This window comes from Drosophila albomicans, chromosome 3, assembly GCF_009650485.2.
Source record: "Drosophila albomicans strain 15112-1751.03 chromosome 3, ASM965048v2, whole genome shotgun sequence".
Taxonomy (NCBI): Eukaryota; Metazoa; Arthropoda; class Insecta; order Diptera; family Drosophilidae; genus Drosophila; species Drosophila albomicans.
In genome coordinates this window covers 27,940,447-28,189,083 of record NC_047629.2, presented here as the reverse complement: position 1 = coordinate 28,189,083, position 248,637 = coordinate 27,940,447, and the positions used below count along the sequence as shown (strand labels likewise).

Genomic DNA, 248,637 nt, shown 5'->3' with positions numbered 1-248,637 from the left:
AAACTAAACGAAAAAGTTATTTTGGGGAAAAGCTAAGAATTGTTTAAGTAAGCACTTGCCTGAAAAATAAGTGTTAATTGCTTTGACAGCAGATAAATTGAAATTCCGGCAACTTCCTGGCGAGGAATTCTAGTTTTTAGCTAACTTTTAGCGTGTGTGTGTGTGCACATGAGCTGAGTGTGTATAAATGTGTGTGTGAGTGTGTGCTTGATTTCTTTTGTGTATCTTTAAGAGATGCTTGGTTATTTCCTGGCGGCGTCTGTTGCAGGCGTTTACTTTTAGTTTTAATTTGGCAGCCCGCATAATTTTGCTATGATTTGCACTTCTTAATTAATTATTTTTCGCCTTCGCAACTAAATGCGGATCGTAGCTGTGTCAGCAAATAAGCGGCACACACGCACAACCCAAGTGTCTGGCAATCCTTTCTGGAAGTCTGGCAAACGCAAGCAAAACAAAACTTTCGAAAAGCAAAATACACATATATTTGATTTTTTTTTGGTCCTGCTAGAGGAAATTTCAGCACAAAAAAAAAATATGCTTCGCAGTTGCAGCTGAAATTCCTTGGCACCTTTGACACATGCGGCGTATGCGTAATATGCGATAGCAGACGTTGAAAACGGAAGTGGAAGCGAAAGCATCGGCAAAATCAATGCAGTAATCCCCTTCTAACCAATGAAAAGGCTTACCGTGCAAATTCCCAGCTTATGCCAATTGACAACCACCGATGCAGACACTCCCAATGCTTTTTGTTTCATTTAAATAAAGCGTGTGTTTTTTTTTCTCTCTTTACTAATACTTTTATTCAACTCCCACTCCGTCCTCTCATCACTTGCTGATTGTTAAGCTTGGCGTCTGTGCCATGTCAATTGCATTTCGCTGGCAATGCAAATTGGCAGAGCGTTTGCCATTTTCCGTTCTGTTGTGCGAAGCGAAGCGATCGATGGTTACTCATTATTTAGACGCTTAACGCGCGTCGCTTTTTGCATTAGGTGATTAAGTTTTGCAGCGCCACCTGTCGGTCGCAGTTCAAATTACGCTTTGTGTGCTGCGTCGCACCGACTTGCGCTCTCCGATTGACATTTTGTGGAGCAATGCGGTTTTTGTTTTCGCATTCAATTGTTGGCAGCTTCGCCTGCCACGCATTTTCATTTCCCCTTCACCTATTTTTTTTTCCTTTTTTTTTTTTTGTCGGAATGAGATCCATAGCTGGCGGTGCCAAATGTCAAAGTGGCAGCAGCACCCACAAATACACACACACACACACACACAACCACACTCTCACTCACTCACCACATTCAGCTCAGCTCGGTACACATCTCATCTCATGCCCGGGCATGTAAATTGCTCTGGCAAACAAATCACGTACTCGATGTACCAAACTCCCCCGTGCAACGCTCCACGATGCGACATCCTCATCGTCGTCGTCGCCATCATATCAAAAGCCAGAAGGCTGCCTGAATTTTTGCGGTGTTGCTGCTGAAATGGCTAAAAGCAGCACACGCCGCCTCTCTCACTCCCTCATTCTCTGCTACTGGGCGAGGAAGCTGCTAAACAACCGCAACGAAACCAGCATCGGCAACATTGCCACCCTTCAGGTTGTCTGGCCCATTTGAATGCGATGAGACGCTTTTCTGAATTTTTAGTTTTCTTTATTGGGAAACCAGGCTGCAGCACCTGAAGTGCTCTCTGCAGCAAGAAACGATTTTAAGGTGTTTACTTGCAGATCAAGTGACTAAAGACGAACTCAAATGCTTTAAGAACATTATGTGGAGTTTCCAAGATTTTGTAGAGTAGTTCTTTAACATAATAGCAACATTCTATATATTAGACTACTTCATGTCCTAGTTTATTGACGAAGAATAACATATAGTATTTTAAATCTGATTTAAAATTGGAGCTAAAAACTGGACAAAAAACATGTTTGGGAATGTCGCTGAAAGACTTAAACTAATTGCATTATATATTAATTTTCGTTAAATATTTAAACGAAATTCCATAATCTCTCAATTTAAATTTCCACAATAGAATTTTATACACTAATTTTTAATAATATTAATATTTTGTTATTTGTTTTAAATGAAATTAGAAGTTTATACAAATCGAAATTTCAGTACGACGTATTTAATCAAATACTATATTAGCAATAATAAAGAAATAAAAGCCTGCTAACTTTGGCTAACAATGTGGTACAGTTTTTTTTTTTATTTGAAATATATTAAATCAATATACCAAATATAGCAGTCGATATAATTAAGTATGTTTACAGTACATTAATTTAGTATAAGAATATTATTCAAAAGACTATCTCACGTCGAGCACACTCGACTGTAGTTTTCTTACTTGTTTATTACTTGTTTCTATAAGACCATAAATAGACCAGAATAGAATTTTTTAAATAACCATTTTTACAAACAAAACCAATCTTCGACTTTAAATAATCTTGCTCAGTTACTGAAATTTGAAATCAGTTTCTATTCGATCACTTCTGAGATGCAAAGTTTTATATGAGCATCTCAAGTTTACGAACTTGAGTAATAAATACTTTTAATGTAGTGTTCTAAGATATCGAAAAGAAACAGAAAAGAACAAATTAATTGATGTGTAATGTATACTCACATTTGAGAATAAATGCGAAACCATTGAAAGTCTTTCAATTAGATGTTAATGTGCATTAAAACTTAGCACAAGAAGCTGATGTGAAATCAATTACCGAACGAGTCGAGTTTTTCAACAACGCAATGATGCAACAAATTAAAACGCATGTGAAGGAGGAGGGCTAATGAAAGGTTCTAAAGAAAACTGGGCCAAATATATTCGAATTCCTGATAGCTTGTCAGAGGGTTGAGGCGAAGGTTAAAGGGTTAACTCATAGACATTTGGAGTCTTTGCTGGCCCAGGGCGGAAATTGCCAAAAATGTGCCGAGCGGAACAAAAACAACAATAAAGTTGGAGCGAAAATTAAGGCAAGTGGAGTTAAAAGTTAAGCTAACAAATGAAGATGAGGCTGGGAATAGGATTGGCACATCCGTACCGCACGTCCTCCTCCATATGTGGGCCTATCACGCACACACACAGGCACTCTTACGAACATCAAACACACACACACACACACACGCTCGCACACATAGAAGGAGAAACTGAACTCGGGCGCAATTTTACGCAACAACAAAAAGTTTAATTGAGGATAAACTTTGCTGCGTTTGCGCTGCTGTTGAAAATCAACCAACGTCGACATGGAAAATTTCTCAACTACGTTTGGCAGCAAGTAAGGGGGAGGATTGAGAGGTTCTATAGTAGAAGAGATATATGTATGTATATGCCGCTTATCTTAGCTGTTTAAGTTTTCGCTTTCTACTCGTACTTTGCATCGCTGCTTGGCTCACTTTGTCGTTAGTTTTCATTCTTTTGTTGCCCCAACCTCACAAAAGGGTAAACTTTAAGATTAAATTTTTGAGCACACGTCGATGCCAAACGAAATAAATGAATAAAGGAAGAGAAAAAAGGAAATATCAAAAGAAATTGATGTGGACATTTATTGGTCGGTTGGTTGCGCGTTTCCCAAGCTTTGTTTGCCAAAGCCAAATGAATGGCAAATATGGATGAAAAGCGCATGAGAAACGATCTGAACCTCAACCTCCGAGCTTGCAGTTCATATATGGCATACTATAAGTCGCTCTAGACAGCATGCAAGTAAAAGGCGAAGGACAATGAAACACAAATGACCTGAATAAAACCGATGTACCACGATGTGCCACAAACAATTGGCTCTCAAGCCAATTTCCCCGCCCGTTATGATGGCTGGTTAAACATGGTCAAAAATGGAATGACGAGAGAGTTTAAGTGATTCAAATACTCTTTTCCAATTTTCATTTGCATTATTTCGTATTTAATTATACATCTGTGTGCATTTAATGAAATGGGCTGATGAAAAGGTTATTCAAATAAATAGAAATTATTCGAATGTAAAAACTTTATCTTTACAAAGCTCATATTCTAATCTAGAATGTAAGTTATTTACAATTTCATTTAAAGTTACCACATTATATATATTTCTTTTATGTGACAAACTGATTGAAAACAGTAAGTATTACTTGCTGATCTAGAGCATAAAAGTGACCAATACTGCGGTCTAGACAAACAATGGAATCAATTTATACTTTTTTTTGGTACGAAGTTGAACGATTTTTATTAAAGGCTATCAGTCATTGAACATACACGCTGTTAATCCTTGCCGGACTTTGGCTCTTACCACAATGCGGGCGCTGCGGCATAGCTCAAGGGAGCTGCTCCAAAAGCCAATGGGGCGGAGTATTTTGCAAACACAGGTGCTGCATAGGGATGCGCCAAGGGAGCCGCAAATGGAGCTGCCAAAGGAGCCGCAACTGGGGCCACAGCTCTGACAACTGGTGCAGCGATGGGAGCGGCGAATGGAGTGGCAATCGGGGCAGCCAAAGGAGCAGCAACTGGTGCAGCGAATGGAGTAGCAATTGGTGCAGCAATTGGGGCCACAGAACGGAATACTGGAGCAGCCACTGGGGCCACAGCTCTAACGACGGGAGCGGCGATAGGAGCAGCGAATGGAGTAGCAATTGGTGCAGCCAAAGGAGCAGCAACTGGTGCCACAGCCCTGACGACTGGAGCAGCAACTGGAGCCACTGGCACTGGAGCAATCACGGGCGCCGCAGCGATACCATTAAAGGTTCTGGCCACCACCTGGCTACTGGCAGCAGTCACCACGGGAGCAGGTGCCGCAATCACCGGAGCAGGTGCCGCAATCACGGGAGCTGCCAGCGGTGTGTGCAGAAATCCTGGCTTGGCGGCAACGCAAGCAATAAGAGCGCAGATGACAACGGCCTAAAATAGAATTCATCAGAATTATTTATTGTTGACCACCAGTGAGTGGAATCAATATGAAAATACTAACGTATTTGAACATGTTGAATTGATTTGGTTGATTTGCTGACTTGGTTGTAGCTGTTTGAAAGCGAATTGCTGACTGATATCAAGTTGATGTCATGCCACGCATATTTATACTCAAGTAGCCAAAGTATCGGCACATCGAGGCTACTTAACATGCGCCCTGCGTAGGGCTTTGTTGTCCATTATAAGTGGCGGCATTATAATTGGACAAAGTGCTTAGATACCAGCAATGTCTTTGAGGGTCTCGTGTTGCAGCTGACAAAACCCGAAGGGCAGCCAATTTCAACTGCCTTGACTAATTACCAGCAAAACTTGTATGGCAAAGGCGAACATGCAAAAGCGCACTCGAATTGCCAAGAGTTTAAAAATGCACTTTATATCGAAAAACCCAAATATGACATATCTGACATAATTGCTATTAATAATAGTAGCTTGCCAACAATAAATAGCCAAAAACCTCGACCCACATTGCTCAATTTGTGAATGCAAAAAGTTGAGTAAAATGTCAATTATAGAAAGATGAAAGTTTTTTTTAGGTGTTCTCCAGCAGGACATTTCAAGATCAATTAAAAATTGGAATGAACATGAGCTTATGAAGATCAATGAAAGTATTGGACTGGAGTGTTTTTATTTAATTTGTAAGTAAATAAGATTATTTAATTTTAATGATTTGTACGTTTTGTATTTTATTCGACATAAAGTTTCAAATTCTAAATTTCTCTGCCATTCGTGAAATTTGAAGCATTATAATTAGATTCAAGAAACTTAATAATAACTTAAGCATCATTCCAATAGCACGGGATTGATCCTGCTCTACATGGGAATTCAATCATAGTATTATAAATAAATAAGAGAACTTCTAATCTTCCAAATAAAATCGACTCACAATCATAATATTTAAGACACTGTACAAGAAATGAATTGAAATGGATGTTAAAAACAAATTATGTGATAAAAATGTGTCTATCGAAATTATTTAAAAATACTATAATTGTTGATGATGGGACTGAGTGCATTGCAAACTTGTATTAAATTTTCGATTCAAGGGCTTTAGTTTCTAGTATTCTACAATTTTCTAAAATTTATCTTGACATAAAGTATTTAAGAAACACAAAACCAACAAATATAGAAAGTAGCAGCTTTAACGTACATATTTGCATATTTTGTTGAACATTTAATTGTTAAAGCTCTGAATTGAATAAGTTGTGAGAACAATATTTCAACAAGATGACACATACACACATGCAAACGCAAAACCTTTGCCATGTGCTAGCTCCAGGCAGTGACCTGACCTGGACCAGACCTGGAACAGTTCGGAGAAGTCAACCAATTAAACATTTTGAGCACGTACAGACGGGACAGCTAAAGCGAACTGAAAATTATTGCTCACACCCGACAACTGTTCGGGTCAGCAAATACACACACAATCGCACACACACACACACATCAACGAACAACACCCGCACAATTGGACGACAGAGTCTCGCTTGTTGACACAAAACTTTTTTCCTTTTGTTTTTGATTACCATTTTTTTTTTTGGGTCAAGGTTGATGCAATCTGGGTTTTACTTTAGGTATTTTAAGGTTGACTGACACTCCGCACGTGTTCATAAACAAATACGATAAATGAATTAATATACAGACATAATTAAAGCTAATAAACTTTGCATCACGTGCAGTAGCTTTTCACCAATTTAAACAATTCTTGCAACACAATTCGGTGTTCTTTAACGACAAATGCAAGTGCGATAATCAGTGTTGTAAAACACATGTAAACAATCGATTAAAGCAGGCAAGGGACGAGTAGGCACGACTTGCGTGAAATGTGGTCGCAACGTGTCACGAGCAATAAAACAACGTGCTTATTACAGTTACAGTTAGACCTGCAAAGTCCGGTTTATTATTGTTTTTGCTTGCTTTTCTTTTTGTTTCTTTGTTTTGCTTGGCTTTGCTTTACTTTGTCTGTGCGCTCTGCATGCTAATTTCTATTTTCGCTTGTTATTGCTACTTTTTGCGTTTTGTATTTTCTATAGGGCCTCCGTCACGTTCGTTTTGATTTGCTATAAAAATAAATCGAAAACGAAGACACGCAATCAAACAGAGTTTCGCTTTTAACGCCTCAACTCCAAAAAAGCAATCAGAATACATCCCCCAACATGTTCAAATGCGTAAGTAACCAAAATTGTGATTTTTCAATGCCCACTTCACCAATCACATTCTCTCTTTATACAGACCATTGTCATCTGCGCTCTGATCGCCTGCGTGGCCGCCAAGCCAGGATTGCTGCACGCTCCACTGGTTGCTGCTGCCCCAGTCATTGCTGCTCCTGCTCCTGCTGTGGTCACTGCCACCAGTAGCCAAGTGGTGGCCAGAAACTTTAATGGCATCGCCACTGCGCCTCTGATTGCTCCCGTTGCCCCAATTGCACCAATTGCTGCTCCAATTGTCAGAGCCGTTGCACCTGTAGCTGCTCCTCTGGCCGCCGCAACGTTCGCTCATCCTGTGGCTGCTCCTGTCATTGCCAAGTATGCTGCTGCCCCTCTGGCTGCTCCATTTGCCTACAGCGCCCCACTTTCCTATGCTGCGGCTCCTGCCCCACTTTTCATTTAAGCCATTATTCCAACACTGTGATTATCTTGTAAATACTATTAACAAAATATATTAAAAATAGATTTAAATTTAAATTTGTCCATCAATTTGTTTACTTATTTAGTTAGGAAAGTAATCCAATCACATGATCTAGCACACTAATTATTTATTTGAAAACCCGATGTCGATAGGGTAGAACTTTGTGGCTGCAAACTGGGTTGCGATCAAATGCAAATTGTAGAAGTTATTAAAAAAATACATTAATGTCAGAAAAAACGCATACTTACTACGGGTCTACGAGATATATTTCAAAATAATTAACATACAACACTTTTTTGCTTTTATTCAAAATGGTTAGCGAGTATCTGACAGTCGAGCACACTTGATTGTATCTTTCTTACATGTTTTATTTGAATTTCTCTTAAACCTATGCGGAATAGAAATATGAATTTCCTATCCAATGTCTGAATTTTAATTAGACAGATTCTATACAAAATCAAAAAATACTAAATTTAAACAATAATTAACACACAAGAAACTGGAGTATTTTCTATGCTTACTTCAATTTATCAAAATCCATAAGAATTCTGTTTAGCAATCGTTCTTTTAACTTCACTCTAGAACTTAAATAGGCTCGAGTGCTTCCTACTTTACTGGGCGTTTAATTTCTGTCATTTAAACATATAAGTCATTTAAAAAACAATGTTAATAGTTAACAATATTATTGTATGTATTAGCAGTAAGTCATCATTTAAACTTATCACAACAGTTTAAATATTCATACAACGCATTTCCTTTTGTGATGGGAACAGAAATACTATAAATCACATCCAATCAATAATTTTGATATTTACATATTTGAATGTTAAATTAATGTTTATTGCGCCATACAGTTGACACTGTGCATTTCCCCGTGACCTTGACATAATTACAAATTTTGTCCAAGAGCAAATTTAAAGCAAACAATTTGGTCACTTAGATGTCACGCGGCGGCCAACTGACGATGATGGAAACAGCTGCTGTCGGTGTTGACAATAATTTTAACGCGCTCTACGTGACTTGCACTTCAATTTGGCCAACAAGCTACAAACCGAACGAGCCCTTGTTTTATGTGCGAGCTGTAAATCCAATTAGAAGACACCCAAGTGCACCCCGAGATAACTTAAGCTTTTAAGTTAGAAATGTTGATTTTTATTTTTCAGTTTGATCACAAGTTCTTACAACAGAACTGGGGCAGCAACGTGGTGGGCGGAATACGCCAGGGGCGCAGTCAAAGGAGCGCTGTACGCAAGAGGGGCAGCCAATGGAGAGCTGTATGCCAGAGGAGCAGCCAGAGGAGCAGCAGCGTACTTGGCAATGACTGGAGCAGCAACTGGAGCAGCCAACGGAGTAGCAACTGGAGCAATCACCGGAGCAGCTGCAATTCCATTGTAGTTGCGGGCAATCACTTGGCTGCTGGTGGCAGTCACATATGGAGCAGGAGCAGCAACAACTGCAGCAGGTGCAGCATAAGCCAAAGGCTGGTTCAGGAGAACTCCAGGCTTGGCAGCAACACAAGCGATGACAGCGAGGATGACAACAGCCTGTGGATAATTTTTATTTATAATATGTCCAAAGGATTTGATCGTCTTGATCGACTTACGAATTTGAACATTTTGTTTTGTTTGTTGATTTGTTTACAGTTCGAAGACTGGAAATTGTTTGATGCATTTTAGCAGCTTCACTCTGAAATTTATACAAAAGCTGGGAATTCGAATGGTAACATGACCTTAAATCAAAATATTTATAATGTGTAGGTGCCGCTACGTGTTATACATTAAATAGTGTTAAACAACTTGAAGTACAAAATAACGGAATGATAATGACTTCAAAATGCAAAAGAAACTGTTAACTGGTCTTACGCGAAGCAATGAACTAAAATTAATCACAAATGAATGAAGACTATTTTGGGTATAAATACTTGACAATTGTTCAAGTTGGACATCAATCAGTTCACAGTTTCAACTAGAAGCAACACAAATCCTCAACATGTTCAAATACGTAAGAAGGAATTGCATCCAAGTCTGAGACTTTCTTTTAACATCCTTTAATTACAGGCTGTTGTCATCCTCGCTGTCGTCGCTTGCGCTGCTGCCAAGCCTGGAGTTCTCCTGAGCCAGCCATTGGCTTATGCTGCACCTGCTGCCGTTGTTGCTGCTCCTGCTCCATATGTGACTGCCACCAGCAGCCAAGTGATTGCCCGCAACTACAATGGAATCGCAGCTGCTCCAGTGATTGCTCCAGTTGCTACTCCATTGGCTGCTCCAGTCATTGCCAAGTACGCTGCTGCTCCTTTGGCTGCTCCTCTGGCTTACAGCTCTCCATTCGCTGCTCCTCTTGCTTATAGCGCTCCTTTGAGCTATGCTGCTTCTGCACCACTTTTGATTTAAATTAATAAACTGTGATCTATAAACTATTACTGAAATATATTTGTCTATTTGTTTAATTGACTATAGTTCAATCTGACAACATATATAAAATATTTTTGATTTTTGAAATGGAGTCTTCTTATATGCCACATCATACAAATTAAAAGCTTCTTATTTCTGCGGTAATTCAGACTTAGTTGATGAACTTAGCTAAATCTTGATTAAGTAAAATTCAAATTCCATTTAGTGACTTTTGATAAATCAATTTATTTGCAGATGAAAAAAAATTGTTGTATATAATTGTTTGCTTACAATTTATGTTTAAAGTTCTGTCAGGTTATAAAATTACAAACATCGAATTTTAATTAAAATCAATTACTTGATTGTTAATATTATTTGACTTAAATAAAAATATTGTTATAAATAAAATAAATGTTCGTTTCTATGAAACTGCCACTAACACTAGTGCAAATTAAATACATTTCTATTGCTTCAGTTTATCGAACAATGTGTGGACAAATGATGAAGATGCATTTATGTACATATAGATTAGATATAAAAAACCTTGCCAATATATCGGCAATGCATAACGCATAAAAAAAGAACTTAATAAAAATTTCGAAAAAAAGTAAATTATTAGCAACTTGGACATTCCACTTAACCAAGTAAGAATTCCATACCGGAAAGTCTCTACCAAAGCTAGTATTCCTTCTTTTTTCACATCTTCGCATATGAGTTCATTAAACTCAATACACCATGGAAAAAAGCCTTTGCGACCTGGACATAAATGTTTGCATACATTTCGAACCCAACGCATCCTCAAAACAAACCAATTGTGTGTATTGCACGTGAGGTGCATTAAAATTAAAAACAGTTTTTGATTTCCCTTGCCCTGATGCCGTTAATCCAAATATTACAACGCAAATACCAATAAGAAATCTATGTTATGTTTTCAGTTGTTTATTTTAAATCAATGGTCTAAAGTTCTTACAGAAGAACTGGAGCAGCTGCAGCAGTGTAGGCCAATGGAGAGCTGTAGGCAAGAGGAGCAGTCAGAGGAGCGCTGTAAGCCAGAGGAGCAGCCAATGGAGAGCTGTAAGCCAGAGGAGCAGCCAGAGGAGCAGCAGCGTACTTGGCAATGACTGGAGCAGCAACTGGAGCAGCCAACGGAGTAGCAACTGGAGCAATCACTGGAGCAGCAGCAATTCCATTGTAGTTGCGAGCAATCACTTGGCTGCTGGTAGCAGTCACATATGGAGCAGGAGCAGCAACAACGGCAGCAGGTGCAGCATAAGCCAGTGGCTGGCTGAGAAGAACTCCAGGCTTGGCAGCAGCGCAAGCGATGACGGCGAGGATGACAACAGCCTGTAATTAAAGGATGTTAAAAGAAAGTCTCAGACTTGGATGCAATTCCTTCTTACGTATTTGAACATGTTGAGGATTTGTGTTGCTTCTAGTTGAAACTGTGAACTGATTGATGTCCAACTTGAACAATTGTCGAGTATTTATACCCAAAATAGTCTTCAATCAGTTATGAGTCATTTTAGTTCATTGCTATGCGTAAGACCATTTAACGGTTTCTTTTGCATTTTGTAGTCATTATCATTCCGTTATTTTGAACTTCAAGTTGTTTAATGCTGTTTAATGTAAACCACGTCGTGGCACCTACAAATTGTAAACATTTCGACTTAAGGTCAAGTTAAATTCCCAGTTTTTGTATAAATTGCAGAGTTAAGCTGCTAAAAGGCATCAAACAATTTCCAGTCTTCGAGCTGTAAACAAATCAACAAACAAATCAATATGTTCAAATTCGTAAGTTGATCAGCTTCCAGATTATTGTTTGGATATATAATATTATAAATCCATTTTATCCACAGGCCGTTGTTATCTTCGCTTTCATCGCTTGCGCTGCTGCCAAGCCTGGAGTTCTCCTGAACCAACCATTGGCTTATGCTGCACCTGCTGCCGTTGTTGCTGCTCCTGCTCCATATGTGACTGCCACAAGCAGCCAAGTGATTGCTCGCAACTACAATGGAATTGCTGCTGCTCCAGTGATTGCTCCAGTTGCTACTCCGTTGGCTGCTCCAGTCATTGCCAAGTACGCTGCCGCTCCTCTGGCTGCTCCTCTGGCTTACAGCTCTCCATTGGCTGCTCCCCTGGCTTACAGCGCCCCTCTGACTGCTCCCCTTGCCTACAGCTCTCCATTGGCCTACACTGCTGCAGCTGCTCCAGTTCTTTTGTAAGAACTTTGCTCCATCGATTTAAAATAAACATTTCTAAACAAAGTTAATATTTCTTTAATTGCTTTTCGGGCTTTTTGTTGATAACTTCTTCAGAGCTAATGAAGTATATGTTATATGGGTTTCATTTTCTCTATGCAAAAGTGTAGTGAAGGTATCGATTAACAATACTTGGACTCATTTGTTAATATCCAAAAGGTTACGGCCGCAATTTTTTCTTTACAATATCATTTCCAATGCGACATATTAATTTATTCATGGTCAAACTAGTCTGTTAATTTTTTGTAATCATTTTGATATTGCTTCATTTCATGTAGATCTCTAACTGTTTTATGTCTTTCTGTCTATCGTAAATTTTTGATATACAAAAAAGTAACTGAAGTTTTTATGATTCCTTAAAATTTTGGTAGCGATCAGATTAAGAAAATTCTGAATTTTTCTTAGAAATTAGATTTTACTGTAAAAACTTCTATTGGTAAAGCGAGTTAATTATTTCGATAACCAGTTTAGTACATTTTTATCTAAAGGTATATATATAAAGCAAATCATATGTTTTACTATATAGTCGGTATATTATTTTGGTATTTTGGATCGTTTACGATATTTTCGTACTGTTTTTCCTTAATTGAAAGTGGGTGGTGAATATCTCCTCTGTAGTTTTACGATTTTGTGACAAACATTTCTGCTAAATTATTTGTACCCAGTTTTTTTTAAAATTAATGGCTTTCCGAAATCATTTTAACAATTTCGTAAACATTTTACGCTGCCAAGTCTTATCGTTTGGGCTTTCAATACAACCTCTAAAGCGGAAGTTTATTAAAGTGTCGCGTTGTGAAATAAGTTATTGCTTAACTCGCACAACTATTTAATAAAATTTGCAATTTCTAGAAAAAATATACATATATTTTGTTTATGGATTACGGATCACAGTTTATTAATTTAAATCAAAAGTGGTGCAGAAGCAGCATAGCTCAAAGGAGCGCTATAAGCAAGAGGAGCAGCCAATGGAGAGCTGTAAGTCAGAGGAGCAGCCAAAGGAGCAGCAGCGTACTTGGCAATGACTGGAGCAGCCAACGGAGTAGCAACTGGAGCAATCACTGGAGCAGCTGCGATTCCATTGTAGTTGCGAGCAATCACTTGGCTGCTGGTAGCAGTCACATATGGAGCAGGAGCAGCAACAACGGCAGCAGGTGCAGCATAAGCCAATGGCTGGCTCAAAAGAACTCCAGGCTTGGCAGCAGCGCAAGCGATGACGGCGAGGATGACAACAGCCTGTAATTAAAGGATGTTAAAAGAAAGTCTCAGACTTGGATGCAATTCCTTCTTACGTATTTGAACATGTTTAGGATTGATTTTTTGTGTTGCTTCTAGTTGAAACTGTGAACTGATTGATGTCCAACTTGAACAATTGTCAAGTATTTATACCCAAAATAGTCTTCATTCATTTGTGAGTCATTTTAGTTCATTGCTATGCGTAAGACCAGTTAACGGTTTCTTTGCATTTTGAATTCGTTACCATTCCGCTATTTTGCTTTATGTTGTTTAACACTATTTAATGTATAACACGTAGTGGCAACTTCATATTTAAAACATTTAGACTTAAGGTCAAGTTAAGTTCCCAATTTTAGTATAAATTGCAGAGTAAAGCTGCTAAAAGGCATCAAACAATTTTCAGTCTTCGAGCTGTAAACAAATCAACAAACAAAACAAAATGTTCAAATTCGTAAGTTGATCAGCTTCCAGATAATCCTTTGGATATATTATAAAATCCATTTTATCCACAGGCTGTTGTTGTCTTTGCTCTCATCGCCTGCGCTGCTGCCAAGCCTGGAGTTCTTCTGAGTCAGCCATTGTCTTATGCTGCTCCAGCTGCCGTTGTTGCTGCTCCTGCTCCATATGTGACTGCCACCAGCAGCCAAGTGATTGCCCGCAACTACAATGGAATCGCAGCTGCTCCAGTGATTGCTCCAGTTGCCACTCCGTTGGCTGCTCCAGTTGCTGCTCCGATTGCTACTCCATTCGCTGCTCCTCTGATCGCAAAGTACGCTGCTGCTCCATTAGCTTCTCCGCTGGCGTACCATGCTGCTCCCTTGGCGTACTCTTCACCACTTTTGCTGTAAGATGTTTTTTCACAGCAGGCAAAGACTGATTTCAAGTTGAATAAAAAACTCGACGACTGATCCACTAAGCTGGCGAAATGTTTTTCTATTGGTAGGGCTTCACACTTACATACTCGCATACATACCATAACCCACACACACACACACACATAGATGCACATGATTATCCTTTTGACTGACTTTTCCTCATGGGTTTTTGTTAGTTTCGGGTATTTATCTAAATCGCTTTCATAGCGCATTTCATGCATTGATGCACAATTTAAAAAGTCATTTTTGCATTCGCGCATGCTGATGGACGATAAAATCCTTTTGCCAAGAAAAGTGGTAAAATCCTTGGCATATGCTATCGCCCACGACCTTAGCGCCAGACGTGTGACAGGACTTATGCTATGCTGAAGCCCAAGATTTGTTCATGCATTTGCTTTTCCCCAACGCTGCAAGGAAGCCTTTGCCTGGCGCCTATAATTTGATTAGGTGCAACAAGTGAAGTTGTTTGTAATTAGAAATAAAACAACAATGTCAGCAACTGCGTAATTGAATTTACCATCCAAAACTGTAACCATAATCAAAAGCCAAAACTACAGGAGTTGGAAAAACCCGTGTGCCTTTCGCGTGCTCGTCTATATAATTAAAAGTTTGCCCTCTCTTTTGCCAAGCGAGATGCGATTCGCCCATTTTTGGTATGTTTCGTGTTTTCATGTTTTTTGTTTGCCATTTGTAATTGCTGTTAATGGCAAAAACAAGCAGAGCAGCGCAGTGCATGGACAATGCTAACCGAGGAAAAACAGCAAACGACAAACGACGAGTAAACACTAATTCAACAGCTCACAACGCGACACGGATTTTGCATTAAAAAATACTCGCACCCAACTCGCCAAATCTCTGGAATAGCTCTAGTAGATGTTGCCTACAAACATCACAATGAATTGTCATGGCAGGCGCAGGACTCAGAGAACTACAGGAACGAAGAAGTATGAATATGAATATGAACATGAGTATGAGTTGTTTATGTGTGGCTCATGTTCATGTCTCTCGTAGACCAACGAAAATTGTTAAATAATGACGTTGACATTTGTTAACATTTTTAGCTTTATGCAGTTTTCTTTATATGTATGTGTTAAAAATACAACGCTTTCACAAATTTATACCAAAGAGTATGTATTTATTTTAACATATTCGAGGAATGGTTTGAAATTTCAAATTAACAATTTTATCGTAGGAAAACCAGTTTTGTTTACAATTTATTAAATGCACTTAATTATTTTAAATTATTTACAAAATGTATTCTCTGGACGTAAAATGTAAGGAAAAATAATGCATAAAAATCAATATACAAAAGGCTGTCATTAAGTTTGATGGGAACTGTTTTCTTTCAACTAATAGTAATACTTTGAAGAAGTGCAACATTAAGAATTTAAAAGAATATTTAAAAATTAGGAATGCAATTATTTTATTCTACCTCAATTTTGATAAGGATAAACGTTGGCATTTAGGTTTTATATACAAATTGATATAGATATAATGAGTTATTAGCAATTTATGGATGCTCGGTGAGTCTCTCCTAATGAGCAACGCAAGCGCTGCGTGTTCGGCATCTTGTGACCTGTCTTATCCGCGCCTTTCTTCATTTAGAGTCAAGGCGCCTGTCTGTTCTGCCTGTCGCTAATTAGGCTAAGCAAATTATGCAATATGATTAATAGAGAGCACGGGAAAGCAATTAACTTTTTGCGATAAACAGCCAAGAGAGAAGAATTAATGCGCTCCTGATTTGCCAGCAGATTTATTTGTTCTCTTCACTCCCACTCGGTGGAAAATGAAATGGACAGGACCAAAAACGACGGGTGGCATCGTGGCGGCAGGATGCCGAATGGCACCTTTCGTATTTTACAATTCACGTAGTGACATTTGCATTTTTGATTACTTCAATATTTGCTGCATTGCTTTTTGTTTATTGCGAGGTGTTGAGTATCATTTTATATATTTTTTTTCCCCAGCTTTATTTTGGGGTGCGGGATTTTTGAAACGTGTCGTGCAAATCAAAAAGCACGAGCAGGGGGGAAGGGAAAGGGAGCACGCGTCTATTTAAATTGGCAGACGAAAGGTCAGTTGGCTTTAAAAATTTTCCCAGTCGGTCTTTTTGGGTTATTTCTTTATGCAAATCATGTGGGCGGCGTAACAAGGGCGTGATAAGGTTTGATTATGTTGCTGCTGCTGCTGTTTATTATTGTTGTTGTTAATATTGCTATGGCTTTTGGCCAGCTTTTCGGTACGGTTCGAATTCTGCTTTGGTTTTGTGTTTTTGTTTTTCTTCTTGTTGTTACTCGCAGTGTCATTTGCTTAATTTGTTTGTTGCGCTTACAGCCAAAAAAAAAATTCAATCAAAACCGTTTTGAGACTGAAGACAATGGCCAAAAAAAAACAACAACAACAAAATAAATGAGGAAAAAGCAAAGTTCATGCAACCCGGGACAATGAGCCATGTATTATATTTCCAGGCAATTGTTTATGCGCACCGAAAGTTCCCCAACAAAAAGTCGCCGCCATTTAATTGATGATGGTTCAAGGGGGAGAGAAAAGAAAGGTTGTCCTTCAGAGGGATGCGGTTACATTGTGGCAGCTGCCTTAAAAATCGTGCTCAAGCAGCTAAACCTTAAAAGAAATATGGCAAAAAATGGGATCCACTCGCCAAGTAAAACTCTCCTTCCATGCGTTCCGATGAGTGGGCGGCGGGATTCAGGATTCAGGGACGATTCAGGATGCTCGGCGCTGACGTGTTTGCCGCATCTCAGCTTCTGCTCTTGCTGCTTCGGCTGCAGCAACCAAAGAGCCACACTTAACCTTGGCTGTATACGGCCGAGGACACGCCACTTAACTTATGAATTAAATTCCAGCTCTTGGCGAATCCTAAAGCCAGCGATGGTTTATTTTACGGCCAGCACTCGCAACTTTAACCCAAAAAGCTCCATGAGGCTATCAGGCCAACTGCTAAAGCTACGGCTCTCTCATTCGTGCTCAGTGAGTGAGCTTTTCCTTTGGTTTTCCATTCAGCACTCTCTTAGGACTCAAAGCTGTGATTGCGACGCTCTTACGTCTGATGTAAAAGAGTGAGGCTAAGAATATGTTTCATTGTAGGTGATGATGACTTTATGGATTACATTTCTTGTGTTGAGGTGTTATGAATATTGTGTTCTTTAAATATGATTTTTTTTTTTGTTTGGGTATTTTACTAATAATTGTAAAAATGTATGTGATATTCTGATTTGTTTTTTTTGTAAGAATAAGTATTATATGTAATACACAATATTTTATTTTTTCTTAAATACCTGACAGAATGTGTATGGTTAAAGTAATAATAGTATTATTACTTTTAAACCCACTACCTTTACAGTAGATGCCCTTCTGTCTGTCTGTTTATATGAACACTCAGATCTAAAGCTTATTATATCAATGTATCAAATATACATTTCGGTATTTCAATATAGTATTTAGTATAGTATTTTAATGATAATGACCAATTAAAAATGGCATATGTATTCGAGAGTAAATTTCCCAAATTATAAATTGAATTTTCTACACTAAGAATTAATTGCAAAATGTTACATTGAGCATTAACAGTTAGCATGAATGTGTTTTTGTGTAAAAGTTGTTGATAAAAAAGCTGTTTAACTCAAAAATTAGAAACTTTTTGCTAGAGTCTGTAATGCATTTAAAACTTCACATGGCTTTTGATTGGGACACTATTTCTTAGACGTTAGCTTGGGTTCTAGGTACACAGAGACATACAGAGTCAGGTAGTTAAAACTTTTAAATTGAGCCTGGGTGGCCAGAATCATTTGTGATTTTTTATTTTCTCCTTTTTTATGTTTTATTTTTTGTTTGTTTGGGTGCTGGAGAGGATCTGTCTGCCCAAAAGTTGCAGTTACGGCAAAAGTGCTCTGTCACTGCTCATTTGTTGCTAATAATTATAAAAGTTTATACAGTTCCCCAAGTCGCATATGTACACATTTCCCATATACCAACATGGTGTACACCAAAAAAGTTGCAGACAGTTTGTCTATCTGCAGCGTTGCTGTCGCTGCTGTGTTGCAATTGGAGATGGGATAGAAAAGAATGCTTGGGGAGGGGAGAGAGGTAGAAGAAGTGAGCAAAAGTTTAGCGCCGTTTGCAATTGTTTAGTTTAGCTACATTTGCTGTTGATCAAAATGTTTGTAAAGTTTTTTAGTGTGGGTCTAACAATAACTGCTGCCTCCGATTACACTAGCAAAATGGCCAAAAAGAGAAGTGGAAAATGTGTGATGCTCAAACTGGGCAACTCAAATAGTTTTCAACAGCGGCAGCCTAAAAGCAAGAGAGATATTAAATTTTTATTTGCTTACTCATAACAATTGTGAATTCGGCTTCGCTTGTTGTTCTCAGCCTTTTGGGCATGCCCCGATTACTTTGTTACCCATAAGTCATTTTGCTTTGGCCCGCAGCCAGAGACTTTCGACTCTGCCTCCGGACTTGAGACTCAGGTTCCTTAAGTTTCAATATTATTCTTTTTTTTATATTATATTTTGCAAACAAGTCCAACAATGGCAGCGCCAAATTGCCTTAAAAGCCTTTTCAAGTCAAAGTTTTGCCTGTTTGCGCATAATTATTTAGTTGTGACATCGCAAGCGAACAGTTAAAAAGAATAAACAATATTTAAATGGAAAACTATCGAAAATATGGCCGGCAATTATAAAATACTTTTACAGCACTATTGTTGTCCTAATACAATTATTAGAATAAAGTGATTGGACTTGTAATAATATTTACTTCTTTAGTTCTTGAGCTTACCTTTTAGCGGTTCTTTAACTGCCATTTTACATACATACATATGTATCTTTGTGTTTTGCAACACCAAATTATTCGATAAGTATTTCGATATTTTTAAGTGTTTAGGCTCGATTGCATGTTTTTATTGCACCAGAAAAATTTACGTTTTCTGTATGTATATAGTAATTATTTATTTGTTACCTATGTGGATATTATTTTATTATTTGAATTCAGATATATTTTAATATTCTTTCCGTATATCATTAACAATTATTTCGTATTTGTGTTGGGCTTTCGACCCTGCGGCTTCTTAATTTCATCTTCACTGGACTCATCGGTGTCCACAAACGGATTATTCTTATCCTGCTCTGTTGTTTCTTTCTTCGTGGAATTACGAGCGATGAGCATTAATTTGAGAATTTCCATTTGGGTGTTCAGCATATTAGACACAGCCAGCACATGTTCAATTCGATCTCTGTACTCAGCTTGCAAGGTTTCTTCATCCTTGGGCGGCGGCGGCTTTTGACGACTTGCAGATATCACTTCTCGTTTGCGGCGTAGTTTCGATTTCGCCGATAACTCGCGACGATCCAACTTGCGTTGTATGTTCTCAGCCACAGTTCGATTATTGCGTTTATACGGCTTTCGCCACCAGGGCAACTTTCTGAGAAAGAATTCAAAAAAGCCACTATACTCGACACGCAGGAATTCAAAGAAACTAATTCGCCTCTTTGTTTGGGCATCACGAACAGCGCGAGCTGTTTGAAAATAATCGGCAATTGTTGTAATCAAGACATTCATCAGCAAAATTGTCACAACAAATCCCATCATGGCATACAGCAAGATGCCCAAATAGAAGCCACCATACAAGACCTCCTTTGGATTAATCGTAGTGCTGAAGCCACAGGCGAAGCACAAGGTGGTCGTGATGCTTGTGATTACACGCAAAAAATGCACCGAATTGTTGCCATTAATTATGACAAAGGCAATGCCAAATGCCACCAGGGTAATCATGATCATCGCAATGGTCATCGCAAATGCCTTCCAGGCCAGAGCAAATGTCTGCGTGAATAGTAGAAACACCTTGGAGAACTGGAGAACTCGCCACAAACGCAGCGTCGTCAGACAGATGAGGAAACCAATTAATATCGTGGTCAAGCTGTGCAGTCGAGCTGGGGCATGGAAATTCAAATACTCCAATTTGTTGGCACCCTCCAGTCGCTTCAGCAATCCGTGCACGATCGTTGCTCGCACCAACATCAAACCGATCACCAACACATTCAGCACAATAATGATGAGATCCATTTTGTTCCAGAAACTCTTGATTTTCACCGGCGTATACCAGACTGTTCTCACAAATGCATAGCTAAACTGCAGCACAACAATAATATAAATCACCAGCACAATTATGCTGCCGAACGATAGTTGTTCCAACTCTTCGATGAGCCTCACGCTGTCGCAATCAACTTTAGGTATGATACTGCCAAACGGTGTATTCTCCACTCGCAGCGTGCAAACACTGAACATATTCGCATCCACGTTGTAGAGTGTAAAGTCGAGAAACACCACCGATGTATTGTAGTTGAGCCAATTGTATTCCGAGAGAAAGTCAAGGATCTTCATCGAGTTCTGTTTGTTTCTGGCCAACACTGTGACATAGCCACGCAACTCGGGATAGTTTTGAAAGTAACCCACATGATCAAAGTTCATCAAAATGGCATCCATAAGGTCGGAGTGATCATCGATGGGCAACCACGGCTCGTAGATACGCCAATACTTGTCCGCATAGTGCAGACGTCGATAGGGCAGCTCCCAGTTGGGCATATACTTCAGATTGGAGAACTCGGGATCATTCCAGCCGAATTGTTCCTTAATCAAACGCAGTTGCCGCAATCGCGCCACGCCCAGCATCTTGTTTGGCTCACTGTGCACCCAATAATTGACGCCCGTGTCCTCATCATCAGAGTCAAAGGCGGTGACCAGCGAGGACTGCACAAAGTCAAACAGTTGATTCAGATGGTAGACGTTTTTCAATCCCATGTAGTCCGTGTGATTATCCGTGAAGAGTCGTTGCATCATTTTTGTATTGTGATAGAGCAATTCATCACGATGCACGAGCACCATTAAAGTCAGCACCAGAAAATACTTGCCATAGAGAAAAAGATCTTCGACAATCAATTTATACTCATCGTTTAGAGTGTAATCGCGATAACGCTCATTGATCAGCATCTGAACTCTTAAGCCCGGCAAGCGTTGCTTTAGAAAATCCAAGCGATTGTACTTCTCATCTTCCTCGGGCTCGTAGGGACTATACTTGGGTATTTTTGAGGGCCAAGTGGCCTCGTCAATAGCGAATAGAATGAATTTGATTGGTTCTGCGATTATCATTTGAAAGAGCAGCACAATCACAATCGAAACCAGCATGTTCTTCAAGTGCTCCGTTTCATGTTCAACGCCTGCAAAGTAATATGCCACGCCCACGCAGCATAAAATTATGAACACGGTCAGGAGGAAAAACAGTCGTCGACTTGATTTCTTTTTCATTATTCAATTTGCAATTTATCGATCCTTTTATTTTCTCTTGCTAAACAATTGCTAGGAAGTTAACTCAGGAAGTGAAATAAAATAGAATTTGCTTCCGTTAAGCAAGTTTCGATTGCCCAAGCAAAGTTGTCGTGATTGAATAAACACTCTAAGCAACTATTTCGGAAATAAATAGCAAAGTCGACCCTGATTTACTCTTAAAGTTTTTGCCACCACGTCATGAATATAATAGACACACTAATAATACGCATAGCAATGGCAAAAATGTTAAGTGGCTCAGGCAAAACAGTTTTCCCGCTCTAGAGACAAAGGTTCTTCAAAAGATTCGACCTCTTATAAATGCGTAATTTAAATTGTAAAAAGTCCTAGCAATGCTTAGTTCATTGATCACAGTTTATTTGTTTAGAGCAAAAGTGGTGCAGAAGCAGCATAGCTCAAAGGAGCACTGTATGCCAAGGAAGTGCTATAAGCCAGTGGAGCAGCAGCGTACTTGGCAATGACTGGAGCAGCAATTGGAGCAGCCAACGGAGTAGCAACTGGAGCAATCACTGGAGCAGCTGCGATTCCATTGTAGTTGCGGGCAATCACTTGGCTGCTGGTGGCAGTCACATATGGAGCAGGAGCAGCAACAACTGCAGCTGGAGCAGCATAAGCCAATGGCTGGCTCAGAAGAACTCCAGGCTTGGCAGCAGCGCAAGCGATGACGGCGAAGATAACAACGGCCTGTGTATAAATTGAATTTACAATATATCCAAAAGGTTATCTGGTTGCTAATCAACTTACGAATTTTAACATTTTGTTTAGTTTGTTGATTTGTTTACAGCTCGAAGACTGAAAATTGTTTGATGCCTTTTACCAGCTTCACTCTGCAATTTATACAAAAACTGGGAGTTTAACTTGACCTTAAGTCAAAATGCTTACAATTTTTAAGTGCCACGACGTGTTATACATTAAACAGTGTGAAACAACTTAAAGTAAAATAACAGAGTGATAACGACATCAAAACGCAAAGAAACCGTTAAGTGGTCTTACGCATAGCAATGAACTAAAATGACTCACCAATGAATGAAGACTATTTTGGGTATAAATACTTGATAATTGTTCAAGTTGGACATCAATCAGTTCATAGTTTCAACTAGAAGCAACACAAAAAATCAATCCTCAACATGTTCAAATACGTAAGAAGGAATTGCATCTAAGTCTGAGACTTTATTTTAACATCCTTTGATTGTAGGCTGTTGTCATCCTCGCCGTCATCGCTTGCGCTGCTGCCAAGCCTGGAGTTCTTCTGAGCCAGCCATTGGCTTATGCTGCTCCAGCTGCAGTTGTTGCTGCTCCTGCTCCATATGTGACAGCAACCAGCAGCCAAGTGATTGCCCGCAACTACAATGGAATCGCAGCAGCTCCAGTGATTGCTCCAGTTGCTACTCCGTTGGCTGCTCCAATTGCTGCTCCAGTCATTGCCAAGTACGCTGCTGCTCCACTGGCTTATAGCACTTCCTTGGCATACAGTGCTCCTTTGAGCTATGCTGCTTCTGCACCACTTTTGATTTAAATTAATAAACTGTGATCCGTAATCTATGAACAAAATATATGTGTATTTTTTCTGGAAATTCCAAATTTTATTAAATAGTTGTGCGAGTTAAGCAATAATTTATATCACAACGCTACAACTTCAATAAACTTCTTAAGCAAATGCTAACAGTACACAATTTGTCGCTGGTGACATCATAAATAACAATTTAATTTAATATGCCATAAAATGTTTTGTCTACAGCTTAATCGATTCACAACAAGCTAGGAATCCAACCATTTTCAATAGGCTTTCGAATAACAAGAAATACAAAATTTTTTTTTTTTGAATTTCTTTTGATTACATAAAAGTTGTGGTTTGATTTCAAATTTGTAGTCAACTGAATTTTGTACATAGGACAGTTTGCATATTTTTAATAATCTTTCAGAGATTTTCTTAACAAAGGATCCGCTTTAGAGGTTGTATTGAAAGCCCAAACGATAAGACTTGACAGCGCGAAATGTTAACGAAATTGTTAACATGATTTCGGAAAGCCATTTATTTTTAAATAAAGTGGCTACAAATAATTTAGCAGAAAAGTTAGTCACAAAATCGTAAAACTACAGAGGAGATATTCACCGCCCATTTTTAATAAAGGAAAAACAATACGAAAATATCGTAAACGATCCAAAATACCAAAATAATATACAGACTATATAGAAAAACATATGAATTGCTTTATATATATACGTTTAGATAAAAAGATACTAAACTGTTTATCTAAATAATTAACTCGCTTTAGCAATAGAAGTTTTTATAGTAAAATCTAATTTCTAAGAAAAATTCAGAATTTTTCTTAATCTGATCGTCCCCAAAATTTTAAGGAATCATAAAAACTTCAGTTACTTTTTTGTATATTAAAAATCTACGATAGACAGAAAGACATAAAACAGTTAGAGATCTACATGAAATGAAGCAATATCAAAATGATTACAAAAAATTAACAGACTAGTTTGACCATGAATAAACTAATATGTCGCATTGGATATGATATTGTAAAGAAAAAATTGCGGCCGTAACCTTTTGGATATTAACAAATGAGTCCAAGTATTGTTAATCGATACCTTCACTACACTTTTGCATAGAGAAAATGAAACCCATATAACATATACTTCATTAGCTCTGAAGAAGTTATCAACAAAAGCCCGAAAAGCAATTAAAGAAATATTAACTTTGTTTAGAAATGTTTATTTTAAATCGATGGAGCAAAGTTCTTACAAAAGAACTGGAGCAGCTGCAGCAGTGTAGGCCAATGGAGAGCTGTAGGCAAGGGGAGCAGTCAGAGGAGCGCTGTAAGCCAGAGGAGCAGCCAATGGAGAGCTGTAAGCCAGAGGAGCAGCCAAAGGAGCAGCAGCGTACTTGGCGATGACTGGAGCAGCCAATGGAGTAGCAACTGGAGCAATCACTGGAGCAGCTGCGATTCCATTGTAGTTGCGGGCAATCACTTGGCTGCTGGTGGCAGTCACATATGGAGCAGGAGCAGCAACAACGGCAGCTGGAGCAGCATAAGACAATGGCTGACTCAGAAGAACTCCAGGCTTGGCAGCAGCGCAGGCGATGAGAGCAAAGACAACAACAGCCTGTGGATAAAATGGATTTATAATATATCCAAAGGATTATCTGGAAGCTGATCAACTTACGAATTTGAACATTTTGTTTTGTTTGTTGATTTGTTTACAGCTCGAAGACTGAAAATTGTTTGATGCCTTTTAGCAGCTTTACTCTGCAATTTATACTAAAATTGGGAACTTAACATAACCTTAAGTCCAAATGTTTTAAATTTGAAGTTGCCACTACGTGTTATACATTAAATAGTGCTAAACAACATAAAGCAATATAGAGGAATGGTAACGAATTCAAAATGCAAAGAAACCGTTAACTGGTCTTACGCATAGCAATGAACTAAAATGACTCACAACTGAATAAAGACTATTTTGGGTATAAATACTTGACAATTGTTCAAGTTGGACATCAATCAGTTTACAGTTTCAACTAGAAGCAACACAAAAACTCAATCCTCAACATGTTCAAATACGTAAGAAGGAATTGCATCCAAGTCTGAGACTTTCTTTTAACATCCCTTAATTACAGGCTGTTGTCATCCTCGCCGTCATCGCTTGCGCTGCTGCCAAGCCTGGAGTTCTTCTGAGCCAGCCATTGGCTTATGCTGCACCTGCTGCAGTTGTTGCTGCTCCTGCTCCTTATGTGACAGCAACCAGCAGCCAAGTGATTGCCCGCAACTACAATGGAATTGCTGCTGCTCCAGTGATTGCTCCAGTTGCTACTCCGTTGGCTGCTCCAGTTGCTGCTCCAGTCATTGCCAAGTACGCTGCTGCTCCTTTGGCCGCACCCTTGGCTACTCCCTTGGCTTACAGCGCCTCTCTAACTGCTCCTCTTGCCTACAGCGCTCCTTTTAGCTATGCTGCTTCTGCACCACTTTTGATTTAAATTAATAAACTGTGATCCGTAATCTATGAACAAAATATATGTGTATTTTTTCTGGAAATTCCAAATTTTATTAAATAGTTGCGAGTTAAGCAATAATTTATATCACAACGCTACAACTTCAATAAACTTCTTAAGCAAATGCTAACAGTACACAATTTGTCGCTGGTGACATCATAAATAACAATTTAATTTAATATGCCATATAATGTTTTGTCTACAGCTTAATCGATTCACAACAAGCTAGGAATCCTACCATTTTCAATAGGCTTTCGAATAACAAGAAATACAAAAATTTTTTTTTTTGAATTTCTTTTGATTACATAAAAGTTGTGGTTTGATTTCAAATTTGTAGTCAACTGAATTTTGTATATAGGACAGTTTGCATATTTTTAATAATCTTTCAGAGATTTTCTTAACAAAGGATCCGCTTTAGAGGTTGTATTGAAAGCCCAAACGATAAGACTTGACAGCGCGAAATGTTAACGAAATTGTTAACATGATTTCGGAAAGCCATTTATTTTTAAATAAAGTGGCTACAAATAATTTAGCAGAAAAGTTAGTCACAAAATCGTAAAAACTACAGAGGAGATATTCACCGCCCATTTTTAATAAAGGAAAAACAATACGAAAATATCGTAAACGATCCAAAATACCAAAATAATATACAGACTATATAGAAAAACATATGAATTGCTTTATATATATACGTTTAGATAAAAAGATACTAAACTGTTTATCTAAATAATTAACTCGCTTTAGCAATAGAAGTTTTTATAGTAAAATCTAATTTCTAAGAAAAATTCAGAATTTTTCTTAATCTGATCGTCCCCAAAATTTTAAGGAATCATAAAAACTTCAGTTACTTTTTTGTATATTAAAAATCTACGATAGACAGAAAGACATAAAACAGTTAGAGATCTACATGAAATGAAGCAATATCAAAATGATTACAAAAAATTAACAGACTAGTTTGACCATGAATAAACTAATATGTCGCATTGGATATCATATTGTAAAGAAAAAATTGCGGCCGTAACCTTTTGGATATTAACAAATGAGTCCAAGTATTGTTAATCGATACCTTCACTACACTTTTGCATAGAGAAAATGAAACCCATATAACATATACTTCATTAGCTCTGAAGAAGTTATCAACAAAAAGCCCGAAAAGCAATTAAAGAAATATTAACTTTGTTTAGAAATGTTTATTTTAAATCGATGGAGCAAAGTTCTTACAGAAGAACTGGAGCAGCTGCAGCAGTGTAGGCCAATGAAGAGCTGTAGGCAAGGGGAGCAGTCAAAGGAGCGCTGTAAGCTAGAGGAGCAGCCAATGGAGAGCTGTAAGCCAGAGGAGCAGCAGCGTACTTGGCAATGACTGGAGCAGCAACTGGAGCAGCCAACGGAGTGGCAACTGGAGCAATCACTGGAGCAGCTGCGATTCCATTGTAGTTGCGGGCAATCACTTGGCTGCTGGTGGCAGTCACATATGGAGCAGGAGCAGCAACAACGGCAGCAGGTGCAGCATAAGCCAATGGCTGGCTTAGGAGAACTCCAGGCTTGGCAGCAGCGCAAGCGATGAAAGCGAAGATAACAACGGCCTGTGGATAAAAAGGATTTTTAATATAATATATCCGAAGGATTATCTGAAAGCTGATCAACTTACGAGTTTGAACATATTGATTTGTTTCTTGATTTGTTTACAGCTCGAAGACTGGAAATTGTTTAATGCCTTATAGCAGCTTCACTCTGCATTTTATGCAAAAACTGGGAGCTTAACTTGACCTTAAATCAAAATAATTTTAATGTGTAGGTGCCACGACGTGTTATACATTAAACAGTTTTAAACAACTTAAAGTAAAATAACAGAGTGATAACGACTTCAAAATGCAAAAGAAACCGTTAACTGGTCTTACGCATAGCAATGAACTAAAATGACTCACAACTAAATGAAGACTATTTTGGGTATAAATACCCGACGATTGTTCAAGTGGGACATCAATCAGTTCACAGTTTCAACTAGAAGCAACACAACAAATCAATCCTCAACATGTTCAAATACGTAAGAAGGAATTGCATCCAAGTCTGAGACTTTCTTTTAACATCCTTTGATTGTAGGCTGTTGTCATCCTCGCTGTCATCGCTTGCGTTGCTGCCAAGCCTGGAGTTCTTCTCAGCCAGCCATTGGCTTATGCTGCTCCAGCTGCAGTTGTTGCTGCTCCTGCTCCATATGTGACAGCAACCAGCAGCCAAGTGATTGCCCGCAACTACAATGGAATCGCAGCTGCTCCAGTGATTGCTCCAGTTGCCACTCCGTTGGCTGCTCCAGTTGCTGCTCCAGTCATTGCCAAGTACGCTGCTGCTCCTCTGGCTGCTCCTCTGGCTTACAGCTCTCCATTGGCTGCTCCTCTAGCTTACAGCGCTCCTTTGACTGCTCCCCTTGCCTACAGCTCTTCATTGGCCTACACTGCTGCAGCTGCTCCAGTTCTTCTGTAAGAACTTTAGACCATTGATTTAAAATAAACAACTGAAAACATAACAAAGATTTCTTATTGGTATTTGCATTGTAATATTTGTATTGATGGCATCAGGGCAAGGGAAATCAAAAACTGTTTTTAATTTTAATGCACCTCACGTGCAGTACACAAAATTGGTTTGTTTTGAAGATACGTTGGGTTCGAAATGTATGCAAACATTTATGTCAAGGTCGCAAAGGCTTTTTTCTATGGTGTATTGAGTTTAATGAACTCATATGCGAAGATGTGAAATTTACAAAAAGAAGGAATACTCACTTTGGTAGAGACTTTCCGGTATGGAACTCTCACTCTGTTAAGCGGAATGAATAATTTATATTTTTCGAAATTGTTATTAAGTTCTCCTTTTTTTTATGCGTTTTGCATTGCCGATATGTTGGTAAGGTTTTTTATATCTAATCTTTATGTACATAAATGCATCTTCATCATTTGTCCACACATTGTTCGATAAACTGAAGCAATAGAAATGTATTTAATTTGCACTAGTGTTAGTGGCAGTTTCATAGAAACGAACATTTATTTTATTTATAACAATATTTTTATTTAAGTCAAATAATATTAATAATCATATAATTGATTTTAATTAAAATTCGATGTTCTTAATTTTATAACCTGACAGAACTTTAAACATAAATTGTAAGCAAACAATTTTATACTTATCATCATCTGCAAATAAATTGATTTATCAAGAGTCACTTAATGAAATTTTGTATTGAATTATTTACTTAATCAAGATTTAGCTAAGTTCATCAACTAAGTCTGAATTACCGCAGAAATAAGAAGCTTTTAATTTGTATGATGTGGCATATAAGAAGACTCCATTTCAAAAATCAAAAATATTTTATATATGTTGCCAGATTGAACTATAGTCAATTAAACAAATAGACAAATATATTTCAGTAATAGTTTATAGATCACAGTTTATTAATTTAAATCAAAAGTGGTGCAGAAGCAGCATAGCTAAGAGGAGCGCTGTATGCAAGAGGGGCAGCCAATGGAGAGCTGTATGCCAGAGGAGCAGCCAAAGGAGCAGCAGCGTACTTGGCAATGACTGGAGCAGCCAATGGAGTAGCAACTGGAGCAATCACTGGAGCAGCAGCAATACCATTGTAGTTGCGGGCAATCACTTGGCTGCTGGTGGCAGTCACATATGGAGCAGGAGCAGCAACAACTGCAGCTGGAGCAGCATAAGCCAATGGCTGGCTTAGGAGAACTCCAGGCTTGGCGGCAGCGCAAGCGATGACAGCGAGGATGACAACAGCCTACAATCAAAGGATGTTAAAAGAAAGTCTCAGACTTGGATGCAATTCCTTCTTACGTATTTGAACATGTTGAGGATTGATTTGATGTGTTGCTTCTAGTTGAAACTGTGAACTGATTAATGTCCAACTTGAACAATTGTCAAGTATTTATACCCAAAATAGTCTTCAATCAGTTGTGAGTCATTTTCGTTCATTGAAATGCGTAAGACCAGTTAACGGTTTCTTTTGCACTTTGTAGTCATTATCATTCCGTTATTTTGTACTTCGAGTTGTTTAATGCTGTTTATGTATAACACGTCGTAGCACCTACAAATTTAAAACATTTGGACTTAAGGTCAAGTTAAGTTCCCAGTTTTTTTATAAATTACAGAGTAAAGCTGCTAAAATGCATCAAACAATTTCCAGTCTTCGAGCTGTAAACAAATCAACAAACAAAACAAAATGTTCAAATTCGTAAGTTGATCAGCTTCCAGATAATCCATCGGATATATTAAAAATCCATTTCATCCACAGGCCGTTGTTATCTTCGCTCTCATCGCCTGTGCTGCTGCCAAGCCTGGCGTCCTCCTCAGCCAGCCATTGGCTTATGCTGCTCCAGCTGCATTTGTTGCTGCTCCTGCTCCATATGTGACCGCCACCAGCAGCCAGGTGATCGCCCGCAACTACAATGGAATCGCAGCTGCTCCAGTGATTGCTCCAGTTGCCACTCCGTTAGCTACTCCATTGGCTGCTCCAGTCATTGCCAAGTACGCTGCTGCTCCTTTGGCTGCTCCTCTGGCTTACAGGTCTCCATTGGCTGCTCCTCTGGCTTACAGCGCTCCTCTGACTGCTCCTCTTGCCTACAGCTCTCCATTGGCTTACACTGCTGCAGCTGCTCCAGTTCTGCTGTAAGAACAACGACTTAAAATAAACATCCTTCCTACCAAAAAAAAATTCTCTTAATGACAAATTGCGACTGCACTTAAGCATTTTTAATCAGTTTATGGTGCTTTTAGCAAAAGTAAACAAAAGAGCAATAATAAATTTGAATGCAACTCACGTCGCTTAGCAAAAATAATTGGCTGTAGTGAACGCAGCTATGGGCCACATTGAGCAGTGGATTAAATGGTTTGTTTTGAAGTTACATTTTTGTCAACCACAGCAATTATTTATTCAAGCAGCAACATACTTATGTATGTGTGTAATTGACTGTGAATGTGTGTCAAGGTCTTGTGGCTTATTGACAAGGTTACTGTAGTTTAATGAACTTTAAAGTTCATTATTTTAAAATGAGTAATTGTAGCTTTAAAATGTCTGTGTTATTTAATAATTAAACACTGTAATCTTCATCGGATTCTGAGTCCTCTTCCTTGGGCGATCTTGGTTTATCCTTTTTAGTTTTATCCACGTCCAACTCCCAGAAGTGTTCCAACAGTTGCATTTGAGTCTGCATTACGCTTGCAATATTATAGAGTCGAACAATGCGTTTCTTATAATTGTCATGCTTCGTGGCCTCATCCAAATTTTCATCGCCCCGTTGAAATCCCTATGGCCAATGCATGATGTTTGGATTTAACGCTCTTCTTATGTCTGTCATCCAAAGTATATTTGATATAGTCAGCCACCGTGCGATTACCGCTGCGATATCCACGATTGATGCAGGGCACCTTACGGAACATTTCAAAGACACCGTGGTACTCGACACGCAGAAATTCCAGAAAATTAATCGGCTGTTGAGCTTTGGCATCACGCACCGACTTGGCATAAACGAAGTATCCATTGATCGTCGAGACAAATACGTTAATCAGCAGCTGCGCAATCACAAAAGTGAGTATCAAATATAGGATTATGCCCATGCCCACTCCACCATAGAAGAGATCATTGGGACTGATGTGTTGGCTGAAGCCAAATGAGAAGCACAACGAATTGGCAATGCTTCTCATTATGTAATTGAAATTCATCGTATTGTTGCCATTGATGATTGCCACAGCGATGCCAAATGCGACCAGGAAAATGGAGATAAGTAATGCGGTGCTCGCCAGAGCTTGCCACGCGCTAAACAGAGCATGTGAGAAGAGCTGAAAGACGCTGGAAAATTGAAGAACCTTCCACAGCCGCAACGTGGTCAAGAGTACAAGGATTCCGAGGACAATGCTGCATACATGCTTCACAATCGCGGGTCTCCGAAAGTCCAGAAATTGCAACTTGTTCGCATACTCAATTTGTTCGAGCAGCGTCGAGACCATGAACTCCTGTACGATGATCAATATGACCACCAGAATATTGAGCACCAAAATGGCCAAGTCCAGTTTATTCCACATGCTGCGCAGCTTTGATGGCTCGTACCAAAGTGTGACCACCAGTGTCTTGGAGAACTGAATGAGCACCAACACATATATGATGGACACAATTAGACCGAGTGTGCCCAGCTGATCCAAGACTTGCAATTTAATGCTTTGGACATCGACACGAGGTACCAAAGTGCCAAATGGCGTTCGCTCCACCAGCAAATTGCAAATGGTAAAGATATTCGCATCCGCATTGTATAAAGTGAAATCTATGAAAACAGCAGCCGTCTGTGTATTCACCCAATTGTTTTGCTCAAGATAATGGAGCACCTTCATGCTATTGTTGCGACTACGCGCCAACATTGTAATATAACCCATTGTCTCTGGAAAATTCTCACAGTAGCCGTTTTGCTTAGGATTCAAAAAAATTTTCTCAAAAGTACTGTACCTAACCGATGACGGCAGCCATGGCAAATAGATGTTCCAATATTTATCCGTGTAAGCCATGCGTTCGTAGGGTAACTTCCAGTTGGGCATATAATCAAGACTAGAGAACTGGGACGATCCCCAACCGAGATGATAATCCTCTTTGTGGCGCAGCTGACGCAATCGAATTACGCCAAGTTTGGCAGTTTGATCGCCATACATCCAGGACCTGTAGCCTGTTTCCTTAACCTTCGAATCAAGCCCAAAGTATAAGTACGGTTGGTCGAAAATACTTTTTTCATCATATCCGTGTTGTAATAGAGCAGCTCGTCTCGTGTCACCAGCACCACAGAGGTCAACAACAGGAAATAGGTGCCGTAGAGACACAGATCGAGGGAGATCAATTGAAATTTCAGATTGAGTGGTTCATTGATATGATCCGTGTCTCAACTGGGCTCGCAAAATATTCAAGCGCATTTTCAAATATTGAGTGCGTGTATGCACAATTGGACGCCTCTCGTTCAGGAACGTTGTCTGCAGATTCGGCCAAGTGGCCTTATCGATGGATATCAATAGGAATTTAATTGTATCATTTAGCAGGAATTGACCCAGCACCACAAGAAATACGTGCATCCCAACTGTCTTGATCTTAACCGATTCGTGACGGCAGCCCGAAAACAACGCAATTAGTGCCAAACAAGCAGCCATTATTATCAGTGTAAATAAGAAATAAATAAGCCTATCCCTTAAAAATCCGATTTTCATTGTGATTAATTTTTTAGTTATTCAAGCGAACGAGTTTATGTATTGTTTTGTTTCAAATGTTTCAGAGTAATAGTAAAAGTGTACAACTCAAATTTTAAGTTGTCATAGCTAAGAGCCAAAGCTAAATTGATAAACAAAAATATGAAAATACCTTAGTACAATTACTTATTAATTGCTAATTTATAGTTATTCATAGTACTTTATATTAAAATGATGAAACCAATTTTTATGTTCTGTAATGGTTTTATCCATGTAAAACATTAAATTTTGTGTGAATATATTTAGCTTGTTTTTTTTTTTTATTGAAGATCACAAGAGACTCTTCTTTTAATTATTTTCATTGACAAATTTCCAGCAAAAAATATCCTTTTCTACTCGATAAATCGTGCTGCTTTTTCACTGTCATTGTGAAGGTCTGGCGAATTTATTAGACGTATTATTTCGCACACATTATTATGCTGGAATTAGGTGATAGCTGAGGTGGGTCAAGTGTTTCACCCACAAGCCAGTAATTTTTTAGCTCCGCTCGTAGACATATGGCTGGGCTAACAAATCTACTTAGAGAAGCAGAGACAAGCTCAGTGAGTGAGAAAAGTTTTAGGTAGAGAAAAGTTTTTTAGAACTAAGTGCAAGTCTTTGGGTAAACTTTAATTTTTTAGCATCAAGACGACTGCGACTAAGACATAAAACCTTTTTGGTGGCTAACTTCGTCCACAGGTCGCTTTTCGTTTGGATTTTGTTTTTGTTGCAGTTGCAGTTGGAGTTCTTATACTTCACTTGCCCACATCTCTTTTTGGCTTTTTGTGGTCAGCTTACTAACGACTTTTCGATACGAAGCGAAAAACTTTGCGCTTGGCCTAGTAGATAAAATTGTCGATTGCAGGTGGAGCCCGAAAAGTGCCGAGGCGGCGTCTCAGTGTGAGAGACACCTGCTGCTGCCGCTGCTGCAACGTAATCCCCTAGTGCTGCTGCAACTGAGATGGGATGCATATTAATAAGCTGCACAAATGTTTGCCCGCTGCCAGGCTCTGCTCTGTGCAGTTCAGTCTTTTAAAACGGCACAATAGACTCGCCTCCGCCTTCCGCCTTCAATCTCTGCCTGCACTGTCATGCAAAACATGTTTGCCAGCCAAAGGCATCCGCTGTCATGGCTGACTTCCGTCGGACAGGCCAGACCTGGTCAGTACAAAGTACAGAGGCTCGCTTGTTCCTTGCTTTCTTCACTCAAACTGTTTGCCGTTTAGTTTCGCATAAACTGCGTAGACCCTGTAAAACGCATAAATCTTTGTTGGCACTGGCTCAATGCTGTTTCAGCTTCTATGCGCCTGCTGCTGCAGTTGCTTTGGCGTCTTGTTTGTTGCACGTTTCATTTGTCAAAAAGGTAGTCGAATTTTATTGCCGACACTGAGTGCAGCTTTATTGCAGCTCGCACAAATTCAATGGGAAGGAGACGCCGTGAAAAATTAAGAGTTTGTGGTTGAATTTTTATTAAGTGCAATTAAAGTAGTATGTAGAGTGTCATAATACGTGAATTAGTCATAACAAATTTAATAAGCAGGTCTGTGTTGCATAATACCGCTTTCCAATCAGATTTCCATTAAAAATTTAGGCAAGTCAATTGTAATAGAAAATTGTAAATAAAACTTAGTCTAGCAGCGACTCAAACCCAGAGCTATTTCAAAGAATTACAGTTTGAGGACAACTGCTTTATTCATTTAGCTTGTTTATATTTTCGTTGCATGCTTTTAGGCTGAAAAACGTGAAAAAAGTTAATCAAATTTATGTGCGCTACAGGAAATAAGTTAAACCAGAAAAATTTGACTTTTACGTTACAGTCAAGATAACATATATTTTCTGTAATATTAATATGGAGTCCAAATACAGCTAAAGTTAAACAGACATGTCGTTAGTCACAAGAGACAGCTACATACATATACATATATGAATATGCAGATTTGTCTGGCATTGCGTCTACTTCCTTTATGTACTCTGCCTTATAGTGCCACCAAAATCAAATTAAGCGAAATTAAACGCAACAACAAACAGACAACAGACAACACAACAATAACGACTACGAACGAGCTACAGAATATGAATCCTTTATTTTATTTTTATTTTATTCCATTTGTTTTTTTGTCTTTTTTTTTTGGCAAGCAACCACAGCATATGCGTCCCGTTGACAAATAAAGTTTACAGATATGTGCAAAAAACAAACCGAAAAACGGAGAAGAGCGAACTCGTTGCTCCACGAGAGAGACAGATGGGCAACGCACACGAGTAAACAATGGGAAGTTGGATGGGAAGTGGAGAGTGGGGAGTGCGAAGGTTATGGCAACTTCAGGCTTGGAGCATAGAGCTGGGAGCTCTGCTAATGTACACAGACAACAACTCCCCAATGAAATAGTTTATGGTAAACCGCAATGCGAAAAATGTCACCTCTTGGCAAAAATGAGCAAAGCCAAAGGGCGGGCGAGATTCAGACAGAGACACACAAGCTCACAGAGGGAAAGGGGAGAAGCGAAGTAGAGAGCAGGCTATAGAAGTGCGGAAGTTGTTTGCGGAGCTGGAAAAAGGCAGAACGGAAGCGGCCTATTGGGCAATGGCGGCGCCACAAGCGGAAATGAGCCAACTTGGCTGCCACATGAGCCTGCCCGCCTCTATGGTTGCCTGGCGCGAACTCAAACACTGGATGAAGGACAATTGCGACTTGATCTTTAATAAGTTTTTGCATTGTATTGCTAGACTAAAAACTAGTTGTTGACTTAACTAAACTTTAAGCTCCCTGAGTTTTGTGTTTGTAGCACCTGTAAGATTCCAGAAGAAAGTGACATATGGTTCCTATCATCTAATACATTTTATATCTAAGGTCCGCGTAGTGGTGGCTCTGTGAACTGTTGATTTTGGGCATCACAACGATTGGCATCTGCCTCGGTGGGCACCACATCCTTGGCCAACTCCAGCAGCTTATCCAACGGACACTGGAAATCACAGCCGGGCACAGTCAACTTTTGAGCCGGCGCCTTAGGATTATTGCGGAAATAGATCTCCACCCAGTAATCGCCGGTGTCTTTGTTCTTGTGCAGCTCGAACAGTGCCATCACCGAGTAACGTGGCAATTGACGTTCCCAGATCTTGAGGCCAGACAGCACATTGACCACTGTCGAATCGTGACCAGTATAAATGAACAGCTTCCGTTTATCGGGCTTCAATGTGGCATTACGCTTCTGTTGCATTTCATCGAACATCTTCTTGAGGAACGGACCCGCCTTTATCTTTTGCATTTCGGGCGTGTACACATTATACACATAACTCTGCTCGGTTAGGAACTGCATCTTCTCGGGAAAGTATTCCTTAGTCCAATCGGGTAAGTCTAGTCCCCATTCCTGCTCGGCCAGCAAAGTGAGATATAGGGACTGCACATCCTCGGGTTCTTTGAAACTGAGTCCAGTGTGGGAGGCCAGCTCCTTGTACATATCCAAATATGGTGCAATTTCAGCCTTAACTTCAGGCAGTTCGTATACCTCATGCAGTGCCTCATAGTATCGAGGGCAGGGTGTGCGAACGAGCAACAACTGTGAAAGGAACAGAAGCGTAATTAGTTGTAAATATTCTTGTTTTCATTGGCATTTCACATTTTGTATACTAACTGCCATCTCTTCTAAATTTAATTTATTGGCATTTTAATTAAAATCCAATTAATGGATATGAAGGGATTTAAAGGAATTCTGCTTCGAATTAAATTTGTGGTTCTAAAACTTTTTATAATGAATTTGGAAAAAATAAATGAGTAATTCGTTTTATAAAAAAATATACATGAGTAGTTAATTGTGTGGTTTCATAATGATGCAATATTAAAATTTAATTCTGCACATTATTAATTAAATTAAGGTTATTTGGAAAAAAGTATAAAACGTAAGTTGTTTTAAATCATAAAAGAAATGCCAATTTACACTTAAGGCACATTAAATTGTACATACAATAAATACAATAAATACATTTAATTTGAAATTAATCATTTGGATTTACGGCTTGAATTAGTTTCTTAGTTTGTTTGTAGACAAATGTGAAATGGAATTAGATCTTAAGTCGGTCAGTGCGAGGGGACAAGACGAAATAAGGTATAAATCAATTTGAAGTGATGATGATGGCATCATTATTGATGGCATTGACGTACCGTATCCTCGTTCAGCTCCTGTGAGAACACTGGAATGGGCTGCCAATTGTATTTGCTGTTCCATTCCATGGCCGTGCCTTTCGGTGGAAAGAAGCTGGCCAAAACCGTTTGCATGGTCATGTGTGTGCGTGGCACGCCCGTTGCCTGTGCGTGCAACAACTGTGAAGAGAAAGAGAGAGAGAGAGAGAAAGATAGCGAAAAAGACGTAGAATTGAGTGATGAGGCAAGCGCGCTTGAGCTTTGCAATTTGTAAACGTCCGCACTATCAGACACCCGTCCGTTCGTCCGTGCGTCCGTTCGTCCGTGCGACTGGAAACGAGAACGGGTATCTGGTGGTTCGTTAGCGTTGGGTTACTCACATCGGGACTGTAGTAGGGTGCCAGAAATTTGCCATAACGCTTACGCAGCCAGCTCCCAATGTTGAACAGCTCGCGTTTGCCATTCTGAGCGTTGATTTATTACATGGCGTGGGCGGATGGCACGTGAGACAACAGCCGGAGAATTCACAGCAACAGAGAACGAAATACAGAGAGAACGGGACTTATATAGCAACGTTATAAAATAATAAATGCCTTGCATTTTTGCAATTGCATAAACATATGCATGTGTATATGTTAATGCAACACACACACACACATGTACACAGCAGAAGCAAAAGAAGACTCTGAAACAGCGGAAGAGGCAAAGGCAGAAACATCAAGCCATCTTCCTCCTCCGCTTATGCACGACAAACATTTGCATTTCAATTTATTTAAATGCTTTGCTGCTGCGGTTTTTGGGTTGAACGAGAAAACTCGTAGGTTCTCTTTTTTGTTTTTATTTGCGATTTTTTGGGCAAAAGTTGTGCTGCAACTTGTTTTCCACTCACATTTGTTACTTGTCCCCAGCCAAATGGATAGTAGGTTTCATTTACATAGGGATCCCTTGGATATGTGTCCGCCGGTGTGCGTGGCCCATGTCGGAAAACCTGCAAAATGTTTGAGAAAATTTATGCAGTGTTAGTGACCAGATTTGCTTGCTTTAATTAGTTCAATGCAATGGCTCTAGCTTCAAGTAGCGCAATGTTTAACATAAAATAATGATACAAAAATATATGTTGCATGTGTTATATGATTATGATATTTATAACTCGATTCATTTCGGCAAATATTTTATATAGTATATTTTATATTATAGTATATTAGTTAGTTGTTTTATTTGTCAATCTGGTATGTTTCCAATTTAACAGTATATCGTTATACCAAATACTGTATATTTTAGTATTTTTGTATTTCACAGTATCAAATAACATATGATAATACATACGTATACTTTATATTTAGCTAGACAAGGAGCGAGTAATTTTTCATCATCAAAACTTTACTGGATAAGTTACCAAATGCCAAATAAGATAAATTCGTAAAAAGTATATAAAAATAAACATTCAAAGGCATTTTTGCTGTAATATTAGAAAAAAGTTTTAAAAAGTAAAATGTACAGCTTTCTTAAATAAATCTAAATTCAACATAATCTCATCTTATTTCGGTTTTTGAAGTCATAGATGCTTTAATGTGGGTGTCTGGTCATTGTCTAATGACTCAACGAAAATGAAAAGCAAAACGACAACGGCAAAAACAATTACAAGAACAACGAGAACAATGAGAATGACAAATTTAAAACTCGCACGCGACTCTGATAAGCAAAAACGAGAACACGTTTGCGTGAAAGAAGGAAAGGCAGAGAGAAGGCGAGGCAGTCACTCAAGCATGTGCTTCCAACACCCGCAGCGATCTCCAAACACTAGAAAGAGGCAGAACTACAACAATAGCTAGAAGCGCAGCTGCAACAACAACAGCCAGAGACGCAGCTACGACAACAGCAACATCAACCACAGGGAAACTTTGCTGTGGTCATGCACGTTTTGGCTACATTACAATTAAAAAGATTTGCGGAAGTATTTCCAGCAGCAATTGCGATTCGATTTGAATCGCGCGTGGACAATTTGCTGATAAGAAAACCTCACAGCTCTCAGCTTTCAGTTTCCAGCCTCACCTCGTCTGAAGGTCGCCAGCCCTGAACTAGACTAAACTATCAGCTAACTAAGTCGCCAGTGCATCAATATTTAGATTTTAGTTTGTACAAAAAAAATTCAAATCTACATTTATGTAATAAAAGTGCGTCGCAATTTGTGGACTGACCATTTGAAATACATCGCTAGACTGGTTTTATTTCTTTTTTCTTGTGATCTGGTGAAACGAGTATCTTAAATTGTAATTAAGCGCGTTTGTAGCCGGTTTTAAATCTGTTTGCCTTTGTTTCGCATCGCTGTTTGACGTGGATGACGCGTATTACAGATTTATCGTTAAGTTGTTGTAATAAGGAAATGACATTGACAATATATGCAAAATTGTTGAATAAAGAAGTGTTTTACAATAAGACCCTATCTTTATTTCTATGTTTTTCAACTGATATAAATCTTTATCTATTTGCGTTTAAGCTCTTATCTGACAAAGTCAAGTTCAATTACTTTATGATTACCTTTTTAGACTTGTCCTTGAAAAAGTGTGTCAGCTTATTTATAACCTGAAAATCACTATCAGGCATAGTTAGGGAAAGTTTCTACTTCATGAATGATTAAAGAGATACTGGGAAATTTATCTCCAACTTGACAGATAGATTTGCACTGGGGAATACCTTTGGGATAATCACACATTACATGCATATAAATATTTGAGTTGAATGTACATTGAGTCGTGTTCAAGTCGTCATTATATTACTCAACAGTCTATACTTAATATGTTCTATAATTAGAATGCTGGCTTTTGCATTGTGTTTAATCTCAATTAAAGCAGCTGCTAATATTTCAAAGCACACTTCACATGTCACTCTGTCAGTTTTTGTTTGCCGTTAGCTTCGATATGTTATGCTTATCGAATGTGTGCAAATTTACCCACCTTCTAACTGGGTCGAATGTAGTTCATGGATCACCCTCACTTTCTGTCCCGAAGATACATATTTAATGGGAATTCTCATTCGTACATATGTAGCTCTCTTATCGTTCGACATACGACTATTGCCACTGCCCGCAACGTACTAAATTAATATAATGTCATGCAATAATTAAATGCTACGCTACACTCCGCTACACAATCAGCAAAACAAAAGTGCTGACATGAACAGCGTATAAATTACTTGGTGTACTATCAAAAGTATGTATTTTTATTTTATCATTCATACTATGTAAATGGCATTGACTTGCCAATGTCAAGTTTACAAAGTTAACAGTCCAATCAGCTGATTTTTTAATTAAATTAAATACGAAATGTGATGACTACTCGAAGAAGTTACAAGCATTCTCAGTGTACAATCAAAGTCTATCAGAATTGCATTATACACTGAACACTCTTTGAATATTCTACATTAAACTTTCAAAATTTTTGTAACACATTATAAATGTATGTGGAATAGAATAAATTAGATCAATCTCTGATCGTTTTTCAATACTTTCTCGCACGTTAAGCATCACTATTTTATTCACTTGTTTAGCCGCTTTAGCCAACACGCTTAGCTTGCATTCTAAACGCAATTCATGCTGCACAGTGTGATAAACACAGCTGATTTGATTTGCAGTCGTTCGCAGTTCGTAATTCACCGTTCGTTGTTCGTCGGCTCATAGACTTACCACATGCAACAGCTCAAGGGTAGACTCATCGGTGCCGGGATCGGTAATTTTACCCGTGATCACCGTGGTGTGTGTGAGGCACAAGATCAGCAGCGCCAATGCAATTAATCCGCCCGTCATCGCTAGACAATGCCTTCTAGTGAAATGCGAACGCGGCATTTTGTAGACCCGCTTTATATGATTTAGCCGGTGCTTGAGATTGGGATTGGGCTTCGGATTTTGGGGCCGAGGGGGGTCTCGCGGTTATTGTTTTTGTTTTTTTTTTTTATTATTGTTTTTGTATATAAATTTGCTGAGTTCGGAGCGCTAATAGCGGAGCGGGAACGTTGACACGGTCCGAACAACCACAAAACACAGTTCAGAAGACGCACAGACAACTTTTATATTGTTTGTTATTTTTATTTTGTTTCTTTCGTATTTGATTTTTTGGCTTTTTTGCGTTTTTTGTGTTATTCGGCGTCTTTAATTATGCTGCTCATAAAACAAGAATCAGCAAAAGCAACAACAAACCCAACACCAACAACAGCAACAACAAAAATTAGCAAATTAACAAATTGAAAATTAAAAACAAAAGGTATTGTTGTTAATTTACCAAGACGATGGGAACGGGTTTTGAGGGCGCCTTTCTTTCATCAGCATTTGAATACGAGTTTTCGAGCTCTATTTGTCTTATATTTCTGTTATCATCCAATGCAAAGACAATAAGAAATATGGTTTTACAATATGTTTGGCTTTGACAAACTGAACTGACATTGTTGCTTGATGAGACGCGTAATATTTTCAATTTTCGACAAACCGTGAGCGGAGATAAGCGAACAACTCGATAACGGATAACCGGATAATGACGGATAACGATTGCGGGCGACGAACAACGGATAGTTGTCAGCTGTTCGGCAGAGCTCTTACGCCGTACTGTCTCAATTCGCACAGCAGACAAAGTCAAAGCCCACGCAACGTTGTCCAAACCTCATAGAGAGAAACATATGTGTCTTTTATCGTTTCATTATCGCCAAATGCTTTCGTCACCGTTTCGCCGACGATTCTGACAATTATATTATTTTTATTCCGATTGTGATTGTTACTTTTAGTAGTTATTGTTGTTGTCGTTGTTGCTAGTGTTGTCGAGTCGGTCTATTGTGTGTTGTGCTGTCCACAACTGATCGTACATTGAGCAGCAGCCACAACAATGCCCCAACATTTGAAGCATTTTAAATCTCGCTCACGCTTTACATATCAACATTTACATTTATAACAAACACACTAACAAATAAACATATACACACACACAAGCACAATAAAAGCCACACAATCACATTGGAAATCACATCTGCGGTCTTCTTCGGAGCTGCCCGAATTTATGACCAAAGAAATTCGTCACCGAATTCTCGGCCAATAAATCTTGCCAGGTGGATTGTTTGTTTATCGAACTTATGCTAATTACTTATTATGCAAGTTTGTTTTTGCTTGTTGCCTTTAATTGCTGTCAACGTTGTTAAATTGCCGAATTTAAATTTACATGTCACTTTATAATGCACGGAAGTTGTTGCTGTCCTTAAACGGCTTGCGTATACTTAATATACATACATATATTACTAATTACTTCATTTCAATTTAACACGTGGAAAGCTACCAACTCCAACTGCCTGGCTTGCAATAAGTGCACAGTAAGTTTTATTAGATCTGTGAAGCTTTCATTTTACAATAGTTTCAAAAGGGGAGTATCAGAAATAAATGAGTTTTAAAAAATAGAATTTGAATATATATTATCAGTAAATTAATAGTAAAATATAGAATTTCAAAATTTAAGTACCCAAAACATATAAAGACGAACTTTTTAAATTTGTATAATTTTCTACTCATTCCAATGTAAATTAGGCAACCGAAAAATGTATTTACAAATAAGTTTACTGAGGTCGCATCGCATTTATTTATTAGCTTCAGTAATTCCACATCAACTAATTCCCTTTAATTTTAATCAAAAAAGCATTGTAATCTGAACTTTCTTATTTTAGTACGCAAATCTAAATTGTATATATTAAATAAATGTATAATTCAATACCTTTTACATTTTATTTATTTTTTTGATAATTTTTATCATTTTATTCTATTTTCGCAAAAAAAAACATATTAGTTATGTGGTGCTCAAACATTCTAGTTATCTAATCTTCATGGCTTATCAAACAGTCTGCAAAAAAGCATTTGTTATGATTGTTGAATGGATATAAATATTGACATGACGCATGTACAGTGCTGTTAAGAACTATTCAAACCACCTTCAAATACGGCAGATAGCAGTAAATACTACACGCACACTAGTTTTCAGATTGGCATAGGTTAATTTAGTAGCGTGCAAATCAATCACACAACACTCATAACGAGGTAGAGCATTTATATAATACTCGCTTGATGTTAATCTATAGTTAATTTAAGTATATTAGATATATATGTATATAACATATATTTAAGCGATATGGAAGAGTTACGATTGCAATGAATTAAGAGCTCCAGCCAATAATATTGTGTCAATTTATAGTCGAAATCTAACAGCTCTAAATAAGTTTATTCATACAATTTTTGTAGTATATAGAAGAGTTACAATTAAATTGAATTAAATTTGTATCAACCAATTGTCTACATTAATTCATTACTAAGCTTTTACTGTTTCTAATTTAAATTATATTTAAAAAATTACAAATTAGTTATATTTTTGGGCAATATTAAATTATTAAACTTAGTTAGCTTAGTCTAACATGTATAACTCTATTCGACACTTATGAAATATGATTAAATAAATATTTATTCTATTTGTTTTTAACTTTACAACAAAAAGCAATGCTCACCCTTTGAAATTATAAATTTTAATCCGTTTTTTCCGATTCAATAGCCAAACATGAACACCTTGAAATATTCCCAGGACATATCCCCCGGTAAGCAAGCTGCTTTCCAAGTGCTCTCTGGCGCATCCGCCGGATTCCTTGAGGTGTGTCTCATGCAGCCATTGGACGTGGTCAAGACACGCATGCAACTCCAAGCCAAACCATCTGCAGGTTCATCTGAAGTAATTTACAATGGGGTGCTGGACTGTTTCGCAAAGATGTACCGTCAGGAGGGAATTCTATCGTTCTGGAAGGGTCTGCTTCCACCCATTTTGGCTGAGACCCCAAAGCGAGCCATTAAGTTTTTGGTGTTCGAGCAGACGCGACATTTCTTTCAGTTTGGCTCAGCGAAACCAACTCCGCTCTCGTTTTCGCTGGCTGGCATGACGGCTGGCGTACTGGAGGCCTTCGTAGTGAATCCCTTTGAGGTGGTGAAGGTGACGCAGCAAGCGGATCGTAAAAAAAAACTGCGAACCTCGTACTCGGTGGCTCGGGAAATCATCAAAAGCGAGGGCTTCGGAAAGCGGGGACTGCTGAAGGGTGTAACTGCCACAGTTGGACGCAATGGCGTATTCAATACGGTCTACTTCGGTTTCTATCACACGGTGAAGAACATGGTGCCAAAGTCGGAGAATGCGTCGTGGGAGTTTGTGCGGAAGATTATCATTGGCTTCACGGCGGGCACTTTGGGCTGCCTTTTCAATACACCCTTCGATGTAGCCAAGTCTCGCATCCAGGGACCACAGCCAGTGCCCAATGAGATCAAATACGAGGGCACCTTCCGAACCATAGGCATCGTTTATCGCGAGGAAGGCATCCGTGGTCTCTACAAGGGTCTGTTGCCTAAGGTGATGCGCCTGGGTCCCGGTGGTGCAATTATGCTGCTTACTTTCGATTATGTCTACGAATATCTATTGGCGAACTATTCATAGTAAATTCGTATTTTTACAATCATTCACCTATGTCCGAGTATGATCAGAGAATGAGTCCAGATGAACACAGTCAATAAAATTCAGAGTACAAATCAAGCGTATAGTTCCTTAGGAAGTTGACACGAAAATACCCAACTGTCAAACCTCTGGCCAAATTTTGTGATTAGCTTAGACATCAACCTTTGTGGTTTAAGGTCTAATGGGGCACTCAGAAGTGAAATTCTAGTGGAAAAGTTTTCTGTAGTCTACATATGGTACAGATCGATTTCTTGGGTGTTTCATAGCCATACAAGTCAACCGACTTAAAACAAGTAAAAAAGTAGTTTTAATACAAGTAAATAATTTAGTGTGGACAGAAATATATTTAAACTATACAGATTTGTGTAGACAGTAATCTTTAGACTATAAAGAGTTTAGAGTAGATAGACATATAGTTAGACTAAACACAGTTAATACTATTGGATTGGACTGAAAGCGTTTCACACTAGTGATAGGTAATAATGGTGCCATCGCTGGTGCCCTTGGCCACACACATCTGCTCGTAGGGAGCATCGGGCAGAACGTTTTTGGAAAGCTCCACCAGCTTGGCAACGGGACACTGCTTATCGCAGCCAGGAACTTGGAGTAGCTTTGGCTCCTTGCTGGGATCGTTTTGGAAGTAGATTTCCACAAAATACTCGCCGGTATCTTTGCGCTTGTGCAACTCAAAAGCAATGAGCGCCGAGAAGCGAGGCATCTGTGTGCCCCACACATCCAGAGCACTCAACACATTTGCCACGGTCCAATCGTGGGCGCAGTAAATAAAGAATTTTCTATCGGCTGGCTTCAGTTCTCCAGCGATCTTTGCCTGCAGCTGCTTGTAAAGATCGGCCAGAAAATAGCCGCCCTTAAGTTTTTTCATCTCATCCGTATAAGCATCATAGGTGTAGGATTTAGTTGCCAGCGGTCGCATCTTCTCCGGGAAATAGTCCTTGGCCCATTCTGGAACCTCCAGACCATAAGCCAGCTGAGTTTGCAGCGAGATGTAGATATCGGTAACATGATGCGAATATGTGACATTGAAGCCCGTCAACTCATGCAGTTCCTTCATCAGTTGTGCGTTCGCCTCGTGCAAAGCAACAACTTCTGGTGTGTGCATTACCTCCCAAACTGCCTCGTAGTAGCGGGGACAGGGAACCTTCTGTCGCAAACGCTGTGAATAAATGAAATTTATTGAAGTGAATTGCCATAAATTAATAAGAGGGTGGCATGCTGCATCCTTACAAGGTCAGTTTTCTCTGGCTCGGTCACAATTGGAATGGGCTGCCAGTTCAGCTTCTTGTTCCACTCCATGGGCGTATTCTCCGGCGGGAACATGCCGGCCAACACCATCTGCAGTGATGCCATGGTGCGTGATGATTCTGTGGATTGTGCGTGCACCGTCTGTCAATTGTTTGAATATCGATTAGTCACAAATTTAACTTTAATTTATATGTTAATTAAACCTACATCCGGGCGATAGTAGGCAGGCAGGAATTGTCTATAACGTTTGCGCAGCTGCTTTCCAATCTTGTAGAGCTCCAATTTGCCACCCTGTTGATTGCACAAATATATATTATATAAATACAATAATTTAACTAAGTATTCCACTGACTCACATTGGTTAATTGACCCCAGCCATAGGGTTCGTATGTTTCGTTCAAGTATGGATCCTTTGGATATGTGTTCACAGGTGTGCGTGGTCCATGTCGAAAGAGCTGTTGAAATAACATTCACGTTGAATAATTATAGTGCATACATTAATCAAAAAACTGTGGTTTTTAATTATACACAAACTCTAATTAACTTAATATTATAGCTCTTTGTTAGTGCAATAAAATAGAATTGCAATTATCAAATGATGAACACAGTTGAATTTATGCCGTCTATCTACCTACTACAATCATTATTATGTTTATAAATAATTAAATTAAAATGTGAATTATATGTTATTGATTGCAAAAGATATAGAAATCCCAGCTAATGAAACACGTATTATATCTATGCAAATTTAACTTTAAATGTTTAATTCTTTAGAACTTGCTGCAGGGTCTCAGCTAGTCAAGCAAATCGCGTATAGCAAATTTTTAATTGTTTTAGTATCCCATTAATATTATTAGTTTATTGCATTGCACACATCGTTATTTGCAGCAAATGTTAAACTGGCATTTGTTGAGTTTGTACCGGTTTCGTCGGCATAATTAATGTTCAACTTGGTTGGCGCTTTGTTAAGTATACGCAGTGTGGTTTAAACTGGTCTAGTTAAAGTTCAAATTTGTTAAACATTTTGAAATGTGTTCTTGAATTCGCCTATTAAATACCCTTTACTTATGGCAAGTGAATGGCGTTTACTATTGACTTGCTGCTTACGAAATATATGAGACTACAGAGGAAGTAATCTTTAGCAATAGGTTGTTGGCTTGAGGTGGAGATAAACTTTTTATTATCATCGGTCCACGCGAAGCAGTCATGTATCTATATTAAGAACATGTGGCAAATTTTTGTTTCACAATTTATTATATCTGAATTTTGGGAGTCACTAGTCACTTACACTCTCCGTTGCATATAAATAAATTATATTTAATGACATGTTATTACGTAGCACATTAATCAGAATACACGCAGAAAGTTCAGTTTCTCATGCTCTATAGTAACATTCGAAATTAAAATAATAAATTGCGCTGTAGCTTCACTTGCATTAATCAGATGCCCTTAATTGCGAAATTGAACAGATTACTTAAGCAAACTCAAAAGCCGAAAACACACAATTTGCATCATTTTCTGGTCTAGTGATTGTGTGAAATTATTGTTGAATCACATTAAATTTGGCACATTTTTTTTAATTTTTAATTTTTATTTACCAAAGTCACAAGTTCCAGCGTAGAATCTGAATTAGGCTGCTCGTCCTGCGAGTCCTTGACAATGCCACCGCTGACGAGCAGGTAACAGCCAAGGCAAAGCAATAGCCCGACGATTTGCTTGGCAAACATTTTGTTTGGAGCGTTCAATTGCGCGTACTTCCAACTGCGTTGAGACTCAGGCGTCTAGTGACTGTGCGGATAGAGATCGAGCTGCTTTTAAGTCGCGAATATGTAGAACAAATTCGAGAGAATTGAGAATATATACTTTCTGTGTTTGCGTTATCTTTGCGATGCGAATGCGAGTGTGAGATTGCGTTCATCTCTTTCGCAATGATGATGATGACGATGATGATGCGCATAAAGAAATAAAAAAAGATGACAACAAAATAAAACGGTGCTTTAATAACACACAAAATTAAATATAATTCGTTTGAGCCCATAGAATTTACTGACAATAAGCGAATTACCTGCCAAAAAAAAAAGAAGCAATAAACACAAAGATTTTAATGTTTATTTTATTTTGATTCTTTTCCCACGAAATCGCGGTTAGCAGCTACTTTCTAATACTGACTTTTGTCTGAGTATAAGCCACAAATTGTTTAACATGTCTAACATACATACATATATATCAATAATATCATTGTAGTAATAATAATAATTTACTGCTGATCAATTGGTCGTGGCGGGGGTTCCACGAAATCAGGGCTTCGAGCGCGACAACGTTGCTCCAGAGGTTCATTTGGAAGCACCGCTTCACTCAGCTCGATGAGACGATGCAGTGGACACTGCAGTTCGCAGTCAGCCAGCTTCAGCTGCTCCAAGCAACCAAATTCGTCGTTACGGAGAAAGATCTATAAACAAAGAAAGCTCAATTACAATAAAATTTGACAATGCAACATTGCAACTAAAATTCTCTTAACTTTGAACGATAAGAAGGAAAAAGACTTTAGGATCACTTTTGTAAAATAAGTTGTGATTTTGGAATGGAAGTTATGATATATAAAATTTAAGAAATATATAATAATAATTGTAATTTCCCCTACCTCTACATAGTATTCGCCCGTCTGTCGATTCTGATGCGTCTCGAAGATGGCCATCACAGCGAAGCGTGGCATTTGACGCTTCCAAATGCCCAGAGCAGAAAGTATATTGCCCACGGTCCAGTCGTGGCCCGTGTAGATGAACATGCCGCGATCTTTGGGCCTCAAAGTACCCGCCTCTTTGGCCAGCATTTCATCGTACATTTTGCGCAGAAACGGGCCACCCTTGATCTTTTGCATCTCGGGCGTATACGCATTGTAGACGTAGCTCTGCTCGGCCAGAAACTGCATGCGTTTGGGGAAATAATCCTTGGCCCAGACGGGCAGCTTATAGCCAAACTCCTGCTCGGCCAGCAGTGTGATGTACAGCGAATTGACGTCCTCGGCATTCCGCATGGGCATGCCGGTCAAGTTCGACAGCTCGCTGAGCATATCGGCGAAGGGCGCCTGCTCGGCAATCACTTCAGGCAACTTGAATACCTCATCACGCGCCTCAAAGTAACGTGGACATGGTGTTCGCACCAACAACAGCTGCATAAAATAATAGGCCCTTTGTTTTACTCTGTTTTGCAAGTAATTGAGGCTTACGCTTACCGAATCCTGTTCGAGGGGCTCAGATACAATGGGTATGGGCTGCCAGTTAAGCTGTCGATTCCATTCCATCGCCGTGCCACGCGGCTCAAACATGCTCGCCAATGTGGTTTGCAGTGACATCAGAGCTCGAGGCGATGCTGTGGCTTGAGCATGCAATCTCTGGCAGAACAATGTCGGAATTAATATCGAACAGGCTCTGCACACAATGTCTTACTTACGTCTGGTCTATAGAAAGGTCCCATGAAGTCGCCATAGCGACGATGCAGCCAGCGTCCCATATCGAAAAGCTCCTTTTTGCCGCGCTGCACGAGGGTTGATTTAAAAAAACATTTATTTTGAGTAATTAATTGTTATTACTATTACTTGATAATTGCGATAATTTGATTGATATTTCAAAATCTATAATTTTGTACTATGTGAATGTGTATTTTATAAGAAGTTTTCTTGAATGCAGCTACCATTATGGCAAGATTTTTTTTAAAGAAACTTGTTTACTTAACACATCTATTCAAATGTTCTTTAAACATGAAAAATTGTTCTACAAAAATGTAAATGGTAGCAAAATTCTTTTTCAGTGCAGCGAGAACTTCAATTGAATACAAAATTTAGTAAGCAAAATAAAAAAAATAATTGAAAATGCCATTTGAAAAATGAAATTAAAAATAATGAAATACGGTTACTTAAATAACAATTACTGATACAAATTTAGTTAAGCAAATAAAATGAGAACTGATATAATTCATTTTGAAAGGGTTTTGGAATTTTTGCTCACCGATATAAATTTGTTTAATTTTGGTTTCTCTTTACGATCTGATCTCTAATTTAAATTTGTCGATATTTTGTGTTAATTTTATTTTACAGTTTTTGTCTGTGGTTTAGATTTGTCAATTTGTCTTATCTTTACTATCAGATTCCTAATTTAAATTTGTCGATTTTAATTTGTCGATTCTTTGACTGTCTTCACTCTGCTACTCACATTTGTGACATGCCCCCAGCCGGTGGGCTTAAAGTTATCCTTGACGTAGGGATCCCTGGGGAAGGTGTCAACAGGAGTGCGTATGCCATGCCTGAACACAATGTGCACCAATTCGAGTGTGGAGTTTGTTGTGTTTGGCCGCGTCTTGAAGCACTTGGTAGCCGCCCGATGCGCTGCCCATGGCGGCTCTTTGGACTCCACTTGACTGAAGACGCTGATGGCAACGATTGCGAGGACAGCACCAGCGGCCAGAGCACTCATTGTGAGCAATTGTTTACGCGTGCAGCGACCGAATATCATGTTGAAGCTGTTGTCCCTTATATATCCCGAGATTCACGCCAAAATCGAACACACAAACAATACTTTTTGCGGAAGCCAAAAATAAACGCAAAGTCGTAAGTATTGTAAAACGAGATTTTGGATTTTGCGATTTGTTATTCGCGTGTAATGTGAAATTGTCAACGATTTCGATTCGCGGGGAGCGTTTGTGATTGGCATGTGTTTTTGCCAGCGCTGCTGAGACTCAAATAAAACCTAGACAAGTGGATGCGGAGAACTTAAAACGAGATAAATCAACGGCCGATTACATTGTTGTTACGCTTGTTGCTACGCTTATTGCTGTTATTGTTGCTGTTGCTGTTGTTGATCATTCGTCTGTTTGTCGTTGTGTTGCGTCAGTTGACGGGGCGCTAACTGTAAATACGAGCGCAAATACGAGCACGAACACGATCATTAACATGGGTGTGAGTGCGAGAGCCCAGCTGACTTTCCAGTGAAGCCGACACAATTAATTGGTAATCTACAATTATTTTAGTTACTGGTCTCAGTCGCGAATCAAATCAAAATCAAATTCAAAAATGTTACTCTGCTCTATTTTTAGCCTTAACCAGTTTCGCATATCTTTTTTGGATTTCCAACAAACGCATTGTTGTTAATTCAATTACTGCAATTTAAAATCTTTGTTCATTATATAGTACATCTATTCGAAAATAACTTTTTAGCTGTACCAGATTAAATCGATTTTACTGCGTCGATTATATTATATTTTTATGGTGAGATTTTAGTTAGCAAATGAATGCAAATTATTATAATGATGTTTCGGAACAATCACACATATTCATCTTGAGGGTGGGAAATTGATTTGCTTGCAAATTATTGTTGTTTATTAATGTGAATCATGAAGCATTCCGTGTACTTCTGAAGCACATTGTTCCACTTATCACATTTCCGCAAGAATAAATCAAGTATCGATCTTAAAGTAAAATACTACATGCATTTCATATAATGGAGTAAAACTGAAAAATACTGCAAAACCCTCGAAATTGAAATTTTTATTAATGTACTTACTTTTTATTAAGAGATTCATCAAGACACACAGACTTTATCTTCAGCTATAAAATTTATCTCTGAGTCTTATGAAGATTTTTCATAATATTAGTATTAAGCTTAGCGAAAGTGAAAATACAAGTCAAGTTACTTAATTAGCGCTTAAAATAGACACAAGACAAAATAGGTACGAATTTTTTCCCAAGTCACAAAAATATTAACTGCTTAATAGATTTATAATTTTGTGCGTTAACACACATTGCTCTCTTCACGCCGAAATTCAAGTACAACAATCAGAATAATGCTGACAGCTAAAAAAAAAAAAAAACATGAAATAAACTTGTGATATTTTGCACTAATTATTTGGCTGTACACATTTTTTGTTGTGCTCTCGTAGTCTATTGACACTGGGCTAGAGTCATAATTATTTGTGTTGTATTTCGGTTTGTACATTGTTTAAACAAGTTGTTTGGCTTTTTTGTGGCTGCCATAACAATTAGACGCTCTGGCAAACAAATGAATAATATATGAGACCTCTAGTTGCTCTTTACAAAAGTCATATATAGAAGTTTAGATACTACAAGAGCTCACATAAAACTATTAGATAAACTCGTTACAATTTCAGCGCGATTAGTTCAGTGGTAACAACTTTGTAGAATGTATTTTATAGTCGTTAATAGGTTTAAGTGTGGCATTCTTTTTTATATCTTCTACTTGTAGTGTATAAGAAGACATATCCGACCGCAGCTTAATTGCGTTGATTGACAATCTGGTATATTTAACGCTCAATTACATATTTTTAACATAATATAATAATGCCAAATATAGCCTTCGGTAATTTTTTGTATTTTTTCTGAGTAATAATTTGGTATATTTGGTATAGTAATTAATTAGTAATTTATCGGTTTTTTGGTATACAATAGAAACTGCACCTTTTTGTTTTTAATAAAAATTAGTATTGAAACAAGTATCTCACAGTCGAGCACACTCGATGTATCTTTCTTACTTGCTTGATTCTTTAACAATTTGGTTGTGTTTTTTTGGCAGTGGTTAATCAACAGCAACAGGGTTAGCCGGTTGGCTTTTTAACACTCCAATTTCGAGAAGCTCTTGAATTGTATTTTTTGGAATTACCTACACTTCTTGCTAATAGACTCCCTCCCTCGCCTCATTGCTTCTTGCCGTTCACCTAATGGCTAATTAATGCATAGAACCGTTACAATCTGTCAGCCTCAATGTCTTTATATGAACGTAGTAGAACTTCCGAAATATGCAATTAGCTGTTGAAGGAAAAAAAAATACAAAATTGCTCTGAATAACTCGAATTGGTGACATAGACACTGGCGACAGCTCACGTCAAGTGTCTGTAGACTTGAACTTAGAATTGAGTCTGGTTTAATCGTATAGTTTATATAGCTTGATAATTGCCAGAATACCTGAATATAAGTACTCATTTGAAGCATACATATAAATCGAAAAAACAGCGGGGATCACCTAACAGATCAGTAGATCAACAAACTATGAAATTGCCATTTGAATTGCGTCAGCTAAAAAGGCGATAAGAATTTGACAGCAACGTAGGAATTTCCTATCAACAGCCCCAATGGAGAAACAAACTATTCAAATAATAGAAGGAAACTGAAAGTTGAATTAATCATTAAGTAAACTAAATTCATCAAGTTAAATGAAAATGTGAAATACCGGAAATAAGGGAAATGTGCAATGAAATATTTATAGTTTTTGTGTGAAACCAAAAAAAATACTTTTATTTTTAAATTTTTTTAAGAAATGTATACAAAAATTTAAATAAACATGTTTGTGCAGATTGAAGTGATTAGAAATCAATTGAATATATAAAAACGTAATTTCAAACATAAATCACAGAAACAAACTTGGTTTTCATTTATTGTCTAGTGAGTGATTTAAACAAAATTACAACCACAATAATTTAATTCTGATTTGGAATCGATGGAAGTGTGCACGAAAATTGAAAATAAATATGTATGGATATTTTGATATATTAAGTAAATTACCATTAAAATAGTATGCATTTTTTTGTACATTTTAGATTTCTTAAGTAATCGAACTGTTCCAGTACAAGCAAGTACAATAACTTTATAAGAAAACTCATTCAGACCAAACTTGAGATTTATATCATGTGGACATAATAGTGATTATTTAGCATTCAAGTTGTATTCAATACTTTGATATTTTAAGGCAATTTTAATGAAGAATATTATTATTGTATATAAGCATGTATCCGTATAAAACATTTTTTTTTTTAATTTGTATATTTTATTATTTAACTTGTGTTCTGCTAACTTTTTGGCAGCTTGACAAGTTATACGCATATAAAAATTGAAAACCATTAAAAAAAAATGGTAAGCAAATTAAATAAAAAAGTTTTGAATACAACTTAATTGTTTTGCATTAAAGTTACATTTTATTTTATTAGCTAGAAATAAACTTTTCTCTTTCCTTTTGTTTCCTCTTTTTTTTTGGTCAACAATCGCCAGCCACGCCAATTGAACTTTAATCGCTACTCGATGTGACTTTTGTCATTGCTTTATCGTTTAGGCGACAACACACAGCAGCTCAACCTGCCACTCCTCCCCGTTGACGCCCCCTCTTAAACACAATTACCAAAAAAAAAACTGAAAATAAAAAGAGAAAAGAGAAAAGGAGACGCGACCCTAATCCCCACATCCGAATCGAGGCGCGCTTTGTCTCATTGAATAGCCGCTGCCACGCCCACTTTATAGCCCAGCCAAATGTCAGTGTGTGTGTTGTATGGGTATTTAGCAACGCGTGTTCGAAATTTTATGCGCGTCTGTTAGAATTTTCAGCTATTTCAGCGAAAAGACATGAGCAAAAAACAAAAAAAAAGCAAAAGAAAAAAATTGAAACTGGCGTTCAATTTGTCGTACAAATCTTTGAAATGGCTCCGTTGAGAACTATTTCAATGCGTCGAATCAATAAATTTTGTCTGGGGCAATCGCAACGTTTTGTCTGACAATTTGGCTAGCATGTTTTTTGGCGCTCTCATCTCGCCATCAACCGTTGTCGGGTAAACACGATGGTTGCTCTACTCGACTCGACTCGACTCTAATCGTAATTGCATGCCTGATAAATATTAATGTCATGTTCGAAGATCCTTGCTTTTTGGCCATTTGATTGTTTGCTTAATGCCCAACATTTTCCCCACATTTCCTTGTTTCTACACATTTTATGTGCATTCAATGGCAGCTTAGCACGTGGTCAGCCCACTTATGAGTCGTTCCTATTTTTATTCGCATTTCCCAAAAGCAAACAGCAAATACTCACGAACATGTTTGTGAAAATAATTTTATTTGTTTGTTTGTTTTTTTGAGCGCTAACTGCAAATGGCGCAGTGCCGTCAATTAAAGTGAAAGTCATGTTGTAAATCGTTCCACGAACACCCTACAATACTGATAGCTTTGCACAAGCAGCCATATCAGCCACGCGCTTTAAATTCGCACTAGGTGAGGTCAGATAGTGGCCAATAACAAAACTTTGTTTGCGTAAATAGTAAATTTTGATTCTAATTATATGACAATATTCTATTCAAGGTTTATTACGGGAATTTCCATAGATAATCTTATTATTTAATTACCTTTTTAAATAAAGAAAAATAAATTGTCAATATACATATGTTCTATTTAACTTAGTATTCCCAAATAAGAAGAAACGTATTTCATTTTTAATATTTATATTTTTAATATTTTAATATATTATTTTCAACTGCAGCAGATTAAGATCAAAAGGAAAGAAGGATGGAAAGGAAAGAGGAAGTTTCAGTGTGACCAGCTCATTTGTATAACACTTACATATATTAAAATAATCGATATATTGAATTTTTGATTAACAACATATAACCTATTAATAAAGCAATGCATAATTTGAAAAATGGTTGTAACAAAGTTGTCTTTCTGCATTTGATAATAATTCTTTAGCATTTTCTATAATTTTGTTTATTAAAATATGAAATATACCCTATATAATAATGGAAAATTTCATTGAGATTACTATGCATGGCGAAGAATATTTATGTATTCGTCTGTCACTCTTAATGTGATAGACTGAGAAGCCTGCCAGAGGCTGGTAAAATATAATCTCAAATTAATGAGTTGATTTAACTTTTTGGCACAGGTTAATCGCGCTTGTATCATGTGCTTCACAGCAAATTACAACAAATTATACACATAATTGCGCTTTAATGATTGCCCTAGCCACGCCTTTTCCAGCAGCCACATCAACAACAACAACGACAACGCATCAATGCAAAGTAAAATTGTGTGTAAAAAATGTGATAATTAACTTAAGTCCTCTGGGAATTTGCTCTCCCTATCTCTCTCACTCTCTCTCTCTCTCTCTCTCAGACTCTATCACTCTTTGCTGACTCTTGGCAAACCTTTAACCGTCCAACACGGCTCTGTTTAACGAGTATGTGTTCATATATGAGAATATGAGTGCGAGTGAATACTGAGTGCACACTACATACATACATATGTACGTACATAAATACGAATACTCATATGTACATAAACTCATTGTCAGTTAATTATGTAAAATGTCGGGGCGTATATTTTCATTTTATACCAGCAACAGCAACAGTTCTACATAAAAAGGACTTTCCTTTCATTTCAGATACACACACGCGCAGAGATTTTCAACATACTCCTTTGCATTCGACTACAAACAAACATTTATGTGTGTAGGTGCATTATTTTTGTGTGAATTAGAGATGAGCACATCATTAATGTTATAAGCCAAGTCTGTATAGGAATAAATTCCATACTTTCAAAGCTTCAAAGAAATACTTACAAATTGTAAACGAAAGCAACATACTTAAAATTTCAATTCAATTTAATTTATTTATTATTTTATTTATTTATTATATTGTAACATTAATATAGTGTAACATTAGTATATAATAATATAATTTAAAAGAAAAAAATTGGGATTAAATTAATATTCAATAAACTATTTAAGGCGCATTAAATATATCTAGAATAATGTTAAGCATTACTATTTTGTTACATTTCACTATTATTAAATATAAAAAAGTTTGTTTGCAATAATATATAAATTCCGATAAAAAGGTAAACAATTTTAAGAGATCCCTGGGATATTATGTGAGAATATGTTAGTTATGAAGTTAAATATATTCGTTAATAAGTCTGCTTATTGCTTATTATTATCAGTAATTGAATTTTTTTAATGGATAATCGATTGGTTGCATAATCTCACGAGATCATCTCCAGACTGGCTGGCTAATTGTCACCGTGTTCTGTGGTGCAGCTCTCTTATTATTATGATTATTATTATTATTGTTGTTGGTGTTGATGTTGCTGTGTTGGTTGTTGTGGTTTTATAAATTTAAATGATGTTTACACAAGACAGTTGTACAGGTGTCTGAAAGGTTTGAGGTTCGTTGGCCGTGTGAGAGCTTGTCTCTCTCTCTCTCTCTCCCTCTCTCTCGCTCTTTCTCTTTTTGGATGTCTGTCACATTTGGATGGCTTGCACATTTGACTTTCTTCATTTGCTTTGTTAATGAGCGTCTCATAATGCATATAATTAAAAACAACAACAATGGAGACATACACACAGACACACAGTTTAGGGGGAGGAATGGGGGCAATTAGTAATTCTCGTTAGGCAAAGGTTTTTCCTTCCTGTTTTTGCCATCTTCCGTTTGGGATGCATGACAGTTGCTCTCTGTGCTAATCCTTTATAAATAATGCATTAAATGTAGCTTTTGTTGAGAGACATACACTGAGAGATAGATAGAAAAAGGAAGAGTGAGAGTTACTTTTCACAACCGCTTTCGCTTCTCCTGTCGGAAGTGAAGCAAACGAGCCAGATCCTGAGCTGAGCCAAGCTGAGCTCCATTTAATTCAATTTGCATAAAGTGCTTGGCATTTTATTAACCCACTAAACGTAATTTAGGGCCCAGCCAGCCTGCAAAAAAAAAAAAAAAAAACCTAAACCTGAGTCCAGCCTCAGCCACACGCTTCAATTGCCCCGCTGATGAAGTGCTGGCGAAACCAAAGCAACTAACATAACCAACCAACCAAACCTGGCCATCTTCTTACAAAATCCCTCCCTCGACTTGCGCCTATCCCTGGGGCTTTTGCGGCCCCAATTATCGAGGTCCGCAGCGCATCTCAGCATCGCAGCATCGCAGCTTTTGTTGATTTTGCCGACCTTGTGCCTAGTCGAGCGTTAAGTGGACCATTTGCGGTGAGCCTAACGATGAATCCCGCCCTTAGAGTCTCTTAGCTGCTGCTGCTGCTGTTGCTGTTACTGCATTTCAGCTACGAATTTTACGTGGCATTTATGCAAAATCGAGTCAAGTGTATCTCGGCCACTTGAGCTGACTTTGCTAAGAGGCTTGGCTCTCCATTCAAACGGCCCAATATGTCCATTATCCAATACGTTGATGTAGCCAAAGGCTCTTGTCTGCCTTTTGGCTTGAATGGTTTTTGGCTCGCTAAAGTTGATTCAACGGTTTGCTGCTTACAACCGAAGAAAACAGCATCTTCAATTGTTACACAGATTAAGGTAAGCAGTTTTGCAGATAATAATAATCTAATAATCATAATTTGAGAAATTGGTTTGCTTGTTGTAATCTTATTAAAACATTTTACTTTCTTAATTAACCAATGATCTGTAAATGCTTTGTTTATTTGTAAATATGTTATTACATTCATATAATATGTATGTTTGGTATCGAAATAAAACACATGCCACCACATTTTTCTATTAGTATTCTCTATTATTTATGTTTTTTTTTTTAATTATGTGAAATTGAATTTATTTAAATCAAATATGCGTCATAATTATCGTTAATGCGATACTATCTGAAGTAAAAAAGTATATATTGAGTAAAGAATAATGTTATAGCTCTCTATTAGCAATTTAATTAGAGCTACTAATAATTTTGGAATTATTATTCTGTTTTAACATAATTGCAAAAAGGAACAAATTCGTACTCAAAACAAAAAAAATAAAAAATTTTTGTAATTTATCATAAGAAAGAAAAAGTTCCTCAAAATAATCTTTTCTCGAAATATAGTGCTAATCCAAAGCTATAAGAATAATGTTTAAAATTGATTCAATTTTTTTTTCAGAGAATTAGCCACATACATTATTTTGTTACTGACTACTAACTTTACTATAATATTTGTATCCTCTCACTTCTTTGGCAATTCTCAGCAAATAACAATTCGATGATTAATGCTGCCATAAACACTAATTGGTAACCGCTCATGACTCTTATACGTAAAGCACTCGTATGTCTTGACTTGGCTCCCAAGATTTCAACTACGACTACAACACAACTCTCTTTTATTTGGCTGCCCTTTCATGGCCTTTTAGCCAGCTGACTAATGCCACAAATTATGTGCCTAGGCCGAAGTTTTCCCTCTCACTAGACTGACAATGTTTGCAAAAAATTGAGAATAAGAAAAGAAATGGTAAATTGTGCTTTTCGGCTACTTACCCATCAAATTCGTGAAGCGCAAAATATAAAACATAAAATATGATTAAGACATACAAATCCGAATGCCCAAAAAAAAATAAGTGGGAGAAAGTAAGAGAAAAAGGCGAATCACAGAAATGTAGCCAACGATAGCATTTCAGACAGCTGAAATTGAAAGGGAGGCCGAGAAGTAGACTACACAAAGTTGATATGATTGGTTTTCGGGTTGGTTTATGAATTTTGGGTGTCCAAAGGCCTAACGAAGCGTACACGGGGGCAAATGCTGGGCCAAAAACTGACCGCTCATAAATTACAACAACAGCAACAACATCAACATGGCAATGAAATCAACGCATTTTCAGGGAGCGGAGCCCTAAACAAATGAGCAAATATCAGAAGCTATAAAACCATTTAGCCAGATGAGCGTGAAATTTTTCATGGCAATTTTTGGCCAGCATCAACTGTGGCTTTAAACAAAAGATAACCGTTGAGACCACAAATTTGGCAACAACTGTGCGACACTTTATGAGACCGAGACACGCCTACAGAGCAGTCGAATTTTTGGGAACAGCGGTAAATAACATTTAAATAGTAGCACAACACGTACAAGGCCGAAGCGAAGAGCAGGCGGGAAGGTTGAAGGGGGGTTGAACGCATATACAACTTGTGGCAAGAAAGCCTTCTGCCAACGACAACGGGTAGAGTTTGTTTTTCGGCGGTTTCACTTTGGCTCCAGCCTCCTCGCCTGCTTGTTAAGCCTGTCCAGCTGCTGTCGTTGCCATGGCCAGACCAGGCGAAGGACTGACTCTGCTTATGATGCCAGCAGGAATTAAATTTCATTTAATGTGTCGACAGCGGCGAAAACTTTGCGCACACACACATGTGTGTGCTGGCTGGCCAACACATTTGATGATAACAAAAGCAGGTCAAAATTGTGAAACCAAAATGCCGCCCATCAAAGGAATTAGGTTGCTGCTGCTGTTGTTGAATGTTGTTAGTGTTTGCCTGCGGCCTTTGCGGCCAGGCTGTGAGAAAAAATTATGATTATTTTGCGCAATTAACCCAAATTATATATATTTATGTAGTGTAGTCTGAGATTCGCTCGAAGGTCGTCCACGTCGTCATCATCGTCAACTGTGACGCTTTGTGGTCATTTAAGTGCTTTAATTGTGGGTAAACATCTGTTGTTATTACTGCCAAAGGAAGGCAACATAAACATTGCTAATGGGAATTGAGGAACTGCCGTAAAACGAGCCACGACTGGTGCCACACACAACTGGGAATCTACAATTGTTACAAGCATTTGTGAGGCCGGTGGACAGCTGAGGGTCACAAATACTCGACCTAACTCAAGTCAGCCTGCTTTAAGCTAAAAAATAAATAATATGATATTTAATCACCAAGTTCATTTTATTATTTAAAGAGCAAACATGTGTTGGAGTCATCAAATCCTAGACCAACTCAAATTAAACGCTGCATATGAACGACATGTGATCAAATATTGTGTATAAAAGTTTAATAACCTTATTAGGGACTCATGTGGAAACATGTATATGCATATGTTATGTCTAAGTTTATTATTGCATAATTCGCTCAACTCGATTGCTGCAATTTATTTTTATGTCTAAGCCTTCGTTTTTATGGCACTCGTCGAGTCATATCCTCTTCACACACACACACACACCCCTCTTCTATGTCCTTCGTCTCTAGTTGACTTCTCTTCAGTTGATGCGACATTTAGCCCACTTTTACAGCTCGACCTCATTGCCAGCGATTTTCCGCTGTCCCAGGCGGCGTATGCGCAATATTTCAGTTGTGCTTGTTGCTTAAGCCGCCGTCGTCATCGTCATCGTCATCACAATCATAATAATCATCATCAGCCATCTACATCATCATATTCACAACTTAACGTCCACTTCTCCGTCAAACAGGCCGTAAAGTGGCATTTCCGTTGTCGTTCCACATTACTCGTTCTTCGCTGGTTCGTTTCGTTTCGTTTGGTTCGTCTGTTCATTCGCTTGGAGCCAGTGGAGCCTTTTTGTATGCAGCATAAAATTAAATTATTTGTTGCATAAGCCGGCCAACCATCAACGCCCCCGCCCCCCTTCTTCTTACAGTCCACACCGCCGTCCACTACAAAAGGCAACGAGCTATGCTGCAAAGTGCTAAGCCATGAGAAAGTGTGCACTTGAAGCGGCACAAGCCGCATGCTACATAACCCATGACCACGCCCACTTTTTCGGTAGGCAACTGGCGTTGTCGCTGCCGTTGCAGTTGTCGTTGTCGTTGTCGGCGGCAGCACATTATTATACTTTGAGCGGCGCCGAAATCAGGCAAAACTTTCCGTTTGGCCGCTGATGCTGCTACTGCTGCTGCGTACTTTTCCCTTTTTTCCATTTCTTTTTTATATTTGCCATAACAGAAGGCAAAAGGCAGCTCCAAAGAGGGCAACAGTTTTTCCACGCGTTGCACTTTTCAACGTGCACATCGCCTTCGTTTTCATTACATTTCGTTTCGTTTCGTTTCATTCATTTATTCCGTCGCTTGCTGCTTTCATTCATTTCGGAGTCGGCGATTTAATTCGACTTCTGTATCTCTTTTGATCTGAACTCGCCTTTGGCAAGAAAGTCAGCATAACAGTGAATTGCGGCGATGAACTATGCTCTCGCTGTTATTTTGGATATAAAATATATGAACATAAAACATTGAACATTATTTATAATATATTTTTCTAAACAAATCAATAATGATAAGAAAATATGCCTACAGAATACATATCTTTAACTTTTTAAATATATTTCAAAATTTTATAATATTGTCTTTAAGTTAACTATTTAAGAATAATTCGTTCGATTCTTATTGTTAAACGAAAGTCTACTCGTCTGTAATACCCCAATCAAAGGGTATCCAAGTAAACTCACCAAAAGCAATGGCGAACTCTTTGTATAAATTTCACGGATGACGAGATGGGTCCAACATTTCTGCTCGTCTGGCTGCTCTGCGTTTGTTTTTCGAACTCACCTGAGCTCTTTCACCTTGCTCAATACTTTTTTTTCATTCCAGCGGCCGCAATTTCCACTGCTCATTTGCATTTTTAATGAAACCATATAAATCGGCAAAGAGGATACAGTGTGCGTAAGTACGACGGCAAATTATGATCCCGAAGCAAAGTTTTTATTTTCTCCTTTCCACACATGAGCATATCAGAGAAACAAAATATATATTCAAGTATTTTATGTACACGCTTTTCCCAGGTCTCGTCTTTCAGATTTTAAACGCAATTGTCCCAAGAGCTCGTCGCTTATCACGACAGGGAATTTGTGTAAGCAATAAATGCATCGCATAATTTACATAGCCCGATTTATTCGGGACTTAAGAGCTTATTCCAATTCGGCGCTTCAATCATTCTGACCAGCTGCCAGCTTCAAGACAATCCCCGTCTTGTGGTCTGGCAACCCTGGTAGATTTATGTGACCGCAAAAGTTTGCAACAGAGCATAAATTAATGTTTAATTGATGAATCTATATGAGCCTGTGGTCTAAGCGCATTTTTGCTTCATTTGAATAGTTTTTATCAAGTAAAAGAATAATTTGTAGATGTGCAGAATTTCTGAGATAGATAGATATTTTAATTTGGCTACACTTAAAAGTTAAATATTTTAATATATTTAAAACATAAGTGAATTAACGCTGTAAGCAAATAATAAACTGAATGAAAAGTAGCGCTTTAAATTCAAATTAACTAAGCAAGCAGTTCAATTAAAAAGATGTGCGCTGTTTCCAAGCAGTTGAAATGTTGTGCAAGCAGTTTCTCTTCAACTGCTTCGTTGCAGAGCAAGTGTTTTACCAGTAGCTCTCTAACTTTAACAGAGCTCCCGAAAGTATGCAATTGAATAGGCATTGACTAATTAAATTGTAAGTGATGATGAAAAGGAAACTATCCTATAAATAAAAATAATAGCCGCTAAGGATGCGAAAGTCAAGCTTCAAAACAAACGTTTTCATAAGCGTTACTTATAAGTAAGGAGCGCTGACAAAGGCGGAAGAAGTAAGGACCAAGGATAAAATATATAATCAACATCGGTAGCAGCTTCCAACAAATATTATATTATCACATAGCACTTAAACGATAAGTTGGTATTAAATTATAAAAGTCTCCCACAAAGTTCAATACAGTTCAACTTATTGTTATAGTTTACTTTTACCAGCCCAATTAACCTTCAGAAAACTTATTAGCTCATGCTTCGATTTTAACTAGAAGGGTCAGCTATAAAAAAGCAACGAACCGTAAGTTTAGCATCGCAGTTCCATTTGCGTTTTTATCACAGCAACATCTACAATCGAAATCCTTTAATCAATAATGGCCTACAAGTTTACCCTAGTTTGCTGCGCCCTGCTCGGAGCTTCGGCTGCCAGCTATATTCCTCATTCTGACTATCAACATGGTCATGGTCATGGCCATGGTCACGAGGTTGGCTACAGCACTCACACCCATCACGAGGCACCCAAGAAGTGGCACAGCCAGGAGCACGATCATTGGGCACCAGCCCCACAACAGCATTACCATGTGCCTGCTGCTCCAGTGCATCACTGGGCCCCAGCACCACAGCACCACCATGTGGCCGAGGAGCCCCATCACCACCCCAAATACCAGTTCGACTATGGCGTCAAGGATACCAAGACTGGCGACATCAAGAACCAGTGGGAGACTCGTGATGGCGACAAGGTCAAGGGTGGCTATACCATGAAGGAGGCTGATGGACGCACTCGTGTCGTTGAATACACTGCCGATGACCACAATGGCTTCAACGCAGTCGTCAAGCACATCGGACATGCCCACCACGAAGAGCACAAGTCTTACGATCATGGCTACCACGGACATGGACATGGATACGGTCATGCCACCAGCTATGTGGATGTCAAGCAGGATACGGGCAGCAAATGGTGGTAAAATGCTGACAATTGTACTATAAATAATGTTTGTCGACAACTACTCTTAATATATTTAAATAAAAAATAGCAAATTGCATAAAATGCGATCAAAATCAAATTTTCACAACTCTTTTATTAAATACTTAAGATATTTAAATGATAGTTGATAATAAGAATAATAACTGCAATATATTATATTTGGTGTATTCAAAATAGATTATTTAAAAAAGTTAGCATGAACTAATAAGAAAGCAAAGTTACATTTATAAGTATATATTATACTATATATAATTTTTTCTTAGACTTTATATTTATTACTATTTTAGTATGTCAAATGCTAAAATGCTATAAATTATTTTATGTAAAAAAAGACAAGAATTTTCGAAAAAGATGAGGATAACGCATGCAAATACTTGTGATTAAAATAGTTCAATAAAAATTGGAATTAATTATGATGAATTTAAATTATTTCGTTGAATATTAAGTATTTTTACTTATAATATCAGTAATAAAAATAATTTCTCTCGAAATAAAAAATTTATTACCTGTTCAAAGTTTTGATTTGTTTTTTTTTTTTTTTAATTATGAACCTAATTTGCAAATTATTAAAAAAAATATATAATATTAAATAATAGATAGATAATAATTTGCTTCAAGTTATTTCCCTCCAATAACTTTTAAATTAACTCCTCCATTGTTTAAGTGTAAAATTATTGTATAAGAATAAGTAAACGCATTTTCAAAATTAGTTTTTATGGCATTTTAAATGCATTTTGCTAGTTTTTATTTAAATATCTAGTGAGTATTTGTCTGCACAGGGTATTTACAACATTTATCATTTTAGTATCTCAGAATCCTTCGCTCTACCACCATTTGCTGCCTGTATCCTGCTTGACATCCACATAGCTGGTGGCATGACCGTGCTCTTCGTGGTGGGCATGTCCGATGTGCTTGACGACAGCATTGAAGCCATTGTGGTCATCGGCAGTGTATTCAACGACACGAGTGCATCCATCAGCCTCCTTCATGGTGTAGCCACCCTTGACCTTGTCGCCATCACGAGTCTCCCACTGGTTCTTGATGTCGCCAGTCTTAGTATCCTTGACGCCATAGTCGAACTGGTATTTGGGGTGGTGATGGGGCTCCTCGGCCACATGGTGGTGCTGTGGTGCTGGGGCCCAGTGATGCACTGGAGCAGCAGGCACATGGTAATGCTGTTGTGGGGCTGGTGCCCAATGATCGTGCTCCTGGCTGTGCCACTTCTTGGGTGCCTCGTGATGGGTGTGAGTGCTGTAGCCAACCTCGTGACCATGACCATGTTGATAGTCAAAATGAGGAATATAGCTGGCAGCCGAAGCTCCGAGCAGGGCACAGCAAAAGAGGGTGAACTTGTATGCCATTATTGATTAAAGGATGTAGATTGTAGTTAGATGTTGCTGTGATAAAAACGCAAATGGAACTGCGATGCTAAACTTACGGTCCGTTGCTTTTTTATAGCTGACCCTTCTAGTTAAAATCGAAGCATGAGCTAATAAGTTTTCTGAAGGTTAATTGGGCTGGTAAAAGTGAACAAAAACAATATGTTGAACTGTATTTATGTATAAAATAAAGAAGAATAAAAAAATGAAGATAACGCACTGAAATACTTGGATTAAAAATATTTTTTATTTTAACATATTAGTATTTATTTATTATTCGTCTATTTAGACGAAAAGAAACTACTGACTTCTGGGACCTTCAACTCGATCGTCTTAAAAATAATTTAATAAATATATCAATTAATGCTCATAAATTAAAATTGTTTCATAGAATTTAAGGTAAAAAACATATCAGTAAAAAAACAAGTAAGAAAGCTACAGTCGAGTGTACTCGACTGTGATATACCCGCTACCCAATTTGATTAAAAGCAATATATTTTGCGGTATTATTCTCAAAATATACCGAATATACTGCAAATATACAAAAATATACCAAATGGTATATGTGGTATATCGGTATAGTACCGCATTCAAAATATACCATGGACGGCTCAATATAGCAGATTGTCAGCCAAAGCAACTAAGAGCCCTACTAAGTAGGCGTTTTTGCCCATACAAAAGTATTTCTTTAATAACTTCGACAATTTTTATCTGATCGCAACCAAATTTTCAGGAATCATAACTACTATAGCAATTATTATCTATACCAAAAAACTCTAGCTTTAAAATTACGCTTGTTATTCGATTTTTTGATTTGCGGGGGCGGAAGTGGGCGTGACAAAAATTTGAAACAAACTTGATCTGCGTGCAAACATAACAAATACTGTCGAAAAAAAATTATTGCTTTATCTCTTATAGTCTCTGAGATCTAGGTGTTCATACGGACAGACGGACAGACGGACATGGCTAGATCGTCTCGGCTGTTGACGCTGATCAAGAAAATATATATACTTTATAGGGTCGGAGATGCCTCCTTCTACCTGTTACATACATTTCCTGCCGACACAAAGTTATAATACCTTCTACCCTATGGGTAGCGGGTATAGATAGATCAATAATATTATAGATAGTCAATCATTTACTTCAAGTTATTTCCCTCCAATAACTTCTAAATTAACTCCTCCATTGTTTAAGTGTAATATTATTGTATAAGAACAAGTAAACGCATTTTCAAAATTAGTTTTTATCGCATTTTAAATGCATTTTGCTAGTTTTTATTTAAATATCTAGTGAGTATTTGTCTACACAGGGTATTTACAACATTTATCATTTTAGTATCTCAGAATCCTTCGCTCTACCACCATTTGCTGCCTGTATCCTGCTTGACATCCACATAGCTGGTGGCATGACCGTATCCATGTCCATGTCCGTGGTACCCATGATCGTAAGACTTGTGCTCTTCGTGGTGGGCATGTCCGATGTGCTTGACGACTGCGTTGAAGCCATTGTGGTCATCGGCAGTGTATTCAACGACACGAGTGCGTCCATCAGCCTCCTTCATGGTGTAGCCACCCTTGACCTTGTCGCCATCACGAGTCTCCCACTGGTTCTTGATGTCGCCAGTCTTGGTATCCTTGACGCCATAGTCGAACTGGTATTTGGGGTGGTGATGGGGCTCCTCGGCCACATGGTGGTGCTGTGGTGCTGGGGCCCAGTGATGCACTGGAGCAGCAGGCACATGGTAATGCTGTTGTGGAGCTGGTGCCCAATGATCGTGCTCCTGGCTGTGCCACTTCTTGGGAGCCTCATGATGGGTATGAATGCTGTAGCCAACCTCATGACCATGGCCATGACTATGACCATGTTGGTAGTCAGAATGAGGAATATAGCTAGCAGCCGAAGCTCCGAGCAGGGCACAGCAAACTAGAGTAAACTTATAGGCCATGATGGATTAGAGAATGAGAATTGTACTTTGATGTTGCTTGGCTCAAAACGCAAATGAGACTGCGATGCCAAACGTTGGTTCCCTTGGCTTTTTATAGTTGAACATTCTAGCCCAAAAATGAAATATGAATTAATTAGTTTTCTGGAGGTTAAATAGGCTAGAAAAAGTAAAGCACAAAAATGTTTGAAATATTTGTGCAAATTTTCCATTTCCACATTCGTATGCAGTTGTCTTATTGCCTGATGATCATTGCCCAATTAAAAGTGGCTGTAAAGCAACAAAAAGTAACATAAACAAAGGCAACCAATAAATGGGGCGTTAACAGACCACGGCAACGCTTGAACAATCGTTATTGTTGTAATTTGACTAGTCGCACTTGTTATTATTGCTGTTGCTGTTGTTATTTGTTGTTGTGGCTGCTAGAAATCAATCAACAAGTGTGGCCCGCTTTCAAATTGACCAAAAAAGCCAAACACCGCGCCTGGCTGCATTTTCAAGCCAAGCGAAGCAAAGCAAAGCAGCAAGCCAAACCTCAAGCGTTTTTGCGCCCAGTTAGCCAAAGCCAAAGCCCACAGCTAAATGACCTTGAGACGCATTTGCCGAAGAAGGGGGCCCAATCGATTTGGCCATTTAATCACTGTGGGGAGTCTCTGAGCCGACTGCTTCCGAATTGGTGCTACACTAAATGTCTTGTTAATGTTTTCTATTAGCGGTGCAAATTAATCGGCATTTTTTTGCTCTGACTCTCGAATATGATTAATGATTAATTGGTTATTATCATCTCTTTACTTGATCTCGTTACGGGGAGTGTTCAAGAATAGGCTCGTTACCGGGAATGAAGGCCGTCTGAGACAATACGGTTCTAACTAATTTAAGACCATTCTTCTTTTTTAACAGTCTTTAGACTTATAATTAGAGTTTTGTGAAAATGCTGATGATTAATGAATTGCTAGTAATGATATTTTACACAATTTAGTCACATAATGAACAAATATTTACAATGAAGAACAGGATATTTTTATCTTTCTTTCATACAAAAAAAAAGTAAGAATAGAATTATAATTCAATTAATCACAAAGTAAACTTAGTCGATATTATTGATAATAAGAAGAAAATATAGTAAAAGTTTCCATACATATGATACCTTAATATTCGCTAAGTGTAAATGGTTTATGTTCTTCTAGAGTTTTTATACTCGCTACTCATAGGGTAGAGGGGTAGTATAACTTTGTGCCCACAGGAAAAGTAAGTAACAGGCAGAGAAAGGCATCTTCGACCCTATAAAGTATATATATTTTTGAACAGCGTCAACAGTCGAGATGATTTAGACATGTCCTTCTGTTTGTCTGTCCGTATGAAAGCCTAGATATAGAGCCATGCCCACTTCTGCCCCTGCAAATCGACAAAAAACTAATAACATAATTGTGTGAAGCTAGAGCGAACTTTGGTTCAGACAATAATAATTATAGTTTTGTTATTTTCGAGAATTTGGTTGCGATCAGATAAAAATTTTAGAAGTTATTGAAGAAATAGTTTTGTATGGAAAACAACACCTACTACAATCGGGTTTTAGCTTACAATCTGGTATGTTTTGCACTCTGTTATATTTTGAATATATACTATATCAATATACCAAATATAGCCTTTGGTATAGTTTTAGAATTTTTACGTTATAATAATTTAATATATTTTAAAATTAACACCGCACTATTTTGCTTTTATTCAAAATTACTATCGGATATCACAATCGAGCGCACTTGACTGTATCCTCCCTATTTGATTAAATTGCTTAATTTCTCTTTATTTCCATGAGCGCGTTTAAGTGTCCCTTAAAGAGTCAAACGCTTGCCATATCAATGACAAACATTTGCTCTGGAATTTGTGGAGAATTTCAATCTTGCAATCTGCCAACGTCACTTTGCAGGGTATGTCCAAATCATTTTAATTATTGCCATTTATGGAAGCAGCTTGTTGCCTTTACTGTGTTGGAATTTGTTGCCAGCAGTCGCTGAAAGCGATAGCTACAAAGGAATTCTGTGAAATTGGGCTAAAGAGAATACTGAATTCAGCTGAGATTTAAATAATGTAGATAATATAAATTACATTAAAATTAAAGAAATACATCTTATAAATATTATTATTTTTAATATTTTTATATAATTTGCTTAGTTAATAGTGTAGTTTAAGTAGAGTTAACGTAAGAACTTTAGGTTCAAAAAGAGACGCGGAAATCCGTAAGAGAAACTCTTTATAAGATTCGCTTTCAATCAGAGTAACCGAGCACAACAAACATTCTTTTCTTAAAATATCATAATCATAACACTAACGCAATCCGCAGTCAAACGCCCTCCAATTTGATTTTCAACAGTTGAATTGTTAATTGGTGTTGGTGTTGGTGTTAACAATAATTTATTAGATTTTCTATGCAGCTCAAGAGTGTAAAAGTAAAGCACAATTATAAATAACTAATTAGCAAATCGAAGGCAGGTGAATGGCTCTGCTAGTGGTGGTGGTGGTGATGTTGGCTCTGGGCCAGAGACCGCCCGATGTGCCGAGGTAACTACAGCTATAAAAACGGCCAGCGGATCGAGCAAGAACCAACAGACATCATCACAACGTTAACCAATCAATTTGCCAAACCGAAAATGCAGCCGTTCTGTGGAGTTTTGGTGCTTGGCCTGGTCAGTTTGGGTCTGGCGGCGCCGCATGCCCCAGCGACCAGCTACAGTTCGCTGGTCAAGCACGAGGAGCCAGCACACAAGAGCTACGGAGGACATGGACATGGACATGGCAGCATCGATCTGGGCTATGGAGGCTACGGAGGCTATGGATACGATGGACTGGGCTATGCCAGCTATGGCCATGGCTATGACAAATACGAGGCAAGCCATTATCCCAAATATCACTTCGATTATGGAGTCAAGGATGCGCACACCGGCGATCAGAAGAGCCAGTGGGAGTCACGGGATGGCGACAAAGTCCATGGCAGCTACTCTCTAAAGGAGGCCGATGGCACGACTCGTGTCGTGGAGTACACAGCCGATGATCACAATGGCTTCAATGCGGTGGTTAAGAAACTGGGACATGCCCATCATCCTCAGGTATACAAGAGCTACGGACATGGTGATCTCTATGGCGCTGGCTACAACTACGGACACGATGGTGGCTATAGTGGTGATTATGGACATGGTCATGGACATGCCAGCAGCTATGTGAGTGTCAAGCAACTGCATTAAACACGCCGACAAATAAAGAAATGTGCATAGAACCTGATCTGACCTTACTTATATAGCATCTGCATACGTAACCCAAAACACCAAAAGAGCTTCAACCAGTATTTTTAATAGTAATTTTAAATGAAATACATATGAGACAAACCGAATCTGAAAACAATGGTTATTTCTTATTTAAGGCAAATGGGTTGCAATTTATTATTATTTTAATTGCGGAGTAAGTCGTAAACAAACCATAAATTCTCAAGTATGAAGAGTGCAGTAGATTTAGTGATGTCTACTTATTTTAAAAGATGTTCTTAGTGTGCCTGGAGTTATTATTTGGTTTGTTATGAATAAATCATTCACTTAACAGTTCACTGACTTTCTTATTCAGCTTTTGTTAGAAGTAAAGTATACTAGCATATTGGTAAGCAAATTCAGTGATTATTCTTATGAGATCTTAGTCGTTTACTACTTATCCTTTTTTTTAAACTTCCTGGAAAATTATTCCTTAAATTCTTATGAAAATTATGTTCAATATTAAGCTAACTCAACATACGGTCAATGAACTATTCGCTGGATACATTTTCTGTTGCTGTTAAAGATTGTAATTCGTATGATTAAATTGGAAATCTCTAAGTTTATTTTAGGCTACGCAATTTGACTTAAATACTCTTAAGCTTTAAATTGTTAATGAATAACAAGCATAATAAAATATAGTGGATATCGCATAGTTAAATAGATTAAGAGGAAAGTCGTATCACGGATTTTCTGCAGCTGTCGAAGATTATTATTTTTTGTTGATAGTGTATGAAGTCTCTTAGTTTATTTTATTAAACAAAATTTGACTTAAAGCTTCTTAAAGTCTACACCAGAAATACGAATCAGTCTTGATAAGCTTATTAGTTTGGATAGATATTTTAATTTAATAAAGTATTTTAAACTTTAAACTTCTAAGTTTCGCATTCGATTTCAACAGATATTTTTCGGGTACCGGTCTTTTATTTCTGCATTATGAGCTAAGAATTTTAATTGGTAATCAACGCATACGAAACTAAAACACTTAAAACAGCTTTAAACTTAACTTCCATGTGTCTAATCAATTTTGCGACTTAAACGCTTCAATGCGCTCTGCAGCTGGGCTTAACATAGATTTGGTGAATGCTGTTTCCCATGGTTGGGATTTACGATAATTTGCTGGCAAATGGCAAAGTCAATCGCTTTGAATTTATGTTAAGTCCAAACGTATTCCTGCCTGATATCAATTTTATAATGTCCAGTCAGCGGTTGCAATTGAAGCGCGTCGGCGACGACGACTTTTACTTGTTGCAGCTGAAACCAAAAGTGGAGACAGCCAAATTGGAGTTGAAGAGCTGCCAGATGGGGAATTGGCTAGCTATGCAGTGGGGAAGCCAAGCAGCCGCCTGGTGGTGATAGCGAAACAAGTTTGGTTGAGCCACAGTTACAGACAGAGTTGGAGTTTCGTATAATTGTCAATTAGACTGAGCTTCGGAAGCGTTCGCTCTGAAGCTTATGCTGCTGCTGCGGCTGCTGCCCACATCGGCTCATCGTTGCAGTCGCATCTGATCGCCACCTGACAACAGCAACAGCGCCAAGAGCAACATTGACAACAAACGGCAGCAACAACAACAATTGTGGAACCAGTCGGGCCGGAAAATCTTGTCGCCGGGAAATCGCTTTGACCATGCGCAGAGCCGGTCGTCTTCGCGTCTTCGTTTTGCAGCTGGTCTCTGTTGGCTATAAATACTTTGGCAATGTCGCGCAAACGCTTTAATTACGTTTTTGTCCTTGACATTGAACCAGCAAACATCGCAGCACCAACAACGACGACAACAACGACGAGCAGTGAGCGATTTCGACGCGTTTTCCGTGCGATTTAAATCGCCAGTTTGTGATCTGTGTGACGTGAACAGCAATCCGAGTGCAACAATTTTGTTATTAATAAATATTCATAACATTGCACATAGCAATGCGTTTCTATGTAAGTGCAAAGCAAAAACATATATCTGCAAAAATCTGGCTAAACTTATTTTCGGCTTAAATGAGAGCGAAAGTGTTTGGAGTCGAAACTTTCACCCACAAAGTGAAAGTAGTGCAGAAATCAAAGAAAAACGCATGCAAATCTACAATATTCAGAAAATTAATGCGATTTTTCACTTTCAACATGAGACTTCCTTATGAATTTCGAGAAAATTTAATTTATTATTTATTTATTTGCTTCACATTTACCATGAATAATTAATGTGCAAAAATGCAATGATGTGAAAAGCTTCTTTCTCCTTGAATAATTTTGTCAATTAAATAAAAGATTAAGCTTTGATGAGGAAGAGAAAGCGAACATTGAAAATGAAGAAAATTATAACTTTAAATAAGAGTTTGTTTTTAAGTAACTTAATTTCGAACATTTAAAAAAGTATTCGCAATTAATAAATAAACAAAGACAGTCGTGAAGAAAGTAAGGATTTACTTATGCATTTTATTTTCTCAGTCTTCGATAACTTAAAAGAAAACCAAATCATATTAAAACTCAATTTTATGAGCTACCGATCTTCGATGCTTTTATATTTTTATATTTATATTTACAAAAATATTATAACACTATATAGAGAGCGAATTAAATTAAATTAATGAAATTTTAGATGTGAGAAATAAAATTTTTATTTTATATACCGTAGGCCATTTTTGCTATATAGATATAGTATTCGAAATATATTATAAAGCACAAAATACACCTTCTTAAATCATTTTTATAATTTATCCCATCGCAACTAAAGTCTCACGAATAATAAATACCTTCTACCTTATGAATAGCGGGTATAAAAATAAAAATAGATTAGCACATACCACATTTATACTGCCTTACCAAAGCTAAAATACTACAACCTACAAAAATTCATTTGAGATTTTTAATTAGCTTAGCTTAAGGAAATTCCGAAATAACAGTATCTGATATATATCTGCAAGGATTTATGGGCAAATGAATTTGACAAAACTCGACAGGCAGCAAACAATCAATTTATTACTGTCAGCTGTGCTCCAGTCTGATGTTTTTTTACAATTTGCAATTAAGATAGATGTTTACAATTCACTAGACATAGAAAAATTTGTACATTTGAGGCAATATACAATATTATTAACAAGGAAAACGGGCGATGAATGAATGGAATGAATGAAGTAAAACCAGATTATGAAAACCAGAATCAAATTTGTTCACAACACGATTCCACATTCTTGTCAAATACCAGACGTGTCTTAACAAATCAATCTCGAAAGCTGCTGATTTGCTTGCGCTATTGCCCGACTAAGTATTCCTCAAATGAATAAGCGAATGTGTGTGTAAGTTTTTTTTGTGTATTTGTTTTGGTGCTTTGGGGCAGGCACAACTGTGCTAATTAGCCAGGTTTTTCTTTTGCTGTTTCATCATGAGAAACTGTAACTGTAACCCAAACCCAAAACCGAAACCCAAATGCTGCCTGGGCGAAAATGACACATGCCAATCGAAGCTGCTGCAATGAAAGAAAATGCCCAAAAATGTTGCAATTTATTGGCTGGTCGCCCAAAAATAAAATCAACGACAAGTTGCAGGTTGCAAGTGGCCAGTTGCAAGCAGCCAGCAGCAAGCAGCGATCAGCAATTGGCAGTTAAGAGTTGGCAGTTGGCAGTTAGCAATTGAAATTGAATTGTATGTCGAGTGGCGTCGCGTCGCGTTGTGGCGCGTCACGTTGAGTTTACGACCATCCTGCCAGACCCGTTTCCATATCGAAGCTACTGGTCTTAAGCAAAACCATCAATCTCCAAGCAGCAGCCATTGCTGTCACATCGTACATACAAATGTGCGTCTGGTGGGGCTTAATTTTCCAAGCAGGGTAGCGGGGCGAAGAGACGGTAACGGGGCGTATGCGTATTACCATTACCATTTGACAACTGTCACAACGCTGTATGACATGGCCGGCATGGCTGGCTGGCAATTCGACAGCCATTTGGTCTACAATTCGTATTCGGCAATTTGGGCACTGAGAAATGTGCCAATGCATCTAAACACGCGTCGCTTGCCTGTTTAGCTTTTTGGCCAATTAATTGGCCCATGCTCGCGTAATAATTTTGTAGCCAATTTATTAACTGTTCGTTGGCTGTTGGTCAACTTGTTTTATCGTTGCATTTATTAAGCGCTCCACTGATAAAAACCGCACATTCATATTTCTGTTAAATGCCTTAGATAACGAGACCAAAACAGCCGCCTTCAACCCGCCACAGACGATCATGCCACATGTTGTTCACCGCACTCCTTGCTGCCAGCCTCTGGACACGCCCCGTCGCTAGTGGACGCGTCTCAGCCGCACCTGTCGTCGTTGCCGACGATGATGAAATGATGGAATATGCACCAGAATATGTAAGTACCCATTACACTCTCACCCCACACACACTCTACACACGCAGCACACTCTCAACACACCAGAGTCCACACACTCCACACTCCACATCTCACACCACAGAATGCTTGAGCACCTAATGGTGTCTTTATAAGGCCGTCGAAGTGCAAACTGCCGAGTCACGCACAATGGGCGGAAATTGAAATATTACCTGACAAAAATACTGTTAAGCTGCTTATGCAATTTAAGACAAGAAAGATCATTCAACTCAAAGCTTGGCTTAATTTTCTACTGAACAAGTTATTGTAAATACATTTGAAAAATTTGGCTAAATATGCTTTTACTAGCTATAAATATAATTTGAAAGATTTTCTTGCGCACATTGCAACACAATTTAATAGAAAAAAACTAAAAAAAAATGAAATATATAATATATACAATATTTTAATAAATAAGATTTCAATTAAAAAAGAAGAACAATTAAAAATTAAATATAATCTATGTATATACATATATAATATTTTTATAAAGGCAATTAAATTTAAAACAAAGTTGTATGTAATTGTCAGTGTCAAGAAAAAAGTTATAAAATATGGATATTTCGTTGACAGATTTTTTCGCGTGCGTCACATATTAAAATAAAAAAAAAAATAAAAAAAATAATAAAGAAATAAAAAAAATAAGTAAGTAAACAGCTAAGATTTATTTTTTGAATTTTTTTTTTTCAATGAATTATATAAAATAGTTCCAAAATCATCCTTAACTCTAATTAAAGTGCTAATCAAAAGCTATACGATTCATTCTTACTCAAAATAAAAAATTTAATAAACCTTTTTCACTTTAGACCACTTTTGTCAAAGATCACTAAATGTCATTCATAAGCTTACCCAAAAATCAAAAAAATATTTATTTTTGAGTGATCAAATATCACTAATGCAATTCTTAAACAAAAACATATAAATTAAATATATATATTTAGCAAACATAAAAAACATTGAAAGGTGTTTTATATAGCTTCTAAAAATATTAAAACAAAAAAAGTAAAAATATGTAGTTCACTAAATAAATGCAAAACCCCAACAGGGACTATTTAGTAAATGACTCGCAAAAATAGATTAATATAAATGTGCAATAAAAACGTAAAAATGAGAACCCAAAGCAATTTATTAAAATTGCATAAAAGCGAGTCAAGTGTAACCATAAAACGCATTGCACGAATACTCGTATGCGGGCAGCCTTCGCATATTTGTGAATCGCGTGGCAAAATCTTTCGCTAATCCGACAAATAATTAAGTGCAGCAAACGCATTTTCCGCCATTGCCAAGCTGGCGAAGCCAAAGTGAATGTTGTTCATGCGTTTTTATGATCGCCCCCACCCACAAGGCATTTTTTTGTGTGCTATGTGTTGTGTGTGTAACATTCGAGTTCGGAGTATCGTCGCCCACATAAATCAACTTGTAAGTGGCATGAACTGATCTGGCTTTGCACTGGCCTGGTTGGGTCTGTCCTGGTCTGGGCCATTGTCTTTTTTTTCTGTGTGTTGCACTACAGCTATCTATATAAGTGTGTGCATTTTGGGAGGTAGCCGAAAATGCGTTTTGCGTGCAACAAAATCGACGATCAACGCAGCGATCGAGCTGGCTGACTGGCGCCATATATGGCAAACTCACGCAGTTCGCAGTTTGTGCTGCACCTACTCGCCAAAAAAAAAAAAAAAAAAAAAATGGGAAGGCCTCGAAAGGAGACAATTGTTTTCATTGTAACTGTAAAGCTATGACAAGGCGCGTTTAACATTTTAAAATGTTTTTCATGTGCTGCTGCAACAAGTTGTCGCCCTGTCTGTCTATCTGTCTGTCTGTTTGTTTGTCTGTCACCTGTCCGACTGTCTTAACTGTCCGCCTGGGTGCGTGGCTCGAGAGACAAAGAGCCTGTCGGTCCGTCTGTCTGACAGTTATCAAAAATATGCATACATATTTTAATATATATACAATCGTATATATATGCTCTCTCTCCCACGATCTGTCCGCTGCACTGTTGTCACTTTGACGCGCACGGCCAACGCTGCGTATGCGCAATTTACATGCATTTGTCACTGGACGCATACGCCCAGTTGGCCCGTGCATCATAAATTCTATGTGCGTGCACAATTTATGAGGCAAAGTTCACACGCACCCACCAACTCTCAGCACCGACATCAGCATCGGCAATTCACCAATAAGGCAATCAGCCGACCACCAACTGTGGCCATAGCTCATAACCGACTCCTGGGTGGCCAATGGTCAACCATTGGCTCCGCTTGCCGCCTCCGCTTTGCACTCTAATAACTATACCTATACATGTTATGTGTTGTGTGCTTATGCAATTGCACAACACCAAAAATAAAAAAGTAGCTCTGATTAAAAACTATATTTCTCGGAGATTTCTGCTCTAGCCTTGGCTGCTCAGGTTACGCACTCGCACTCGGACTCGTACTCGCAATGTAATCATTTGTTTTCGGTGGACAGCGACAGCTAGCTACAGCAAATTGATAGGCAGCCAACAACTGAAACTACTGCAAGATTCGAGACGCAAGAGTCGAGACTGGGGACTAGAGACTGTTCGCCTGGACACGACTGTAACCATTTATGGACGTCTGCGCTTAATTGAAGCCAGCGCAAAAGCATGCGAAATAATTTTGCAATTTGCCCCCATGCTCCGCTTTACGAGAGGTGCCAAAAATAAAATAAAATAAAATGTTGTTAAAAAATAGCTGAAGAAATATTTTACAGACACTGCCAAATGACAACGCAGCACATTCGAATTAATTGCATTTATGTAAATCTTTTGAACACTTGTTGCAAAGATTCTAAACCTTTAAATGGCATTATTCACTTAAATTCGCTTTCTAAAGAGACCAAATCAATGTCTAGCTAATTAATAATTTAATTGCAATTGACTTGATGTCGGCTAGAGATCAAAAGATCGTTACACAGACATGGACTAGCCCAAATGAACTACACCCAGCCGAAACCCCAACCCAGACTCCAGTGGCTTTCAAACTGTGCACAGCGCGCGCTTTTGCCTTGACACAATTTGTGGCAAGCCAAAAGCAAAACCAAAACCAAAAACTCAAAACGGCGCTTATTTAACGTCATTTATTCTTTTTTATTTTTGTCACAAAAACTAAAAAACAATTCAGCCATTGCAACTGTCGTGTGCGTGTGCTTATATTCTCTCGCTATTTTGTTCTATCACTAGGTGTGGTCAACGCATTTTTAAACATTCACGCACAATAAACACTGTGGAAAACTAATACATGAAATGGATTTACTACTAAAATGTATAAGGCAATAAATCAAAGGATTATTCAATTAGCATATTTATGTCAAAAACTTTCAATTTTTATTTTTTAATAATAAATCACAATCTTAAAGCACTTAAATTCTTATTAATAACTAAATATGATATTCAATAACTAATAATTCTGAAAATAAATTCAAATTGCGGCAATATTTTCTACAAAAATTGAAAAGCATTTAAATCGTTAGCACATTTGTTTTATTATAAATGGAATTTTTTTTATTTTTTACAAAACTTCTGCACTTAATAGTTTTAAATAATACACAAATATTCAAAATAACAAAAATGTGTTTTATTTTAAAACTTATTTATATGATAAATCAAATGATTCTACAATTTTAAATTTAATTTATTTTTATTTTTCCTTAACAGGAGCATCCTGAATACGCATTCAGCTATGGCGTCAAGGATCTGCACACCGGCGATGTTAAATCGCAATGGGAATCACGTGACGGCGACGGGGTCAAGGGTCATTACAGCATACTCGAACCTGATGGATCCATACGCACCGTGCACTATACCGCAAGTGCCAAGAAGGGTTTCAATGCTATCGTCAAAACTGTTGGCGCAAATTCGCATCCGATAACAGAATCTCCAGAGGGCGAAAGTAGTCCAAACGATGATTCATCACAGTCGAAAATCAATCACTACAGCAAAGATCAAGAGCACATTGTGCTCAGCTCGGACATAAAGCCGCTGAAGAAGCCCATCGAGGATCTAACCCACTCGCATCCCAAGATACCAAGTTTAATTGAGTTCAAGCCACATGCGCGCATCAAGCAGGTGCCCATGGAGATGGATCCGGATATTAGGAATCGTCTGCAGCAGGCAAGGAATAATTACTACAAGGAGATTGCAGCGGCACAGAAACTGGAGGATGATTATTCACCCAAACTGCAGCCAAATTTCGGTGTGCAGGAAAGTGATTGGAAGGCTGTGATTGTCAACGAGCCCAAAGAGTATCGACCGCACTATAGCACAAGTCAACCCCATCAGCATCCCTACTATGAGCACTACAAGCCCAAGGATTTGCCACAGAACTATTTGCACAAGCCATCGGTGCCTCAGCAAGGATTGCACACAAGCTATTCGCCTTCACCCTCGAAGCCACGACACGGCGGCAGTTCGGAGCCCATCTCTAATCACATACACCAGAAGAAGATCGTGCACACCACGCCCGGCCTGAAGCATTACAAGTACAAGGGCATCACCAAGAGCTACAGCCGTCCCGATTACTCTAGCTACTTCCAGCGCAAGCCAAAGAAGTTACGCGGCAGGACGCTCGCCTACAAGGAGCGACCACGTCCAGCCGAGGGCTCTGGTCCTGTGCTCTTCCCCGAGCCCCTGGACGATGACTACGAGGAGTTCTCCGATTCTGACGAGCAAGGCTCTGCCTCAGCCAGTCTAGTGCAGTCGATGGTGAAGCGGGATAAACAGCACATGCTGCCCATGTATGCTAGAGGTCATCAGTTTGCAGCGGCCAGCTATCGAAATCTGGATGGCGTGTGAAGGCGGCGCAAAGGATGCCAATGAAATTGTGGGGATTTTTTGTTAACTGTTTCCTTTACGTTTGTTAATCTTATTTTATTTATTCGTAATTTATTGTTATTGTTTAGTTAACGGTTTCGAAATAAATGCGTTTCTCTAAAGCGGCAAGTTCTGTTAGAGAAACAAGTTGTAAAGTTATTTCCTTTTTATTACGAAAATATACTGAGTTTAGAAGAATTTTGAGTGTTACTGGTGAAAAGGCCAAGAAAGTACAAAGCAATTGAAAATTAATGAATGAATTAGAATGATTAGCAGGTATCACACAATCAAGCCGACTCTACTGTAGCATTTTTACTTGTTAAATTTCTGTAAAATTTTCCAAAAAGTGATATAGTTGTTCTTTCACAACAAAGTTGTATTATAACATATATCAGAACTCTTAATTGTTAGTTCAACCCTCGTTCTTATTGCCTGCACGACATTCTCACGTCAGACTCTTTGGACACAGTTGTCTGTGGCGTAGTGTCATAAACATTTGTCATAATTAACACAAATTAGGCAGCATTTGAATGCGAAAAGCTGCTGCAGTTGCGCCCTGCCTACTCGAGCACCTGCCGACCTGTCCACCTTTGCCCCCCACCACAGCAACCCCTGTTCACCAAGAGTCTTACACAGCCACCTACCCACGAATTAGCAGGTGATGGCTTCTACGCAATGTAACTAACTGCTGGCTAATCCAATTAACTTAATCTCGCATAACGAGTTTGAATAGACAGCAACTTGTGTAGAGATATGCAGCAGTAACTGAAATGAATGCATACGAATGTGCGAATGTGAGTGCCACAGTGTGAATGCAAGTTCGAGTACCCGTGCCAAGTACGAGTATTCTAATTAAAAGTACTTTTTGTCAACTCGACCAACTTGAGCCACTTTTGGCATTGACTTGGTTTTTTACGCGTACAAGTCCAAGCAAACCGCTCGAAGTGCGTTCAATGCGATGCGAGATCAAGTAAGTAATTTATATACATATATAGCTGATATAGTTTGTAGCTTTGTGTATGTCAAATGCCATCCACGTTATACTTTTCAAAATTGATTGCCAGCAATACGCAGTCATATGCAAATGGCTCCCACATCGACATCGACGTCGACGAGAGCACAACATTCTAGGCCGAGATTGAGTCAACCAACCAGTCAACGAGATCAATAAAAAAGTTGATCCACAATTGATGTGCAAATCACTTAGCGCACTTTTGGACGCGTGAGAAATGTCTAAAAGTCAATTGAATGCAACAAATTTGCAGTTGAGAGCTCGAGTTGAGCTGCAGAGGCGTTGCCAACGCTCCCAATTAAATAATTTAGAATTTACAATTTTCTAGATTAGGCGCCGCCTCCGACAAGGCGACATTGAACACACACAGTTTTGCTTCTAACATATTTTATTGAATGCATGACTCAGTCGGTTAGCATCGACTCTTGAGACTTAGATCCGGTTTAGCTGTGTGCATAAAAGCCAAAGCTGCTACGCCTGACACGCACACCTATTAAGGATCTAGAGATTATATGTACAAGAGAACGTCAATCCAAAATCCACAAGCAATTAGCTGGCTAAACAAATGTGAGACAATTTTTGCAAAAATTCCATTGCAAACAAAAATCTTGAAATTGGTTGCCACATCGCACCAATTTTCCCTCGATTTGATTTTCTTTCATTTTATTTGTATTTTTCTGACTGTCAGTCGGCGGCATAGAATAATTAATGCCTGCGTCTGCCAAATGACCGGGTGTTAATTTATGGTTGTCTACCTAAATCGTATATCGTAAAAAGTGTATATATTTTACTTACTACTTCTATGGCATAATCGCCTGCTCACTATTGCAATTGCATAAGTAGCCGACTTTTGGAGGTTGGGCAAACTGACATAGAGTCAGACAGTCAGACACACGGATCACAGAACAATCTGCTTCGATTGTTGTTCAGCTTGTTAGCTATTTCCTGCCTGCCTACGATTCATTCAGGTTTTTCTTATTGTTTACCATAAATCATCTGTTTGCAGCTTGCAACATGATCTCATAAGATGCAATTGAAGAACATTTGCATAATATCAAATTAGTTTATTGCAATGACTTGACGCAAAAAACCATGGGAACCGAGCTTTTTTAACAGCAGAATAAGGTGATCCATTTAAATAGCTTTTACTGTGTACTACATATCATTTTTAATTGAACAATTAAAAGCTTAGCTGAGCTTACTCTAGCAGAAATAAAATTGTCAGTCTTAGAATTCTAACAGCAATCGTAAAATATTTTAATCCTATTTATTTTAATTGCTTATCATTTGTAAATCATAAATTTACTAGTATGAAATTCGACCCAAACTCGGATTACTCTTCACTGCATCAAATATTTCATAGAGAGCAAACTCAACGCTAGTCAACATTAGCTTAGAAATATTTACCATAAGTGATCAACTTTTTGTGTGTGGAATTTAATCCGCTGGCGAGTAAAAAATGGGTGGTGTATAACACGCCAGGATATTCTCTATAATTGTGTGCAGCTTACCCTCACAGGTATTTTGCACAACATTCGCTAATCGTGTAGCCGAATCAGCAATCTAGAGAGCATTTAAAACGCCTCAGAAATATGACATAAGCTCAACAATTTCCGTTTGTTTCATATAATTTGCAGGCATAAATTTCACAGCGTGAACAACGCAACGCGTCTCTGAGCTAAACACAGCGCTTGAGCTCCCTAAGGCCATAATTTCAAACGTCGGTAGCTTATCCTAAAGTCGAACAACTAAACAACACGCATACGCCACGTTGCACACAAGTAAACGTTTTGTGTGTGTTTTATACTCTCACATGGATAGAGGGACGGTTAGATAGGCAACCCGTTCGGCCTTTCAGTTAGTTATAGCGATTTTGCACTTTTCGAAACGAGTTCAAATTTTCGATGCGTGTAGAATTAGATTCAAGATTTTTAAGTTGATTTTTTGTTGCCAGTATGCAGTATGCGCTCGGTTTCGATTTGAGATTTGAGATCGTCAATTGCGCAAAAAGGCAGGCGGCATAAAATCTGTAATTTTATGAATATCTATTGGCAAATTTTGAAATGTTTACGCACGCGGCATGTACAACATGCATTTCGATTTTCAATGAGCGACAAACAATCTAGATAGCCGCATATGCACATACTTATGCGACTCACTGTATCAGTGTGTGTGTGTGTGTTTACGAGTATTGTAAAATGATACAATGTTGGGGAGATCGTACGTGCAAATTTTAAATGAAATCTAGATTTTTCAATTAAAAACGGCTGATGCTGTTGCTGATGCTGATGCTGTTAATGGTGACAGGAGATAGCCGAGAGGGTGTTGGGTGTTGGGTGGAGTGTGTATGCCTGGAAGCAAGGAGGCGGGAGGCGGGAGGAGCAATCGCAGTAGTTGTTTGTGGCTCTGTGTGGTTGTCAGGCGGATTTTTTGGATTTCGTCATGATGTTAAGTAGGCAATGGTCGTGTGTGTTAGCCATGGCCAGCTGTAGTCGCCGTCGTCGTCGTCGTCGTCGTCGTTGTCGTCTGTTAGCCAAGTGCCTGCCCGTTGGCAATTACGTAACGCCCCGCGGCTAGAGAGCTCAGTGCGTGTGTGTGACAAATGCGCGACGGACGAACTAAACTCGACCAGTCCAAGCGAAGTAGGTTAAAACTGCAGCTGACTAGCTAGAGATTTTTTTTTTCTTTTTCAGCTTCAGTTTTCAGTCTGTTAGTTTTCGTATTGGTTTGCAAATGCAAAAATTAAAATTCAATCAAATTGCGAAAACCCAAAAAAAAAAAAAAAAAATCAACGAAAAACGTATAAAATAAACAGTCAGACACATAGACTAAGAGTCCAAGCAAGCTTCAGCTCAGCTGAAACATGTTTCATGTTCAATTAACAGGCCCAAAAAGTCCCAATACCAAACGACAGCCTTTCACTCTCCACAAACACACACACACACACAGCAACTGTGCACACAAACTGCGTATGCATATTATTCTCCACTTTTTGGTGCGATAAAAAATCACATCATGACACGAAATACTTAATTGGTCCATAAGGTTTATCGCATTGAAGCCAAACTGGCATCTGCATTCCTTCTGGTCTGGTTTCGGCTTTAATGCTGAGCCTCTTTTTTCGCTAAGCAAAGCGAAGCCAAGCCAAGCCTCGCCTCCTGGTCTGTGCCCCAATGTGGAATTCTAATTGAAATGTCAACGCGTGTGCTGCTCAATCAACTTCGGCTTGTGTATAAGCGTTTTCTTGTATACGCGTTTGGTCTGTTTATGGTCAGTATGTTAGCCTAGATTGCCTAGATTTCATATCGATTCATATTGAGTCGCATTTTTAATTGATTTGCTCGGCGTGTGGTGTCAAACTCAAGTCAGGGACAAAATGTGGCAACTATACGTGGACATTACTTTTTTTTTGTCTGCATTTGAAATGTGTCGTGGCAACTCCAAGACAGCTAATTAAAAACCACAATTTGATTCGACACATGTTGCCACCACAAAAAAAAAAGAAAATCAAAACTCAACTACCGAATCACAAATGACATTTTTTACATCCTGCATTTAATTCCATGTTTTAAATTAAATACTATTAAATGCATTCAATTAAGTAGTTTTTTTAAGTGGACAAGAAAAATATATATAACTTTACTTCAATACTTTTTTTTAATTTAAGATCTTCAACACTACTGTTTACATTTGTTGTAAAAAATCAATTTGAATAATAAGCTGCATTAAAAGTACTTTTAAAATTTAAGCTGCTAAGAAAAGTAATTTAATTTTTTTTTCAGAAATCCAACTTTTATATATCTTTTCTTTCGAACTACAGTATGTACTTATATTGTATGGTAAATATGGAGATGCAAATTAAGTTTTTATTCCTAAACATAAAATACTAAGTTCTTGAGACGTCATACTATAGAATGCAAAAAAAAAATATAAACTAAATGATACTATTCGATTACAGTGAAAAAACTAATTAATTACATTTAGTGCATAAAAGAAATCACAAACCTGTATCGCGAATTGGATGCAAAACTTTTCCATAAATGGTTATCCAATTTAACTATCCGCACAGCCTGCTCAACTGCATAGAGCTCTTAACGCTATTAGTTAGGTCATTTGTAGACAATATCCAAAGTGCCTGCAACACTCCCGCAAGTGCGTTTTTTGAGCGCGTTTTTAACCGCGTCGATACAAAAGTCACAAAAGTGACCTTAATTGCCAACAAGTCAACACTTGGTCATATCGCAGGCTATTCTATTACTCTTGTTGTATGCAAGTGTGTGTGTATATGGCGCCTTTTATCTAACTAATGCACAATCAAGGCCCCAGGCACGCATAGACAGAGACAAAATTTATTGATAGCGACATTAATACCACAAGTTTTGTAAATTGTTGCTGGCGAGCAAATTGCGTATGAATTTTAAAGTTGGCTGCAATTTTTATTTTTTTATTTTTTTTCTGCGACACAGCTACACGCAATGCTTGCGATTAAAATCTAAATCAAATTAAGTCGCTTTAAAAGCATATGCAAAAAATCAAAATAAAAAAAAATAACTTGGCCAACAATGCAGCAGCGGCAGCAGCAGCAACTGAGAGAATTGGCCAGAAGAAAAATACAACAAAACAGAAAAAAAAGCAACGCACCACGCGCAATTTTATGCTGTATTTTGAGCCGAGGCGTTTACTATGATCTAATAAAATGCCAGAGCCAAGAGCCCAGATCACTGCGCGAAGGTGGGGCCAATTGCAATGGCAATAGACTACAGATGCTGTTTGCAGGTTGCGAGAGAACAGCTCGAAAACAAAAGAGAATTGCCAACGAACTGACAACTGCCAACTGAACAAAATCCAAAATACGAACAGTCATCAATTTTTCTTCAGGCAATCAGTCGCTCAGTGCTCGGCACTCTGCTCTGAATTCGACTTCGACTTCGACATCGACTTTGCTTTTCCTAGCGCAGTGCGCAGCAGCAGCAGCAGCAGAAAATATATATTTTCGTTTTCTATCGATCCATTTGACTTTGCTTGACGTGCATGTATGTGTGTGTGCGTGAGTTGTATTTATATTGCGATTTTTTTTTGCTTTGATTTTTCTGTCGCCAAACTGGTGCGTGGCTGCTGCGCATGCGTGTGAGCCAAAACTGACCGAACGTATATAAGCGATTATAGGGCCGGGCTGGCCAACAGTCAGCCGCGTTGCTCTACATCGAGCGAGCGTTGCGTGTGTCGTGTGTGCCGAGAATTTGTTTGACAACACTCGAAATTCGTATCGAATACTTAACGAAATATCAAGTATACGCGCATACTTCGAAAGGACATTCAAATTGTGCCAAAAACAACAAGGATTACAATCACATCGTGTGCATACCGTGAATTCAAGTCAATTTCTTATCCATTCACAAGGATTTAGTGCCATTAACTTCATATCACAAGGTGGATTATTTAATCTGTCCAGAATAAGTGAAAACATGAAGGTGGGTCTACGAACTTCGAAGAACTCTCTGAAACACTCAAGCATGGGATTATTTGTTTTGTTGTTTGATAACTGAATGTGAAATTTGCTATACCAACCAACGCTAAATGCATAATAAATTAAGTTTCACATTTTCTCAAGTACTAAAAATCAATCAAATCAAAGTGCAACTTAAAAGTTTCTTTTATAATGTTGAACACGTAATACAAATCGGATATTTTAAGAAACGATAGGAACATAAGTTATTTTAAAGTTTATTAGGATATCAAATTAAACAATTATTCAATGAAGTATTTAAAAATAAAAATTTCATGACAGTATTATAGTTCAATATATATTCTCATTTAATTAAAATACTTGAAGATGTAGTTTGGAAAGTGAAGCGTGACAAATATTTGACAAATCAAATTAATTTAATTTATAAACTTATTAAATACATTAAAAATAATAATTATTGAACTTTAAATTAAGCAACATGTATCAAATTAAATGTGTTGAATATTTTTAATTCTCAAATTACTAAAATCACTACTACACTAAAATGTGAAACTATTTTTTAAAATGGAAAAATAAAAAAAGTCCTTAGTTTGCTTTACTAGTATATTTTTATTGTTAACTATTTTTACTGTTACTTGCAAACATTTTCTGAAGATTTGCTAAACCAAAACTGGAATTCTGCAAATTATATATTTTAATGCAAGTTTCTTTTTATTTATTTTATCATCTTATTATTAGTAAAGTTCGCAAAAATTATTATCTCAACAAATATTCAACAAGAAGACATTTTTCTTTTGTTTTTAGTTTTCAAATGATTCTAAGAAAAATCTTAAAAATACATCTGTTTCTTAAGCGACTAATTTACTTATTTAAATACTTAAATTGTTTCAATTACTATTCTATTTTTGTTTTTATTTTATAAGCAAGTATTTACAAATCGGAGTCTGTTAAACAACTAACATATTCATTTATTTCAATTTAATTTCAATCTATTATGAAATTTTTTAATAAATTCAAATTTCTTTCTTTTAATTTAATTTTAATCCATAAACTAGTAACTTAAGCTTTAATCACTTTCTAATGTATTTTAAATCTGCTTTTAATATATTTTATTCCCAAATTATTATTCTTTTGTTTAATATCTAAATATTTGAATCTCTTCAATAACTATTCCCAACAGCTTCATCTTTTTATGCTGCTGAGCCTGGTGCTCAGCTCGGCGCTGGCAGATCCCTCGCCCACAATACCGCCCTGTGTCCATGCGAATGGTGCCATTGGCTACTCGTATCCAGCGCCAGAAGTCAAGTTCTCCATAACGCCCGGCGTGACCAAGTACACTCAGACACCGGCCACATCCAGCTACTCGGAGAATGGTCACCTACTGCACGCATCCGTTGGCAGCGGCGTTGCATCTTACGAATCCACTGCTGGGTTGGCAGGATACTCACATGGCGGCATCACCCAGATCGACAAGTATGTGGCTCCGGTGCAGAAATCGCTCTTTACGCCCTCGACCGAGTATGGCGGACCGGGGATTACCTATGCGGATAGATCGCCAGCTGCCAAGTATGCCACAACGGTGCCTTCGGGCATTGAGCTCAAGAGTCTCGTGTCGCCAGCTTTAACCAAGACTGTGCTAACAGCTCCCAAGCTTGAAGCTGGCTATTTGCCAGCGGCAGCACCTGCCTTGACTAAGGTTTCCACCTACTCAACTCCTGGCTACTCTTACAGTCAATCCACGCCAGCCGTCTCCAAGGTGGCCACTTACACCGCACCCTCGGCCAGCAGTGTGCCCTACTTGTCGCCCAAGGTGACCACCAAGGTGGAAACTTACACCTCTCCGGGCTACACTTACTCCAAGGCCACGCCTGGCTTCTCCAAGGTGGAAACCTACAGCTCGCCTGGCTACAGCTACTCGCACTCTTCGCCAGGCATCTCAAAGATTGCCACCTACTCCCCATCGGTTGCCTACGGTGCTCCGGCCATCTCCAAGGTGGCCAGCTATGCTGCCCCCGCTCCCATCTTGACTTCCTCGCTGCTCTCCTCTCACGGCACTGGCTACTCCAGCTCCTATGCGCCTGCGCTCTCCAAGTCCTATCTGCCTGCAGCTCCTGCTCTGGCCACGCCTTACCTTGCTGCCCCCGCCAAGGTAGAGAGCTATGTGGCGCCAGCAGTCGCTAAGATTGCCAGCTATGCTGCTCCAGCCATTTCTACTTATTCGTCAGCTCCTGCTCTGACCAAACTCAACACTAACTATGGTGCAAGTGGCTCTGGCGCCGTTTCCCATCAATATGTCTCCAAGCCCGCCGTGGCCACCTATGCAGCTGCTCCCGCTGTGACCAAGATTGCCAGCTATGCTGCGCCAGCCATTAGCACCTATTCCACGGCACCCGCTGTCACCAAGATTGCCAGCTACGCCGCGCCCGCAATCTCCACTTACTCCGCTGCTCCTTCTGTGGCCAAGGTGGCAACTTACAGCCAGGCTGCGGATGTCTCCCATCAGTTCATCTCCAAGCCCATTGTGGCTGCTTATCCAGCCAAGGTGGCCAGCTACGCAGCGCCAGCTGTGGCCACTTACTCGACAGCTCCCGCTGTCACTAAGATAGCCACCAGCTATGGCAGCACAGGACACGGCGCAGTCTCCCATCAATACGTCTCAAAGCCAGCTGTGGCAACTGTGGCCAAGACTGTCAGCTATGCTGCTCCTGCTGTTTCTACATACGCCACAGCTCCTGCTATCACCAAGGTGGCCAGCTATGCAGCGCCAGCTATTTCCACTTATTCTGCTGCTCCAGCTATCACTAAAGTGGCCACCAGCTATGGAGCCAGCGGACATGGCGCCGTCTCTCATCAGTATGTCTCGAAGCCAGCTGTGGCCACTTATGCAGCTGCGCCTGCTATTGCCAAGGTTGCGAGCTACGCTGCACCCGCCGTGGCCACTTACTCCACTGCCCCAGCAGTCACCAAGATTGCCAGCTATGCTGCGCCCGCCATCAGCACTTACTCCTCGGCTCCCGCCATCACCAAATTGTCCACTTCGTATGGGGCTTCGGGTCACGGTGCCGTCTCGCATCAGTATGTGTCCAAGCCAGCTGTAGCCAAGATTGCCAGCTATGCTGCACCAGCAATTAGCACTTATTCTGCCGCTCCGGCAATCGCTAAGGTAGCCACCTACAGTCAGGCAGCGGATGTCTCCCATCAATACATCTCGAAGCCCATTGTGGCTGCTTATCCCGCAGCAGCTCCAGTTGTGGCCAAGGTCGCCAGCTATGCTGCTCCTGCTGTTGCCACCTATGCTGCAGCTCCAGCGATCACCAAGGTAGAGACAAGCTATGGCAGCTCTGGACATGGCGCTGTCTCCCATCAATACGTCTCGAAGCCCGCTGTTGCAACTGTGGCAAAGACTGTCAGCTATGCTGCTCCAGCTGTTTCTACTTACGCCACAGCTCCAGCTATTACCAAGGTGGCCAGCTATGCAGCCCCGGCAATCTCTACTTATTCAGCAGCACCAGCTATCACTAAAGTGGCCACCAGCTATGGCGCCAGCGGACATGGCGCTGTCTCGCATCAGTATGTCTCAAAGCCAGCTGTTTCCACCTATGCAACTGCACCCGCCATCACTAAGGTGGCCAGCTATGCAGCCCCCGCAATCTCTACTTATTCAACAGCACCAGCTATCACTAAAGTGGCCACCAGCTATGGCGCCAGCGGACACGGCGCTGTCTCGCATCAGTATGTCTCGAAGCCAGCTGTGACTACCTACGCTGCTGCTCCGGCCATTGCCAAGGTGGCTTCTTATGCCGCTCCAGCTGTTGCCACCTACTCAACAGCACCAGCTATCTCCAAGATTGCCACCTATGCTGCTCCTGCCATCTCCACCTACTCGGCTGCACCAGCTATCGCCAAGGTAGCCACCAGCTATGGCAGCACTGGACACGGCGCAGTCTCTCATCAATATGTGTCCAAACCAGCTGTTGCAACTGTGGCCAAAACTGTCAGCTATGCTGCTCCTGCTGTTTCTACTTACGCCACAGCTCCAGCTATTACCAAGGTGTCCAGCTATGCAGCTCCTGCCATCTCCACCTATTCTGCTGCTCCTGCCATCACTAAAGTTGCCACCAGCTATGGAGCAAGTGGCCACGGCGCCGTCTCGCATCAGTACGTGTCCAAGCCAGCTGTGGCTACCTACTCAACTGCTCCAGCTGTGACGAAGATCGCCAGCTATGCTGCACCAGCTGTGGCCAGCTATGGAGCCACAATCTCCAAGAGTTATTTGCCTGCTGCGCATGCAATCGTCGCTGCCCCAGCGCTCACTCCAATCGTCAGCAAAGTGGCGACTGGCTATGCTGCATCTGGTCATGGTGCCGTCTCGCATCAGTACGTGTCCAAGCCAGCGATAGCCACAGTATCCGCTGCTCCGGCTATTGCCACTTATGCTGCTCCAGCTGTCAGCCACATTGCAGCAGCACCTGCCATTAGTCACATTGCTGCGGCACCCGCTATTGGCCACATTGCCACAGCTCCTGCTATTGGAGCTAGCTATGCCAGCTCTGGACACGGCGCCGTCTCACATCAATATGTTTCAAAGCCAGCGTTGGCTGCTGTTTCCGCTGCTCCAGCATATCACACTCTTGGCCAGGGCTACTCTGTTGGCAAACTGGGTCTTGGCCTTGGACTTGGCTACGGCGCATCTGGCCATGGTGCACTCACCAAGCTTACAACGGCACCTGCTGCAGCTCATGGCTATGCCAGCAGCACAGCTTATGGCATCAATTCGGGTAAGTGACATTGTATTACATTTCAGTATGGTAGTTACCGTAGTTACAAAATTTTATTCAAAGCATCATCTACTACTTTATGATGATGGCATGTCCTGAGTTTGCAATTATTTATATGTTTAAAAGCCTAAGAGTCAAAATCATTATTAAAAAATATATACCTTGGTTCTCGTTAAGAGAAACATAGATTTAAAATGATCACAGAAATATGTAGTATCAAAAATAATTTCAATTAAATTTATTGAACTTCAAATAAATTTGAAAATAAAAATTGTAAATGTTCTAATTTTGAAAAAGTAAATACTCACAAATTAATGACAAAACTATTTTTAAAAATTGTTTAAAAACGAGGTTTTTGTTGTTGTTAAAGGTGTCAGAGCGAATTATTTAAATTAAAACATAAATTTAGATTTGTTTTTGGTATTACAAAAGCTTTACAAATAAACGTCTTAATAGTATGAAGCGTATATTCTAGATTGTAAGTTAGAGAATGAACGGCGTGAACGAACCTTATAAAACTTCTAAAAAAGAGCCAATTTTTATACCCGCTACCCATAGGGTAGAAGGGTATTATAACTTTGTGCCGGCAGGAAATGTATGTAACAGGTAGAACGAAGCATCTCCGACCCTATAAAGTAAATATATTCTTGATCAGCGTCAACAGCCGAGACGATCTAGCCAAGTCCGTTTGTCCGTCTGTCCGTCCGTCCGTATGAAACACTGGATCTCAGAGACTATAAGAGATAGAGCTATAATTTTTTTTCGACAGCATTTGTTATGTTTGCACGCAGATCAAGTTTGTTTCAAATTTTTGCCACGCCCACTTCCGCCTCCGCATATCAAAAAAATCGAATAACAAGCGTAATTTTAAAGCTAGAGTTGCGAATTTTGGTATATACTATAACTACTATAGTAGTTATGATTCCTGAAAATTTGCGATCAGATAAAAATTGTGGAAGTTATTAAAGAAATACTTTTGTATGGGCAAAAACGCCTACTCACTAGGGCTCTTAGTTGCTTTGGCCGACAATCTGGTACATTGTGCCGTCTATGGTATATTTTGAATGGTTTACTATATCGATATACCAAACATACCATTTGGTGTATTTTTAGAATTTTTTAGTATTTTCGGTATATTTTGAAAATAAAACCGCAATATTTTGCCTTTATTAAAAATGGGTAGCGGGTATCTCACAGTCGAGCACACTCGACTGTAACTTTCTTACTTGTTAATAAACAACTTACTTATTGTTGCATACGTACTTACAGGTAAATTAGGCCTGGGAGCAGCAGGTGGACACGATGGCTCTTACTACGGTGCCATATCATTGGGTCACGCTGCTGTGTCGCCAGCCCTCACCTACCATGGAGCACTGTCTCACGCCGCTGGTGGTCTGGCGCATTTGGGTGGCGCTCCATTGGCCGACTACAGTCTCGGTCATGGCATTGGACAGTTTGGAGCTGGATTCAATCGATATGCGCCCAGCGTATCAGCATTGAGTGCCCACGCCCCACTGTCATCCACAGCTTATCTGAAGTCAGCGCCGGTGGCTCAACATGGGCTGCTGAAGGTGTTGCCAGAGAAGCATCTGGAGCACTTTGTAAGTTCACAACAAATACCAAAAAGTTTAAACGATTACAACTCTGTGATTTGGCAGGATGCTCATCCGCGATATGCCTTCGAGTATGCTGTGAACGATCCTCACACGGGCGATAATAAGCATCAGCGAGAGGAGCGCGATGGTGATGTGGTCAAGGGCGAATACTCTCTGGTGGAGCCCGATGGCAATGTGCGCACCGTCAAGTACTACGCCGACTGGGAGACGGGCTTCCATGCTGAGGTGATCAACAGTCGTGATCAGGGCAAGGTTGTGGCCAAGCGTCAGACGGCGGCCAAGTCGTGAGGTAAACAAACAATACAATTTTCCAAATAGTCACAAAACCACTCACTCCACGCCCAACTCAATCTAACCTCAATCTTTTGCAACTCAACCTAACATCACTCTCCACAATTCCTTTTATCTCCCCATACAGCGTGTCTCTTGATCAGTGATTTGTTTTGTTCGCCACGCAACTGTAAATAGCCTACGATTCAATATATTTTTTCTCATTAAACATTAAACGTATTTATGAACAAACTCCACAACGACAAGAATTAGACAGAAAGAAGAGGGCCGCCATCTTGCACCACCACGTTCCCCCGTTACCGTAACCTTTATAATTACCGTTATCGTTATCGCTACTCATTATCTCTGTCTTTCTTTTGTGCTCATGTGATAAGCTTTTCCAATTGAACTGCTTGCGCTGCTCTATCCCTCTCTTCTCTCTATCTATCACTCACTCTCACTCCGCCTCACTCATTACACTACACGTTTCCGTAAAAGTGTGCGCACACACATACATACATACGTCTATATGTATATATACGTGTATATATTGTGTAAATTGTAAATTGAATAAACGAAAAACATTTTAGAACTTTACTCGGCCGTTTTTTTGGATTTTGCAAAATTTACAAAATATTTTAAAGGTTTCCAAAAGTAAGTGACAATGTAGAGTGGGGGTGCAACAATGCGTATATGTAATATTGCGTATACGTATCGTTATCATTTTTGGTTTATGTAAAATTATGAAAATTTTTATCAAAGTATTTCTATATTGCAATAACATGACATATTACTATATACAATGTGATAAAGAAATTATAAAACTGATATTACAGATCAGAATAAAATGTGCTGATGGACAATTTATTTTCAAAATGTATTATTTGTGATAATGATTTTAAACAGTTTCTGTAATATATAATTCATTCACGAAGATATTATTCTAATTAATCCACCAGGAACACAGACAAATAAAGTGACTTGAATTAATATACAATATTTAAAAAATTCTCTATTGAATAATTTAATTTTTGCCGCTATATTCGCAAATGGAGCTATTACAAGGTATGTACATATGTATGTACATATATCCATCTGACAAAAATTTTCATTTGCAAAGTCAAATATAGGGTAATCTTTAAACTGAATATCCAATTTATACACAGCAATAAATAAACACTCCTTGGCTTAATTTGGCTAAATATTTATTGTACGTACCATAATTTTTCTTAAATAGTGGATTAACACGCAAAATGAAGTGGTAATTGTATAATAGCACTAATACATAATAAGTTGTTGTACTGTTGTAAACGTAAAAAGAAGTTCAAGCAGATAATCACATATACCTTTGTTTTGTTCCTTACTCAACCAAATACGAGTACATCGTGAGTCTAATACTATTTCAAAAGTTGGCCTAAAATGCGCGCCGCAAATCCCCGCTAATGAAGAGGCCAAAGTCCGTGGGCGCAGCCCGATGTGGATGCCGAGAGCAATAGGCATGGAAGATATGTCTCAACAAGCGGCTGCCCTGCAGCTCGATGTGCGATCGCCGCTGCTGAGCACTCTCGCCCAGCTCCAATTGAGCGAGCAGCCACTGATTCTTCAGGCCATGCAGTTGGGCCTCGAGTGAAGTCAGTTGACTGCTGGACTCGGGCTGCGGCACATGCAACGGCTCGAGAGCGGCAAAGCTGCGACACAACTCCGATCCCTGCAACTTAACGCGAATTTGACGTTCCTGCCGCAATGCCTGATGCATCAGATTCAATTCCCGATTCGAGCTACGCGTTGAGCTTGTCACACAGGCGCTATCCACCTGCTGCTGCTGCTGCCAATGCTGCTGAGCCTGCTCCAAGCTGTTCAGCTTCTCGGTCAGCGTGTCGAGCGCATGCTGCAACGTTGCCTCCTTCGAGAGGAAGCATTGTTCCAGCTGCTCCACGCCCTCGGCCAGCTGGGTGAGCGTCTGGCAATGATCCTGACTCAGCCGATGCAGCTGCTTCTCGGCCATCTCTTTGCGAACTTGCATCTCGGAGTAATCCTGCTGCTTCATCTTGGCCGCTAGCTTGAGCGCTTTGATTTCCTTTTCCCGCTCTGCAACTGTCAGCTCCAAGCACTTGACATCTTCATAGTGACGCTTCACTTGAGCGGCTCGTTGTTGCAGTGTATTGAAGGCAGCATGCCGCACGTACTCGGTGTTGACATCCCGCGGCTCCAGCAGCGTCAACAGCTCCTCCAACTGCTCCTCCAGCAGCTGCATGCAACGCTGACTATACACATCCAATTCTCGCTGCTCCGCCTCCTGGTTTGGCGCGAATTTCGTGTAGTTCAAGCAGAGTATGCGCCAGAGCTTCTCGTGTGCAATGCCGCCATTCGACTCCTTGCTGGCTTCTCTCGCCGAGATGCCCAGCATGCTGATGAGTGCTCCCAGCGCCTCGTTCGCCTCCAGAATGCGCTGATAGCGAGCACATTGCATTCCCGTCCAGGCGGCTGCGGTTTTATTTCCACTCATCTTGCGCTGCAACTTCTTCAGCTTCTGCTTAAGCGCACAACTGTGTTCCATCAGCAGCTGCATGCAGTGGAACGATGCAGTCTGCTCATCGCCCAGCTGTATGATGGTGTGCAATAATCCTGCATTCGCATTCACTGCATCCATGCCCGCCTCGTAGACTTCAATCAGCGCATTATACAGCTGCTGTTCATCGAGTAACTCAACCAATGTTTGTGGCGGCATTAAGTTCTGATGCAGCCCATTGATGTAGTGCAGCACTCGTCGTATCGGCTCACAATTTGTGTGCTCATCCAGCTGACCAGTCTTTAGCAACCGCACAAATTCATCCAGCTGCTGTTCTTGGAGCTCCAGATCACTGCGATAGATTGCTGCATGTGTGCACAGTTCGTAGTCACAGTGATTGAGACCGTGACGAAACTGTTGCAGCACCAACTGCAGACTCTTCAGCAGATAGATGCACTGCGCCCGGAAGATGTAACGCTGCACCGAGTATCCCTCGAAGATGGCATCGCGACCTGGGGCAAGGAATCAAATTTAATATTACCAAGATTACCTTTAATACCTAATATATTATTAATTAAAATTTGAAACTAAATTTTTGGCAAAGTCATCAAGGAATAATAAGAATGAAATTATATACTTCATTACTCAAGATGCAAAGTATAAACTTATGTAAGTCAAAATAAATGAATAATACTATGAAGATTAAGCAATATTAATTGTATCTTATTGTTCTTTCAGTAAAGAAATATAAGACCAGATATAAATGTAAACTTTCCGAATAAACACGAATTCTTGTATTCTTATAAAAGAAATTTGCGTATTGCTTACAGAAATTGTATTACATTATATTGAAACTTTAATATGAAAATTAATATATTCAAAAAACTAACCAAATATCCGGGTAAAATCCAAAAAAATATTTTTAAAAAAATGATTAGAACTGCATGTTGACAATTCAGTTGGCAACATTACTACAAATTTTGCGTGAAACACCAATAAAATTTAACTTTAAATTGCTAATCTCAATAAATTTTAAACGATATTTAGCACAATAAAAAAGCTTCGAGCAATTCTCAGTTAAACATAATTTGTAAATAATAATGCTTACCGAATTCACAGGCATTGGGGAACTTCTCGTTGATGGCCTGACAGACAATCTCGAGCTTGTCATTCATGCGCTCCAGCAACAGCATGACGAGCACCACATCGTGCTCGCCACCACGCAGCAAAAACTGCTCGGGCACAAAGGCGAGCACATGTTCCAGATGCTGACCCTGCAGACGCAACTCCACAGCCTTGAGCTGTTGTTCCAGAGCACGTCCATATGCCTTGCTCACGCTGAAGATGTGCTGATAGTCCGCCTGGCTCTGCTGCGATGTTTCCTCCTGCTGCGATTCGTTGGCGCTGCTAAAGTCCTCAATCGAAAGCGTGCCACCATCTGTTTTAAGCTGCAGTTGCTCCTGCAGTTGACGCACCAGATCCCTAAACTTGAGTATGGTTACATCGCGATCGTAGAGACTCTCCAGCGCAGCATTCTTTTGCTGCTCCAGTGACTTCACTTGGCCACTCAGCTTGTCGATTTCGTCACGCAAATCGGACTCGAGCTCTTGATTGCTCTCGATGAGCTGCTCTTGGATTTGTTCGAGTGCCTCCAGTTCATTGACCTCATCCTCTAACAGCTTGACACGCTCCTCCAGCTCTAGCTTAAGTGTGGCCAGCTGAGTGACCATAGACTCAGCGCCAAGCGAAGCATCCACTTGCTCTTTGAGATCCATCATCTGCAGCTCCATTTGATCGACGCGTCGACTCTGCAACTCTTTAATGCTCTTCAACTCGTTAATCTCCGAGTGCTTGGTCTCCAGATCCTTGTGCGTGCGCTGTGCCAGCTGCTTCTCATGGGCCAAAGTGTCGCGCAGCCTGACCACAGTCTCTCGCAATCGCTGATTGTACTGCTCCAAGCGCAGGAACTCGCCAGTTGTCTGCAGCGTTGTCACATTAGTCGATTGCTTCTCATTCTTCGCCAAGTGCTGACCCTCGTTGTGCTCCTCCTGCTCGGCTCGCAGTATCTCCAGATCAAGGCTGAGCTCATCGTTGCGCTCTTGCGCCATTTCCATTTCCATTTGCAGCGTTTCCAGCCTCTCCTCCGCCATTTCCTTATCCAGCGTCAACAACTCTATGCTCTCGGCCACATCATCCAATTCGCGCTTGTATTTGAGAGCAGTTTCCTGTGCCTCGCGCTGCTCGTGACGACAACGTTGCAATTCGCGTTGCAACAACACCTGCTGCTGCATAATCTGTGACTTGAACTCTTGCAGCTGTTCGTTGTGGATCTTGATGCATTCCAGCTCGAGCAGCTTCAGTTTATCCTCGCTCTTCTGCACACGCAACAATTGCAACTCCTCGCGTAGTTGTCGCTGCTCCGGGTTGTCCACAGGTGGCGCCACTGTGCTAGGCGTGCGCAGTGCCGGCCCGAGCGTGAACTGCGGACGCAGTATCTCCAAAAAGCCGGGTTCCACAAACGCAGCCGGTGTCACACGCTTCACGCTGCCGCTGCTCGTTGGACTCATGCTCGTCTTGCTGCGCTTGGGCGCCAGTGCAACGGGCACTGGCATCGCCAGCGTTAGCTGTGCCGTCGAGCTCTGTGCTTGCGCCGTTGTGGGCTTCGGTTGACTGATGCGCGTCGGTCGCAGCTGTGTGTAGGATGTGGAGCGACGCTGATTGCAGGTCAGAGGAGGTGCCCGCAAAGTAGAGGGTTGAGCAGCAACCACAGTGGAGTCAACTGCTACTAGCGTCTTGGTTGCAGGCGTGGCAACCTCAGCTGTTGCTTGAGCAGCCATTTGAGTAGAGTTGGGCGCATTTGCAACTGTTGTTGTTGCTGTGGTAGGAGCTATTAAAGCTGTAGTTGCAGTTGAAGCTGTAATTGAAGCTGTTGATGCTGCTGATGTTACTGATGTTGCTGTGGCTGTTGCTGGCGCTGTTGCCGATGATACTGTTGCTGTTTCTGATACTGCTGCTGTTGTCGGCGTCGTCTGTGCATTGAGAGCAGTTACTGCTCTAGGAATTGAACTGTCAGTTGTAGTTGTAACTGCAGTTAAAGTTGCATTACCAACTGCTGTTGCTGTTGCTTTTGTTACTGATGTTGCTGCTGCTCCTTGTGTTATATTCTTCGCTTCTATGGTCGTCACTTTGGACTCCTGATGGGTCTCCAAAGTGTCGCGTAGGCGTTTAGACTGTGACTGTGCCGATGGCTGCGTGGAAGTAACCCAAGTCTTGGAAGTAGTCAGAGCAAATGTCGACTTCTCTGGCAGCTTTCTTAAGGCTCGACCACCACTCGAGCCGCTGGCCTCCCTCGAGTTATCCTGTTAAGTCATATTAATCAATATTACCAATAATCAAAGCAGACATTCCATGACTCACCTGCTCATCGCTACTTGCTTGTCGACTGTTGCTTCGGCTCCTGCTGCTGCTGCTGCTGCTCAGCCTGACTTTGCTCACATCTCGCTGCATAATGTCGTTGTTGTTATCGCAAATATTATTCTCCAGCTGCTGCTGTTTCTTGTATTTCACTTTCGTTTGCTGCTGCTGCTGCTGCTGCTGTTCAGTGTGTTGCAGCCCTAGCAGTTGCAGATGTTGGGCACGCACAAAGATACCACAGTTGGGGGCACACTTGAAGTAGGTGCTGCCATTAACGGTGCCATTGTTCTTGCCCCTTGGCTCATCGAGAACAACGCCAAACCATTGACCGCCAGCGAATTTCGTGCGTCCCACATAGGCAACCCGTCCAACACTCTGGCCAAGTTGATTCTTACCCGTCACTTGTACACGCTGGCCAAGTTTCGGTTGAGCTGTTGACATATTCATGCGAGAGCTTACGTCATCTTGTGTTGCCTTCTTTTTGGCTTTTTATCGAGCGAACGTTGGCGTGTTTAATCCCAGTTAACGGGGCGACTAACTTAATTTTCAGCAGCAGTTGCAAGTGCAAAAAAAAAAAACCGATGCGTTCGTCATCCATCCGTGACTCCACCCCAGCTGCTTCGACTATTCAACAGCGGTGGCAGCTACGGCGCAGAATCGTAGTGGCGGTGGTGGTTGCAAGCTCCGAGCACGTGCAATTTAATTTCGAATTTTGTGGCGGGGTATATGCAATTTATATGTTATTTGTTGCTGCTAACGAACTCTTGTTATCTTCGTTGTTGTACGTTTCTATTTTTCAGTTTACGTCTCGTGCTACTCGCAACATAGCGAAAATCTTCCTCCTTCAATATAGCTACCAGCACTTCGGCATGACTCTCAGTCATTTGAGACTTTGCAAATGCAATAGAAAATAAATCTGTGATCTTTTTCTTGGAACACTAAACTTACCGGCTCATCCGTCGATCGCTCAAATTCGTGCTCTAGCATATTCAGCAAATTATCGGTTAAATTTGCGGCGGGTTCTTGGCTTATTAATAAGTTGGAATGACTTGGTTCATTCTCTGGCGCCGTCAATGGAGCCGATTCGGCATTAACCAACTGTATTCTTGATTTGTTAATGGGTCGCAAATCTTCGTTGACATCTCGATGGCAATACGGACACTTGCCAATAACCCTCAATGGTTCAGACATAATTACTTTGTGATGTTCACGCTCAGAAAATATAGCTTTTAGATAGTATTGTTGTCATATGAATGTGAGTTAGCTTTGTATATTATTGAACCGATAAAGCATATATTATATGAGCCTGCTGTGACATTACATCTCAGTATTTCAAGAAAGCTACAGTCGGGTGTTCTGAGATCTAGGTGTTCGTATAGATGGACGGACAGTCGAAAACACAGACACATCGTCTCGGATGTTGACCCTGATCAAGAATATATGTATATATTTATAGGGCCAAAGATGCCTCCTACTGCCTGTTACATACATTTCCTTGTACCCTATGGATATCGGGTATAAAATCAGTATAAGTCATGTTTGACCTATTACTTTACTTTTTACTTTTACTTTACTTTTTTTCTATTACTTTAGTAAGATTACCATATGTAATAGCCAAAGATCTTGTAAACTCCTTTGATTAATGCTTTTAATATATAACATAAACAGCAGATAAATTATAAAAACAATTACAGACATATAAACCTAATGCGAATTTATTGTTATAATTTGTGTTTCGATTTACAGGAAAGGACCAAAAATAAAATTATTGACTATCGGCATGGTTTCCGTTGTGCCAAAGATTAATACGTGTCGCCAAATTGCATAAATTAAGTCATTTTGTCGCTTAGAAAACATTGCGGCAAATGGGACAGGTTGATTTGCTGCTCGTCGTGAACCATTTGTACTGCAAACGGAATATCAATTAGATACTTTTGTAATTCAATTATTTTAGACTTTGTTCTTACCAAGCATGGACCATGGAATTTCTTTTTGCATGTCTTACAGGTCAATTTGGGCAGCTGACAAGTGTCCTGGTGTATGACAGTATAGCAGACATAACACTCCTCCACTCCCTCGAATTTCTTGTCCAGATTATTCTTCCACAGCGTAAGGCCATCATAGATGGTGCCATTCTATTAGACAAGCGAATTTATCACACATATTTTTAACTAAAAGTCGAGCTTATAATGTACCTGATGTGTTAGATAAATGGTCAGCTGCATGCCCACATTGCGAGCATTTGCACGTCCGCCAATCTGGTTACCACACTCAACTTTAACTGCGCCCAGTGGATAATTAGCAGCCAAAGTGATGACCAGCTCCATCCGCGCCTCATCCAAGGCATAGACAGCCAAAACTTCTCGCGTTGAAGTATGCACTGTCACCTAAATGAGTAGAAAGTCCAAATAAATTCATTAAATTTTATACAATATTGTTGCTTCGTATTCATTAGCTGTAAGGATTACACCTCAATAATTTTCAAAGTATTAACTTCGCAAATGAAGCGTGTACATATAAGTTGGTTGCTAAATTTCCAAACTATCATTTCATCTGTTCTTAAAATGCTAAGTTCTTAAGTGTCTGGCACGGTTGGCTAATATAATCATATTAATATATAATTTAATATAAAATCCTGTAATTTCCCTACAAATTTCAATTTCTTTTCTAAACAAAGTAAGCTCTATTCCAGTGTGCCTTAATGTAGAATACTAAACAAAACTGCTGAATGTAAAGCTGAACTCTATGTACGTGTATTTTAAACGAGCATTGACACAACCAAAGCCACGATATGGTTACGCTGGAGATATTTCGTGCAGTAGTCATCATAGTACTGCTCTTAAGCATTGTCATCATATATCTGCTGCGCATGTCCCTCGACGACATAGTCTAGAAGTGAAGGAAGAAGACATTCACCTGCATATTCTCATGCTTCTCCTTACGATTGGCGATCGCCTTCAGTTCCTCGGTGCAGATGAGTGCGCTCACATAGTTCGTGGTAAGATTATCAACAAAATTCTTCTGTCTCGATTGGCTGGTGTTCCACCACTTGCGCACCACCGCCGGCAACTTGCGCAACACCTGCGAGTAGAGATGACAGGCATATCGTTCCACTGACAGTTGGGGATCTATTTAAAGGAGAAAAGCAAGTCAAGAATTTGTTTTATAATTTATGTATGTTAGCAATCCAAATAAAACAGTCTACAACAACTCGTCGAAACGTTTTCTATTGTTAGCGTAGCTGTGTTTTTTCATTTCATTACAATAATTTTCTAACTGAATTTTTAATCATGGAAAAAAAGCCCTTGAACTTCTATCAAATGGCCAGCGATATGCCGCCTTCCCGCGAAATCAAGTTGGAGAGTGAGAAAAAAAAGGAAGGAGAGGCAATCAATCTGGAGCAGATACAAAGTGATCATCCGCCAAAACCACATGCTCCTACAGATCCTGGTGTAACGGTGGCCGATGAGCTGAACGCTCGTCTGGCAATGGTCCAGCTGCGTCCAGATCGCGCCAAGCCCATCAAACGCTTGGTGAAATCAAACATACCAGAACCACAGCATATGTATCGCTATTACTGTGTCTGTCCTCGTTATCATCCCTGCTATGTGCCATGTCAGCATACAGGACAAATTATCATTGATCGCGATATGCTGAAACGGGAGGAGCACATCTGTTTCCTGGCCACACCCAAAAAGAACTTTATATCTCAACAGCGACTGAAGCAGCCGCGATATATTACCAAGAAGATCTATGTTCCAATTTGTACGGCTCGCATGGAGCGTCTAGCGATTCCACATCCGATGCGTGTCAAAGATACGTTCAAGTATTTCAAGCATGTGCTGCCGCCACGCCACATTGCCGCACTGCAACAGCAAATGAAACCCAAGCCACCAGTTGAGGCAATGTCAATGGAAAAGGCCATGGAGTACATGGAGGAAGAGATGCGACAACGTCGTGCCCAAAAACAACAGCACAAGAAACGTTGCAATGGACTGAAGAAAATGATATTGGAACGCCAGCGTAAGCAGATGATGAAAATTGTATGCGTACTTTTTGAAGAGATGAAGGATTTCCTGCTTAACGATCAGTTCGTCATTGACGAACAGTCGCCACTCTGTGCTGTGATCTTGGAGCGCATCAAGGAGTTTACTGGTGAGTAGAAGAAGCTTTCCTCTAGTTGATAATTTTGATGAAATCCTTAAATCTCACTTGCAGAACAAGAATTCTATACCACGAGTAACTTGCGGGACTATCAACGCATTTTGGCCAACAATCTGACTGTGTGGATTAACAAGTTCATATCGAACTTGAATATTTATTTGGCGCCCCAACAGGTGCCTGTGGCACGTACAATGCATGCGGACAGGGATGAAACATTTGTGCCCATGTCCGATTATATTTCGTTGTCTGAGGAAATGGGTGAGGAGATGCTCGATGACTTGGACTTTGAATTGACCGACTACGAGGATTTCGGCGAAGAAATGGCGGTGCCAGAGAATTTGCCATCGGAGGAGACGTTGATTAATTAAGACGACCAACTCACCTTTTAATTGAGACCAGCTGAGCTCCTTATAGATATCATTACTGTGCCATTTGGCGCTGTGATTCTTTAATATATCAACTGGCATGGCTCGGAAGAGGAAGTGTAGAAAATTCTGTGGAATGTTTAAGGAAATTTTAAGTGTGTTTCGAACAAAATCGAAAGTAAAATACAAATTGACCGACATTGTAATTACCTCTTCATAGTGATTCTCATGCAGCCAACTTGTGTAAACCGATCGCAATGCGACTGGCGACTTGGCGCACACATTGATAATGCAATCCCATATCAGCAAATAGCTGAAAGCATCGTGTCTGTCAATTGGTTCCAGATCCTCTAACTCGGCCAGCTTAAAGCTGAATTCCTCGAGATACTTGTGCATAAGTGTGTCGTAGCGTGTTAGATAATCCTCAAAGCGATTGAGGAAATGCCACTTCGAGATCGTTGAGCAGGCAGCTTCCAGATTATCATTCTGCTTGTCATTCACCATAATGTCATCGGCCACAAAGTGTGACGTCAACTGCCGCAGCGCGTGCACCGCATTCATTCTCAAACTGTATTGTGTGCTATGTAGTTGCTTGAGTAGCAAATTGCACAGGTGATCTAGAGACAGTTTTGAGCTCGGCGCCTTGCAGAACTATCGAAAAAAGAGGCATTCAGTTTGATTTTATCTCAGTAGTCAAATTTCTTGTACATACCCCATAGACAAAACTGTAATCCAGCATTTCAATTGAGGGCATCAGACGTTCCAGCAGAAGCTCGTAGCAAACACGATTTTCTGGTGGCACATTTGCGTCATAAGTCAGTTCGTAATATGATTTAAATAGCACCACATTGACTTCCCTCGCAAACACACTCTCCCACTCGTCCACCACACTCTTCAGCATTTCCGTTGAGCTCTTTTGCTTCTCTGCGCGTATGAAATTCACAAGCGAAGCGAACAGTTGGTACACAGCCACAATAAAGAAGGATGTCTGTGAATAAGTCAATATTATCATAAGTAATTTGTCAAAAAATTAACTCAATTATCTTGCCTTTGGATCGGTGTAATTTTTAATGGATTTGGACACACTCAGCACCCAGGAGCTGAGCCCAATGCGTATTGCATCCCAGTTTTTAATGGTAAGCTCATAGGGGAAACGCTGCAACACTTCATTGAGGAGTTTAATTATCTCTACTGTGCTCAACACAGAGTCGTAAGGTTGCTTCAGTAGCTCGCTAAAATAGTTTGGCGTTCAATAAATTATATTGCTATATGAAATCGATGATAACTTACACATTGTAATGCAGCAGATCCTTCTGTGCATTCTGCTGTTCATTGACGCGGGTCAAGAACTGCAACGCCGAGGCAATAATATTGTGATCTGTTTGCTCATTCACATCAGATTGAAAGTTATTGAGTACGAGGCATCGGAATACCGCAGCCTTGACCCACATATCATCAGGTTCCGTACGCATAATAGCGCCATTAAGGTTCAAAGCCTTTTGCGAGAGCTTTGGCAGCAAATGCTAAAGAAGCAGTAATTAGTACCTTGTAATCAATGGCTTCAGTTATCAATGCTCACCTGCAACGTCATCACATAAGCCTTGAGTGCACCCTTGGACACAAGCAGTTCAGCAAGATCCTCGTGCAGTAGAATTGTAGCGCTTTCCTCGAATGGCGCGTATTGCGAATAATGAATCAAATAACCCAACTGGCGACAACTCATCACGCTATCTTGTTGCAGTGCAGCTTGTATTAGACGTTCCTTGATTATGTTCACCAATTCGCTGCTGTTACCCATGAAGCTGCGAACTTGTTCGGAGAGACACAGCACAAGTTCCTCACTGGCATCATCCAAGTGCGAGCTGACTTCAATCCAAGTGTCTGCAGCGCTGGCAACGTTAATGCATTGCAAAATCTCGAGGATCAATGACTCACTCCATTGCTTGAGCAAATTGGCATTTGGATCACAATAGTCTTCCGTGAGTTCGTCCTCGGCTTCATTAGACTGATTAGCCAACTGAGGATTATCCACGCGACAAACCAGCTTGCAGATTGTGGTAAAATTGAGGGCAGCGCGTCGCACAAGCGGCAAAATCTTGGCCTCATCTAACTCTGCTTTATCGAATGCGACACCAGCGCTTATTGATTCCTGCAGCGCCTCCAAATATACACAATGGTGTTCAAATTGCAGTACACTTTCAGCTGTTTTTAGAGTAGAGCTTAGCAATGCCGCAATGCTCTCATCTATGCGCGCCGAACGCTGTGAATCATCCTCAATATTCTCGGTGGAACAGATTACAAATTTGGCCATAGCCTCTGCCATGCTCTCCAGACTGCTGGCGCTTAATTCAGCATTGTGTGTCAGTTCTTCTACAATTCCAGCGCAGTCCTTGAGTAAAGCATCGTCGATTTCAATGTCCTTGCTAGAGAGCGCATCCTGCCAGCAGGTGGTTATCTCCCAAAGTGTATCCTCCGATAGATAATCGCCGACACGCTGCTCCAAACTGAACTTGAACAACCTCAAAAAGACTTGTTGTCTCACAGGCAACGAAGAGTTCGCCTGACTGCAAATTACAGGCATAATCTGGGCAATAAAACTGCCACAGACCTCGACCATATCACTGGACGGTGGTTGCTCCAGAGGTGCACACATTGCCAGTACAATTTTGTCCACAGTCGCCGCGTTTATTAGAATATCACCAGTGTCGGTTTGAAAGAAGCACTTGTGTAGCAGATTGAGCTTATCCCGATTATTGTCCACCACCACCTCCTCGGCTATGCGTGAAATGATGCCACATGTCTCTGGGCTGGCCAGCATTTGTCGCACAGCTGGCTCTGTGCACAGTGGGTATGACAGCAGGCGATGCAGCAGCATGTTCTGCACAGTATGCTGCTGAAGCTGTATAAATAAAAATTCAATTAGTATTTTTAATTTGTGAACATTATTTTATGTATCTCCTCTCACCTTCAAGAGCTTTTGAGCAATGTAATCAAAGCGCTGAGACGACTCCAGCAGTGCGAGTATCTCGAAGACAATCTCCACCACAGATTCACAGGCATCAACATTTAGTTGTCCTAGCAACGCCACAAATTTATCCAGCGTGGCACTCAGTTCGCCTTGTTCCGTCAAACTCTTGTAGAACTCGATGTCTGTGAACATTTTAGTTAGCGTGCGCACCTGGTGAATGTAGCGACCCGAGTTGCTGCTGCTGTTTGCCTTATCAAGGCAAATGCGCATCAATTTAACAACCAATTGTTTGAGCTCTTTTTGAATGAAGGCGGCATAGCAGTCACCTTTCTTTGTGGGCGTTGAGTGCTGTGAGCATTGTTCTGAGACCTCAGCTTTTTCGTTGTCGGTTTCCAAAAACTTGACAGATTGCGTTTCCAAGCTGGGATTCGCCACATGGAGATCCTGCACCAACAGAAGCACATGTGACAGCCACTGTTCGTTGATATCCTCGGCAGCGAGATCTTGAGTGACCATCTCAAAGATGCGCGTCCAAAACACATTCAATAATTTGACATACAATGCGCAAGAGCTCTTCAACTCGCTATTGCACTGACGATCCCAAAAGGCAACCAGCGCTGAGGTGTGCTGAAAGAAATACTTGGCATGCGTATTCTCGCTGAGCAGTAACTGTCCAATAGGCTGCAACAGCTGCTGTTCAAGCAGACCAAAAGCAAACTGTTGCATGGCTTCAGTGCGCTCCGCATCGTTGTTGATCTGCTGGAGCATGAAGCGCAAGCACTCAAAGTATGCACTATGTATGATCGAGGTGTCTGCTTTGGACAGTGGTGGATCGTGTGGTCCCACAATGGCAGTTTTCAGATTATCAAAAAAACGTTGATAGAATTCATAAATGTCCAATCCCTGCAAGCTGTTTGATGTAACTTTGGATAGAAACGGCAGCAGATTGGGACAAATGGCCTGAGCATTGCGATTAAAAGCGTTGCTAAGCAATGTGGAGAGTTTTGGCAGCAGAGCTTTCCGGATGTTGAGCGGAGCATACCTGTCAAAGAAAAAGGTTGTTCATAGTGTCAGGGTGAGATACGTTTACAATTTTACCAATCTTCGTAGTTGCTTTGCAGCAACAACACACAACCCCAGACATGAGGAGCAACCAGTGGATCAGCATCGTCAATGAATTGAAAGCTAGTAGTAATCAGTTGCGCCTTCTGTGGAGTCACAACTGGCTCCAACTTGACACTCTGCAGTATGTGATAGATGCACTCAAACCAGGCGGCTCTACAAAGCAAAATTATTATAGCAGAGTCTTATAACAGCAATTATTTTCTATACTTGATTGCGGTCTGTTTGCTCTTCGCAAACGTCCAGAACTTTGGATGCGCCAACAGTGTAGCTAAACCTTGCTTCAATTGCTCCAAATCCTCGGCCTGTGCTGTTTGTTCAATAAAGAACGAAAGCTCCTTCAAGCTACTGATGACAACACGATGGTATTTCGCCTCCGACTCCTCGGGTTTCAAATTCTTGCCCATAGACAGTGTCGCCGGCGTATGAAATGTTAGATTCCTTGTGGTATACTCAATGATCTCGGCCTGGCAATGTAGACACACCTCACAGGTTCGTGCAAAAGTCTCGCGAAATGAATTGCTCGCAATGCTTGCAGCTGGCGCGTAATTATCGAAACGACTGGCGAGCCAAACGGGCACCAATTGCTTGAGATATGGTGCCATGGCACGCTTGCATTTTGACATTAATAATTGAAGCACCAGCTGGGTTTGCTCGCGCACTGCATGCTCAATGTCGGAGGCGAGATTGTGATAGAATTTTGGCCACAGTGGCAAAATGTTCTTGAGCGATTCGACGTCGGATTCGGTGATGAGTTCGTGAAGCTCTTGTAGAGCTTTCTTTTTGGTCATGGGATCTTTTTTGGTTAGCTTGCGTAGTATAATTTGCGTCTGTGGACTGATGTTGACATCGAATGTCTCTGGCATTTGCTCGGCGCTCGCAAAGCCCGGAGCAAAGGGCACCAAATTGCCATCGGCTTGAGCCGAGAAGCCAACAAAGACGGGCGTTGTTGTGCCCAATAGTTCGGCGGAACGGCTGCTGCTCGATGGCTAGATGGACATAGATGGGTCAACAACCGAACATTGTGTACCAAAGTGGGTTTAAATTGCTTACCTTTGCATTGTTTTTGGTGCGAGGCGTTTGTTTCGTTTTTCCACCCATTCTAACACGTTGAAGTAAGCTAGCAATGTGACCGTAGTTTGCAAACGCAATAAAACATTGCATACAGTCATGCGCATGAATCAGCTGTTGAGTATTTCGCAATTTCTGTTATTTATCAAGATTTCACAAATGATCGAAATGTAGCGCCGATAATGCCTAGTTGCCATCAATTAAAAAAAAATCCAAAAATGTACTATGTGTTCTAATTATGCATAATAATAATGTTTATTTCAAATTTCATTATAACGATTTTGTATTCACCGATAATTCCACTCACGAGATATCGATAAGAAGACAACAATACGAGCAATCGACAATCGATAGATTAATCAGTTTTAACCGCACGTGTTGTGTTGTTTTGATTCGGGTTCTTTTAATAAAATTAGACAAACTGCATTAAAATGTCTAAATTCTTATCATATTACAATCTGGTGTCCATACCGGATCCTGCCGAGTTTCTGGGCATGTCGGCAGACAAAGATGTCGGCAATATAATTGCAACTTTGGCTCGCAATGTTGTCATGATTGTGAATGTAAGTTTTACACGCTATTCTATTTGTGAATGATTATTTATAAGTTAAAAATTGCAGATCAGAATACCAAAGACGCTACGCAGTTGGTCGATGCCAGAAAAACTTACTGCACCAGTGGTATACGATCCAAATAGCCAGAAATACGTAGGAGTTTTTGGTAACCACGGTCTCCGTCTCTGGGATGAGAGCACCGTTGATGTATCCAAGTGCAAAAAGCTTAAGTTTCCCAAGAGCATCGCTCATGTAGTCTATACAGAGAAAGAGGCTCTGGTGCTGTACAGCGACGGTGGCGTCGCTCCCCTATCAAAAGCATTGGCGTCGCGAAAAGATCAGAATGAGGACAAAGCTAAGCAATTAGCGCTTGTGCTTAGCAGAACGTTCAGCAAGCCAACTGTGCACACTTTGCCCCAAGGACAGCAAGTGCTCACCTATTTTGATTATCGAACAGCAACGGGCGAATTGCACGTTGTGCGGCGCTCCTTGCATAATAATGCAAAACGTAGCCATAACATAAAAAGAGAAGGCGTTCGCCTTACTGGACATGCTGTAATTGAGGGCGATGCTGGCCCCCAGCTGATGACAATTTGTAAGTCACATACTTCATCCGATTAATTGTATATATATTTATTCATTCGTTGTCATTTTTAGGGTCCGACAAGCGTATATTTATGCTGCCCCTCGCCGAACGTGCGCATGAAAGTGCCCCAGGACAATTTGTGTCTATGCTCTCCGAACTAAATGTAGAGAGCAATTTGTCGCTGCAAGGATTGTCACGCAACTTTGCGGCTATCTATGGTGCCAATTATGGGCAAGAGGGTGCCTCGCTGCTGGTTTACAACACACAATTTAAGGTGGTCAATGCCAAGCAATACTTTAAAGTATATTTGGACTTTTCACGTTTGTTTGCCCACGACGAACACATTCTGCTGGCCATGGGTCAAAATATTGCTGCCGTACGCTATCGCACCAATGATGAACTGCTGGTGGATATGCTTGGTTCGCAGATGAACGAAACGCATTTGACGCCCATTGAGTTAGATCACATCAACGAAGAGGAATCCCTAGAGACTGCTATTAAATTTCTTGGCGATAAGCGAGTTCCAAATTCCACGTTTAGCTCGTTACCAATGGAGCTACCAGCTGTGATGCAGCTGGCTCACGCAGATGGAAAACTAGTTCCATTTGAATCGCCTGACATAATGCAGCAGGAACTAAACGATCTCATCAAACAGCATGTCGATGGCGAACTGGTACAAGTCGATAATGGACTCGATGAAGTTAATATTACCCTTATGCGCAACTACTTTGATGCTGGACCACAGAATCTGGCTGTGCAGTCAATAGTTAGACAATTGGAACGAAGTGGTGCGGGAGAACAGGAAATTACCGAGAAACTCTTAACGTTGTTCATTAAAACACAAAACTCTGAGCATGTGCTAATGTGTGTGCGCCGTTACACTAACATCTCAGAGCACATGCTAGCTTGGTGTCTACGTTATGCCCTAGACAACACACCCACCGCTTTAACTAATGGCAATACTATGGAAACGGACGAAGATGTGAGCCCAGCACCGTCAGCCAATAATGAGCTACTTAATGCGGTGCTTTCATGCAGTTTCAACTCAGTTGCCATAGAAAAGTATCTAAAAGAGCGCCTGGAAGTTTCGCATGTCCAGCGACTGTTGCAGCATTTGTATGTGCTTGCCACTGAGCCGAATGCGCTGCTCGAGGAGCGACCCAATCAAGATGCCACCTCATTGGGAAGTCTGTCTACAGAAATTCAAGCTATTCGATGGGTTAGCGCCTTAATGACTTCACACGTTACCCTCTTGACCATCTCCAAGGATCAGCAGCTATTGAATTTGCTAGAGCAGTGGTCAGATTTGCTTGATCTTTATAGGAACCTCTTAGGACCCCTATCAACTGTTATGCCACTCCTAAGTCATATAATAGCTTTGAGGAAAAGACGAAATCCATTCTCCAGAAATTGGTATAACATTGAAAGAATAAAACTGTACTAAAAGATATGCGTTCCCCAATAAATATGTTGTTAATTTTAAGCAAAACCAAATTTAACAAATAAACTACACCCAAATATTTTATGTAGATTATATTTATCGGAATAATTACCTTGTTAAATGGTAGTTAATATATATTTCCCTTTTAGCTTATTTAGTCAACAATTGAAATAGATATCTTGCCCTAAACTATTGGGCAATTTCTTTTCAAACAACAAAACACATTTTATATAGTATTTTTACGTCCAGCGAAAGAACTACGCATGCAAAAATGTATGTTTCACATTAAAATATAACCGCATATTTTTGAAATTTATTAGACAATTGAATTTAAATCATTAACGTTGAACATTAAATATTTTTAAGCAGCTTAATTTGTATAGTAAATAATACTGTTAAATACTGCGAATAGTTCAAATCATAAATTTTCAAAATGTTTCTTATGAACAAGAAAATGTTTAGACCTTCAAATGTAATTAGAAATAAAAATAAAATCATTAAAGGAAGGAGCAACAAGTAATGGTATTTTTGCGGAGGTCTCGATTTTTTCTAAGTTTCAAATATAGTTATTACTATTTACAAGAATAAATTTTAATAGAAAATAATTAAAATATAGATAAGTCTTGAAGTGAAACCTTTTCTCTGAAAATATTTATGAGAATATAACAGAATCAAAAACCAAATATAGTACTCAAACCTGTGGATATTTCGTTAACTTTTATTCTCTGGTTAAGGTTGCACATTCAAATTACAATTTTTTCTCTTTAAATTGTACAAGTTTGCAGCAACATTTATGCAGCTTTTATGCAACATAGTCCGAAGGCAATTATTCACATCATCAATAAATGTGGCTTTTTATTGCGGCTATTACTCGTAAAATGCGTTAAGACAAATGCCCCTAACCACATGTTGACCATTTAAACTGCAGCCAGCTGCTGTCACTTTGAGCTGCATGCAACATATGGGTGCTGAGGCAAAGCTCCTGATTGCCATTTGACATGTTTTCATCACGGCAATGACAAACCACTTAGTCAACTTGAGATTCAGACACAAATTATGTTATTTTTTAGCTTTAAATTTAGCTTTAGCTATGGCTTTAATTCCAAACTTTTGGCATTTCTTTGGCACTTTCTCTGCGCCTTTCCCAGATTTGAATTCAATTCCAAAAGCTGCTGTGCTGACTGACCACTTGAGAGCGATGACCAGCCAAAAAACACTAAAGAAATAAATAAAAAATCGTAAAAGTATCTACGAGTGTATACGAATATATGTGAAGAGTATTGTGCTTGCTTGTGCTGTTAAAAATAGCTCCGCGTTTGATTCATTTTGTGCTGATTAGACGTGGGTCGACGATAGCTCAGCTGAGTCAGTCTAGGGGCGTCTTAGACATTTACTTGCACACACTCCATATATGGCATTAGAGAGTTAAGTATTTAAATTACAAGCTCTATTGGTTGTTGGCTCTTGGTTCTTGCTTGGACACACAGTGCAAGTTAAAAGCATCTTTTTTATTCTTTCTTTTTGTGTAGTTTTATTCGCTTTGATTGTAAGCTGAAGATTTATCGCGTGCTTGGGCTCGGTGGGGGGAAAAACCTGCTTGTAACGTCATAAAATCGAGATAAATTATTTAATTTTCGATTTCCTAAAACCATTAAGCAAAGGCAGACGCCTAGCTACCCCAAGCTGCCAAGTCATACCGAGCCCAAGAGTTAGACAAGGAGACACTCAAGGTACAGAGAGAGAGGGAGAGGGAGAGGGTAAGGTAGCTCTCAATCTGTGGCCCTTATGTACAATTGCTTGGTCTTTGGTTCTTTATGTACCACAGATACATGACCATAATGATGCTGCGCTGCGCTCAGTTGACGCTGACCGTTGGTTGCCTTCTTCTGCTGCAGTGCTAAGGATACAGACAGCTATAGATACAGATACATGTGTACATGCATACGCCTACCTGTGCGCAGGTAGCACACAGGCCAGTCCAGGTAACTCTTTGCCCAAGCAAACAGACAAACACACTCGCACACACACACACACAAGTGGCGATGCAGATGCGCGTTACTTGTTACAAACAAACGTTAAGAGATGACGACGAGGGAAACAACGACAGCGACAGCAACAACAACAACAGCAACAACGACACGCTACCCCCAACAACAGCAACAGCAACAGCAACATTTAAGCAGCGTCATGATCATCAGGTTCGGGCCCTGGATGGAAGTCAAAAGACAGCAGCGAACAGCATCAGGAAACCAGGGATGGACGCATTGCGACCTTTAATTTCGAATGTGCAACCCAAACTAAACCACTAGACAAACTAGCGCTGAATTCTATCATACATATATAACATATCACATATATATGCATTATAATTTCTAAATAAAAAACTTGTCTATTAACCTATCTCGAAACACAAAAGATCTTTTGATAACGTTTTATAAAGCATTATCACTATTTTTAGTCAATCGGCATTCCAGTTCTATTCATATTCGAGTTTTAACTGGCTCGATTTTGAAGTAGTCTTTTTTTCCTAAAATATTAAAATACAAAATGCTTTCCATATGCCAATTAAGTAACTGGTTTTTAAAATAGATGAGCAAAAGTGATCTTATAAATATATGGTATGTAACAGACAAAAAAGTTGTAGTCACATATAAATAATAAAATTATAAGATTTCCTTCTCTTATTAATAAGAACTTGGGGGTTATATCAAATCTTCTTGAAAGATTTAAGATTTTCATGTTTTTGATGCAATTTGTAGACCAAAGTTATTAGAACTAATACTAAAATCTTGATTATTGAACCTTTTTTTTAGTGTACAATTGTGGAGTATAGTAACGTATTATAAATATATTTGCAACAATAGGCATAATTATTTATGCTGATCAATAATAGTAGGCGGCTTAGTAAGCTTCCGCCTTTCATAAGCGTTTTGACCAAATAAGCAGAAATAAAGAAGAATTAAGGTCCCATAAATAATCAATAAATAATATTTGCATAAATAAATGATTAAGTTGAAAACGTTGAGTCAAGCATAAAACTAACATACTATGATGTATGCTATAAGCAAGTCAATTAAAATTGTACGAGTATGCTCAGATTTGTGCTGCAGCCCTGGCAAAACCTGACCGATTGCAGCTGCTGCTGCTGCCGGCTCCGTGGTCTCCTCTGTGTAAGCTGAAACTAGTGACTTGGGCACCACTTGGCTCTGACTCCGGACCATGGTTGAGCTGGTGCTTGTTGCCTGTTGCTTGATGCCTGTTGCCGGTCGCCTGTACAAGGCATCTTCTCTCCTTTGTTCATTCCTTTGAAATGTTACTCATTTTGGTTATTTTTGTAGCCGCACTCACACACACACACACACACATAGAAAACAGAGTGCATATAGATAGTTGTGCATGTGAGCCCACTCTTTCTTTAGTTGTTTTTTTTCTCTGCTCTTTTTTTTAACGACAAACCGGCCGGCATTATTTTTAGAATTTTTCAGTCAAACTTGTTACCAGGCTGGGCGAAACTTGCTTCAAGCCAAGAGCAGAGCAGAACGGCATCAGCATCTCAGCATCGGCATCACCAGAGCAACAGCTAAAAAATGCAATGAAAATCGAGCTGCAGCTCTGATTCGGATTCTGACTGCAATGTTGGTCCCCAATCTCCGGTCTTTTGTCTCCCTGACTACGAGTGTAGCCAAAGGTAACATGGTACAACTGTCTGTCTGTTTGTGAGGCTGTGTGTGTGTGTATGTGTGGTGTGTGCTTGCGTGCTTGTGTGTGTGAGTGACTTGGCATTGTTACTGTTCTCTGACTTTTTAATGCCAATGCCCAAAACTCACCGACCAACAAAACACAAAAAAAAATTGTATCGATCGCTGCTGCCTTAGCCGGGTTTCAGTCTTTTCTTTCTTTTTTTTGCCTTTTGTGTTCTGTTTTTGGCCCATACGCTTTACTCAAGCGTTCTACGCAGCAGCATCAGCATCATCATCATCATCATCAGCAGCAGCAGCCAGAGCAGCAGCATCGGCAACTCAGACAGCGCCAAGGGGGTACAGTTTCGCTTCGAACTGAAAAGTTATCAGTTTTTTTTATTTTATTTTTGTTCTTTTTGTTTTCGTTTTGGGCCGCTTTCTTTTGAGATTGAGTTCGTTGGGGCGGCCGGACCGTCTTAACAACATTTACGTAATTTATTTTTATTTTTATTTCATTAATTTGATTTTTTTAATTGAACATCGTCGCCGTCACCGTCTTCGACTTCGACTCTGACTTTGTGGTTGTCGCTGTCGTTGTTCTCTCGCTGCTTGTTTCACAATCAGATTATTGACTTTTCGGGTTTTTTTCTTCGTGTCTTATTCGTTCTTTGTGCACATTATTCAAATGTATGTGGTAAGCCTTTGTTTAGGCCAAAACAAGTTTGGTTTAATGACTTTTTATTAGTTCTGGCCCCGGCTTTTGCAGTTTCCCCCTCGGTCCAACAAAAAGAATACCGAATTCTGAATAGCTGTATCCCCATGCTCCATCAGCTCTAAGACTCTGACTCTAACTCTGACATCGACTTTTCGTTTTGTGGTTAAGCAAATATGGTTCATGTTGGGTCCAAGTCAACCACATTTCGCTTAAGCATTAGTCCCCAGGGGCTTGGCTTTGACTGTGGCTGGTTAGTTAACTGGTTCGCATTATTTGATATGCTTATGCTTATTAACTGGTCCAATAGACTTGCCTGCTGGACATATGCTAAGCTACAAACAAAAGTTCGCTATTGAAATGATCTCTCAACTGATACAATTGCCAGCTGCTGGCTGCCAACTGTGAACAACCAAGTGAATGTTGCTGGAAACTATAGCACTTAATACAGTCACAGCAAATTACTGGATACGAGTATTCACACATACACACACACATAGTACATTTTAAAGTTCTGTTTTTTTTTTTTTTTTTTTTGCATATTCAAAGATGACTGCTTAGACGTCATTATCTGATATTTATAGCTAAAAGATCTGCTTAGGTATGCACACAAATCTACATAAACAAATAGACGAGAGTAGTTATCAACTAAAACTCTTTACTGTAATCTGATTTACTAACTGTACTTGTGTTTCACGAATTAGGAAAATAGATTTTATGAGAAATAAATTTTATCGTTTTTTGATTACTGAAACACTGAATTAATCAATCGGTTTAAAACTAGCTAAATTTCTGATATGAAATGTTAGTTTAAACTTATTACTAGAAGCTTCACAATAAGTCATTTCTTATTATAAGTTTTGGTACATGGCAAGTAAGTTAAATCTTGACAATTAATTGAACTGCATTTTAGAATTTGTGGAATTTTGGTATTGGTTTAAGAATAAACATTCTTGTGGCCAATTTTGACATCATATAATCTTAATTGAAGATTTTAGCACTTTTCTCTTTCTGTGGAGAAATGAAACGCAAGTGACCAACAATACAATTTATGGGCATATATTTATGTAGTTTGTCACAAATTAATAAATAAATCCTAGTCATATTAAAAAAACGTATCGTTTATTATTGTGTTCAAGCTTAGCTCAATTAAATGTTATATTTATAAAACTGTGCTTGAAACCTTTATTTTCCTTTCAACTTTTTTGTTAACTGATAATGAAATTTTTTTTTAAATATAAATTTAATGAAATTAATGAAACGACATCAAATTTAAGAAACTCTATATGACAAAAATATACGTTAAGAATACTACGTAAGTCACCTTATTCAAATAACTTATTAGTACGAGTACAAAAACTAAACACTTTATACTCTCAAATCTACCAAGCTTATACTTAACTAGGACAAATAAGTAAACAAGCATAAGCAGCTGACACAGACACACCTATATATACATACCACTACATAATGCCAATTAATAACTGTACGCAGAAAAAAAGCAAAGACTTTCCAAAAAGAATCCATAATCTTTGTCATGCAATGAGAGAAAAGAACTGGCAACCTTCCGCATTGGCAGCAAGTTCATCTGCAGTCAAGCACTAAATCAAATTCTCTCGGAGTGGGGAACGAAGCAGAGAAGAGTTTCGTGAAGCTCACACGGCCCACAGATCATAGTTGTTCCCAAGTAATGAAAGCCCACAAAAGGCAAACACATTGACATATTTATATATCCATATATACACACATTAAAGTCAAATATTTTCTCTGCAACGTTCCCAGAGGTGCAGAAAACAAAAAGAAAATGAATACAACAAAATAACAAAATACAACGAAAAAAAAGCGAAAAAAGCAAACCAAACCTCACGCTTGCTTGCCAGACAAATCGGGAGGTCGCAACGTTGGAACCTTTCTGTTTATGTTTCTGTTGCTGGCTCTTTTTTTTTCTCTCCCTCTCATTTTTGTCGACTGTGCAAACAATGCAAATTTTCGACGATAGTCTTAGACGTTAATTGAGTGAGTGGGTGCTGCAGTCAACAGCAACAGCAACAGCAGCACAGACCGATGGGGTTTAACGTTTGGCGGTCTCGTTTCGAATGTCAATAGGTTAAACACAAGTTCGTTGCCTAAGTCTAACCAAAAAACAAAAGACTTAGGCAACGAACTTTTTTGAGTTTGTAATTTTTTTCTGCTTTCAGGCGAAAAAAGGGAAACGCGATAACTGTGTAGCTTTAGTCAGTGTCTACTAAGCGCTTAATCATTTTCAAACGAATTGGCAACAGTCAGGCAACGGAATGTCGAATGCATAAATGTGTCAGTAGACTGGCGAACCTCAAGAGGCAGCTGCTCCTCCAACTGCTGAAGAGCAAAACGATCTATTGGCGCTTACTTGGCGGCAGCAGCAGCAACAACGGCAGCATCTACAACAAATTGCTAACCATATCCGCCAACAAATGACATTCAAAATGACTCACGAGCTGAGCTTTAGTTTACTATTTATTATTGGGTTGTTGTTGAACTTTCTGTGATTTTTTTTGTTTCGGTTGCATTGCGGTTTTTGTACAATGTATTTTACTTCTTCGTCAGCTTACATTTATTTTGATATATTTTTTTTGTGTATTTTTGGGTTACAATTTAAAATTCCTGCGCCGTGTTTGCGAGCGCGAGCGCAAAAAAAAAGCCCAAAAGCAATTTGATCTTTAAATTTAAGCACGTTTAAATCAAAAGAGCTCACAAATACCATCCAGCCAGGCGATCATGTGTATAAGTATTGCGTGCTGTCTCTCAGTATATAAGCCAAGTACATATGTATATACTTGGCCCAATACACGCACACACTCAGCCCACACAAACAAGCGTCTCAGCAGCGACGGCAGCAGATGACTTTGTGAAATTCGAAAGGCGGCAGCGTCGTCGTCGTCGTCGCAGTCCCCAGGTTTTTGTGCCCCCCCTTCGCTGCCTTCTTCGTTGCTTCGCTTCATCGCCACCTCTTGGCTCTACCATCGTTTTTCATCGTACGTACGTAGTGCTGGCCATTATGTACTTTAAATTTAAATTCAATTGACTTCTTTTATGATGCCAACGGGCGGCGGCCACGCCAAAACGTGCCAAGAGCTTCGCTCACGTAGCCGGGGCCGTTGTCGTCGTCGTCGTCGCTGTCGTCGACGTCTCGATCTTGGTCTTAGTCGAGTCTGGTCTCAGTCTCGGCTATGCGGTAGCCTCTGTGCTCTGTTCATTGGCTACGCCTCTGCCTTTTGCCATTTGCCTGGCAACTTTAACGGCCATTTCTTTGCGTGGTTGTTGTTGTTGCTGTTGTTGTTGTTGTCGTTGCTGCTGTCGTTGTCGTTGTTGCCACGCATGCGCAGTGAACGGCTGCGCTGCTTGCGTCGCTGCCATCGTCGCTCTACCTTGGTAACGTATTTTTTCGACGTCGTTGTTGTTGCTGTTGTTGTTGTGTTGTTTTTTTCTGCCAGTTTGATCTTTGCCATAAAAGTGATTTTTTCCCCCTGCTGACTGTTGCGTGGCCATTGCGCTACAGCAAATTGTGTGCTGTACTTTTGTGCCAAAGAAGCTGTGTAAGATTTATAGATTGTAGTTGCTAGTTGAAAGTTCAGCAAAGGTTACCATAACAATTGAGTCACTGATTTAAGCACTGATTGAGTAAAATGCTCCTCACTCCACCCCCGCCCCCGCCTTCATCTGCCAGTTAAACTCGCTTAGAAGCATGCTACTATACTATTGGGGTTAATGAATCCTGACCGAAAAGTGAGAAATCGTTGCGCAGTGGGAGATGAAGATTCAGATATAGCTGGATTATTGATGGCTCTTAGTTAGTTATGGCGTGCAGAGGCCAACGATTTGTGTAGATCGTGGTTAACGTTCTTTAACTCTGAAATTCTCTTCAAAAATTTTAAATAAATATGACAAACAAAAATTTGAATATGTCGTTTTACTCACTTATTTTAAAATTTTACAAATTGTAATATATGTAGATTGGTGTTACATTAATTAATGTTTCTAAAAGTAATTGTAATAAGAGCGATACAAAAATGAATACTTCCATACTGTCGAAATATATTTAAATCCTGATTAAAAACATAAATCAAAAAATCAAATTTTCATTAAAATCTTTTTTTTATATATTTTACAAATACAATGTGCACTCAATAAACCAGAAAATCAAGTATATTATTGTAACAAACATGCATCAAAATATTTATGTTTCAAATAATTTCTATGATTTATGATCAAAGTCATTTATTTTCACTAAATTCATTTAACGCTTGATTAAAATGAAATCATTAAAATGTGCATGGCAAGCGAAGCTCGTGGAAGCGAACAATGAACTATAATATAATTTCTTTAGACAGGTATTCCCCAAATACAAATATGCACAGTGCATCGTTAAGTGAAATTAATCTATTAGCCAACATCGGCTGTCAATTTTCACGCCCTGCGTATAGCGCACATTGAGACCCGCCTAAGTCAAACGGCCGGCTTCGGCTTCGGCTTCAATGCTGCTCTTAACTCTTGATCAAGTTTCTGTAGGTTTTTTGCGTTGACTGTTTCTTGTTTCTTTTTATCATGTCTTTTTTTCGTTTTGCTTTTTTTGTATTTTTTTGGCAAAAGTCAACTGTGCGCCATTGCCTACCAGGCAACAATTTGCTGCAGACAAACAAAAAAACGTCCACGTTTGTGTGTTTAACTGGTTTTTAGCTTGGATTATTTTCGCTGGCTATGGCTATGGCTGCCATATACAGGGTGTCGTAATTCATTCCTGTTCGATACAAGCAGTTGATGCTGGTTAAATCTGGTGAACTTTCCAGTTGCAATCAAGTTTTCGTTAACTACTTTAGCTTTCGAATAAGACACCCTGTATATCCAGCATATTGTTAACTTTTGTTAATTTTAGCCTGCGTACAATATAATTTCAAACATTTTTCACCCGCATTGTTGAAATTCAAAATCAATAGCAATAGACACAGAAATACACACACACACAACCGTGTAGTGCCTTAAGTAGAGACACCGTCATTAGGCAGCGTCTTTGTGCCAAGTCGCCAGGTTATGCCGATTCTATATGTACATATATAACATACATACATATGTACACCTTGTCTCACACTCATACACACACATACGTACGCATGTACAATTGTACTTGTCTTTACCTGTGCCTCTCATTTGGCGGGAAATCATAGCCTCAGAGCGCTCTCGAAAGCAATAACAAAAACAAAAACCCGAAAATCAGGTAACCAACTTGGCTCAGCAGCAACAGCAGCAGCGGCAGCAAAAGCAGCGACGTCGACGACGCGTCGAGAGCAGCGCAGAGCACAGGTAAGCGATCGGATCATCGTCGTCGACGTCGTCGTGTGGTTGTCTTTGTGAGCTACACCAACGCAAAGCGAATCAGAGACACACACACACACACGCACACAGAGCAACTCACACTTCAATCTTTATATACAGCAAGGCAAGCAAAGTCTCTCGACGTCTCTGCCGCAGTCGCTGCCAACGTCAAGCGTCGCGAGTCGAGCGAGCTGCGCGTCTCAAGAAGCTGATCTGGAGCCCGTTTGTCGCATTTTTACCAAAACTGAATTTAGTTTAGAAGCGTTTGGCGGCGTTGAAGGTGTGTGCAAAAGCGCAATCCGGTGCCTCTGAGCAGCCACCGCATAGAGCATATACCATATTGGAGAGCGCTACCAAAAAAAATCTACAACTATATATATTATATATATGCCTCACAAGCATCATCGCACACTCACTCACTTAGGGTCTGTTGTCTGTGTCAACAAAACTTATACGAAAATAAATTCAAATTCAAATTAAAATAAAAAAAACACCAAGAGAAATATTCAAATCGCAAGTGTTTCGCAGTTTAAGTGCAGTTACCAAAACGTGTGTCACACAACACTCTCCTCATCGCAATTAAAAAAATATATATGTTATCTCATATGTATCTGAAGATCGAGCAACTCTAAAAGTTTCCAGAGCAACAGCTGAAAATCGTTAATTGAGTGGCGCCAAAAGGGTTTCTGCAGGTATGTTAAACAGATGACACAGACTTAATTCCTCTATACTACGAATACATCCGGCTATAGAGCAACGATATATCGTATATTGTATATATAAATCTGTATATAGATATGTGCACACGTTTCCAGAATTTTCAAATATCTCGTCCGTCGTTGTCGTCATCGTCATCGACCTCATCGCTTATTCATAGGCAATTTTTCAGCTCGTGTCGTCGCTCGTTCGTTATAAACGTGTTTTGGGGCAATCGGCAAATCGGCATCAAGATCGGTTTTTTTTCTCTGTTGGTTTCGGTTAATCGAGCAATCGAGGAGATTTGAGAATCGTTTGCGTTTGTTTCTATGCCATACTTCATTCGGCCTAATCAATTGCGGCATCTCTCGTGTCCACGCATTTGCATATATGTACATATATAGTATTATACTACTCTAGTCTGCTGTTGTATCTCAACATCTTGATGAATGATTTATTCTTGGAACTACCACAGACATTTTTGTCTTTTTGCGGTCAGGCGCAGCAACTTCGTGCCGAAGATCACAAGTATACAACATAAGTACACACTATATAGTATAAAGTAAATCTGTACAGCTCGCTTTCGTCATCGTCGTCGGCTCATAATGCGCGTTTATAAGTTAGCAACGACTTGACAGAGACTTGACCAAGACCTGGACTAGACTAGGCGCGGCTTGTTTGTCTGTCCACAAAAGTGTTGAATGTTGAAGTGTACTCGAGGTAGAAAGATCTAAACTTGCTATTATAACGTCGACCACACACACAGAAGATGGAAGAAAACGTGCTTAAATCACACACAAGCAGTCAGCAATTAACATTGAAAGAAAGAGCTGGGTTGAAGGTATACAATTAGTTCGCTAACTTGGTAACAAGCTGTTATTTAATATTTCGAGAAAAGTAGCCAAGTGAAGAAATTTCTTAATAATTCATCTGTTATGTGTTTCAAAATCCATTCCTTAACCCTATGTACTTCTTCTTTGAAACATCTTCATCACAAGCAATTTTCAACTTAAGGGATGAAACCAGAGTTTGATCCTCAGCAGAAATTCGAAAGGAACCTGGCTTATTGTAAGCCTGTTTTCATTGAGATTTAGTCAAGCGTAGCTCGTTTAACTGCAAGGTTGCTGGAAGGTCTCTGAGCGTTGAGCTCTGCATTGCGAGACCTGTGCTTGGCTGAGCGATTAGCCTTAAGTAATCCACAAATGACATCTTCTACGACAGTTCCATTTAAGTGTGCAGCGTATAAGTGATTGCTACTACGACTAGTTAGTTTGTCTTATGCCGACTGTCGTCATATCCATTGCACAATTTGACCAAAGTGGTAAAGTGGTGGAAAAGAGGAGAAGAAATAAAACAGCAACAGCAAGCAGAAAAGAAGTGAAGTAAGACATTTCAGACATTTTGCAGGCTTTTCAACATTTTCCGCCGCTTTATGTTTCAACGATTATTACAATGAGTGTCGAGTGTGGAATGGTCTCAGGCAAAACACACGGAGGTGAAGTGAAGTGAAGTGTAGTTTGGAGTTGAGTTGAATCAAGTCGAGTCGAGCGAGGCGCATAATTGTGGGAACCTACGGTTACGGAACGTTCGTCTAGCAGTCAGTAGACATAGCTAAGGCCAGTCAGCCAGTCAGTCAGCCAGCTAGCTAGCTAGCTAGCTACTCAGCCAGTCAGCCAGTGAGCCATTCACTTGGCTTACACACATTTTGCCGGCGCTATAATGCCAATGTAGCCAAGCAGCCAAACAACCACCCAACCAACGTGGGTTTCGCGTCCACTCTGTCGTCGTCTTGGTTGTCGTTCCAGTTACAGTCACTTGACCAACCGAAACAATAAGAATAAGAAGACGAAAACGCTTCTGCTTTCTGTTGCTGAGACCGAGACTGAGACTGAGACTGAGACTCCGACTGAGACGTTCGGTTTTTGGTCGCGGGCATAATTGTTGATCGCCGTAGCGTGCATATTTATGGGAATATTTCTTTCTTTTTTTTACGTAGCATAGGAAAAATCATTGCAATCTTTCCCCCCCATTCTTACAAAACACAAAAGTTCTGGACGAACGCGCGCGCGACCAACTTTGACCTTTTTTTTATTCTCCTCAATTGTTGTTGTTGCTAAGAGAGTTGTGTTGTGTTCACGGGGCCCCTCCTCAGAGTTTTGTTGTTTGCCTATGCAAAATGCATAAAAATTCCACGTAGCATTTCTCAATGCAATGTCAGTCGACGGCGACGCCTGCGCAAAAAACAAAATAACAAACGGCCGCCGACGATGACGACAGACATAACGTTGTGGACGGTCGACAGTCGACAATCGACAATCGGCAGTCGGCAGTCTCCAACATTTGCTGCAGTCGTGTGGGCGCTACCAACTCGACAAGTCGAGTGTATAAAGTTGAGAAAACCGAAGAAACCAGAATCCATTAATCGAGTGAATGTTTAACAAACTGGCGCGCGAAATTGGAAGGCCAAAAAAGCCAACATCAAAATCAAAAAAAAAAAAAAAAAAAAGTGAACGATTGCAATTGCCAAGCAAAAATCGCGACAGTTGAATTTGGGAATTGCGCAAGAGCTGTGTGCAAAGCAGGGTGCTATGTTGTCTTTGGTTATCTAGCTGTATGAGTGATAAATAACGTCATAAAGCTAGCTTACCGAAGTTAATATTAGTGTCTGTTCAACGTACCACGGCGCGTATACTCAATAAAACAGTGCCCAAAACGAGCAAGCATCATTTTTTAGCACCTTCAAAAATATCGCTTTAATTTTTAGGTGACGTCCACAAAATGTGCATTTAATTGCCAATGGAAGTACTACATATATTTAACTTAATGGTTTTTACTTTCGAAAAGTTGCAAGTTTTAAAGTGCACACAAAAAATGAATAAAGAAAAAGTAATCACTATAGCAACGACCTTTAGTTTGTGACGGGCTAGGCGTTAAATGACTCAAGGTCTAACTCAAGTTGGCAATCTGCAATTAATCGCCAAAATTCAAAAATATTTCTGTATAATTTATTGCAACTAAAAAGTATTCACATATGAACTTTAACGACACCGTTTGAAGTGCAAAAGCTGTCAAAAATATTAAATCTTAATAATTGATAAGTGCTGTTGTGATCTTATAATTGGAATAAAATTACATGTTTTATTAAAATAAAATATTTTAAACCCCAGTTTGAAAGGCTAAAACTAAATAAACTCTTCTTGAATATCATTAAAACCACATAAAAATAAATAAACTATAAACTCAATATAAACTACTTTATATTAATACAGTCATATATGTATATTATAAAATTTAACTAAATGTGCCCTGAAATTATAATAAAAGCAATGATAATAAACATATTAATAATAATAGTCAAAGTAATGAATGAATCTTTTGTCTATCTGTCTGAAATGAATTTTAAAACAATTTGTTAAGCTCTTAGAATTCAGTTGCTGTTGATTAGAACTACAAATATTAATTTGTTTGTTGACGAGCAGTTGAGAGAGAGTTATGCAATCGCTTTAGTCACACACAGCTGTCTTTAATTCGGATGATTTTCAATGGCAAACTGAATATTCGGTCACACAAAAGAATAAGAATAAGTCTGAAATATTACTCGAATTCTTTAGAAGGAATTTCAAGCCAAAATTTCAAACTTATACTTAATTTATAGAATTTATTGCGTGATACTATACTATTGAAAATCTCCAGTATCTCCAGCCTTCACAGCTGACTGAAGTTGAGGCCTATGTCGAGAGAGTAAGCACTAAATTATGAACATATCTGTCTCTAAATAAATGACTAAGACCGCGCTATGCAAATGAGTCTAGCCATATTTGTAAGTCAGCCTAGCAATCAAGCACAACATCTGTGCATTATGGATAAAACAAATTACAGCTGCTGATTCAAGTAAGTATATATCTCTCCTATATATAACATACATATATAATATAGTACATCTGTGAAAGCGAACGATCTGACTATATCACATATATGTAAGTCTCTCAGTTGCTCCAAAGCAAACAGCATTCAGTTGGGGTACGATGTGCATATTCTACTAGTTATTACCTAGTATAGATCTCTAGTTTTATATAGCCGATGATGTATGGTGGGAATTTCCGTTAACTGCTGCTCTCGACTCTGTGTGTTTCGATTGATCTGTCGCTAGGCAAAACAGAGAACAGAGAACAAAAAGCAGAGCTTAAAGAGAACTGAGAGCAAACGAAGTCGCGCATTTTTGTTGTTGTGGAAGTAAACAGATTTCTTTATTTATTTTATTATTAATTTTTTTTATAGTTTTTTTCTTTGTTGTTTTTGTGTTCTGTTCAGACACAGACCCATGGCAGAGTTTATAGGTGTCAATTCGAATTACATATCACTAAAAATCAAAACAGAATAGTTCTTTTTCTTTCATTAATTTTAAATGTACTTAATAGCTTTTAGTTTTTGTTTTTGTTTTCGGTTTTTGTTTTGTAGTATTTAGTTAATTTGGTTTGCTTTTGTTTTGTTTGTTTCTTTTAGAATATCGCTACAGGAGTTAGCTCTAATGGCCAAAACTTGTTGTATTGTTAACCAAATTCATCGTATTTTATATTTTGCATTGGAATCATTTAAAGTTGTTTTGAGTTTGCATTTCATTTTTAGTTTTTCTTTCACTGCAATACTTTGTTGTTGCACAGATTGTTGCTAAATTAATGTAGAACTTAAGGTATTAGAAATTAGAGTTAAAAATACAATTGAAATAGTCAACACCATAATAATAAGTACATAATAATAATAGTAATAATATCATCATAATAATAATAATTATAATAATAGTAAATTTATTATACATACATACAAGCTCAATTTTGTTATTTTTATTATTTGTTTTTAATACGTATTGAACTAATTTTAAATGTTTGATTTGGTTTAATTTATAAATATTTAATTTACTTTGAGTTTGTTAGAATTTGCTAAGAGTTTTAGTTTTAGTTTGTATTTTTGTTTTTCTTTTTTGTTTTTGGTTTTGGTTTTTAATGCTTCAATTTCAATTTAAAGCCTCACCTACACACACATACATATACAGTTAAATAGTTAATAACTTAGTTCTTGGAAGAAAGTTTTTATTAAGACGCTTTTCGAAATATTTTGATTTGTTCATTGGAGTACGATTTATTTGACTGATACATATATAGAGATAGATAGATAGAGAGACAGAGAGGGAGAGTGTGTCGAAGAGAGATGACTGAACTGAAACCTTTTGGACTATATCAAAAATATATAATATACGAAAATTTTGAATGCGCTAAGAAAATCATAAGAATTCCTAGTAGTAATACGTACTTAAGAGGTGCCAGGCCAAATGAGCCTGGGAAGGTTTGCCTCTTGGAAGAAATAATAGTGGATAGTTGAACATTATTATAAATACATACTAAACTACGGACCATTTAAAAAATACGTGAAATTTGTTCATTTTACTTTTTTTTTTTTTAATAATAATTAAATGTTTTCTTTTGGTTTTTGCTACTACACAAATCGTTTGCTTACGATGTTTGCGGTAATGTTTCCTTATCGATTTTGTTTCATTTTTCATTTTGCAATTTTCATTCTCATTTTGTTTTTGTTTTTATGTTTTACTTTTTTGGACCCAATGCAACTTGCTTGAGTGTGTACATTACGTTCGTTAATTTACTTTCTTCAATCTATTTGCAAATTCTATCATGTTATTTGTTTTTCTTTTTTTATAATTTATTTTGTTAATGCCCGCTTAAAAACATACACAGTAAATTCCTCTAAAATGCTTCTGTTGCTTATTTCTTGTGTTGTTGTTGTTGTCTTGTCACCTATATAAAGTAAATAGTGTTGCATATTATTAATATATTTTCTTATTTTTCATATTTGTTAACGGGGTCTCGCTAATCAAATCCGACTTTGCCGTTTGGTAATTAAGTTTTCGGGTGTTTCTACTCATCATACATCTATCATCTTTCCTCTTTCTATGTTTAACCTCTTTAATGTGTAGCTTGTGTTGTGTATTGTTCATTCGTCGTGTTGTTTGTATTTTAATTACATTTTACACATTCAGATGTTTGCATTTTGATGTTTTTTGCAAAATTTAATTAAATATACTTTGCATATAACTCGAAAATCAGATTTTAGAGATTTTTAGATTACACATTGTTTACTTTTGTTTTTGTTTTCTTGTTTTTTGGTTTAGTTTTGTTTTGTGTCTACAACAAATTCAATTTAGTTTAAAAACTTTTCAAGTTAGACTAAATGTAAACGTAAATCAGCATCATCGTCAGCTTTATCATCATCATCAACTCCAGTTCAGCATCAGCTTCTCTGCCTTATCCACCGTTGGCTCAGAACGAAGCCTCCACCAGATAGGTGCCATCCATTGGCTGATTGTTTTGGCTATTTTGAGCATTGCTGGCAGCTGGCATATACTTGCCACAAGCCTGCAGAATAAATGAGAAAAAAGAAAGACATTTGCAGGTGATGCATTAAATTATGAGTCGAACAAATGATAAATGCGACTTCGAGATATTGTAAATACATAAATAAATGCCAACAAAGTTTAATTTGTGACCATACTCGTAAATATCTGCAGCTTCAGTTCTGGCATCTTCGCACTTAGATTTCAATTAAAATGTTTAAACAAAAAATTGCAAATAAAAGTCTTTCATCCGGTTCATATGAGATATGAATCATATTTGATGTGACTTCAGTGGGGTATTATGAAGCAGATTGAAATGCTATAATAGTTTCACAAAAGACACAAAAAGTACACATGCAAGAGCTACAGTTCTGTTCAGTCCGTCGAATAAAGTGCTATAGCAGACGGACACGTATAAATCATTTTAGTTAATGTTTCTAGTCATTTTTAATGTTTGTTTTGCATGCACGCGTGACAGAATTGTTGCAATAGATAACTATATTGTTTCTATTCTATTGTCCACACAAGTATCCTTCGCCTTATTTCGTATTCCCAAGGTCACTCGACCCCATTTCGACGAGTTTCTAAAACAAAAATTTCAATTTCAGCAAAAACTAAACCCCATTTATCCCGACGGCCTAAAAGCATGCAACATATTTTCACAAAGAACATTTGTTGCGGCTGGAGGTCAAAGTGCTGCATACTTTTTGGCTGCAGTGCAACTGTACTAGAAAATCTCTTGTGTTTTAGATACTTGTCTTTGTTATTGTTGTTGTAGTTGTTGTTGTTGATGTTGGTTAGAAATGTACATGATGAACACAGAAACAAGAGCAACATTTAGCTAAGTATATTATACTTAAGTACAAAAAATGTAATTTAACACCCACCTGTACTTGAAACACACACATACATACATACAACAGTAAAGTATATAAAGGATATTACGTAAGTAAGTATGTAAGTAGTATTTACAGCTTGTGTCTTACCTGATAACGCTGGGAACAGCAGCGTCCGCAGCAAGATTGCAACAGACCCGCAGCGCTGTTCGTCGAGTGGGCGGGACTGGCCATCGGCGAGGGCGAGCCCGGTCGCTTTGGCTGGCCGTTATATGGTATTTCTAACTCGACAAATTCACGATCCTTTATGATTTCGAGCATTTTGAGTGTGAGTACCAGAAGAATTTTACAAAGAGAAACGTAGAATACATAGAGTACAATGTTTGGTTTTACTTTTTTTTTTTGTTTTTTTTTCTTTTTTTTTTTTGCTTTCAAAACAATTCGACATAAATGTACAGAAAGAAACATACTTTAGGAGTGGGGGGATATTAAGCCAGGTTTTACACACACTCACACAGACACACACACGCACACACATACATACATACATACATAAAGACAAACACAGGATTGGATATTACATGTATATATAATATATGGTAATCATAATAAATAAGTACTTATAGAGGTTTAGTCAAAACAACAATCAGAACAGTAAAGCAGGGGGGAAAATTGTCAAACATTAGAACGCTTAAAGTAAGTACGATTAAGTTAAGGCAAATATAATGGTCGGTGAGGGGGCGGGGTGGGAGATTAGTATCGGCTCCTAAGCAATGACAATATTACAATAACACAATGAGAACAATGTTGTTAGTCAGCCAGTCAATGGGCGAGAGGGGAGTGGGCATGGTCGGCGAAGGGGCGGAGGACTGACAGCAGAACGAACGCCAGGCAGCAGGGAGAAGGATTTCAAAGCAAGCGCGAGCGAGCGATTGTTTAATTAGCGGTTAAGGACGCGCACGCGATTTACCGTTTAACCGATTCGTTTAACAGTTATAATAATTATTATTTAAACGTTTGGAACGCACATCAAACGGTTTTCTTAGGATTCGTGCTGTTGATTCTGTAAATGTTTTTAAGAGAGACGAATTACTCTATGGAACACAAAAGTATGCGGAATTTATTTTTATTGCAACATTTTCAAATCAGATCTATTTTTAGTAGTTGAACCCATTAAAAAACCATAAATTTAAATTCCTCCTAAGTGATTTTTAATTGAACTAATTATATTCACATAAAAGCTCAGTTAAAACATGCTCAAACTGGATATTAACCAGTTGTATGCTGCATTATAAATTTGAATCGAATCCAATTAATTTTCCAAAGTGATGCTCATATAAATTCCATAATATCATTTTACAGATTCAACAAACAAATTTCTAATAAATTAGCCCATTTGTTGTGCGCTCTTTTGCAATCGAATTGTTTAATTTTCAATATTTTTTTTAATGTTCTTTCTTTTATTTAGTTTAAGTATTTTTTGGTTTTGTTTTCAGTTTAGTGTGTTGACAGCCATCGATTGCATGTGGTGGCGGGTGGTGGGTGATGGCATTTTTTCAGATCTTTCTTATAGCATTCGCTGGGTGCTTTTTTAAGCATTCTCTTTTTTTGTATTTCTTCAATAATTGCCAATTAAAAGAACTTAAAAAATCTTAAGTTAAAACAGAACACAGCGCATAGCTTTCAACACAAATCGTTTGCTGCTTTAGAAACGAACAACAAAATCGTAAAACTTAATTGGTACGCGTAAATGAAAGAAATACAGAGGGAGAGAGAAGATAGATGAAGATAGGGGGAAAGAGTTAGAGATAGATACAGAGAAAGAAATAGCGAAAAGAATGGCATTTAAGTACTAACCGAAAGCACTTACTTTGCAACACGAATTTATTTACGTTTCGCTCTTTGATATTTATAGAAAGGAGTCATAAGTACGTAAGATTGTTTTTGCTTGATTTATAATCGTATATTGTTTGGAATTCGATCCATGTGAACAATATGATACGAATGGAAAAATCTTTCGAAACTCAACAACGAAAATAAAATACACAAAACACAAATTTTAAATTATTTCTAGATATTATTTTTGCGATTTATATTGAATACAAATGTAAAATGTACAAAATGAAAATAAACTGTAGAATTTCGCACACCATTTTCTAGTTTAAATTATTCAAATGCTTTTTTTTATTACATGTAGTTGTAAGTACTCGTATTTATGCGTGTTTAGTATGTGTATGTATCTAAATTATATGCTAATATTTAACTTTATTCAGGATCGAAGACAACAAAACAACATTTGTTGATTTGTGTTGTCCCTCACTTCTTATTGTTTTAATATTTTATATTGTGCATTAATTATAGATGTAGTATTAAATTATTGGTATAGTTGCAGTTGTTCAAGTTGCTGTGTGGCTTGTCATTGCTTGCCTAATGAGCACGAGGCAAAGGTGAGAATTGTTTTCTACTAGAAAGATGTTCAAATGTTGCTACATCTGTCGAAAAGAGAACACATAGAAAACAAAACAGAGACATCTGATAAATCAATAGTGTAAATGAAAACGAGAACGAGAACAAGAGAAAAAACAAGAAATCAAGATAACAAATCAAATATCGCACGTTGCGTTTCTTTTCTTTTCTTTTCTTTTCACGGTTCGTTGTTGTCCTGCGAAGAGAATCCTAGAAAGAATACATCGACATGTTAAGTATACGCACCGTTGTCTTTTCAAGACACCGCAACAAATGATGATGCTGCAGTTCAAAGATATCCTCATCCCTATAATTATCATCCAGCTCAATGCCCGACTCCTGTGCAGCCCAGCGCGCCTCTGCCGCCTTCTTCTTGCTAACAAAGGCAGCTCCCGATGATGCCTTGGCAATCCGTATGCGCGCCAGCCGTGCTTTCTGCATTCACAGCGAAACAATTAAAACGTGAAATGCTTGAATGCATGGGATGCAACTTACCCGCTGCGCTTTACGCTTGTCTGCGCGCTGGTTCTGGTGATAAATTCTACTGAAGTTCGATACAATAACAGGTACAGGTAAGGCGATGACCAGCACTCCGCTGAGCGAGCAAACACCACCGACTATTTTGCCAGCTATTGTCTCCGGCACCATATCACCGTAGCTGAAAAACGAGAAAACGAAATGAAAAATCGTATTTCAAAATGCAAAGATTTTCTTAATTTATAGCTGTCAGATTCCATAATGGAATAAATTGAAAATTTCCATTTTTTATTCTTTTTCGCTGTTTAAGTAGGAAAACATTCTGGCCAAAAGAAGTTATTTAAGATATGTTTTATAGGACACAAATTTGGCTGCAGTTTGGCTTGACAAGGAGGTCTATAGTATATTTTGAACGCAAAGTATATCGATATACCAAATAAGGCTCTCTATTTTGCTTTAATTGATAAGAAGCATCGGGTATCTCAAAGTCAATAACTTTTGACGGACGATCGCACACGACTTTTTTACATGTTTTTTTCTACTTCTACACAAGCAAATATTACTTTACCTTTTCCTTTTTTAATTAAAACCTGAATTTTACCTCTATTTTCCAATGCAAATATTTGTTGCATACTTTTCAGAGCAAGCTTATTTTAAATCTTTTAATCTAAGGCTGAACTGTATTATCATTGATTACAGCAGCTATACAACTACTTAGCGAAATGCAAAACATAAAAATAGTATCAGCTTTATGGTCAGTAATGAGCATGAAAAAGTCAATAAAAAGTTTTTTTATTGCCCATTTAGCTCGTAGCCTAGGCAGTAAAGATTTATACCGTATATGTAGCACTTTTCTACGGTTTTAGCCAACTGAATCAAAGACATATTAATTCTTAGCGGAATATAATTTTGAACATATAAAATACTACATTGATTTGCCGACTGAACTACTTGCAAATAGCTAGCTGAATTCTCAAGATATTGCAGTTTTCTTAAGTGCGCACTAAAAGCGGAATTTTTGAAAATTCCTCCCGGAAGGGGGTGACATTTGTTGGAATTTCCGTGGAGGAAGCTTTCTTAGGAGAAATCCCCCATGAACACTGCAAGTAAACAGTTTATTTCTTAGAAAATTTACTATGCAATCGAGAAATAGCCGCGTGGGATTGCTTGAATGTGTAATGTCGAAAAGTTTGAATTTATATTCAATTGCGCCGGAACTAATTTTCTAACTTTTTGGTTTAAGAAAATCATGGGAGTGGAATAATTTTCTAACTAGTTTCTTTAAGAAAATTATGGGAGGGGAATAAGTTATGATACAACTATTTCAAATAGTATGAGAAGAAGTTTATAAGTTGTTGATTAAGTTTTAAGGCTATTCTCATTAAAGTTTTAAGGAATGGTTTTTGTGATGTTGTTTTACCTCCTCTTTAAGCATTAATAAACTCTCTAAAAATTCCTCTTTAAACTATTTTACTTTACTTACCCCAACGTCGTCATGGTGACAATTGTGTACCAGAAGGCCGCCGGTATGGATGTGAAATTTGTGCCATTCACGTTCTTCTCGGCATAGAACATGACCGTGGCGAATATGATGATGGCCATGGCCAGTGAGAAGACCAGAAAGCCCAATTCACTGGCGCACGACTTGAGCGTATAGCCGAGGATGCGAAGACCCTGCGAGTGGCGGGAGAATTTGAAAATGCGAAAAACGCGGAACACACGCAACGTGACAAAGGCGCCGCTAACATCATCATTGTCCGTGATGCCCAGACCAATGTAATACGGCATAATGGCCACCACATCGATGATGCTCATCACGCTGCGCACAAACTTGCAGCGATCGGGCGCCGCAAAGAGACGCAGCAAATACTCGGCGGTGAAGATCATCACACAGGCGGTGTCCAGGCAGAAGAATACGATTTTGTAACGTTCGCCGCAGGGCAAGGTGCCGGCACGTCCGGGCCGATGGCCACAGGGCACTGTTTCTACCACATTGGCCATGACGGAGACGGCAATGAAGAAGCCGGTGACATAGTAGAAGACCAGCGCACTGGTCGATGTGTGTGGATTCTCAAAGGCACGCCACATCTTCTGGCGTATGTTGGTTAACTGCTGTAAATTCTGATCACCATTCTCCGACAATTTGTCGTCCATCAGGCGCTCGGCATTCTCACGCTTCCGATCACGATAGTCCTCGTAGCAGCAATCCCCAATGACATCCGGCAGGATGCCAAAGAACGCGAGCTCCTCGTCGTAGCTGGTGAGGCATTCGTGTTTCGGGTAATGCAATTTCCCAGTGCGATAATAGTTGAGTATGTGCCGAAAGATGTCCGGATCCCGATCAAAGAAATACTCTTTGCAATCCTCATCGTAAAAGAATTCCCGTTCGTTCGACCCGAGCAACGTGTCCGGGTATTTTTCCAACGTATTGCGCCAGGTCTCAAACCGACGACCAGAGACATTTATCAGCAGCTTCTCGTCGTCCGTTTTGCGACGATCCTTGGGCATGGGAGGCGGTGGCAATGGATGCGTAGCAATCGGCACCCAACCGATGGCCGCCGCCCGTGCAAAGGGCAGCCAAGCGGCGACCGAGGCCATACTGTGTGGTGGAATGTTTCAGTGTCCCAAGACGATCACGGGGCGTATTTGTTTTTGGTTTTTTTTGTTTTTGTTTCTTTGTGTGGGAGGAGGGATGGTGGGACGAGGCGATTCACGAGGTATTCGGCGGTCAATGGAGGCTTCACTGTGATCTCTCTCTCTCTCTCTCTTTCTCTATTTGAGCTTCTCTTGATTTTGCTCTTCTTGTATTTGAAGTTTTTCTCTTTTTCTTTGGCTCACTTGGACTTAGTTCTAGTTAAAGCTTTCACACATTAACGGCAGCTTCTTTGATTTAATTAGCTTAATTTATTTCAACTTGCTTGATTGAGTAAAGTAGTAATTCTTTGCTTCGTCTTCTTCTTCTTCTTCTGCTTTTTGGGTTTTCCTCTAACTCACTTTGCTTACTTTGTCGCTTCTATTCTTTCCTTGCATTTCATCTTGAGTTATTGATGTTGTCTTGTTGTAGTTGTTGTTGCTTTTGTTGGTGTTGTTGTCATTTGGCGCTGCTGGCCAAGCATTTTCTTATTGCTTAAACGTATTGCTGTCATTTTCGCTTTATTGTTGTGCGCGTCGGGGAAAAATTTTTGCTTTGCTTTGCTTTGCGTTACTGTCGCTTCTCTGCTTTTTTCTCTCTGGGCTGCAGCACTGCAATTGGCAAAAGAAGAAGAACAACAGAATAAATAATACAAAGTTTTTTGCCAAAAAAGTTTCGCAATAAGTTAAAACACAACTCGCACTCACACACACACACATACACACATACACAGACGGAAAACTTTCGCACAACCCACACACACAAATACGTATGCGCAATGCCCCAAAGTGTCACCCACGCACTGTGTGTGTGTGTGTGCGGCAGATTCGGAATGCCACTTTATGTAAACATTGTGCAATTTTTGGTTTCTTCGCATCCAGAACATGAAAAAGCAATGTAATTATAGAAATGCCCTCACGCCAGCATTTCCAGCACTCGAGTAAACAAAAAGAGTTGTCAACAATTATAACAAGTACAACTGCATGGGCAATAATAAAGAAGGAATCGACGAGAGGAATACTAAATGACGCAAGCGAAAATCCTTTAGAAATTTGAGAAGTGTTTTTATACTGACACCAAAAATAGAATCCTTTATTCTTAGCAACTTTTTATGTATTGAAGAACGCTTTACAACGAAACAGCTGACGAAAATATTAATGATTTATTTCCTAAATTATTGCATTAGAAATAATCATTAATCATTATTTATTTAATTTTGAATTATAAATTGTACTAATAATAATCCAATAAAAGAAATCATAAGTCTGTCAATTTGGACTTTTTTGTTCACTTAAACAAAAACAAAGAAGTATTTAAATACAGAAAGACGGAATAGAAAACTTTTTCGAAAATTTAAGAACGTTTCTTAAACTGGCATCAAAAATCTTTTATTCTTAGTAAATCTTAAATATATTGGAAGCAATAATTTGTGTATTGCTTAAGAAATAGTCATTAATCATTATTAATTTAATTTTGATTCCGAATTTTAATTTAATTGTCTTGAAATCATTATTTATTATGTTCACCTATTAGCTAAATATATAAATTAGAATCAAAACTAATGAATAATCATGACGATAAAATTATTTCCTTTGCGTCTTGAATAAATTAGATTCTTAAACACAAAAGTTAAAAAAAAGGTTATGAAAAATATAAGACATTTTTGAATGTATATGAAACTCTAACCCCTTTGAATATTTAAAGAGGATAATTTTAAAATTGGTCTATAAATTCACAAACAAAAATAAATTGCAAGAGTTAAGATTGTATCCGTAAATAGCAAAACTACCCACACTATTCGTCGCATAAAAAGCGAAAAGCTGATTTCCATTTTATGCAGATTTAAACATACTTAAACTCAGCAAAAAAATACTCGCAGTAAATTCTTTTTAGCGAAACGTTCCAGATTTGCGATAAACATTCAACACGTGTCGAGCAATATATGGCGCCTTTTCTTTCTTTCTTTTTTTTTGTGATTTTTTGCATATGCCTGCAATGAAATTTTATGAAATATACAACAAACACAGTTTTTTATGCTATCGGTTGGGAAAATCTTTTGGCATTTCCGGTTTAACAAATGTATTAAATCGAATCATAAAACTCAGAAAAAACATTCGAAGAGCATTCCGGGGGAAATGCTCTGGCTTTTGTTTACATTGTTGATTTTCGAACAGAACAGAAAAGAGCAGAGCAGAGTTTTCAGCTCATCCTCATAATGCAGACAAGACGCCAACATTCAAAGTTGTGTTGTCTAAACATTTAAACGAGCCACATGCACATGCTAGGAGAATGGCCACAGCTGCCCCCAAACAGCAAACATCGTTGAATACTCGCCACCAGTTTAATGAGTCTGTTGTACTTTCCCCAAAAAAGAATCGACCAAGCAAACAAATCTATCGACCAACCAACTGACTGACTGACTGACTGACTGGCTGACCAACTGAAACTGAGCAATCAACCGACTGGCTTCCATCTGTCTGAGAGCGTTGGCGTTTTTTTTTTTCTTTTTTTTTGTGTTGTGTTGTGTTGTGTTGTGGGTGGTGCTTAATGACTGGATGGTTCAGTGGTTCAGTGGTTGGGTGGTGCTGTTCTTGGCGTATTTTCGTACTAAAATTTATGTGCATTTCTACACAGTAAACACCCCGAAACGGTCCCAAAGTCATTTTCCAACTACAATTAAAACGCAAACATTATTTTGCCTCGCTTCTTCGAGTGTCTTTCAAATTTCCCCCCCCTCCTCGTCGGACAATCGACGTTGTGGCATTTGTCTTGAGTCGTTTGACAAAAAGTCATTTGTTTCCATAAATGTCACATTGCTGGCGTGCTCTTCAAGTCCATATAATGTGGCTCTCTGATTTATATAATATTTACGAGTAGTATGACTGGCACGATAGTTGTTCTTGTTATTGTTATTGTTCTTGTTGTTGGTTGACAATCGATCCGAGCGAGACTTGTGAATTGAATTCTATAAAACGGGGGAAGAAGTGTTTGCATATTTATGGGCGCTGTCAAATGGATTATAAATATTATTATTAATGCAGATCTAAAATTGACGAGGGGGGAGTGCGGGGAGTAAAGAATGTGGCTTTTATAGCTTAGGTGCGTGGAGCCAAAGACCGAAGGAACATCTCGTTCGTTGTCGCAGTCGAAGTCATGGCAAATGCCATTAGAAGTTATTAGTTATTTGATGGTCGTTTCTCGATGCCGTTAATAGGTGATGGCTTTTCGGCTAAGGTTACGCAAGTTTGACCTGTGCTATCCGAGGTCAGGTGTTAGAGTGTTTTCATTACGCCCACAGCCCAAAATGGGAAATGCGAAAACAAAAGAAGCAGATTGAAATTGATATAGCGGAAAGTAGCCACGGGAATGTCGTAACATTAAATCTAATGCCATAGTATAACAGAACATTAATTAACGCTTAGCAGAGTTCATGTACATTCAGTAAACAGACATCTAAAAATTATTATTGCAATGGAAATGTGTTTAGAAATTTAATGACGATAAACAAATAATTTAAGAATATAGAAGATAGATTATCTTAACTTATGTAAATTCGACGATTGAATATCTACGAATATTATATAGAATAGAATAAAAATATGCTTTGGAATAATTCTAGATGCAAATAACAATTTAAAGATATATTAATCAATCCTTAAAATGTATATTCAATTAAATTAATAGGCATAAATTAAAAGGCATAATAATATAAGACTGTGACTGACTGTGAAATCTAATTTTGAAATTGATATCTATGTATACATATAAGATGTTTAATTTACTGCACATTCAATTATTAACAAAGTAAAGTCTATAGCCATCCAAGTTTTTGTCATAATTCTGGACGTTATTGTTTTTAATGAATTGAATTTTTAATTTTTATTTCTGAAATAGAATTTGTGCAAATATGTAATTCTGTACAAATACTGTTATTAAAAATAACAAATTCATTAGGTAATAAAATTACTAATCATATAACAAATAAACTCATCCCAAGAAATATAAACTTTTCCAATGAAGTGAGAAATCTATTTATTGATTTTTAAACGAAATGCTTCAAAACACATTTCAAATAATATAAAATGTATAGACTACAATTTGCTACTGAATCAAAGCATGTTATTAATTATGATTTTATTTAAATATATTTATTTGAGATGTTATTTTTGATAGGAATACTATTGTTTTAATGAAAGTAAATAAATTCAGAAAACCATTTAGTAATTTTTAATAAACAAAGTTCTAGCCCAAGATATGTGTTATATTCATATTTTTTAATGAACTGAGAAATCTGTTTAATGATTTTTTAATTATTTAACTCAAAACACACATTTTAAATAATTCAAAATCAGTCGTCTACATTTTGTTCCTGAATTTCTGCATTTTATAGTAACATTTGCAGAATGTTGCTTTATTATTTTTAAAAGTATTGAAAAAAGGGAATACTATTGATTTAATAAAAGTAATTAAATTTAGAAAATTATTATGTAATCTAAAATTATTAAATTATAAAAGGGTTTCATATAAGGGATTTCAATGAAGTGAGAAATATGTTTATTGATTTTTGAATTCAAACACACACAATCTAAATAATTAAAAGTAAATAGACTACATTCTGTCACTGAATTCACAACAAATGTTTCTTAAGTCTACTTTTATTTAAATACAGTTTTTGGTTTTATAAAATCCTAGATCAATCAATCTGACTCTATAGCAGAAACGACAAACAGCTTCCCTCTGTAAAAAGGTCTTGAAGCAAATACGAGTACACAAGGACATTTAGTTGGGCAAACGAAACTCGTTTAGCTTTGTTTTAGCATTTGGAGGCGGGATCTTGATTTTGCTTTTATATTCGATATAATGTAATAAAGTAATTGCATTTTATGCTCGTAGTTTACGCTGTGAGGAGATGTCGTCAGCTCCAAGTGTCCAATCGCCACCCGCTTATCACTCAAAATCAGCGCACATAAATGTACACATCATTTGACACACACACACACACATACGCATAGACACGCTCTCCAAACAGATTCAACGGTTGATAGACTGACAGCTCGGCATAAACACACACACACACACACCCAAACACACACACACACATACAGAGGCACTCTAGCTGCTGCTGTGGCACTTTACCTCAACGCCTCAATCAAATAGAATCACCCAATGCTCCCGCTTCGCACTTCTCTGCTTCCGAACTCCCCGCAGCAGCCGACGCGCCTTAATGTTTTAATGCCACATTATCCTATCAACAATTTTGCTGGCATAGGTCGACCTTGCTGCTTTCGGTCGGTTACTGTGCCCCAAATGGAAATTAATCAATGCCGTTTGCTTTGCTCTCTTCCATTGATGTTGACGTCGCGTCGCCTTGCTGACGTCGTTGACTCGGCGCCCGATGTTAGGCTATAGTTATACAATTACAACAACAACGACAACAAGAAAACAACGAGAACAACAGCAACCACATTGAATTGACGTGTGCGTGTTGTGCGCCATCAAAATAAATTGTCAAACATCAAATGGTTGGCAAAAGCCAGCCTCAGCAGCCCAAACACAGCACCTAACACACAGTCTAGCCAACAGAGTGCGGAAAGGAGAGGAGAGGGGAAGAACTTCCGTTCACCTAAACAAAGGCGCCACATGTCCTTTTTTTTTGCAGGCTTCATTAATTATTTGCGTAGCTTATTTTTGAGACAACTCTCGCTTGGCCCCTGCCTAATTATTTGTTTTTATTTTTTCGCGCATTTTGCGTCTCAAGGTTATGCTACAAATTTGCTCTATCTTCAACCCGAGAGTGCAGCACAGTCAACACCAACAACAACAACAACATCTGCTAAAAACAATGCCCCAGCGTTTTTATAATGATGCACATCCATCCATTCGCACCGCGCGCCCATAAACCAACATTGTATACAATTTGTCTTCGCCCTTGCCAAAAACGAAAAAAAAAACAAAAAAAACACAGAAAGCGAAAAGAAAACGCAAAAAAAAGAAAGAGAGAGTTCAAATGGTCGGGGTGATTGACTTGTTCTTGAGGTTTGCGACGTCCATAAAACATAAACAATTGCCAAACCGCAATTATGAATAGAACAACAATAAACAAATCAAAGAAGATCTATTTAATTGATGGCAGTCATGCAAACATTTTGCGCTATCTTTGAATGGGGGGCTATAAAATTGATTTCAGGTAGAGCCTCACGAAAGTCAACATTAATAATTGCCTTGAGCGTAATTGAGATTGTATTTAATTGTTTATCCATTAAAAAGTAATCAATTTAGCCCAAAATATATTTAAGTTAAATTGATCAGAACAATATCAATTATAGAAACATGGAAATAAAAGAAAATTAAAAGTCTTCAAAATCGAAGAAGATAAATAATGTATTGTAGGAAAAAAACAAAGAATTATCAGTGAAAAAATAAATAAAATTTGTATAGTAAAATGTAATTATGATTCACCAAATATAAGTATACTTTTAAATGTAAAATGTAATTATCTTTATATCATCTTTTAAAACGTTAACAATGAATCAAATATTATATTTTTCGTCTAATGTTTCACACAATATCATATTTAAGGTCAATTCAACTTTCAAATAAAAAGCTGCCAAGTCTTCACTACCAATTATTATTATACTATAAATAACCTTGATATTTCAAGCCACAATTTCTCATTAAAGAGGTGTTAATTTCATTTTTATGGTGAATTATTTTAATGAGTTCTTCGCAATGAAATTTATATAGAGCAAACACGAAAGAAACTTTGTTACTTTATTTGGACTTCAACAGTTCACGATTAAACCCAATTAAAGTAGATTTACAATTCGCATAGTAATTAAAAATGGAAATTCAGTTTTTTTTTGTTTTGATGCTTTCCCAACTCTTATCTAAAATTAAAGTGTATTTACAATTCGCATATTAACTTGAGATAAAAATTCTGCCTTTATCATTTCCCCTATTATTTTGAAGCTTTATTTTTTGCGCGACGCTTTTGTTTTTGTTCTTTCCTTTTTTTTAGATTCTGTTTATTGTCGAGTACTGCGCACAGCCTATTACCATTACCAGCCTTAAACCAACCCCTTGAAGCCCCTCTTCATGTGACGACGTTCTCGCATCCGTTCGGCAGCTAGTTAGGCATTAATGTACAAAATACACGTAAAATCTACGGAAATCCTGTGCATTTCTTTTTTCGAGGGACCCAATTACCAGCATTATTATGAGTTTGGTTTTTGCTCCGCAACTAGCGTTTATTTTTATTCTCTCCCACTCAGATTGTCACTCTCTCTCTTGGTCTCTTTGTAGCTGACTCTCTCGCGCACGCACACACTCTCTCTCTTTTTAGCGGCAGCAATTTCCAACATTTTGACCACCGGAACCGCCAAAATCCCTAGCCATATTGGAAAAAAAGAAGAAAAGGGGACAGTGCAACATTTAAAAATGAAACTAAAAATTGCTTTCAGTTCATAAACGCATTTTTACGATTACAACGACGAGTGCGAGTGTTGGGGTTGGGGTTGGGGTTGGGGGATGTGCATTCGAGAATATTGTATTTTTATGGACATTAAGTTAACAATGTTTACATTCAGCTGTGTTCTATTTTTAAACAATAACAACGCAACTAAAACCAAGCCAAAATCCATCCGTCTGCTTTTGCTGCTGCTTCCAAATTTTGTTTACAACCAATTTGTGTATGTTTTAATTTGTTGGATTCTGCGTTGGCGGCATTCGTATAACCAAACTATTGAAAATTTCCAAATGCAAAAAAGAAAATGAGACTATTTTTTTTTTGTTTTGGGGAGAGCCGAGTCTGCGCCTGCTCAGAGGCCCCAAGGGGGAGGCGGCACTTTTTGATATGGGTGGTTGATTCTGGGGTTTGGGTCGCTAGGCGGTTTTCCTTTACTTTTCTTTTCTTTTCTCGTTTCGTTTCTTTGCTTTGCTTTTCGGTGGGTCGTCGTCTTTCGCCTCGTTGTCGACGCCATCGTCGTTGCGTCGTCGTCGTCGTTGTTGGTTGTGGCATCTTCTTCGTTGTCGGCTCAACATCAAAAACGTTTTGCTGTTTGTCTCTGGGACTTATGAACATTTTATAATTTTGCGTCCGGGTTACTTAAGTAGCGCTTATGTATCCATTTCTCCAGTGGCCCAACAACTCAATTGAGGTGGGGTTTTTCCTTTCGGTTCTTTCCACTGTATTTTTTTTTGTTGCCCAGGCCAAAACCATGCTCATTGCTGATATTTAGAATGTTGATTCATCATTTATAAACAGGCCTAAATGACATTTCTAAGTAAGGACATGACAATTGATGACCCAGGCGTAATAAACAACAGTTTCGATAGCTTGATTGATGAATCCCAATTCAATACGAAATTCTAGCCAGAAAAATGTGTTGATCAAAATTTCGAATTTCTTAAAGAAAACGCTCGGATGAATTATTGAAAACTATGGTGAGAATTGTGTCAATTGAGGTAATCAGCCACATTTCGTTACTATTGGGCCAACGTTGCGTATGCTTATTATTAATTTAAAACATTGCGTATACGTCATGTTGTTGCCAGGCAGCAGCACATTCGATTGCCAAAAGCTGATGTATTATTTAAATTGCGTGCGTAGTACACTCGACAATCAGATAGGCACCTCAGACGATGCTGGATGATTCCCCCCATTGGGAATCAGTGGGCAGGACATGTGCAACTTATTGGATTTTACAATCGGCCATTTGAATTAATTGCAAGAGCCATAAAACTCACATGTGTGTGTGTGAGGGTGGGTGAGGGTGGGTGAGTGTATAATTGTGCTTATCGGTGGAACGCATCGACAGCACAGAAAAACTTTACGTTCGCATTTAACGCGCCACTGAAAAAGGCGAATGCGAATGAAAATGAAAACGAAACCGAAACCAAAACGTGCTAGTGACCCAAACTAGGATAACATGCAGGATGTGTGGAGGGGGAGGGGCCAAGGCAATGGCGTAATTTATGTAGGCTCGCTAAGCCTTTCATGCGTGAAATGTGATTATATCTACGTATAAAACCCTTACATACCAGAAGTGTTTGTTTGCTTGCGTGTGTGTGTGAGTGTGGCAGATATAATTCAGGGTTGTCAAGCAGTCTCAATGAGCATTAAATCCAATCGGAGAAGCATCTCAAGTACGATTAAAACATTTCATAAACATCAACCATAATCAAATCTATTAACTTTAACCTTTTGCAAAAACAAATCTAAACAAATAATTTGATTTATATTCGCACTTTCGCAGAATTGTTCTTGAATTCTCTTTGTTCGCCAATTTTGCTTACAATATTTAGCAAATTTATTGATTAAGTGTTTTTTTTTTTTTTTAAATTACTATCGTGAAGAATTTGTGTTCGCCGCATGAAATATGAGTAATGGCAAAAACAATAATTATGTTTATGTTTTTTTTTCGTGGGCATTTTTCAAGGTTGTGCTGGAATATTGAACCACACACAATTATTTTGTAAACAACCTATGAGCACATTTTATGATTTATTTATGAAATATTGTATGAAATGTGAAAAAGTGCAAGAAGTCATGGTCTATTTATTTTTAGCCAAACTAAAAAACAATTTAAATACAGAATCACAGCGTAATGAAAATTTCTTGAGTAAACAGCACAACAAATTTTTGTAGATGTTGAATCGATGAGTAATTTAAAAGATCTAGTACAGAAGGAAGGTCGAAGAAAATATTTATGTTTACTTTATTGATAATGTTTGCTAAATAATTATTGTGATTTAGATGTTAAACCTATGAGTAAGCTAGAAAATATAATCTGTTTTACTTATTGATAATGATAATTGTAATTTTGATTATTGATTTATAAATATTTAAAACATCATTAAGCAAAATAATTAATGAGCAAATAATTACATGAAATTTTCTTTTAAAAGTGGTCTAAAAATTTAATTTTAAAATATAAATTGTTTCTTGCGTGAAGCGTTTTTCTCACATTGATAAACATAATTTGTTTATATCGCATTTAATAGCCAAATAAAAGTAAAAGAATTTACTTTAATAAAAAAAGCTTTAAAAGCTAATTAAATAGTTAAGTTTCTTAATTCATATTGAAAATATTACATTAAATTATTTTAGATCAAAACAGTTTCTTTGCGTCGCAGAAAGAACAAAGTGAAAGTACAAGAATTTAATTTTATAAAAACTTATTAGTTACGTTATTCAATTTATATTTAGAATTTCAATTTGTATAATTAGTTTGTTCGTGTCCCAGAAATAACCAAGTAAACTTTAGAGTGCGAATGATTGCTAAAATGCTAGCCAAACAGTTTATATAGATTATTAAATTTTCTCTTTCTTCAAAAACTTGATAACAAAAAAAATTGTAAAAACAACAAAATGGTCTAATAACTAAATTTTAATTAAGAATACATTTAGAATATTAAATAGAATCAAATATGTCTTTCCTATAAAAGTGTTTTTTTTTTTCTATGATTGATAAAAATAGCCGAGTGAAAGTAAAAGTGCTTATCAGCATGTTCATACTGCTAATATTAAATGGTTACTATGTGCACAGCACTTTGCAAAATCCTTGAAAACTAGCGCAAAAAAAAAGACCGTTAAGCCTAAGCACAGTTTAAAGCTTTCATGGGATTTCCATCTGTGTTGATAATACAACGGCAATGGCAACAACAACGGCAGCAGCAATAAGTAAAAACCAAATGCAGGACGACACGCAGCAGCATCAGCAGCAGCAGCTGCTGTGCATCAAGCGCGTCATCAACACACACATACACATACACAAGCAGGACACCGACACAAAGGCACGTGCACATAAACCATTATGCTATATATACATATATGTGTGTGTGTGTGTGAGCAAGTGTACACACATATGCACTGTGTATGGGATGGTGTTGGTGTCTGCGTATTAATGTGGCTTTGTTGTTGCGCCAAAAACCAAGCCAAGGATTTTTCGCACATTTGCTCCAGCAAATGGACTGTTTGGACTTCGCTGCTGCTGCTGCTGATACTGTGCGCTCTTTCTCTCCTACAGACGACCTTCACTTTCACACACTGAGAGCGCACAACACAGCCGCCGTGGCCGTCAACGTTAGTTTTTGTTGAATGACTTTTTGTTGCTACTGCTGTTTGTTGCACATTAAAATAAAAAGCGGGCGCACATTAATTAGGCCAACACCGTGCACTTGCATGCAACGAAGCGTAATTAAAATTAAAAAAAAAAAAAAAAAACTAAATTATAATGTCTACATTTATTATGAACATGAATTTTCACAAGGACAATTTTGTATTCCTTTTTGGCTTGTATTTTGTGTTGTTTGTAGGTGTCCCTACACGAGACGACCGACTGTGTCGTCTCGTCGTGCAAGAACAACAACAAGAGCAACAACAACATTCGCGCGGATACACACATTTTCACAAATCAAAAAAGCAAACGAATGTTGCCACACACACTCACTGTAACCCACCCACATACACGCACACACTCACGCAGTAGCCGTATAGAAAAAAGTCGCTCACACATACACACTCAGACACACATGTGGAGCGTTTAATTTTCATTGTTATGGATTTTCCGCCTCAATCTGTTTTATTAAACAATTAGTTTATGCATATTTCATTAAGCATTTGGTGTTATTGCTGCCTGCTGCTTGCTGTAGTACTCTAGTGTCTGTGGTCATTGTTATGCCACACACACACAAACACATACATATACCCAAATACATATACACATTTACAACCAGGCACTTACACTTACATTCACGTATGCGTTGTGCGGTTGTGTGTGTGCGTGTTGTAGTTTACATTTTTACACTTGTTCTCGTTTTAGCTTTTTTCACGCTGCCCGCACATTTTCGCTTGACGCGCTTTTGGCTTTTATTTTTGCACTATTTTTTTGCACATTTCTTCCTCAGCGCGTTTGCTTGCAATTTGGAATTCTTTTTTCTCTTTTCTTTTTTTTTTTGCTGTTCGCTCAGCTTTTTTTGGGGTTCGCCTGCACGCACGATTTCCAAAAGTCCCGTTGCGTTCAAACGTTCTCGACAAACTGAAAGAACGGAAAGTGAAAAGCGCGCAGCAGCAGCAGCAATAGGCAGCAGACCAGCAGGAGAGCGGCAGGGTTGCTGCTGCTGCACCTAGCTGCGCCTCCTACGTAGCCGCCTACTGGCCATGTGTAATACTACGTAGTCGCTCTCCTCTCGCTCTCTTTACAGCTGGCAGCAATCCGGGACGCGCATTGATTCACTCTCCTTTGCTCTCTCTGCGCAATCGCACAGACTTTTGGCGCAAGTGGTGGTCACTGTTGATGATATTTCTGCTTACGCACAGTGGCTCACAACACAAGTGGACCACTAAAAGATTATCGAAAAAATAACAGTACAAAATTTAAGTAACAGCGAATGAAATATCGATATTTTTCAAGCTTAGCTATCGCTTTTGTCTTCCCATAATAATGAATGGAATTTTACAATTTAATTTGCAATTCTAAATATTGCATCCACTCTTCTTGACGCTGTCAATAAAATTGATTGAACTTCTAAGACAATTATTAATATTTTTCCACTGCATATTGTAAAGCAATAATAATTATTTGCCCAACTGATCGCCAATTGCAAATCAAACATTAGACATGCCCAATAAATATGAATTTCTTTGCATCTGGTTTTCTACATTTTAATATCTCTTCTAATTCTCACATGTGCGTCGGAGCCAAAAATATTCTCGTAATAAAATTTTCTAAATATTTATTTCAGTGCTGTGTGTGTGCTACAATAACAGATTGCATCTGGATTCTACTCGATGCTAACAAAGAAAAGTTGCAAATATCACTTATACGCACCGAAGAACCCAACATCAAATTATACATAATACATATTTTCATAAGGTTCACAGTTGTTGCATTTGGCATTTTCGTGTCGCATATTTATTTGCCTCCAGCTGCGGCGTCCGTATTGGCAGCAGCCTGATTAAACTGATTATGCCATTCCAGATTTTGCTTTGTCACCGATTCACCTCGCTTTGCAGCCTGTTTACCACTATAAACCATAAGAGCGCAACCGACTACAGTTAAGCCAATCATGATGTTTGCCATCTTGATACGAATTTTGTTGCGGCAACGCTCCATTTCCTCCTGACTGTAAATAGTAAAAACAAAAAGAGTCACAAACAAAACTGGCAGATGGTAAGTAATAATAAATCATTGTCATACCTCACCAAAGCAGGAATCTCGCTAGCCGACTTGTACTTGCCACTCCAAACCAAGAAGCGCTTCTCCAAATCATTGGGAATATGATTTTTAATGCCCTGGCTCAATACTTGCGTGCTGCCAACGCTACGTTGCGTCAGCATATTGCAGGCACGCTTTCCCAAGGCGGCAATTAACACTGGCTTAGTTAGCATGTTGTTACTCAGTTTCGTCTGCGATGTTCTAAATAAAAACCGGCTTCTTTAAGTTGTTTTTAAATCGCAATTGCTCGGGGGATGAGGACGGTAAACTTTATGCAATGGTCGTCAATCAGCGTGACCACCAGTTGAATTCAAATTTATACTATTTTAGGTCTACAAAAAATACCAAAAAATGTAAGGCGCAATTTTATGAAAGTATATTGTTTCAATATTTTCTTTGTAAACTACAGGACTTATTGAACGTATTTAGTTTATTACTCAAATATTTTCTTTAAACTAATTATCTTTCATTAAAATATTTTTATTTTGTGATTGCACAAACAAAAGGCTAAAAATATTCAAACTGTTGGTGATAACAGAAGTGCTCCCATCACCAAATGCACTTGTTGAACGTTGCCACCTCGGGAAAACAAGCTATTCTGATTGGAGTTTTTCGTGAATGTGATAATCGATAAGATTGCATCGATAACAAAAAACTACAACTGCCGGCGAAAAACAATCCCAAAAATGTTTTTAAATATTATTCGTCGAACAGTGCAATCGAATATTAAAAATGTGAATTACAATGTGTTGCGGTACAGCAGCTCTGCTGGTCCAAAAGATGAAATTAAGGATGCATTGGACATTGAAGCCAGTTTATTTGAAAATTCATTGCTAAAGCATGAACCAGTGAGCACGAGGGACGCTTTACGCAAGCACAAAACATCAAACACTAGACAAAAGAAACAGTCGGCCACGAAGTCAGCAGCAATCCCTTCGACTAGCATAATAAAAAGTACAGTGGCTAAAAATGCAGTTCCACCAATTAAACGCGATCCAGCGCCCCTTATTAAGGACAGTGAATTGAATTTGGAGTTTACCCGCCTCTCCTTGCAGGTAAGTTAACGATTTGAATTTCCCTAGCAATCAATTAAATCGAAATCTTTTTCGCTACAGGATCCACTGATGAGCACTTTGCTAACCGAAGTGCGTTCCCGCAAGCGTCGCGATAAGAACAATCAGATCATCATCGAGGGCAGACGCCTTATTGCGGAAGCCCTTCAAAGCGGATTGCGTATGAAATCATTATTCTTTAGTCAGAAAGATCAATTGGCACTACTACGCGAACCAGTTGCACAAGCTCAGGAAGAACATAAGACGAAGATCTACAAAGTGCCACAACATGATCTGAAGACCTGGTCCTCTTTGGTGACGCCGCCAGGATTAATGGCACTCTTTGAACGCCCCTCCTTAAAAGGTGTTGAGCAACAGCAATCGCACGCTGAAACGCTGCCCATAACTGTAGTCTGCGACAATATTCGAGAGCCCAACAATCTGGGTAGTATTATACGTACCTGTGCCGCATTGCCCTGCTCCCAGGTGGTGGTCACACATGGCTGCTGTGATCCCTGGGAATCGAAAGCATTACGAGGCGGTTGCGGCGGACAATTTCGTTTACCCATTCACGACGATGTTAAATGGGAACAGCTGGCATTACATATTCCACCTGAGACAGCCGACGACTGTCATGTATTCATTGCAGAGAACAATTTGGAGAAGTTGAAGGAGCAAAATGGGGTGGCCATTGAATATGCAGATCTGCAAAACATTGGAGCGCATAATATTCTCATCATTGGAGGCGAGAGTCATGGTGTCAGCGAAGATGCTTACAAGTAAGTCGTTTTAATGTCATTTATTCCCACAATTAAATCAATTCTCATTTCAGATTCATGGAGCTAGTGGGCAACAGAGGCAAGTGCGTATACATACCTTTGGCGAAGGGCATTGACAGTCTTAATGTAGCTTCTGCACTTACATTGCTGCTCTTTGAACTACGCAGAAAGTTGATAGGTTAAACATAGTTGAGTACTCGATTGTACAATGTTAAATAAATATGAAAATGTTGTTTATAATCTGGGGAATTTCTTTTCTAATCTGACAAGATATTTCCTATCTTGGCATTACGATTGGCCTGAAGGGTAAAACTATATAACAATTTAAGTGCTTTCTCAGCTATCTTAAAATTTCAAACTTCAAAAGAGGGGATCTTATTTCAGGCTGTTTAAATTCCAATAAAAATTGAATATTACATTAAATTGTTAACTCCATACTCAGTCCTTAAATTCATTACTTAATATGTTGGTATGTATTTAATAATACGATTCAATTTCATGTTTTATGTATGATTTGACATACTACAAATTTATTGCTAAATTGTTTCACTTATTGTTGGGTGTAAAATAAATAAAATTCAACTATTAGCTTCGATTTCCTTGTAGACTTCTTTCTTGTATTCATCCAAGCCACCTTCGATAGCGCGCACTGTGCGATTCCCACAAACCCAGAGCTCTTTGCAGACGACCTTAATGAGACGCTCGTCGTGAGAGACAAGAATGACGCCACCCTAAAAGTGGAAGGAAAATTATTTTAGTTTTACAGTCAATATTGTATAAATAATTTCACTGCGCACCTTGAAAGCATTTATAGCTCGCCCCAGAGCATCGATCGTTTCAATATCTAAATGATTAGTCGGCTCATCAAGTACCAGGAAATTGGGTTCCGCTAAAAATAACCAAATTACGAATTAGCTAAAGAAATTAAAGCAATGTATTTTATTTAATACATACCCATACACATTTTCGCTAAGGCCACGCGTGATTTCTGTCCTCCAGATAAGCTGGCTATGCTCTGGAGAGCGAGTGGTCCCGAAATACCAAAACTACCTAATTGTCGACGATATTCCTCGTCTGGCTTGCCGGGATACAGCTCAGCCAAGACACCAACACACGTAACATTCATATTCAAGTGATCCACATGATGCTGGGCAAAATAACCGATGCGCAGACCGCGATGTAGGACAATATTGCCATAGATCGTACTCAGCTGACCCACAATGATCTTGAGCAGTGTCGATTTACCAGCTCCGTTCTCGCCGACAATACAAATGCGTGAATCCGATGTGGCTGATAGATTGACGCCCTTGAAGATGGGCAACGGATCTGTGGGATTGTAACGGAAGGAGACTTCTGAGATGGCCAGCACGGGCGGATTGAGTGGTTCCACTTCGGGAAACTTGAGCGTTACAATGGTTTCCTTCTCCACAGGCTTAAGCTCAGGCCTGCCAACGTAATTAAAGTCAATTAATTGAATATATAGGTTTAATGATAAGTCTTCTGCTTACAGTTTCTCCAGCATTTTGATTTTGGACTGCACAGATGACGCACGATTGGCATTGTATCTGAAGCGATCAATGAATTCCTGAACATGCGCTCGATGAGCCAATTGTGCCTCGTACTCTCGCCGCTGCGACTTTAGTTTCTCTGTCTTGGTCTTCTCAAATTGCTCGTAATTTCCCCTAATCAATTTAAATACGTGAATAAGAATTGGAGTTTAGTTTAATCGTCTACTCACTTGTATGCCTCAAGTTCCTGGGAATGTAAGTGAATAATATCCGTGGGCACAGTATCCAGAAAATTACGATCGTGAGACACCACCAATATGGTTGTAGGCCACGTTTGCAAATAAGTTTCCAGCCAAATGATGGCCTTAATGTCCAACATGTTCGTCGGCTCATCGAGCAGCAGCAGATCCGGCTTAGAGAACAACGCCCTGGCCAATGCCAAACGCATACGCCAGCCACCTGAGAATGATTTCGTGGGTCTCAGCTGCATGTCCGCATCGAAACCGAGACCCTTAAGTATCACAGACGCTCGTGCCACTGCCTTGTCCGCCTCAATGTTCTGCAAGGCGGCATATGTTTCGCTCAGCTCGCTGGAAAGCGCTGCATCCTGTACACCGCTATTCAAGGCGGCCAGAATTTCCTTTTCGCGGGTCAACAGACGCGTTCGCTCCGTATCACATTCGAGCACACTGTCCACAGCGGAAGTATCGTCGCCAACCACTTCCTGCTCCACATGCAGCACAGAGATATGCGACGGTATTTGCAGCTGACGCTCGGCAATCATGCGCAACAGCGTTGTCTTGCCCAGTCCATTGCGACCAACCAGACCATAGCGACGACCAAAGGATAGCAACAGATTGGCATTTTGCAGTAGAACTCTGTAAAATAAAAATATTAATTAGTCCAACAGCCAATAATACTAACAATGTCTGTTATCAGCGACAAGTAGATGTAACAAAAGTGATATACTTAAGTATAGACTGTAATAAACCCTTTCCTTTTTTTTCATTTCTAGTTAATATATAGAATGAGATTTAAAACATCCAACTACTATCTACAGTTCCTGACAGTCAGGTGTACATACAAACGGACAGACAGATATAGTTAGCCTCGGATATTAATGTAAATTATAGATGTCTTTTTCCATTCAATTTTGATAAATTTAATAGACCCCTTCCACTTATTAGAAATGTAAAGGGTCTGAAAAACAAATATGGAAACACTTGTGGCCAGTTATCGGAAACATACGCCTGATTGGAAGAGGGAGAGAGTACCCATTCTATTTCCGTACTCACTTTTCTCCAAAAGCTAAATCGAAATTTTCGATTTTTATATCCATGGAGCGATTGAGTCCCTTCTGGTCCAATTTGGTATTCTTTTTGTTGGTCACCTGCGAAGCAGTTGCCGTCTGCAACTTGACGGCGACTGGCACAACACCCAGTTTGGTTACCTCCTGACGCTTCTCCTGCTTCTGCATCAGCTTTGCTTCCGCCTTTTCCAGCTTTTTCGAGTCCACTTTCTGTAAGAGTAACATCAAAAATGAAACTGCACCTTAGACACACTACACTTTTTACTTACGTTACCACCATCCTTGTTTACCACCCAAATGCTCTGCATATCCTTGTCCATACGCTCCATATTCTTAGCCATTTCCTCGATATTAACGGGAGCATTGAGCACCTTACGTTCTACATTCTTCGAGTTGTTTTTCATAATGCCGAAGAATTCATCACACAGAGCTCGAATGTTTTCTTCCGAGCGTTCGCCATCAATGCCTTGGAGAATGTCGCCGACGGCATCAAAGATATCGTCGCACGTATCGAAGTCTTCGACACTGCCCGTTAGGACGCCCTCCACATAGTCCTTCAGCTCATTGTCGATTGCCGGAAACTCGCGTTGCAAAATACTGGCGTATTGACTCATCCTGGCGTAACTTATTATTATTTGTAATACCTACAATTGACCTTGATCAAGCGCAATCCAACTTGGGTTGCTGCACAATGGGACGCTCTGGCACTGGCCTAATTTTAATTGATTTATTATTATTTTTGATTAAGTGCTGCCCCAATGCGTTGGTCGCTCGTCAACGTGCCAACAAAAAAGAAACCCCAATACAGGGTTGCTTCAGCGCATGCGATACATCGATAGCAAGCCGTCACAGAGCTTTCGCTAGTGTTATCGAAAAGCTTGCTTGCAATCGACAGAGTAGTTAACGTTGATTTGAATTGTACAAGTTTTGTGTTGTTTGATTGTTAATGAAAATATATATTTTAATTTCAAATTTGTGTTAGAAGTTGATAACAATTTTTTCCAAAATATATTTAAATTAAAACTAATCGCGCATTGAGTTTACTACTTGTTTGCTTCAAGTAGGTTTGATAAGCAGCCATAACATAATACGTAATAAATTAAAATAACAATGCTCTAAACGCTATTAGAAGGAGACGGGGGCGTAGGTTTTTGTAAAACATAATAATTGGAAATGCATAGTTAAACAATTTTTTAAAAATATGCAAAATTCTTCTATTAATATGCTTAGTATTGTTTTGCAATAAAAAAAGCAAAAGCATGCATGAAATTGTATAAATATAAATAATTGTCATAAACGTAATACACAATACATAATAGAAATAGAAAGAATTACAATATCTGTATAAATAATTGCAATATATGATGTTAAGTTGCTCAAGAAGTTGTTCATAACAATCTATAAACTAGAATTACTACTATCACCGTTTTATGCGCTTTACAACTTAAGATCTAGGACTAAACTTATATAGCTAATTATGTTCGTTATATATATATAATTATGTATAAATAGTACACAATGCCTCTAAAGTCGATATTTATGTACATGGCTAAACATTTAAGCATCCACTAGGCGCAAGGCGTTGACGAATTGTTATTATTGCTGCTGTTACTGCTGGTACAATTAGTTTTACGTTGACGGGCACCTCGACCACTCAGCAGATAGGACAAATCGATGGGTTGCTCCTGTGCCGTCTGTGCATCCAGGCACTTGAGCTTCATCGTGTTGAGTACGTTCTCCAAGCGTGAACGCTTCTTTTTCAGCACCTGCAAAAAAGGCACAAGATAAAGCGTCTTTTTCAATGGATTATAAAGTAATATTTACCTGTCCATTGGGAGCCGTTGGTGTCAGTACTTGAACAGCTGTTTCGGTTACTGCCCCAGCCGTTCCAGCTTGAGCATTGCGCTGCTTTCTACTTCCTGTTGACGCTGGTCCTGCCCGTGGTTCTTGCCTACCCACTTTAATGCGCGTTGTAGCTACATCTATATCAGTCTTTTGCTTCTTCGTCTTCAACAACGATGGATCCACATCGTGTGGCTGCAAAAAGTAATATATTTAATAAAAATTGTACGCAAATTATTTATTATTATTATTCCACTTACCGCATAGCTCTTTGAGATCTTCAGTTTTTCGGGGAACTTTCTAAACGCATAGCTCTTAGTGCATGCCGGATGATTGGCTTTAGCTTTCGAGAAGAAACGCGCCGTTTTGTCCACACGCAATTCACAAATGAAGCAATGATCCTCATCGTTGCACTCCATGGGTCTACCCTTGCAGAAAGTGGTACGATCCAGCACCCAACAACGTCCAATCACGAGCTCAATAGGCACTACCTCGTACAGTGAGACTCGAACTACTTCGTTGGGATAAAATCGACGCGATGGCTCATGAAACGTCTCGTGTGGCCGCAGAAAATGGTGGCCAAAGATGAAACGCTTTCCCTCCTCGTTCTTCCACAGATGCTCCACTCGAAAGATGTCACACTCTTGATAATCAATTGCGCCAATCGTCTCGTAAGTGTGTTTCTGGCTGGGCAGCACTTTGCCTGCCTCATCCTTGATAGGTATGTCGCGCAGTACATAGACCGCATCGCCTTGACGCACCTGGAGGTCGCCACGCATCAATGACAGATAGTAGCGATGCCCCTCCTCGGTGTAGTCATCCAAGGGTATTTCACGATCCACTTCGCGGGGCTCGCAGCGTTCGCATTGATAGTTATCCGCATCGATATCCGCCTTTGTGCATTCGGTGTGCTGCCAGACCATGCACTTGGCACACTGAATCATCAAACCCTCGTCCTTGTACAGGCCACAAATGCAGCGTATGACATCCTCCTCATCACCAGCAACAATGGGTAACTGGGACGTATCAAACTGTGGCACGGCCACACCAACTGCATTATCCGATTTATGCAGCTGCTCGTTGCTCTGCTGTGATTGCTCCACAATTGGCAACTGCTCCAACTGCGACTTAAAGCTATGCAGCAGCTCCGGCTTGCCAAGAATCTCTAGCAGATGGGCATAATTGTTTGACTTCTGCTGCTCATAGCTGGCCATCAGCGTTTCCAATGCTTTGGTCTTGATCTCATCCTCACCATGTAATTGACGCACTTCCACAAATAGTTGTTGCATTTGTTCATCGAATTCCAGTGGTGTTTTGTAGTGTCCTTGCTCCACTTGAGCCTGTATGGCTTTGAAGTCGAGTCGCGACGCTTTAAGCTGTTTCTTTTTCTTATTACTGGTCACCGTGGTGAGCAGCTCAAACATCTTGACACTCTCCAGGGCCGTGCAAATATCACGCAACACCACCGCCATTTTGGCCATCTTCTCCAGCTCCGGATCCTGTACAGCTTGAGTTAGGCCACGCGTCTTCATATTGCGTGGCGTGCAAAGTGCAGAAATCTGTGCAGCGAGCAGTGAAGTAGATGATGGCGTGGATGGACGACGTCCTGGTGCGTCAGCGTCTCCAGCTGCCGTAGGACTTGCTCTCTGCGCCTTTGCCGCTGCTTTCTTAGCCTTGCAGCGGCGTATCTGTGGGAGGAAAGTTCCATTACAGTTATTTCAAAGAAAATTTAATAATTTTTAAATAACTGGTATTTACCTTTTCAAAGTTGCGCACCAGGAATATGCTACACTGCTTGACGAGCTTCTTTTCCTTCTCCGACAACTGTTGCACACGTGCAACAACTTCTGCTTCCTTGGCCGCCTGTTGCTGACGCTGCGCATGCTTCTTCGCTTTGTGTTTACGCTGCCGTCCATTTTGATTGCTTGTAGCATCCCGTGCACCCGGTGTAACCCCGTCGCCGCCAGCACCGGCCTTTGCTTCCACAGGCAACGGTTTAATACGCTGCGATTTGCCGCCAATGACGCCACGACACTGCGGCATATTGCAACGGCAGGGCTGACCCTCGGATGGGTTAAAGAGCGAGAAATTGTAGTCGTAGGTGAGCTCCTCGCCCTGCTCTATGGCACGCTTAGCAAACAGCACCATGCGCGACAATCCATTAACACTCCACTTCTGCATCTCACAATTGGGTTCACACGAATGATTGACAAAGCGACAATCGCTACCCATGCGCTGTCCATCGATGACCAAACCACCATCCAGATGCAGGCAATAATGATGTGTATCATTCAAATAGATGCTGGCCATGCGCTGCTTAAATTCCCGCTCGGTCACCACCTCGCCGACATATTCCAGTATATAGGTGCCCTTGACAATGGGAAGCTTTGTGCGCACGCCCCAGCCCTTGTCGGTGGTCATGAAACGCTCCACTCCAGGTGCAACCTCATGCCGTTGAATCTTCTGATTGCGACACTTGTCGCCAGCCGGACAGTTGCTGGGCGCGCACTCCGTGTAAACCATGCGATTGAGACAGTTATCCAGACAGGAGCCACTGGATTGAGGCTTGCAATTGCAATTGGGATGATCGAAACCCGCGAGATTGGGTCGCACTGACTCCGCATAGACATTGGTGCGTATTTTCCGATAGTTCCACGACGGCACAACATGCCGTGTGGGCAACTTGTCGTGACTGTAGGCCCACCAGATGTCGTAGGGCAACTCAAAGTCACTGATGGCACGTCGAAAGTAGCGCTCACAATAGCTTGGTGGCGGTAGCAAGGAGCTGCCCAACAACTGTTGTTCACCCGGAAGTTTCTTGCTCGTCTGCTTGACAGGAACAGGTGTTGCAGTTGTAGCTGTTCCTGTGGCCACCGGCAACTCTTTGTAGTGATTGGAAAATAATCCGGCTGGCAGATAATTCTTCTTCAGCTTGGAGCGCTTCCGCTGTGACGTCGTGCTGCACTTATCCTCGCTGGTATCGCTGCAGCTGGCGTAATCCAATGACTGATGCGCCGAGGACTCCTGAACGGGCAGCACGTGATGTTCATTGGCGGGCACAGGTTGTTCCCTACGTTTAGCGGCCGCTTCCAGTTCAATTTGTGCCTGCTCATCGTTCGACTGCGGCATTGGCGGCTCTGGTAGTTGCTGGGAAGGTTGCGGATGCACTGGCTTAACTATAGGTTCCTCTTGCTGCATATTTTTGCGCCGCTTAAGGCGTATCTTGCAGCTAAAGTTGGTGTTGGGATCGATGCCCGCAGGTAGCTTTATGCTGGTCTCCAGTTTCCTCTTCAACTTAGGAGAAGCAGCAGCATCTGACTGCTTCGATGCACGTCCACGCTTCTTGGCTGGTCGCAACTCCAAAACCAAAGAATGCTGTTGTTGCTCCTGCTGTGGCTCTTGCTGTTGTTGTGGTTGCAGCTGTTCTTGTTGTTGAGGCTGCTCCTCCTCTATCGTTGCCTGTGTCGGCTGTGCTCGCTGCATCTTAGGTCTGCCTCTGCCGCGTGGTCTGCCTCGTCCGTTACCCGTAATATTAGCTGGCGTTTGAGGTCGCTGCAGTCGCTCCAATGCCACGACAGATAAACGCGGTGTGCGCTGATTGCTACTGCGTGCCACAAAGGTTTCTCTTGCCTCACCTGCTTGCGGCACTCGCTCGCAATCCATGGCCACGGCTGGTGTTTGATTGCTACTGCTGCGAGTCTCACGAGCAGACTGGAGTGGTTCCGCCGACTGCTGATCCTGCTGTAATGCAGCCTGTTCGATGCTTACTTTCCGCTTCTTGCGTCGCACAGTTGGAAAACCGGTGCGATTAATCTTCTTGCGCTTGCGTTTGAGCAGGAGGTTGCCGCCAGTCTTATGGAGCAGTGTCTCCAGCACACGCTGACACTGTTCCTTCTTGTTGGCATCCTCCTTGATGTCCAGTGCGCCCAGCAATGGCGATTCCACCTCTGACTTGGTTATGACCGCCTCATTCAGTTTCGCTATGGGTATTTGAATCTCCAGTTCCACCGATGGCTCAAAGATGCCGGGCGGCGGACAACTGTTGCTTCCCGCCGGCGATTGCAGCTGCTGCGACAACTCTCGGGCTGCAACACCTGCAGCAGCAGCTGCGGCTGAGCTCTTTGATTTGCCTCCCTGTCGACGCTGCTGCTTGAGCGAGCACAACGAACTCGGACTAATGTCCAGCAACTTGCCGCCACTGATCGAATTGTTGTCCACAACAATGCGCAACGGTGATGCACTCGCTGCTGCTGCCGCTGTAGGAAGAGCTGCCTCTTGGCTGACGAGCAAATGGCGTTTCTTGGGCGTCAGCTTTTTGGCATTGAACTGCGCCTGGGCTTTGGTACTTGCACTATTCTTGGCAGCCGCTGCAGCTGCTGCCCATGCCTCTGCATTCAGTTTCCCATTGCTGGCAAATGCGGTGGAGACATCCGCGCCCGTTGTGACCAAATAATGCCGCTTCTTCAGCGGCAATTTGTGATCATCGGGACTGGAACTGTTGCTTCCGCCGCTGTTGCCACTCGACTTCTTGTGGCGTCGCTTGGCGCCATTGTTGTTGCTGGTATTGTTGCTCAAATTGTTGCTGTTGCCCGCACTCGCCGACAACATAGCAAAGTCAATCAGTGGCTCGTTTAGCTTGCGCTTCTTCAGAGCTCGCTTCACTGGCTTTGTGGCCCCAGCGGCATTTGGTGTGCCATTGCTGCCTATAGCGCTGTTGCTGCTGCCATTGAGGAGTGGTAATGCGGTTGCTATGGGTGCCGTCAATGTTGCCTGCAGTTTGTTGGCTTCTGCCAGCAGCTTCTCCTTGCCACTGCTGGCAGTCAGTCGATCATCCTGTATGCGACAACGCGCATGAAAGGTGCTTGCAATGATATCGATCTCGGTAAGCAGCTTCGAGTCAATGTTCAGCGATTTAGCATGACTGAAACTCTTTCGCCGATGACGACGACGCATTCGCGACGCACTCGACACATAGCTACTGCACATGCTGGCCGCCGAGGAGCGTCGACTTTTGATCTTGCAGGCACTTCTGCTGGGCACAATTGTGTCGCCGCTGATCGAATTCTTGCGCTGCAGCATCATTTTGCCTGTTAAATTAAAAAAGTATAAAAGTCAATCATTCGAATTTATTCAACAGCTGCTACTCACTCTGCATAAAGTTTTCCGCTGAGGCTGTGGCAGCTGCGCCGCCGGCAACGCCGCCAGTGATCGCCTTCGTGGTTCCACTAAAGTATTGGCCCGTGGTAACGAAGCGATTAATCTCACCATACTTTTTACTGGCACTTGTGCTTGGCAAGCACTTGAGACTGGGTTTGCTAATGTACTCATTGCTTTCCTCGCTGCTCTGACCCAGCGAAAGTCCCGCCAGCTGCAATATGTCCTGATCATGGTCATCGCTCAACGCATTCGACGCTGGCTCGTGGCTGCTCTTCAGCATAGAGGCGCGTCTCCGACGTCGCAATGATTTGCTTGACTTCCCTGACGACTCTTTGCAGTCGCTGCGATAGCCACAACTCTTGGCGCGACTCATGCGACGACTGGCGCAGCTACGACTGCTGTAACGACTCTTACAACTGGCGTCTGATTTGTAGCCCGAATTGTGATTGTGACGTTGATGCCGCACACTGCCATAATCCGAGACATAGCCACTTTTGGCCGCGAGTATTTTGCTGCAAATGGTATTGGAGGTGCCACTACCAAGACCACCACTTCCTCCGCCTCCACCGCCATCACTTTTATAGCCGCTGACGGTGCGCAAGCGAAACTTTTTATTAACATCGATTTTGCGCCACAATGGATCGAGTTGCAACTCCTCCTTGTTGGTCTTCTTGTTGCTCTGACGTCGCTTGCTCCGCGGCGGTGGATACAACACTCGCTCCGTGGCATACATGCGCTTATCCAGATAGGCTATGTCAATCTTGGGCTTCGGATTGTCGCTCAACGCTACCTGCTGCATTTTGGGCGATGGCGTCGTGCTTATCACGCCGGAGTCGGCAGATTCATTAATTGTGGGCACGGCGACGGCAACAGCGGCTGCCACAACGGCAGCTGCAACAGTTGTCTGCAACTTTTTGGGTCGACCGCGTCGCTTGCGTTGCTGCTGCTGTGGTTGTTGTTGCTGCTGCTGTTGCACATAGCTTCTCTCGCTAGTTGCCGCCTGTCCTGGCTGTGTAGTTGGATTTGTAAGAGTTGCCGCATTGCTGCCCGTGTGATTCAGCATTTGGGTCTTCTCCATGAAATCCTGCAAGAGCGTTGACTGATATTGTGGCAACTGTTGCTTCGATTTAGCAGCTGCTGCTGCTGCCACACTGTTAGTGTCTTCCGTGTCACTTTCCACACACTTTATGGCCGCCTTCACCAGGTTGGGCAAATACTCGTTGTCGCTGCTAGAGATGCCAATGTTATCGGCCTGCGACTGCATTCCTACGCCACCAATAGCGGTGAGCAACAGACGTGGGGCACGTTGCATGTGCATTTTGAGTGGCAAATCATCGTCGGAATCTGAACTGAATGCTGCAGCAGAAGGACGCTTCGATTTGTTGTTGTTATTATTGTTATTACTGATGTTGTTATTATTATTCAGGTTGCTGCTTCCGCTCTTCGTGGAAATTTTCTTTCGTTTGACTTTCATCTTTTTGGTTGTATTCACAATGTTTGTTGACAACAACGCCGTGTCGTTGTCCCTCGTCGTATGCTTATTCCTGTTACTTGCTTCTGTGGAGCAACCGCTCCCTTCATGCTGTGGTGCGTCGCTCATTTTACGCACTTTTGTCAGCTTTTTTCGAGATGAATTCGATGCTAGTTCAGCGACAACTTCTCGGCTGTTCGCTGCTGTTTTTTTGTTAAGGGTTATGAGACTTGTGGGCGGGTTTCTTATGGCGGAGATTTTCATGCGTAATCCATCAGTATCCGAACGTTGCACGCTAAATTGTGTTGCCGATTTCGTAGACTTCGATTGACTCGATTGATCCGTAATGGAATCAGTTTCCTGCATTAATATATAAACATTCCTTTAACACTTTCTATACATATATATAGATAATTGGGATGATGGGAGATACTTGCCTCATTTTCACTGCCGGATTCTTGTGTACGTTGCTGCGTTTCGAAAACCTTTTCCTTTTTTGCTGCTGCTGCTGCCTCATTTTGGCCACTGTTCATATTTCAACACAAAGACGGCTCTGTAAAGCAATCACAACAACAAAATGTCAAACTATCCACATTAATTACAGCACGTTTAGAATTTTTGACAATCAAACTAGGTCAAACCACAAAACACACAGTGACAAACACACACACACAGAGTGCAGCAAGCGATGACAAATGAAACGCTTGGGGCGGGGAGTTGACGTGAGATGGAGCAACACACACACAAACACACGCACCCACAGACGCACAAATACACTTACGTTTCAGATATTTTCGTTTTAGCGTTAATTGATTGTGCACAACGATAACGAAATTGTTTTTTGAGCATATGCAAATACGTTTTGCGCCTTTAATTGCATTGCATTCAAGTTTTGCTTTCTGCTTTTGCTTCTGGCTTTGTTTTTTCTTAAAATGGCGCCGTTTTCACTTTGCAGTCTCGCGTTGAATTTTCACTGCTGCTGCTGCTGCTTTGTTCGAAAGGCGCGACGCGACATGCTTCGTTGCACTTGCATTCAATTCCTGTTTATTTAATATGCACTTTTATTATCTTTAGATTATTTACGGCATTACGTTGGCTAAAATTTTTAAGATATATGCAATAATTTCAATAATAAAACAAAAAAGCCACAAGGTACGAAATAAATAAAGAAAACAAACTACGAATCAGGGATGATACCAGCGTGACCGCAATTTTTATTTCAAAATGTACTATTTTTCTTTGAAATATATACCACAATTTCTATCACCTCTCTGGAAATTATTAGTATTTATGTATCACAATATCGTTTTGGTCTATTAACGGTAACACTCTCGAGTTTGCAGTCTGCAAACTCATTCGTTTGATATTTCCTTAAAATTTACCAACACTTTGTATGGATACTTCATAATTTGCTCAAAAATATCACTTAGAATGTGAAAAATAATTCTTGTTAAAACAAGATCGAAAGGAAAAAATATGTTTGAAATACCAATGCATTTGTAATCAAGAATTTTGCATGTGGTTATTTAGTATATTTTTGGCTTTGAATAATATATTGTGAATAAGTATTTACGGTCACCCTAATCAGTAGTAGTTTCACCACTAGCAGTGGCAAGAAGAAGACGACTTCTGCTTTTGGGTGGAAAAAACTTTGTTTTGTTGTCAAAATGAGTAATAAATCGTCAAAAACAAATAATGCCGCTAGCAGTATGCTATACGGCTCTAGTATATCAGCGGAATCAATGAAAGTAATAGCTGAAAGCATTGGAGTTGGCTCCCTGTCTGACGATGCCGCTAAAGAACTTGCCGAAGATGTGTCTCTCAAATTGAAGCGTATTGTCCAAGATGCCGCCAAATTCATGCACCATGCGAAGCGCCAGAAGATGTCGGTTAGAGATATTGATCAGTCGCTCAAGATACGGAACATTGAACCGCAATATGGGTTTGTGTCCAAGGACTTTGTACCCTTTCGTTTCGCCTCCGGCGGCGGCCGTGAGTTGCATTTCACTGAGGATAAAGAGTTGGACTTAAGTGAAATCACTGCAAACAGTTCAATAAAGATACCACTAGACCTGACACTGCGCTCCCATTGGTTCGTTGTTGAGGGCATTCAACCCACAGTGCCGGAGAATCCGCCTCCTCTCTCTAAAGACTCGCAATTCGTGGACTCTGTAAATCCGGTCATAAAGCTAGATCAAGGACTGAACAAAGATGCTGCTGGTAAACCCACGACTGGTAAAATTCACAAGCTGAAGAACGTGGAAACGATACATGTGAAGCAACTTGCTACTCACGAGTTGTCCGTGGAGCAGCAGCTGTACTACAAAGAGATCACCGAGGCTTGTGTGGGATCTGATGAGCCGCGTCGTGCTGAAGCCCTGCAGTCTCTTGGTTCCGATCCTGGCTTGCACGAGATGCTGCCACGCATGTGTACGTTTATTGCAGAGGGCGTTAAAGTGAATGTGGTGCAGAATAATCTGGCATTATTAATCTATTTAATGCGCATGGTGCGTGCATTGCTCGACAATCCATCGCTCTTCCTCGAGAAATACGTAAGTAGCAGTAGCAACTGCGTTCCAGCTTCGAGTTAATTTTCTCATTCTTTGTGTAGCTGCACGAACTTATACCGTCTGTGATGACCTGCATTGTATCGAAGCAGCTTTGCATGCGTCCAGAGCTGGATAATCACTGGGCATTGCGTGACTTTGCCTCTCGTCTCATGGCCCAAATTTGTAAGACCTTCAACACGCTCACGAATAATCTGCAGACACGTGTGACGCGGTAAGCATTTAAATCAAATAGTTTGCATCTGTTTACTTTACGAACATGCTCTTAATTCCTTTACAGCATCTTTAGCAAGGCGCTGCAAAACGACATGACGCATTTGTCATCTCTCTACGGGTCCATTGAGGGTTTAGCGGAGCTGGGCGGCGAAGTGGTGAAAGTGTTTATCATACCACGACTCAAATTCATCTCGGAACGCATTGAACCGCATCTGCTGGGCACATCGATGAGTAACACGGACAAAACAGCTGCTGGACACATACGCGCGATGCTACAGAAGTGTTGTCCGCCCATATTGAAGCAAATGCGCAGTGCTCCAGACATTGGCGAGGAGTACAAGAATGACTATGGCTTTCTAGGTCCATCGCTATGCCAAGCTGTCGTCAAAGCGCGCAATGCACCAGCCAACAGCACTGTGGCACTGGCATCCACTACAATCAATACGGCGCCCATAACAAGTGCCGCACAAACGGCCACCACAATTGGACGTGTCTCAATGCCAAACACCACACAGAGGCAAAGGTGAGACTTGCGAGTATTTCATTGAGAGAGAACAGTAAATGATTTGTTGTCATTGTCATCTTTAGCAGCCCAGTGGTGGCGACGATGCCGCAGATACGTGCCATCCAAGCCAATCAGCCGCCGCAAAAGTTTGTGATCGTCACACAGAATTCACCACAGCAATCACAACCCAAGGTGGTGCGACGCGGCAGTTCGCCGCACAGTGTGGTGTTGTCATCTTCTTCGGCGAATGGCGCCAATGCATCTAATTCGAACTCATCGTCGACGGGAAGCGTCAGCGGCAGTGCAAATAGTTTGTTGACGTCGCGCAGCAATGATAATGTGTGTAGCAGTCCCGGGTACCTGCCAACTCCCTAAATGAATCCTCCAACTCTAATATGCTGTTTATACGCATTTCAGAGCATTGTGGATGTCAATTCGTTGATCATTGAAACGGAAATCGTACGCGCACCGCCCGAGCTGGATGATTTATCACATCTGGAGTAGCCTTAAACACAGTCCTCTTGTCTCTCCCCATCCCTTTTAGTAATTTAAGTGTAATCGTTTATATGCAATAAACAGTAAAACAATTGAATCAACTACCCTACAAACTAGCACTTGAGATTAACCCTCAAACTACACGATACAGCGATGGCACGCAATGCAACACGCAATACGCATGTGCGGGAGCTCGTGTAGTGGAATCTATTGATTTTTACACCACAAAACAAACCTCTTGTACATACCCAATTTCAGTGTGTTAGACAAAGGCAAAGTTCATTGCAGCAAAACGAGATTTCTTCGTTAAGCAGAATTTTCCAAAATACAAATTAAACAGAAAAATTTATTAGAAATGCACGCCAGATTCGCGGATCCTGAGCCCGCCTCACCAGACAGTGTGGACAAAATCGAGACGGAAACATTGGAGTCACGCATTGAGGACTTCAAACAGAATCCCAACAACATGACCGTCCTGCACGAGTTCATCGATGAGGTAGTCCAGCATGCTGAAACCGAGGCCAATAAACGTGCGCTTGAGGCACAAAAATCGCAACAGGTTGGCTAATCATTTATTATCCGTGTATTTGATATAAACAATGCAACAGGAAGAACATATTTACGAAAACACACCTATTTTCTCTTTTCACAGGGCAAGGAGAAACGACAGAGTAAGTAGAACCCAAGTATCTAATAATGTTTGTACTCCTTTTCGTTAGAATTTTTTTTTGTTGCTATGGAAATTTGAAGTTGGCACGATCAAAGTCTGCCATGCACTTGCTTATGTAGTAGACCTTCGCGCATGTATCCTTGTGTTCTTTCTCTGAAATGGGCAATTTATCATTAGTATACATGAATCTTAGTCTTTGTCTTATGCGGATAAAGCTAGAGTTGAGTACAGCTCTAATAATATTTCTTGCTTTTTTTCTGAATTGTATAGAACGCAAATTATGCATAACTAAATATAGAAAAATATTAAGAAGCCAACGATTTTTTATCATATTTAAGTTTGCATGATAATAGAAATAATAATATTAAAATACTTTTCTTAAGTACCGTTTATGAAACTTTTTAAATTAAAAATATTGTCAATTCCATTGGACTAGTTTTTAACATCATTTGCGACAAAACTAAAGATTTAATAACAATATTTAAGAGAAGTGGAAAACTTAGGTAGTGCTTTCAAATTAAAATATGAAAATAAGGCACTCAAAGGTTTAGCGAGAAGTGCATAGAATAGGACATTTTTTTGTGATATATTTTCGCAGATAGTGAAATTTTTGACTAATAATTTAAAGGGGTAGTAAGAATATCGCTTTACTTACGTGCATCCTTGCAATGATTTAGCGCTACCTTTGCGGGTTCCTGCAGCTCAGGAGGCAAAATGATGGGCATTTGAGCCTGAGCCTTGGACACACTGAACTCACCCTTCTTGGTCAGGGTGCCCGCCAGCTGGGCAATGCATTTCGTATAGCACTAGGGGATAAGACGGAGTAAGTCAAGAACGTAGCGAAGTAAATGCCAAAGAGGATAATTTCTTACCAGCAAATCTTGATCGGGCTCTACGCTAAAATCGCCATCTCGTATGCGATCCAATTGATCCACTTGAACCTTAAATTTGGGCATGCAACCATTGCGCATCATGTCCAGCGATTGGATAAACTGTTGCATGTTGACGCCGTCACAGAAACGTGGCAGCAGCAGCAGGAGAGCAAGCACCAGCTGGTAGGACATGCACCTACAGGTGCTTTTGCTACACCTGGAAGCTGAAGTGGATTCGTTGAGTCTCATGATGACACGCAAAATGCGTCGGATCAACGTTGTTTGCTTTGATTTATAAGCTTGCCTATGGAGCGTGAGAAAACTGTTGGTGCTGCTGCTTGGCAATTAAAAACAATAATTAAAAGTTAATAATGCTGCAATTTTTCTTATTTTTTTTTGCTTGATTGCATGCGAATCTTTTTCGTGGCACTTTTCTCGTAAGCCTCTCACCGAACCTTGTTTTTTTTTCATTTACTTTCAATCGCTTGCCTTGGCACTAATCGCTTTAGGTTTCGCCATACCAGATTTTAAGAACGGTAAGGTTGTCAATCGTGCCCGTGGCTTTGTGGTCCGCATCTTCGATGCCATCTGCAACTGTGCCAACAACAATGCAGCTGCAGCCACGACGCGTTTCAAGTTGCGCAGCAATGGCACCGGAGGAGGCGGTGGAGCTGGTGGTGGTAAACGTCAGCAATCCCAGGATGAGCAGGAAACGTTGGCGCTCAGCAAGAAAAAGCCATCGGCGGAGGGCAAGAAGAAAGCCAAAGGCGTCACCATGGCCGACAATGTCGAGGCAGGCGTCCGACTGATGGACTAAGGAGAGAGAAGAACTTCCCCCACACTCTCCAAATGTGAAGCTCAGCAAAGGAGTCGTTACATAATCAAATCATTAATCTGTAAGAAGCATGCAAAACATTCAATATCCTGGCAGAGTGAAGACTACTTATAATGATTCATATTTGACTTGTTCTAACTGTCGCTGTCAAGTCAAAGTTTTTAGAGACGCAACATCTAAATATTTTTTATTTTTAATTTCTTCAATTTATTATATATATATGACTACAGCTATAGAAAATTGCCCCCTTAGTCAGCTAATTTTTATACAATTTTGTTTTTGAGCCAAGCTTTATCAAAACCTATAAACTTTGTAACAGAAATTCAGAAGGAAAAACGATCGCATATGAATTTCTTCATCGTTCTGATCGCTCTGCTAGGATATGAAAAGTTCCAGGCATTCTTTTAGCTATAGAAAAGCAAATGAATGAAAACTTCGGTTGATAAATTTATATGCTGCCAGCTTCAAAAACTTATTGAAGATACAAAAACTCGGTAACAAATCAAAAGTTCCATAGAACCAAACTCCAATTTCACTGAGTAAAAACCTCCCCAAGAACTTTCCTACGCTTAACTCTACTTGAATTTTCTTCGTTGCTCAAATCTAAAGAGAACAAAGCACAAATTGTAGGTCTTCCCCTGGATTATGAATAAAAAGCTTTAACGGCACCAGAACTGTCCCGAAAACTACATATGATTATATGCATGTCTAAATTGAAATATCGGCATTACTTTATGATTTCATAAACCTAAATGTGATCCCAAAATGTATGATAACAAAAATTGAGAATATGGATGACTCAAAATGCAGTCCAAAGAGCACAATATTATATATCTTTAGGTTAGCAATTATCTAAGAAAGAAAGCAACAAATTGTGAAAGATCTCATTTCACATACAACTATCATAAAAAAAACAAACAACCTTCACGCACAACACAATCAATTTGAAACTGAACAGAGTCGAAACATCCCACAAAAGGCCTGTAAAACTCCACCTAATTATAACTGTACGGTTAAAAAAAAATTAAAAAATAAAACGCAACATTCGAGTACTACTATATTATTATTCCAAGATGTGTGAACCTATTTAGCTGTGTGTCTAGTAGTAAATGTTTTCTTATATATACAGATATATACAAAAAGCATATGAATGTGTACTGATTTTATATACATACATAATACATACAGATATATGTACTTATATACTTAGATATATTTAGTTATTTACACCGCAGATTAAAAACAAAAATATGACAACCGTACAACTCTTTCGATACCGCATAGGTTTCTACACGACACGCTCTATTAATATTTTTGTGAGACCCTTTTTGGATACTACTTATAGATCTACTACTTACATACATACCTAACTATATCAACAAAAACAAAACCATAAAAAAAAACTGAAAAATAGCTAACGATCTTTATACACAAATTTGAAAAAAAACAAACGATTTTTATAAGAGCTCTTTAACCAAACGCTGTAGAAATTCCCAAAAAAAAACAAGTAAAATAAGATGTTTAATTTTATCTTTTGTTTTGCGTTGCTTATAATATGTGTATTATAAATACTGTTGTATTCAGTTAACAAATATCAGCAATAAAATGTAACAATGTTTCAAAGATGTTTTTGCGGAACTTTATTGGGGAACGTATATTTATATTCCACGTAATCTTAAGTTCTAAATTAGGGGTGATAAATAAACTAACTAATTCTTAAAACAAAATATATAAACATATATATAACATGTAAACCATCTTCAAATATACATAGATAGACTCCGCAAATAGATGCAGGAAAACATGTTTTCAAAAATTTGTGTAGATTTATTTTGTGCCCTTTAACCGGACACCCCTGTGTGATCTGTGATGCTATATTGTGGTATAGTTCTGAAAATTCTTTCCGCATGTTCACTATTAAATGCTTAAAATAAAACGATAATAAATTGCATGTACATTGATGTGGGTATAGTGCAGAATCAAACGAATAACAATAACAACTAATTTTAGGTTTTGTGATAAAGAAGTGGAGACCCTTACATGCCGTTATATAAAAGGCATTCGTTAAAATATTTATGATCAGAGTGTTCAGAACGATTGAATATGAAGGTGCTCGCTATATTTGCTTTGGTGCTAGCCTACGCCTCGGGATCGATTCTTCACGATAAGCTCAAGATTGAGTCTAGTAACATGTGGAATAATCGCAATATTAGCATCATCAACGGACATGACGCTTCTCCCGGACAGTTTCCCTATCAAGCCGCACTAATTATGTACAAAGTTGAAAACATTTCTTTTTGCGGTGGCTCCTTGATCAACAACAATTGGATTTTGACTGCTGCGCATTGCACGCATGGGTAAGTCGATCAGTCCCTAACTAAATGACTGTTCACTAATCACAACTCTTTTCGGTAGTGCCCATGAAGTCACCATTTTTTTAGGTAGCGTTTGGCTTAACAAAACCACAGTTTTGCGAATCGTTCAAGAGAAAGACATCATTATCCACGAAAACTGGGACGCTAATCTTAAAACCAACGACATCTCACTCATCCGCATTCCATATGTGGAGTACAGCAAAGACATTCAACCCGTTAAGTTGCCGAAGATCCAGTCGCGTAATGAGACCTACGCTAATAATCAGTCAATAGCTTCCGGTTGGGGACGAACCTCGAATGCTAACATTACCAATATACTTCAATACGCGAAAGTAAAGATCATGTCGAACAATCTTTGCAAGATTTATTTTCCCTATAAGATTATCTCTTCCACCCTCTGCACTTACACGAACAATGCAACACCTTGCTTCGGCGACTCTGGTGGCCCATTGGTGGAGTCGAGCAACTTGGTTCAGGTCGGTATATCCGCTTTCACTTCAGTAAAATGTAGTCAACGAAATCCGGCTGTTTTCACCCGTGTAACAAGTTTTCTCGACTGGATCAAGGATAACACCGGCATGATTTTTTAATTAGCTATCCAGTTTCGGTCGCATTGTATTTTGATAATTGTATGGAAATATTACTACATTATATTATAAAACTCAGAGCTAGAGCTGTTTTTTGTTGTTCTAGTGCACTTCTTAGAATTTGCCGTTTTGGGCTGTTTGCGGATCTTATATTACTGAATGAGTGAATGAAGAATTCATGGCAAGGAGATATACATATGTGTATATGGTGATTATAACAAACACCACGTTCCGTCAGAGAAGGATCAGCAATTTACATCTAATTTGGCTTTTAAATATGAATCAAAATAATTATATTACATTTCCGAAAGTGCTATTAAATAGCATTTACAATTTCCAAGACGCCTCACTCAGTGTCTTCCTCACGACATTTTTCTCTCATTCCGGTTTGTTAAATTTATTGTGTTGTTGCTAACATTGTACATTGTTATAAGGCAATTAAATGTAACCAGCTACTCGCGAGTATTCGTATTTGATAATAGTTGCAATGACTTCTATGGAATTAAACCCGCCGAACCGCATCATTAACAATGCACGGCACGTCGATTTTCTTTATGGGTAACAATGTCAGGCTATAGAGCATATTGCGGAGCTACATTTGCAACAACAGTTCATCATTAGATTTTGGTAAGTTGGCGAATTGAAAACGAAACTAGGTCTAACACTTTGCTCATAAGCATAAGCAGCACAGGGACCGGCATTGTGAGAGCTGATAATGCTCACTTTATGGAGAAATATTAACATGCAATTATTACGAGAACTTGAATAAATTTTATAGCAGATAATACTGAGTGAGTACTTTTGTATAAAGAAGCAAGAAGAGTACGAACATCGCTTAATCGCTCCTGAGAGCTTGAGCAATATGGTTCGTTGGATACACGTCGGGAAACTTTAAATATTACGTATACGCACATATGCCCATATCAATTTCGTAAAGGAAAAACCAAAAGTGTCAACGCCTTAAACCAGTTCAGTGGCAAGGTGAACTATTGTAATCCGATCCAAGCTTAAAGAGAACCTCAGAGAAGCTCAGCTCGGACTCATCCGAACAAAAGTGCAAAAAAAACACAAAATAATATCGCGATTGCGCTCAGCGGAAGCGGCACGTGATAAAAATTTTAAAAAAGTTTCGCAAAACTGTCGCGAATAAATTCAAGTTTTAAGTTTTACATTCTTGTCGACTATGATGAAGTGCCTGCAGCTTAGTTTTGTGCTTCTGCTTAGCTTCAGTTGGCAGCTGGTGCTGTCCAAAAGCTATTCCAACGAACACATTGGTAAGTAGTATAATTTTCTAATTCCTAAATTAATAGTTTTGATTAATCATTCTCTTACGTGCCGCAGATCTGCTTGACTTAAGCGACAACGATGAGTTCCAGTGGGGCGCTGACGAGAACAAGTTGTATAGCCAAGCTAATGCCAATAATGATAGTAATATAGATGGAATATCCAATTTTCTGTCGCGTCATCGACTCAACAAACGTCAAGCTCCGTCTGACAGCCCTTTGCTGGTGAGTACCCCAACCATAAACCTAGACTATCATTGAATTACTATAATCAGTGAATGAATACTTACATAAATGACGACTGTTATCTACTTGTAGGAGAACAAGGATTATGGTGCCTGTCGCACACCACTTGGTGATGTGGGACGCTGTCGCCACATCATCTACTGCCGCATGCCGGAGTTGAAGAATGATGTGTGGCGTCTGGTCTCACAGTTGTGCATCATTGAGAAAAGGTTGTGTCCCCAGAAAGACCAAGTTCAAGTTAATTACTTTCAATTGTTGCAGCGCCATTGGCATTTGTTGCACGGATCAAGCGACCAATTCTCGCTTCAGTCCGCAGATTGTAAGCGGCAGCGATGCGGAGACTCCACGTATCATTAATCGGCAGCCGGAGCAAAGAGGCTGCGGCATAACGACTCGTCAATTCCCTCGCATCACTGGCGGTCGTCCAGCGGAGGCCGATGAGTGGCCCTGGATGGCAGCATTGCTACGCGAGGGTTTCTCTTTTGTCTGGTGCGGCGGAGTGCTCATCACAGATCGTCATGTCTTAACCGCTGCTCATTGTCTGGAGAACATCAAAAAGGATCAGTTATTCGTACGCCTGGGAGAATACAACACGCATGTAAGTTGAAATCCGTCTTGAAACCGCCATTTAACAATTGACACTCAAGTTTCGAATCCAAACAGCAATTGAATGAGACGCGTGCGCGTGATTTTCGCATTGCCAGCATGGTGCTCCATGTGGACTACGATACACACAACTATATGAACGATATTGCCATGATACGCATCGAGCGACCCACGTTGTTCAATACCTACATTTGGCCAGTGTGCATGCCGCCTTTAAATGAGGATTGGTCGGGACGCAATGCCATTGTCATGGGCTGGGGCACGCAAAAGTTTAATGGTGCACATTCCAAAGTGCTTATGGAGGTAAGGCGAACAGCTGCAGTTAGTGATCCTCAAATTCCTTGTCTAATCTAATCTCTTAGGCAAATTTGCCGGTGTGGAAGCAATCGGATTGTCAGGCTGCCATGGTGGAGCACATACCATCCACAGTCATCTGCGCAGGTCTACCAGAGGGTGGACAGGACAGTTGCCAAGGCGATAGCGGTGGTCCGTTGGTGGTGCAGTTGCCCAACATGCGTTGGGTTACCATTGGCATTGTCTCCTGGGGTTTGGGCTGTGCTCAAGCGGGTCGTCCTGGTGTCTATACACGCGTCGATCGCTATCTGGACTGGATCATCTCCAATGCAGACATTTAACATAAACAAATTCTTGACATTTACATTCAATTTACTCTCGGCATTAACACAACAAATGCTTTGTTCTAAATACATATTCCTAGACATATACATATATATACCTATAATCTTGGTAACAGTTGCTTGTCCCCAAGGCCCAACCCAGTGCTTAGCCTAAAATTAGTGGCTACCACTAAGAGCTGCCTGTCTTAGGTGAGGCTGTGGCTGCGCTTGGGATCTTCTCACGCTGCGCCACCGGTGTGGTGCTATTTGTCTCTGAAGTCGTCAAGTTAGTGTCAGCAAAGGCAATCTTAAAGACATCGTCGTAGTCGCTAGCAAAATGCACTTCTAAACCATCGGTAATAAAGCCGGGTAACTCCTCAAAGTCCTTCTTATTGTCAACTGGTAAAATAAGGCAAGCGACACCGCTTCGTCGAGCCTGAAATAACATAAATAATATCAATATATATGCTACAAATTCAACGAGTTATCGCTGTCTTACAGCAATGGTCTTCTCCTTTATGCCGCCCACAGTTAAGACTTTGCCCTTGAGTGACACCTCGCCCGTCATGGCCACATCAGGACGCACAGGCTTGCCGGTGGCCAATGAAACTAAAGCTGTGATGATGGTTACACCTGCACTGGGTCCATCCTTAGGCGTAGCGCCCTCAGGCACATGCAGATGAATGTGTCTGCAAAAGGAATATATTTAACATCAACGACATTTACTTATGAACAGCTCTTACTCTTGCTCTAGGAACTTGTTATTTGGCTCATGAGTGTACAGGAAGTTGCGTGCTACGGTGAGCGCGATTTGTGCCGATTCCTTCATCACATCGCCTAGATTTCCAGTCAAATGTAGACTTCCCGTGTTCGATTCAGGCTTCTCGGCGCGTATATGACGCCTGGAGGTCTCAATGTACAACGAAGAGCCACCCATGGCCGTCCAGGCTAGGCCCATGACCACACCAGCTGGTGTTGTGTTGTACATGCGATCGGAGCTAAAGACTTGTTTGCCCAGGAACGTGGTCAAGTTGTCGGCATTGACGGGGAATTCCTCGCCTTCTTTCTTGACCAAGCGGAACGCCACCTTGCGTATGACCTTCTCGATTTGCTTCTGCAGATTACGTACACCACTCTCACGGCAATAGCTCCGAATGAGCATATTCAGTGCATCTTCAGTAATATTAATTTGTTTCTCCGTTAGACCGCAATCATTCATGGCCTGTGGTATTAGGTATTGACGTGCAATGGCCACCTTCTCTTCAGCCACATAGCCAGACATTTCAATCAGTTCCATGCGATCACGCAGAGGTTCTGGTATGGTATCAATGACATTTGCGGTGCAAATGAACAGCACACGCGACAAATCCACGGGCACATCGAGGTAATGATCAAGGAAATTGGCATTCTGCTCTGGATCGAGCAGTTCTAACAGCGCAGAGCTAGGATCACCCTGATAGCCTCTGTGGAACACAAATGTTAGATAAATGCGTATGGAATTTTTCGATTGGTTTACTCACTTGCCAATTTTGTCGACTTCATCGATGAGCACAAGGGGATTCTCCGTTTTTGTTTTCTTCAGGCACTGAATAAGTTTGCCGGGCATGGCGCCTACATAGGTGCGTCGATGTCCCTTAATTTCGGCCACATCCGTCATGCCACCCACACTGAAGCGGAAATATTCGCGATTTAATGCGCGTGCTATCGACTTGGCAATACTCGTTTTTCCCACACCAGGTGGACCATGGAAGCACAAGATTTTGCCCTGGGTTGTGCCCTTCAGTGAACTGACTGCAATGAACTCCAAGATGCGCTTCTTGATATCCTCCATGCCGTAGTGATCGTTGTTCAGAATTTCGGTTGCCTTGTCAAGGCACAAGTTTTCGGGGCTAATGACGCCCCAAGGCAGTGAGGTGAGCCAATCCAAATAGTTGCGTGTAACGCTAAAAAGTACAAAATAAACAATTAGCAACAAGTAAAAACGTTTTCTAGCTGCAATATTTACTTAAATTCTGAGCTGTGGCTCTCCAAGAAATTTAGCTTGGTCAGCTCTTCGTCAATAACAGTTTTAATGCTCTCAGGCACGGTTTTGTCTTTAAGTTTCTCGCGATACTTCTCACCAATGGCATCCTTGTCGTCCTTCTCAATGCCTAACTCCTTTTTAATAACCTTTAACTGCTCCTGAAGTATGTATTTGCGATGCTGCTGTTTGACCTTCTCCTCGACCTCACGTCCAATCTTTTGCTGCAAGCGCGACAGCTCCAATTCCTTTTTAAGCAGCGCAAGTGCTAGCAGCAGTCGTTGAGGTATCTAAAAATAGTAATCTTTGATTAATTCCAGCTTCAGTTGCACAACCTTGAGCTCTTACATCGGTTTCCTCTAATATTTTCTGCAGTTCGCCAGGCTCACCAGCTGACAGGGAAGCGCCTAAATCACACAAGTAGATGGGGTTGTCAACAACTCTTTGATTCTGATGTAGCATCTGCTGCAAGCTCTCCCTGAAAATGAGGTAATATGCTATAAATATAGCTTGAATGTAATTGGAAATGCTAGACTTACCTGTAGAGCGGATTCATGGTTATGATATCACGCAACGTCTTAATGATCTCCTGAGTTAGCGCCTTCACTTCTTCGGTTTGCTTGTAGGCAGGCAGCTTGATATTCTCTACCTCCACAATGAGCACAGGCGGTGTTGTTGGCGTCGTTTCCGCATCCTTGTTCTCTTCACCGGCTTCGCCAGCGGTCTCACTTGCTGCCACTGTGGGTGGTTTAGGCGTTGCTGTAGGCTTCACACGACCACTTGGCAATGGTGACTCCAGCGTCTGGCGCTGCACAAGCTCTTCGGCAGCGGCCTCTTCACGCTTATTCGTTTGGCGTCGGGCATTGCGTCCACGAGGTTTGCGCATGCTACGATTGACCAATCGCGATGTGGCATCAGCATCGGCATTCGACTGATCTTCAGCTGGGATGCGTAATTTTATATTAAATAGTGGATAATGCAAAGTTGTCATTTTCGCTGGGAGTTAAGAGACGACGCAATTGTCACAATATCAATGTCAGTGTTACAAGTGTCTTGGCAATTTACCTGACTTTGATGCGGGCTGCACATCCTCCATCACCTGTCCAGTGATGCGAATGCGTCTGTGTGCCACCACAACCATACGCAGCTTGTCGCCTAAATCTTGAAGTTCTTGGATCTGGGCAAAAGTTCCCACAGCATAAACATCATCCAAATTGTGTATGATTTCCTCTTCACCGTCGGTTTTCTTTAGAAAGACACCAACATAGGGCTGATTAAGCTTTACTTTGCGTCGCAGCAGATCCATAACAATTGGATTCGAGACCTACAAAGGAAATGTATCAGTAATATATACAACACCATCTTATTTGTGTGTTGTCAAACCTCAACAATCTTCATGAAGCGCGGAAAAAGCGGATGCCGGCGCATCGCCAACATTGGCACATGGGGCCAAACATCGGGCACCGCAACTGTTGCCGGTAGTTGTTGTCCGTCACGTTGATCCGTCAAGAGTTCGGGTTCCGCCTCCGCCATTATATCATCCTCATCACCACGCTTGCGACTAAAATACCGCTGAGTCTGTGCCGTCGAAGCAGCGGCTCCCTTGAAACGCAGCAGTCGTACCTCATTGAAATACTCAACCATCGAATTTTGAGCATGGCGATTGTGGCGTGTGTACGTAGAAGCCATTGTGGAGAGGCCGCGCAGCATTGAGCGCATACGTATGGCACGTGTAAACATTTCTGTTTTTAATTCAACACGCACAACTAGAAAAATAACTCAGAAACAAGAGCAGAAGCAGTGAAGAATCGAAAGTGTAAGTGTAAAATGATTATGTGATAGCGCTGATGAAATGTCAGCCCAGTATGATACAATAGTTCGTTCGCTATCGATAAGCAGAGCGATATTTGAGTATCCATTGATTCATATTTTGTTCTGTTAATTCAAATTGCAAGCAATTATTCGATGAGTAACTGGTCGAGTGTTCCAATAAGAAGCAAATTGTGCAAATATCAAAAGTAATTATTATGGCACTCAAAATAAACAATAAATAAAAATGTTATATTCATTGGTGAAACAAATTTTAAAAACAGTGGAATAACAGTCGATATTTCGATTACTCCAATAAGAAATAAAGCGAAAAGCTTATCAAATGTTAAAAAATCGACATTTGATATTTTTACACATCACTACGTTACATTTAACTATCGACCTGTCGGCAACGTCCACATAGCGAACTGTAAATAGTTGAAAAAAAGTTGAATTTTCTTGCGTGTTTTCTCCTGTTGGCAACATGGTTTCACGTTTCGATCAGCAAAAGACGAAGCACCAGCTCTTCCATGTGTCCATCAGTCTGGCCACCATACTGATATGCATGACCTACATGCAATACCGCCGAAATTGGGCTCATCTTGGCAGCTTCTGGGACTCGCTGATCGTGCCGATTGTGTTCTTTGGCGAGCTCCTCAAAGTGATACTGGCCCGCTTCTTTGGACGCATCGAGGACGGCGTGCTGACAGTTAAGCAACGACAGAAAAAGGCCGCCTATTTCACTCCACGTGAACTATTAGGCGGATTAACATTGCAATTTTTGTGTACGCTGCTCTATGCATTTATCTGCATCATCTTGGGCGCACCAGTGTTGGCTAATTACGAACAGACATTTGTGTTGTCGCTGCTGATGACACTGCTGACAGTGTCGCCCACTGTTTTCCTACTGGGCGGCGGTGGAGCACTCCAAGTTTGTTTCTGCGAGAAGCCCGATTTTATAACCAAGTGCGAGGATACGGCTCTGCATCTGTTCAAGTACAATGCTCTTGGCGGCATTCTTGGCGCCTGGGCTGGCAGCGTTGTGGCTCCGTTGGACTGGGGACGTGACTGGCAGGTGTATCCCATACCAAATGTGATTGGAGCTCTGCTTGGCAGTGCCCTGGGTAACATTTATGCCTGCACGCATGTCCTGTATATGTGCGGACGTGTTTACATGAGCAAGAAGCGCTCTTAAGAGGACACTGCGATGGAATGTATTCAATATGTACTTATCCTGCCACCAAGATATTTACGTTGCGCTGCCACCACACACCACATCCAAAAAATGAATAAATGAATTCCACATCATTGTCGTCTAGTCAGCAGCTTAAGATAAATATAAATTCCTTATACCTAATACATTCATATATACTATATACCAAAAAAGCAATTAACAATACTTTAATGTTACCAGTTTAAGCAATTTATTAGCCATGTACAATTAACACATTTCTAAATCAATCAAATAATAATAAACTAACAATTTAACACTCTCGTCTACAGGACCTCCGCAAAGGAGTAGCTAATATTCATATCTCATTCCAATTTCACCTTCATCAAATCCATGCAAATTTGTTTTGTTATTGTATTATTATTATTATTATTATATATACATAGATTAACAGTCAATTTATTAGCTTATGTAGATCTGTTTAATCACATGCAAAAAGACACAATATTTTAGTTTTTCTGTTTTTTGGAACGCTCATGAAGTTAACAATTACACAAATAGATACAAATTGAATAAAAATGATAAGATTCAAGTAGTTTTCAGATTTCAGGCTCTGGCTGACAACACAAAACTCTCATCTTCCAATATACAGCGTTGCGACACATAATGTTCGTTTGGCTCCCAAAAATCAGCCACATCATCATCGGCGAGAGGCTCACTCGCTGCTTCGTTACCCACATCTTCAGGCAGTTGAAACTCACGTCTATGGTGTGTCTCATCTGTGGATGGTCGACGTCTGAGCAAAGCCTCTCCAACAGCTGGGCAGCTGCCCGTTTCGTAGAGGTTGAAGAGCTTTATAAAGTGCACACCATTTGCAACCCTCTGCACATCATCCTTTCGCGTCAGAGCACTCCAGCTGAGTGCGACTGTGGCATGTGGCACGTACGTAGCGATGCTGGCATTAAACTCTTCTGTGCTTATGTTGGTATTAAAGAAAACGGTTTCCTCGTTACTTAAAAAACTGTGCGGTTCCTGCAGTTGGGGTGCGTGCTGTTCCAATTGCTGTGCCGGCATCACATCCAGGCGTGAAAGGCGCGTTCGCAGCAACGTTTTAAGGTTGGGTTTCTCCTGCAATTGTTCTTCGTCCTTCGGCTGCATGCGACATTGAAAGCTGCAACATTTCGCCGACTTTAGGCAACGATTGCCAGCCTGACCAGGGCAAATCTCCATGTTATTCATGACTAGCAGAGGAAAGCAAATTAATATCACTTCGAAACATTCTTCAAGCTCACTTACTGTACAAGTTGTTAGGCTTCAATGCATAATCCTTGGAGTACAAGGATAATGCATTGATGTAGACCTCGGTTGATTGCGCTGTGTGGACATTTCGTAAGCTGACATCGAGACCCAATTCACGGTTCACCGCATTGCTGATCACACAGGTAGCATCAGCTTGCAAACAGCTTTGCACTTGAACTTGCCAAATGTGACGCACCAAGCGATACTTAATGTGGGCATTAACCGATGCCGGCAGTGCGTAATAAAAGAGAAGACGCAGAGTAAATGGGCCAGCGACATGCGGTGCCTGTAACCACATGGATATAGTGTGACCCTGTTGAGCATCAAGAGCAGCCAGTCCAGGACGCTGCAGTAGACGAAACACGCGTTGGCGTCGTATTTCCTTGTCTTTCACCAGCTTGTCATTTGACAGATCACGCAGCGCTGCAAGGAGAAATGCATTAGAGACGAAACTTTTAAATAATTTATTCACTCACAGCTCATCATGGTCAGGGGCAGTTCCGTCTGCTGCTGATCGAGCAGCGTCAAACATCGCGGATTATCGCAACCCAAGTAGATTTCCTCAATTGGAGAAATGCCCAAATTGCGTAGCGTTATGGAAACAGGCACAATTTCGCCAGCCAGCAATTCAGCTGGGACTGGACTAAAGCTGACACATAATGCTGGAACTTGTGGCACCAGCTTTATGCTTAGCCTGCTGTCCAACAACGTTTGTGAGGACTGTTTGGCCGCCGTGGGCTTAATGCGTTGCGTTTCAAACTGCAAAAGACCCAGTAAACTGGCTGTTGGCTCCGCCTTGGCTGCCACACGGCAGATAACACCCAAAATAGATAAGCGACCCGTCAGCTTGGGCGTTAACTTAAAGTGCAACAGTTGCTCAGCCTGTTCCGCCAGATCCAAAGAGGCCACGCAACTGGTCTTAATAGCAGCACTAACTGCCAGTTTGCTGGCGCTGTCCGACGATTGCTCGTATACACACTGATTTGAGAGCACCTCTTCGTTGTCCAGCGTAAGGCGCCACAGCAAATCTATGTCCGACAACGCAATGGGACAGCGTACACTGTTGGAGAGCGTCACGGCTAGCTCAATGGGTTCACCCTGCACAGCCAGTGGACACTCTGTAGCCGGCTGCTGTTTGGTGAATAAATAACGAGATGGCTTAAACACAAACGGCTTATTGGAGGCGGCTGTGATGACCAGCATTTCCTCGATCTTGTGCCAAATCGCCTCGTCGGCAGTTAAATTTGAGTTAATGTCAATGTTGCTTGCTGGCACTTGAGGTGGTTGTGCGCTGGGCGGCTGCACCAATGTCAACACACGAACAGAAGATTGCACGACTTGGGGCAAGGCATGTGGCAGTAGTCCCAATTCAGGACTCCGTTTGAGTAGTTCCTGTAAAGCACATACATTAGTTAAGCAATGCAATGACAAAACTTGTGTAGTAAACTTACATTCTGCGTTAAAATGTACTCTTTCAGGAAGCTGCTCTGCTGCTGGGCGCTCTGCAAGCTGCCAGGGCGTAATAAATGAGCAAAGGAGCGACTTGCTTCCTCCAGTTGCTTCAGCATATACGCCTGCTTGGCGACCGTGTACTGAATGTGATCCTCGGCCAAGCTCCATTGCCGCTGCTGGAACACCTGATACGCCTGGCGATAGCAACGATACGCATGCTTGCGTTGCCCCGCACGCGAATAACGATTCCCGGCAAGCACAATATGGAACGCATACTTGCGATGCATGGGCGGATGGGTAACAAGAAAACAGTACGCCGCCTGCTCTAGCAACAAGGCTGAACGTAAATCCGACTCCTCACTGGTCATGCGTATGAGTTGCTTGGCCACCTCGCTATAAAGACGCGCCGTCTTGAGGCACTCCATGCTCAACAAAGTGGCGCGCGTCGCAAACTGTTGCAGTCTAAAATACAGTTAATCATTAAACTAACGATTAAGGTCAAATAAAACTTCTACGCACTTGCAGACTGTTAAATAGCACATGATGGCATCTTCCATGTAGTCGTAAGTTTTGCGATGCGCTGTGCCCAACATAAACGCAGATAACGCCGCCATTTCCAAGGCACCAGCATAGTACTGCCAAGCGGAGTCGGCATTAAAATCCCGTTTTGCCTGGTGATACGACTGAAATGCCAAGTTGTAGTGTCCAAACATAAAGTACAGATCACCCAGCTTGCGTGTTTGCAACTCAGCTGATTCGTTGGTATAGCTAAAAGATAATGCTGGTTAATTTCTACTCAATTCAGTTATTCTTTGCCACTTACATGACAGCATTTTGATTGTTGGTGCCGGCGCCCGGTTTGCTGGTGACAAACCAACGTTTGGTGGCACTCAACAACGACTTGCTAACACCCTTTTTATTTGTGACACCCTCGCTGAGTATGGCCACCAAATGCTCGATATACGGTATTAAGGCGCGCACCGCATAATCCTGCACAAAGTGTCGCAAATTGTCCACATCACGCGCAGCTAGACAACGTCCATGCGGCGCATCTGCATCCAAATCGTTTGCCCAAACATTAGGATTTATCGTCTGCGACGCAATGCTTTCGGTGCTGATGCTAAACTTTGAGTTAATCGCTTCGGTGGCGCTCTCCTGCATGGGACTCAATGGATGTAGCATGGTGAGATCATTTTCCTGTGCCGCAGCCCCGTCCAGTAACTGTGACATTTGCATAGCTGGCATGCTGATCACCGACACCGCTTCTTGTGGCGATTTCGGTGCACTTAGCTCACTTGAGGTCATGGGATCAGTTTTTGGCTGTCGTTTAATGTAGGATGTCCAATGGTCTGGAATGTCGCTGATGGTATTTGTCTCTTGTGAGTTGATGGACACCAGAAAGCATTTGTTGTCACCAAACGTGGATTTCAGCAGCTCGAAGCCCTGCTGTGCCTTGGACAGATCTCCTTGGCTAGCCTCATGCAGCACAACATAGCTGTTGAGCACATCGGTGGGCTGAAACCACTTGGGCAATTTTTGCGGCGTTATGCTCTGCATTTGCTGTACGCGCTGCGTCAACTTCTGGGCGGTTTCAACAATCTGCGGATCGGCGCTAGACAAAACCAGCAGACAGCTCAACAAATGTCTGGTGAACTCGTGTTCGGCTGGAAATTGCACAGTTAGAAAGGTTTCACGCCATTGCTCAAACCATGGCTCTGATGTGGGCAGCTCCAGATCGATGTCAGCTGCAAATTAGAGAATTTATTGTAATATATGTAGCTTTAACAATAGGAAAATCGGTAACTTACCAATTGTTGCAACCTTGGTCTTGTCATTGTGTGCATTGGTCACCGACTCATTAAGCATTTTACGTGCCAGCACCGTTTGTGGTGGACGCCACTCCACATCGCAGAAATTGAGTCGCAAGCCGCGCACCGAAACGCTGGTGCCGGACACATCTCGGAAGTGTGCTAAATATGTACGACAAGAAGATAATGATGTGTTCACTTAAAGCGTATGACGTTGACATCCTTGAGAAAAGCGTGTCACTACTGTACAGCTATTGGCCTATCCTTGCACCACCCACAAGTTGATGATGAAGTAATTGTTGTTTACTCACCGTCATTGGGCAATTTAGCGAAAGGCTGCAGCAGCTCCACAAAGGACAAATTGTTGCGATGGCAAATCTCATCGGCCTGGTTGCTGCTCAGCACACCAATGAGGGGTGAGAATATGTTTTTAATTATATCACGAGCATTATAGTTTTGTCCCGTAAGATGTATCATATTTTATACACTTTCGTTTATTATTTTCACAAACACCTCCCAAATCGGCCTTTCGCACGCCGTGTGACCAAACTAATGTTATTGTCTTTATTGTTATGAATTGCACCACTATAATTTAGGCAGGTGTTGCGCAAATATACTGGTCACACTTTTGTTATGGTCGTTACATCTGTTTCTTAATTTCGAAATCAAAATGTGGTACCTATTTATTTATTTTATGAAAAATAAACTATCTCCTTTCAAGGAATTAGTTAATAACATGTAAAAGACTAGCGTAGAAGTTAAACTTATAAAAATTTTCCTTATTAACAGAACGTTTGAACTAGTTTATGGGCAGCATTTTTCTGTCCAAAGCTGTGGAAAGTCGTTCAATAAAATCAATTACCAAAGTGTATGCTATACTTAAACGTAATGTCAGTTGTTGCTCAACAAAATTTAAAAGATCCAGCTTATGGGGACGTTTCTTTAATAAATATTTTGAGTTTCACAAGACGTTGAAATATTTTTAATTCAAAAGCTTGTATTATTGCAGCGTTGCCACCCTTTTTTAACGTATCATCAAGCTGACTGAACGTGTGCCGACAGCTGGAATTGGCGGGAAAGCCTCTACCAGCTGCTGTCACTCGCAGTCCACAAAATTCATTTGCTGCTATTAAATCGTTTGACAAAGAAATTACTAAATATTAGAAATAATTATTAATATAAACCGAACGCGACAATAATATCAGCGATAAATATTGAACGTATTCAGTAAAGTTCCAACTTGCGTATTAACTGTTTGGTGGAATTTCAACAGCTCACGCTAAAGAAAAAAAAAATACCGGAGAAAAACGCGCGCCGCTTCAGCGTCATCTTTGTGTTGTCCACAGAAGTCTTGAAAGTTCCTGCGCGTGGAGTTTTATTTTCGTTGTCAGCTTCAGCATGGCAAAGGTACACATAACCAACGTTGTTGTGCTGGACAATCCAAGCAGTTTCTTCAATCCATTTCAATTTGAACTAACATTCGAATGCATCGAGGAGCTGAAGGAGGATCTCGAGTGGAAAATGATCTACGTGGGATCTGCTGAATCGGAGGATTACGATCAAGTGCTGGACACCATATACGTTGGCCCCGTGCCCGAAGGCCGTCACATATTTGTCTTCCAGGCCGATCCGCCAGATGTTAGCAAAATTCCCGAACCCGATGCAGTTGGTGTCACAATTGTGTTACTTACCTGCTCGTATCGTGGCCAAGAGTTCGTTCGCGTTGGCTACTATGTGAACAACGATTATGCCGACCAGGAGATGCGCGAGAATCCGCCACCGAAGCCACTCTTCGATAAGCTCACACGCAACATCCTGGCCAGTAAGCCGCGTGTGACACGTTTCAAAATTAACTGGGATGATGGTCACAGCCAGAATGGCAACGGCTTTAATGGCCATGAGAACGGACACGACATGATGCACGACGGGCCATCGACATCATCGGCAGCTGCGGCATCTTCACATCACGAGGCTGCAATGGATGATAACAGTCTGGCCATGCCAATGGAGAATGGCGTGACGGCGCTGAATGAGAACTCAAATTCACTTGCCATGGAGTGTTGAAATATCCTCCTCGCCCCCTTAAAATGCTCCTGGTCCCGTTAATTAAGTACTTGTAATTTAAACCTCATCGCAGTTAATAAAATTAATTAAATTTATCTCTAATTTGTTTGTGGTTCTCTTTCGCTCCTAACGAACGTCGATCGATCGATTACAACACTGTTCTGTCTATCGATCTTTAAATTATTCTAAGCATTAAGTTTATATCTATAAAATCAAAAATTACATTTATATACACACTTCAATCGAAATGTTTTTATTTTTACCATTTTAATGCATTTCTTAATCTTAAAGTTTATCAGAAGTGCATCAAATGTTATGGCTCCAGGCTTACACACAAAGGAGGCGACACTCCCTGCAGTTAATTATAAAATTTTTAGTTTGTATTGTCGCTTGAAAGTTGTTTGCAGTTATGATTAGTATTTGTTTTCTTGATTCTATATTACTTGCTTTACCCTTTAAATTAAAATGAATTTAAAGTTTATGGTTCAAACATTGATTATTTCATTATTATAATAGGGAATTTTCTATATTCTGTTTAAGGGTGAAATATCTGATTGGAATTAAATATAATACAAATCTTAGTGAAGACGCCCTTAGCGGACATCTTTATTATTCGTCTCTCTTGGGCGGACGTTCATGACGTTCCTTTCGTTAAATAGAATAGAATACATAGAATTTTCTCATTTGTGAAAGTTTAGTAATATTTAATTCTCAAATAAATAAATCATTAAAAATAAAAATTATAATATTTATATTTTTCAACTTTTAAGAATTAGCTCCTCTTAGAATAACTAAGAGTAATACATATAAGTACACATATTTGAGTAGTGCCGTGTGTTTCAAATCAAAATCAGATAATTTAAATATATTTTTTGTATATTAACGGCCTCTAAGAAAAATTAACCATCTTTAGTCTATACCACCCTAAAAAAAAATTAGATAAATTTTATGTTTTCAAAAATTTACAAAAATGTCGAGTATCAAGAAAAGACCAACTTACAGCACTTGCCAGGAGAACAAGTCAACAACCAGTCGAAAGCGTTCAATTTATAGCAAAATCGGAGCAAGCAATAAGTAGGGATTAAAGATAAAAGCCTTTTCCTTATTTTAAACTAAATATTTGTTTATAGTAAGGAGAGAAAACGCTGCAATTTAGTTGACAAGGGGAAGATTAGAAGAAATTGCTCCGAAGCGGACTCATTAGTTTCCCACTTGCGTTTGACCTGCTCGACGGCGCCAATTGTGCGTCCCTGTAACTGCCACGGAAAGGAGTTGCATGAGCTTACGCTTGGCCAGGACTTGACCACATATCTCAAGGCATTCGCACTCATCTATGTGTTGCCCGAGGAGGAATGGACAGCCGAGTATATCGACAAGTTGCTGCTCGAGGGCGAGCAGTTGTTCCAGACGACCTGCTCGGAGGATGATGACCATGCCGATGGACCTGAGCATCAGGCCAACATTGGTGACAGCCCTGAACAGCCCATCAAGCGCAACTTTAAGCTGGAAGGGCACAACTTTACGCTGGAACTTAAGTCACCGTACAAGGGTGAAAAGAAGAAACCCTCCTCTCAGCGGCCTCAACACATTATCAGAAATCTCAAACCGGTGCTGCAAGAATTCTTTCGATCTGCCCATTATTGCATGCTGCTCACAAAGGCGGGATATCTTTTAATATGGCGCCGCCGCAAAGTTTACTTTGTGATGGATGTGAAGGGTCGTCGCCGTGAGGATTTGGTCAGCGTTAGGCATGGCGTTGCAATGTTGATCTGCTTGCAGTCCATCGACAAGGTTGTCCATCTGATCACCCAGCTCAGTCCAGTCTCTTATACCGATAAATTCTACATTCGAGAACTGGCCGTCGTCCGCTTGGTGACGCCCAATGGACGAGTTTTTATGCGGGAATCCGATTCGCAGCCTGTTGAGTACAAGGTCATCAATCAGAACTATGCCTACCTCACCAGTCATCTGCATCTATCTTTGAATCCGGATAAGAAGTTGCGCAATCGCAGTAGTGTTGTAGTTGCCGTGGCCGCCATTCTGGCATCCAAGATTGAGCATCCCGCCTCATGGAGCACTAGCATGTTTGATCGTCTCATTTGTTATGGCGTCGAGATTTGTCGCAGTTGCTGGACCGACAAACGTGTCTCCATCGATCTGAGCAATTTCCCCTCTCAGCTGCGCTTGGGTCAGTTTGTTGTGGAACTGAAATTGGGCTCAAATGTATTTACTGGTCTCTGGAGATACTCTGATGATATTCAAAAGGTAAGAAGAACAATATTGGCATTTATCTTGTAATTTTGTGTAGTTATTTATGGATCAACTGAAGAAATTGTTCTGAAGTTCCCATTAGATTACGTTTTATATCAATTTTGAATGCTATTGTAGAAGAATGTATTTTTAGAATAACTAAAAAATAGTGTTCCCAGTTCCAGAGCGGTTGAAAGCTTTGTTTATTGTATATAATTTTTTCTTATTACTTACTTTCCCTAACATAATATTTTATTTATTCACAATTTTTTTCTTCCTTATGCCTTTAAAATGTATTTTATTATTATCTTCTTGAAACTTTGGGACCTTATACTAGACCTGACCTTATACTAGATGATCTCACATTATAATATATGTATATACAAATGTTATGCGATGTCCTAATAATCTTTTCATTCGTTTTGTAGGACAACAAACTGGAACGTGAAATTCAGCAGACCTTGAAAGCCCATTGCAATGCACTGTTTCAGATAAACAGTCAGACCTATGCAATGTGGGTTAAAGAGAACTTTTACTACTTGCTCGATCCCTATCGCCACACCGTGGTAACTCCTCTAAAACCAGGAGGTAACGGGATCGTTTCGGGTAAATGGTCAACGGTGCGCATGTTTCGAGATATTCTCACCATGCTCAGCGTCTTCCATCAATTGCTCAAGGAGTCCAATCGCCAATCTCCATACTCGATTCATGTGGTGCACATAAAGAACATCAAAAAGTGTCCACAGGGATATTCCTTGAAGCCGTTGCCTGATGATGCCAGTTACGATGTCAAGTCGCTCAATGAAAAAATTAAGTTTCCAGAAAAGATCAATAACAATGAGAATCTACTGAAACAGCTCAGTGATGATGAGCCGGATGAGTCAAGTGAGCAGGAGGAGCACAAATTGAAGCCACTGGTTGAAAAAGTTAAGAATAACGAGAAAATTAAGAAGGTGGAACATACAATGCCTAAAGTCAAGTCCACATTTACTAAGCCACCTAAAGTTACTCCAACTCTACTCAAAGACCGTAGTTTTATTGAGCTCGATATTCCCAATAGACAGCAGAATAAGTCTTCAGTCTTAACCATTGAACAGGAAGAGACCTCTTCAATGCTTAACAAATTCAGTCTACAAATAATGAATAAGGAGAAATTTACAAATAAATCCACATACGTCAAGATACCTAATCATGCTCCCACTCGCTGTGCGTCTCCGATTTTCAAGCCTTTAGCTGCGGGTGTTATTATCAAACCCGATATAAAACCACCGTCAGCAGAGCCAAAGATCCCCAAAATAAAAAGTCAAGTGCCAATCACAACAGTAATTAAGCCGTTGATACCAAAGTCGATTTTCTCTGGAACAAAAACGACAAAGAAATGTCAAAATCTTTACGATAAATATCGGAATAAAAACGGAGAATCTGCTCCCGGAACAAATTCAATCCATGCAAGCTCTGTAGCAACTAGACGAAAGGGAGTTTGGAATGCAAAGGCCACGGACAACTTGAGCGCTCTTCGCATTGTTCAGAAGACAATACTTGGAAATAAAAATGCATTAAATTCTAAAAATATTGACAAACTTAAACAAGTGAATAAGAAAAAACTTAAAATTCTAAGTTCACAAACAAGTTTTCAATCCGCCCAGTTGCCACATGACTTCAGTTCAGTTACAGATCGCATTGCATTGCCAAGCAAGGAAGTTAGCTATCCTGTTTATACAAAGTATCCACATGTTCTGGCCGTGGCTGGCTCTGAGAGCGGCACCATGGAGAGCTTGAAGCGTCTGCTGGACTATTCTTTCAAGGTGAGCAATCGAGTGCTCACCATGACGCCGTGGGGCAACTATGTGGTCTTTCGATATTGCCATTTGTTTTACTTGTTCGATGGTTGCACCTGTAACATTGATCGCTTTCGCCATTTGGATCTGAGCTATGGAACTGCTGGTTTGCTGCCCTTTAAGACCAAGGGTCAAGTGATCTGCTACATGATCGATTCACGGGAATTGCGAGCCTCCAAGATGCTGCATTCAACTCTTGACGATTCTTGTAACCAATTCGAAGAATTTCTGGGTCGTAGTGCATAGATCACTTCAAAATTTATTTTATACAGTGAACATTTCTTAAACTTTTTAAGGTGATTGAATTCAAATCGACTGTTGTCCGACTGCCTGTTAAATTGAATTGAAGTCTATTTAAAATCTGTCTGTACGTCCGTCCGACTGATCGAATGCGTCATTCATAAAATAATGATAAAGAAAACAAACTTAATATCAAAGTTTTCAAAGATTATTTTGACTGTCTCCTAAAAATAAATGAATAAATTATTAACGAAAAGAAAAAAACACAATCGCTGCTACTTTTTGGGTTTTTGTTTTTATTATTATTACTACTAATTCGTATGAGTCGTTAAATTTAAACTTAATATGGAGTACATTTACATAATGTAGAGAAATTTTTGCATGCGACGCATCTTACGATAGCTAAACATCCAACTAGTGTGTAAATATATAGTGTATATATTATTGAGTGTATATAGAAATATGTACTTTAAATTTGTATTTTTTTTTCTTTTCATATTATTTCTTATTTGTTTTGCAGCGTGATGTGCGCTTTCGAGAAGTACAAGTCTTGAGCGGACAATTTGGGTGGCATTTATATAGCTAAGTTTTAAAATGGGGGATTAAAAGCGCACATTTTCCACGTCAAAGCCGTGGCTAATCATTTTACAGATCTATTACAATTTTCAGTTGTTTTATTTTCTTTGTTTTGTTTTTTGTCGATTCTCAAATATTTGCTTTAAGGCACTGAAGCTTTGAATTTTGTGCATATCGAAAAATTAAGTACGATTACCAGAATGGGCTAAATCCAAACGTGATTCGGAAGTATCCCAAATGCAAACTACAAAATTATAAAATCTAATGCGCTTCGTTTTAAAAAACGTTTCTCTTCGATTTCGTAGCAAATTTTCCGTATATAAAAAATATCCCTGACTATTTTGCGTTACACATACAATAAGTATTTCTCTCATTCTTTTTCTATTTATTGCCTGAGGCCAATTCTATTATTTTTCTTTCTTTCTTAATTACTTAATTTTTTTGTTGTTTTTGTTTTGTTTTGTTTGTTGGGAGCGTGTTGCGATTTAAGCTCTTACGATTGAATACTACTTAATGGCTAAACTAAATGTACAATTACGGCATTTTTTAAATATATTACAAAGGCAGCTTACTGAATTAAACAAAATCATTAACATAGGTGGTTTGCAAATTAGAGGAAATGCAAGAAAACATTACAAGTAGATGACAAAGATTGCCCCAAAAACCCTTACAGTGAATATGGAGGATGAGTTTTGGGTTGGGTTAATGTGGGGACGCCCTGGCTGTTGCGATTTAGGCAAATGATTTAATGGTAACTGAAACGCTCAACGCTTCAAATTGTTGGCCATTATCTATACAGATACATAAACTAAAGAGACGATCGGACATGGACATACATAGTACGACATACGACGACATAGATAATACCATACAGTTTTGGATTTCCTTATGTTTTTTGTTGTTTTTCGTTTTTTTGCTTTGAGTATATAGAGATAGTTGTTTGCGGTTAATTGTTGTAGGAGTTTGTTTTTCACTTAGGCTATGAGTAACTAGGTTAAACCATATTAACGGCGCCATCAGCCTCGTAGGTCGGTATGGATATAATATCGCTGCTGCGAATCGAGCCCATGGCCAACGCTGAAGCCGAAGCTGATGCTGTTGCTTTCGGCTTCTCCTCCTCGTCTTCGCTGGAGTCGCTGGAATCCGTCTCGCTGGAACTTGCATGTTTCTGATGTTGTTGCTGCTGCGTCTGTTTCAGAGCATCCGGTACGTCCGTATTGCTTTCGAGCGTCGAGTGCTGACTCGATGGAGAGTGACTGTACTCGGAGGTGTTCTCCTCATCGGATACAATGACTACATTCCGTTTATGTATGGCAATCTTTTGGGATAGCGGCGCCTTGTAACTGCGTCTTGGCCTCATGCCACGTCCAATGGGCAGACGCCCAATGCTGCAATTGCAAAGAGTTAACGAACTGTCCATCGATTTGAATACCAATCAAACTTACCTTCTTCTGCGCAGCGCATAGTTGTAGTCGGTATCCTCACCCTCTTCATCCGACCAACTATCCTCGCCCAAATGCTCCTGCGACTCGCCATTCGCATTACTTGCAATCACATTTGTGGGATTCTCCTGCAATTGCGTTCGCTTCTGTCTTCTACTCTGCGTGCTGCTGCAACGACTCAGGCTGGGACTGCTATTGACGCCCACATCACGCAACTCTGGTGTATTGCCGGTGTGTGTGTTGACTCCACTGCCACCGTTGCCATTCTCTGTGGCATTTGATTGTATGGACAGCCGATTCTCGTTGATGAATTCAATCACTTTGCGGCCCAAACGCTCGAGATTTTCATTGTCACTGCAGCAGTCGGTGATGTCCAGTCGCTCGTTGCTGTTCATCACATCGTCGATGAGTTGATCGGGACTGGAGCAGGCATCCTGAAAGGTCAGCTCGCTGTTGCTCAGCGAATTGCCATTCGATGGACTGGCGACATTGGCTGGTGAATTGTTGTCCGTTGGCGTGCTCGACTGCACCTTCGCCTGCTGGGCCATGACAGCGGCCATTTGTTGCACGCGTTGCAGCTGCAGCGGCAACTGGCGATGATTGGGAGGCGGTGTCACATCGATCGGTTGCTCGGCACATGGACTTATATCCGTTTCGCTGACATCCATGGCATCGGTTTGAGTTTGCCGCTCGACAAGCTGCACTTTGCGGTTCTCCGGTTCGCTCTGGTAGCGACGATCCCGTGTCGGACTGTATTTGGGCGGTGCGGCAAAGGAGCCGGAGCCATTGCGCCGATGACGCCAAGTCTTTTTATTCTTGCTGCACATGCTGCCGCCAATAACGAGACCGTTACTCACAGCACAGTACGATTTAGGCTGACAGTTGACATCCAGCTGCGCATACAGCATGCACTTAACAGGACTCTATAAAACAAAGGAAGTTGAATTGAATTGTTCAGAATTTATTATTAATAAATAAGACTTACCTCTGGCGTGGTTTCGGGATCGGGTGTTGAGGACTGCTGTTGGATTTGTTGGGCTGGCGGCGCATTCAGGCGACGCCGATAGTGCTGCATTTTCCTGAGTGTGTTTCCCAGTCGCCTCGTGGGCTTATAACCAGATCCAGGCAATTTACGTTCTCGTTCGGCAATTTCCTTCTCCTTCTCCTGCAGCTGTGTCATGCACTCGCTCAGCTCGAAGAACAATTGATTCGTCTTCTGCAGCTTATCCTCATAGACCATGCGTATGTCTTGAGCATGTCGCCATTCAGCAGTGCGTCGCTTTATCAAATCCTGCTCATACTTGTGTATGCTGGTGCCATTCTGTGTGATCTCCTTCAGATGGCAACGCACCTCCTCCTTCCAAGACTTTTGCGTCTCAAAATATTGCTTTTCAGTTTTGCGCAACAACTCCGGCCCGGCAATGTCCAGATGACTGAGTATCTGCCGAAACGAGGGCCGATTGCGTGGCTTACTCTTCCAACAGAGCTTGACGAGCAGCTTGAAGCCCTCGGGGCAAGTGCTGGGCACGAGCAGCTTGAGCGAATTGTTGCCCACACCCCAAATGATGGCCGATGAGTCGACATCCTTGTAGGGTATCTCACACGTGAGCATTTCCCAGAGCACCACACCATACGACCAGATGTCCACCTTCTCAGAGCAGGGCTCATTGCGTATGACTTCGGGCGCCATCCAGGCAACGGTGCCGGCAAAGCTCATCTTGGTGCTAATCTCATTCCACTCGCGACTGGTGCCAAAGTCGCTAATCTTCACCACTTCGTTTGTACTAATCAGTATGCTAAATAAGAGAGAGTGGAGAATTCCAGTTGAGTTCGTTTTCTTAACTTGAATTTAGTTGCACTCACTTGGGACTCTTTAGATCACGATGTATGATCTTGTGTGAGTGCAAATATTGCATGCCCAGGGCGATTTGTTTGGACCAAGAGACCAAACGGGACGGCAACATGACCTGCTCCTCCTTCAGTATATTCTGCAGTGGACCATACGGACAGAACTCCATAATGATGCAAAACACCGGCGATTGTGTGCAAACTCCTCTGTGAAATTCAAACATTCAATTAAGCAACTGTTAAACTTCCTAATTTAAAATAAAAAACTCACTTGAATTTGATAATGTTCTCGTGATCCAGCTTGCGCAAATGCTTAATGTCTGTTTCCTTCAGTTCTTTCACCTTCTTCACGGCCACAATTTCATTCTTCAACTTGCCGCTGAAGACGGCACCTTGGGCTCCGCTGCCCAACCATTCCAGATCCGTTATGGACTCGAAGGGTATTTCCCAGTCTTCACAACGTGGATTCTTCACCTCAATCACACCAGCTTTCCCTATGAAGGACAACACGGGCTTCATACAGCCAAGCAGCCCATACATCCAGCCAATGGGCTTATCCGGGTGCCCAAAAGCACTAGCCAATCCTCCTCCGCCGGCGTGTGGAGGCCATCGCTGTTGGCACGTATTCTCGGCACTGCTGTCCGTGATCTCTGCATAGTTATTGTGATGCTGCGGGGCAGATGAGTCGATGTCGGCTGATTTAAAGGGCAGATCTGTTGTGGCCAGTCCTAGATGTCCAAACTCATCCTGCAGACAGGCCATGCTTTGAAATTAGAAGAGCAAAATGGAATTCAATGTTTAAAAAATAGTCTGGATTCAAGAAATCTCATATGGTAGAATTTCCCCCAAACCCTTTATAGAATAATTGAAAAATTGCAGATATATTATTTTGTCTTGATTGTAAACTTTGAAGCTATACAGCTAGATAAAATCAAAAAGCCTTATCAATTTGCCTATTAAATGATTGTATTCTAATATTTTTTATCTAGCTTGCAAAAACAGAATATAGTACTCAAATTACTATCTCGTAGACTTAACCAGGTCTTGAAAACTTCAAAAGCTATATTTACCAAATTTTAATTGACCTGTTCTTTTTTTTTAGAAATAATTCTAAGAAGTGAGATTCACGTATATTGTGAATAAGGTAAAATTAGTATTTCCAAACCTATTTCAAAATTTTTTAAAATTGTTAATTTTTTCGTTTATAGAATTTTTTCACTTTCTCCTTTTGTGTGCGTAGTTTAAAAATACAAGTTTTGATTGATAACACTTGACAATTTGCATGGAAAATTGGTTCTTTATCTAGAACAAAGTTTGTGTATCTTGATGTTGATATCACCAACGTTATCTGGTTTTGTCAAATCATACAGCGTGACGCTGGTTCTATTGTCCATTTAAGGTGCTTTGACAAGTTTCCAGATCACATTTCCAATAGAATGGAAACTAATTTTAGAAAACCGGTTCACATACAAAAATTCTAATGTTCATTATCATATCGAGGAACAATACAACTATGGGACATAAATCTCAAGTCGCAATAACAGATATGTTGAACGGTAAATTATAAATCAATTGCGTACAATAATCTACTAGTAAGTGATTCGAGGGTTTTATATTTAGAATATTAGATAGTGTGTCATTAAAGTACATATGTACATTTAGAGTGTTTATATAGTATACATACTATAAGTATGCACAACTAAAGCTCTGCAAATAAATAGTCAAAGAGCCGGAGAATGATCACGATAATAGTTCTTTTCACAAATGAAACTTCTAAGCATACACACATACACCACACACACAGATACATTCCAAGAGTGTGTGTGCACTAACACAAAAGCAGTTCCTGTCGTTTTGAAGCTTGTGCTTGGAATTTGTATTTGTTGTTTTTATTTTGCACGCGATAAGATAAATAATCACCAATAACAGAGAAAGAGAGAGAGAGGGAGAGTGAGAGGGAAGCGCAAGAAGCATGAATAGACAGCCTAGCGTTCGCAGCCGTTGCCGCAGCTTTTTTAGTTTCAGGTGAAAAACATTTATCAAAACAATAACAATAGCAATAAAAACAACAACAACAAATAGGCAGGCATAGAAAGTCTGATGGCTTGTCAAGTCGAAGCGACGTGAGCGAACAGGCAAAATCACCTGTTGCCGTCGATAAGCACACAACCACATTTGCACGCACGCACACAGACACAGATTCGGCACCTACACATTGACATTGTGTGCTCTGTGCAGATTTTGTTTCCCAGCATGTGCAGCTATATAGACATCCCGCTCGCACTGCTTTATTGGTGTGGGGGTGATGAAGCTGTTCTTTTCACAAGTCGACGCCGACGTCGATGCCGCTGCCGACGCCGACAGCGCACAACTAATGTCAAAAACCTTTTAATTATGAAATTTAAACGCATTAATTAATTGCTATAGCAGCACGTTTTGACCTTTTGTTGCTGTTGTTATTTTTTTTTTGGGTGACGTGCAGTTCATAGAACGCGGAAATTTAGCTAGTTTTGCTTGGGTATTGTTTTTTGCCGAGCTCAGCAAGTGCAACGCATAACGGTATTTTCTGAAGTGAGTCAGTGTTGTGTTTCCCCAAAATTGCAGATGTTGCAGTGTTGGCAAAAGAGCCAAGAACATGTATTATTTCTCTAATGGCCAGCAATTTATCGATATCCTTGATTGCACAAACGCCATTTTTGCTAATTTACCTCTTTTCCTTTGTTATTATTTTATCCGGTGGATCGGTGCGACCAAAAATTGATATATAATAGACCATTGTGTTGATGTTGTTTTCACCGCTTCTTTCGCGCTAATTTTCACGGTTAATTGTGTTTGTTTTTGCAATTAGTTTTGTTGTTCTTTGCGCACTTTTGCTTTTTTGTTGTTTACGAACTCATTCATTAATACACCGACGACGACGACGCTTTGCTGCATTAATGCAAATTTTTACACTCGGCTCTTTTTTGCGGTCGCTGCCAGACGTTTTTTACGCACTGTATAAACCCAGTGACAATAATAACAACAACTTTTGATTAAAAAAACGTTCATTCGCTTCGTGCCAAGCACAGCCAGCCACCGAACCGAACCAGCCAACCAAACACCACCAAAAAATACAACAAGAACAACTATACGCTTTTTGGCGTTTTTGTTGTCGTCAGAAAAAAAATGACGTCAAGGTAAGTGGTAAAGTGTCGCTGTTGTTGCTGCTGCTGCGGCTGCGTTAATTACACGACCAAGAAGCGGCTGCGTAACACTTTCGTTTTGTGTGTGTAGGTGTATGTAATAATTTCATGAATTTTTTGCACAAAATGTATAAAAACTGCGCCATCACATGCACGTATGCACACAAACACTAACACATGTTCGCAACTGATTTGACGATAAGCAGTGTTATTTTTATTATTTTCGTCTGCTCGCACATATACACATGAACAACAAATACAGAGACACGTTAAGGCAGGCTCACAATTTGATTGACACACACAGACTCGATCTCACTCGCTCTTACGCGGCGACAACCAACTGAAACGATTGATTTTCGCAGACTAAATTGCGAGCGTAAGCGTTGGAGCATAGCCCCTAAACGAACGCTCATTTCACATTATCAGGCACAGCTTTGCGCTCTCCCACTCCCTCTCCCTCGTGCTCATTAGCGTTTCCTCTCGCCACGCTCCATCTCCATCTCTCTCCCGCTCTCGTGCTTTTGCACGTTCATTGTTATCAAGTTGTGTTGTTAGAGTGACCAACTTTGGGAAGTGCTTGCATTGGACACCACCACCAACAACAACAACAAAGCAGCATGCGGGCTGGTCTGCCTTAGCTTTGAAACCAGTTTGCGACACATGCAGGTGTGTGTTTGTTTCTGTAAGGCAGTAATTTCAACTTTCAAAGGTGGCCTGCTTGCCTGCCTCCCATTGTGAACAAGGAAACTTAAACGTTCCCGATTCTGTGTTTATCATTTCACCACAACTCGGCGTTTTGCACGTGTTCAATAATTGTTTATCGCAAACATACAAATATCCAATATTGTACACAAACAATTGGAAGTGTATGTGTTTATTTATTAAGAATACGGGGTTTTATTCCAGTGTTCGCTAGCTGTGATAAAACTGATATACTCCAAATGAACATGACCTTGACCAATAACAATTTATGACATTTTTTCGATTATGCACGAGATACAAGATCGATAGCTTACCTTCTGCGCAAATTATCGGTTTGGTCCAGCGATAAATTTGGACTGCTGCCATGATGTCTGCGCCTGCCGTAGTGCAGTTGTTGTTGCTGCTGCTGCCTGGAGGCGGCGACATTGACCAAATCATCACGACTTTTGCTCAGACTGTCGCTAAATGGTTGCATTGTCCGTTACTTTTGTTGTGGGGAAATTATAGTTGCTGGATGCCCTACGACATGCTGGGCGTAACGGTCAGGCTGTGAACGAGCAACGATGAACGCGTTAGAAGTCGAAAACGTATCACAAACATTTTATCAATGAAAAACTACGTAAAATCAATAGGCAGCCGAACGACGTCAAACGCCAACTCGCAGGATGCGCATACAAACAAATACTGTGTTTGAGTGTGTACGTATGTATGTGTGTACGTTAGCATTGGGGGATGCAGGCACGTTCAGTCGCATTGGCGTCAGTCCCCCCCCCCCCCCTTCTCGTTACGCTTGAGAAAGAAAAAGCGAAATGCGCAAACGGCAAAAATTACAGCAGTGGATGGTGAGCGACCCACGCAAAGCGTTAACGCATCTATAGTGAGAAGGGGGAGGAAAGCTTTAAGCCATCGCGGAAGCGCGTGATAAAGCACAAGAAGAAGAGACGTCGATAGTCCATTGAACAATTTCAAGACCATCATACATACAGACACTTGTCTATGTATAGATTTATTTTATTCATATATCAATTCAATTACCGCACTTTTCACTTTCAAATGCATCGCTGCTATTCATTTTTTTTACATTTTTATCGTATATGCCTTAACTTGGCAAATTACACAAAAGAACGAACACACACGCACAGCGACATTTTAATGTGTGTGTGAGTTTGTTGAGCATACACACACATAAGCAGCTACGTACAATTTTGTATTCCACTTCTTCTGCTTCGCCTTTTGCTTATTTTTTTTTGTTTTTTGGTGCTGTGCTTTTTAACTTGGCTAAAGCTAGAACATAACAACAACAACCAACTACAATGAAATTTTGCCACACACACCAACGCGATTTACACACACACACATACACCGACACACGGTCTCTCACAGAGTCAGTTGGAAACCTTACAGCGCAGCTTATACTTTTGTGCTGTTGCTGCTGCTTCTTCTTCTTCTACTTCGTTTGCTTCGGTTAAAGAAAATCAATAAATTTTTATTTGCACTTTCAAGTGCAGTTTTGTACATTTTTCACTTAGTTTTGCATACGAATTTCATTACTTATATTATCACTTACATTTCTTGCGTATTTCGAGAAATTTATTTGTAGTTTTAAACAAAAAAACATTAACAAACACAAAAGACTGGTTTGCCTTTAGTTGCGCTTTTAGATAACGTTCCGACCGACCGACCGTCCGCACCAAAGGTAGATACAAATCAACTAACCAAAAAAGACGAAAAAAACTGGCGCACGCTCAGCCTGAGACTCTGGCCGAGAGCATCAGCAATTGGTATGTACCAACTGCTGATACAGCGCTCAAGCGGGCCAATTTCCTCCCTCAAAACCAGTTTGGAGCGCAGGTTGAACTGCGCATGTGCCTGTGCAAGTGTGTGTGTGAGAGGGAGACACACACTGAGAGAGCGAGGGAGAGTGAGAGAACGCACAAATGAGAGCCATCCCATGGCCAGTGAGCGACGACAGCGACAACGATGGCAACCACCAACACCAACATTAACACCACCACCAACACATTTAAGCTGTAGTTGTTGTTGTTGCTTTGCTTTTCAAGTTGTTTGGCTAAAGTCAAAGCCGAAGTATGCACGATCACGAGCCATTGAAAAGCTCTGTTTTATGGTTACAAGAGCTTCAAAGCTCACAACATATTATTTGTTTACGCTAAGGAGGTGTTATATTTATTCTTTTTCAGACACATAGGTTCTTTTCGACTTTCTCTAGATATAATTTTGTCAAGTTGAAGAAGAGTTAAAGATTTCAAATATAGGTAGTAATAGTATTATATGCTAATTATTTTTGTTTGATGAAACTAATTTTACTTATGTGTTTACATACATGTCACTTGATACTTGAGTGGAAAAGTTTGACTTACACTGGACTGCAAAAGTGGGACATTGTGTTGCGAAAATGAGTGGATATGTTTTTTTCCTTGAGTAATTGTCTAATTGTGCAACGTATGTAGTCTTTTTATTACGTATACGTTATTTTTGTAGGTTAATATAAGACTTTTTTACTTTAACATAGTTTTGAAGTAAACATAATATTTTATCTTTTTTGAAAACTTTTTTGAGCAGTGGAAATATTACATCCATTAAGTATCGATCTCAACATTTCCGTGAAATCGATTTACATATGTATAAAATTTGCTAATACTTACTCAAATGATTTAAATTATAAAGAATTCCCAATTTTATGTTAAGACTATTATTTGAACCATTTACAGGTGCGCCATTACTTGAACCATTTTTAGTGACCGTAAACTTTTAAAACATAACGAAGCTTTGCATTTTGTGACCGTTTAAATAAATTTGTTTTAAACGCTTTTGTTGATCATTAATCGGATTATTAATTTAGATTCTATGTGCTATAAACGATTTCTCAGAATTATGTAGATTATTTCAAGTGTGCAAGCACTGCAGCTTGTCTGATAAGAGGCGGCAACAATGTGTTACACAAGTTCTGTCGACGTTTGCCTATTTAATTATGTGATATTTCAAGAACAGGTAAGAATACGGGAGGGCATAAGAAAAAATGCAGCAGGTAGCATAATTTCTAGGTAAACAGCGATGACTCATACAGGGAACTGCTGACACCCAGAGAACTCTCCAAAACCCGAATCCGAACATACATATTTATGTGACAGCTACGATCGCTGCTTTGCTTGCTCCATCTTTTTCACACAATCCCATTGCGCACTCTTTCGCACGCTTACACTGCTTTGAGCCTGTTGCTGTCCGTTTTCTTGTTTGTTCACTAACAACAACAACAACAGCGACGGCGATAATAAGAGGCCCAGTAAATTAATATGCTGCATACGTGCGTTTTCTTTTGGTCCATTGCGCATGACTCAATAGTCAAGCATTTGTAGACGGACAGGGTCCGATGCCGATCCCCTTGTCCAAACAATTTTTAAGTTCCTCTCACGAAGAACAGACAAAGACCAAAAAGGTAACGAAAAGGATTTCAATTGAAGTCGAGACCAGGTAAACGAGTATAGACAACAAGTGCTTCTTGAAAGAGGGTTGCTTGCTATTGACACCAATTATGGAAGTCTTTATAGAAAAAGATAAATATCTGAATGTTTTCAATAGAACTGTGATTGCACGATATTGTAGATTGTACTGTCACATTAATCATTGGGTGTTAATGCTTACCATTATACAAATTTAAGTGAAGAAGTTTGAAAAATGATTTAATGTGATATGTATGAAGCATTTATTATGATATGTTACCAGAATCATCTTACTTTTTCCTTATTCTCTGAATTTGTTTATTAACAGTACTTCGACAGTTCCAGTCGATGCACTGGAATATCTGCAATTACTCGTATTATTACTAACAATACTAGAGTTGACACTCTAGAAATCATACTTTCGTCATTGTGGTCGGCAATTTTTTGTCATCTGCAGATAACCGTAGATTAGATAACTAGAAAGATTTATGCTTCATGTAAAATATAGTAAGTACATAGATATCAAAGCAAATCTTATTATATTTTATTTACTTATTTACGTACTTATTTATTTAATTACTTACGGGTGCATTGGAATAACTTTGCTGTTAATTTAGTCGAATGATCATTAGAGAAAACAACTTGTTCCGGTATTTTGTTGAATGTGAATGTTTATTGCCAACTTAATTACAATAATAGGTAAGATTCTTAAACATAATACTAAATCAACGTGTCTTGCACACATCAGCTTCTTCTTCCGCTAGATAAAACTAGGTATATCTAAAAATATGCCTCATTATGGAGCATTATTTTTGTTTTATTCTGAGTGGTTATTACCAAGTATTTCATAATGTTTCAAGTACATATGTATATGCATAAATGAATTGCTTAAATAAATGTGACATGCTGTTAATGTAAGGTTAACAATAAGCGGAGTTGTTAATATTTTGCGCTTGGCACAGAGTTTTGATTTGATTTAATTTCCCATTACTAAATTAGAGAATGAATTTATGATGAAATGAATAAAGTCTTTAGTGATGCTTAAAGTTATCAGATCAAAGAGAACCAACTGGAGAAAGAAAATGACTATGCGAGGCAGAGAGAAGATACAGAGAAAGAGAGAGAAAAACTTTCAGGAGGAGGCATACAAAATGAACTTATTCTAATTGAATGTCTTTTTCTTTTTGCCAGACATGAGGATCAATGTGACAGGTATGTTAAACATATGAGTAATACACATTTTTGTTGGCTTTTTGCGTTTTGATATTACCGGAGGGGGAGAAGGAGGAGAGCTCTCGCAGTTGTAGTCAGTAGAGCTTTAGGAATATCGTTGATACAAGGGTAGCTATGAATAGGCATTTCACAGTTAGAAGTAATGGCGGGGTACAAATCGAAAACGAATCTATAAAACAGTAGTCACAAAATATACATAAATACATTATTAATATATTATACACGATTTCGAGTATATAGGCAATTTGCAAATGCATTCGGGCTAGACACAATTGACGTTCAACGTAAATGGATTACAAAAATATAAAGTACAGAAAGAAAAATTCAGACTCAATTGTGACTAACCGAAATGTTAATAATAACTTATATATTAAATGTTCACAGAAATGTTTTATATATTTTTTAATCATTATTTTAACGCACTTAACGGCGGACTTATAACACTAACAAAACAGATTTTGTTCAGTTTTGCAGAAGCTACCCGAAAATAATACATCTACTTTATAAACTGAATTGCACTTCAGTTAAATGATAGTACACATCAAGTTTGTCCATTGATTTCTTGGTCACCCAATCGAATATACAGATCTGTATTGTCCTTCTCACACTACGCTTTTCTTGGTGGATGCTTAATTGGCTCGGTTGCGGGGGTTAATAGATATTCTTTTTTTTTTTGTGTTTTTACATTTATATATGATCATTGTAAATTGTTTGTAAACACAAGTATATCTTATGTTAAACACAGAGGATTACGATACATACATGTGTGAATAGCTTGACAACAATCCATTAAAGAGATTCGGAAGCGATCTTAACTTAATATACTTTATGTGGTATTTTGGTAATCTGGGATTTCTGTGAATATTTTGTGTGTTTGTGTGTTGTCTGTACTCTTGGAGAGACAATTTGAATATGTTGACATTACAATTACCTAATCACATCTCGCCTTTTAGTTAGCTCGTTTACAGTTTACGGTTTGTTCAGGTTCAGATCGATAAGGAATTTCTATGTACTATATGTATGTATGTATATATAGTGTATGTTTTGTATTTGTAAGTATGTATGTTACCCTGTTGGCTTCTTCCGTCTTGCACTCTTGCTCACGCATAGAGCCCTATATAGTGATTTTATATAGTTAGTTCTCAGGTACGCGCGGCATTTCTCTAGTTAACATTCCGAAATGATGACATTTCTAAAAAGGAACTTCGATCGCGTTTCGAGCTTTTAGCTGCTTTCATTTTTCTTTTTGTTTAGTGTATTCCTAAGCTATGTCTTGTAGATTTATATGTAGAATTGTGTAGATGTGTGTGTGTGTGGTGTGCTCAAGAAAGTTTAAAAACCCATTGTGCCATTGTGTCCATTGTGTGGGCGTTCGCTCGCCTCCGTTTGCTCAACCACTGTTGTATTATTATCGCCTGCATTATGCTCATCGGCATTGTCATTATCATCGTCATCCTCATCACTGGAGTCGGCAAAGTTGCGCATGGTGAGCGCCTGAAAATCGTTCAAGGCCTGCTCGAAGAGATCTATGGTATGCTGATTGGTCTCAATCACCTGCTGTGTCGTATCCAGCAGATCCTCGGTGGCACTGAGCATGAGATCCTGTATCGAATTCGAGTGCGAGGAGGCAAGCGAACGCGAGGCACTCAAACCCACCATACCAGGGGACTGTTGTTGCTCTGTTGTCCCAGCCCCAACCCCGGCACCTGCACCTGTTGTGTGATTGGTTTGTTGTGGATTGGAGTAGGTTTGCTCACCGCTCAGATCGTTGGCGCTGTCACTGATATTGCTGGCCGCCAGGCCGCGTGTCAGCTCATCCGCATGGGCAAGCGTTGAGCCAATGATGTCGCTGGCAATCCGGATGGCTGCATCTCTGGCTGCGATCGTCGATATAAAGCTGGAGGGGCCACCCAAAGCGGCAGCTGTCGGTGTGGGATTGCTGGGGCGACTGAAGACCGTATCACTGGTCACCTGGTTGCCCTCGATGCGCAATCCAGCGACGCCTTTCTTGGGTATGGTGGCCAAGTCACGTTTGACGCGACGACATCGATTGGGCTCGTTTTGACGCTGCTGCACTAGCTGCTCCAGATCCACGATGTACACATAGCCGGCGACGAGTATGGAGCAGGATTTGTCACCCTTTTTGAAGGCCTCCTCAATGTCCTGGCTGGTGCGATCATCATATTGCCACCATCCTGCACAGTAAGCAGTTAAAAAGTGGATTTTTGTTGACTTAGGATTATGGAATGGTGAAATGCGGGAAATTAGGAAACGAGGAAGTGTTTTGTTAGATGAAATGGTTTGTAGTTATTTGGCACGAAGTCCAGCGACGCCTTTAACGACTGGTTTTGGGTCCGAGGACTTGAGACGCACAATATTGCGCTTTTTGCTTGGCTGTGAGCTCAACGCCTGCGACATTTGAGCCAGATCAATGATGTATATTTGGCCACAGATTAGCTGCGTCAATTTGCTTGGATCTGTCGTAACTGCTTCACAGTCGGAGCTACTGTCAGTCGAGGACTGCGTGTAACATTCAACATCGTCGTAGTCATCCTCATACTCGAAGTCGAAGCAATTATCATCATCATCCATAGAAATACGCGAATTTCTACTCTGTGTAGTAGACGTCATCCATTTAGGATTTTTGGTTTTATATGCTTCGAAGGCCTTAAAAGCAGTCTCGATGTCATCGTTCGTACGCTCGTCGTAGGCCCACCAACCGCCTACGATTTGATTTTGTGTGTGTTTGTGATTTGGATTATGGATAAATGGAGAACTGGGTTCCATGGGGGCCAAAGGCGGCGCCACCATCACCACCACCAAAAAGAAATGCATACACTCACCATTGCGTCCCTCGTAGTACCATTGATAACCATCCTCGGTGGCACGTGTGGCATAAATATCATCGATGCCATTCACTAGCTGCGGGTGATCGAGGAATTCGGCGGGAATCTCACGTCGGCACATCGCACAGCGACGATTTTTGTAGGCAACTCCCTGTAAGAACAATATAAAGGGTTAACAAATGGTTTTTTAATATTTTATTAATGAAAAACTGATTAAATTTGGATATTTAGTCAAATCCCTTTACATTAACGGAACTGTTCTCATTAAAAGCATGCAAATCGTACACTATGAAACACAATAAATCAAAACCATTTTACTAATGAGAATACAAATCTAAGGCTTTCTAATCTTCCAAACCTGAGGCTTACATATTTTAAAGTTGTTCTTAATCTCTAGAAAGCTGAATTCCTGGTTGATAATTATTCAAGCTTAAATCTATAATCGTGTCGCTTTAAAACAATGTAAATGAAGAAGTTTGCATAATTTAACATGTCATTAAGATATCGATGTTTAGCTGAGCACAGCAATGTTTATAACAGAACTACTTTTAATTGAAACTATTCGACATTGAAATAAAGGTTTTGATTTATAAACCGTCTTAAATCATTGTAATGACAACCGGGTCTGGGAATGTATTCTATTTATAAACACTATGTGCAACAACTATTTATCCTTGCACGAACGAAAACTGGTTTCAATTCAATTACAAAAATGTAGAAGATTTCTATTGAGGCCAGCGACTATGCTTTTCCAGCAATTCGATGTCGCTATGCGGAAGCTAATAGAATATAGTAATTGAAGCTGGCGCACGTCCAGTTCGATTTGGGTAGTAGAAACAGCCTTGAACTTGCTTTTGGGCGCACGCGTTTAAGCCGATTTTGGGCGAATGAAAATTAATTCACAAAAAAAACTCGACAGGAACGCAACTTGCATGCGTAAATAGCTTGCAAATGCTTCCGGCTTTGGGTGAGGGGGGCTGGGTTTTTAGGTTTGCGGCTGTGATTGGAATACGCACCTTAACGCATAAGAAGCAGAAGATGTGACCGCAGGGAAGACGTGCGGGATGTATACAGGTCTGTAGGCATATGGCGCATTCCAGTGCAGCGCTTTGAGAGTCCGAGGTGGCATCAGGTGCAGGTGCCAAGGCGCCACCATCTTGAGAAGTCACAACAAAAGGTTTTATTAAGAGACGCACTTGCGTTGTTGTAGTGTATTGTTACCCGTTGTTTCACTGTTTGCTGTTTTAAGTGAATCACCTGTTCCAGTGTTGGAATTGGTCGCCGCTGCAGCAGCAGCTGCGGCAGCGGCAGCAGCTGAGGTGGATGGTGACATGCAGAGATCGATCACAGGCATAACAGGACGCGCAACACTAACAAACTGCACATCTTTCTCCTCGTCGTCACTGTCGTCTAAAACTATGATAGCATTGTTGGTATTGGGGGTGTTTGGCTCTGTGTTATTGATACCGCCATCGCTGCTGCTTGTTGCACGTTGTTGCGACATGATTTATGGATTTATTCACGTACGCGAACGTTTGCACAACGCGTCAAAATAAATTGTTTCTTTTTCTTTTCAGCTGCGTCCCAGGTATGTTGATCAGCGTGACCGTTCAGATGACAATTCAAAATATACTAGAAAATATATAATATATTGCATGCAGTCACACTGTTGTTGATATACAAGTTGCTGTAATCGATACATTTGCTTATGTTATTTCAAATACTTAATAAAATTATAATTTAAACAATTTATAAATATGTAGTCTTTAACATGCTGTATAGTATTATGAATTGCAGAAATACACAGATTAAAAAGCTGCGCATTAAAATTTATGGGCAGCACTTGCAGTATGCTCGCAGAATCGATAAATGTTCGTTAGTGTTGTATAAAACTGCGCAACGCAAAGCGCGCAATTTGAATGACAATTTAAAATGGAAGACCACGGCTTTAACGATTTTTAATTTTGGCATGATAGCTTACTTATATTAATTCATTAACGAATGTGTTCAGCCGGCAATCTACAGTTGAATTATAACACATTCAATTTAATTCATGCAAAAGCCAATTAAAATTATGCGCTTCATTACATGTAACACCTTTTCACACACACACACACACACACAATGCGTAGTCAACAAGCTGCCGCCCCCCGCGTACCAGGTAATTTAACTTCATAAAAATTGACAGCCCTTACAGTCGGCAGCATAAATAAAAAAACTTCAGCGCTCGTCACATGGCATCACGCACATTTTAATATGCAGTCAGCATGTTGCAAAAAAAAGGACTAAAAAATAGAATGAACGAGGCGAGCAATTGTTGAGGAGACAGTTATATGCAGGCCTTTTGAACTCATTACATGAAAATCAATTTTTGGTTTATTTTTGCTGCATGGGCGACTGTCCTCCACAATTGCATGTCATTTTTTGTCAATTACACACACACACACACAAACACCCCATGCGAGTTGAAGTTGCATGGTCAATTGCCTAATTGCGCGTCCCCCGGGCAGACAAACGCGTTGAACTCAACTGCCGACTGTCGACGAGTTTTGTAAATTACTCCACACATGCCAATGTTGCTACTGTTGTTCTTGTTGTTGTTGTTGTTGGAGCCTTTGGGCTGTTTAATGCACGTGCCTCACTCAGTGTTGCCATTTAAAAATGTGCCTGCAAAAAGAGAAGTCAACCACTACGTGCTCCGAACTGTCTCTGATTTTCCCCCAAAAAACTGTTTAATATGCGACACAAGTTTTCCAACTCGAACCAACCATTCCATTCACCTTGTGCCATTTTTAATTGTTCCACGAGTCCTGGCAATTGAATTTTCATGCGACAAACAAGTAAAGCAAAATAATGTTAGCTTCTGTCTCCAGTGCCTTGTGGTTATTCGACCACAAAGAAAAACATCTAATCCTCAATCTGAATGTAATTATCACAAAAAAGAAAAGAAAACACAAAAACCGAAAACGTTTATGGCCGCAGTTGCCTCTAGATTATTAACACAAAGAGCGCCATCAAGTCATAAGCATAAAAATATTACAACTCACAGCAGTTTTTTACCCTCAAAAAGACAAAAAAGAACTGCGTTGTCCTTGGGGCAGGGATCGTCTTTGCTATTGTCTACTTTGCACCCTCTTTTGCGGCATTTTGTAATAAGCTACTTTTGCATTGCTCTTTATTTTATCATTTGACTCTCTCCAACCATTCATTTTATTATCTTTTTTTTTTGCTTTCCTTCGTTGTGCAAATCCCTTTAATCAACGAAAATTGTCTGTTCACACATGTGAGCCTTGAGCCTTATTACGGAAAATGTTGTGCATCGCTAAGCTCTAATAAATTTACGAGCATTTAAGCAAAACAGCCAAGATTTGCACAATTTCCTATTAAAATGTTGATTTTTATATCGTTTTTTTATATTAACAGATCGTAAATTGGTTATTGCTTATAAGAAAATATGATGCTTCGAATTGCAAAGCAATTTATAAGATTTTGAATACATCGAAAAATTATCAAAGAAATCTTTCAAAAAATTGTTTTTTTTTTTGGGTTTTTATTTATATTTCTGTTATTAGTAATTTTTTATAAATAATTTTTCCAGGAATATTGTGCTTGCATATTTTAAAACTTCGCTTTCCTCAGCCCTCTTTAACTTCACTGCATCTTCAGTCGCCAAATCATATGCTGCTTAATAAAAAAAAACTCAGCGACAATTTCAACGTAATCTAAACCATTTCAATTTGCCAAACTGTCTGTTGCCTCCAGCCAAAATCTCACTGACAAGCCATCCAAGTCAACTTTCAACCTGTCCCCATTCCATTTCCATTCCCATTCTCTTTCCCACCTCAAGTAACTGTCCTGCTCTTCTCGTTGGGGGTTGGGCGTCTTGTTTGTCCTTAAGTCTCAGCTGCTTGTCACTTGCATATTGATTTTAAAGATTTACATCAGGCGAGCATAAAGCAGAAGCAAGCCAGGCAGCCAGGCAGCCATCAAGCAGCAGCAAAGCAGGCACAACAGGTGACAAGAAGCGCAACGCCCATAAGTAGGTTAGAGTCTTAATACCCTGTAGCAAATAGACTAGCACGAAGAGTTGTTAACTGTATAATATATTGAACAAAAACTACATTATATTTAATTTTAATTTCTTTTAATTAAATTAAATTTAATTTATACTTGAATATAATTTTGTTAATGGGCTAAATATTGGGTTTTAACTTTCAGTGAAGCATACAAAATTTCATACTAAAAAATAAAATAAATCTAATATGCTTTTGAATAGAATGTAGAATAGAATACATAGAATAGATATAGAATATACATACCATATATGTTTTTCAATAAAAACAAAAATATATAAATATTGGAATATTCTTAGTTATGCTTGTTTTGGTTAGCGTTCAATTGTTTTCTATAAATATTACCTTAAAAATCAATTAACAAAGATAGTTAACATTTTCCAAGTTATTTTAAGTAATCTAATAAGGAAAACTTTTATTTTTAAACCTATACTTTCTTGTAACATAAGGCGATGCATTTCTCCAGGGTATTTACTACACCATTATTACAATTTTACTCCTGTTTACGCCCCCATTTGCTTTGGCTGTCAACAAGGTGCAAAGCTTGCCCCCGGGACAATGTTTCGATTTGTGATTTTATCGCGTTGTATTTGATTGTTATTGTTGTTGCAATTTGCTGGCAGCAATTGGAAAGCAATTGAAAGCGATATGCCAAATACCCGTAACAGTTGACAATTGAACTGGAAAGTGGATGTGGAATAAGAAGGGAAGAAATTGTTCCGTCTCAGCTAATTAAAAGTTTGAACATTAAAAAAACAGTTGACAACGAAGTGCGAATGTGGGAATCTTATCTTAAAGCTCATAAAACGTTGGGTAAAACTCCTCATTCCTCCCCTGAATTGCAATCAAAGCACTTGAAGTTGACCTGGCCAGTTCAAGTCATGGGTTAATACAACGTCTTATGAGCTACTTTGAATGTGAATGGCAAGTTGCAGACCTAAGCTTATCGTCTACAACAAACAACGAAACCAACGACAAAAAAAAAGGAAAAGGACTCTGCTCTGCTTTTGTTGGGGGGTGTCAAAAACCACACGCCACTTGGCTGCCTTTTGTGCCCAGTTCTGCTCTAGCTTTTGTCCATAATCTTGGGCATTTTATCGCCGTCCATCTGTTGATGTCTTTATTAGAAAAAAAAGAGAAACCAAAGAGAAACGGCAACAAAAAATGAAGGAAGAAAATGCAATTTTTAGCCCATTTTTTTGTGGGTTTTATTGCCAGACAGGACACTCCTTAAGCATTTTATTAGCAGCAAACTTTTGAACTTGAAGTTGTCTTCAGTCTGCTGTTGTCCTCAGCAGGCGCTTCACATAATTAAATAAAGCGTTAAAATTAAAAATAAAGATTTTCCACAACGATTTTGCGAGGAAAGGTTCTTCGGTGATGGGGATGGGGAAATATGTTTGTCAGGACACAGCGCATCCTTGCTCGGCCTGGTGATAAGCGTAGTTACAATGCGGCAACATTTTTGTCACCCCCTGCATTCCTCCGCCCAGTGTTAATTCGTTTTTTATGCGCGTTTGCGCCTTATTCTTTTAAAGCACCAAAGTCAGGCGAAGATAAGGCGAAAATGTTGCGACATTTTCCGCCTTGTAATTGTCCTACAGGATGCGCGGTGTCCAAGTTTATTGCCTAACGACCGCGGCACGTTCCAAGTTCCGAGTTCTGGCCCCATTCAGAGTGTGGTCTCCTTTTTATATTTTAATTAAAAAAATAAGGAATGCTAACGTTGACACACTCAGACATGGCAGGAAAAGAGTGAATGAAGCAAGAGAATGGGAACAGATAGACGTAAAGAATGGGGAAGATGGTAAATGGATGTTCAGTTAAGTTATTAACGTTATGAATGCTTAAAGTTTGATACCATTTCACGCACTTTTTATCGAAGAAAATCATGACTATAGAAATTTAAATAGGGGTCAACATATAAGTGAAACTGCTTCAAATAAAAGTGTTGATAATGATAGTATTAAAACGGGTTTCAAAAACCATAAATAGACATTTTTAGAATCAGAACAGGGTTATTTTTTAAATAGAATGTTAGAAATCGATACGCATTTTCAATAAAATCAAAACAGTGCTGTATTATTTTTAAAATGTACCAAAATAATATACTGACAAAAATACTAAATAATGCCAATGGCTTTATTTGGTATATCGATATACTATTACATTCTAAATATACTGAAAAGTGAAAAATTCCGGGATTCTGTCTGTTACATATATTTCCTGTAGGCAGAAAGTTTCAATAACCTTTTATAAAAGATATAGTATTATCAATTCAGTAAAAACATAGTAATCAATATGTTGGATTGTGAAATCAAAACGTTGAGACTTGATTTAGAATCTGAATTAAATATCATAAAAACAAAATTAAAACGCTGCAACAAGCCATATATCATAATAGATATAAATAAATATAAAGTAATTTAAACTGGCAGAAAATTCGGTTTTATTATACAAATTATAGTAAGTTTTTGTTCAGACTTTTGAAAGAGTTGTAAGAGGCTAATTAATAAATGCTATTCGATTGGAAACTTCTGTAATACACGCTTCACATGGACAGAATGGTCTTCTTGATGATGTCAATGCTCTCCAGCATTTGTGCCTCGTTGATGACCAGCGGAGGAGCAAATCGAATGATGTCACCATGAGTTGGCTTGGCCAGCAAGCCGTTGTCCTTAAGCTTCATACAAACATCCCAGGCATCGTGTTCTAAGAAAGCAAAGAAGAATTTAATTGATGATCGTAACTGAAATAACGTTTGTCTTCGACTTACTTGAACTGATGACGATGGCATTCAGCAGTCCCTTGCCTCTGACCACAGACACCACATCCTTGGGCAACTTTGAGAGTTCGCTGCGCAGCAGTTCACCCATTTTGAAGGCATTCTCGGCCAGTTTCTCCTCCTGCAGCACCTCTAGGGCAGCCATGGCCACACGGCAGCCAAGCGGATTGCCACCATAAGTGGAACCGTGCTCTCCAGGCTTGATGCACAGCATCACCTCATCGTTGCAGAGCACAGCCGAAACGGGATAGACACCACCGGACAAAGCTTTGCCCAGAATCAGAATATCAGGCTGCACTTCTTCGTAGTCCACCGCCAACATGCGTCCTGTGCGTGCCAGACCTGTCTGCACCTCATCCGCAATCCAGAGCACATTGTGTTTGGAGCATAGCTCACGCACCTTGCGCAGATAACCCTCGTCGGGCACCACAACACCAGCCTCGCCCTGAATGGGCTCCACCATGAAGGCGCACACATTAGGATCCTGCAGAGCCTGCTCTAGGGCAGTCACATTATTGTAATCGATCAGCTCAAAGCCAGGCATGAATGGACCAAAGCCCTCGTAGCTGCTGGGATCATTCGATGCGGAAACGGCGGACAATGTGCGACCCCAGAAGTTGTTGCGTGCAAAGATGATCTTGGCTTGATTCTTGGGTATCTGCTTCTTCAGGTATCCCCACTTACGGGCCAGCTTGCAAGCTGTCTCACCGCCTTCCACGCCCGTGTTCATGGGAAGTACTTTTTCGTAGCCAAAGAACTTGGTAATATATTCCTCATATTCACCGAGAACATCCGAATAGAAAGCACTAAGTAAAGGAAGAAAACCGTAAGAAAGTTAAAAAAGATTGCAGAAAAAAAGAATCAATTCTTAAAAGGAAATAAAAGGAATATTTTATGGTATAGAACTCTCCAAAAAATAATAAATCAAATAAACGATTTGTATTTATAGTAAAAGATAAATACTATCAAGTAATTTATAATATATTATAGTAGATTAGCTTGTTTTGCATAGTAAAAATGTAATAGAGATAAGTTCGAAATAAGAAAATCAGGTGGAAAAAATTGTAGGCGAAAGACTAATTTTTAAAGTGAGACGAACTTACAAATTATAGATTTGAATTTAAAAATAAAGACACCATTTGAAGGGCTCTATTCTAGACTCAACTATTGACCTACAAAATACTAATCGTATGGGGAAATAATTGAGATCTATGACAGTAGTGACATGACTACATAAGAAGAGGAATATTGAAATTAATCTCGCTGATAACCTCAGAAGTGTCATTTATTTTCAAATCTGAATCAAAATAAAATATTAGTCGCAATTCACACTCTGAATGCACCAATAAATCATAATTTGAAATCATTATCGTATTCCGTTGCACTTGAATAGATTTTATGAGAGATTTGAGAATATTGTCGCCGGTTTTAATTGGTTTTCTTTGTTTCAGGTTCAGTGGTAATGTTTGACTTTTAGGCTCAATGATTGTTTATAAGGTTCATAAAATGATACGAGCTTGATTAATCACTTGTTATTTTATTTTTCTTGTTTGCTAATTTTAGCACATGGCATACATTTTTAGCTGATAAGATGTTTTTTTTTTTTTATAATTTTGGGTGTTGGTAAAGCAAATCACGAGATTAAAGTCATTACACTCGAGAGCCAAATTATCATTCATCCTGTTTTTAAGTAGTATATTTTGTTACACTCTCTAGAGTACTTCATATAAGCATAATCATCAATTACTTCGATTAGATAAGAAAATTACTATTGCCAATATATATTAAGAGATTCTTGTAGGCGGAATAATGAACAAACAAGTGGAATATTTGTGAAGTAATTTTTTATTCACAGATAATTCAGTTGTCATTTCGTTATCTCTTTATAAGTCGCAGACAGTCAATTGGCACTGTACTCAGTAAACTAATTCAATTAAAAAGTCAGACTTATTTATTAAAGCTATTAATACTCTGAAAGTTGCTAGGAATTTATCATTAAAAACCAATCAATTATTTGAGGAATTTTATTTGTCTAATTTGAGCTTCCAAAAATGAGTAAGTATTTCAAATTTTCCGTCAATTGGTTTTGTGTTTTTTTCCCGCAGTTAGCAACAGTTCCATGATTATTGATAACGGAACTTATTGTCACTGATAGCTTAAAAACAAACACTCATACTACACTCATTACGGCTGGGCAATAAACCTAATGCTGGCACAGTAACATTAAAAACAATATGAAATGGCTATCTTAAGCATGATGAAGATTAAATACCCTTGCCGGACTTTATACAGTTCATTATCTGACTTTACTTTAACTGGAACTTGAATTAAGTGATAGCAAATCATTTCCGTTGCTTAAATACATTTTTTTTTTAGTCCTAGCAACTAGTATTATATTTTCTGTAACCGTACTTGTTTTGAAAAAATATATTATTGTTTTCAGTTCTAATAAAAAATTGTACACAAAAATAAAAATATTTACTATTTTGTATAAACAAATCTATAAACTTTAATACGCATTTTCTACTATTGACGCTCCCCCGAATATTTTGTCACATATTGCGTGTTAAAACCTTATTACTCTGCTGCAAAGAGTAGCTAAAGTCAAGGTCACTGAAATATTTTGAAAATAAAGCTCTTAAAGCTCCGCCCGATAAGATGCAAAAGGGGCACGTCTGGTGGAAAGTGATTCTGTCATTCTTTCGGGTGTTTCAACTCACCGTGACGTCAGCGCCAGTTTCTGTGACTGCTCCGTCAGAGCCTTAATAATCTTGGGATGGCAGTGACCTTGATTGACAGCCGAATAGGCGCTCAGATAGTCAAAGTAGCGTTTGCCCTCCACATCCCACACGTGCACACCTTCGCCCCGGCTAAGCGCCACCGGCAACGGATGATAGTTGTGTGCACCGTATTTCTGCTCACGTGCAAAGACCGCCTCAGAGCGACTGCTGCTCTCAGTCGCCTCTTTGGGTTGTGTCTTTTGGGCAATGCCACCGAGACGGCTGGCAATACCGCGTGTGCACAGTTTGGAAAACATTTTCGCTTAGTAAATAATAAACGTTCAAACACTTTTACTCTTGATCGCTGTTTGGGACTAACTGAAAGTTCGCTGGCGTCGACAGCGCGCTATTTATACTTTTTTTGTTTTTTGTCAAGTCAGGCGATACGCGATAAGCTTTTTAAGTGCAGCCCCCCAGCGTAGATTCATTAAGAGAGCAAGCAGAGAGAAAGGAAAAGAGAGAGAGCGCGTGGAAAAGAGAGAGGGACCGGTGTCTATAGCGTGCTTGTACTTAATTTTTAGCAGGTTGTTTTTGCTCTGTTTTCGCAGCTTAGTTGGATTACTTACTTAGTCGTCTTATCTGCGTAGCTTTCGGCGTAATAAGCTCCTTAGCAATACACATTCATACATATTTTAATATACATGAGCGTCTGCACATGTAAGTACGTGAGTTTATAAATAGCTTAACCGATGTACATATAGTCTTGTTGTTGAGTTGTTATTATTATTCAGCACTCATTCAAAAAATTTTCCATTGCTCAATTGAACTGGAGCTTTTTATCTCTTGCTGTTGTCGGTTTCTCTTTGTAATGTACTGACATCAGCCTATGTATGTGTGCGTGTAGACATCGCGGCGTAATTGAAGCTTTTAATCACTTCTTAAGGCAAAGCTCGACAGCAGCAAAAGCTTTGATCACTCCACCCAAAGGAAATACTCTTCTCGTTACTTTGTTAGTAGTTCATGGTTTTATTTGATTTTTCATAAATATTTTACGTTTAAAATGTACAACTAATTTGCTTAGTTATGATAACTAATTTCATTTGTATTTAACAATTATAGCACATTCAAGAATTTAGATTTAAAACGGGAGAAAATTATTGTAATAATTGGGATAATAGAGCTGCTTCAGAAACAGCTGAAAAAGGCAACACAAAATTGCACTAAATATCAATGCGAGGAAACAAAAATGTTGTTGTTAATTTCGTACGCAAAATGTACAGACCAAAAACAAAAACGGTGAAATAAAAAAACGTTGCTCGCTTTTAGGCGATGCGAAAAACGAAACGATGAAAAAAATGTTGCCTACTTTTGGGGCGACCGCTTGACATGCTCAATTAAACATTTGATTTTTGTTTAATTCGTTTCATTAGCTACCACAATATTTGAATTAATTAACTGTAATAAATTCACGCTTTGATTGCTCATTTCGCCACAATGCATCTACTCCATGGCCGGGGTGGCAACGCTCTGTTGCGGCGACTGGGCGGGCGATGGCGACAGGCTGCGTGGCGTTGCCGTATTGGCGGCAGCCTCCCTCTGTGCCTGCGCCTGGCTGAGCAGCTCCTTGTTGAGGCGATAACTGCTCATGACATTGGCACAGCTCTGATGGAAATAGAAATTGCGACCGCGCAGAAACGCATCTGTGTTGAGATCCTTTATGCCTGTCTTGAGAGAGTAAAGTGAGAGAGAGGCAGGGCTTAGAGCAATGATAGATTCATTCATTGAGGCAACAATAACATGCAAAAAAAAATAGTGCAATAAGTGTGGGCAACAGCCAGAGTGAGGGAGACAGACAGAGAAAGAGAGTGAGAGAGATTGGGGTGGAGGTGGAGACAAAAAAGAGAGAACTGAAGCAAACTGAGAAATTACCTTACAAATGAAACATTTGTTTTCATCGTCCGGTTTTAAATCCGAACTTATTCCCACCTTTGTGTCCAATTGCGTTAATCCCGGCACGCCCATCGACGACAGCTGCGACAGGCTGTTCTCCATCGACTCGACATATTTGGTTGCTGTTGTTGTATTGTTGTTGTTGTTGTTGTTGCTGTTGGAGATGTCCATGGTACCGGGTTCAGTGCTGCTAACCTGCGGCTCGGAACGCGGACGCTCCTCACTGGGCGAGATGTTCTCCAGGCTTCTGCAAATGTCAATTAACATTTTTCAGGGGAATCCCTTGGCTATGATTGCTGCTCAAGTTTACCTGCTGCTGCCCACATTCTCGTCCAGACGTCGCTTGTAACTGTGCGCGGACTTGGTCGACATTTTCACCGTCTCATCGTCATCGACAATCACATCCTCGTCGCTATCGTTCTGACACGATGCCGTGTCCATCATTAGCTCCTTGTTGCCATTGTTGTTGCTGCCGCTGCCGTTGTTGTTATTGTTGCTGCTGCTCTGCTCGTTGACGCCCACGCCGCAGGAGTCCGCGTTGTAGTAGTGATGTGTGGTAGATGACAGCTCGCTGACGTTTTTCACTGCAAAATTATACGAGTAAATATGTAGAAGGGGCGATGAGTATAATGAGTACAAGTAATGAATCTGCACTCGCGAGTGCTCAACTGTGAGATACTTTTAACAGATTTTTAAGCACTTTAAGAGGGACCAACTTTAATTTATTTATACAGAGAGAAAAACTACGATAGAAAACCAAGAATAAGTTTAAGGAATTCATACATTTTTCAATCCTAAAATATGTTGAATCAAGTGTTCAATCTTAAACAAATTTAAAAACAACTTTTCCATATTTGTTATGTATAATAAATTGAGATTTAGATTTTAAATACTTTTGGATTTATTCATTCTTGGTTCTAGAACGTTTGTTTTATCTGTTCAGCTAAAGCTCTTTGAAATTATTTCAAATATATTTGTTAGTTCTAAATGAATGATTGTATTATTATTAGAATACTGTGCAATTAATTAAACTAGTTTTATTTAAGAAAATCATGGCTATATTCTTTAACAAATCTTATAAGCTTGCTATTCCAATGTTTTATAATTGTTGAGATCTAGGAGCTTTAATAAACGTACAAATATGAAGATGTGTAGACAGAATTAGCTGCCTCAATTGATAAGGCTGATTAGAATATTTCAGAATATACATTTATTTGTATAACCCAATTTTCTTCACTTGTGACCAACTCATAATACACTTTAACTCGATGGCTAGCAATTATAATTAGCTGCTCGTTCGACTCACCACTGATATGTGCCTGGGTGTGTGGTGTGCTCGGTGTTGTTTCACCCGACCAGCTGACACTGCTGCTGCTGCTGCTGGCCGTTGTGACATTTGTGCTCACATCCTGCTCATCGGCATGCCCGTCCTTCTGATTCATCACGCACGCTGTGCGATAGAGTATGCCATCCAATTTGCCCGGCTGTGCATTGCTATTGTGCATGCTGTTAGCTGACAGATTGGATGCCAAGCCACCCACACCAGCTGAGGCGCCAGCTAGCTCAGAGCCCGAGTCGGGCACATCATCGTTGCAGCTCTCCACATCCACTGTTTCGATCTCTTCCTGCATTTTATTATCCTCCTACAGACGAAGTGGGGAATTAGTTGTGATACGTTTACGAGTTTTTACTGCTGCTTACCTCTGGTGGCAGCTTGCCGGTTTCTAGAGCATATTTGCGCTTGCAGATGGGACAACTGCTGCAGTAGAGACTCTCCATCATGTACATCTCGCCGTATTTGCGCTTGCGCACCTTCAGTCGAAGTCGATTCTGGCGATTATTGCGTATACGTTGAAAGGTCTGCAAGGCACAAGTTAATTAGAGATAGCTCGAGTATTTTAGGAATAGTATATTGTGGTATAATAAAATACCAAAAGACTTTGAAGTAACTGCATTTTTCTATATTTTCTATGCTTGTTTGATTAGTTAAATTTATGCCTGAGTTCCAAACAGCAGATTTTTATACACCTGCATATAAGTAACTTCAAGAAAGTTTGAAGGTATTAAAGAATTAAGTTGATATGTCAAAAACCGGAGTGTTATGTTTATATACTGTTGTATATTTATTATATATTACAAATATAGCACATCGTAATACTAAATGAAGCTTTTGAAATAATTTAGTATTTTCACGAATATGAATTCAGTATATTTACAAGATAATACAGTGTTCGCACTGTTTTACTTTGATTAAAAATAAATTTAGCTTTTGTTATAATGTAGTATTTTTACGTATATAAATTCAGTATATTTATATGATAATACCGCATTCGCAATGTTTTGCTGGAATTAAAAATGGACTGTAACTTTGTGGCTTATTTCTGGTTTAAACTGACATAAAGTCAACTCACATAATTTATCTCTTTTTCCTTTGCTTTTCTAACTAGTTTATTTTTGAACCAATAATTCTATTGACACTAAATGCATATGTCTTCATTAAACGAGTTGTGGGTGTATTATTATTATTTGGTACTTGTCTCTTACCTCCCAGCGATTGTGACTGGTGCGTATGGCGTTCTCCTGCGCCGGACATGGCGGGGCAAACATGTAGGTCGCCTGGAGATTGGCACGCTCGAAGCCGGCGCTCAGCTTGTAGAGACGATCCAGTTCGGTGAGAAAGTGCGTGTGCCACTCCTCGGCACTCAGCTTCAGGCCACAGACGGGACACATTTCGGGAATGGCGCCGCCAGCCGCAGCTGCCTGCAGTCCACTGACCAGACTCAAGCCACCCGGCACCGCACGCAATCCGGCCATGCTCAGGCTGGCCAGTGCCGCATGATGGGCGGCATGATGCGACAATGGATGGGGATGAGCGTGGGCCATGTGATGGGCATGTGTTGGCGGTGGCGGCGGTGGCGCTCCACCGGCTGAACCGGCACCACCCACATGACCATGGCCGTGATGATGAGAATGTGAATGCGGATGCGAGTGCTGGGCGTGCGTATGGGCGTGATGATGTGCTGCTGGCGACGATTGATGCGCCGCCAGATGTGTGGCCATGGAGACGACGGCGCTGCTCGTGGCCGCCGCTGCAACGGCCGCTGCCGAGCTAATGGCTGCGACAGCGGAGCTGGTCGAGCAGGAGGATGAGGAGCTGCTGGATGCTGTCGAGGATGAGGCGACCGTGTGCGCCTTGCTCACGTTATGCAGATCTGGAAATAGGAATTAGGAATTAGGCATGCCGCATTCATCAATCAAAGCGCCGTGCAATATCAGGGCAATAAAAATTGAAATTCCAACAAATTCCCTTCCTTTCCCTTGCCCCAAACAGTCGCGCATTGATTTCAATTTTGGAATTCCACACAATCAAATCGCCCCCCGTTTGCCACCCTGATTTGAAACTGGGTTGGTCCATAAATTTTGCTGGCCAATCTCTAATTGCATGCTACACATTTTTAACACGTACTTAGCCCAAATTAATTGGCGCTCGTTATTTTTGTTGGAGCTTTCCCAAAAACCGTTTGCTGCCATTCGACGTTTGCCGCATGTCCTTCGTATCCTTGCGAACTGTCAGCAGCACGTACACTGCCCAAAAAAAAAAGAAGAAAATGCTGTGCACAACAAACCACACAACACAAAACGAGAACTTGTGTTTGCCAGTCAAAAGTTCTGCACGTGACTGCGGCGGCAATTAAAATATTATTACAATAAATGCGACTAAAAATATATGTGTGTTTGCATTTATAGTAAACTTGCTGCTCAACCGCTTGTTGGCAATTGTTATTTGTGTCTAAAACGAATGAAAAGTGCCGCGTGCTACATGTGGCAGCATAATATGTTGAATGCGTCGGTTAACCGCGGATAGCAACAACAGAAACAGTTTGACAGTCAGAACAGTCAGCAGTCAGCAGTCAACATGTTGGCTAAAAGGGCCCAAAGTGTGCGAGATGAGGTTGTTGCACAACTGTGCGAAAATGCTGCATAAATTACAATTATATTTATTAAATGCATAATGCACTCAACTCGGTTTAAGAACATTTTAAAGCGTTAAATATGCTTAGAGAAAAACGCTTCTATAGAGGTAAAAACATAAGATTGAATTGGAGGATTATCTTGAGTTTAAAATACTTGTTATAGAAAGCGCAGCAGAGCAGAATAATTTGGGAGCAACACTTGCAGCAAAGAGTATAGAAAATTTCTTATTAAATAAAACTGATTAATTTTAAGAATTAATATAAGAATTTTAATTTAAAAAATATTATAGGAATTTAAAATCAAATCTTCTTTTTTAGAATTCAAGTTTTTAAACTAATTGTAATAAATTTTTAAGTAATTCTTTAAAAGTTTTTAGTAACTAAGAGTCATATGAACCCATAGATTTAATTTGATTAGAATATATGTGCATAGAATATGTTTAACAAAATTTATGTTATGCACAATTGTAAAATTTAAAAAAAAAATTAGCATTTTATATTCAACGATATAATTTTATCAACCAAGTGGAATAAGTTATGTACGAGTATGTGATGTTTAATGTATTTAAATTTTACTAATTATACCCGGTTCTTATAGGGTAGAAGGGTTTTATAAGCTTGTACCAAAATGATGTAATATGCATTAGATGGATCTCCAACTTCACATAGTATTATAAATAAATGTATATAGTCTTGTTTTTATAAATAATAAGTTACCACAAAAAAAGAACATAGAATAAATTAACATGATTAATTTTCCCCATTTAAAACTTTAAGTCAAATCCACTTTTGGTATTAAAAAAGACAAGTTATCCAACCTATTTATAAAAGATTTTTTACTCTGTTTAAACTTTACGGGCTTTAAAAGTTTTTATTTATAAAAAAATAATGACAGATTAAATTCCGTTTCTACTCTACAAACAATAAATATGCAATACCCTATGTTTTAGAGACAATAAATTCGAGTTGAAACTACAGTTTTGCAAATAAATCAACAGGATTCCTCCCCATCACGTGTCCATCTATGTATTTGGATTCAACTGCTCAAGACTTCATTGCATTCATTCCGTTATCCCGCACACACACACACACACACACACAAAGAGGAAAAAGAAGCATTCCATATGCTGGTATCGTGCATGGCATGAAATATGACTTTTATGGCGAGTGCCATTAATATTACAGAAATTAATATGAAAATTCCAAGTGTGCATTGGATATAATACGTAATACATCATCTGAGCAATAATAACAATAATAAGTAATAAGTAATGCTTGTAATAACAATACCAACAATGCAATCAAAGCGATTTGCAACACTTGCGCATCCTTTGAAGGAAACGAAAAAAACCAACACGGAGAAGAGCACAAAAAAAAAATTGAACAATAAATGAGCAAACATTATGAAGGGTAGTTTGGGGGTAGCTTATAATTGGCTCAAGTGGCAAGAGAAGAGTTGCAACACTGTCGCAAGGCTGAGTAATTAGCTGCCTTGTGCCTCGTGCCGCACAGAAAAAGGATGCGTCCTGCCTGCGGTTTTGACTTTGTAGTGAAGTGCCACACGTACACACACAGAGAGAAGGGTTGGAGATGGCGGGAGACGAGGAGAGAAGGTTGGAGAGCAGAGGCTGCTACATTTCAATAAGCCAGTGCGCCATTTAAAACACTTAATGCGCACCCTTGAGTTAACCCTTCTATACCAAATACTTAACGCCAAGTGGCTGCTCGACTTTTATAAGAAAGCAGAAAGCAGAGCTTAGCTAAAGGAATATTTACATTTATAATATCTATAGTTGACTTTGGTCTAGCTATCGATGGATGCCGCGCTTTAAACGCAGCTAATTAAAACTGCATTATTTATTAAAATTAATTTATGGCCTTCGGGTTAGTTCAGGACACTGACATAAGCCAAAAGTTAAACACACAAAGTGACATCGGGAAAACTTTTGTGTGTGTGTGTGTGTAGGGAAAACTGGTTTTCCGGCTTAAATAGATATGTAAATATGAAAGTCAAACACTGAAATTGTCCTTATACAAGAGCGGAACAGGGGCGTAGTTAAAGGGAAACGTGATTAGAATGGAGGATAATTATTTGAATTCAAAATTAAGGTAATTTTGTTTGTAATACTTCATTTTTATATATTGTTCTTTGCTGTGCGTAACTTAGTAATTAATTATAAAGCACAACGTTCAGTTAGAGAAACTAGGGCTTACTGCTTAATATTAATAATGATAACTAAACGCTTTATCATTTATAAATAAAGTGTTAAAGGCTTTCTTTTATCTTGAAGTATTTTTCTTTATATGATGGTAACTATGATAATAACTTTTAATTTTTTAAGCTTTTTCATTTCTAAATAAATTGTTAAAAACTTTCTCTTATTCTGAACTATTTATTTTTTTTAATGATGAAAATTACTTTCATTTTTCTGTCATCGCTTCTCTTAAAGTATTTATTAACAAATTATAGAAATTATTTTTGATGTTATTTGCAGCTCAGGACTCTTTATTTGGGTTTACACCTTCAACTTCTATCATCTCTATTCAAATTATATGTATTACATTATAAATCCAGTCAGTCTCATCCTTGTGTCTTTAGCATAGCTGACTTAAATAATTTTAATTTTCTTTGAACAAAAATATGTCTGTAATACAAAGAGTTGATTCTAAGTATACTTCTAACACCTAACTTCCTTCGTTATGTTTATTCTACCGTGCTGTATTATAAATTTCTCATTTATTAACAATAAATTCTGAGTTAATAAATGAATAGGTATTTAATATCATGGATAAAATCAAAAAGTTTTAATGGAAAAGTTTAAAGTTTTAAAAATTAATGCAAAAGTTTTAAATTTGTATTAAGAAAATATTAATTGTCAAAGTTGATATATATTTGACTATTTGCTCAAGAGCTGCTGTCTGTGTAAATGGCATTAGCGAATCCTTTGAGCAGCTGCGCCACTGCGTCAAAAGTCTCTGTTGACCTAACACCTCCCACCCCTTGAAATCACATCCCCTTCACTTGGCTCTTTTGCATTCATATTTATCATGTTCATATGCTGCTGACTTTTGAGCATAAGGCGCTTAACGGCATCGCAGTCTCTGATTCTGATTCTGATTCCGATTCTGATTCTTGCCAATTAGCAACGCATTTGTAGGCAATTTGTTTAGCCTACTTTTAGCCAAATGGGAGTAGCTTTAAGGCGAAGTGAATGGAAGGGGAATATGAAAGGGAATGCAACCCCGTCAGGTAAATATTTGCTGGAAATTGATTTAAATGTCTGCGCATAGGAAAAACTAATAAAAGATTTTGCTGAAGTGCGGCCTGTCGCTTCTCTCTACCCCCGTCTCTTCCCTTATGCCTGCCAGTCAAAGTTAACCCAGTGAAGCGTTAAAATTGCGCAGAAAAAGTAAAATTGAAACAAATACGACCAAAAGATTTTGATCAAAAAGAGGCAAACGTGGCCCGCCCACTTTTTTTTGTTTTTTTTTTTTTTTTTTTGCTTTATCGCCAACATTTTTGGCAACATGCAAATTTGTAAAATAAACACACAAGAGGGAAATTGTGAGCTAAACTTACGTCTCAAATCCCTGGGATCCTGAGAGTTATTGCTGCGCGGACTTTCACCCTTTTCAACTGCATCGTAATCCTGTGATCCCTCCATGGATTCATGTGATGTGCACGTGGGACTGGCCGAATCCGTGCGAAATGATTCGCTTCCATTGAAGAGATTCTGCAATAAAAAACATACAGAGAAATATAGAATTCAATTCCAATTATGACAAACTGCCAATCCACACACGATTATCAACGGCTCAGTCACTGTCACTCCTTCTCACAATACTCCTCCTCTTCTTCCTTCTCTCTCTCTTACACTCACCTGGTCTAGAGATATGCCAATGTATTTGGGTGGCGAAAATGCCGACGGAAGCGAAAAGTTCGACAGCACCGACGGCTTCCCCAGCGGCGACCGCTCGCTGGCAAAATAACTGCCCGGTGCTCCGGCGGCTGCTGCTGCGGCAGCTGCTCCATTTGCCGCCAGCATGCCATGGTTGAGGGTCTGGAGCAAGTGCGGATGGAAGTTGTGCAGGAATTGGGTGCTATAGTTGCCGACTAGTGACATGTTGTGTAGATCTTTGGCGTCAGGTAACTGCAATTGAAAGATACAAGTTGGAGAAGGTTAATAAGGAAAACAATCTATTTTATAACATGGTTATGGAAAAGCTATCTTTGAAGCTATTCTTGAGATACTATAATTTTGAAGAGTTTTTAAAGCAGGAAATCGAAAATTGATATAAATTTGTATAATAAATCGATGGTATATAGTATAGTATGTATAGGTAAATAATTGTTATCTTAAATTAATGTATTTTATAAATCACTTTTGAAAAAAGCGATTTTTGAGACACTATTTCGCAAATGAAATATTGGATTTTGCAAACTTAACTTAGCTTGTAAACCAATTTTGTTTCATATAAATTATTTTAAAAATGTCAAACTTAAAAGCCTTTTTAGAATTTGTGGAATTTCTGAGTTAAAATATTAAGTTTTGTCAATTACAAAATAAAATAACATGTCCCAAATCAGTTTATCTTATAAGTCAAAACTTGAGTTTTAAAAATCTACTTAGTAGCACATCTTCATTTTCTTGAATTTTTGATTTACAATAATTTACAATTGATTTTATAATTTAATATACCATACATTTTTATAAAATAAGTGTATTTTAAAATGTAAATGTAAAAAGTGTCCGTATTATTTGATTTTGTATTTCAAAAGTAAGCACTCAATTAAGGTATCTTAAAACAATAATTATTTTTATAAAATAGAACTTGCAAATAATTACAAATAATAAAATTTTAGAAGTCTAAGCTTAAATTGTATTTGTTTTGATGTTGCAAATGAACAATAAATTTCATTAAAACAAAATTGAGCAATTTATCAATAGTTATGTTTGTGAAGAGTTACAGAATTTGTAAGAGACATTTTTAGTCAAAGTTTTGCTGAGCTTAACACACTCGTATCAGTGGTTTTCCCACACTTTTCCCGGAACACATTTTCAGCGCACTGCAGACAAATTTGTATGTAAATTCATTTTAGACAAGTTTCTCCACAGTTTGAGTTGCTCGAATACTTGTCACACATGTCGTCGTCGCTTACGAGAATTCTCGTGTGTGTGTGTATGGGTGTGTGGGAGTGTGAGTCCCAGACGCTTAACACTCATCAGGCTCAATTTGTTGTAAACGGTTTGTCTGTTTATCCCTTGCTGTTTTTATCATCAATTCCCCTCCTCCTCTGTCTTCACCCTGAACATCACCCTCAATCTCACCCCCTTGGGGGCACCCATATCATTTGCAAAGTCTTTTTGTGTGTTGGTAAATTTTCGCTCGTTATTTTACACCCCATTGGTGGCACTCATTCCACCCACACTTGCGTTCCTCATATGACACAGTTTATTTTGTGTGTGTGTGTGGGTGTGTGTTTGGCGATATCGTAACTCTAAAATCTCTCAATTTTGCGCCGTTTAACATTTATTTGTCGTAAATTAAACATTTTTGGTGCATATTTTAAGGCGGCTTAGCTATTGATCTGTCCTGTATGCTTGCATCCTTAAATTTTCATTCTTTGCGTTTTTAAGACTTGTTTTTTTTCAGATTTCTTTGGTTAAGATTTTTTCTGCTTCACTTTCACTACCATATGTTGCACCCTGAGCACTGTTCCGCATTTCCACCTAAGCATAATTGGCTCATTTTTGTGCCAAGTCATGTGGCTGTCATAATTTTCCAGCAGTTCCATGTAATGCTTATTTTAATGCTCATATTTCACGCTCACTTAGCTTCTCATAGCTCATGCAAACTAATTAAAGCTCTGGCTTCCCAGATTGGAAATCAAAGTTGTTACTTAGAAGGTGTTATAATGGGATCATGCGTAAATCATGAAAAAATATTATATGTAATGGTAATGTTGAAGTCTAGAAATCAATTGGATAAGTTCTTTAAAAATGTAGTAATTCGTTTATCGAGATAAATATTTGTTTCTTCAAAATTTGAAGTCAGCATTTATTAATGGCATCGTTATTGATTCAATACAAAATGATTAAAACATATCTATTTTAATGTTGAAGTCTAGAAATTTGTTTAGGGACTTGTAAATTTATTTATTAATTTCAAAAATCAATCGAGATTAATATTAGTCTTCTACACAATTTAATGTTAGTATTTCTTTTCAACTTAGATTTAAGAATACTGTTAATTATTCCGAGTAACAAATTAAGAATTGAATGATGAATGAACTTAAGAAGGAAAAATAAAAACTTGTTTATTTCTCTAATTTTTACTTGAAAATATTTGAATTAGTTATACGAATTAATGATTTTTGTATACATTCAAAAGTTCCAAACTGTAGTGAAAAATAAAAAAAGTCTTTAGTATATTTTTTCTAATAGTAGAGCTACGTATATTCCAGGTTAAACTACTCGATTATTGGCTCGCATTAAGAGTATTTCCCTTGTTGTTTAATAAAAGCAATTAATTGGGGCTTATCAAAGTGTTGGCACCACTGAATTAGCACTGAAACAGATTCCAGTATCGAGGTGTTGGCAGACAAGTATCAGCTGCCTGTCCCATCCTCAGGAGTTTAAAGCTGTTGCCAGGCACAAACAAATGCAAGTCAGCAAACCGAAAAGCCATTAGACAAATATACAGGCATAAATTGCAGTGCTAAATAAGCTTTGGGGTTGTGCGTGGGATTGGGGATGAGGTTGGGGGACGGGGATGAACGATGGGCTTGTGGATGAGGTGTTTTGGCAACCGCATGAGTTGCATTTTGGGCTAAATCAGTTTGATGGCAGACCCCCTAATGAGTGGCACTGATTAAATGCCACGTGCACAGATGCTACATATCCAGCTGAAGAGAGGAGAGAAAGGTGGACGTGGAAATGGAGAAGGAGAAGGAAGTGGTCAACCACTGGCGACTCTTGACGCATTCGCCTCGTTGTCGCCTTGGGTAAATTTGTCAGCATCGCCGAATGCGTTTTTAATGCGCTATGTAAACTTGCTTATAGAAATTTACCATTGATTTATGTGCAGCAGGTGGCACTTGCCACCCCATTTTGCCATTGCCACATCCGCATTGTTTGCATTTTTATTAGAGCCGAGATTCAAATGCTTTGGGTCGAGGGTTGTATCTACTACAGATTTGCATAATGCGCCTGAGCTTGTTGTTTGTTTTTTCGCTTGTTTTTTTTGTTAACACTTGAATTATTGGCATTTGTCACTTGTCGTCGGTGAAGATTGTTCTTGCGTTGCAACCAGCAGCTGCTTGCAGCAAACAACAACAATAACAACTTAATTACAACAACACGAGTGAACACGAGTGGCATGAGCCAATTGTTCACATACAATTGCCAATTTCGCTTAACTTGGCCATAAAATACGACACAGACAACAAAATAGACAAACAACAACAGCAACAACAACTACAAACAAACAAACAACTGCCTTCTCAGGCTCTGCCACATATAAATCTCAATTTGTGGCAGCATGGAAAAAAAGAAAAGAAAAAACGCAACCTGAAAACGTTTAGCAATTGGCAATTTTCTCGAACTAAATGTTTATGGCTTTAGACAAGCGAACAGAGGAGTGCGATTATTTGTTTTGCCAGAAAAAAACTGTAGCATAAGTTAAGGCGTGTTTCGATAGAGGAATGTTTTGTGTTTCATGAAACTCAACTGGAGATTTATTTAAGTTCCAATAAGAAATAACTATAACTAACATATCAAGAAATCGTCGTAAGTTCATAGCACAATAGCTGCCCAAAAAAATATACGATTCCATACAGATATATATTAACAATGAATATACATAAAATACATCATAGAATCATATAATTATCTAAGAATCGGAAATATTCCATTTTTTTGGAATATCATAAAATTTAATGTTAAGAACTGCAATTTTATACATATACATATACTAGTAAGCAGAAATTATTAAGCAAACATATGTGAACATTTTTCAAGCAATGCCAACTTATTTAGAAGTACATATCTATACAAAATCATCTATAAAGCAATTAGTACCTTAAAGATTAGTTAGTTCAAATTTCTGTGTATCTCATCACAGTAAAAAGTTGAGCGAAACAATATCCGCTTCCATTAAATATATTCTAGGTATATTTCGAAGAAAGATAATCGATTTATAATAATAATACTTTCATTTTAATGCATAATCAACAGAAAATTCCTTTTCATGTTAAAAATAAATTTGTTAAATATCTCATTCTAATAATTGAAATATTTGTAGATGAAATTAAAGAATTGAAGAAAATTTATCAACTAAATGGTTTTTTACAACAAATTTGTGATGTCTCCGCAATTATTTTTATAATATAATATTTTCTAACTCAAGAGTAAGTTCATAATTTCAAATCTGTTTTAATTAACATTTGTGTGTGTGTAATTGTAAATACTTGTGTTCTACAGCTGTTTTCTGACTGGCTAAACGATTCGATTTACGAGTGTTTCTACTACTCGACACTTCCTAGAGCAAGAGCATTGTGTACTAAGTTGAACAAGTTTTGCTACTCGACATGATAACTTCTTGTTATACGCCTCGTTGGCTGTGCATTTCAGGCTCTGCCCTCTTGATAAATTGCTATAAATTAAATTAGGCGCCCTCCGCAAGCAACAAACACTCACACTCACACACACACACACACACACGCCTACATACATGCGAGTGCAAAAATGAAAATAAAGAATTACATTTCATATGTTGTTGCAGGTCTGTCTCATAATTTTCCAGGCCAGGGTTGCTGCCTGGGGTCTGACTGTGGCCCTGGCTCTGACTCTGTCTCCGATTGTGGCCATATTTTTTTTTTTGCGGCCAGGGGTCAGTCTGTTTACCTTTGTTGTCGTTGTTGTGGTTACAAAATTGTTATGGTGAGTTCGTTTTTGTTGCTCTTTCTGTGCTCTTCGGTTCGGGTGGTTAAATGGAGAACCAGATCCACATTAAACCATTTGACATGGCATTTAATATGCTTGGCTTGGCTTGTTTTTATTAATTTTTATTACTCGGTTATAAATAATGTGCATATTACAGAAATTGCACGGTAGTCTTTTTACTATGATACAGTCGTGCGACTAAGTAAGGGATGAATATTTATATAATTACAGCTTTTTATAGGAGTAAGCGATATACTTACAATATACAACTGCTTAGTTAGTCTTAAATGATCAGTAATATCATCGAGAAATCAAATCATAAACTTAGTAAATCATGAGTTTCACTTTCGTTTTGTCGTTTGACTTTCATTTTCAAGATATCTTTCCCCATCACAATGCTCAACCCCATCAAATACAAGTTTTCTTGGGAGCCAGCATATCACCCAACTCGCATCTACAAGTCCAGGACATATTGTTGTCATGTTTAACATATCTTAACGCTACTCAATGCTATGCACAACAAGCTGCACAACGACGATCCCAATGCCAGAGAGATCAGTAACCAGTCGAGTTAGTTGCGAGTTGGCAAGTTATTCCAATTCCTGCAAAGCCGCCTGCTCATCATCAGTTCGAGTTCTTCATCATTTGTAGCATCAGCGTCAAGATCATTGCTCATGTTTACAATGATGACAGGCAGCGGGGGCAATTGAAGAAGACAACGCGAGAAGCCAACTGATCCAACTGAGTTGATCGCTGAGGCTGATCGCCACAGAGCATCATCAACATCAACAGATTCACTATAGACGCGCAGCTCAACCTGGTAGCTATCATAAATCTGTTCGACGCAAAAATCTACACACAATGGGGCGTTTGCAAACGCATTCGTCGATCGAGGAATGCGACTCTGGAAACTGCTAACTGAAAACTGAAAACTGAATCTGAATCCGAATCTGACTGACTGTCGACTTTCGATTGTCTTTGAACTGATGCTCCAGTAGTGCCGTACACTGAGAGAAATGTGTAGTTAATTAGCGATTAGAATTTCATTAGGGAAACTAAGAGGAAAGGTTGAAAATCAGTTCTAAGCTTTTTCCACTATTATCACTTATTCAGTATTGGATATTGCTTGGTAAACACATGTTAAACAATGAAAATGGTTATAAACATTTTAAGATATTGTATACAGTTAATTCATTTAAAAAAAATGAAAAACTGCTTAACTGAAATTCATAATATTCAGTAAAACTATGTAGTTATAATCTATTCCACGATTTTCTTAGCAAAATAAAAGCACGAGTTGAAAAATTCTTGATTTATTTTAGAATAACTTTCGATATTGGATTAACTTTACAAAATATTGAAAGTTATACGTGTTTTGTATTTAGAAGTAAATGATTTGTTTTTCATGTGAGCTCCTCTTCTCTCTATAGATATTTGAAAACAAGCTAAATAACAGTTTTAATTATCTTTAAAGACTATGGCAAAACTGAATTCAGGTTTAAAGGTGATGGTTGTTTGTTGTCATAAATAAATGAAAATATTATTTGTATATTTCTGAGCACTGAAGACAGATTGCCCATTTGCTTGTTTGAATCAAAGAATAGAAAACTTTTCTCAGTGTATTGTTTGGTTTGGTTTGTTGTTTTACAATGCGCATTGTTTTGTTTGCTGTTCTCGGTGCTCGGTGCACGGTGTGCTGCTGATTTATAGCATCGCTGGGTCAAAGCTTTGACTACTCGAACTCGAATCGCAGTCGAGGCAGAAGCCGCGTTGCGTCGCGTCGCGCCGCAGTTGAGTTGAGTTTATGATTTGTCATAAATATGTCGCAGTGGCCGAATCGCCAAATCGCCGTACGACGACGACGACGTGGGCGCTATGTGGTTGGATCAGAAGCCGTAGTCTGGCGGATTAGACTGCGATCTCTGGAGTGGGGACTGAAGACTGATTGGCATTTTTACTTACTCTCGCTGGAAACGGACGTTGGCCACGCAGTGCCTCATGCAAACCGGAAGCGGCCTCCGATAGTACAACAAGCGCTTGTGATGGCAAATGGCTGCTAACAAATGCGTTGCTTTCCATCTGCAACTTGTGATTTGTTGTTGCTTCTTTTTGTTGTTATTGTTGGTATTGTTATTATGAATTTATTTGTTGTTGGCACTGAACAGCATAACGCGTGCACTTTCACTTTGAACTAACAATTGTAATTGCAATGATAATTATAATAACACATTAATTGGCACTGCTGTGAAATGCAAGTTAATTAAATTATGCATAGTACACATTTAAAAATTTCTACACATACAGTACTCGTATATATATATGTGTGTGTGTGTGTGTGTATTTGTGTTTTTGTATTTATGACACGCGCGTCGGCAATAAACGGCAAAAGAAACGCACGCAGCACAGCTTAGCTCTCTTCTTTAGTGGCACCCGCACGTACGCGCAGCAAAAGTCCAACTGGACCAACTGTTTTCGCTGCCAGCTGAAGTCTGCGTTCAATTGTGTGCGCTGCCTGCTGCTGCTGCTGCTGCGCAGTCGCCTGCTCAGTCAACGCCTCTGCTTTGCTGCCTTCTGATTGGCCAGCGCATCGCAACCGGTTTGCTTGCTGTGTGCTAACTATTGCCAGCTCGCTCTCACCACTTGCTGAGTGCTGTCGCTGTTGCTGTTATCGTGTCGCTTCCCCCACTCTGGCACACTGCTGGCATTTACATTATGTTTACCTCTTTAGTGAGTTTGTTTTTGTGCATTATTATTCCAAAATGGTTGCATATCTCTTTGTTCTTGTTGTTGTCTGCTCTTGTCGTTTGCCGTTACCGTTGTTGTTGTTGCTGCTGCTGCCTGTTTGTCTGTTTATCTGCTGGTTATTGTACGCCTGTTTGTCTGCCAGCACCTGGGACTGGTCCCCGCACTGTCTTCTCCCACTCCTATACTCTATCACTCACTTACACTCGCTCTCTCGCTCTCGCTCCCACTCTCTTGACATTCTGTGTAAATAAACCGTATGAGAAGCATTTTTACTTTGGATTGCCTGGCCTGCTGTTGGTTGTTGTTGCTGGTGTTGTTATTGCCATTGTTGTTGTTTTTGTTAGCCTGGGCAGTGGCTGCAAGTATCTTGAAGTCACTTTTTTTTGCTGCTTGTTGGCTTTTGTATGCTGGTCACTTAATATACCACATCACTGTGGTATTTATTGGCCAAGAAGATGGCGAAAATTCTTACAGACCCATAAGAAGCATTGCCTATGGCTATTTTATGATGAGTTTAAGGCAAAAACAAGTTTTAGTGTCAAAATACAAAGCTTAAGCATAACTTTGAGAATAGGTTCTTTGCTAGTAGAAATGGTCAAAGATTTAGTTGAGCAAATTGCAATGATTAAACATATTAATATAAATATAAAATGTCGATTTGTTTGTTTGTTAATTCTAAGTTCTTATATTATACTTTATTTTATAAAATAAATATAAATTCGAACCTGAATACCCCAGTACTATCTTTTACTTTATTCACTAATATAAATAAAGAAAGATGCATTGATGACGAACATTCTAATTTTTAGATAATTTGAATTTCAAAGAATCATAATTTGGAAGTTTCTTTTATAATGTTACTGTATTTATTTAAAATACGAATATTTGGAATCTTAACTCTCTTACTAAAACTAAGTTTTATTAGCTGTATTGGAAAAGTAATTTAATTAAAATAAGATTTAAAATTTATTAAATATGAGAAAAAACAAATTGTGACTATTGCCCACTGTGAACAGTGGACTGACAGTAAACCGAAATAGTTGTGGGACAGCATATTATTATGAAGGCAACAACTACAATTACACAATTACAACATGTGTACATATGAACCTGACAACAAACAGTTACTGAAAAAAAAACAACAACAACAAGCAACAGCAGCAATAACAAGTGGAGAACTTTAACTGCCCAAAGAGGCAAACTAACAATAACAAAAAACCACAAAAGCAAGGAAAGGAGGCGAAAAATGTTGCTTGTGATTTTGAGTCGTTGTGATTTTGTACTAACTAAATAAAATATTTGCCTGCAATTTAGTCGCAGTGAAGATAACACAAAAAATAATCAAGAGTGAAAAAAAGTCAACGCCTGAGAAAATGGCGAGCAAAAAAAAAGAAAAAAATTAGTGGGTACAAAAAGTCTTTTGACATGTTTTATGGGTGCGCAAAGCACAGCTCAAGCACAGAGCTCGAAGCTCGAAGCTCCCGAAGAAGAAGTGGCTGTCAAGCTAAGTTGCCCTCTCTGTGGGCTTTGGCCATGTCTTTAATTGGTGCCTAGTAAATTTAGCTTTGACCATGTTTGGATGTTGGCCTGCAAGAGATGTGCCGCGCGTAGTCTTGGCTAATTTTTTGCTCATTATATTTACATTTCAAGAATTCCTGCACAGAGTTACACTTTATAATTTGCAGGCATCGCTTGGTTTATTACCCGAGACCCAGCTGCCGACAGAGATGGCTGGAGACGACACCAACAAACGTTAGAGCGAGACAGCCAGCTAGCTAGGGAGCAGCAGCAGCTTTGTTGTTTTGTTGCTTTGTTGTGGCGCATGCGCCGCACATCGTAGCCTACATTATGTGCCTAATGCTCGCAGTCGCTGTCGCAGTCGCAGTTGTACTATATGAGCTAGTACATAGGGGAGGACTCCACTAGACGCTGCTGGCAGCGAGGTAACCAAGTGCCCAAGACTCTACTCTACTCAACTCTACTGTACTATGTGCCATGTACTACCTACTGCCAAGAGTAGAGCAGCTGCCCGCTTTTTTCGACTCAACTGCATTTGGCTGGCAGTAGATTTTTCATTTTATTTATGTGCTGTTCGCTGCTGTCGTTGCTTCTACAGTTCCCTCCCTCTCTTTCTCCTCTCTACGGATTTCTCAGCGATGCTTTTTGCTTGTATTTCTCAGTTTGTCAGCTTCTCGCTACAAAATTAAATACTTGTCTTTGTTTTTTATGGCCAGCACTTGGCTGGATGTTCGTTGAGCTCGTTGTGCGTTATGAGTAAGTAGGAGGGGAAGTAGGGGGCGTGGGTGTGGCCGTGTGCTCACTTCTATGTATGTACCTACCATAACATATATATATGTACACCTCGGCCATAAACCGAGTGCCATTTTGGCCTGACAGCTAATTTATGTAGTGGCCAAGAAAGCAGCTGCTGCTCCTCCTCCGTTCTCCTCTACGCTCTTCACTCTCTTTCCTCGCACACTTCTTTAATATTTTTGGCAAACAATTTTCTATAATTTAGTTGAGCTTTCCCTATATAATGTGTGTGTCTACTATATATTGCTGACAATGACTTGCTGAAAATTACTTATTAATTGCTTGAATTCTATTTCATTTTCGGTTTGGGGCCGCAGTCTTATCTGATGAGTAGATATTTTTAATAATTTCCACATATTACTTATACTCTGAATAATTTCGAAATCTTAATGAACAGACCAATTTTTTGCTTGGTACATAAATTTAAGCGGTTAATAATTTTAATGTGTCAAATTTTAGCTTTGATATTCGTTTGATCTTAGGTGAATATTATATAGTGAAAACTCTATAGTCTTTTTAATTTGTATATAAGTGTAACAATTCGAAAGACTAGATTGGGCTATTGGTGGTAATTTCCATTGCCAAGATAAAAATAAATATATATATTTATAAATAGTAATTAAACATTAGCTTTGTTAATAACAAGAAAATGTATCTTATTAAGACACTTTAAAGATTTTTTAAAATGTTCAATAGGTAATTAAATTTTAGTTAAAGATATGACTTTTGCGTTTATCTTATTTATTTTTAACTTATAGATGTCAATATAAAGCCCAATACTTGAGTAAACTCGTAAAAAAGCTAGAGACAAGTGAGTTTAACTGCGATACAACCGTTATTATCATTTATATATCAAATTGATATACCAAAAGTACTGGAATATACCGAAATGTGTATTTGACTCTATCTCTTATCTCTTATAGAACAGACGGACATATCTATATTGCCTCTGCAGTTAACATTCATCAAGAATAAATATACTTTATGTGTTCAGAGATGCCTTCTTCTGCCTACATTTCTGTCGGCAAAAAGCTATAATACACATCTACCCTACGGGTAGCGGGGGAAAATCATCTAGATTCCAATATAAAGTTGAATATTTGAATAGGGAACAATTTCTACAACCCAATATATTTTTGCAAAGTTAATAACTGTTTTTTTTTTTGGCAATTAATTGTAGATAATCTAGCTTTCAAAGTTTGGAATAATTCCAATCAAAAATTCTTTGTATTGGTATTACTGCTCGTCTCTCCATAAAATATTCCTCTAAGCTAGCAATCCCTTTCATAGTCTTCTCGTCGTGTTCCCAGTCCAATGTCTGCACCTGCTCACTGATTCGGTGCACTGGTTTTCATCTCGCAAATCCCCGACAGCCACGCCTTCGAATTAATTGAAACCGCATTGCAAGTGCAAAGCGAAAACTGTCAAAGCCAATGCCGACCAGAAACCCATACTCAAACATCTGCGACTCGCATAAAAAACCAAACACCACCCACAAAAACAAAAAAAAAAAAATCGAGAAAAAACGGAATAAAACCAAAAAGCGAATCCCACACAAATCCCAGACAAATGTGCAGTAGAGAAAATGAACGAAAAGAGAAATTCGGCGATGGATTCATGTAAATATGAATGGAAATGAATTACAAGCGAAATAAATGTACGAAAATTGCATGGAACAAAGCAAAATCGTATCATAAAAATCGTAGTAAAAAGTGGAAAAAAGCAGAGCGTTAACATGGTGTGAAAATTGAAGGACAGAAGCCAGAAAAGGGAGAGCGTGGAGGGGGTATTGTGGTTTTTTCGGTTGCCAGCGCAATGTTGACATGTTCCAAATGCAATTTTAACAGGATTTGCAAGGACACATTTGCACAAAGTGACAGAAAAACGCAAGCAACAACAACAGTAAAAACATCCGTAACAACATCAGCAGCAAAAAGTCAACCCCCATACTGTGTAGCAGCACCCCCGGACTTCACCCGTCGTCAAACGGTGTGTGTGTGTGTGTGCTGTGTTGTGTGTGATGTTGTGTGTGCGTGGCTGGCATAACTTGCGGCTTAAAGGGCTCAACTTGTCATGTTGCCCGCCGCTGATGTCGGCATTGATTTTCCACTTACAAACGCTTACTCTCTCCCATCTCTCTCTCTCTTCCTCCTCCCATCTGGATCTAGCCTAACCCAAAAGTCCAGCGCCCAACTCCATCTCCAGCTTAGTTCCAATTCCAGTTCGAAGTGCAGACCCAACAAGCTTGGGTCAGCTGTGGTCTTAACGCTTCATCAATATGCTTTTGCAGGCGCCGCTAATTTTTGCTTCACACTCGGAGTCAACCTCGCTCATCGCTTCCAAGTGCTACGTGCAGATTTATGTGTCATCCCGGCACGACAAAGCAAGTGGACGACTCTGCTTCCCTCGCCACTTGTGTGTGTGTGTTTAGTGTTAATCCGTCAATGATAAGCTCAATTTGTTGTGGTCACTCAGCGACAATGACCGACCGAAGTCCTGGCGACTTATTGTGTTGCATACTTTTTGGGGCTCGTTCAACGTTGACAACAACAGCGACAAAGCCCATTAAAGTAATATTAGTCAACAGCGGGTTGTTGTTGCCAGCATAGAGATGATAGCGTGACTAGCTGGAAGTTGGATTGGGATAGCAAGTATAGTATTTTAGTATACAGTTAACTATGGAAATAATATAGTTGTTAAATAAATTTAGGAACACAAAACGCCTGGAAACATTTGAAAGTTCTATGTAGTCAAATTTATTCTATAATAAACTGGCATTTATTTGGGGAAAAACTCTCTACTTAACCGTTGGTAATATGCTAAAACAATACAATCTCATAATCTGGAATACAAGTTGTAGTACAATTCTAAATTTAATGTTGGATCAGCGTTTTTTATGACTTTTACTTACATACTTTATTGTTACCATCATGACAAATTAATTTAGATAAATATTCAAGGATCAGGATTATTGATTTTGACTAAATATCAAAATCAAAAAAATAATTCTATACTTTCTTGTTACCTTCATGGCAACTTAACTTTAACCTTATCTCAAAGAAAGCTATCAAGCAAATTAAGAACTTCTTGCAGATCTTCAGCTAACTGAAACACTATGTTTAGGTGGTTGTTCATCTCTTCAGCTTGTGGTCTGTCCATCTCTAGTCGTGGCAATGCATCATCATAAGTAATTCTGTCTGCGTGTCCCCAACTCGTGTCATTGGCTGCAAGAAGATTCATCACACATGTTTCCCTTTCGATGGGTTTGTGGCTGCCGTTGTCACAGCCTGCTCAGTAATTTAAACTTTGCCTATGACAAAGAGAGAGCAAAAGACTCAGAGAGAAGCCCTTTTGTTTTGCAGCGTATGTTTTCGGGCTACTAACTTGGCTGGGATTTATGTGAACGCGTTCGGCAGATATATGAGCGACTATATTATAAAAGTTTTGACACGTTTAGTGTTAGTTGGGCTTGATGAACAGTTTTTTCTTTGGATTTTTCTCAAAGTCGTTGTCACTTTGGACGCACGTGTGCCTGATGACATCGGTGGTTAAAGTTGTTGTAAGGCGTAAAGCAGACCACAAATGAACCAAGGATGGCAGCCCACTAATTGGCTTAGTGCATTAAAATAACTTGCCAATAGTTGTGGCCAGACTGTGACCTCCAGGCACCGCAAACAATGCGATGTTGTCATTGCCAAATTTATGAGCCTCCGTTGCTAATTTAGCAGAAGATAGTTAAGAGCCTTTTGTTTCTGGCCACAGGACCTGGCTCAAAAGTTAAGCCCAGCAGAAAGGATTTGCAGCAGAAGTCAACACAAGATAAGCGACCTTCCTTCTCTCTTAACATATAGAAGGGAAAATGCTCCATGCGGGTTGGAACTAAGGAGATGGAGTGGGGAAATGGCAGCTCGTATGTCAAACTGTGACTAACAGCAACTGTCTCTAATTATACAAAATTATTTATAATGACCACAACTCCACCAAACTCAACCGACTCCGCTGCAAACTGGATTGTGAACAATCAAACTTTTCGTTCCAAACACATTTCGAAATGTGTAAAAACCTAATTAAAAGTGAATTATTCATTTGCATTCGTTTGGTGTGGGAGCTTAACACTCAGTCAGCAAACCATACAAAAAGTCGTCTGCTCTGTTACGACTGTTGTTGTTGTTGCCATATGTTGCACAAATGAATTTTGTTGAAATTTGCCTTGATTAATTGGTGGTCAAAAGTTCAACGAACAGCAGAACAGCGGTTGCTAAGTAGCTGAAGAATTCATTGGGAATTGGGGACTGAGCACACGAAGGATTTATCATGGGGATAACACAATTTGTTGAAGAAACCATTTGATTAAAATATTAGTTTTAGATATTTGCAAAATATGGAGAATATATATTTATCTGCTTCAAATTTATTACACATACATTTCTACTCAAAATCTTTATCACATTTAGAATAAAAGGCGTATATCGGACAAAATATATTTCGAATGTAATAGTATATCGATATACCAAATATACCCTTAAGTATATTTTAGCTTTCTTTAGGTATATTATTTTGATATATTTCGAATGTAATAGTATATCGATATACCAAATATACCCTTAAGTATATTTTAGTATTCTTTGGGTATATTATTTTGATATATTTCGAATGTAATAGTATATCGATATACCAAATATACCCTTAAGTATATTTTAGGATTCTTTAGGTATATCATTTTGATGTATTTTTTTAAGTAATACCATCTCACAGTTGCTAAAATAGTATATTAATTAAGTTTGAGGAATAACTAGTTTAATAAAAATATATATTCTAACAGTAACTATTATTAAACTAAACAGTTCTGAAGCTGTAACTTTACTTGAGTACTTCTATATTTTTCACCTGCAATTGCAAACGGTAACTAAGACAAAACCTAACCATTTACCTTCGCATTGCAAATTGTATATGTAAATTTTGTGTTCTGGCCGTCAAAATTTATGATGTTTGGCCCTTTGAGGCATTTTCACGCCAAATTGATTTTATGTGGCGCCAAGCGTTAAAGTCCAAACGGCAGCAAAAAACAAGAACAACACAAATCTAACAAACAATTTTATGTTGTGCGCCAATTTACAGAGCGACTCCTCAAACAAAACGACTATAAAAACCAAGGGCAGACCGCCCCCAAAAAAAGGGGGAGAAATATGCTCGTAAAGTCGAGCGGGGAATGTTGCTCTGACTGAATGTAGTAAGTATTACACCAATAATAATGAGCGCAATTAGAAAGAGTTGAGGAGAGTAACAGCTTAATGTGTGTCACAGAAAATTAAATTTACGCTAATCGACAGAGACAGAGACATTGGCATTGCCTTCCTTCCTATGTACAACATGCTTTGGGCTGATCCCAAATACCGTTTGGCTGCAGACATGAAATTAAATTGTCGTTTTATTGTTTCTCTCCATCCAGACGTTTGCACGTTTAAATAGCTGGAATATTTTTCATACGCAGCCGTCGCGTTTCGCCTGCCATCGGCCAATTTGTTTGTTTAGATGGGGTTAAGACATTCCCATATATAACTTCACTAATCTTTTGGACCCCGTCTGACACCCACGCGCGACCAGACCTCGACCTCAACCACAGCGCAGCCCTTGCTATCGCTGCCACTCTTCCTCACCCTCGCCCTCGCCCTCTGTTGCTTTGTGCGCTTTTCCGCCCAGTCAAAAGGTGGCACCATATGGCAACAGTCCTCGCATTCAGTTTAGTTTACACTCCGAGTGTGTATGCGAGTGTGTGTGCATGTCTGTGTGTGGTTGATGTTGTTGTTGTGTGTGTTTTGTTTTGTGAGTTATACTTTTCAATGCTGAAATTGATTTCCGATTTGTATGCTTGTTATTATTGTTGTTGCTGTTGTTGTTGTTTATGAGTGCACTCGATCGCACACAGTGAGAGCCAAATGTGGTTGGCCACACGTCCGCGCCTTTGTATGACTTTTTATAGACGATGGGCGGAAAGGGGAGAAAATATTGTTTGAAATTAGTGAAATATGATTTGGCTTTTTATTTCCCCTGCTGCTTGCTGCTGACTGTGCTTTTTTGCTCTTTTTTCCATTTCATTGTGCCACAGCAACTGAATACTTATGCATAGATCTGTGTTTATAGACAGTCTTCACTTTGCTCGCACTTTGACTTAGCTAATAGTTTGCCATATGGTTTGCATTTCCAGCTAATGTTTAATAAAGAACCCGAATTCCAAGAAAGCAAAATAGGTGAGCACCTCTCAAAATATTTACACAAAATATTTGGCAATACAATAAAGAAATAGAACAAAGCAGTTCCATGAATATATTATATAATATTATGAACGTAAACTTTTGATAGAGTAGCTATATAATGTTGTTAATGCGTAGAATACAAAGTATAAGTTCAGATTTGTATTAGTAAAATCTGAAACTTATTCTCGTATTCAAAGCAACTGTATGACTGACATAATTGTATTGTATTTCTAAGGACATATTCTAATTTGTTTGCTTTATAAAATCCGAAGTTTAATACAATATAAGAAAACTTTTTTAAATTTAATTTAGTTTAAATGGTGGATATTTAAAGGTAAGTATATAAAGTTCTTTCCGAATGTTAATGTACACAATGTTGTTTGTTATTTTTAGCATGATAAAAAGGATGATTATATTTTTTATTTTACAAAATGTGATGTAAGCCTATAAACTTAAAAAATAATATAAAAAATATTCTTTGCGTTGATCTTATCTTTTATTTATTTACTTGTTTCTTAACACTAATCGCTAAGAATATAATTTATGCTATTATTCATTAAATTCTTTATTTCTTTCTTTAAACTATACATTGATTACTTTACTTTTTTAGAGATTCTCAAAAGTACGTATTTTCTTGTCTTCTCGCATTATAACAAAAAGGGTCTTGCTAGTTGGCTTCTAGAATATTTTGTTTATTACTTAAAAATATAATAATTATATTAACATTTTACTGTCGAACTATTCCAAAATTTAAGAGTTAAGTTTAAACAAATACTTCTTCATTTCCCTCATCTCTTTCTTTCACCTTTACACCCAAAGCTAACTTCAACATGGCTTGAAAACTGTCTCCATATATTCCGCTTAGACTTGATGTTCATTATGCTCATTGCATGTGCTGCGCCTAGTTAACAGCATCGTCTGATTGCTCCCTCGAAAAGTGATTGTCTGTCCGTTTATGAGGCATGAAGGCATTTAAAAGCGCATCGCAGCTGCAATCAACGTTCAGCAGTCCAATCCGGGGAGCAACATTAGCGACATGTCAGAGTGCTGCGTTCGTGTCCTGTGTGTCCTGCTTGTCGTCGACGTTGTCGTCGTCACATTGTTGCAATGATGTTGCCCGTTATTGTTATAATGTCATTAGCATCGAGGAGGGTGGTAAAGACATGTTACTCCAGTTATGTTCCGGATGCCGCAGCCAAGTTGCATTTGCGTCACAGCTTTGTCTGATTGCAGCTCAACAACTGCCCCCCGCCTTATCTCATCAACAGCAACCTCATCAGCTAAATTTCAAGTGTCAATTTTCAACACCAACTCCAACCCTCCTGCCAGACGAAAAGCAAAACCAGAAAAGCATAAAAATCCCTTAAATTTAACGCGCTTTGACCTTTTTTTCCCTGGTATTTACAAGTATCTTTTCACGACTTTTTTCCACATTTTTTACCGTTTTTTTATCTCTGCTACTTTACACATTTAATTTGATTTCTTTTTGAAGTTTGATGCGCACTTCGACTTGGGAAAGGGGGGGCGCAGTTGGCGAAAGGAAGGGGATAGATGCTCTATCGGTTGGCTTTCTCCCTTGACCTTGTTTGGGAGACGCCTCTGTTTGTGTCCCACAGGTGTTGCCACTTTGCCGCTTAGCTGCTCATTTAGGCTGCCAGCTAATTGTGCAAGTGGCCTCAAATGTTCAACATTATTTAATTAAATTTGACTGCTCTAAGACGTTTTTTATGCTGATTAAGTGGCCAGTTTCTGGATAAGAATCTTTTGAAGTTCTTCCTTTTTTTTGGCCCTTATTTTTTTTCTTCAAATATTTTTGTTAATTTGCTCAACGAGAAGCTGTCGAATTATTTGGCGGAAATTAAAAATTGTGCAGCCAGACGAGCTGTGGAATCGCCACTCATACTCTTTCTCTTTCCCTCTCTGCTATCTCTATCTCTATCTCCCTTCTTTAGCTGGCCACTTGCAAATTAAGTAAGTCAACAAAGCACTTTGCGGATTTGCATCATCATCGTCAGATTCGTGGATATTTATCTGCATAAAATTTGTGCGGGAGCGAATTGCCACTGATATACCAGACTGTCTATATATATATAAATTCCTTTTTTTTTCGATTCTATTTGCATTGCGGCTAACACACAGCCAGACAGGGAGAGTGAGAGAGACAACGATGGTGTCGCTGACAACTGAGATGAGATAGATGGATAGTTAGGAGGTGGCCCAGGCACATTTCGTATGCGTGAAGCTAACGAACTCGAAATAATGCGTTTGAAATTTAAAAAACGTGCAATTTATGTTAAAAATTTAAGCAAACAGTCGCTTGGCGCAGCAGCCAAAAAGATTTTTAATTAATCATTTGCCATTTTTGTCCCGCTGTTTGGCTTGTCTATGAAAATGGCATTAAATCAAGCACACACCTCCCCCCAACCCAACACTTGGCAACATGGCAGAAAGTACTCCGCTTACCATGTTAAACAAGCAACTTTATTTTCTTGACTGCGGCCAGCCGACCAATTAAGAGAAACAGGCGTTCGTTCAGTTCGTATAAATCGCATTAAGCTGGTTGAGCTGACAGACCCGGAGTCCCCCTCCTCCACCATCCTCTTCCATTGAGTCCGGAGCCAGCTGTTCGATTTGTTCGATTCGCTTCTTAATTGCTTGTCCATCGTCCCGTGTCCAATGTCCACTTGGCTCACTTGACCGACCAATGCATTAAAAATGGCTTAAAAAATGGTTGGCAAAACCAAAAATGGTGTTTATTAAATGGATTGATGGCTGAACAGAAAGCTCAATACCAACAACAATAACAACAATTGCAATAACAATGCACAATAAAAATAAAGATGGAAAAAATACTCGTAATGGCGGCAAGCCGTTGACGCTTTTGGGTCGATTCATAGTCTGATTTATGTTGTTTGCAATTTATTAAAAAATCTGCAAGCGAAAAAGGCAAATGGAAAATTGTAATGCGATTGGTAAATAAAAATCGACAAAAAATAGCTGCGACTACAAAATAATGTAGGAAAAATGAAACTCAAAGCGATCTGAGAGCTCTTTTAACATATGTCTTACATATAAGAATTTGTAATTCGGATTCTTTAATTGTGAGGTAAATGAAAAAATGTTGTATTATGTAATGAATTTAGAAGGCAACCTCAAGATAACTAAAGAAAATAAATTTGTTAAAGTCGTATAAGAATAGAGTGTATTTATTTGCGTTAAGCTATAGAGTATACCAGTTATTTTAAATTTTCAAGAGCAGATTTAAAAGTAAGCTGTTAATTTTCTTTCCGAATAAGAGCATTATATATTTAGTTAGTTATTTTTAACAATATTATGTTAATTATATAAGAGAGAGATAAAAAGAGTATGTAAATTGCTATCAAATATTAAAATATAAATTTATATTAGCAATTTTTATAATTTTAATTTTTCCAATTTTAGAGATAAATAATCTATTTTTATTAGCAAAATTAAAGTTTAAAAACATGGAGAATGTATGAAACTAAAATTTAATTACATTTTGTTTTAAATATAAATGTTTTTAATATAATATGGGTGATTCTTTGGTGAAAATGTCGCGTGCAAAATTATCTAAACTGAAAAAAACATATACCAAAAGAACTTTTTATTTTAGAACTAAGAATGATTTTGATGTATTTTTCTGTTTTAATGAACGATATTATATACTTAATCGTTTATCATTTTATGTTTTTTTTACTATAAATTGTGTTGCTCGCGACAAATTCCGCCTGACAATTACACATATTCTTAAATGATTTAATTGGGGATAAACTCTCTTCACTTAGTTGAATGGAGAAATGGAGAAGAGGACAACTCTAAGTTATTTGCCATAAGTAAAGGTGTCCGTATAATTTCACAGTAGTTGATTTCACTCTCATTCTAAATTAAGATAAAGGCAGCTCAACCCTTGCCCTCTTGCTATGTTTTCTTAACCTTGTGCTGCAATTACCAAAATGTTATTGATATGGCAGACATTGTCACTGATCTGTGGCAGAAGACTGTGAGTGGAAACCTTAATCGTCCATATGGTTTGTGTACACTTCACAGCCATAGATCCCAAATGAGCCAAAACCACTCCGTTTCCTCCATTCCATGTGCTGCAGCACTTTGAATTCAATGCCTCCTTCACAGTTTCCCCTCGTCGACTTTTCGACTTTTGTTGACTCCTTACTTGGGCGCAAGGTCCAATGCACTTTCACGTGCGATTGTCACACCACTTGGCGGCAGTGCGAGTAGCACGAGTACGACTAAGAGTATGAATACGAGTATAAAAGTACGAGTACTCGTGTCGCATATCCATGCGATTGGGGCTGTCGCTTTGTCTGGCTGGCTGGCTTCTTTTTGTTGCCGCTTGTTGTGTAAAGTAAGAATGTAAACTTCCTTACATTGGCTGCATGCTACCGCCAAAGCCGCCAAAGCGGCCCCAAAAACAGTCCCAGCCAAGTCCAAGTCTGTTTCGCCTGACTTCAACTCTGACTTCGAGTCCAACATAGTGTCCTAGCCAAAGCGACGTCGACGGCAACTCACGACTGACACGGGGTATTTGCATATAAAATTGGTAATATGCAAATATTTTGATTGTCTTTGACTTTGTGCGCGCTTATAAAGAATCTCTGAGCTTTCGGGTCGCTCCAACAATTGAGCGCACAGTTGGAATTCTTGGATTTCGCTTTGGCCAGGCCAACAGCATCTCAGCAGCAACAGCAGCAGCAGCTAAAACTGGAGCAGCAACAACGTAGACACTAAGGCTACTGTATGTGGCATTGTCATTGTCGAAAGCAACAGAGAGTAAAAAAAAATATAAAATCTTGTTGTAGTCTTGAGAAATGATTATCGAACGAACACCTGTGTTTGTGTGTTGTACTCGTAACTTATAAAAGAGAGAGAGAGAGATACTCTCGCATTCATACTTTACAGATATTTCCTGAGAAATTTGCGAGGAAAAAAATACGAATATATGAAGAGAACTCCTACTGAATTCATGTTTGGAGCAGCACAGCTTTTGAGTACTTTCCATACAAATGCTATGCAAATTTGTGTGCTCAAGTTATGGCCCCGAAAAAGTGTTGCCCATGGGGAATTAATTAGCCTAGGGGACCTTTCTGGGCAGGCGCACGTTTAGCCAATAGTCTCCCCACTCTCAAGCATACTCCAGCCATATAAGAACTGGAAAATTTGCGGCAGACACTGCGACGACAACGGTCCAGGTCCAAGTCACAAACTTGCCAAGTTGTTGACAAAAATTGAATACAATACAAGCGTTACGATGCGCACAGAACCTGTCGAAACTCAAATCGAACTCAGCTCTCAGTCTGAATGTGTGTGCACAATGGGTGACAAAGTTCAAATTTAAATTGCGAATTGTCATTTTTTTTGTCAGGGTATAACTTGGTAATACTATGTGTAAATTTGAGCAAATTGAATGAATCATCTAATTAATTTTGTATATTACATTTTCCAATCTACCTAGTAACCTCTCAATGGAGCTGTGATTTATTAATAAACTAAATTTATGTATCATACCAAAAAGTTCCAAATGACAGATTATTAATATATTCATATAGTCCCATAGGAATGTATATTTTATTACAAACATTTGGAAACTTATTTTTATACCAATATACTTTTTGATATTGATTTTCCTACTACTATTCTTAAATAAAAATAACCATATTTTCATCATTTCTTGCTAAGCACATTTTTGTTATCGTTTCTTTATTTAAGTTTTACAGTATTTATCAGCAATCTACAATAATAAACTACTATCCAAAGGCTAAGTTTAAAAAAAAATATAAGCTATTTTCTAAATTATTTTAAAATTGAATGACAACCAAAAATACCGAAGGATTATATTATAGAACATCAAAAGGTTGTTTTTAAGGTAGTTTTAAGAGTATTCAGAATACAAAATTCTAAAACTGAATGACGTTATACAAGATATGAGCTATATGTTTGGCCTGAATATGTTTCTTATCATTTCTTTCTATAGACATACCTAAAAAATTTGAAACAGTCGAATGTATTTATAACAAAGTTTACTCATTCCTAATCTCTACCCTTTGATCAGTTCGATTGATCAAATCTTGTCGGATTGATCGTTTTATGCCCACAGTTTGAGGCTGACCAAACCAAGCGGTAGCCGCTGTCTTCTTTAACTCCCCTTCAATCAAGCCACTGAGACGAGTGCTCGAGCTTTCTGTTGTTGTTGTTTGTGCGGCAGCTTTCCAGCACTTTGGCGGAATGTTAAATGCTAAAAATGAACAAATAATGACGAATGCCAACCAGAAGAGCCAACCTATAGCCTTTACCCACACACTGACAGAGTTGCTGTCGATGTTGCTGTTATTGCTTTTGGTATTGATGCTGTTGTTGATGTTGATGTTGTTGCTGCTGCTGGTCAGTTGCTGGCATCGGGATTCACTTTGTCGTTTGTCGCTAAAGCCGCGAGCGCGCGATTTTCGTTGGAAATTCAATGGGAAGGTAGAAGAAAAAAACCTGCAAGATTTATGCGCGCGCCATTGCGCATCATAAGCTGTCAAAATGCTTTTTCGGCGATTTATTAGCGCAAATTGAGTTTTAAAAGAAGCTACCGTGGTCAATGCTGAATGGGGCAGCTGCTCGGATACGTTTGCTTTTTCGCTATGTTGTGTTTTGGTGTTAACTTGTGTGAATACTACGTACAACACAATGTTGTTGTTACATTTGTAGTTGTAGTTGTAGTTGTAGTTGTAGTTGTAGTTGAACATGCAAAACACACAATCTGTCTGCGTCCATCTTCAGCTGCCGTCAACTTGGTTTTTGGATTCGCTAGCGATTGTCAACGGCCTCGAGTCTCCACTCTCCACTCTCTACTCTTTGCACTCTCTAGTCTCTCCACTCCAGTCGCATGTAAAATCTTTGGCTTGGACTGACTGGAGACTGTTTGCTGGTGACTGGGAGAATGAGCCTGTAAACATGTCAACAAATAAATCGTCATGTAAAAATGGCATTTTAAATTGTTTTTGACATTTGTACAGAGGCTGTCAATGAAAATGAAATGCACACAAGAAAATCTCGACTCGACTCGATGCGGCAAGTCACTCAATACTTGAAGTTGTAACTGAAGTTGCAGTCGGAGATGGAGATGGAGCTGAAGCTGAAGCTGGAGTAGCAGTTAGTGGTTATTGCTACTACTGCTGCTGATGCTGCTGCCTTCGATCAATACACTGTGTATCGAGTGTATCGCCATTATATTGCATTTTGGTATTCACAGACTGACATCAAGTTAGTTATGTGTTGTCCAATTCAGGCTTATTACGCGATGGCTATCAAATAATTTAGCTTTCGACTGCGACTTAACATGGCAAATACATGTGTATAATAAATATGAATATGTGCGCATTACAAGCCTTGAAGTGTCTTATATACTTATATACGCATAACTACGCTTGATTTACCTTTAAAATTATTATAATATTATATATTATAATATTAATATATTACTAAAAAAAAAATAAACGGTAACAATTTATTTATTTTCAGAATTTACCTGATAATATTATATTCCAACATTTCAATATTCAGCAGAAATTTGCAAACCAATAAAAACAAATATTAAAATAATTCCCAATGAAAATAAATGCTATAGATAGATTGATCAATCCTTGTTTAATATCTTGCAAGTTCCGCATGCTAATGAAAATCAATTTAAAGAATATGTTTATTTGATAACAAATATTTTTATTTTCATTTTTCAAAAATAAGTTTTGTAAATAGTAGTAAATACATAAAAAAAAGAAAAAAACTACATAATATTGCAATTCAAGATTAAAAAATAAACAATATTTCGATATTTTATCAATAACCACATTTCTCTTATATTTCAATTTCTAAACATTTTTAATCTACATCGCTTACACAAGTTGCAATGCTTCTCTTAGTTACCAAAAATATTTTGTAGCAATCGCAAGGCTAACTTTTTTTGCACTGTTGCAACATCGACAGCACAAATATTAAGTATACGCCGCATGACCTGGTTTGGCTAGGTAGCCACAGCAATTTTGCTGTATTCCAGAGGTCTGAAGTTAGACTCTACTGGCCCACTCATTTATCAAGCTTAAAGGACTTGCATGTAAATATGTTATGTTTGCCTATGACGACGCACTCTCATTATGTGTTTCCAAAGTTGCCTTTAGTGTTTTGCTTTTTTCGCAAGCACACGCGCGAAAGGGAAACCGCAGGACGCAGCGCAAGAGCACCCTTGCCAAAAATAAAATACCTCAGTGAGCGAAAAAGAAAGTCACATAAAATTAATAAGCAAGGACGAAAACAGCAAGTTTCGCATGTGTGTGTGAGTGCGTTGCTAACATGCTAAGTTATTGCAATATGAATTATGATATTAATTTAAACGCTTTTGGCCCTGGCCCCGCCGCTTATTAATGTGACATGTAATGTGCCTGTTATTACCTTAAGATTATGATTACTTGCTTTCATCGCAAGCACACACATACACAAACACATATGTATGAGCTGAGAGTACAGGGTGGCAAAGGACGAAGCTACCTGCTGTGCGTCGACTGTGTGGCTTGTGCCTGGGCAATGTGTGGCATTTTCATTTAAATGGCTGCCCCACAAAGTAATTGAAATGTAGCCATGAAGTGGGCCATCTCCTCGGTCTCTTCTTCCTCCTTTCTTTGCAGTTGCTGCAACTTGTTTGTCTTGGCAACACCTTAAAGAGTTAACCACTGGACGGGACGAGACGCGACGCGACTCTACTCTGTGGTCTGCACAGCAAGCGGTCTGCAACTTGTTTTTTGTTTTTTTTTGTTGCTGCTCTTTCTTCTTGTTGTCAACATCGTCATTGTGATCGTCATCATTATCATCATCATTGTCGCATCAGTTTTCAGCAGCGTCTGTGTGTGTGTGTGTGCGGTTTTTTTTTTGCCGCCTCGTGAGTTGATTTTCAAAAGTCGCGCCTAAGTGGCCTCATTTTGACATCTTGTTTTAAGTTTTGTAGATGGACTGCTACTGCGGCTGCAACTGGGACTTGGACTTGGACTGCGATTGCTACTGCTACTGGGACAGCAGCTGGGCCAGTGAGTGATACATGTGGACATTGTCTGCAATAAATACTTAATGCCTACCAAAAATATACACATTAAAAGTCAAACTCCGTTCGTTCGGCCCGCTTCAAGTGGCAGCCGCAGCAGCCACATTGACGTC

The 248,637-nt window shown here is 39.4% G+C and overlaps 50 protein-coding genes across 66 annotated transcripts; 23 read left to right on the top strand and 27 right to left on the bottom strand.

The window, feature by feature from the left end:
* Positions 1-4,175: 4,175 nt before the first annotated feature.
* On the bottom strand, positions 4,176-5,065 carry LOC117566511 (cyclin-dependent kinase inhibitor 1C). The gene is made up of 2 exons (XM_052005341.1): positions 4,925-5,065; positions 4,176-4,854 (listed from the first exon to the last, which is right to left on the bottom strand). The coding sequence occupies exons 1-2, from the start codon at positions 4,934-4,936 to the stop codon at positions 4,246-4,248; spliced, it is 621 nt and encodes a 206-aa protein (XP_051861301.1). The 5' UTR covers positions 4,937-5,065; the 3' UTR covers positions 4,176-4,245.
* Positions 5,066-6,818: 1,753 nt separating this feature from the next.
* LOC117568832 (translation initiation factor IF-2-like) lies at positions 6,819-7,559 on the top strand. Its single transcript, XM_034249708.2, has 2 exons — positions 6,819-7,088; positions 7,153-7,559. Exons 1-2 carry the CDS (start codon positions 7,077-7,079, stop codon positions 7,528-7,530), a joined length of 390 nt encoding a protein of 129 aa, XP_034105599.1. The 5' UTR covers positions 6,819-7,076; the 3' UTR covers positions 7,531-7,559.
* Positions 7,560-8,703: 1,144 nt separating this feature from the next.
* On the bottom strand, positions 8,704-25,204 carry LOC117566512 (glutaconyl-CoA decarboxylase subunit gamma-like). The gene is made up of 3 exons (XM_052005345.1): positions 25,111-25,204; positions 9,152-9,234; positions 8,704-9,092 (listed from the first exon to the last, which is right to left on the bottom strand). Exons 2-3 carry the CDS (start codon positions 9,161-9,163, stop codon positions 8,727-8,729), a joined length of 378 nt encoding a protein of 125 aa, XP_051861305.1. The 5' UTR covers positions 9,164-9,234; positions 25,111-25,204; the 3' UTR covers positions 8,704-8,726.
* Positions 9,506-9,938, top strand: LOC117568844 (cuticle protein 38-like). The gene is made up of 2 exons (XM_034249720.2): positions 9,506-9,549; positions 9,606-9,938. Exons 1-2 carry the CDS (start codon positions 9,538-9,540, stop codon positions 9,936-9,938), a joined length of 345 nt encoding a protein of 114 aa, XP_034105611.1. The 5' UTR covers positions 9,506-9,537.
* LOC127565673 (calphotin-like) lies at positions 10,877-11,382 on the bottom strand. The gene is made up of 2 exons (XM_052005342.1): positions 11,339-11,382; positions 10,877-11,282 (listed from the first exon to the last, which is right to left on the bottom strand). The coding sequence occupies exons 1-2, from the start codon at positions 11,348-11,350 to the stop codon at positions 10,905-10,907; spliced, it is 390 nt and encodes a 129-aa protein (XP_051861302.1). The 5' UTR covers positions 11,351-11,382; the 3' UTR covers positions 10,877-10,904.
* Positions 11,689-12,202, top strand: LOC117568836 (cyclin-dependent kinase inhibitor 1C-like). Its single transcript, XM_034249711.2, has 2 exons — positions 11,689-11,729; positions 11,795-12,202. The coding sequence occupies exons 1-2, from the start codon at positions 11,718-11,720 to the stop codon at positions 12,158-12,160; spliced, it is 378 nt and encodes a 125-aa protein (XP_034105602.1). The 5' UTR covers positions 11,689-11,717; the 3' UTR covers positions 12,161-12,202.
* On the top strand, positions 13,789-14,345 carry LOC117568843 (uncharacterized). Its single transcript, XM_034249719.2, has 2 exons — positions 13,789-13,880; positions 13,942-14,345. The coding sequence occupies exons 1-2, from the start codon at positions 13,869-13,871 to the stop codon at positions 14,275-14,277; spliced, it is 348 nt and encodes a 115-aa protein (XP_034105610.1). The 5' UTR covers positions 13,789-13,868; the 3' UTR covers positions 14,278-14,345.
* On the bottom strand, positions 19,133-21,733 carry LOC117568829 (polycystin-2). The gene has a single exon (XM_034249702.2). It carries the CDS (start codon positions 21,619-21,621, stop codon positions 19,348-19,350), a length of 2,274 nt encoding a protein of 757 aa, XP_034105593.1. The 5' UTR covers positions 21,622-21,733; the 3' UTR covers positions 19,133-19,347.
* Positions 22,020-22,508, bottom strand: LOC117568842 (cuticle protein 70, isoforms A and B-like). The gene is made up of 2 exons (XM_034249718.2): positions 22,405-22,508; positions 22,020-22,344 (listed from the first exon to the last, which is right to left on the bottom strand). Exons 1-2 carry the CDS (start codon positions 22,414-22,416, stop codon positions 22,024-22,026), a joined length of 333 nt encoding a protein of 110 aa, XP_034105609.1. The 5' UTR covers positions 22,417-22,508; the 3' UTR covers positions 22,020-22,023.
* Positions 22,707-23,176, top strand: LOC117568841 (cuticle protein 70, isoforms A and B-like). Its single transcript, XM_034249717.2, has 2 exons — positions 22,707-22,799; positions 22,856-23,176. Exons 1-2 carry the CDS (start codon positions 22,788-22,790, stop codon positions 23,174-23,176), a joined length of 333 nt encoding a protein of 110 aa, XP_034105608.1. The 5' UTR covers positions 22,707-22,787.
* On the bottom strand, positions 24,409-24,911 carry LOC117568837 (cuticle protein 38-like). Its single transcript, XM_034249712.2, has 2 exons — positions 24,835-24,911; positions 24,409-24,774 (listed from the first exon to the last, which is right to left on the bottom strand). The coding sequence occupies exons 1-2, from the start codon at positions 24,844-24,846 to the stop codon at positions 24,409-24,411; spliced, it is 378 nt and encodes a 125-aa protein (XP_034105603.1). The 5' UTR covers positions 24,847-24,911.
* On the top strand, positions 25,178-25,666 carry LOC117568838 (cyclin-dependent kinase inhibitor 1C-like). The gene is made up of 2 exons (XM_034249713.2): positions 25,178-25,229; positions 25,286-25,666. Exons 1-2 carry the CDS (start codon positions 25,218-25,220, stop codon positions 25,640-25,642), a joined length of 369 nt encoding a protein of 122 aa, XP_034105604.1. The 5' UTR covers positions 25,178-25,217; the 3' UTR covers positions 25,643-25,666.
* A 1,047-nt stretch (positions 25,667-26,713) lies between these two features.
* Positions 26,714-27,348, bottom strand: LOC117568833 (cuticle protein 38-like). The gene is made up of 2 exons (XM_034249709.2): positions 27,306-27,348; positions 26,714-27,240 (listed from the first exon to the last, which is right to left on the bottom strand). The coding sequence occupies exons 1-2, from the start codon at positions 27,315-27,317 to the stop codon at positions 26,875-26,877; spliced, it is 378 nt and encodes a 125-aa protein (XP_034105600.1). The 5' UTR covers positions 27,318-27,348; the 3' UTR covers positions 26,714-26,874.
* Positions 27,349-27,642: 294 nt separating this feature from the next.
* On the top strand, positions 27,643-28,158 carry LOC117568834 (calphotin-like). Its single transcript, XM_034249710.2, has 2 exons — positions 27,643-27,701; positions 27,758-28,158. Exons 1-2 carry the CDS (start codon positions 27,690-27,692, stop codon positions 28,133-28,135), a joined length of 390 nt encoding a protein of 129 aa, XP_034105601.1. The 5' UTR covers positions 27,643-27,689; the 3' UTR covers positions 28,136-28,158.
* A 920-nt stretch (positions 28,159-29,078) lies between these two features.
* Positions 29,079-29,755, bottom strand: LOC117568840 (cuticle protein 38-like). Its single transcript, XM_034249716.2, has 2 exons — positions 29,492-29,755; positions 29,079-29,435 (listed from the first exon to the last, which is right to left on the bottom strand). Exons 1-2 carry the CDS (start codon positions 29,501-29,503, stop codon positions 29,103-29,105), a joined length of 345 nt encoding a protein of 114 aa, XP_034105607.1. The 5' UTR covers positions 29,504-29,755; the 3' UTR covers positions 29,079-29,102.
* Positions 29,756-29,786: 31 nt separating this feature from the next.
* On the top strand, positions 29,787-30,395 carry LOC117568831 (calphotin-like). Its single transcript, XM_034249706.2, has 2 exons — positions 29,787-29,888; positions 29,949-30,395. Exons 1-2 carry the CDS (start codon positions 29,877-29,879, stop codon positions 30,324-30,326), a joined length of 390 nt encoding a protein of 129 aa, XP_034105597.1. The 5' UTR covers positions 29,787-29,876; the 3' UTR covers positions 30,327-30,395.
* On the bottom strand, positions 30,394-32,285 carry LOC117568830 (polycystin-2-like). Its single transcript, XM_034249705.2, has 2 exons — positions 32,151-32,285; positions 30,394-32,085 (listed from the first exon to the last, which is right to left on the bottom strand). Exon 2 carries the CDS (start codon positions 32,078-32,080, stop codon positions 30,941-30,943), a length of 1,140 nt encoding a protein of 379 aa, XP_034105596.1. The 5' UTR covers positions 32,081-32,085; positions 32,151-32,285; the 3' UTR covers positions 30,394-30,940.
* A 3,287-nt stretch (positions 32,286-35,572) lies between these two features.
* On the bottom strand, positions 35,573-41,826 carry LOC117570763 (venom acid phosphatase Acph-1). Of its 3 annotated transcripts, none has more exons than XM_034252595.2 (6): positions 41,811-41,826; positions 40,729-41,199; positions 37,936-38,034; positions 37,427-37,510; positions 37,068-37,226; positions 35,573-36,465 (listed from the first exon to the last, which is right to left on the bottom strand). In XM_034252595.2, the coding sequence occupies exons 2-6, from the start codon at positions 40,885-40,887 to the stop codon at positions 35,755-35,757; spliced, it is 1,212 nt and encodes a 403-aa protein (XP_034108486.1). In that variant the 5' UTR covers positions 40,888-41,199; positions 41,811-41,826; the 3' UTR covers positions 35,573-35,754. The 3 variants fall into 3 exon arrangements, with proteins under 3 accessions (XP_034108486.1, XP_051861299.1, XP_051861300.1); XM_052005339.1 differs by having other exon boundaries at positions 41,321-41,820; XM_052005340.1 differs by lacking the exons at positions 40,729-41,199; positions 41,811-41,826 and adding an exon at positions 40,001-40,123.
* Positions 41,827-43,514: 1,688 nt separating this feature from the next.
* Positions 43,515-44,628, top strand: LOC117569631 (mitochondrial 2-oxodicarboxylate carrier-like). Its single transcript, XM_034250869.2, has one exon. It carries the CDS (start codon positions 43,619-43,621, stop codon positions 44,534-44,536), a length of 918 nt encoding a protein of 305 aa, XP_034106760.1. The 5' UTR covers positions 43,515-43,618; the 3' UTR covers positions 44,537-44,628.
* Positions 44,629-44,838: 210 nt separating this feature from the next.
* Positions 44,839-47,619, bottom strand: LOC117569633 (lysosomal acid phosphatase). Its single transcript, XM_034250872.2, has 5 exons — positions 47,416-47,619; positions 46,174-46,272; positions 46,025-46,108; positions 45,800-45,958; positions 44,839-45,728 (listed from the first exon to the last, which is right to left on the bottom strand). Exons 1-5 carry the CDS (start codon positions 47,542-47,544, stop codon positions 45,021-45,023), a joined length of 1,179 nt encoding a protein of 392 aa, XP_034106763.1. The 5' UTR covers positions 47,545-47,619; the 3' UTR covers positions 44,839-45,020.
* Positions 47,620-47,923: 304 nt separating this feature from the next.
* On the bottom strand, positions 47,924-50,555 carry LOC117569632 (prostatic acid phosphatase). Its single transcript, XM_034250871.2, has 5 exons — positions 50,026-50,555; positions 49,268-49,351; positions 49,050-49,208; positions 48,459-48,986; positions 47,924-48,266 (listed from the first exon to the last, which is right to left on the bottom strand). The coding sequence occupies exons 1-5, from the start codon at positions 50,323-50,325 to the stop codon at positions 48,075-48,077; spliced, it is 1,263 nt and encodes a 420-aa protein (XP_034106762.1). The 5' UTR covers positions 50,326-50,555; the 3' UTR covers positions 47,924-48,074.
* A 12,532-nt stretch (positions 50,556-63,087) lies between these two features.
* On the top strand, positions 63,088-63,805 carry LOC117570083 (histidine-rich glycoprotein-like). The gene has a single exon (XM_034251524.2). It carries the CDS (start codon positions 63,215-63,217, stop codon positions 63,803-63,805), a length of 591 nt encoding a protein of 196 aa, XP_034107415.1. The 5' UTR covers positions 63,088-63,214.
* Positions 63,806-64,649: 844 nt separating this feature from the next.
* LOC117566513 (cuticle protein 8-like) lies at positions 64,650-65,186 on the bottom strand. Its single transcript, XM_034246053.2, has one exon. It carries the CDS (start codon positions 65,184-65,186, stop codon positions 64,650-64,652), a length of 537 nt encoding a protein of 178 aa, XP_034101944.1.
* Positions 65,187-66,558: 1,372 nt separating this feature from the next.
* LOC117566514 (histidine-rich glycoprotein-like) lies at positions 66,559-67,149 on the bottom strand. Its single transcript, XM_034246055.1, has one exon. It carries the CDS (start codon positions 67,147-67,149, stop codon positions 66,559-66,561), a length of 591 nt encoding a protein of 196 aa, XP_034101946.1.
* A 2,476-nt stretch (positions 67,150-69,625) lies between these two features.
* Positions 69,626-70,530, top strand: LOC117570082 (pro-resilin). The gene has a single exon (XM_034251523.2). The coding sequence runs from the start codon at positions 69,696-69,698 to the stop codon at positions 70,383-70,385; it is 690 nt and encodes a 229-aa protein (XP_034107414.1). The 5' UTR covers positions 69,626-69,695; the 3' UTR covers positions 70,386-70,530.
* A 1,634-nt stretch (positions 70,531-72,164) lies between these two features.
* On the top strand, positions 72,165-79,776 carry LOC117570081 (uncharacterized). Its single transcript, XM_034251521.2, has 3 exons — positions 72,165-72,366; positions 74,602-74,775; positions 78,467-79,776. The coding sequence occupies exons 1-3, from the start codon at positions 72,355-72,357 to the stop codon at positions 79,601-79,603; spliced, it is 1,323 nt and encodes a 440-aa protein (XP_034107412.1). The 5' UTR covers positions 72,165-72,354; the 3' UTR covers positions 79,604-79,776.
* Positions 79,777-85,511: 5,735 nt separating this feature from the next.
* On the top strand, positions 85,512-93,351 carry LOC117570080 (mucin-19). Of its 2 annotated transcripts, none has more exons than XM_034251520.2 (5): positions 85,512-86,104; positions 87,281-90,878; positions 92,148-92,479; positions 92,537-92,783; positions 92,913-93,351. In XM_034251520.2, the coding sequence occupies exons 1-4, from the start codon at positions 86,099-86,101 to the stop codon at positions 92,780-92,782; spliced, it is 4,182 nt and encodes a 1,393-aa protein (XP_034107411.1). In that variant the 5' UTR covers positions 85,512-86,098; the 3' UTR covers position 92,783; positions 92,913-93,351. The 2 variants fall into 2 exon arrangements, with proteins under 2 accessions (XP_034107411.1, XP_051860704.1); XM_052004744.1 differs by lacking the exon at positions 92,913-93,351 and having other exon boundaries at positions 87,281-89,563; positions 89,726-90,878; positions 92,537-92,889.
* A 601-nt stretch (positions 93,352-93,952) lies between these two features.
* On the bottom strand, positions 93,953-99,972 carry LOC117568761 (dynactin subunit 1). The gene is made up of 4 exons (XM_034249597.2): positions 99,636-99,972; positions 98,691-99,577; positions 96,382-98,632; positions 93,953-95,785 (listed from the first exon to the last, which is right to left on the bottom strand). Exons 2-4 carry the CDS (start codon positions 99,132-99,134, stop codon positions 94,179-94,181), a joined length of 4,302 nt encoding a protein of 1,433 aa, XP_034105488.1. The 5' UTR covers positions 99,135-99,577; positions 99,636-99,972; the 3' UTR covers positions 93,953-94,178.
* Positions 99,973-100,384: 412 nt separating this feature from the next.
* LOC117567508 (E3 ubiquitin-protein ligase listerin) lies at positions 100,385-108,532 on the bottom strand. 2 transcript variants are annotated; one of them, XM_034247549.2, is made up of 14 exons: positions 108,360-108,532; positions 107,517-108,295; positions 107,283-107,462; positions 106,182-107,226; positions 104,796-106,115; positions 104,507-104,739; positions 104,265-104,448; positions 103,929-104,204; positions 103,427-103,867; positions 103,234-103,345; positions 101,604-101,815; positions 100,883-101,074; positions 100,655-100,822; positions 100,385-100,593 (listed from the first exon to the last, which is right to left on the bottom strand). In XM_034247549.2, the coding sequence occupies exons 1-14, from the start codon at positions 108,468-108,470 to the stop codon at positions 100,534-100,536; spliced, it is 5,313 nt and encodes a 1,770-aa protein (XP_034103440.1). In that variant the 5' UTR covers positions 108,471-108,532; the 3' UTR covers positions 100,385-100,533. The 2 variants fall into 2 exon arrangements, with proteins under 2 accessions (XP_034103440.1, XP_051861775.1); XM_052005815.1 differs by lacking the exons at positions 107,283-107,462; positions 107,517-108,295 and having other exon boundaries at positions 108,360-108,530.
* On the top strand, positions 101,879-103,422 carry LOC117567510 (uncharacterized). Its single transcript, XM_034247551.2, has 2 exons — positions 101,879-102,842; positions 102,906-103,422. Exons 1-2 carry the CDS (start codon positions 101,978-101,980, stop codon positions 103,217-103,219), a joined length of 1,179 nt encoding a protein of 392 aa, XP_034103442.1. The 5' UTR covers positions 101,879-101,977; the 3' UTR covers positions 103,220-103,422.
* Positions 108,533-108,734: 202 nt separating the features above from the next.
* On the top strand, positions 108,735-111,037 carry LOC117570412 (nucleolar protein 11-like). The gene is made up of 3 exons (XM_034252038.2): positions 108,735-108,940; positions 108,998-109,526; positions 109,589-111,037. The coding sequence occupies exons 1-3, from the start codon at positions 108,809-108,811 to the stop codon at positions 110,959-110,961; spliced, it is 2,034 nt and encodes a 677-aa protein (XP_034107929.1). The 5' UTR covers positions 108,735-108,808; the 3' UTR covers positions 110,962-111,037.
* Positions 111,038-127,082: 16,045 nt separating this feature from the next.
* Positions 127,083-146,256, bottom strand: LOC117569558 (potassium voltage-gated channel protein Shal). Of its 5 annotated transcripts, none has more exons than XM_034250775.2 (6): positions 145,954-146,255; positions 133,061-134,820; positions 131,596-131,758; positions 131,347-131,535; positions 128,785-128,937; positions 127,083-127,820 (listed from the first exon to the last, which is right to left on the bottom strand). In XM_034250775.2, exons 2-6 carry the CDS (start codon positions 134,173-134,175, stop codon positions 127,725-127,727), a joined length of 1,716 nt encoding a protein of 571 aa, XP_034106666.1. In that variant the 5' UTR covers positions 134,176-134,820; positions 145,954-146,255; the 3' UTR covers positions 127,083-127,724. The 5 variants fall into 5 exon arrangements, with proteins under 5 accessions (XP_034106666.1, XP_034106665.1, XP_051861286.1 ...); XM_034250774.2 differs by having other exon boundaries at positions 145,960-146,255; XM_052005326.1 differs by lacking the exon at positions 145,954-146,255 and adding an exon at positions 143,249-143,267.
* Positions 146,257-146,927: 671 nt separating this feature from the next.
* Positions 146,928-147,729, bottom strand: LOC117568023 (UPF0389 protein CG9231). The gene is made up of 2 exons (XM_034248352.2): positions 147,409-147,729; positions 146,928-147,334 (listed from the first exon to the last, which is right to left on the bottom strand). Exons 1-2 carry the CDS (start codon positions 147,597-147,599, stop codon positions 147,124-147,126), a joined length of 402 nt encoding a protein of 133 aa, XP_034104243.1. The 5' UTR covers positions 147,600-147,729; the 3' UTR covers positions 146,928-147,123.
* Positions 147,730-148,047: 318 nt separating this feature from the next.
* On the top strand, positions 148,048-149,649 carry LOC117568886 (rRNA methyltransferase 3, mitochondrial). Its single transcript, XM_034249786.2, has 3 exons — positions 148,048-148,481; positions 148,542-149,257; positions 149,311-149,649. The coding sequence occupies exons 1-3, from the start codon at positions 148,113-148,115 to the stop codon at positions 149,438-149,440; spliced, it is 1,215 nt and encodes a 404-aa protein (XP_034105677.1). The 5' UTR covers positions 148,048-148,112; the 3' UTR covers positions 149,441-149,649.
* Positions 149,650-149,751: 102 nt separating this feature from the next.
* Positions 149,752-152,876, bottom strand: LOC117568885 (ATP-binding cassette sub-family F member 3). The gene is made up of 7 exons (XM_034249785.2): positions 152,344-152,876; positions 152,061-152,284; positions 150,996-151,643; positions 150,766-150,939; positions 150,212-150,702; positions 150,055-150,146; positions 149,752-149,988 (listed from the first exon to the last, which is right to left on the bottom strand). Exons 1-7 carry the CDS (start codon positions 152,686-152,688, stop codon positions 149,836-149,838), a joined length of 2,127 nt encoding a protein of 708 aa, XP_034105676.1. The 5' UTR covers positions 152,689-152,876; the 3' UTR covers positions 149,752-149,835.
* A 458-nt stretch (positions 152,877-153,334) lies between these two features.
* On the bottom strand, positions 153,335-161,737 carry LOC117572333 (histone-lysine N-methyltransferase ash1). The gene is made up of 7 exons (XM_034255071.2): positions 161,326-161,737; positions 160,982-161,097; positions 159,065-160,904; positions 155,675-159,003; positions 154,177-155,604; positions 153,899-154,111; positions 153,335-153,840 (listed from the first exon to the last, which is right to left on the bottom strand). Exons 2-7 carry the CDS (start codon positions 161,075-161,077, stop codon positions 153,643-153,645), a joined length of 7,104 nt encoding a protein of 2,367 aa, XP_034110962.1. The 5' UTR covers positions 161,078-161,097; positions 161,326-161,737; the 3' UTR covers positions 153,335-153,642.
* A 398-nt stretch (positions 161,738-162,135) lies between these two features.
* LOC117572334 (transcription initiation factor TFIID subunit 6) lies at positions 162,136-164,442 on the top strand. 2 transcript variants are annotated; one of them, XM_034255073.2, is made up of 5 exons: positions 162,136-163,096; positions 163,156-163,325; positions 163,392-163,850; positions 163,919-164,171; positions 164,250-164,442. In XM_034255073.2, exons 1-5 carry the CDS (start codon positions 162,212-162,214, stop codon positions 164,334-164,336), a joined length of 1,854 nt encoding a protein of 617 aa, XP_034110964.1. In that variant the 5' UTR covers positions 162,136-162,211; the 3' UTR covers positions 164,337-164,442. The 2 variants fall into 2 exon arrangements, with proteins under 2 accessions (XP_034110964.1, XP_034110963.1); XM_034255072.2 differs by having other exon boundaries at positions 162,138-163,096; positions 163,916-164,171; positions 164,250-164,440.
* A 132-nt stretch (positions 164,443-164,574) lies between these two features.
* Positions 164,575-167,755, top strand: LOC117572335 (uncharacterized). Of its 2 annotated transcripts, none has more exons than XM_034255075.2 (3): positions 164,575-164,886; positions 164,980-164,998; positions 166,394-167,755. In XM_034255075.2, the coding sequence occupies exons 1-3, from the start codon at positions 164,683-164,685 to the stop codon at positions 166,684-166,686; spliced, it is 516 nt and encodes a 171-aa protein (XP_034110966.1). In that variant the 5' UTR covers positions 164,575-164,682; the 3' UTR covers positions 166,687-167,755. The 2 variants fall into 2 exon arrangements, with proteins under 2 accessions (XP_034110966.1, XP_034110965.1); XM_034255074.2 differs by having other exon boundaries at positions 166,379-167,755.
* LOC117572336 (general odorant-binding protein lush) lies at positions 164,884-166,336 on the bottom strand. Its single transcript, XM_034255076.2, has 3 exons — positions 165,870-166,336; positions 165,653-165,803; positions 164,884-165,150 (listed from the first exon to the last, which is right to left on the bottom strand). The coding sequence occupies exons 1-3, from the start codon at positions 166,116-166,118 to the stop codon at positions 165,062-165,064; spliced, it is 489 nt and encodes a 162-aa protein (XP_034110967.1). The 5' UTR covers positions 166,119-166,336; the 3' UTR covers positions 164,884-165,061.
* Positions 167,756-168,657: 902 nt separating the features above from the next.
* LOC117566515 (collagenase-like) lies at positions 168,658-169,784 on the top strand. The gene is made up of 2 exons (XM_034246056.2): positions 168,658-169,061; positions 169,120-169,784. The coding sequence occupies exons 1-2, from the start codon at positions 168,808-168,810 to the stop codon at positions 169,667-169,669; spliced, it is 804 nt and encodes a 267-aa protein (XP_034101947.1). The 5' UTR covers positions 168,658-168,807; the 3' UTR covers positions 169,670-169,784.
* A 680-nt stretch (positions 169,785-170,464) lies between these two features.
* Positions 170,465-172,526, top strand: LOC117572051 (venom protease). Its single transcript, XM_034254627.2, has 6 exons — positions 170,465-170,940; positions 171,008-171,174; positions 171,268-171,404; positions 171,457-171,793; positions 171,859-172,104; positions 172,164-172,526. Exons 1-6 carry the CDS (start codon positions 170,850-170,852, stop codon positions 172,434-172,436), a joined length of 1,251 nt encoding a protein of 416 aa, XP_034110518.1. The 5' UTR covers positions 170,465-170,849; the 3' UTR covers positions 172,437-172,526.
* Positions 172,447-176,307, bottom strand: LOC117572050 (lon protease homolog, mitochondrial). Of its 2 annotated transcripts, none has more exons than XM_034254624.2 (9): positions 175,822-176,307; positions 175,504-175,762; positions 174,978-175,434; positions 174,787-174,916; positions 174,424-174,728; positions 173,939-174,361; positions 173,162-173,881; positions 172,918-173,107; positions 172,447-172,854 (listed from the first exon to the last, which is right to left on the bottom strand). In XM_034254624.2, exons 1-9 carry the CDS (start codon positions 176,176-176,178, stop codon positions 172,609-172,611), a joined length of 3,087 nt encoding a protein of 1,028 aa, XP_034110515.1. In that variant the 5' UTR covers positions 176,179-176,307; the 3' UTR covers positions 172,447-172,608. The 2 variants fall into 2 exon arrangements, with proteins under 2 accessions (XP_034110515.1, XP_034110516.1); XM_034254625.2 differs by having other exon boundaries at positions 174,978-175,380; positions 175,822-176,306.
* A 252-nt stretch (positions 176,308-176,559) lies between these two features.
* On the top strand, positions 176,560-177,735 carry LOC117572052 (uncharacterized). Its single transcript, XM_034254628.2, has one exon. The coding sequence runs from the start codon at positions 176,732-176,734 to the stop codon at positions 177,440-177,442; it is 711 nt and encodes a 236-aa protein (XP_034110519.1). The 5' UTR covers positions 176,560-176,731; the 3' UTR covers positions 177,443-177,735.
* A 95-nt stretch (positions 177,736-177,830) lies between these two features.
* On the bottom strand, positions 177,831-182,535 carry LOC117572049 (trafficking protein particle complex subunit 8). Its single transcript, XM_034254623.2, has 8 exons — positions 182,289-182,535; positions 181,978-182,139; positions 180,993-181,914; positions 180,689-180,937; positions 180,169-180,631; positions 179,194-180,109; positions 178,715-179,140; positions 177,831-178,659 (listed from the first exon to the last, which is right to left on the bottom strand). The coding sequence occupies exons 1-8, from the start codon at positions 182,452-182,454 to the stop codon at positions 178,025-178,027; spliced, it is 3,939 nt and encodes a 1,312-aa protein (XP_034110514.1). The 5' UTR covers positions 182,455-182,535; the 3' UTR covers positions 177,831-178,024.
* A 518-nt stretch (positions 182,536-183,053) lies between these two features.
* Positions 183,054-184,143, top strand: LOC117572053 (histone chaperone asf1). The gene has a single exon (XM_034254629.2). It carries the CDS (start codon positions 183,376-183,378, stop codon positions 184,039-184,041), a length of 666 nt encoding a protein of 221 aa, XP_034110520.1. The 5' UTR covers positions 183,054-183,375; the 3' UTR covers positions 184,042-184,143.
* A 710-nt stretch (positions 184,144-184,853) lies between these two features.
* Positions 184,854-188,598, top strand: LOC117567651 (uncharacterized). Its single transcript, XM_034247763.2, has 3 exons — positions 184,854-185,115; positions 185,172-186,306; positions 186,720-188,598. The coding sequence occupies exons 1-3, from the start codon at positions 185,012-185,014 to the stop codon at positions 188,373-188,375; spliced, it is 2,895 nt and encodes a 964-aa protein (XP_034103654.1). The 5' UTR covers positions 184,854-185,011; the 3' UTR covers positions 188,376-188,598.
* Positions 188,599-189,215: 617 nt separating this feature from the next.
* Positions 189,216-197,828, bottom strand: LOC117567650 (mitogen-activated protein kinase kinase kinase 13-B). 2 transcript variants are annotated; one of them, XM_034247761.2, is made up of 7 exons: positions 197,687-197,828; positions 196,434-196,666; positions 192,507-192,998; positions 192,251-192,442; positions 191,373-192,183; positions 190,391-191,310; positions 189,216-190,333 (listed from the first exon to the last, which is right to left on the bottom strand). In XM_034247761.2, the coding sequence occupies exons 2-7, from the start codon at positions 196,592-196,594 to the stop codon at positions 189,940-189,942; spliced, it is 2,970 nt and encodes a 989-aa protein (XP_034103652.1). In that variant the 5' UTR covers positions 196,595-196,666; positions 197,687-197,828; the 3' UTR covers positions 189,216-189,939. The 2 variants fall into 2 exon arrangements, with proteins under 2 accessions (XP_034103652.1, XP_034103653.1); XM_034247762.2 differs by lacking the exons at positions 196,434-196,666; positions 197,687-197,828 and adding an exon at positions 194,944-195,778.
* A 3,643-nt stretch (positions 197,829-201,471) lies between these two features.
* On the bottom strand, positions 201,472-205,289 carry LOC117569300 (E3 ubiquitin-protein ligase RNF146-B). 2 transcript variants are annotated; one of them, XM_034250410.2, is made up of 4 exons: positions 204,878-205,285; positions 204,673-204,812; positions 203,654-203,807; positions 201,472-203,005 (listed from the first exon to the last, which is right to left on the bottom strand). In XM_034250410.2, exons 1-4 carry the CDS (start codon positions 205,158-205,160, stop codon positions 202,143-202,145), a joined length of 1,440 nt encoding a protein of 479 aa, XP_034106301.1. In that variant the 5' UTR covers positions 205,161-205,285; the 3' UTR covers positions 201,472-202,142. The 2 variants fall into 2 exon arrangements, with proteins under 2 accessions (XP_034106301.1, XP_034106303.1); XM_034250412.2 differs by having other exon boundaries at positions 203,003-203,533; positions 204,878-205,289.
* A 4,865-nt stretch (positions 205,290-210,154) lies between these two features.
* On the bottom strand, positions 210,155-213,618 carry LOC117569395 (ornithine aminotransferase, mitochondrial). Its single transcript, XM_034250531.2, has 3 exons — positions 213,235-213,618; positions 210,506-211,320; positions 210,155-210,441 (listed from the first exon to the last, which is right to left on the bottom strand). The coding sequence occupies exons 1-3, from the start codon at positions 213,549-213,551 to the stop codon at positions 210,281-210,283; spliced, it is 1,293 nt and encodes a 430-aa protein (XP_034106422.1). The 5' UTR covers positions 213,552-213,618; the 3' UTR covers positions 210,155-210,280.
* Positions 213,619-214,370: 752 nt separating this feature from the next.
* Positions 214,371-230,569, bottom strand: LOC117569394 (protein Teyrha-meyrha). 4 transcript variants are annotated; one of them, XM_034250526.2, is made up of 9 exons: positions 230,066-230,568; positions 223,040-223,309; positions 222,739-222,892; positions 217,729-218,396; positions 216,886-217,044; positions 216,491-216,827; positions 215,495-215,768; positions 215,164-215,431; positions 214,371-214,959 (listed from the first exon to the last, which is right to left on the bottom strand). In XM_034250526.2, exons 1-9 carry the CDS (start codon positions 230,180-230,182, stop codon positions 214,735-214,737), a joined length of 2,472 nt encoding a protein of 823 aa, XP_034106417.1. In that variant the 5' UTR covers positions 230,183-230,568; the 3' UTR covers positions 214,371-214,734. The 4 variants fall into 4 exon arrangements, with proteins under 4 accessions (XP_034106417.1, XP_034106419.1, XP_051860536.1 ...); XM_034250528.2 differs by having other exon boundaries at positions 215,221-215,431; XM_052004576.1 differs by having other exon boundaries at positions 214,857-214,955; positions 230,066-230,569.
* Between the last annotated feature and the right edge of the window lie 18,068 nt (positions 230,570-248,637).

What these genes read in the sequence shown, in the direction of transcription:
- LOC117568829 (XM_034249702.2), bottom strand. Translation starts at nt 21,621, where the DNA reads ATGAAAAAGAAATCAAGTCGACGACTGTTTTTCCTCCTGACCGTGTTC.
- LOC117568830 (XM_034249705.2), bottom strand. Translation starts at nt 32,080, where the DNA reads ATGGGTTATATTACAATGTTGGCGCGTAGTCGCAACAATAGCATGAAG.
- LOC117570763 (XM_034252595.2), bottom strand. Translation starts at nt 40,887, where the DNA reads ATGCCGCGTTCGCATTTCACTAGAAGGCATTGTCTAGCGATGACGGGC. An exon ending in CCCTTGAGCTGTTGCATGTG is followed by an intron (nt 38,035 to 40,728) that starts GTAAGTCTATGA and finishes AACATTTTGCAG; the next exon opens with GTTTTCCGACATGGGCCACG. An exon ending in GCTGGGGACAAGTAACAAAT is followed by an intron (nt 37,511 to 37,935) that starts GTGAGTGGAAAA and finishes ATCAACGCTCAG; the next exon opens with AATGGCAAACGCGAGCTGTT.
- LOC117569631 (XM_034250869.2), top strand. Translation starts at nt 43,619, where the DNA reads ATGAACACCTTGAAATATTCCCAGGACATATCCCCCGGTAAGCAAGCT.
- LOC117569633 (XM_034250872.2), bottom strand. Translation starts at nt 47,544, where the DNA reads ATGTTTGCCAAGCAAATCGTCGGGCTATTGCTTTGCCTTGGCTGTTAC. An exon ending in CGCTGGAACTTGTGACTTTG is followed by an intron (nt 46,273 to 47,415) that starts GTAAATAAAAAT and finishes TTATTTCAACAG; the next exon opens with CTCTTTCGACATGGACCACG. An exon ending in AGCCAGAGAAAACTGACCTT is followed by an intron (nt 45,729 to 45,799) that starts GTAAGGATGCAG and finishes ATTTATTCACAG; the next exon opens with CGTTTGCGACAGAAGGTTCC.
- LOC117569632 (XM_034250871.2), bottom strand. Translation starts at nt 50,325, where the DNA reads ATGATATTCGGTCGCTGCACGCGTAAACAATTGCTCACAATGAGTGCT. An exon ending in GACCTTTCTATAGACCAGAC is followed by an intron (nt 49,209 to 49,267) that starts GTAAGTAAGACA and finishes TTGTTCTGCCAG; the next exon opens with AGATTGCATGCTCAAGCCAC. An exon ending in CGGGCGAATACTATGTAGAG is followed by an intron (nt 48,267 to 48,458) that starts GTAGGGGAAATT and finishes CTTTGTTTATAG; the next exon opens with ATCTTTCTCCGTAACGACGA.
- LOC117570083 (XM_034251524.2), top strand. Translation starts at nt 63,215, where the DNA reads ATGGCCTACAAGTTTACCCTAGTTTGCTGCGCCCTGCTCGGAGCTTCG.
- LOC117566513 (XM_034246053.2), bottom strand. Translation starts at nt 65,186, where the DNA reads ATGGCATACAAGTTCACCCTCTTTTGCTGTGCCCTGCTCGGAGCTTCG.
- LOC117566514 (XM_034246055.1), bottom strand. Translation starts at nt 67,149, where the DNA reads ATGGCCTATAAGTTTACTCTAGTTTGCTGTGCCCTGCTCGGAGCTTCG.
- LOC117570082 (XM_034251523.2), top strand. Translation starts at nt 69,696, where the DNA reads ATGTGCCGAGGTAACTACAGCTATAAAAACGGCCAGCGGATCGAGCAA.
- LOC117570081 (XM_034251521.2), top strand. An exon ending in TGGAATATGCACCAGAATAT is followed by an intron (nt 74,776 to 78,466) that starts GTAAGTACCCAT and finishes TTTCCTTAACAG; the next exon opens with GAGCATCCTGAATACGCATT.
- LOC117570080 (XM_034251520.2), top strand. An exon ending in AGCTTATGGCATCAATTCGG is followed by an intron (nt 90,879 to 92,147) that starts GTAAGTGACATT and finishes ACGTACTTACAG; the next exon opens with GTAAATTAGGCCTGGGAGCA. An exon ending in AGAAGCATCTGGAGCACTTT is followed by an intron (nt 92,480 to 92,536) that starts GTAAGTTCACAA and finishes GTGATTTGGCAG; the next exon opens with GATGCTCATCCGCGATATGC.
- LOC117568761 (XM_034249597.2), bottom strand. Translation starts at nt 99,134, where the DNA reads ATGAATATGTCAACAGCTCAACCGAAACTTGGCCAGCGTGTACAAGTG. An exon ending in AAGCAAGTAGCGATGAGCAG is followed by an intron (nt 98,633 to 98,690) that starts GTGAGTCATGGA and finishes ATGACTTAACAG; the next exon opens with GATAACTCGAGGGAGGCCAG. An exon ending in CCCCAATGCCTGTGAATTCG is followed by an intron (nt 95,786 to 96,381) that starts GTAAGCATTATT and finishes TCCTTGCCCCAG; the next exon opens with GTCGCGATGCCATCTTCGAG.
- LOC117567510 (XM_034247551.2), top strand. Translation starts at nt 101,978, where the DNA reads ATGGAAAAAAAGCCCTTGAACTTCTATCAAATGGCCAGCGATATGCCG. An exon ending in GCGCATCAAGGAGTTTACTG is followed by an intron (nt 102,843 to 102,905) that starts GTGAGTAGAAGA and finishes TCTCACTTGCAG; the next exon opens with AACAAGAATTCTATACCACG.
- LOC117567508 (XM_034247549.2), bottom strand. Translation starts at nt 108,470, where the DNA reads ATGCAATGTTTTATTGCGTTTGCAAACTACGGTCACATTGCTAGCTTA. An exon ending in GATCTGCTGCATTACAATGT is followed by an intron (nt 104,449 to 104,506) that starts GTAAGTTATCAT and finishes AAACTATTTTAG; the next exon opens with CGAGCTACTGAAGCAACCTT. An exon ending in AGAAGCATGAGAATATGCAG is followed by an intron (nt 101,075 to 101,603) that starts GTGAATGTCTTC and finishes CTACTCATTTAG; the next exon opens with GTGACAGTGCATACTTCAAC.
- LOC117570412 (XM_034252038.2), top strand. Translation starts at nt 108,809, where the DNA reads ATGTCTAAATTCTTATCATATTACAATCTGGTGTCCATACCGGATCCT. An exon ending in ATGTTGTCATGATTGTGAAT is followed by an intron (nt 108,941 to 108,997) that starts GTAAGTTTTACA and finishes TAAAAATTGCAG; the next exon opens with ATCAGAATACCAAAGACGCT. An exon ending in CCCCCAGCTGATGACAATTT is followed by an intron (nt 109,527 to 109,588) that starts GTAAGTCACATA and finishes TGTCATTTTTAG; the next exon opens with GGTCCGACAAGCGTATATTT.
- LOC117569558 (XM_034250775.2), bottom strand. Translation starts at nt 134,175, where the DNA reads ATGGCCTCGGTCGCCGCTTGGCTGCCCTTTGCACGGGCGGCGGCCATC. An exon ending in ACAAGCGTAAAGCGCAGCGG is followed by an intron (nt 131,536 to 131,595) that starts GTAAGTTGCATC and finishes CTGTGAATGCAG; the next exon opens with AAAGCACGGCTGGCGCGCAT. An exon ending in GGTGTCTTGAAAAGACAACG is followed by an intron (nt 128,938 to 131,346) that starts GTGCGTATACTT and finishes GAAATCATAAAG; the next exon opens with GATCGTGAATTTGTCGAGTT.
- LOC117568023 (XM_034248352.2), bottom strand. Translation starts at nt 147,599, where the DNA reads ATGCTAACTAAGCCAGTGTTAATTGCCGCCTTGGGAAAGCGTGCCTGC. An exon ending in GAGATTCCTGCTTTGGTGAG is followed by an intron (nt 147,335 to 147,408) that starts GTATGACAATGA and finishes TACTATTTACAG; the next exon opens with TCAGGAGGAAATGGAGCGTT.
- LOC117568886 (XM_034249786.2), top strand. Translation starts at nt 148,113, where the DNA reads ATGTTTTTAAATATTATTCGTCGAACAGTGCAATCGAATATTAAAAAT. An exon ending in TTACCCGCCTCTCCTTGCAG is followed by an intron (nt 148,482 to 148,541) that starts GTAAGTTAACGA and finishes TTTTCGCTACAG; the next exon opens with GATCCACTGATGAGCACTTT. An exon ending in GTCAGCGAAGATGCTTACAA is followed by an intron (nt 149,258 to 149,310) that starts GTAAGTCGTTTT and finishes TTCTCATTTCAG; the next exon opens with ATTCATGGAGCTAGTGGGCA.
- LOC117568885 (XM_034249785.2), bottom strand. Translation starts at nt 152,688, where the DNA reads ATGAGTCAATACGCCAGTATTTTGCAACGCGAGTTTCCGGCAATCGAC. An exon ending in CAGGAACTTGAGGCATACAA is followed by an intron (nt 150,940 to 150,995) that starts GTGAGTAGACGA and finishes TAAATTGATTAG; the next exon opens with GGGAAATTACGAGCAATTTG. An exon ending in CTTAGCGAAAATGTGTATGG is followed by an intron (nt 150,147 to 150,211) that starts GTATGTATTAAA and finishes GGTTATTTTTAG; the next exon opens with CGGAACCCAATTTCCTGGTA.
- LOC117572333 (XM_034255071.2), bottom strand. Translation starts at nt 161,077, where the DNA reads ATGAACAGTGGCCAAAATGAGGCAGCAGCAGCAGCAAAAAAGGAAAAG. An exon ending in AGCGGAAAACTTTATGCAGA is followed by an intron (nt 159,004 to 159,064) that starts GTGAGTAGCAGC and finishes TTAATTTAACAG; the next exon opens with GCAAAATGATGCTGCAGCGC. An exon ending in AGATCTCAAAGAGCTATGCG is followed by an intron (nt 154,112 to 154,176) that starts GTAAGTGGAATA and finishes TACTTTTTGCAG; the next exon opens with CCACACGATGTGGATCCATC.
- LOC117572334 (XM_034255072.2), top strand. Translation starts at nt 162,212, where the DNA reads ATGAGTAATAAATCGTCAAAAACAAATAATGCCGCTAGCAGTATGCTA. An exon ending in AACACCACACAGAGGCAAAG is followed by an intron (nt 163,851 to 163,915) that starts GTGAGACTTGCG and finishes TGTCATCTTTAG; the next exon opens with CAGCCCAGTGGTGGCGACGA. An exon ending in CGTCGCGCAGCAATGATAAT is followed by an intron (nt 164,172 to 164,249) that starts GTGTGTAGCAGT and finishes TACGCATTTCAG; the next exon opens with AGCATTGTGGATGTCAATTC.
- LOC117572335 (XM_034255074.2), top strand. Translation starts at nt 164,683, where the DNA reads ATGCACGCCAGATTCGCGGATCCTGAGCCCGCCTCACCAGACAGTGTG.
- LOC117572336 (XM_034255076.2), bottom strand. Translation starts at nt 166,118, where the DNA reads ATGAGACTCAACGAATCCACTTCAGCTTCCAGGTGTAGCAAAAGCACC. An exon ending in AGCCCGATCAAGATTTGCTG is followed by an intron (nt 165,804 to 165,869) that starts GTAAGAAATTAT and finishes CTTATCCCCTAG; the next exon opens with TGCTATACGAAATGCATTGC. An exon ending in AAATCATTGCAAGGATGCAC is followed by an intron (nt 165,151 to 165,652) that starts GTAAGTAAAGCG and finishes TGCCCATTTCAG; the next exon opens with AGAAAGAACACAAGGATACA.
- LOC117566515 (XM_034246056.2), top strand. Translation starts at nt 168,808, where the DNA reads ATGAAGGTGCTCGCTATATTTGCTTTGGTGCTAGCCTACGCCTCGGGA. An exon ending in GCTGCGCATTGCACGCATGG is followed by an intron (nt 169,062 to 169,119) that starts GTAAGTCGATCA and finishes TCTTTTCGGTAG; the next exon opens with TGCCCATGAAGTCACCATTT.
- LOC117572051 (XM_034254627.2), top strand. Translation starts at nt 170,850, where the DNA reads ATGATGAAGTGCCTGCAGCTTAGTTTTGTGCTTCTGCTTAGCTTCAGT. An exon ending in CTATTCCAACGAACACATTG is followed by an intron (nt 170,941 to 171,007) that starts GTAAGTAGTATA and finishes TACGTGCCGCAG; the next exon opens with ATCTGCTTGACTTAAGCGAC. An exon ending in TTGTGCATCATTGAGAAAAG is followed by an intron (nt 171,405 to 171,456) that starts GTTGTGTCCCCA and finishes CAATTGTTGCAG; the next exon opens with CGCCATTGGCATTTGTTGCA.
- LOC117572050 (XM_034254624.2), bottom strand. Translation starts at nt 176,178, where the DNA reads ATGTTTACACGTGCCATACGTATGCGCTCAATGCTGCGCGGCCTCTCC. An exon ending in ACCATGAATCCGCTCTACAG is followed by an intron (nt 174,917 to 174,977) that starts GTAAGTCTAGCA and finishes CCTCATTTTCAG; the next exon opens with GGAGAGCTTGCAGCAGATGC. An exon ending in AGCCACAGCTCAGAATTTAA is followed by an intron (nt 174,362 to 174,423) that starts GTAAATATTGCA and finishes TGTACTTTTTAG; the next exon opens with CGTTACACGCAACTATTTGG.
- LOC117572052 (XM_034254628.2), top strand. Translation starts at nt 176,732, where the DNA reads ATGGTTTCACGTTTCGATCAGCAAAAGACGAAGCACCAGCTCTTCCAT.
- LOC117572049 (XM_034254623.2), bottom strand. Translation starts at nt 182,454, where the DNA reads ATGATACATCTTACGGGACAAAACTATAATGCTCGTGATATAATTAAA. An exon ending in TGCTATTTAACAGTCTGCAA is followed by an intron (nt 180,632 to 180,688) that starts GTGCGTAGAAGT and finishes ACTGTATTTTAG; the next exon opens with ACTGCAACAGTTTGCGACGC. An exon ending in GAAGCCTAACAACTTGTACA is followed by an intron (nt 178,660 to 178,714) that starts GTAAGTGAGCTT and finishes TTCCTCTGCTAG; the next exon opens with TCATGAATAACATGGAGATT.
- LOC117572053 (XM_034254629.2), top strand. Translation starts at nt 183,376, where the DNA reads ATGGCAAAGGTACACATAACCAACGTTGTTGTGCTGGACAATCCAAGC.
- LOC117567651 (XM_034247763.2), top strand. Translation starts at nt 185,012, where the DNA reads ATGTCGAGTATCAAGAAAAGACCAACTTACAGCACTTGCCAGGAGAAC. An exon ending in AAAATCGGAGCAAGCAATAA is followed by an intron (nt 185,116 to 185,171) that starts GTAGGGATTAAA and finishes ATTTGTTTATAG; the next exon opens with TAAGGAGAGAAAACGCTGCA. An exon ending in ACTCTGATGATATTCAAAAG is followed by an intron (nt 186,307 to 186,719) that starts GTAAGAAGAACA and finishes TTCGTTTTGTAG; the next exon opens with GACAACAAACTGGAACGTGA.
- LOC117567650 (XM_034247761.2), bottom strand. Translation starts at nt 196,594, where the DNA reads ATGCAACCATTTAGCGACAGTCTGAGCAAAAGTCGTGATGATTTGGTC. An exon ending in ACCGATAATTTGCGCAGAAG is followed by an intron (nt 192,999 to 196,433) that starts GTAAGCTATCGA and finishes CTAATTTCAAAG; the next exon opens with CATGGCCTGTCTGCAGGATG. An exon ending in CGTGATCTAAAGAGTCCCAA is followed by an intron (nt 192,184 to 192,250) that starts GTGAGTGCAACT and finishes TCTCTTATTTAG; the next exon opens with CATACTGATTAGTACAAACG.
- LOC117569300 (XM_034250410.2), bottom strand. Translation starts at nt 205,160, where the DNA reads ATGTCGCAACAACGTGCAACAAGCAGCAGCGATGGCGGTATCAATAAC. An exon ending in TCTGCTTCTTATGCGTTAAG is followed by an intron (nt 203,808 to 204,672) that starts GTGCGTATTCCA and finishes TTGTTCTTACAG; the next exon opens with GGAGTTGCCTACAAAAATCG. An exon ending in GTACTACGAGGGACGCAATG is followed by an intron (nt 203,006 to 203,653) that starts GTGAGTGTATGC and finishes CTTACTGTGCAG; the next exon opens with GATGGTGGCAATATGATGAT.
- LOC117569395 (XM_034250531.2), bottom strand. Translation starts at nt 213,551, where the DNA reads ATGTTTTCCAAACTGTGCACACGCGGTATTGCCAGCCGTCTCGGTGGC. An exon ending in AAACTGGCGCTGACGTCACG is followed by an intron (nt 211,321 to 213,234) that starts GTGAGTTGAAAC and finishes TCCTTTACTTAG; the next exon opens with TGCTTTCTATTCGGATGTTC. An exon ending in TGCCATCGTCATCAGTTCAA is followed by an intron (nt 210,442 to 210,505) that starts GTAAGTCGAAGA and finishes TTGCTTTCTTAG; the next exon opens with AACACGATGCCTGGGATGTT.
- LOC117569394 (XM_034250526.2), bottom strand. Translation starts at nt 230,182, where the DNA reads ATGGAAAGCAACGCATTTGTTAGCAGCCATTTGCCATCACAAGCGCTT. An exon ending in CCAGTCACAATCGCTGGGAG is followed by an intron (nt 217,045 to 217,728) that starts GTAAGAGACAAG and finishes TGTGCCTTGCAG; the next exon opens with ACCTTTCAACGTATACGCAA. An exon ending in ACAAATGTTTCATTTGTAAG is followed by an intron (nt 214,960 to 215,163) that starts GTAATTTCTCAG and finishes TACTCTCTCAAG; the next exon opens with ACAGGCATAAAGGATCTCAA.